The 288,358-nt window shown below is 39.0% G+C and overlaps 1 protein-coding gene across 3 annotated transcripts; it reads right to left on the bottom strand.

Moving 5' to 3' along the window:
• Positions 1–112,265: 112,265 nt before the first annotated feature.
• On the bottom strand, positions 112,266–258,279 carry CCDC85A (coiled-coil domain containing 85A). 3 transcript variants are annotated; one of them, XM_032217177.1, is made up of 5 exons: positions 256,607–258,279; positions 240,929–241,856; positions 155,346–155,422; positions 136,659–136,781; positions 112,266–117,052 (listed from the first exon to the last, which is right to left on the bottom strand). In XM_032217177.1, exons 1-5 carry the CDS (start codon positions 256,853–256,855, stop codon positions 116,963–116,965), a joined length of 1,467 nt encoding a protein of 488 aa, XP_032073068.1. In that variant the 5' UTR covers positions 256,856–258,279; the 3' UTR covers positions 112,266–116,962. The 3 variants fall into 3 exon arrangements, with proteins under 3 accessions (XP_032073068.1, XP_032073066.1, XP_032073067.1); XM_032217175.1 differs by lacking the exon at positions 136,659–136,781; XM_032217176.1 differs by lacking the exons at positions 136,659–136,781; positions 155,346–155,422.
• Positions 258,280–288,358: the final 30,079 nt, after the last annotated feature.

Here is a 288,358-nt window from a genome sequence, read left to right as displayed (position 1 = left end):
CAAAAATGTCCTACCTTCACCTTTATATAACACAATTATTCATATAAACACAACAATAACCATTTTTGCCCTAGTAAACATATAACGTGCATTGCCAGATCATTCAGAAGATAGAGAATGAAAAGTGTCACTTCACCAGTTAGACAAGTTCAAAACTGAATAGGAAAAAAGAAATGTATATAATTTTGGAGTATGCAAGACATACCCTCTAAATCCAATCATGTAAGCAAGAGATTAGCTGAGATTTCAAAGGAAAAAGTCAGATTGCACACCTAAAGGAAGATTGAAATCCTTGATAGAATAAAGCTTTCCTAGATGATTGCCCAAAGAGGCTGCAAGAAAATATCTCTTAAAGTAGCTTTAGGAATAGGAAGATGACCTTCAGAGAAATATTGTATGTATTATAAAAACAAAGATGACTGAAACATTATTTAAGGTCCAAGATTGATATAAGTCCCACTATAGACTGCACTAGAAAATCAATATCACAGGAGGAGTAGAACCATATTTTATTAAGTTGGGCTGTAATAAGAATCCTGCAAGCCTGATTGTTCTCTACTACTTCTCCTTCTTATATTCCAATGAATCATAGATAACCATGCCTAAGTCATTTCTGAATACTATCATGCTTCCAAAATGAAAAGAAATGTTTCAACCTCTCTATGCAACAGATCTGCATATTATTTTAGTTAAGATCATTCCCTTATATTATACCTTAGTATCTTAGAGAGAGGTAACATAAGAATATACATTAAAAATGTGTCAAATTCATCCCAATGAAGAGATATGCCAGAATTTTTTTTCATTTAGATAGCACATAATTATTTTCATTAGGGAAAGAAGAGATATAATTTTCTTTGAGAAAACATTTTGCATCAATCTGAAGCCTCCTCATTATTCTGTACTAAAATTCACTAAAGTTTAACAGTTTAAAGTTTAATAGTTTAATAGCATTTATATGCCGCCCAATCCCTAGGACTCCGGGCAGCTAACAATACAAATAAATCAAAAGGAAGAGAAAGAAAGAAAAGATAGATTAAAAACACACCATGCACTCCATTCCAAGTGGGGCTGGACCATATTTTGGGGTCAACAGCCCCAGGCCTGCCAGAACAGCCAGGTTTTAGTGGCTTTACGGAAGGCCGAGAGAGTGGGAAAGGGTCCGAATCTCTGCGGGGAGATTATTCCACAGGGCCGGGGCAGCTACAGAAAAAGACCTCCCCCGAATAGTCACCAACCGGCATTGCCCGGTTGACGGTACCCGAAGGAGGCCCAATCTGTGAGATCTTATAGGTCGTTGGGAAGTATGTGGCAGGAGGCGGTCCCGTATGATGTACTATGTACATGCATATAGCCTCTTCCAGTTTTGCAAGTGATAGAGAATTCTGAGACAGACTGAGCAGGAAAGCATTGCCTTTAGCTTCTTTTTAGTGTCTTCCAACATTAGTCAAACCTAAAAAAGAACTTTCGCAATTGGTGGAGGAAGTAAGGAAGAGTTGCAAAGCAGAGGAAAATTAACCATTGTGTCTGTTTAAAAAGCTAGGAGGCCATATTGCTTCACAAGTACTTTCCAAAGGTGTTTCAATTGATGTAAAGCACCTGATAAAGATTTGCACAGTCCAGTCAAACAGCCTAGAAGTTTTTTCTACTTCTTTCAAAAACAGAAATCGCAGGAATAGTCTCAAAAAACTTTAATGTGACATGAACCCTGGGCTCTATCTAAGAAAAAGAATAAAATGTGGATAAAAGTAAGATTTTACACTTAAGCAAGAAAAATCATTTAAACAGGTACAGATTGATGAAACTTGCCTCAATACCAGCAACTGTGAGAGGGATCTTGGAGTCCCAGTGGACAGTCATTGAATATGAGCTAACAGCATGCAGCAGCCAGGCCGGATTTTCCTATAGGCTAGCTAGGCTTCAGCCTAGAGCCTCAAGATCAAGAGGGGCCTACATTCAAATTGTTAGCAAAATTAAAATTAAACTATTCTAAAAACAGTGAACACTAAACAACTGAACCAAAAATAAGGAGAAATTCTGCGCATATGACTAATAAACAAACATAAAAATGTATTGGTTAAGATCGTTCCAGCGCCACGGCAGTTGGGGAGCCCGCCCACGTTTCCAGCACAGGCGGTTGGCGAGAGGCGCGGCCGCTCCCAGTAGGCACCCGTCGATGCAGAGCCCACCAGCGGCCAGGCAGGTGAGGGCGAGGGGGCTGAGCCGGGCAGCTGAGCGCAGCAGGGGAGGCGGCTGGCCTCGTTGCCTTTGCCGCAGAGCAGAGCCGCCCTCCGTCGGGAGGCCAGCTATATATATTGATATATATCACAGTAATGATGTATTTTATTGCCTCTCATGCAATTTACAAACTTAAAAATGGGAGGTGAAAGGGCCTCATAAGTGGAATAGCCTAGGGCCTCTTTTCATCTAAATCCGGCACTGGCAGCAGCAGCCAAAAAAGCCAATGCAATTCTAGTCTGCATTAATAGAGGAATAGAATGAAGATCACATGAAGTATTACTACCTCTTTACAAAGACTTAGTAAGACCACACTTGGAATACTGCATCCAATTTTGATCACCACAGTATAAAACAGATGTTGAAATACTGGAAAGAGAAGAGCAACAAGGATGGTTAGGGGGCTGGAGGCTGAAACATGTGAAGAAAAGTTGCAGGGATTGGGTATGTTTAGTCTAGTGAAAAGAAGGACTAGGGGAGACATGAATGCAGTGTTCCAATATTTGAGGGGCTATCACAAGATGAGAGGATTAACCTATTTTCCAAATCAGCAGAAGGCAAGACAAGAAACAATGGATGGAAACTGATCAAGGAGAGAAGCAACCTAGAACCTAGAAAAAAATCCTAACAGTGAAAACAATTAATCAGTGGAATGTCTTCCCTCCAGAAATTGTGGGTGTCCATCACTGGAGGCTTTTAAGAAGAGATGAACAGCCACTTGTCTGAAATAATACAAGCTCTCCTGCTCGAACAGGAAATTGGACTAGAAGACTTCCATGGTCCCTTCCAATTCTATATTCTAAAATAAATTTTAGTCATAATGTTTACGGGAATTTGTCAGATAATTTGTAGCCAGGGTCTTGATGATCTTTGTAAAATTATGTTGTAGAAGTGAAATTGTTCTAAGATTTTTTTTCTCACTCTTAAAAATGCTCATCTATGCTTACAGAAGGGAATTTAAATTCCCAAAAGTTATTTTTCTTCAGTGGCTTTTGAATTAGAATAGAATAGAATTCTTTATTGGCCAAGTGTGATTGGACACACAAGGAATTTATCTTTGGTGCATATGCTTTCAGTGTGCATAAAAAGAAAAAAACACATTAATCAAGAATCATAAGATACAACACTTAGTGATAGTCATATGTTACTAATAAGCAATCAAATCATACTATGAAACAAATACAACTATAAATTGTAAAGATACAAGCAACAAGGTTAGAGTCATAAGTGAGAGGAGATAGGTATTAGGAAGAATGAGAAGAATAGTAATACAGTCTTATAAATAGTTTGACAGTGTTGTGGGAATTAGTTGTTTAGCAGAGTTATGGCATTTAGTGGGAAAACTGTATCTAGTTGTTCTGGTGTGCAGAACCCTATAGTGTCATTTTGAGAGTAGAAGTTGAAACAATTTATGTCCAGGATATGAGGGGTCTGTAGATATCTTCACAGCCCTCTTTTTGACTCGTACAGTATACAGGTCCTCAATGGAAAGCAGGCTAGTAGCAATTGTTTTTTCAGCAGTTCTTCAATTATCTTCAAATTCAGAAGTAGTGGTGTAGAGGTGCAAACATCAGAACTGTATTGTACTCTATGGACATATCTGATGGATACATTGCACTGGGAAATAATTCTGGCCAAATTAAATAAAATAATATTTGTTGAAAAAAATCAATTGTACTGACTTATTTAACAGCCATAAAAAGGGCAGAGGATCTTTCTTTGGGAAACTGTTCCTTGACATAAACCATAAAATATTTCCACCCTCATATCTCTACAAATCTCTTTTCTCTTGACAAAGAAAGGACCTCTTCAGGAACAAAGCACCACAAGCAGAAATATAATCCAATGTTACTATTTTTTATATATTGCCAAACCTATTGCATCGAAGTACCTGTTTGGGTAAGGTAGGACTTAATGTAAGGGAATGACAGTATTTTTATAGTTGAGAATTACTGACATTTGCCATAATTATATTTGTCAGTCCAATTCAGAAGCTGCAATACACATCAGCAACTCTTTATAGAAACTTGACAAAACATAGTTCCTGCTGCAGTGATTTGTTTCTTCTTCCAACAGTGACTTCTTTATCACTCAGAGATCTGTCACCTTTTATTAAGCCTTTTGCCTTTTGTGATAGATACCTTACATCTCCAATGCCAAAAGGCCAGTTCTCTGTTTTCAGAGCAACAACTGCTTTGCATAAAAACATCCTTAAGGTAACAGCTACTTGATAACAAATGAATAAAAATAGTGCCTTGAAGAAAGGAAACGAAACAATAGAAACATCTATTGTTAATATAATTATTCCACATCTGAATGCTCCATTTGACAATGTTCCTGCATAAATGCATATTGCAGCATCATCAATATATAGAGCTATAGATAGTCTGCTTGAAACTGAAGGACCACACTGAGTGCTTTATAGCAACGTTCAGTTTTAAATGCTGATAGGTTGACTTCCACTGATATCACTACTGCATTAACCTCTTAACTTAGTGCTGATGGTCTTGTGCCTTTTTTTGTTCCTTGGTGTCATGGTTGATAACATTTTACATGTTGATTGACAGCGTTATGCATTTGTATAAAGGCATAGTTTTCCTTTCATAGGGGAACATATGTATTCTTGATGAATCAGAATGCCAGCTTATCTGTATGATGACTATACTTTCATTCACCTGACATATTGGAAATACACCCGTCTCCAAAGCCTAACATCTACTATAATAGCAGAAACCACAAAAGCAATCTTGGGATAAACAATTAGGTATCTATCCCTTCTTTAAGTATTTCATTAGATACAATGTGCATCTAGTAATGTTATTAAGGATATTGAGGCGAACTGTGAGGTAATTGGGCAGGACTCTTCTTTCTAGACAGATGCTTTCTTTTCTGTTTCCAAAACTCAGCCCACTTCCCAGTTTATAAGCATTATTTGGCCTTCTCCATATTCTAAGGCTAAGTTGGCAATGTATTTTTCTGGAAAAGTGTTTTTGTAATGAGGTTAGTGGGGGAAGTGGTGGCTCAGTGGCTAAGACACTGAGCGTGTCGATCATAAAGGTCAGCAGTTCGGCGTAACGGAGTAAGCTCCCATTACTTGTCCCAGCTTCTGCTAACCTAGCAATTCAAAAGCACATGCAAGTAGAAAAATAGGGACCACCTTTGGTGGGAAGGTAACAACGTTCCGTGCTCCTTTGGCATTTAGTCATGCCAGGTACATGACCACGGAGACGTCTTCGGACAGCGCTGGCTCTTTGGCTTTGAAACGGGGATGGGCACCGCCCCCTAGAGTCAGGAACAACTAGCACATATGTGCAAGGGGAACCTTTACCTTTAATGAGGTATGTAGTGGGGAAAAGGAGATGCCTTCAGGATTGAACCAATCCTTCCTTTGGAATCCTTCAGTTTTCAGTAACCATTCATGTGGGGGAATGACGATTAGGCTTCTTTCTATCACCACTTCTTTACTATATGTGAAAGACTAGATATATTCCTCTCTTCTACACCAACCCTCTGGGAATCAGGAAAGGGTCAAAGGGGAAATCCTGGGTCTGATTGACATAGAAATGTAAAACGAACATTTTTTTTCCTAACATAATGTTCTAATGCTGTTCTGGTGTGACCAGAATGACTCCAACCTTAAAACAGGGCATTTCAACTCAGTTTCATTTCTACTGATGTTGTAACAGGTGGTATATTTTTAAGTCAAAATATTTAACCTGAGAAAATTATAGCCTATGGGACTGAACCTAGACCCCAAATTTTTGACATGGTTGTTGAATCAAAATACACCATTTCTAATAATCTGATAAATTAATTTAAAAAGTGTGAGCATCATGACAATTAGAGCTTCCATTCTGACAGCTAATTACCATATTTCTCTTGAGATGAGCATATCACTAGATATACATGAAGGTGAAAGAGGCATTCCAAGCATTTGTTTTCCATTTGTCATACTGTTAAGCAATGAATGTCAGCAGTGACAGAATAAAGGCTAGGTGATTCATTATAAGAAACAGAGTGCCAAAAGAAAGTCAGTATCCCAACTAAGTATTGAGTTAGCATTCTTTGTTTGCATGCAACTCTATAAACTCAAAGAACTAGAGAGATAGCACAGCACAGCACAGCTGTGACCTTGGCGGTTTTCTAGTCCAAACCCCTATTTGAGCAGGAGACACTATACCACTTCAGTTACAGTAAATGATTGTCCAGTCTCTTTTGAAAGCCTCCAGTGATGGAGCAACTACAACTTCTGAAGGCAAACTGTTCCATTGGTTGATCACTTTCACCATTAGGAAATTTCTCCTTAGTTATAGGTTGCTCCTCTCCTTGATTAGTTTCCATCCACTGTTTCTTGTCTTCCCTTTTGGTGCTTTGGAAAAAGGTTTAACCCCTTCATCTTTGTAGAATAGCCCTCAAATATTGGAGAACTGCTATCATGTCTCCCCTAGTCCTTTTCATTAGACTAGTCATACCCAATTCCCGTAACCATTCTTCATATGTTTTAGCCTCCAGCTCTCTAACCGTTCTTGTTGCACTTCTCTGCATACTTTCCAAAATCTTAACATCTTTTTTATATTGTGCTGACCAGGATATAAAAATTATGTCAAGACTTTGGAAAGAAATTGATAACGCTGAAATTGATAGCATGTCTGTTTCTTCCAGGAAGACAAGACTATCGAAAGGATACTTGAGTAAGCTACAAAGCTAAGCAAGTATTTGATGATGGGTAATAGTGGTTTAGAGAAATTTCATTTGGTCCACATTTTAGAATAAGAAAATATAAGCATTCATCCTAATCAGAACACTGAATGGCACACTTCTTTGATTTTGCACTTTATTTTGGGCTCAAAAGTATAATGTTGGTCGGCTTCAGTTACTAAGTCACCTTATGATCTGATACACATTGTTTCACTAGGATTGTCATTAGTGACTGTTTCTTTGAGTATTTGTAAGCTCATCCTTCTGTCATCAATGATGTTATTTAGCCACATTGTTTTTTTCTCAGCCTCTTTTTAATAGGCTTGTATTTCTTCAAGTCTCAGAATTTTCTTCAATGACTCTTACCTTTGTGTTATATTTCTAAAGTAGTTAAGCTTCAGCTACATTATCCCATTAGAGCCTTTTGCAGAGAACTAGGTGTCCACACAATGTGTTCAAATAAGTATCATCTGGGCCTGGTCAGTTATGTCTCTAGTGAGAAATCTGGTTGATATGTTCAATGATTTATTTGCTTGTTTGTTTGGCATTTAAATATCTTTTCCATTGTCTTCATAATTGCTTTACCAAATGCTAATATGTGGCACATTTCTTGACTACTAGTTCCTTTAGAAGTAAGGGGCTCTCCTCATTATCAATTCTAAGGCCAGTTGCTGTATTTCTTGTCAGCTCAGGTTATTGATGTTTCTTCTTCCAAATTTAAAACCACACTCATCTTCTTCCACTCCAGCTTCCCTTATTATATATTCAACATATCGTCTGATTCTAGTCATTCAGCATTGAATGATTTGCTCTTCCTGAAGTTCAAGGTATTCTCAGCAATTTCCTCCTGCATCACAGTTCAGATGTATCAATTTTTCTTCATTCAAACCTTTTAGTGCTCCAGAATTCACAATTTATAGTACAACTGGGAAAACCAAGGCTTTAACAATATATACCTTTGTTGTCAGGGAGATGACTCTTCACCTTAATATTTGCCTACATCTGTCATAGTCTTTTTCTTAAACACCAGGCTCTTTATTTCATGGCTCCAGTTACCATTCCTGAAAAATGTTGCATTTAGGAAAATAAATAATTGTTTTCCATTTGTTTACACTGCATGGGCATTGTTTAAGTTTAAGAAGAGACTGGACAGTTACTTGTCTGAAATGATATAGGGTCTTCTGCTTAAACAGGGGTTGACTAGAAGACTTCAAAGGTCCTGTCCAGCTGTATTCTGATTGATTGATATAAATGGTTTTCTGCCCGGTTGCTTGGTGGGTGTGGCCATGCTGGGTGTGGCCTACTCAGCCTCCTGCACCATGGCAGGGGGCATTTTTGCCTTCCCCAAGTTCCAGAGAGTTTCATCAAGGCTTGGGGAAGGTGAAAACTGCCTCCCTAGGCCCCAGAGGCACTCCAGAAACTGGAAATGGGTACGTTTCTGACCTGTTGGAACTTCCAGGAGGCTTATTTTTCCCAAGCCTCCACATGGGCCCTGACTTTACCTCACATCCAAAATGCTCACAAGGAGACTCCTGGAGGGTAGGGATGGGCGGGGCCAGCCAAGGGTGAGATTTGGAGGTTCTCCAGACCAGCCATAACATTAGCTATGAGTTCTCCCAAACCTGGGCAAACCCGTAGCAGCCCACCCTTAGTTATAGAGAGAGAACAAGAGAGTGATATATTGTCTTTTCCATTCTCTTTCTTTACTTTCAACAAGAGACTCCTTAAATCTTCTTTACTCACAATGTTGTCACAATGCTATGTCAGAATATTATAGGTTGCTGTTGTTTCTCCAGTTATTTTAATTCCAACTTCTATTTATTCCAGCATATCTCCTCATTTATTCTACATTTAAGTTAAACAGCATACCATTTATAACCTTTGCATGTTCCATTCTTAATTTAACCATTTAGTTCTTCCATATTGTAGCCTAATTATTGTTTTTGGTTTTTTCTGCCTGCTGTAGTCATTTTGTTTCTCTGTTTGGGTAAGGAAATATGGGTCATAGGTTCTCTAAATTTACATTTAAAATTAAGGTTGATTCTTGCTTTTCATATCACTGTGTATTTTCAAATGCATTTTTATGTACACCTGTCCTCTTTATAGCTTGTATTTTTCCCCTAATATACAGAATTTGGCAAGCAATTTTATCAAGTAGTATGGAATATGTTCTTTGTACAATACTATCCCAATATATGAATTATGTATGTACTTTCTTAGCATAAGCATTAGGAATCTGCACAATAACCTTTGGAAAAAGTTTTGAGGGGAAATGAAATTTAAATTTACATTAGGATACTAAACTAACTAATGTCACCCTCATTCCACTTTATGTCCATAATGAAAGAGACAGAATGTACCATGTTTCCCTGAAAATATGACCTACCCGAAAATAAACTCTAGTCTGATTTTAAGGATGCGCCTAATATAAGTCCTATCCCAAAATAACCCCTAGTGAAGATCATCATCAGCCCATGGGGGCATGGCCAGCATGGGAGGAAGCAAGGGCCTGGGGCCAATAGTGTCCTGTAGCAGCCGCAGCCATCCCAGTGCAGGTAAATTGATTACCTCTCTAAGCAGGAGATGAGGAAAGGTGGGGAAAAGAAGGCGATTCAGATGCCTGCATGAGCCATGAGTAAACTGATAGTCAATGGGCCAGAGCTGGTAGGAGGCTTGTCTTCAGATAGAGGCAGAGGCATGGGGGGGGGAAGGCAGGCAATTCTGATGCTCCATGTGGGCTGCAGGCAAGCTGACAAACATGAATACAATCCTCCTGTGGCCACCTACCCACTCCATCCCACCATCACTTGCCTTGCCCGCGGCCCATGTGGCACATCCCGATTGTGTCCCCCCGCATACCTCTGCCTCCATCTGCTGCCAGTGCCATGAAAAGATTAGCCTCCAGCGTCCGGCCACCCACTCCATCCATTGGAGTCGTGAGCAAGCAGATGGTGTCCTGCTGGGAGGGGCTGCTGGAGTCATCACCATAAGGCGAGGCTGCTGTTGGGGCATGGATGGCCTGGCTTTGGGGCCCTGAGGTAAGCCAGTGTGGGACACATAGGGCAGCTCCACCTCCACCCCATGGCCTCCTGTGTGGTTGCAGCCACAAGAAAGCAGAAGTGGGCTTCCCGTACATGGAAAATAAAATAAGACTTCCCCCAAAATAAGCCCTAGTGCTTATTTTGGAGACCTCAAAAATATAAGACTGGTGTTATTTTCAGGAAACATTGTATTAATCTTTCTCCCACTTCACCTTACAAACATAATCATTAACGTTCCATTATCTGCCATTTGAACTGTCACCTTTCCTTCCCAGAATGGCAAGCACATGTATGCTGATTCAGATTTGAGAATTGTCAGCACAGCCCTCACTGACTGAAATACTGAATCACCTTTAAGTATTTCTTTTTTTAAAGAGTCAACTTAGTTGAAAAAAAAATGTTTAAAGGTTTAAAAATCCTATGATATTTCAAGCATGCTTAAGTCATATATAACAGGCATGAAAAACCAGGCAGTGCCTCCATTCCCCTTTAGATATTGTTCAAGCTTTTGCTAGTGCTTCTCTTTGTAGCCCTCCTGTGTCTTCTTCCTCCTAAACTTAAAGTGGAGAATGAAAGTAGCCATGCTAATACCCTCTTGATATCCTGACTAATAACTTTTATATATTCCAGAAAACATGTCTAGTGATTTGGGATTTGAAGGAATTTATAGTCTGCAAAATTTGAAAGCATTCATAAAATGTGAGACAGCTAATTTTTAGTGAGTCTCAGCAGGTTGAAGTATCTGGCTGATGTGTCAGGGCTCCATAATTAAACAAGTTGAGCCTGGTTAATATTTGAAGGGAAGCTCATCAGGGAATTCCATAGCTGTAGGTTAACTGACTTGTCAAAATGGAAGGAAAACAAAAAAACAAAAGCATATCACTTGTATTTTGCAACAAAAAAAACCCTCTCTGCATTCTTGTAGTCCTCAGGTAACTTAAAACAACCTTTCTGTTTTTTAATCAAGGCAAGGAACCAAGGGTCAGAGCACGATACTACAGAACCTTGGACAGCTCTCTGGCAGCAGATGATCCAAGAAGCTCTGTCCAAGAGAAGCTTCCCTTCTCCAAGGAGGATGTATCCTTGCGATATGGACACATAAAATTGAAAGAGGCAGTCTTGGAAACGTGTGTTTTGGTCTCATCCAGTTCCCTCAGACTTCTCAGGGGGAGGGAAATTTAAGAGAACAAACAGCATTAAACAGTTGATGGGTGGATTCAGTTGACTTACACAAGAATTCTAAATTACCGCATTGGAGTGGGGAAAAGAAGCAAATGCAATACAATTATATCTGGATGCTTGACATTTCCTCTGAAACAATCACTTACAAGGCTCTTGTCTTCAGTTCAATTGAACATGCAAATTCTTAATGGTTGTTAATGCAAATGCAAAATTAGGCTTCTCCATTCATCTCTTATTTTAAATCATGTGCGTGATTTGCAATATACAAAACATACAGATAAAATTTATGGCATTCAAATGTAGCTTTTTTGCTACATCATTCCCTTCGTTATTCAATCTGGGTGGGATACATTATTAGTACAAATTGTTTTTTTAACAGTGATATTATAATTTGAGATCCAATTTTGTGTAGTGTCAGTTTGGTGAAAGTATCAACTAGAAACTGAGTGATCATGAATTCTAATCAAGTGGATGACATTCTCATTCTCTCTCTCTCTCTCTCTCTTTTCCTCCCTCCCTCCCTCTCTCCCTCCCCCCCCCTCTCCCAGTACTCAGAAGTCTGCTGACTTAAAAACACACTAACTATACTTTTATACCTCTTCTAAATTGAAAAATAACTTAGAAATGTTTTTGCAAATGTGTCATTCTTCTATTACTGTATGCTTGGAAAATCTTGAAACACACAAAATTACAAAAATTTTCAAAATAAGGGAAATGGACTGCACAAATATGTTCACATGTTTGGAAAAGGGAGCTCAGGAATCTCTGAAAGAACTTCAAAATAGAAAGCTAATCAGCAGTGCTCCCAACTGATAGAATTCAGAATGCTTAGAGGGAATGTTTACAGTAAGTGTTGGGAAAGAAATGAAAGAAAGAGATATGAAGGTGGCAAAGGAGAAGAAAACAGTTGGGGGGTGGAGAGGGCTATAGAGATAACTCATGCAGAAACACACTAGGTTCCAAACATAACATTTTATTTCACTTGCAAACCTCTAATGTTAGTTTTTAAAAAAATCAATAGAACTTCACATTCTAATAAATAAATCCCCAAGGACACTGTTCCTTTTGCAACATCAAACTTATGAAATTGTATAGGAAAGTAGAAGAGGCGAATCACACAGGGAGAAAGAAATATATCTACACTGATAGGCTAATTATTTTTGTGCACAGTATCTGCTTTTGTTAGGCCCTGAAGTTTTGAATATTTAATTTTTCCTCTAGACAACTCACCCAATCCAAGAAAGACATTGATCTATTTTTTTCTGGTATGGAAATTCATGGCGGAGAATAAAGTATCACTATGGTAAAACTGTCAGATTTACTTCAGCAAGCAGAATTCAAAGGGCTACTTTGAGAAGATGACACATTAATGCTTAGAGCGCCAACACCACTCTTTATGCCTAGCCTAATAATTGCTCTTATTCTTGAAGTAAATTGGCCCGTCCCCGACTGGCCATCCTTCTTGTAAAAGAGAGTGTTTCAAAATAGAAATTCATTATAATTGGTGACAAATAGAGGCAATTATTTTTCCCCTCTTTGAAGCACCCAAAAGAGATGATTTCTAATTCCTTCTTTCTTAGTGGAGCAACAAATCAGTAAATTGGTACAAATGTTAGCGAATCTCGGGATGCTGCTGCCACACTTAGCTATATTTTCTCATTCTCTCAATACAGAAGTTTTGCTTTTGTGAATTAGTATCCTGAAGGAAAGACAAGTTTAAGAATACTGTCCATGAATCAATGGAAGGCAAGAATGAGAATACAGATAGATAGCATGCAATTAAACCACTTCCTGACACAGTCTCCAAAAATGAAGCCAATTTGGAGGAAAAGTAGATCACATGAAGTAGTGAGGTACTAGAAAATTGACTGACTGTGAAATGTCAAGCAATATCTAATCTAATTAGGATGGAAAGCCACCAAGAGATCACAGAGTTGTAGGTTGAATTAGAAAGGTTTTTTTTAAAAAAATCATATAAAAAGAGAAAATCAATGTTATTTAGTAATTTTACAAATGAACATAAATGGATATGCTTATGAAAATATGAGGACACTAACTCAACTTTACAATACCTTTATCCTTTATCCACATATGCAATCTACCAAAGTCTCTCATGAGATACACTTTAATTATTGTGCTCTAGCACAATAATGCTGATGTGATAAAAAAAATCCCCAAATATAATTCCTTCAGGAATAAAGGGTCCCAGCATTCTGAAAATTAGCCCATTGGTGGTAACTTTGTTGACAAAATTCTGTCCTATGATTAGCATTTCATACAAATGAAAGTTACAAAGTATCAGACACAAGTAGTTTAGTAGTAATTAGATAATAAGTAATGTTTTATGAGAGTAACAGAGTTGGAAGGGACCTTGTAACTCTTCTAGACCAACCATCTAGATGGAACCAACAGTTCCATCTTTGATCATAGGGGGAGAAATTTTAGCCCCCCCAGAGAGGGCCCGCAATCTGAGTGTCCCCCTGGATATGCGGCTTAGTTTAGAAGAACACGTGATGGCCGTGACCAGGGGGGCCTTTTACCAGGTTCGCCTGGTACATCAGGTGCGCCCCTTCCTGGATCGGGATGCTCTGTGCACAGTCAGTCATGCCCTCGTCCTTTCTCGCATGGACTACTGTAACGCTCTCTACATGGGCTGCCCTTGAAGAGCACCCAGAGGCTTCAGTTGGTCCAGAATGCGACTGCACAGGTTATCATGGGGGCACCTAGGTGCTCCCATGTTACACCCCTTTTAGGCAGCCTGCACTGGTTGCCGGTTGTCTTCCGGGTGCGATTCAAGGTACTAATTATGACCTTTAAAGAGCTCCATGGCTTAGGCCCAGGATACCTGCGAGACCACTTACTGCCACGGGTAGCCTCCCACTATCTAGTGCAATTCCACAGAGATGGCCTTCTCAGGGTGCTGTTGGCCAGACAGCGTCGGCTAGCGACCCTCAGGGGGAGAGCCTTCTCTGTGGGAGCGCCTTCCCTCTGGAATGAGCTGCCCCCTGAGCTTCATATAATCACAGACCTCCAGTCCTTCCAACACGCCCTAAAAAGTTGGCTTTTCCAGCAAGCCAGCTGGAAAATTGAAAATTGTTAATTTGAATTTGAATTTTTTTAAAAAATGTTATTGTTAATTCTAATTGGGTTGGGTTGGGATAGTCTATTTAATTTTTTTAAACTTTTGTATTATGTGTTTCTTTTAATGTTGTACACCGCCCTGAGTCCTTGGGAGAAGTGTGGCATATAAATCTAATAAACCAAACCAAACCAAACCTCATCCTCAAGCAAGAAGCCCTATAGCATTTCAGACAAATGGTTGTCCAATCTCTTTTTAAAAATCTCCAGTGTTGAAGCACCTACAACTTCTGTGGACAAGTCATTTTACTGATTGTTATATCTGTCAGGAAATTTCTCCTTATTTCCCATTGATTAGTTTTCAACCATTGCTTCTTGTCCTGCCTTCAGGTGCTTTGGAGAATAGATTGATACCCACTTCTTTGTGGCATCCCCTGAGTTATTGGAACACTGCTATTATATCATCCTTAGTCCTTCTTTTCATTAAACTAGACATACCCAGTTCCTACAAATATTCTTCATATTTTAGTCTCCAGTCCCCTAATCATCTTTCTTGCTCTTCTTGCACTCTTTCTAGAATCTCAAGATCTTTTTTTATATTATGGCAACCAAAGCTGGATGCAGTATTCCAAAGTGTGATCTTACCATGTCACTTTAAAGTGGTATTAATACTTCATGTGATCTTGATTCTATCCCTCTGTTAATGCAATCTAGGATTTGGCAGCTGCAGCACATTGCTGGATCATGATTGTTGCCCCCTATTTAAAAAAAATACAAGGCAGTTTTAACTCATTGGATATAAAATATATAGCTCTTTGAGTATACAAATCTAAAAACAAAAAATGGAGACCCTATATATTTAGTCCTATTTGTGGTCTCTTTTTTGGTTGTTTTCCTCTTGCTTTAAGGAAATAACTTCTTGTCTTTAATAGCTACATTGCAGTCATTTACTATGAGCAATTTTTTATGCTCAGAATAGTTACACCCCCGGAACTTGTCTAGCAAGATGTGTAAAAGTTTATTTTGAATCAATAGAAATTGAGCCACAAAATTAGTGAATGTGGTACAAAGTTAAACTGATTCATCCACCCTTCCGTCTAGAAAAGCAAACTATTAATTATAACAGTCAGACTTGGTAATGATCAGGCATCAACAAATGCTTAATTTCATGTTGACAATGTGATTGGAGGCTTACAGATAGTGTAAAAGTCATCCTCATTTTGCCCCGCCAATTGTGACTGTTCATCATTGGCTAGGTAGAAAAAGTGACAAACCTAGAACCAATTTGGCCTTCACAACTCAAATGAGAATTACCTCTTTTTGAAAAAAAAAGGGAAAAGGTCACACAGCAGCTCAGAAACATTCAGTGATCCCATTAATATTATGCACCTGGCTTGGCAGCATCTGTATCTTACAAAGGGCCATCAATAAAGGATATCAGCCATGATGACAAGTTACATTTTATTTCTGTCAACAGACAAAGGTGTTCATATTTTCTCTCTGGCAGAGCGGTCAATCTTTTTTTCCTTCCGAAATATATTTGGCCTGAACTGAAAGATCGAGGCATAATTGCACCTTGTGCATTGCACCTTATATTACAGAGGTGCATGGGTGTTACAGACTATGTTACAGAGGTCCATTACCCCCTCTCCAAATCTCCCTTTATTCCCCATCTCTATGTGTAAAATTTTCTGTTCGTATAGTACAGAGATGGAAATTAAAGCAAACTTAAAGAAACAGGGCATTCTTAGCTAAAACCTGAGACCATAGAATCATAGGCCTGGAAAGTACCTTAAAGGTATTCTAGTTCCACCCCTTGCCCAAGGCAGGAGTCCTTATGCCATCCCAGAAAAATAGTTGTACAATTTTCTTAAAAACCTCCAGTGATGGAGCCCTCAGAACTTCAGGAGCCAATCTGTTCCATTGATTAATTGTTCTTACTATTAGGAAATCCCTCCTTATTTCCAGGTTGAATCTCCCTTCTGAAGACCTTCCACTCTTTAATTCTTGTATTTTCCTCAGGTACTATGGAGAATAAATTGATGCCATCTTGACAGCCCTTCAAGTATTGGAAGACTGCTATCATGTCTACTTGAGCCCTCTTTTCATTAGGTTAAAGATAGTTCCCTTCGCTGTTCATCATATGATTTAACCTGCAGACCTCTTAGCATTTTTGTTACTCTTCTCTGCACTCTTTCTAGGGCCTCAACATCTTTTTTATATCATACAGGACACAGCATTTGAATGTGCCTGTTTTGACCCAGCCTTAGCAGAAGCAGGAATCAGACTCCTTGTCACAAAAATCCGTTTTATTCACCTCTTGTGAATTGCATTCATCCACCAAAAAGTCCAGGCTATAGTCCTTCAAGGAGTTAACTGAAGTACAGACTTTCACTGTTCTAAGCTGCGCCGCCGCGCGGCCACACACATGGCAATAAAACACTGCGCAGCAGTTTCCAACTGCCGCGCAGTGGTTTTTGTGAGGCGCCTTCCACCATAATAGGAGAGGATATCCAGCCTGGAGACAGCAATCAGTTCTAGATCCACAAGGCAGAAAGTAAGTAGCTCAGAGAAGGGGTGTGGGGGTTGGGAGAAGGCATGGGACGGGCTCCCAGCAGCGACTGCTCAGATTTGCCAGAGAGGGAGGGAGGGAGGGAGAGAGAAAAAGAGTATCCTTCCTTCCTTCAGCCCAACATTCTTGCTGGCATTCCAGCCAGAGAGGGACTGCAGAGGGTCTCCTTGAGTCTAGGGCAGCGAGTCATTCGATGGGAAAGTTGCCTCTTGGAAGGAATGACCCAAATTGGCTCCCACTTCATCTCTCCTGCTTCGTCTCTCCTGCCTCTTTGCTCCATTCGGTCTTTGGGCGGCAGATCGAAAGCGGAAGCCAATCCGGGTCAGTCCTTCCAAGAGACAACTTTCCCATCGAATGACTCGCTGCCCTAGACTCAAGGAGACACTCTGCAGTCCCTTTCGTCTGGCTGGGATGCCAGCGAGAGTGTTGGGCTGAAGGAAGGAGGGATACAAGAGAGAGAGATAGAGAGAGAGAGAGAGAGATAGTTGGTGGGCAGACTTAGCACTTTGTTAAGTTTGTTTCTCTGTGGTTGCGGATAATATATACATGTATCCATGAATGCAATTGTGCAAGCATTTTTTTTCCTCTTTAAAAGAAGTTTGGGGTTTCTCCTCACCAAACCTTTAAGACTGAAAGAGTTAGAGTTGAAATATAAAGAGACTGTCAATTGCTATACTGTTAGATTGGTAGGCAATTATGGACTATTGATTATATCCTCCTTAGAAAGAATATGCTACTGTATGGTTGAGAAAAAGACCAACTTCATTCCATGGAAACCAAACTAAGTTCATATGGAGGGTTTCTTTCTGTGATGGGCTTCTTGGGTCAACAGTGATTATCAGTTATCAAAAATGTAGGTAAAAAGTTAAGCAGGCAATAGGCAATTACAAAAAGGGAAGCCAACTTTCTGAATTATGTTTCTTTGATTTAGTGACTTATAAATAGTAGACTAATGTTCTGAAAACGTGACCTAAATTTCTATATATTTTAAATAGCTGTAAAGCTATGCTGAAAAAGTTGTTCTCAAGGTATTGTGATAAATTCAATAAAAAGAAGGAAATTCTTGATGAACTTAAGGAGGAATGAGAGTATTGGATAGTAAATGGACAAATAAAATTACCAATCAAAGAGAATATTTGCACCTCAGGGTTGAAATTAGATGTTCTCTCTTCCTCTTTCCTCTTCCTTTCTTCTCTCTCTGTCTCTCTCATCCTCTTTCTCTTGTCTCTCTTCTTTCTCTCTTTCTTTTCCATTCTTCTGTCACTTTTTCTCTCCTTCTCCCTTCTCTCTCCTTGTCTCTTTCTGTTCATCCTTTCTCTTTGTCTCTTTCTCTCTCCTTCTTTCCCACTCTTCTGTGACTTTCTCTCTCCTTCTCTGTCTCTTTCTGTCTCTCTTCCCTCTTTTTTCTTCCTCTCTTCCTCTCTCCATTCTTTTATCACTTTCTCTCTACCGCCCAACCTATCCCCATACTTATCTTCAACTGATCATTTTTTCAATAATTTACCTTCTTTTCTAAATAGGCACCGTTCCCTTACCGTATCCTTCGCTCACTCAAACACACACACACACACATACACATACAACACACACACTCATGCACAAAACCATTTTTCTCCATTCCAATTCAGATATAAATCAATTGCTCTGTGAAACATCTGTGAAAAAAAATCAGGTGCTCAGACATGAAAATGTGCCACTCAAGCACTATACTTTTCCGCACACACTAAAAAAAAATTAGAGGGAACATTGCAGACCTTATCAGTTCCTTGCAATAATTGCAAGGCTGTGAGCTCCCAGTCAAAAGGCAGCAAATTAAACTCTGGCAAGCAGTCTTTGTGGCACAAAACACAATGAACAAAATCTTCAGAAATGTGAACTGTTGTCTCCTATGACAACCATTCCCCTTTCCTTCTATTTATTCCCCAGCCAAGGAAGGGCCATTCAGTGTCCATGTGTGCTTTGCTTCCCAAGTTCACTCCTTGTCCTCTGTTGTTCACCTCTCTTAATTGCTCTGCGCATACGTGCATCTGGAACAAGCCCCAGATGTTCTTCTTCCTCACTCACATCAACCTCCAAATGCCTTTCCAATGGCTGGGAAATGTCAGACAGCCCTGGCTCTATCTCTGCATCCAACACAGAGCATTCATCAGACTCCAGAACTGGCCCAAGTTCCTCCCCAACCTCCCCATTGTCCAAGCCTAACACCAGCTCCACTGACAGCTGGTGGGCTACAACAGTGCCCTCACTAGTGCAGTATAGAACAATATTCTCACTCCCCGTGATCTTGATCCTGTCCCTCTGTTGATGCAGTCTAGAACTGTGTTGGCTTGTTTGGTAGCTGCAGCACATTGTTATCTCAAGCAGTGATCCACCAGGAGACTTAGATCCCTCACATAGTTACTACTGTTGAGCCAGCTACCAGATATAACTTAGTGTGTGGGATGATGGACATGGAAAATATATTGCACCATGGGGGGTTCCTCCAAACATTTAATTCCTGATTAGTCTAGTTACAATACAATAGCAGAGTTGGAAAGGACCTTGGAGGTCTTCTACTCCAACCCCCTGCCTAGGCAGGAAACCCTATACTGTTTCAGACAAATGGCTATCCAACATCTTCTTAAAGACTGCCAGTGTTGTGGCATTCACAACCTCTGGAGGCAAGCTGTTCCACTGATTAATTGTTCTAACTGTTAGGAAATTTCTCCTCAGTTCTAAGTTGCTTCTCTCCTTGATTAGTTTTCACCTTCTTGTTCTAGCCTCAGGTGCCTTGGAGAATAGTTTGACTCCCTCTTCTTTGTGGCAACCCTGAGATATTAAAACACTGCTATCATGTCTCCCCTAGTCCTTCTTTTCATTAAACTAGACATACCCAGTTCCTGCAACCATTCTTCATATGTTTTAGTCTCCAGTCCCCTAATCATCTTTGTTGCTCTTCTCTGCACTCTTTCTAGAGTCTCCACATCTTTTCTACATCATGGCGACCAAAACTGAATGCAATATTCCAAGTGTGGCCTTACCAAGGCGTTACATATTTATCATATATCACTCAAAAACAAGAGTAAATATCATTTAAATTATCAAGGACCATACTTAATATTTGGAGAGGATGAGGATTCCAAGGATTAGAAATAAAGCAGATTGAACAAAAATCATAGGTACTTCTAACAAAGTTCATGCCAAGTCAACCTTTCTAAGATTAAAAAAAAATGTTTTCAATAGAATTTCATCACTACTTACTTGGAGACACATTTCTATAAATAAAAACACAACAGTCTCACAGGTTTTTTTGTCTGAAGATTGGCATAGCTTACAGTTGTCAGAAGCATCAGCAGTGTTGCCTCAAATATATCACCTTTCTTTTTTCAAGAGCCTTTAGACAAACTGCGTATCTATTAACTCATCTTTTCCTTTGTCTACCCAGTGGCTAGACACCCAGCTTGAAATAATAATAGAAGGAATCAAATAGTACCTCAGACGGAAGTTCAATGTACAAGTTTAAAAAGTAAATCCCCTAACATTTGAAAAGGAGAACTTGCAAGACTATGTCAAGGAGCTATTTTGTACATAGCAAACCAAAGCTTCTCTAACACCCGTAAACAATTATCGGGCAGAGATGCACCTGTAGATCCCTTTTATATGGCAGATACAACCAGTTGTGCCAGAATCTCATTCAGAGACCTGGCTGAGGTCTCTGCTGTTCTTCCCATAAGCCTCCTTCCATGGTGGCCAAATACATAGCAGCTAGGCTGGCTCACATGGCACTGAAGGACTTTTGCAGTAGCAGCATTCACAGGGGATCCCAGAAGTCAAGATGGCAGCCAGAATCACAAGATAGAAACCCTACCAATTTTTAATGTGTATTGTGTATTCCTTTAAATTCCTTCCTTTATGGGAAGAATTTGTTCAGATCTTGCTTTGCTGTACTGTTGAGAAATGCAGAAGTTCCTACAGGATTATTCTGTTTTGCCACTCAAATATTGAAGAGTTTTAGAGATATGTGCTAAGAAGGGCTATGTGCAATGTAGTCAATATCCCCTGGAGGGAAGGAGTGCATTCCAAAAGAGCAAAAGACAGTAAAGTTTGGATATTTTGAATGGGAGGAAAAGAGTTAAGATATCTGCTCCCTAGTAGTTCTAGAATATATGTTTAACAGTGCAAATAGCCTGCTTTAGTTTGGCAACATTTCTTCTATAGATGAGGAACACTAAAGAAAAAAACTTAGAAGGTAATACAAGAAAAAATAGATGGAAACTAATCAAGGAGAAAACCAATCTAGAACTAAGGAGAAACTTCCTAACAGTGAGAACAATTAAGCAGTGGAACAACTTGCTTCCAGAAATTGTGGATGCTCCATCTGGACAGCCAATTGTCTGGAATAGTATGGTCTCTCCTGCCTGAGCATTGGGTTGGCCTAGAAGACCTTCAAGATCCCTTCCAACTGTGTTATTCTGTTATGTGTGTCTTTCTTGGTTTCTGGAGCCTGATTAGTGTGTGTGTTATTTCCTGGTTATTTAAGTAAAGTTATGTATTGCAATGGTACTGTACTGATGGGAGCACACTTTGCTGCTTAGGAAGAGTGTTTTATATTATTTGGTAATTGCCATTTTAAGACTGTTCTCTCTTTTATAAAACTTTATTTACAAATGTGACAATCTTATCTCAAGAAGATACACATAAATCACCTCACAGATACATATATATCAAAATAATATAATGGAGAGAATAACATGCCATGAAATAAAATTAAAGCAAAAACCAAAGCCAAATTAAACCGAAAAAACAAACAAACCCCAAAATAAAAACATGCCAACTCTTCGTTAAAAGGCTAGCTTTTCTTGCCAGCCCCATTTTCTTTGAGCTTCAAAAGGAGCATGTAACTGTTGCTAATTAGCACATTACTCAGCCATGTTCCATTCTCACCATTTGTCTTGCACTAACAATGTAGACTATCAGATACAAACACACATTGGTGTGTGAACAATGTATCTTCTTCTGATGGATGTGTGTCCTTTCATCCATTTTGGATAGCTGCCAGTTAGTCAAGAGAAGATAAAAAATGCACAAGACATATATAGATTGAAGCATGTGCTTAAAGTTGCTTACAATATAATTTGACCTCAGAAGAACTGGAGATTTATACATTCAGTACTCTGATGCGATTGCAGTGGTGCTATAAATCATTCTACTGGTTAACAAAAGTAAGATTCTGAAGCTACAGTAAAAAGGTAATATACAAAATATACAAAAAACATCGTTGGTATAAAATAAATTCTCTACAATGGATGGAGCTCATTCCCAGTAATAAAACTAGAAATAGCAGTGACAGCAGATTTATAAGACTGTTCTTTTTTTTTTTTTTTTTTTTTAACTATATCTGATCATTTTCTCTGTAGTAAAAATTCCCTAGCCTTTAATTCAGGGCTGTCAAACTCCAGCACCATGGGCTGGAGCATCACGTGCTGACCAGGCCCATGCCCGGTTTAGTGAAGTGGGAAAAAGTACCGATACGTTACGGCAGAATCACATGAGTTTGGACACCCCTGCTTTAATTCTAGCCCCCCTCCATTTCTGTGCTTTCTTAAATTTATCTGAAATTTAATTGAAAAAGAGTTAGAACTGGGGGGGGGGGGGAGATACTGGTCTTTATTAAAGCTTCCGAGAATTAATTTGTCACTAATTAGAAACCTGAGGTGTAATACCAGATAAAGTGGCGTTAGAAGTTCAGAAATAATTTATGTTGGTTGTATCTACTAAGCAAAAGTCATGAGCAGGAAAAGAAGCCTAGTGAGAGTGAAGTAAATGGGGGGTGGGGAGAGAGTTGTTTTACTATCATAATGCGCACTGGGTTTATTCTTGAGAAGACATTGCATTCTAAATCAACCAAGAAGTCAATAGACAACCCACTGAGAGGTAGGTTCTTCTGTCAGGTTCATATACACCAAGAAATAGAATGCTTCAAATTAAATTGCATCAGGAGAACTAAGTCAGTTAACCTTTCACGGTTAAAATTTTCTTTAGTTGATGAAAAGTGTCGATTGTAGGCAATTTTTAGATATGACAACTCACCATTTCTCAGCATTTAATTATTCTGACACTATTTCCCAAGGCTAACAATTAGGGATGTAGCCCAATTTAATTGGCTCTTCTGCTCTGGAAATTGGCTTCACTTAATCAATGTTGGTTTATCTAAAACTAGTAGTGAGCATTTTTGTTCTTTTTTTTCTATCATAAGTTATGTGGCCATTATCTGCATGTCTCAGTCTTCTGTCTCCTGGAAATATTTGTTTGTTTGTTTGTTTGTTTGTTTGTTGTTTGTTTGTTTGTTTAGCCAGCCAAAAATTCAGCAAACACAACTCATTGGCATCCAAGGTTAAAAAAATGACCCCAATGATCACCATGAATAGTAACCGAGCTCACCTAGCCACCTCTCCCAATTGCCTGGTAGAAAAATACACAATCACAGACAACTTTGTGAAACAAGTTACCTAAAGCAAGAATATTGCTTTTCCTTTTTATTAGTTATAAAGAAAATAATGGAAAAGTAAGGGAGGGAGAAGGGAAGGGAAAAGTATAAGGCAAAGGGGAAAAGAAAGTAGAATAAGATAATAGCATCAAACCTCAACTGTTTGCTTTTAAATAGTAATATAAACTAGCTATTTCTATAACAACAAATCTATCCAATTGATAACCCAAAATCAAAATTTCATTTTTTTCCACCTCAAGCACAAAGTCCAGAAGCGGTTTCCAAATAGAAACAAGATAATTGTGGTTTTCTTTTCTTTAATCAAAGCTGGTCAATTTAGTCATCTCTGCTAATGCCTTCAACTCTTTCAGCCATTCATCCATTGTGGGCTTCTATTTTTGTGCATAAAATAATCTCGCTACGGTCAACATATATGACATCAAGCTCCAGTGTTATCTTTCCAATGTCTTTCCAAAGTTCCAATGTTTTTTTCCCAAGTCAAGTTAATGGACATTAACACACACACACCCCAAAAAAAAGTTTCTGCCTAAAGCAAGAATAAAGCAAACTTCTGGTTGTTCAGCATACTGGACCTGCTCACCTTGAAAGTAAAGGGCATATTTTGTCTTTGGACACAGGTAGGATGAAGAAGTGGACAATCCAAGGCAAAACATTGATGTTTAATGTATATAGGACCAAATTACATGAAATGTAGTAGATATGTTAATTCTCTGTGTATTTAAATCCATTATTGTGTATTAAAAATCCATGCAAAACTGAATTAATGGAAGAAATTCAGTGGAGCTCCTATTCTTCATAAACATGTCCAACTTCTTGAGTATCCATAAAGGTTTATAGGCTCAAACTTTCTGCTGTTAGATGGAACTCAACAAACAGTGGTCTATTTTTTTCTTGAAATGATCTTTGAAATGTTTTTTTCAAATAACACCAAGATGTCCCTACTTACCATAGAACATTAAGATGCTTTTTCAAAAAATATCCATGTATTCATAATTACAGTATATATTAGTATTGTTATGTATAAAATATTTACTGGGTTTTTTTGTAGTCTGCTATTTGTAATAATATTTTTATTACTTTCATATAGGTGCTGTTATTTGTGGAATGTTTATATTGGATATGATTTTTAATATTTGTATAACTTTGCCCTTTTATTTGTATTTCATTTATTGACTGCCCTAATGGAAAGGTAGTGTAAGAGGCCTAATATTCTAACATTCCTATTTTCATAAGATATATATGGGTTAATATTGCAATAATAGTTAGGACTGTATAAATTGTATATCCAGGGATCATAGCTAACCTAACATTTATAGAGGTCTCATAAGTGTAAGAAAGCCTGAATACTTCTTAAAAGCAATTTCTTCTTTTAGCTAAGCTTGGTTGTCATGCCAAATTGACATGTCTGGCTATTGCAAAATTGCCAGGAATAGTAAGATAAAAGCAAAGTTGCTTCTCAGTCAATATTCCCAAAAAAATTGTTTTATAATATTCTAGTTACACATGATGGAGTTAGCAGAGAAGGCTAAATTGACTGTTTTAATTAAAGAAAAAAACACAAATATCCTTATTTCTACTTGGAAACTACTTCTAAACTCAGGGTAGGGAAAAAAATGAAACATTGATTTTCAGTTTTACCAATTAGACAGATTTGTTGTTATAGAAATGGCTAGTTTCTAGAAATACTATTATGTAAAAGTAAAAAGTTGAGCTTAGATGGTAATGCCTTATTCTACTGCACCAAAAGAGTTGGAAGTCAATGCCTTTTTTTTTTTCGTTTTTCCTTGCTTTCCCCCACTATCCATTCCCTTCCTAATTTCCCTAACTTACTTTTGTATTCTCTTTCTATGCTATATTATAAACAAATAAAAATTGTATTGAAGTATAATATCCTAGTTACATGGAGATGTCCGCAACATGGTGAACCCAATCAATCCATAAAAATATAAAATAAAAATGAAATTAAACATTATTTGAAGCAGGGAAGAGAGATTTTATTGCAATAGATAACATTAATACTCATGTAGTCTCAGTAGTAGGTCATAAATACCAACTTGATTCTATGCATAATAATAAAGTAGAAAGTTAAAATGCCAAATACACCTGACATTTGGACTGCTATATATCATATATCATGCTCAGTAATAAGATGCTGCAATCCTAGAAGAGGAGATAGACTATTGGGCTTCGTGAGGAAGTTCTGAACTGGGAGGGAAATATTTTTTTATGTTCCTGAGGATCCAGATTTATATTCCATCTTCAATAAATGTAGTTTGAAGAAAAAAAACTATATCATAGTTAATATACTTTTTAATGTCTTTAGGGGGGTTGTTAGTGTGTGTAATTATCACTTCTTGTTTTAATTTTCTGTCAGAAATTTAATAAAGAAGATAGTAACACACCACACAGTCCCAAATTTTATATTTATCTTCTCATTTAATAGTATTGTGGGAGGGCTTCCCTAATCAGTCCAGTATGGTGTTTTTTTTTTCACCTTAAATTTTCTCCTATACAGAGAGAACATGCTGTTTGGGACAATGAGGCTGAGTTCAGCCATTTTTATAGAAGTTGTGAAATGCTGAGGAGAATATATATGACAATTGAATTCTGAAGAGGAATTCCCTGGGTGGAAGGAGTGTTTATGGGAAAAGATGTGTTAGCATAATTTGAAACTCAGTTTGATTAATTAAAGTTTAGAAAGAAAGTAAAACTAAGGAAGCTTAAAAGTGCTGTTCCTTCTGCACTGTGTGTAGTTGCAAATGTGATCCTTCAGAGTTGAAGGAGCAGGAACTGAAAAGTGATAAATTAACAAAGGGGAATGAATTCTTGAAAGTTCAAGGGCAGAACTAGAACGTTAACTCATCAAATCAGAAATGTATTAAGCGAACTGCAAACGCAACTCCAGCAGTTTACTTCTTAGCTGCGGAAATAGAAACAGGAAATTGTTGATTTAAAGAAGAAAGAGAATGGGAAATAGAAATTACAAAAGTAGGCACAACTATCTGTTTTGTTAAATGAACAGGCTTTGAGTACACAATATTTAGTTTACTCAATTGGCTCAAGATTTGCAGGAAAAGTTCATGTATTGGGAATGAATGATAATTCTATGGGGTCATTGGTGTTCTCTGACCTTGGTGGTTTTCTTGCAGACATTTAATTACCAAACTAGGTAACATTATCAGTGACTAGTTTGGTAAGGAAACATCTGCAAGAAAACCACCAAGGTCTAAGAGCAGCACCAAAGACCCACACTTCAACCCTGAGGTAAATATTCTCTTCTTTCAAGGCAATTGTATTGAGGATCTAACAGCTCAAATTGTAGCCTTTCAGAAGATAAAGGAAGCTGCTTTTAAACTGTGGCAAATAAAATATGACGGATCATACTAAAAGTACACAGATAAATTGTTTATGGAGAATTTGCAATAGAGTGTCAGTTACAGTAACAGTAAAAGCTGAAGAGGAATCATCTTCATAAATCCAGTGGTGATCACTACTACTCCTCTGAAAAGCACTTCTTCAATAATAATAACAACATTGATAAGTGACTGAATGTTCAGTGTGGGATTTTTTTCTGCAGAATTCCCTGGGACGCAGTTGCAAAGCATTCAGATGGAAAAGGATTATAAGGGCAATTTTCCTTACAAAAATTGACTTTCTAACAGATTATACAGTGCAGTTGCAGGACATGTTGATTAGTCCTGGTAGTTAAAGACTTAGTTTGGTTACTTTTAACTTTGATATTTATTCTTTTTCAGGATGTTGGTGTAAATCCAGGGTTAGTAATCTGAGGTTTAATGCATTGAGTTAATTATAATCCAACTAATAGTTCTAAGTGAGTGCATCCATTGGAATTATCTAGTGTAAACCATAGGTCAACAGTTTCCTCAATCAACAAGCACCCCAGAATAAGATTAAAGGTAGATAAATGTCTATAATTATAATTGTTTTTTGCTCAGTCAGATGTTCAGATTGGATTTGGCCTTTTTATCCACCTATTGAGTTATTCCCAAGGACCTGGGATAGACAGATATTGAATTTTGATGGTATTAAGGGTATTGTCACAGGATGTAAACTATTCAAGTAATGCTGCCTTTTGAAATTGACTGAAAACTTTGTCAATGCCAATAGTGTTCAAGTGGTGCTCCAGTTGTTTTGGGATTGCATCAAAAGCACCTATTACTCTTGGTATTATCTTTGCTTTCTTTGCAGTCATTCAATTTCTATTTTGTAGGTCTTTCTAATTTATCTTCTACATTTTTTTCTCTTCTATTTTGCTGTGCCAGGTGATTTAAAAAAAGATGAATAATAAACACTTGTAACTATTGCTAATATCCAATGTTATCCATTGCTCTATTATCATTCATCTTGATTGGCCTTTTGCAATTCAGCCCTTACCTGTAACAAAATGAGATATAGAACTAAATTTCATTTTCTACATCAATTAATTCACATACTTTATTCATACAAAATAGGTGCAGGATTAAGGGCTCTAAATTCTTTTTAATCTTCTCCAAAGGTTCTTTTTCAGGAGGCAACTGGACTTTCTTGCTTTTTCTTTGAAGACATTTCACTTCTCATCCAAGAAGCTTCTTCAACTCTGACAGAATAGTATAAATCCTTCCATTCACCACTATCCTAGACGTTTTGCTTCTCATCCAAGATGTTTCTTCAGCTCTGACAGGATAGTGGGGAATGGAAGGATTTATATCCTTGCAGACAGCTGGTCATTTGCATCCTTTTAGAATGTCATTGAAACACATGGATGTTTATCTGTGCCCTCAGAGTCACCTGAGAAGTGTTGCTGGTTCCTGTAGTCTGCAATTTTTCTCTGGAAATCCATTACTATTCCAACACCATTCAAAGGGTATTCTTCCCAAATTGTATAGCTAAAAGTCTGTAGAGAGTTTCAGTCATCCAGGTCATGGTTGTCCAAGGGTGGTTTTTCAGGAGACAACTGGACTTTCTTGTTTTTTTCTGTGAAGACCTTTCACTTCTCATCCAAGAAGCTTCTTCAGCTCTGACAGGATAGTATAAATCCTTCCATTCACCACTATCCTGCCAGAGCTGAAGAAGTTTCTTGGATGAGAAGCAAAATGTCTTCAAAGAAAAAACAAGAAAGCCCAGTTCTCTCCTGAAAAAGCACCTTTGGGACAACCATGACCTGTATGACTTTTGGTTCTAAGTTAACTCATTCCTGAACAAACATGTCAGTGTACATGGCAAGTGATCTCTTGGGACAGATCTCTGCTATTTTTAGAGAGATCCTTGGCTTCACTCACCTTGTCTGGCAAAGCAGCTCTAGCTTAGAAAATGGCAGGGTAGGAAAATAGATGGAATCCAGATATTCTTCCTTGCTTTGTAACATGGGGTTCATTTCACCATATGGTGAGGGGCAACTACTTCCATGGTTTTAAATTTTCCCTGCCTGCATGCAGATCCTCAAATCATTTCTCCCACCCCAATGAACTCTCTTCACTATCTAAAATAGAATTCAACATTTTGGACACTTTTGTGTTAGAAAATATATATGAAGACTATAATTTAAGTACTAATATGGTCTTAAGATAGTTGCAGAAATAGGGGGGGGAACCCTAAAATTACTTCTTAGACATGAAAAAGGAAAAAAAGCTTGACCTCAATCACATGTGTAATGTTATTCTAGCAACTCTTCATTATCACCATTGGTTTGACTGCAAAAAGTATTATGTATCGCCTGCAGCCACCAAACCCCTCTCAAAGGACCCAAACACAGGAGGAGCAATAGCATCAAACTAGCAGTTTCCTGTTTTGTGATTGTTCCAATATAAATACCAGTCAGGATCTAATAGCTCACCTCCATGTGATCAAAACACAGCTATAGTAATTGCTGCACCTTCGTAGAGGGCATAATGCTAGTACTGAGTTAAAAACTTGTTATTGTCATGGCCCAACACTTGTACCCTGAATCTGAAGAAGCTGTTCCATTCTGGACCTGTGGAATATCAGCCTCAGGAGATACCAAGCCATGAATCACATGTCAGTCACAATCAGTTTGCATGCTTTGATTCTTGTTGTTTCTTTACTCTTCAGTAAACTGTGAACTATCATAGCAACTATGTGCGAGTCAGTATTTGAAACCAGAAGTAGGACTGTCACAAACTCATGCTCACAGTTTTTAGATTACTGGAGTTTAAAATGATCATGAATAACAGAGAAAATAAACTAACAAAAATTGATTTTTCTTTTATAGCCAGAAAAGTGAGTCATCTTGATACTATTGATTATAAAATTACCATGTTGGGGGGGAAATAGGAAAAATGATCTTCACAGGGTAGATTCCAGGTTACCGTTATTCTGTTATTGATTCTTGCTTCCTGAAAGAGAAAATTACTTGTAGTTTTTGATGTCCTCTCTATATTTCTTAATCTTCCCCTTTGTTCTTATTGTACCGAGATCAACATGACCTACTGGGTAAATTGCTATGTTTTTATCTGTAATAATCTTCTTATATCTATTGATTATTCTTTGAAATACTGACAGGGGAAAAGGGAGGATGAGAACCAAAATATGACAAAGTACCCTATCCTGCTTCTTAAGAAGCACTGTGTTAGGAATTCTGATATTTGTATTTCCAAATGGCCAGAAGGCTGCCTAATTAAGAGAAGACTGTTTAAGAAACTAAAGCTGAATTCCTAACCTGGACTGAACATGATCAAACAAATTCTGCTGAGAAGTTCCTAGTAGAAAGCATAATTGTGAAGCATCTCATATGAATATATCAATTTCTGGACTCTTTTATTGTTCCCCTACCACGTATTTCACTGATATGAAGTACTGGTTCCTATAAGCTATTGCAATTAATATCCATTATACATCTAGCCTTCATAAAAATATATACTTCCATTTTAAAGCCACAGATGTGTTCACTAAGATAACCTTGACTGGAAGAATAATATTCTTTAAGCCTGTAGCCAGTCTACCATCTGGAATAAAATGAATTCTACCTGTGTCACTTTTAAGTAATGTTATACTGGTGGCAAAGTTCTCCTTTTTATCCATTGTAACATTACTGCTAATCAGTTTAATTGGTTGATGCTAGATTCTAGTATCTATATAATATCATTTCTCAAGGATAGGCAGACATTACATTTTTGGAATCTTCCTCTATAATACAATACAATACAATACAATACAATACAATGCAATGCAATGCAATGCAATGCAATGCAATGCAATGCAATGCAATACAATAAATACAATACAATAAATACAATACAATACAATACAATACAATACAATACAATACAATACAATAGCAGAGTTGGAAGAGACCTTGTTGCTCTTCTCTGCACACTTTTTAGAGTCTCTACATCTTTTCTACATCTTGGCGATGAAAACTGAATGAAGTATTCTAAGTGTGGCCTTACCAAGGCATTACAAAGTGGTATTAACACTTCACGTGATCTTGATTCTATCCCTCTGTTTATGTAGCCTAGAACTGTGTTGGCTTTTGTGGCAGCTGCTGCACACTGCTGGCTCATATTTAAATGGTTGTCCACTAGGACTCCAAGATCCCTTTCACAGTTACTACTATTGAGCAAGGTACCACCTATACTGTACCTGCGCATTTTGTTTTTCTTGGCTAAATGTAGAACCTTACTCTTTTCACCATTGAATTTCATTTTATTAGATAGTGCCCAATGTTCAAGTTTGTCAAGATCCTTCTGTATCTTAAGCCTATCTTCTGGAGTGTTGGGTATTCCAGCCAGCTTGCTGTCATCTGCAAATTTGATGAGTTCTCCATTTATTCCCTCATCCAAATCATTGATGAAGATGTTGAAGAGTACTGGGCCTAAAAGAGAGCCTTGGGATACTCCACTGCATACTTCCCTCCATGTAGATGCAGTTCCATTGAGTGCTGCTAGTCAGCCAATTATGAATCCATCTGGTGGTGATGCTGTCTAACCCACATTCTTCTACTTTATCTAGTAGTAGGTTATGGTCTATCTTATCAAATGCCTTACTGAAGTACAAGTAAACTATATTGACGGCATTCCTCTGGTCCACTAATTTTGTCACTTTGTCAAAGAATGCAATAAGATTAGACTGGCATGATCCGTTTCTGACAAACCCATGTTGGCTTTTGGCTATTACTTTGTTTACTTCTAGGTGTTCCTAATTTGTTGCTTGATTATCTTTTCCAGAATCTTTTCTGGTATTGAGGTCAGGCTGATAGGTCTGTAGTTTCTTGGATCTATTTTTTTTGAAGATGGGAACTACATCAGCTCTTTTCCAGTCCTCTGGCAGTTCCCTAGTGCTCCAGGATTTCTGAAAGATATAGTTCAGTGGTTCTGAGATCTTATCTGCCAGTTCCTTCAGAACCCTGGGGTATAATCCATCCAGTCCTGGTGATTTGAACTCGCCTAGGGTAGACAGGTGCTGACTTGCCATTCTCTTCCCTATTTCAACTTGTGTTCCTAATCTGATTTTTGTAGTGCTATTTTTGATAGGTTGGACTGTTTTATCCCTTTGTGTAAACACAGCTGCAAAAAAGGAGTTAAATAGTTCTGTTTCCCTGTTGCTTGTCACCTTCTTGCCACTTTCTCCCAGCAATGGTCCAATTGTTTCCTTAACTTTTTTCTTGTTTTTAACATGTTGGAAGAAACATTTTTTTGTTATTTTTTACTTTTGTGGCAAGCCTTTCTTCATTGTGAGCTTTAACTTTCCTCACTTCATCTTTAAAGGCTCGTGCTATTTGCTGATATTCTGCCTTAGTTATGTCCCCCTCTTTCCACTTTTTATACTTATCTTTTGTCTTTAAATTTGTCAGCGAGTTCTTTATGCAGCCATGCTGCATAAAGAACTCTAGTTCACAATGAACAGATGAGATACACATTTATTTCAGATTTTGACATTTTATTTTTTAAATAATTGTTACTAAAAGATTTTATAAGATTTAAAATTGCAGAAACATAGAAGAAGAAATAGAAAAAAGAAAAAGATAAGGGTAAAAGAAAAAGTGAAGAAAACCAAAAAGCCAGAAAAGGAAAAGTATCTAGAAGTGAATTCCAATCTTTGCAGCAGTTACAACCATACTAATTACCATCTCCATCCACCTCTAGTGCTTAAAATTATTTTTTGTTTAAAAGAAGAGTATACTAATATAGAAACAAAAGTGAATTGAGCTATGCAGGGATCCATGCAGATCACTGATCTGATTCAACACTATTTCCTCTTGATGCAATTGTGGAAGCCAATCCTGTCTGTTCTTTGATCTCCTTTTGTCTCCAAATGAAAAGTTCTCAAACACTCTATGTAGCTTCACATTGTAAAAGAATCCCCTAATATAATTTTATCATCATCTTCTGAGGAATTTATGGTTTCCTCAGAATTAGTTGCCATGCCATTTATTACCCTCTGAAACATTGTACCAAGCAGAGTATGGAAAGGGTGCGGCTTTTCACAAAAACTTGAATCAGTCATTTAAAGCAATGCAAGGGAATAGCCATTACATGTGGACCTGTATCTAGGAAGGAGTGTCTGCATATGCATGTGATATGTGTAAAAGTTGCTATTATAAATCAATGCAGCCATTTCAATCTAACTAGCTGTCAGTCCTGAAACCATTTTGGAAATCCTCAGGGCTGCCACAGCAAGGCCAGTTGCAGCTGAGGGAACGTGATGGGGGAAGATAGGGGAGGGGAGGTAATATCGCCAAACTAGCATTTTTTCCTGTTGGAGCCAAAGATGTCCCCACCAGGTGTTTGGAAGACATGGACCAAAGACAGCCAGAGGAAGATTGTGAACTGATTGGGCCATGTGATGGATGTGTGACCTGAGAGGCATGAACTTTGGGTTTTGATTTGGGTGGGGAAAACCTTGGGTCCTTCAGATTCAGGTTTTCACCAGCTGTGCCAAGATGGCATTCCTAATAAAGTTTTACTTTGAGGAAACTCCAGGCCTCAGAGCTTTGATTTCTTTGGGCCTGTTACTTGGAACCCTGACACCAGCACTATTTCAATACCTTGACTGAAAGTCAAATCACCTAGTCCTGATGCACTGCTTCATCACAGAGAGCTGAGTTATTCCAACTTGGCCCTTTGATTAAAAGTACTGAGATAGAGCAACTTAACTCTGTAAAAGAAGCGCTATTGTTGAGGGGAAGTCAATTGACTCTTGACAGTGATGAGACAGACCAGTTTTGCCTCTAAGTCACATGTGATCTAGGACAGCAGCCAATCTGCACCTCCCTAATTATTATCACTTTGGTATTTAAACCAAGCTCACTGCAAACTTGATTTTATTTTCAAACTTTTCAGTTGTTGTTGCAATATCAGAAGTGCCACTGTTAGCATATTTCACTGTCAGAAGAGAAGGTACACTATTGTGAAAACCACTTAAATGTTTGCATCCTGTAATATTATATCGCTGATGTTTACATAAGTCATTGTTTGCTCTCTATACAAAGTAGTCTTTAATCTTCTAGCCATTAATGGTGACATTGAGAAATCAGAAACATTCAGGTCAGCCTGTCTCAAATACAGAATTATAAAGGAGGAAACTGCAGGAGAAAAACAAACTCATGTCAATCATGTACTCTAAAACGTTTTAGGAATTTCTATTTAATGTCCAGCTAAGTAAACAGCAAACAATTCCTTGCTGAAAGATATTTGCTAACAAAATGCACGTATGAGTTGCAAAATATCAAACTAGCCTGCTGTTACCAAATTCACACACAAACAACACCACGCACAATTTGAAAGGGCCAGGAAAATTTTTGGTGCTCCAGGGCTACACTAAACATGGGAGAGGAGTAGCACGGCTACAGGATTGATGGATTGCTATCAGGAGCATATCTTGTTTTTAGTTATCAGGAGGTTTAGTCCTTTCCAATTTTTTAATTTAAAAAAAAACATTTAAGAAATATATCAAATCAATTTTTGAACAATGTGGTGGCTGGGTATCATACATTCTAATGCAACTAAAACTAATTAAATTCATCATAATTATTACATTCAATCAACAATAATACATATTTATATTAAAATTATAATCTATCATCGTTCATTATTCCATGTTGTATAGAAATTTATTTCTATCTATCCTAACTTCTAATACTGTCACTTACCTAAAAGAAAAAAAGGAAAGAAAGTAAGAGGAGGGGAAAAGCAAAACAGAATAACAACAAATAGAAGGGTCATCCATCCATCATCTGTAGCCCTCTTCAATATTTTAATTGCTACACTTTAAAGCAAAGAGAGAAAGATAGAAAAGCAAATCAGAACAATAAAAAAAGAAAAATCATCTAACCATCATCCTTTGCCCAATTTAATACTTTAATTGCTATGCTTTTTCTATTGACCTGCCTTCCCAATTCTCTCCTAAATCTTTTTCTCTAACTTCATCTGCTTCTTGACTGTTCAATTTAAGTGGTTCTCCTACCTCTACCCCCTTCCGCTGCCCAGTTCCTAGATTTTTAACTCAAACCCCAACTCACTTAATAAATTGGTCCTTTCCCATTTTTGAGCTTTAGCTGAATCCTGTCACTTTCACCTCTGGGGTGAGGGAAGAACAACCAATCCATGGTTAATTGATCAATATTTTTAACATAATAAACAGCTTACAGGAAAGGACTCAAAACTAAGAGTTTTGACTGTAAACATTTTCAATTCATTTTTATTTTATATTCTTTGTTGAGCATAGGAACAAACAAAAGCACACAAATATATAAATAAGCAAATATAGAAATTAGACAGAATACAGAATAAGTTGGAAGGGACCTTGAAGGTCTTCTAGTACAACCCCATGCTCAAGCATTAATTGTATTGCTTATAAATTATAATTTGTAACTAATTATAAAATTTGTCTCTTTTTCCCCAAAATATTTAAAACAGAAGCAGGAGGTTTCTAAATTATAGGCATATTTATTTCAATCAGATGTCCACTACTAGGAATAGAATTTTCCTTACCTAACACCAATCCATGTATTTAATATTAATAATTATTATTAACAGCCAAGTCACTCCAATTGTACTATTTCCATTAGGTTGTTTTAAAAGCAAATGAGGATGATATACTATTATATTTCTAGGGATATGGGCATGATTTGTCTTTCTGTGGCTCACAATGACAAACTGGATGCACTGGGGAAATTCGGAAGCCTGTACTAGAAAGCAATTGTCTTCTGTCATTTCCCAGCAACCAGGATGATTCAGGAGGTACGAAAGAGCCATAATTATTGGTAGACATAAATAGCTGGTCCCTCCATGAACTCTGCTGCATAATTAATGAACTTGATATAAAATTCATGCCCTCCATCTGAATTTACTAATGTGACACAGCAAAGTCTTGAGAAGAAAGCAATAAAGGAAACAAAGTAATGTAAGGAACGTGGCCAAGTGAAGGGCAAGTCTGAACCAGCTAAAACAAGGTGAGGAACTGGAGAATGGCCAACAGTAAACCTATTGCAGAGACAATAACAAGCAACTACTGTGGAGCTGAGATACAGAATAACTGAAAACATTTTTAAAAAAGAAACTGGGCAGGATCCTGGCTGGAAGACAGCCTATATACCCATGATGGCAAACCTATGGCACGTGTGCCAAAGGTGGCACGCAGCACCCTCTCTGATGGCACATGAGCCATCACCCCAGTCCAGCTCTGCCACACATGCACTGTGCCTCCTGCCAACCAGATCTGGTTTTCAGGTCTCTATTGCACATGCATGGGAGGGTGGACCAAATGCAGGTGGGTTACATATGCATGGGGAGTGTCCGGGGGTCATGTGTGGATGCGCAGGGGGCAAGTGGCATGGGAGAGGGTCACACATGCATGCATGGGGGTGGGGTACACGCGTGGGGTCATATGCATGCACAGGGAAGGTGGAGTACATGGGGGGGTTGCACGTATATGTGCAGGGGGGAGGGCAGTGGTGGGTTTCTACCTGTACACACCAGTATGGCAGGACTGGTACCAGAAATTGGGCATACGTTTGTGAACCGGTTAGAGCTGGAGGCCCCATACCAATACGGTCTCTCCCCTGGCCTGCCCCCCCTTCACTTGCTCCCCCCCACCAGCAAAGGACCCTCGGTTTCTCCCGCTGTTGCAGCTCTCAAAGCAAAGAAGCAGGGATGATGGCCGGTGCTTGCTTCCCTTACTGTGTTACTGCTCCCTCCCTGCTGGCTGCAGCCTCACCTGCCCTGCTTAGCCTAGACCCTGCAAGTCTATAGGAGAGAGGCAGCTGAAAGCAGCCAAACTTTTTTTGTTCCGTTTTCGTGCCTTCAGGTGGAGCAGAGCGCAGAACCAGTATGCCGTGCAGGGCCCGCTTCCCTCCACCCGAAGACATAAAAATGGAATGCAAAAGGAGGAACCCATGGTGGGGTGGGGTCACTATGTGTGACTGCAGGACACAAGTGCGCACGTACAATTCGGTATCAAGTCCCATTGTGGGGCTCGCCATACCTGGGAGTGGAGGTGGTGAAGGGAGAGGCATGGAGAGGTCCAGCGGCACAATCCAACAGACAGCACCAGCAAGCTCAGGAGTGTTCTTCTGGATGCCTCTCTGACCTGCCTTCTCCAATCTCCCGAAATTCTTTCCTCAGTGTGTGATAGCTTTCTCCTGGATGCCTCTCTGTCCTGCCTTCTCCAGTCTCCCAAAGTTCTTCCAAAGTTCTTTCCCAGCATGTAATAGCTTTCTCCTGGATGCCTCCCTGTCCTGCCTTCTCCGATCTCCCCAATTTCAGCCCTTAATATTCCAGTATTTTGGGGAGTTTTTCACCTCTCTTCCCCCCCCCTTCATTGGAGTAACAAAAAGTCACCCCTGCATATGACCAAGTTGGGTATGGGCAACTTGACATCATTCATGCACACTCAGTCACATGACCACCAAGCCAGGCCCACAAAATAGGCCACACCCACAGAATAGGTTCTAAAAAATTTGAAACCCATTTCACTGGTGGAGGGGTGCACGTGAGAGGTGCACATACATTACATTTGGGGGGGGGGGGTTGGCCCTGCGCTTTGGCACTCACAGATGAGCCATCACTGCTATATACACACAACCATTTGTGGCTTGCAATCCATTTTATCCACTCCCTTCTGGTGTCTTTCCCACCCCCAAAGTTAAAATACAAATTTAAGAAAAAGAAGAAGAAGTGAACTAGCAATTCTAAGACACAAATCATAGAAATTTTTAAAAAAATGTGTATACAAAAAAGGGATAACATTATATATATATACATACATACATACATACATACATACATGTACACACACATATATACATACACACATACATACATACACACAAACATACATATCACCTACACTAACATTAAACATTAAAATGTCCACGGTGGCTGAATTGTGACAAATACTGCATATCACAAGGATCTTACACATTTTCCTCTCCTTACAGAATTGGTTGACAAATAATCATAAACTTTCCCATTTACATTTGATACAAATACTATGTTACTTTAAAAAATGTTCCTGATGGGGAAATCTACTTGCCTAACAATCCAGTTGAACTCAACCTCTTTTTACTATATGTAATCCCAAAGGTAAAACTAATCTTCCAAGCCTCTGTTAACCTCCCCCTATGGTTTCTTGATCCAGTTATTCAGGTAGAACATGAAGAGTATGTAAAAAAGTTTTTTTATATGTTTTTGGCATGACTTCTTATAATAAATAAGTTAGAGGGCTATAATTCACTTTTTGTGTGCTATGTGTCATTTCGTGTAAATTACTCATCTGTCCAAGATCCCCAAAGTGTTGGCATCTCACGCAAAGATATATGAATGAATTCCACATATATGTATATACCCAATATTTATCGGATCATTATAATCTTGTCATTGTAAATACCAATAGTCTTAAAATATCTTTTCCTGGCTATTTCTAAGCCATTAAGCATTGCAAATGGGTTATGTGTGCCTTGGTGAGTAGTATAAGGAGGACTTAATGATAAGTGAGATACAACAATCCATTCAGCTCCCTGCAAAATTCATCCAAATTGGATCCCATGGGCACAACTGCTAGCAGAAACTTCTATAGTTTAATTTTGTCTTATATAAAATAGTACAGTGTTCTGTTGGACTGAATCTCCCTGCATTTCACTCAATGAATGATGTGAGAATGGGAGAAAACCACCTCTTTCCACATTATCTAAGTTTCATATGATTTTATACACCTTGGTTATGTCTCTCTTCAAGCTGAGGAACCTCCCCACCCCTCTTCCCTTTGTTCATGAATGAAATTCACCTGCCCATCAACCTGAAATTCTGTACATCTTAATGTTAAATCCATGAACATCAGGAGGACAGAACACCAACTCTACAAAATGCCAAGTGGGTCATGTGACTTGCCTTGACGTCCTATTTGAAATAAATAGGAACAACAAATGTGAAGATTGTTTTGTCTATTTGTTTAAGCTTTGAAATATAAGAAAACAACACTGTAAAAGAATCGTAACTGATGATTATATTCTTTGTTCTTTTTTACCCTTTGATGTACTTTCCTTTTGTCTGCTTTGATCTCTGCTTTGTTTCTGTTTCATTTCCTGCTATCTTGTGGGACAGGACCCAGAGGCAGTGCGAGCACTTATAAGAATGAAACTGACTTGGGTACATGAAGGGTATGTAGTGGTGAAGAAGAACATTCTGGGTGGAAAGGAAATGGACAAAGCAAAACAAACTTCTGAGCCCTGAGGCAATATCCCAAGCCCTTTTGCTTGGTGGCTACCAGTGCAAATTTTAAGTCTACTGCTATGACAGATAGTGTTGCCATGACCTATCTCAGAATTTTACATATGTGTGTGCATGATGAAAAGGAATGGAGAGAAAACAAACAGAGAAAGTTGTATATGTATGAGAAAGGAGTGTATCAATGGAGGGAAGAATCTGAGAAACTGTCCATCAGAGAAGAGTGTGGCTTATCTAGATTGATCTCATGTCATTTTGCCTAGAAGCCCAAGGTATCTTGGGGATTTTGTTTCTTTTTTTCTAGACATCGCACTTGTTAGTGAGCTTATCCAAAATTCCAGACCAAAAGACTTCATTTAATTCTGAATGGACAAAAGAATGACTATCATACATCATATGTGGTGTATAGGAACATTCATCTATCATATTTTGTCCAAGAGCATTGGGATTGCAACAAATCCCATGTTCTTTTTTCTCTCATTCCCTTTGCAACCAATCAGAGATAGGTTGCTGCCAATTTGGCCCAGTTCATCTGAATTGGTAGTGGAATGCAGGCCTGGGTCGCAGAAGTGGCAGCGACCCAGGCCTGCCACACACCCTGTTACCACTTGGGCGCCACCATTTTTTATTTTAGTGACTGTGTGTGCACAGTTCACTGTAAATTGTTCTGCACATGTGCACAGAACAATTTACATTGAATAGTGACGCATGCGCAGCACGCTTTGGCAGGCGTGGGGGTTGCAGACCAGCAGTAATGCCAGCAGCAAACCACCCCTGCAACCAATGTCTCTAATTACACAAAAGAGAAGCGCTACGCTATATGCCTTTAGATTTTTATAGTTGTACCCTCTGGAAAACTTTGAGCTGATTGCAAAAAACCTAAATTGTAAGTCTGAACTTTTCAGTTTAGAATTGAATAAATGTTTACCTTACGTAATAGACAATGTTCCCAATGTAAAATATACCCCCGCTCCTAAAACTAGTGGCTACAAAAAGTCTAGCTCAGTGTACCTCAACCTTGATACTTTTAAGATCATTCTGGACTTTAACTCCCAGAATTTCCAAAGCAGCCATGCTGGCTAGAGAACTTTGGGAAACTGGACAAGGCCACATATCTTAAAGTTGCCAAGTTTGACGGACACTGGTCTAGTTCATGTTTTACATAATGCCAACAAGACCCTGACAGAAACCTTGATATTGATGCAGAAAATGCTGTTCTCATAGGTGTATGCCCATTCAGCATTTCTGTCAGTAAAACATATGAAGGACTTCTGTGATTTCACTGACATAGATCACTGCAATCTGTTACAACATATTGTGACAAGATGACTTTCTCTGTTTTTAGCTATTAACTGCCTGTTAAAATGTTGTCGCTCCTTGACAAGTTTCCTTTAAGAATTTGGTGAACCTAAATGCTCTGGAACACTATGGAATTATTTAATGATGAGAAAAAGACAAGTCATCTTGAGAACTTTATCCCCATTTTATCAGTCATGTCACAAGATTCTTTGCAGACTATATTGTAGAATTGGATTGGAAGCTAAGTCATTCACATCATATTATTTCAGGATATGAACTTGAAAATGGGAAAGAAAATTTAGGAACCACTTTTTAAGATTTCCAGTACATATCAGACTCAAGTAATATCAGATGTTGCAAGGTTATGTGAAGGTGATTTCATAATTTTCAGTGAAAGTACCGAGGAATATCTAAATGATAGATATGATTTCCTTGAAAAAAGCTTTCACTGCCAGATGTGCAAACTGGCCATGGCAGTGAAAGTGATCTGCCCTTTGAAGCACTGTGTAATACCCTGCAAGCTTGCAATATAAAAGAAATTGATCTTTTACAGAATGAGTAATATGGGATTCTGGAAAGCAAGACAATTTTTTGTAGAAGAAGCCCAAATTTCATTAAAGGGCATGAAAATATCAGCTCCTAGATTTTTTCCATAACTTCTAGTAATGCTCATAACATTTTTTTCAGTGATGAGCACTGACTGGAGAAGCAAGAGAAGAATGGAAGTAGACCCAATGAAAGTATTACAAATCCTGCATTTATAATTATGCTACACACTTTCAAGAGAGATGCAGAAGTTCAGGAACTTATGCAATAATGAAATCTCAAGAAAACACAAAGCTCTTTTTTATCAGAATAGAGCTAGAAAGGACCTCAGAGGTCTTCTTGTCCAGTCCTTTGCTCAAGCAGGAGACCCTACACCATTTGAGTCTCTTCTTAAAAACCTCCAGTGATGAAGCATCTACAAGTTCGGAAGGCAAGCTGTTCCACTGGTTAATTGTTCTCACCATTAGGAAGTTTCTCCTTAATTCTAGATTGCTTCTCCCCTTGATTAATTTCCACTCATTGTTTCTTGTCCTGTTCTCTGGTGCTTTGATAAATTGAGCCCCTCCTCTGTAGAAGCCTCTCAAACACTTGAATACTGCTATCATGTCGTTCCCCCATGTCTTTCTTTTCTCTAGACAAGCCATACCCAAATCCTGTAACCGTTCTTCATATGTTTTAGTCTCCAGGCCTTTAGTTGTCTTAGTTGCTCTTCTTTGCACTTTTTCCAAAGTCTCAAAATCTTTTTTGTAATATGGTAACCAAAGCTGGATTCAGTATTCCAGGAGTGATCTTAATAAAGCTTTATAAAGCGGTACTAGTACTTCAAATGATTTTTATTCTATGCCTCTCTTTATACAAATTTTAATTATTCAAAATGGCTTTACTGTCACAAATCCTCATATACCTTCATGTTCACTGAGGTATGCTATACCTAGATTCAGGGAATATTCAGGAATTGGGAAAGATGACAGGAGGGCTCCATAGATGACAACTGCATGCATTCATTAAGGGTCTCTCAAAAAAATTCCTCTGTCAATTGTGTCCATCAGATGTTCCTTCCCACATCATCTCAGTTTGTTTTGACCTCCTGGGCTGCAAGATCAATTGTTCCCCAAGGTGGCGCAGTGGTTAAATGCAGCACTGCAGGATGACTGCTAGATCAGCAGTTCAGCGGTTCAAATCTCACCGGCTCAGGGTTGACTCAGCCTTCCATCCTTCCGAGGTGGGTAAAATGAGGACCCAGATTGTTGTTGGGGGCAATATGCTGACTCTGTAAACCGCTTAGAGAGGGCTGAAAGCCCTATGAAGCGGTATATAAAAATCTGCTATTGCTATTGTTATTCCCTGCTGAATGGCACTTAATTTTTAACTTCTTTATCTTGTCACAATAGACTTTGAAGAATGCAGAAACAGAACACAGACAACAAAGGTCATAAATTATCATGGCAATATTGTACTAATTGGATATGATCAAACATGCTGTTTTATACATATCTTAAAGATCATTCAAATGAGAGATATAAAGGAGACTGGGAAAAAATGGATTGACTATATACAAAATAAATACGGGACCAAGAAATTCCAGTTAGCCTATGCTTAAGATCAGAAATGATTTAAACTGTTAAAAGTTAGTTCAGTAAGAAGAAGCTAAGGTCAATGTAGAATGTCATTAATTTCTTTATTTCTTTTTTCTCAATAGATTTTAGACTGTGTTAGTTAAAAATCCATACCGTGTACGGGTTCTGGGAAGTCGGGGGGGAGGAGGAGGGGGGTTGGGGGGTGGAGGGAGGGAGGGGCACACAAAAAAAATTGTACTTCAATGTCTTAATGATTGACGAATGATGAAATATTTGTGTTTTTTAAAAGAAATAAAATAAATATTTATTTTAAAAAATTAATAATAAAAAAACATGCTGTTTTATATTTCCTCTTTACTTTGTATGTAATTTTTACTTCCTCTACATATTTCATTAACCATGAGTCATCTACATTTTGTGTATATATATATATTTTCTCTATCCATATCTTGTCCCTAAGTGTATAACAAATCCAAATAGAGTGGAACATTAGCTATAACTCAGCTGCCCAAAGGATGCGCTTTACAAAGAAACAAACACTGTTTAGCCCACTGTTGCTTTTGGCATAGTTTTCAAGCACAGTGGTTATAACCCATTCATTCATTCTAGTATTAGAGCATAGTAAAGTTCTTTCCTCATCCATTAAATGAAGATTATCCTTCCTTTATTGTTTATATTTCACGGTTTCAAATTGTTTGGCACAATTTTTGCAAGAAAGACACCACACCATCTGTCTTCCTACAAAGATGGGCCTTCATCCATGGAGAAAAGATAACAGGCACAAATATATCAATAGAGAAATGCGTAGCAAATGTTTCATTTGGCAAAGGTTTAGTTAAGGAGTGGTGAGGTTATATGAGCAAAGCAGATAGTAGATTAATGGATCAAGCAGAAATTCTGGCAGCAAAATACAACAAGAACAAAAGAAAAATGATGTGTCTGATCTTATGTTCAATGAAAAATATATTCTTACAATCAGTGATCTCTGAGCATATGCATATTAGACAATAACCAACACATAATACATAACATCATACTGGGGTAACAGGTAATACATGCATTTTAACATACATCATTTTTAAAACTTAAATATGACCATATTAGACTAAGGTATGCCGGACAATACATTTCTCAAAACAATTACAGGAGGAATGCAATCAGTGTGTACATAAGGACCTGGTCAATCTGCATCCAAAATGACTTTGCACTTAATTCTACATCTCATCAACTTAATATCAGGGGTGGGATATTAATTTTGCATACGGTTTGCTGAACTGGTTGTTTTAAGGATCGGCCGGCCCTGCCCACCCCACCCCGCCACTCCCAGGAGTCTCCACTTGGGCCTGTTCATCTTGCATCATGCTCTGGAAGGACGAAAAATGGGCCTTCCTGAAGTCTGGAAACAGGCCTGTTTCCAGTCTCCAAAGGGCTTCCAGAGCCCAGGGGAGGATGTTTTCACCCTCCTGGAGGCTCAGGGAAAATCTCTGAAGTCTGGAGAGGGCAACAAATAGGCCTATTGGAAGTATCAGACGTCTGAAAATGGGCCCATTTCCAGCCTCCAGAGGGCCTCCAGAGCCTGGGGAGGGCAAAATTCCCTCCTCACTGTGGTGCAGGAGGCCACGAAGGCCATGCCCACCATGGCCACGCCCACCCAGCAACCAGGAAGAGAAGTTTCTAAGTTCACGTTATTTTAGTACACCCAAAGTTATTAAAAACATGAATATAAATCAAGTCAATTGGGTTAAAAGAAAAACAATAACAAAAAGGAAGTATGGCATGATGGAGTTGAAAGCAAACCCAGCCTTCTTTCTTGTATTCTGCACTTTTGTCTCAGTGTGCTTTTTTCCTTTAGTCTGACTCCTCACTGAAAGGCATCTCTCTTCTCTCCACTACTCACACAATATCTTCACAGGAAGCCAAGAAAACCTGGTTTAGTACCATAAAGAGGGGTTGGTCCATTGTCATCCATTGAGATCCATGTTTGAATAGAATTGGAACATAACATGCCATGCATACATGCTGTTATCCAAGTTTTATAGATCTGTTGAGTTTAGCCACATATTAGTGCAATCTGACCACTATGAAACCTGGTGATTAATTCAGTGGATAATTTAGTTTATAATGGTTTGGTGGGGATTTTGGAGTTTTTTTTTTTCATTTCTGCCCACTTTTAAATTTTAGAAAAGAAGGTGGGTGGTATGTATAATTTCTTTTTATGATTTTTTTTCAAGTTTTTCAAGTAAACTACTTAGAATAAGAAAGTGGAACAAATATGCCTTGAATAAAGTACAAAGTTGCAGAGTTTATAAATTTCAGGCTGACATATGACATCTAATGATTTTAATTGTCTTGCTGGCTTGGTGGCACAGTGGTTAGAATACAGTACTGTGGGCTAATTCTGCTGACTACCAACTGCCAGCAGTTTGGCAGTTCGAATCTCACTGGCTCAAGGTTGACTCAGCCTTCCATCCTTCTGAGGTCGGTAAAATGAGGGTCCAGATTATTGGGGGCAATATGCTGACTCTGTGAACCACAGAGTGGGCTGTAAAAGCATTGTGAAGCGGTATGTAAGAGCTACTTCTGTTGCTATTGCTGCCGTTATATGGTTGATTGTTCAGTAAGCCAGTTTAGACTCAATTTCACCTTTTTATCCACCTATCGAGTCCTTCCTAAGGAGCTGAGATAGATAGATGTTGTTTGATGGCATTAAAGGTATTGTGACAGAATGTAAGCCATTCCAATTAAAGCTACATTTTGCAATTGAAGGTGAGTTTGTCAGTGCTGATGATGTTCGCATGGCACTTCAGTTGTTTTGGGATTCACCCAAAGTGTCTATTACCATTGGTACTATTCCACTTCTATTGCAGATCTTTGTATTTTGTGATTTTTCTCTTGAGATCTGCTTTCTCCGGGAGTTGCCGCATCTACACTATCTAAACCTTTTTGTCTTTCTTGTTAACAATTGTGAAGTCTGCATTTTTACTTCAATTTGTTTGCTGCACATCTTGTCGAAATAGCCCTAGTTGGCTCACAAGTAAAAATAACCCAATGTACTGGTTTTTAAGGAGAATAGATTGGACAATCATTTGCCTGAAATGTTATAGGATTTATTGCTTGAGCATGGGTTGGATTCAGAGGTGGTTTGCTCCTGGTTCAGCCCATATCAGGTGAGCCAGTAGTAACAGTGGCAGGAGGCTCTGCCCACCCGCCTGGATGCTTCTGTGCATGCGCAGAAGCATCATGTGCAAGTGCGAGCACACCCAAACCACCGGTAAAAAAATTGGTAACCCACCACTGGTTGGACTAGATAGAAGACTTCCATGGTCCCTTCCAATTTTGTTACTCTGTTAACTTAAGAACCCATATTCAACCAGATAAAACTCTATAATCAATTTAGAACCAGAAAATTATGAACACCAGCAGAACCCATATTAGCTTAAAAGACTGTCTTTTAAGCATTCCCCTCTATTGCCAGACCCCCAAGCAGATTCATATCTTCAGGGCCCTTCCTAAAGGCTGGGATGTCCAGGGGGATGATGTTCCATACAGCAGGTGACATGGCAGAAAAGGCTCTCTTTTGTAAATGGGACTCATAAGTTAACACAAAGAGCGAGTCAAAAGAGAGTCCAGCATGTTGTAAGCAAGGCTGTTTCTATTTCCAGAATCAGTTTCAAAGTGACTGAAATTTGGTCATCTGAAAATAGGGCTTCTTTTTATTTCCTTCACAACTGACAGAGATCACAGTTCTTAAGCGCTAAAAGAGCTTTTATAGCAATAGCAATAGCAGTTAGACTTATATAGCGCTTCATAGGGCTTTCAGCCCTCTCTAAGCGGTTTACAGAGTCAGCATATTGCCCCCAACAACAATCCGGGTCCTCATTTTACCCACCTCGGAAGGATGGAAGGCTGAGTCAACCCTGAGCCGGTGAGATTTGAACAGCCAAACTGCAGAACTGCAGTCAGCTGAAGTAGCCTGCAGTGCTGCATTTAACCACTGTGCCACCTCGGCTCTTTTCCCCATTGACATATCACAATATTAATGGCACTGCAGCAAAACTTACAGTTGCTTATGAATAGGGACTTTATTACTTGTTTATTAGATTTCCTGACAGGAACTCTTGGGGAGATACCTATTAAAAACAAGCATAAACATCCCTCTGAGCCAAATAAAAATGCCTCTTAAAGAATTTCGATGCAAAGATGGCTTGAAATACAGCACAATTTATTCATTGCATAAAGCCAAAATTTATTATTATTTATTAAAAATGTAATAGCTTACTAACTACAGAGCCACAAATAACGCACTAGGACCCTACCAGAACAACTTGCAATCTAATGGTTATAACTGGAAAAGCTAAAGAAGGAATAGGAGAATTAAGACATTATTTTATGTATATTTAGGGGTAAGGATGTAATCACCCTTCAGATTTCCAAATTACTTGAATTTCTTGATTCAATTTTTGATGCAGAAAAGACTCAACAAATGAAGGATGTATCTTGTTATTTATATAGAAATACATTTGGAAATATTTATTAAAATATGATTTAATAAAGTAATTCAATTTCTATTTAAATAGACATTGCCATGTCTTAAAAACAATTCAGAAATTGATGGCCACATAGGCCACAATACAGAAATGGGACTGTTTGTTCGTCTCTAACTGATAACGTTGGAAATGTCTTTCATTTCAAAAGAAGAGATTTTATAGAAATAAGGGACAAGAAATGAGAAGACTGGTTTAAAAAAATAAAAGAAACTTAAGGAGAAGATCAACCAGATTAAATATTTCCAGAATTTTATAACATTTATAATTGAAGCTTCAGGGGAATATTAAGAGCTGATAAATTAAAATACAACAAAGTCAAAAGTATCACCAGTATGTTTAATAAGCAGTGAAGGAAGTTCATAAAGAAAAAGTCGACCTCAATAATTGGAAGAGTCACAAGATGCATGAAGGAATGTAGACTGTATTGTGCTAATAACATTAGGACCAGATTAAAAAGAAACAAGAAACAGCTAGGGGAGAAATCTAAACCAAATTGGGAAGGAGACTGCAAAAAAACTTGAATAAGTTCTTCATGCTTTCTTCCTGATGAAGATGCAGGGCAGTTATCCAAACCAAATTGGATCTTTTCAGAAATATAAGGATCTGTGGCAAATGGTGATCAAAAGAAGTTAAATTATAATCTCTGTTAAGACAACCAAATCACTGCTAGACTTTTTAAAGAACTGAAATGAGAAAATGTTCCTTTCCTTTTTTTTAAATATCCAAAATCATGACCATTTGGTAGGTGACAGTATGAGAACTGAAAAGTTATCAAAATAAGAACAGTTTTTAAAATGGAACCCTGGAGGGATTAGTTGAACAGCTGTTCAGTCTCAATTGTCTAGAGGCATTATTATAGATACAATTTGCAGTTGTATAACAAGGCATATTTGGCAGGAGAAGAATCAACAGCATTTTTGCATAGGTAAGTTCTATCGCAACAATCTTTTAGAAATCTTTGAGCAAACTTATCAGGGATGGAATTAGAGATGCCACCTCTTTATTGATTAATAACTCAATAAAGAATAGTGAGAAGAGGACAGAAATAAATTCTCACAAGGATGAAGGATTTAAAATGTAGAGTTCTTCCAATATCCATATTATAATTCATAAAACTGGGATTTAATCAGTTTCCCAGGCATTTAAAAGAAAAAAAGAGCAAAGTTCTGCAAAAAAAAAATCTCTCTGAAAGCCTGAGTATTAAAAGGGCCAATAGTAGAATTCAAAAGGAATATAATCAGGAAATGAGAATGGATATACTGATTATCTTTGATCTCTCAGTTCAATATTATTTACAATGGTATTCAGAATTGGGGGGGGGTCATCATTTTATAGTGATTCATCTTTCTTTCTAGGCAATTCCAGTCAATGTTGGCTGTGGGAGGTAGGATTGAGCCAAGGGCCCAAACATGTGGAGTATCTCAGGTCCTGATGTTCTTATATACATGGGGCCACAGGATGAGGTCATTTATCAATTCAGACCCAGGGTCATCAATGACAGTACCTTATCTAGTACCTTGAGTCTGGGAAGGTTTGGATTGGAAGAAATAAATTCAGACTCAAGTGCTGCAAGGTTGAGTGGACACCCAGTTGTTTGGGCATCCAGTCCCATAAATTTTCCATCTTTAGTCCTGGGTAGAGTACACTTCATCATTCAGATCTGGTATGCTTTTCTAGACTTGCAGTAAAATGCTTGAAAAACAGGTGGCAGCCATGGCTAGGAGAGATTTTGCACAGATTCGTCTGATATGCCAAACTGCAACTATTTCTGGACCAGAAGGCCCTCCAGATACACATATTCTCTAATCACCTTGCATGTGGAGTATTGCAATGCACTCTACATGGGGCTGCCCTTGTAAACCACTAGGAAGCTGCAGCTGTTCCAGAATACAGCAGTGTGAACAGTGAGGGGGAAGCCTTGGTATACCAATGCAGCATAAATAGGTGGGATTAAGACAGGGCTCTGTATTCAAATGATCTATCTAATACCAGATATTACTTTATCCTAATACATACTTATTTCACTGCAACTCAAAAATTATATTCTAGAGCTAGAAAAGGCTCAAAAAAGTACATGACTATGCAGTTGTTTTAGCATCAGTAGGTTGCTTTTGAGAAGTTTCTAGTTTATAGCCTGGAATTCCTTGGTGGTTTGTTATCCAAATGCCAGCTATAATGGTGTTTAGAACTATAGAGAAATTCAATTCTAACCAGTCTGACATTCCTCCATTATCAGTGAGGAGATCAGCCCCCTCAGTGATTCACACTGGGACCCTATGTAAGAACCTCTGAAAGTATCTCTGTCTTAAGAATCTGAGAGATAAATTGAATTCCAAAGGAGGAAAACAATCCAGTTAGTGATATTTCCATAATCTTATTATTTCCTTTTTTAACAAAACTTGGTAAATAATTTTTTGAAAGAGGCTGCATCTTCAAAAACAGCCAGATCTGACATGAGCCATGGTGACACAGTGGTTAGAGTACAGTACTGCAGATTATTTCTGCTGATTGCCAGCTGCCTGCAATTTGGCAGTTCAAATCTCACCAGGCTCAAGGTTGACTCAGCCTTCCATCCTTCCAAGATGGGTACTGCAGATTATTTCTGCTGATTGCAGGCTGCCTGCAATTTGGCAGTTCAAATCTCACCAGGCTCAAGGTTGACTCAGCCTTCCATCCTTCCAAGATGGGTACTGCAGATTATTTCTGCTGATTGCCAGCTGCCTGCAATTTGGCAGTTCAAATCTCACCAGGCTCAAGGTTGACTCAGCCTTCCATCCTTCCAAGATGGGTACTGCAGATTATTTCTGCTGATTGCCAGCTGCCTGCAATTTGGCAGTTCAAATCTCACCAGGCTCAAGGTTGACTCAGCCTTCCATCCTTCCAAGATGGGTAAAATTGTTGGAGGCAATGGGCTGACTCTGTAAACCACTTAGATAGGGCTGCAAAGCACTGTAAAGTGGTATGTAAGTCTAATTGCTATTGCTATTAGCTCTATGGTGTGAAATTATTACTACAAAATAAGATCTACTTTTGAAATTAAATTTCTAAAATGTATTTACTTATATTTATTCAACTTGTATGCCACCCATCTCTTCAGAGATGACTCTAAAATTTGAATATGACAGCAACTCAGTTCATATTTCCATTTGAGTAGAAACTTACTCCAGCCTTCTGCAATCTGGGAACTCTCACAGGACTCAATTCCCAAAAGTTTCAGGAATAAAATCACCAAGATTTTAGAGAAGTCTTTACTGACCCTCTGCCTGACTGACCCATCTCTTAATTGCTTCCTCATGTAGGCTTGTCTTCTTTCTGGATGCATTCCTTATGCATCTTCACAAGCATCCAGAATGCAAATTCTACCTCCATGAAAGACTCAGATCTCTGCTTGTCGGCTATAAGTCAGTAAGGTGAAATGGAGGTGAGGAAAATGGGAGTAACCTGCAGGCCTTAATGTGGATCTTTTGAAAAAATATTAGCTTTTTTGCTGCAAAACTGGCTGTTATAGCAGGAGGGATATATGCTCCTGAAAACTAAAATTTGAGCTTAATCAGATTTTAGAAGAGAACTGACTATGGATGATTATGAATTGTAGTAACAGTTGCAGTAATGAGACCTGCAATTGCATGCTGTCCATGGGTACACCAGGTCCCCATCCCTTTCTCCTCTGGTTGCGTATTTTTTGACAATGTACAGTACAATTAACATTTAATGGTCTTTATACTTGTCCAGTTTTCATTGGAGCTGAGAGGAGAGGTGTCCCTTGATATTCTTTTTGCTGGAAAGGAAGTCCTGGTTAGTTCTTCAAATCAAGCCAGCTAGTATTTATTTCTCTCTTGAGAATGAATACTGGTACATGAGGTACTATCAATGACTCATGTCTTTTTAGAAAGTGAAGCAATTACTTTAATTCAACCACATGGATTAAAATGTTCCTTTGCACTTATTCAAAAAATACATGAGTGTACCATTGAAAATCATGAGCAATGCATGTGATCAGAAAACATATGCTGAAAAGATATAATGAGGTTGTCATATAGCAGTTCCCAAAATGGATTTGGCATTTTCATCTATGTAATCTTTTCCAAGGATCAGGGGTAGGCAGATTGTTATTGTTGGTCACACAGCCAGCCAGATGTTTAGACTGGATTTAGCATTTTTGTCAACATATCAAGTCAGAATACAAAATAAAGAATGACAAAGCTGGACAAACCTTGGAGATCCCAATCTCCTGACCAAGCAGGGTCACCCTATGCCATTTCAGACCAATTCCTGTCCAATCTCTTTTTAGAAACCTCCAGTATGGAGCATCCACAACTGCTGAAGGCAAGCCATTCCACTGATTCATTGTTCTCACAAACAGGATATTTTTACTTGGTTCTAGGTTAGAGCTCTCCTTGATAAGTTTCCATCTCTTACTTTTTTCCTGCCTTCAGAAGAATAAGTATTCCCCCCTTTGTTTGTTACAATCTTTCAAATATTGGAAGACTGCTACCATGTCGTCCCAGTCATTCTCTTGGTTAGACTAAACATACCCAGCAACTATTCATCAAGCCTGAGTGAGCTTGAGTGATTCAAAGCAATTGAAACAACATCCTCAGCTTATGCTCATACTAGTTTATGCCCATACACATAAGAGTTCATTTCACCCTCCAGGTACCTGACATAGCACTCAAGCAAGAGCTTCACATAACTGAAATATCTACTCTTAATCTCTTTCTTCAACAAACTGTGATTAAATAAATCATATTTTAGTATGATGCATATAGTGTATGTATGTATTTTAGTATAATGTAAATAAAGTAACAGAACATTGTGAATGCATGAATGGACCTTCTTTAGAATTTAGGAGGTATCAGATTCTATTCATTGGAGTCATCCAGCATGCACTTGCTGGATAAAGCTTAAGGAAAAAGTGTGCTCCTGCTTCTTTCAGTGTTATTAACCTGAAAACGGCTTTGGAAATGGGAGTCTATTCTTCCTAGGACTTTACTGAGCTTCCATAAAACAGGTTTTTATTATGATCAATTGCATAGTCAGCCAGATGTTTAGACTGGCATCTTGTTACACTAAATGGACAAATTGAGGAGGAAAATGAAGAGAGATGACCCTTTCTCTGGTTCATAAAAAGAAAAATGTTTTAATTGAGCAACATATAATTTTCATATCATCACTATAACTATAATTACATTCCTGATTCATGAGTCTATCTTTAAATGTTTTAAAATTATATATTTTGCCTTTCAACTGGATAAAGGAATATATTTATTTCTTACCATTTCTATTTGTAAGGAAACAATGAATCTATTGTCCTTCAATTCTTCAGGAAAGTGGGATGCAGTTTTTCATCCTCCCCTGCTTAGTAAACAGAACTTCCATAAAGCGATTCCTGAAAATCTCTACATTTTTATTATCTCCAACATTTCATGACACTAGATTTTTTGATGCTTAATATTTTTGGAAATCATTCCTATCTAGAATTATCCATTTCCAGGTCTTCCTTTTAATTGAAGTATATTGCAGCAGAGAACAGGATCTATCTTCTAGATCAGAGTAAGGAAAATTGATGTGCTCCAGTTGTTCTGAACCATAAATAATTCATCATTTTCTTGCTGAATGTAACTGGTGAGAAGTGAAAGCCTTGCAGTGGATCCAGCCTAGGCCTCTTCATTTAATCAATTGATGTAAAGTGTAAGGGAACTTCAGTAGTTAGTAGTGAAGGGATAACAAAGTCTGGGGGTGAGGATATATAACATGGATCTCCAGATCGAATTCAGCTTCAGAATGTTTCATAATTTACCTCCCATTTGAATTAGGCTTTTCAACCAGTGGTGCTATTCAGTCGGTTCTATCCAGTTCGGGAGAACCAGTAGCGGTGGCGGTGGGAGGCTCTGTCTACCCGCTCAGACGTCATCACATCCTGCTTTTGATGCTCTGCACATGCCTGGAAGGCATATGCATATGCTCACATTTGCGAACCAGTAGTGAAGCTAAGTTGATTTCACCTCTGTTTTCAATTTCATTATGTAAACGTTATCTGGAATCATTGGGATAAACCCAGCTTTTTCCTGCTTTTAGAAGAACAAATAACCAGCTGGAGAGGTAATGATGGATATGGGGGAAGAGCTATACACATCTAGATTTGTGTCTGACAGTGTCTTCAGGATTAACCAACTTTATTAGGACATAATCTTTAGTGAGCAGTTACATTAAGAATTTAGCTGTGCTAAGAGAAGAAAAGAAGAAAATTGCAAAGAAACTGAATGCATTATTTGCCTCCATCATCACAGGGGGGAAATGGGGCTGATGCCTGAATCTGAGCTTCAGATTCAGGGGAAAAAATCAGGTGAACTTATCTTATAATGGTAACAAGATATGAAGTCCCAACCTTTATGATAAATTGAACAACAACAAATCACCAGGCCCCAATGGCATCCACCCAAAGGTTATTAAATTTAAATTTGAGATTGTGGACTTTCTAATTAATATATGCAACCAGTTTCTCTACTTGGCCTCACTAGTTGAGAACTGGAAGGTGGCCAATGTCATTCCAATTTTTAAAGAAGGGTTTAAGGGAAGATCCAGGAGATTATATGCCTGTCAGCTTAACTTCTATTACAGGGAAGATAGAAGAAAATTACCAAACATTTGGGACACAGGCTTTGCTCAAGGATAGTCAACATATAAAAGAAGGTCCTGTCTAAGTAATTTATCACAGTTTTTTAAATGTTTTAATGAACTTGTGGATAAGGCAAGCCAGTAGACATCATCTACTTAGATTTTCAGAAAGCCTTTGATGAAGTCACTCATCAAAGACTTCCTAGTAAGCCTAACAGCTTGAAACAGAAAGGCAGGTTCTTATATGCATAAGGTACTATCCGAGGAATAGAAAACAAAGAATGAAAATAAATTGATATTTCTCACAATCGAGAGATGTAACTATTTGAGTCTTCCAGGTTTCAGTTCTAAGACTGGTGCTTTTTAACATTTTTATAACTTATCAGATATGGAATAGCCAAGTTTGCCAATGACATGAAATTGTTCAAACAATAAGGCACTGCAAAAAGGGCCAAAGGGATCTCTGCACATGAGGGGACTGAGTTTCAAAATGGCAGATTTTAATTCAATTTGAGCAAGTGAAAAGTCATGTAGATTGGTGCTAAAATCCTATCTATTCATAAACCAATAAGAGCTAGCATTGACTGGCATCACAACTGGTTTTAAAGGGCACATCCTTAATATTTTTGCCTTCATATCACCTCCAGCATATAGACTGCTCTCAGCTGTTCTGTTTTAATGTTTTCCTTCTTTTTCTGACAGAGGACTTGTAATGGTGCATGAAATATAAAGCTGCATGAATCAGCTCTATAAGAAGAGATACCTGCAAGAGGTTATGAGAATGAGTTCATGGATTAGAAAAATAAATGTTACAATAGCCATGGGGAAAAATACTTTAAAAAGTCAAATAATTTTGCAATTATCCCCTTCACCTCTGGAAAATTTATGCTTATGAATGTGCTCTACACATTCATAAACATAAATTTTCTCCCTGGTGTTTTATCAAGTTTTTGTCCATGTTATAGCTGTAGGAAATTGGAGTTTTGTAATGTGTGAAGAAATAAAAATGCTTCACAAAGTTTAACAAAGTGCCTTAGAGAAACTTCTTCTTTCTCTAGATCATATTTATTTAAGCTACTTTTTTATCCTAACAATTTAAATCTTACCATTTAAAATAAAGGTGATTGCAGTAACATTATCTACTTGTTACATGCAATACATGGAAGCATTATATAGTGACTCTCAAAGATGCCAATTTTTAATGGCATGGCCCATCCTGGTTCTGACCCAGTGCCTGGAGGCTGTAATGGTTTGGAGGGAGAGTGACTGACTTCAACTTAACCCTGGCAGAACAGAGTAGCTCTGGATTACTGGTTCCCCCATTTTGGGTGAGATACAGTGGTGGGTTCCCAATTTTCTTACTACAGGTTTGCTTGCACATGTGCCCAACACTTCTGCACATGCACAGAAGCTTCTGCATATGCGCAGAAGAGTCCGGGTGGGTGGGTGGAGCCTCCTGCTGTCTCCACTACAGGTTTGCCTGATCCAGGCTGAACAAGCAGAAACCCACCTCTGGTGAGATACCACCTTTGACTCTTGCCAGGATTCTACTCTCTTGACAGATCTGAGCTATAATTTGAAGATCCTCCTGAACTCATGTCTCTTGTTCAAAGAGCAAAAGCAGATGTAGCCAGGGCCTTTGCACAGATTAGTCTAATATGCCAATTCCATTAGTTTCTGAACCAGTACTTGTTCACGGTCATTCGAACCTTGGTTGCTTCCTGGCTGGATTACTGCAATGCACTCTGCACTAGATATGACTTGAGCACACACTCCAGATCCCATTCCTCAAATGACCTAATTATCATGCCTTTTTGGAAACATGCTTTGCCCTTTGGAACTCCTTTCCCCTGAGATCCAGCAGGCCTACTCTCATAGCCTTCGGGAAACCTGGAAAAACCTGGCTTTTCCCTCAAGCCTTGGTGTCTTGTGAGACTGGTGCTTAGATAAGATCTACAGTTACTTATTTATTTATCTATTTGTTTTAATTTATTTATTTGTCAAACATGTACAAAATAACAAGTATAGGTAAGAACATAAACATGAAGGAAGTAAATACAATAAATGGGAACAGTAAGACAGGGACGGTAGGCACGCTTGTGCACTTATGCACGTCCCCTTTATGGATCTCTTAAGAATGGGGTGAGATCCACGGTAGAAAGTTTAAGGTTGAAGCTGTGAGGGTTTGAGGCTGTAACAATGGAGTCAGGTAGAGCATTCCAGACATTGACCACTCTGTTGCTGAAGTTGTATTTTCTGCAATCGAGTTTGAAGTGGTTTACCTTGAGTTTCCATTGATTGTTTGCCCGTATGTTATTGCGGTTCAAGATGAAGAAGTTGACAGGCAAGACATTGTAGCAGACAATTTTGTGTATTATGCTTAGATCGGACTGCAGACAGCACAGTTCCACATTGTCCAGGCCCAAAATTTCAAGCCTGGTGACATATGGAATTCTATTGTGAGCTATGGTAAACAAGTGAATATTTGGGTATGTTTCATTTCCCCATTTTGTTATTTATATTTTTTTATTACCATTGTGAGCCTCCCAGGGTTATATGAGATGAGCCGCTATACAAATACTTTAAATAAATAAATAAAACCACAGTTGTGTAAAATGTGAACTGAGAAAGACATTTCAGGATATTTCTCCAGGAATCTCTCATCCTGGAAATATTGCTATATCCAATATTGCTATTGCTGTAATTTAGCTGTTCAGTGGAGGCAAGTCATATGGCCTGTGATTTTCTTCAGCAGTTATGTGGCTGAAAACTTGGTTTAGTGAATAATAGTAAGTGGGAAGGAGCAAGGAGTTTTCATCCAGAAAGGTGCTTAGTGGAAAACAGCAAGTCAGTTTCCTTCCATTTAACACCAGAATGATGGAATCATTGCTAATTGGGAAAATAAATGATAAGCCCATTAAAACAATCTGACAGCTGGATTTTCAACAACCCAGATGATGATTTGCCTCCTGGAGGAAAAGTACTTGCTACAAACATGAGCAGGAACAGACTAATTCAACAACTGGATTTGCCTATGTTGACAAGACAATGGAATTCAATCTGTGATTCATCAGTGCACTGACAGATGTACAGCTTTCAATTTCACTTCACTGAATTACTCAGCATTTCATCATTTGTAACTGAATGTGTAAGGTGACTCCATTACAAAGTCTTGCATTCAATTTTTATTAACATTTTACAAATCATATAATTTAAATATAATTTTCAGCTTTCCTGTTATAAAAGCTGCAATCATTTTTTTTCCTTTCTGCTTTCTATCTAAGAAAGAATCTATGCACTTCATGTAAGGTATACGAGTGTGTGTTAGATAATGATTATCTTTAAAAATAGGGGATTGATCTTTCTAGTTTTATCTGTTTCATTTTGAACCAGCATTTGTAAGTACTCTGAAATATATTTCAGTTTATTTCAATTGCAATTCCGAAGTCCTAATTTTTTTCTTCCTCTGGCCTCTAGGCCTTCCTATGCCAACCACAGTTAAAAGTCTATAGAATTATATCTCCTCAATTTCAGAGATGAAACTTCAGAAATATTGTTGCTGTTAAGCTGAAAAAAGAGGCAGAGAATTTTTAAAAAAAGTTTTCTGGGTAAAAGAATTTTGAAGGAGGTGTGATTGGCAACCCCAAATTGATCTAGACACTGTTGAGTGTGGGGGGAATGGGAATGTATAGGCATTAGTAAAGAACAATGTAAATGAATCTGGGGGGGATTGGGCTGTATCATGTTGTTCAAAAGCTGCAGATCTGAAGAAAGATTGGGACAAGATCTTCAGAAATAGAGCATGGTATGATTGAGAGAAGAGTGCTGAAGATTGGCAACTATCCAGGGACAAAACCTTACCTAGGGAGGGAGGGAGGGAGGGAGGGAGGGAGGGAGGGAGGGAGGGAAGGAAGGGAGGGAGGGAGGGAGGGAGGGAGGAAGGAAGGAAGGAAGGAAGGAAGGAAGGAAGGAAGGAAGGAAGGAAGGAAGGAAGGAAGGAAGGAAGGAAGGAAGGAAGGAAGGCTCTATAAGACAGGGAGAAAACCCAGTACCAACCTGGAGAAGAGAATGTTAGCCACTATTTTTAGCCTTTTCTTCATTCTTAATTGAGATAAAGCCTTTAGGATTAAAGATTTATGCATACAATTAAGCTAACATTACTGTTTGAAAACATTTTCAATAAAGAAAATGTTGCTTTTAATATAAGGTATCTCAAGTCTCTGTGGTTAATTTTCAAACAGGCGAAGAAAGGAAGGAGTAGGCAATTACCTAACTGTTAATTACATTTGCAAAGTTGGGCTGTGAGAACCAAGAGTAACTTCTACTGATATATTAATTCAAAAGAGAAAAATGTATCACCATCAAATAAACCCAAAACATGTAAGGCAGGAATTAGACTTCTGTGTCACTGCACATCAGGGAACATTTGTGTCTGTTATTCAGAAACTATTATATAGCAATTGCATTTATACTTCTAAGAATATTAATGTTCTTGTTATAGGACAATAAGATAACAGCACAAAAAACTTCCCAATAGGAAGTCAGCTCAACCAATCAATATAGGATGTGAGTCTGCAGACAACACGTAATTGAAATTTGGGGGAAAGGGGGTGCGCATTGGCCCATCTGCAGCCATCTGCAACTTGTGCTTACCTATCTCCCCCCCCCCCCCCAGTTTACAGCACAGGTATGAAGTGACACCTATGCATAGTTGCAGACAAGTCTTAATCAGACATAAGTCAGTTCCCCTTCTGGCATATTGTACTTTCAGTAAGGTTGACTAGCTCGGCAAACAGTTAAGAAAACTCCACTGTGGCTACATTCCTGAATTAATTCCCAATGTAACTATTTAAAAAATATGAGGAACTACCGTTATTAAATGCAAATAAAAGTTTGACCTTCACTAAATCTTTAGGCATACTTATCCAAATAATCTATTACAACAGTAATATGGAAATCTGGAGCAGGGGCATGCTACAACTTTGGCAGGAATTAGGAAATCTAAAGGCCATTTAAAACAAACATAAAATATTACATTTCCTAAAATAATTGCCAAAGAAACACATATATTTCTTATTTGTCACCAAGTGTCATCAAAGAAAGTGCTATGCATTTAAAAATTAAACATAGAGTGTAGGCAAGTTGGAGTAAAGTGACATCACATATCAACTTAGGAGGTTGTTGGGAGGAAAACGGGAGGAGGAAGGAGCACTATGTAGTTCACCACCTTGAATTAAGTATAAAATGGGATTTTAAAAAATCATATAAATAAATGGCACCACTGCAATGCTCATGGAGAGAGAATAATCAATATTTCTCCCTTCATTTGGACTTCCGCACACAGTTTATTTATTTATCAGCATAAATATAACATACATACATACATACATACATACATACATACATACATATATATATATATATATATATATATATATGGCTTTCTTTCATCTGTTTCTTTAAGAATATTTGGTCCTATTTACACTTTAACATTTCCTTTCAAGTGGTTTATTCCCCTTCTACTTACTTATCTCTCCAAAAGCATTGATATTAAAGAACTCCTTTTTGTCATTCTTTCTCTTCCTGTTAGAATGAAAAACAGCTGAGGCAAAACTGATTGAATAATTTTGCATTCTTTTTTGTGAATGTCACTGACTGCAATTTTCTAAGTAGTTGCTGCAAATATATTTCTGTTACTTCAAAGCTCTTCTTTTTTACTCCTTTTCTTTTATGTCCTTGACATCTAAATGTATAATTTCATGCCATTGTCAAATATGATTATCTTTGGGTAGTCCTATGCTTTGGCTAATGTTGTCACAAATAAGTTTTTTAGATCATGACATTACTGGTGTTCATAAACGAAATCATATGAGATTCCGCAATCAATCGGGTGTCCCTTCATCAGATAATACCAAAGACTTTAATGAAAAAGGAAAGTGTCAGTTTAAAAAAAATCTAAAATTGGGAACAAAAGCTACCAAACAGCATTAATCAGTGTAAATGTTTGACAGTGTATTAATTTTTTCCTTATGTATCTGTTTCAGTTTTATGGAATTATAATCAAATGTATTTTGTCAAATATTTCTGGAAACTGCAGAAATTTGGATCTCTTATTATACACAACTTTCTCTAAAGGCATTTTTTATTTTCAATTTTACTGAACATATAAATTGTTGATACATTTCCTTGGTTGCACATTGTTTTGATGCAATTGTTGCATCACAACTCCAGAGAACTACAAAATCCAAAATGTGTATTTCAAGTGGTGTTGCCTAGTCAATGTTGTAATCTGGCGCAATTAAATCAGAGCAGTAAGTTCAGAGTATCTAAAAGAAAAACACAGCAGAAAGGCAGGCTGCCAGACTCTGATAACCAAAGCATATTGTTTAAAAATTAAAAGATGTATAGGGTTTGCAACATTTCCCAGAAGTTGCTGTTTACATTTAAAGATGTAAATAGCTTGGAGCATAACTATCATTGATATGAAGCTGACACCTTGCTTAGTTCATTACAAAACAATCTCTTCTAGATATCCTTCCTTTCTGACAAACATATTCAATAATAACAGAATAAGAGTGGGAAGGGACCATGGAAGTCTTCTAGTCCAAACCCCTATTCAACCAGGAGACCCTATTATAGCAATAGTAATAGCAATAGCAATAGCACTTAGATTTGGATTTGGATTTGGATTTATTCGACTTGTATGCCGCCCTATTCCCAAAGGGACTCAGGGCGGCTGAACAAAACCAGGGGGGAGGAGAAACAAATACAAAAAGTAGACAAAAACAAAACAACAATATAAACAATTTAAAAAGTCACAACAAGAACCACCAATTCTAGTAGGGGTGGAACCCTAACAGCCCCAGGCCTGCTGGGACAGCCAGATCTTAACGGCTTTACGGAAAGCCTGAAGGGTGGTGAGGGTCCGAATCTTAGACTTATATACCACTTCACAGTGCTTTACAACCCTCTCTAAGCAATTTACAGAGTCAGCATATTGTCCCCAACAATAAGGGGTCTTCATTTTACTGACCAGAGATGGATAGAAGGTTGAATCAATCTTGAGCCAGTGAAAATTGAACTGCTGGTAGCCAGCAATCACCAGAATTAGCCTGCAGTACTGCATTCTAACCACTGTGCCACAATGACTCTCACTATTTCAGCCAAATGGCTGTCCAATCTGTTCTTGAAAACTTCCATTAATGGGGCACCCACAACTTCTACAGACAAGGTGTTCCACTGGAACATATCTCATATATATGGATATATTCAGATATCCAGAATTATGCTGGACTGTCTTTGCCCTCCATCTACAACTACCCTTTTGACTTTTCTGCTTTCCTCTTTGATGCCACAGTGCTATCATATTTTGACTACAAAGGTCCGAATCCCCTTGTAGTTGATTTTTGCAGACAGGCGTTGCATCAGATTTGATGGCAGTAAAATACATGCAGGTACCAAACTGACTTGGCTTGACCCAAGAGGCTCTAAATGTTAGTAAAGTAGAAAGGAATGGTCAGGCTCTGAGATAAGCACCTGAGACTTACTTACTAACTAACTAACTAGCCAGCTAGCTAGCTAGCTAACTAACTAACTTTCTTTCTATCTTTCTTTCTTTTATTCTCTTTTTCTCTTTTTTTTTCTTTCCTTTCTCTCTCTCTTAGTGACGTTCAGAGCAAATTTTGAAAGTTTATTACAAGAGCAGATGATGCCGCCATGATCTATGAAGAAATATCGGTGCTAGTTTAATCCATTATAATTTGAGTGTAAAGAAAAAAGCTGCATGTCTCTCACAATTAATCTGAGGTACATGCACAGAAATGTTCCCAGTAATGTTCACTCAGATCCTTAACACTTTGAAGACAAGTAAGTCATGAGATCCATTTTTCAAACTATCACTAAATGATATAGTATTTTTAGATATTTTTTGTAAGTGCATATGCAGATGGAAAATATACTTTCCCATGTTCTCTGAGAAGATTTTTATAAAATGTTGCCAGTATTTCCCATATATGTGTGTTTTGCTCAGTTATTGCAAGAGAAAAAATATTTTGTTTTGAAATTAACATTTTTGCTAACAAACTTCATGTTACCTTAATCAGTATAGGCAGAATTTTCCTGCCTGATGTCTTAGTACAAAAATGGGTATATTAAGCATGGGCAATTTTGGAATAGGGTCATATTTTTCTCATTATAGCTCATTTCAATCTAGTTCTACATCATTTTGTATGTCAGGAGAGGAAAATATTGTACAAGAAAATTTTGCATTCATGTCTCCTAATATACTTATTTTGCATTCATGTTATCAAATAGGTAAGGCAAGTAGTATTTTCATAATATAAAATGAGATCGAATCTATTCTTTTCCCTAATTTCAAGCATCCACATCACAAAGCTGAAAACCAGTCTTTGGTGTTCAGGTTTCTTCTGGTTCTACAAAATTTGGAAAGCGTAAAGTGAACTAAATTCATAAAGAAAATGAAATATTTATTTTCTTTCTCTAAATAAATGTTAAACTTTTATGGATTAAAATGTCGAAAGACAGAGGAACTTTCATTCCAAGAATCCTAAGTGTGACTTAAAATCTATTTAAACCTCTATTTTAAAATTCATGACAGCCCATCCTAGAAACTTCAACTTTGTCATCCTTTTATACTTCTTCCTTTTCCACACCACTTTTTGCATTGTCTTTGATAATAAAAATGTCCAGTACCCTCCAAAGTTGGTTCCTTTCATGTGCTTTTCTGGTTGGTTTTAATAAGTTATTTTTTCAAAATATGTTAACTTGTACATCAAAAGCAAAATGCATGCTGTGTGAACTATGGTATAAAACAATGTTTCTCAGCTCTCAGAATTTCCTAGCCAGAATAATGGACCTCAATTCCCAGAATTCTCCAGCCAGCATGAATTGGTTGAAGTTGAGAAATGCTGGAATAAAGAATGGTGGATGCCATTGTTTGTGCCTGTTTAAACGTATTTCCTGACAAATTGAGATTTGAAAACAACCGTTGGTTCTCCTGTTCCTCCTTCAATAAATTTGTCCTCGCCCCATTTTTCTTAATGAAATTTCTGGTTGTTGTATTCTGCTGCCAACATTGCTTTGTTAAATATTTAAGAAAATGGTCCATACTTTGTAGTACTGGTCTTATTTTAGCAATATGTCATCCAAATGATAGAAAATTCCTTTGAAAGCAATTCTGAATTTAAGTGGCATATGCCTATTATTTTTTCTGATTCAACATTTTTATCCTGATTCCTGCACACTGAGTCAAATGCAAATGTTGAGAGACAAGGTATATAATATGGGCAGTATGAGGGTTTGTTATAAGAATATTAGAATGATCTAAAAAAAACCCTTCTGATTAGACCAGGATTCAAAATAATTTCACCATTTTTATCATTCATTTGGATTCAGATTTAGTGATACTTTCAGAAGAGCCACTTGGGAAAAAGAAATAAATACAAGTGCCGTAAGTTTAATTATTTCAATGTCTATGAGTATGTCCAACTCTAATCCATTAATAACTGTAGCAATTCCACTATTGTTATTTTCAGCCTCCTGCAGTGCCTCTGTGTATTATATTATGATAATAAACCAATTACCCAGGCAAAACTCTTGTGTGAAAAGATTACCAATTCAATCTTGTTTCTTTATTATTTTCCTCTTTTATTCCATTATACAATTTCTTCTTTCTTAATTTGAATGTAACTATGAGTCCCAGGATTGGAGCAAGGGCAGCATGTTGCAATATTCAATCGTTTCCATTCATCCACGCCTGATTCCCCACTGCTATCCAAATTATGTTCGTAAAACAGTGCACAAAAACAACCATCACGCACGTTGGATGGCAATAAACTCCTTCTCAGTCAAGTAAGAGATGTGGATTATGCCTTCCAACAGCAAATTGCAGATCTTTCAACGAAGCACAAAGTAGCAGAGATGGGGGAGTTTGGTTATCTGAACATTTTTATTCAGAAAAAAAAAATCTGCCAAGCATGGTTCTTCCAGGAAATTCCTGTGTTGTTGATACATTTCTTCCTCAAAGAATGGAAAAATACATAATAGGATTTGATTTGTCATTACCCAGTAGAAGAAACATAGTTGAAGAAGTGGAAGTAGTAGAAACATTTGATGAATGTGACCAACAGTGTCAGGATCTGAAAAATTTGCAAAACGACAAAAGCAACATCATACAATCATGCTGCCTGATTGCTGCAACATTATGATAGGTGGAAGGTTTAGGTTTATAGGTTTATTGGGATTTATATGCCGCCCTTTTCCCTGAGGGGACTCAGGGCGGCTTACAACCACAGGGGAGGGGGGTGCAAGGTCAGAAACAGAACAATATGTGCACAAAGAAAAAATAATAAAACACAACTTTCATTCAGCAATCAAACACTCGGGCGGGTAATTGGAAACCTATCCCCAGGCCTGCTGGGAGAGCCAGATCTTGAGGGCTGCGCGGAAGGTCTGGATAGTGGTGAGGGTACGGATCTCCATGGGGAGCTCGTTCCACAGGGTCGGGGCAGCAACAGAAAAGGCTCTCCTCCGTGTGGTCGCCAGTCGACATTGACTGGCAGATGGGATTCGGAGGAGGCCCAGTCTGTGCGATCTAATTGGTCAATTTAGGGAGGTAATCGGCAGAAGGCGGTCTCTCAAGTACCCAGATCCACTACCATGGAGTGCTTTAAAGATGGTCATCAGTATCCTGAAGCGCACCCGGAGACCAACAGGTAGCCAGTGCAGCTCGCGGAGGACAGGTGTAACGTGGGCGAACCGCGGTGCGCCCACTATCACTCGCGCGGCTGCATTTTGGACTAGCTGTAGTCGCCGGATGCACCTCAAGGGCAACCCCATGTAGAGCCCATTGCAGTATTCCAGTCTAGAGATCACAAGGGCTCGAGTGACTGTTGTGAGAGCCCCCCGGTCTAGGTAGGGCCGCAACTGGCGGACCAGGCGAACCTGGGCAAATGCCCCCCTGGTCACAAAGGTGGTAGAGCCTGTAGTGTTGATTTCCCCTGCAGGCATCTCTAAGTATAACTATCCAAGGCTGACGTCCTTGCTTTTAAGAGAAATTGAAGCTGAAAAGTAAGATTCCTCCTCAAGTATATTCAGAACAACAATATGTAGGATTCCTTGACAGGAGAAGCTAATGGGAAATGGAACTCTTCCAAAAGTAGAGCTATCAAAAGCACAAATGTCAACAATCTCAGTGAAAATAGCAGTAGAAGTCAAACTGGCTGCCCAAAAAGATTCAGGGAAATTAATTGCTTATCTGACAATGGCAATGGGTACATATATGTGTTGTCACCAGGATGCAGGTGTGTGGAAGGCTACTATTTCATTTTTATTATTTTATTATTTTATTTTATTATTTTCATATGATGTTTTTATAATCATGTAAGCTGCCTTAAGTCACCATGGATGAGTAGATGGCAATATAAATTTTCTAAAAGAAAAATAAAATAAATAAAAATAAAATAAATATAGAAGATACCTATAGAACAGTGATGACAAACCTTTTTCTTACAGCATGCCAAAATTGCACGCACATGCGCTATCACACATACGTGCATGCCCACACCAATTCCATCCTCCCCATCAAGCTGCCCATGTGCGCACAACCTCCTCCCCCTGTGAGTGCATGCATAGCCCCTCCTCTGGCTCCGGAGGCTTTCCTGAAGCCTAGGGAATGCCAAAATGGCCTCCCCCCCCTCCCTGGAGGCCCTCCGGAAGCTGGAAATGGTTATTTCTGAACTTCTGTTGGCCCATTGGGGCCATTTTTCACCTTCCCCAGCCTCCATAGGCTTTTCTGAAGCCTGTTCGGGCTGTCTGTTCTGTTCTGTTCTGTTCTAACTGAGAAGATATTTGGGTCTGTACATCTCTCAGCTACATATTTTGCATTGTATCAGCCCCTACAAGGGAATGGTTGCATTTCCTGCAAGGAAAATGTACTTGTGCTGAACCAAATCTCTTCTACATTCAATTAAAAATGTAATTAGGGTGTACCAGCCTTCATTCCTCTACCACCTTCAAAGAGAATTACCCTCCCATGCATGGGGCTTCCAATTGTGATTTGATTATAGATCGCCCTGGCAAACCTTTGTGAAAAGCTGCATATAAATTCTATAATAGACAAACCTATGAAAATGCCCACTGACTGCATCAAAATTCAAATTGCCTTCATATTCTTGTTGCTTAAGTCAAACCACAGGTGCTCTGATCTATCACTCCTATCTCATTTGCTAGCGAAAAGCTCAATCACTAAGAAGGCAAAAATTGTTGTCTGGCTTTGATGCTTGAATATTCAACCTTTAGCATCACCTCCAGTGATCAGCAGTTTTCAAAATGGGTAATGCAGTTATCATTATTCTTATGAGTAAATCGTTAGGGCTTATTGTTATGGAAGGAGAAGAAAAAAAATGAGGGAGACTGAGTTCTAATGACAGCAAGCAATGAAAACAAATCTTTCCAGGAGAGAATAGTGTTGACAGCTGCCTCATTCCTTTTCCAAACATTTCAGAGGTTCCAGATTGTGACATCTCCTTCCTGATACCTGGAACCTGTATCTATAATATAAATAGGCAGACAAACATATATCAAAAGTTAACCTATAATAGCCTCAAGCACATCTATATAGGAACTTTGGAAATTTCAACTGATACTTCCAAACCTGCCCTTCAAATCCAGTTGAGAATTAGTCAAAATCAAGAAAGATCTTTGCTACTGCCCAACAGTGCCATATGTTTTGCTATTGATTGCAGGGGGAGTTTGCTATGATAAATGTAGAAAACAAAGAACCAAGAACTTTGGATGAAGTGTCAGCATTAAGCAGATTAAGCCAAATTCTCTCTGTCAGTCAAATCTTATCTGATTCAGATTTGGTGAAAGAAGTCCTGGATTGGAATCTAAATTCAATATACTGGATTAGTCAGTGCTCAGTGGACTAAACTATAGATTTCATCTGTTTATTGGGTCCTATGAGTGGATGCTTATGGTCCCAAAAATCCAATATTGTTCAATTTGTTCTGGCTATGTGTTCTTGAAAATTGCAGGTTTTCAGTGTGAAGTGTTTGTTTGGTGAATTAGAGATAGCAATAGCACTTAGACTTATATACTGCTTCACAGTGCTTTTACAGCCCTCTCTAAGCCATTTACAGAGTCAGGATATTGCCCCCAACAATTTTGGGTCTTCATTTTACTCACCTCGGAAGGATGGAAGGCTGAGTCAACCTTGAGCCTGGTGAGTTTTGATCTGCCAATTTGCAGGCAGTCGGCTGTTAGCAGAAGTAGCCTTCAGTACTGCACTCTAACCACTGCACCACCATGGCTCTTCAGAGATAGAACTGAAACGTTTCTGGATGTATGGGATTCTAAGGGTTTAGGCTGATGCATTATATCAAATATCTCCTAACAAACCACAATAAGTTCATGTTCTAGTAAATTATTACTTAGATGAAGTTGTGAAGTCGGCCTTACCAATCCATTTAAAATGTGGTCATAATACTATAACTGGGATTCTCCACTGAGATTGTATCTTAGCATTTTTAAAGAACTTAATGGCTTCTAATTTTGCTTAATGGCTTCCAAACTAGAGTTATAAGTATTCCAGGTTGAATCACTGGACTAGCATTCTAACTCAAGAAGCAACTCCTCTTTATAGCTAGCTCAGCATAATGTTGAAAGAAATATTTTAATTGAATTATATGGATTTTTGTTTAACACGATTGGATTCAGTTTGACAGCACTACAACAGATACATTCTATAGACTACAATAATTAACCATGGAATTAACTTTTTATCATATAATTAAGAAACATGCATACTGCATTAATTATAGTAACTTCTTTACAATTCAATCACATGGATTGCCAAGAGAACACAATGCCTAAAGAACGAATGCTATGAACATAAAATGGAAAAAATTAAAGTATACATAAAAGAATAAAGCAGCTGTACCATTATAACATTAACATCAGCTATAAAATTAAGATTCAGCTAAATGTAGTGGGTTTTAAATAACATGAACAGAAATATGCTATTGGATGGAATATGCTCATCTGTTTATTCCTTTGCCTCCCAGTTCACTGTGCTTTGATAAAGTGTCTGTGAGACATGGAGGACTCTCCTGAATGGCATGAAATGTAGCATGCAGGAACTCTGGGTCAGGAAGGAATTGCCCATGGTTGGGCACACATAACTTGTGAGAGCTTTGTTTGGTTTTATCTTCAATCCCAGCAAAATGAATTCCTGAGAATTGTTCTAGAAGATGTTCATCAAGCTTGATAAAGAATTAATTTAATGCAATTGTATATTTGCAATTGCAAATGTACAATACAAAATTGTAAATTGTATATTTACAATTGCAAATGTCAAAAATGTTCTATTACCTTTAGCAAAATGCCACATGTTAAAAACACACTAGCTATGAATGTATGCCTATTAGAGACTCATAAACATCTGGTGTTTGTCCCAAAGGTGCTTTTTCCAAAAGGCAGCTGGATTTTGTTGGGATTATTTTCTTTTGAAAAAGTTTTGCTTCTCATCCTAGAAGCTTCTTTAGTTCATGAACTGAAAAAATATCATGACCTGGATGATTGAGAATCTCCATTGATCTCCAGCATTTGTGCAACTTTTAGAAATGCTAAAACCATGTAGAAGCATAAGCTCCCAGATGATTGTGTCAGCTGAGCAGAGATACTTTCATCTGTTCCATATATGGCTTGTTCTGCAAAATAGCATTTGGCAAGTGAATCACTTGCTCTACAGCAAACAGAGCAAGGCATGTAGCCTTAATTACAATGATCAGAGAGATAAAAATGCAGAAGTATCCACCAAAAATTTTAAAAACTGCTCTATTAGTCATAAAGAACGAAAGAAATAAGACTTAAAATGGGTTAGACAACATAAAAAACTTCATAAAATAAAATGAGAATAGAATAAAAAGCAATTTATTACAATAAATTAGTCTGTGACCTATCTTATTCACCTTAATGTTAACTTGTAGGAAATCAATATGATATCAAAAAGAATTGTATGGGTGCCTTAATCAAGCCCCTCTTGAAAGCTGCCTCCCCACCAAGAAAGTCTATCCAGCTTCTGAGTTAAAACCATCAGCAAAAGAGAGTCCTTCCTTTTCCTAGGCAATAGGTTCTAGAGGAGAAATGACCGTACAGTAGGGAGGGAGGAGAAATGACCGTACAGTAGGGAGGGAGGGAGGGAGGGGAGGAAGGAAGGAAGGAAGGAAGGAAGGAAGGAAGGAATCTTCTTGGGGATGGAAAAAGCATCTAATTTTTACATTAAGAAAGCAAAGAGAGGAGTTTTTTCTCCAAGAAAAAACATTGCATTGGAGGATAATTTCATGATAGTTTTTTTTTCCAAATGTTCCACTGCTCTGCTCTTCTCCTTTTTCATTTTGAGTTTTACAGACACCATTAATGATATATTGTCACCTGAATAGCTTATTTGCATTTTGGGGGAAAAATCAGCTCTTCTTTGCTTACAGATGATCTTTGGAATATGATTTAGAAGGCAGAGTTATAGAATTATGCATTTTGCATGTCACTAAATGTTTTGTTGGATTTGGGGTTTGGGAAAGACTCCAAACATTTATAAAGTCTCTCTCTCTCTCTCTCTCTCTCTCTCTCTCTCTCTCTCTCTCTCTCTCTCTCTCTCTCTCTCCCTCCCTCCCTCCCTCCCTCCTCCTCCCTCCCTCCCTCCCCTCTCCCCTTCCCCCTCTCACCCTCTCCCTCCCTTTCAGGTTTATTATTTAACAGACAGTAAAATTGATCCACTGTATAATAAACATGAGATCCACTCCATTACATTTCTTGGTTCTCTTCTTGCATGCAGTTCAACATAAAGTATAATTTATGATTATTTTTCTTGCTACATGTCTTTCTGCAGGATGAAAGGCACTGTTAAAGTGTCAGAAAAGCTTCGGTAACAGCATAATAAGGGAGTAAATAAAATCATAAAGAAACAACTACCAATGTGGAATGCTTCTTAAATAATTCAAGTTCCAGAGAGCAAAAATCAACAATTGACCAAATGGCCCTAATTGTCACTCTCAGAATCATCTCCCTTAGTGGCTGGGCAGATGATAAAAAAGGTAAATTATGAGGAAATGGAAATGATGGCATTGGATAACTATCATTTAGAAGTCACATAGGAAAAGGAACACAGGAATTTAAAGTATTTTTTATTTAAAAAGGGTAGATCTGAACACCATAATGATGATAGATAAACAGCAGGAGGAAGTACAAACTACCACAAAATGTTATGTGTGTCATTAAATATGGTTTCCAGTTCATAATGTAAACTAGGACACTATTCCATCCAGATCCTAATCAATACATATAAATAATCAAATAAGCATCCTGCTTTCTAGTTTTCTCTTCTGATTGATACATGCTGAGATTATGAGTTAATCTTTCTGCACATCCTCAACTTCTACAATCTTTGAGACAGAAAGAGAAAGAGAGAGGGAGAGAGGGAGGGAGGGAGACCTACACAAAATCTGATATTTTCCTACTGTTTATTGTGCCCCCTTTTTGTTCTGTTTTTACAACCTTTATTATTTGTTTGTTTGTTTGTTTGTTAAATGTATTGCCACCTATCTCACCATGCAGCTACTCTAGGAAGCTTTCAGTAATAAAAAAGAAGAAAAGAAAAGGAGTGCAACAAGACAGAAGAAAAAAGAAAGAACAATAAAATGAACAATGAGAAAGGAACACAATGAGAATGATATATCAATAGAATAACTAAAAAGATGTAAGGGTGGAGAGCAGAGACCAAGGGAGGGGAGGTGGAATATGCCATCAATCTAACAGCCACCTCCAGTGTAAAAGTCCCCCATTTGGTCCCCTGGTCAACCAACAGAGTGAGGTCTTCAGGCTCTTGGGGAAAGATAGGAGGGCATATGATGTTTCAATATGCTACAGACAGATAGGGGGAGAAGGAGCATAATCTATTTAAGTAACCAACAATCCTGATGGCCCAGCCAAGTTATATCAAATAGTGTTAGCCCAAAATCCCATGCCAAGTGTGAATATTGGCCCTATTTGCAACCATCCCATATCTTCTGCATCTGCATGGCAATTTGTGGGTCCTGATCATTGATTTCCTGAACATATGCCCCAAGATACTGCTACAGTTCTTGCTTCTTGCACACAATCTCAACTATTAGTTTGACAGCTGCACTAATGGCTGATATAAGATGACTGCATTCTTCTCTGTCATTTGTTGATATAGTTTAAATGGTTTCTAACTGTTTTAATGCATAAATTGTATTTATTGTTTAGTTGTCAGACCTGGAAGCCATATTTTACATTTGGGCCTTCAGGCCTGCCACATTTTTATACTGTGGAAAAATGGGAGGGGGGATTATATTGAGCATGGATGATTATAGTAAAAATAACATTATTTCTCATAAAGTCAAGGTCAACTGACTCTGTAGCTGCAATGAGGTGACTGGGAAGCATCTCCAGTTTTGGATGATGCCTGATTGGATCACGTGATAGACATGTGGGTATTGGGCAGGGACTTGAACTTTTGGGAAGGGGGGTAGGGAAAACCTGGAAACTTTCAGATGTGCCAATATGACATCTTTAATAAAATGGAACTTTGAGGAAACTCAAGCCTCAGAGTCGTCTTTCATTGGAGCTGAAACCCTGACATTAGTTTTATTTTAATTGTGTATACCACTCAAGACACATGGAAGTGAGATGACAGCTTAATTAATAAGTTTTAAAATGGACAGGTATAAGGAGCCCAATGCAGAGAAAGCATGGATGATTGTGCCCAACAATTTTTCTAGGTTCCTGCTGCATATAGGATACTGGATTTAGACTGGAGAAAATTACATGCACTCCATTTTTGTGGCCACTTCCTTCATCTATCTGCCTCATTCCCAATTTTGTTCTTTTTTCATCACATCCAACAATCTTTCATCAAGCTACTTCCTTTAGACCTGTAAGCTCCAGAGCCAGGTTTCTTGGGTGTTCATGTACCACTATTTACAGTACAATCTACCAAGTGTCAGAGACATGCTCTTAAATATTCTGCACGCCACAAAATACATTATCCATTAGGATTGTACAGCACTACTATCCATCCATTTATACTGTCATTTTCTGATCATCAGATCTAAGAGTTTATAACATTATATCCTCAGGGCAATCTTATTTGACAGAAATATATATGTATGATAGCAAATTACCTTTTAGAGGACTGTAAGCACACATTCAATTTATTTTATGTTTTACTTGGTCGGAGGAAGACTTTCATCTGTAATAAATCAGAAAATGATGATCATTATTATTAAATGCTTACCATAGAATATGTCTCTGCATAGAAATACAGCCAGAAAAATGATTGCATCTGAACAAGCAGATGACTGCTATTGTTGTTCTGTCTTGTATGCTCACAGTCATTGTTATCCTTTCATTTCCGAGACATTGCTTTTTTCTCTCTCAACATGAGGCATTTGGCTGGGGCTAGTTGTGCCAAGTGGATTGTGATTTTAAAAAAATAGTTAAATCTCAGAGTTTTAGTTTAATCTAAATGGTTAAATCTTTTATCTAGAATTTTAAAAGAAACTGATAATTTTCTCAGTAAAATATTCTCCCCTCGCAAGATTTTAGCTTGTCCTTTTTCTCAGTTTCTTAAAGGTGACTCTCTTGTCTCTAAGACACAAAAGCAAAGAAGCTCACATGCTTTAAAGATTTTTGCAGAGATTGAAAATGCTATCAAAAAGCTATCCCCAGCAGACCATAATGATTGTGGCAGAATATCAACTGACATACAAATTCATAAAGGTAATACTGAAATAGGCCGACAAGAAAACCTTCTCTCTTCAGAAGATAGATTTTCATCTGTTTTCCACCCTCTGACCAAAGCAATGTATTCAGCATGATTTGAATTAGAGGCAGCTTAATCAGTGCCAAGCGTGTCTTCAACTTGGCAACGCTATTTCATCTATCACTGGATGCTTATGAGTATCACCAGATAAGATTGATGCAATGAGTTGAACATTGCTATCATTTAGAAAGACTTGCTAGATGGCTAAACCTGACAAGTTGCCACCAGGTAAAACAGAAAGCAACAGTACAACTGCTTTGTAAGTTTTGTAAGAAAATACAGTTTCATAAGCTCAAGATAGAATTCTACTACACCAAAATCAAAGTCTTTGCTTTTGAGACAATGTAAGGTATATTCCAGGATTGGAAGAGATAACAGTCAGAATCAATACTGGATATCAGAACTCTAGTAACTTAAAAAATATGGATGGTATTATTTTGTTAGCTGAAAGTAAAGAAAACTTGAAATAATTCATTAGAAAAGTCAAACTGGAAAGTAAAAATATCTTAATTGAAATTAAAGAATTTTCAACTCAATATGCTGAATGAATTTACAGTTGATAGCAAAGCAATTAATGTAGTAGATAATCTTGTTTTATTGAGCTCAAATACAATTAAGACCGTCTAGGAAATGGGAAAATTGCTAGGCTTGGCAAAGTTAAGGGAAACAAAAGAAGAAGATAACAGATGAATGTAAATTAATTCATTCAGGAATATTATTAAAATGTGGCTATATTTGTTATATAAAAGTAAAGACAATCTAAAAGATTTTTTTAAGTCAAACTGGAAAGTAAGATATCTGAATTGTTGTCACAGGGGATAGGACAAGAAGAGATTGTATATATGTGTATATATTTAATTTATTCATTATTTCTAAAGTCACAATTCCTAGTCCCTGGAAGACAACATTCCTTAATTGACAGGACCTATGGTATATCCATCCTGCCAGACCAAATTGGATGGGTAGAAATAGCTGGGAGAAAGACAGTGCCTAAGATAACTCAGACCCAAATCCTGAAAGGTTTTAAAGTTGACAACCAGCACCTTGAATTGAACCTGGAAATACTGTGACAACCAATACAGTTCATGCATTAGCTGTGTTATATATGTCAAATATTGGACACCATTTATAAACTAGTTAAAGCTTCTGAATACTTTTCAAGGGTAGTTGCATGTAAAGCATGTTGCGGTAATCCAGATGAGAGGTCACAAGTGTTTGAATGACTGTGAACAAAGCCTCCCAGTTCAGGAATGGCCACAACTAACACACAACCCAAAGATGTACAAAAGCCCCCATAGCCACGAGTGCCTACTTCCTCATCCAGCAGAAGCTGTGAGTCCAGAAGGACTCCCAAATTGCACACTAGGTCCATCTGAGGCAGTGCCACCCCATCCAAGACTAGAGATGGAAGGTTGAAATAACCAAAGCCACTCAGTTTTGCTTGGGTTGAGTCAAAACCATTGCATCCCAACCCAGGTCCCTATAGCCTCCAGGAATTGGAACAGAACATCTACAGCATCATCGGGCACAGAATGGAGATATAAATTGGGTACCACCAGCATCTTGCTGAGGTGGCACAGTGGTTAGAGTGCAGTACTGTAGGCTACTTCTGCTGACTGTTGGCTGACAGCTGCCTGCAATTTGGCAGTTCAAAACTCACCAGGCTCAAGGTTGACTCAGCCTTCCATCCTTCCGGGTGGGTAAAATGAGGACTCAGATTGTTGGGGGCAATGGGCTGACTCTGTAAACTGCTTATAGAGGACTGTAAAGCACTGTGGAATAGTATATAAGTCTAAGTGCTATTGCTACTCCTATATCTGACACCAAATGGCTGGATCACTTTACTCAACACCCTTATGTAGATATTAAATAGGAAAGGACAGAGAGAGCTGAGCTCTGGGCTACATCGCAAATCAGGGACTGCAGGCTGGATCTCTCCCCCACTATCAGCACTGACTGCTACCAACCCCAGAGAAAGGAAGAAAACCAGGGCAGTAATATGCCCCCCCCCGCCAGCTCTGGAAATCTGTCCAGAAATATATTTGTCTCCCTATGGGTGTGCAACCATATTTCCCATTTCAATAAAATCCCAAGTGAAAAAAATCTTATCAAAAGATCCTTCCCATTGGTTTTTCAAATAGCAATAACATTATCACCACAAAGGGGAAATCTGCCCTGCATCTTCCCTTAAAGGAACGCAAGAATGCGTTCATCAATTTCTTTACTCCCAAATTTGGCAAAGAATGTACCCAGTGAAAAGAAGAGAGCAAATATACAGGAAAATGTACAAAAACCTTTACTGTGAAACTTAAACTAATAAAGAACAAAGCAAGGTGATTTTCATTTTAAAATCCCAATTTCTCAGAAAATTAACATATCCAGCTAAAAGAAGGAAGGTTGCCTTCAAAGGATAATTAAGCACTAGAGAGATGATTGCTCTATGGTTTACTTCTTCTTTCTTATCTTAACTCCATTTCCTACATTAAGACTTCTGTTCTTAACCTTGAATTTTTCTGTGTACTAATCAACATCTTTCTCCAATTGAACAAAAAGTTTTTCATTTTTGTTCTCATACTCCTTGATTAAAGATCTCTGTTTAACTCTTGCATACACTTTGATTTTTTTTTACAGCTTCACTGTTATATTTTTTTTTAGTCTAATATTTTCTCTTTCCCTACCAACATTCTATCTTCCCATACTGTAGTTATTTAGAGGCAGTGCACCATCTCAAAATTCTTTTAGAGCTCTTGCCAGTCTAAAAGTCTTCTGGACTGCCAGCAAAGATTAGGGACTGCATGCAGTGTTGCAATACTGGTACAATTTCATTTTCTTAGTGGGGAGGAGGAAATGCATGAGAGATTGACCAAGCACTTAGCTCCCTTGTGAGATGGCCCAAAGCTCAGTATTTTCTTCCCTGGTGTTCAATATCCATATAAAGTTGCTGGAGAAGATAATCCAATAGTTTAGATCACAGTAACATCAGTCTATACCAGTATTTCTATCTTGGGCCATATAGAGAATGGCCCAATATCTGGAATTTCTGAGGGTCTGGATGGAATGAAACAGGCTCAACTTGAACCACTGCAAAACTGAATTCTTTCTTAACTTTCCTTTAAATCTGTAGCTAGGTCTCTTGGTAAGATGGCACCAATCCTGAAAGAGTAGGTGTGCAATTGGAGTTCCTCTTACAGTTCCTCTTGACTTACAGAAACTGCTGAAAGGCCATTTATCTAGTTATATTTCTCCTTAAAAAATTATATATGTATGCGTATATCTGTATGTGTATATAAATACACACAAACCAAATTATACCATTTTTTAAAAAGTTCCTTTGGTAGTTTTGCATGGACGCAGCCTTGAGGCAGAGCTTCTAAAGAAAATCAGAAATTTTTCACTCCATAATTCTTCCCATGGTTGTGAAACTGAATTTATCTGTATATATATAAGTATGTATACTGTAAAAATAAAAGTTAAAAAGCAGTAAACCTAATTAGTTAAAATATATGGGTAAAATTGATATTTCCCCCATAGTTCTCTATTTAGTGGGAGATTGATTCCAAGAACCACTCCTTTTATAAACCAAATTTCCATTAACATGAGATATATACAAAAAAAATAAATTAATCAATGAATCATTGAAATAAGTTAGTGGAGACTCAGAAAAACATGCATTTACCCCTTTCTTCACATTTGATAAATGTGGACAATAGCTATGGGTCCATAGCTAGTGTCTCATCACAAAGATCCTGATTCTTTTTTTAAAAAAATGTATGTTTTGAAGCACTCTTATTTTACATTTTCAGAATAAAAGTTCATAATCCCTCTGAAAGCTTTGGCAAGTTGTTTTAAATCTATTTCCTTTCATCTTTGACATTTATAGTACACCTCTTTCGATGAAGTAAATGATGACCGAAACAGGAAATCAATTTGGGGCACTTTAAGTTAATATTGTAAATATGTGAATAACTGCTTTGTAAGTGTTCTGTCCTTCCAGAAGCAAAATTTACACAATATGATGGAAATCCTAAACCAATTCCCTTGAAATAATTAAGATGCAATCAATAAAAAAATGCTTTATGATACTATAAACTCCCAAGGTTTCTTTTCCAGTGAGGCTAAAGTGAACACTGTAAACAAATTCAGAACTTGTGAAAAGCCTGCTATGTTTCCTGGGACCCAAGTAAAACAAAAAACAAATGAGCTTGAATCCAGATTTCAGCATTCTCAGATCAATATCTTACTGAGTAAGGCAACTCCCCAACCTATGCATCCTTCAGATGTGTAGGTCAACCTTCAGAATTCTGCAACAAGCATGGTAATTGCTAACACAGTAGGCTTTTCTCCACTACTTGAATTACAATGCTCTCCTTCTACTGTATCCTTGAATTGGCATGAAATTATAGCAGTATGATGTTTGCTGTTTCCATGCCTATCCTGCATCTAATGTTAATTTCACAGTCACTGCAAGTGATCTAACCTCCTTCCATGGTAATGGGTAACACAATTTAATGATTTAAATACTTTGAAGTTGCCCTTGGATGGTGTCAGAATAAGGAGAAAAAGATTGCTTTAATACTGGCATAACTACAGACAAGTTAAGCCTGTCATACTCATGGCCTGGGGATTAGATGAAGGCATTATTATAAGGCCACCAGAGTAGAAAAAACAACTTGTAAAGGAATGATTAGGGATAGGGATAGGGCCAAGTGAGGACATGGTCTTGAGGGAGAGCTTCTAAAGAAAATCAGAACTTTTTCACTCATAATTCTTCCACTGCTATGGAATTGGAAAGACATAATTATTAGGTAAATTAGGTATATACTCTTGCTTCAAAGCACAGTGGATGACTTTTATTATCATATCCTCCATTTCTTGGATACCTGAGCTGGAAGAAATGTGAAAATTGGAGTTGTCTCCATATGTGTGGTAAATGGATGAGACTGGCAACATAAAACAACATAATTCATTCCCCACATGAAATCTGTATTTCACCTATGTTGGACAGTAGAGAAAGAAACAATCCCTTAATGTCCCACCCTGAATTATTAGCAGTTCTAATTGGATTTAAATATATGTATGTATGTATGTATGTATGTATGTATGTATGTGTATACATACATACATACATACACATATACATACATACATACATACATATATACATACATACATACATACATACATACATACATATGACTCTCAGTTTTATGAAGGATTTCCTCATTTTGTTCTTTTAGCCTTCCACAGGAGTTCTAAGAATAATAAATCTGCAGGATATTAAGTTGGGGGAAACTATTCTAAAGCTTAAATACACATTTTAAGTGTTTGTGTTTATGTAACAACCAGATATAAGAAATTGACACTGAACAATCTCAAAAAAATTGAGATTTACATTACAATCACCACAGGAGAGGGGATGAAGATGGAGTATTTGCAGCCAAGGCAGCGCTGGTTGTCTAAAAGCTGGATAGCCAAATAAATAAGATGAAAAGGAACAGCAGAGTGAAGCATTTGTTGTAGTCTCCATTTGTATATGCTAATATTGATCTTGTTTTTCCAGGTGTCACTGGGATACTGTTGAAGTTCAATGGTGTTAACTATGTACGTAAATGAACTTCAAATACTTTGGCCACCAAATGAGAACAGAAAACTTACTGGAAAGCATCCTGAAATTGGGAAAGATTGAAGGCAAAAAAAGAAGTGGATGGCGGAAGATGAGATGGTTAAATATACAATGACTGTGAATTTGGACAAACTCTGGGAGACTGTGGAGGATGGGACCAGTGTGCTATGGTCAATGGGATTGCAAAGAGTTGGACATAACTTAGTGAATGAACAAACAACAAAATACACATAAATAAGTTTCAGCACAGTTCTGGGAACTAAGGTTTCTTTGTTTTTTTAACATCTAGGCAGTCATCTCAACTTCAGACAGTCCATGGTCTTCAACTCCCAAAATTTCCTAACTAGTTTGAGAAACAGAGATTTCTAAAAGAGCACCAACCAACTACACTAGCCACCAGCTGATGAGCCATTGTTTCTCTCAAATGCAAACCACATGGGAAGGGAAATGCACCGGAGAGGCTGAATCAATAATACAAAGTAATTCTCATTTCAAGCTTCTCTTCAATAACAGTGGAAATCTTGTTCACCTATCTTGAGTCTGTTTTAAATCATACTGCCATACGTCCATTGGTCTACTTACTCTGCCTCTGTTGCTTCTGTTTCAAGTCTTTGACAGTATTCTGACTATCCTCCAAAGTAATCAGTAATCCAAAACCAAAAAAAAACCATATGTTTTTGTATGTTTTTCTCTTTATATGCATTTTTGTAATGCAAAAGGAAAACATATCTCCAAATGATGTCAGAAGAAGGAATAGGCTTGTGTTTCAGAACTCAAGTTTTGTAAATCAAGCCACAACTATTAAAATGTTTAATGTTACATCATTAAGTCTTCTGTCCCTTCAGCATTCAGAGGAAGAAAAATTACAGATTCTCCTAAACATGTATAGAGTTATAGTGTAATAAGACTCCTTGTTTTTACTGTAAATTACCTATTTCCCCATATAATTTATCTTCCACTGAATAACAAAAATTGATTATATCAAATGGCTTTACAATAATATGAAAACATTTCTGATTTGGTCAATTTCTTCTCACAGCCCTTTATCTGAGGAATAAATCTAAAGAGCAAACTTAGAAAGTCAACATTTGATCCTAAAGCTGGCACAGCAAGTGCATACATATAATGCCAATTCAACATATAATGTGGCTCAGTATGTGTCTTCACCTGCTCATAGCTCAGATAGTAAGACATTCCAAAGGAAGGAAAAATGTATTTACACCATAAATTGTGAAAATATATTTTAAGAAATAAAAAGAATGAAGGGAAACGTTTGCAGATCAAGCAATGGGAAAGAGATAGTCCTCTTCTTGAAATGCAGCTGGTTTTTGCTGAGAATTTCACTGGACATTTACTTTGGCATCAGGCAAATCCTTTTATCTTTCACTCTTTTTCATTCGTTTTATCTTTTATTAACAGTTTTGGGGGTTCCATGGTTCCCAGGAAAAAAAAAGAATATAACTAACAGTTGTGCTGCATTTCAGCAGCATTCCAGATACAGGAAAACACTATAGAACTTTAGTTAAATAGTTATTTTATTTAACAATCTGCAATGTTAAATATATGTTAACTTAAATCTGAAAAATAAGCAATATGATACAATAATCATATTCAAGATTACAAAGAAAGCCTGGAATTTACTAAGAGCCTGCAGTTATTTTGGAATCCTTTAAGATCCTGTCTTTCTGATGCTTTATAAATGATATAAATGGGTTGTTCTTACTGCTCTGCCTCTTTCCTCCAGAAGACAAAACCAGAACCTGATTCATAGCTTTCATGAGAGTCAAGCCAATGAACTCTGTCTGCCATAGTTTATTTAGACATGTTTGCTTGGTTATTTGCGTAGGGAACAAAAGTGCTCTTACAACTGCATGTACACTTGACAGTTTGTCTCTAGATTAAATTACTTCTGCTAACCCCTGTTTGAACTTCAGCTATTTTTCATCTGTGACTCAAGGCATTATGACTGGAAAGATTGGGTGGTAGATCTCTGTATTTAGAAAGCTTCTGTAATTTTTCGTTGCTACAAACATCAAAAGGTTTCTTGTTTGTATATTTGAGGTCCTGTGAGTGACATGTCCACTAAACTGTCATTGCTCATCTTTTTGTACTGAATCTCTTGCTTGCATGATACTCTAGATCAGAGGTGTCAAATGTGTGGTGTCATGTAGTCATCACGGGACGTATCATGATTTTTTTTCCCACTTCACTAACCGGGGATGGGCATGGCCAGTGCATGACACATCTGGCCCATGGGCCACAAATTTCACACCCCTGCTCTACATTAAGAGATATCTTTAAACATTGTTCATCTAACAAAACCTTCATTCCTGTTTCTTTGAATTCTTATTGGTACCCATTCTCAAAATCTATAACTAAGGGCCTTGTTGACAAAGTTCCATATAGTTAAACCTATGGTTTTCCCAATAGTAATATATAGCTGTGAGAGTTGGACCATAAGGAAGGCTGAGCACAGAAGAATTGATGCTTTCAATTTGGGGTGTGGGAGAAGATTCTCGAGAGTCCCTTGCACTGCAAATCAAATCTGTCAGTCATGGGGAAAGGGGGGGAATAATCCCTTCCTTTAATATCTTGGAGCTACATCTGATTTGACAATATCTGGAATCCAGCCTATATCCCTTGATCTGGGATGCAGAATAAAAATAAGGAATAATCAATTTGCACTGGTACAAATTGAAAGGTCAAACTATTTTCAAGTAAAGTAAAGTAAAATATACATTGTCACATTAATAAGCCAAAAATGATCCAAGCAAATAAGGCAACCAGAGAAGTTTTGCATTTCTGCAAAATGCAAAAGTTGCAAAACTTGGCAATGCAAATCCTGACCATTATTCACCTCCTCTCCCTGCCACTCATAAATTTTACACTAATGAAATTGCTTCACGTTACTCTACCTTTTTTGACAGCGTTAGAAATGTTGAGTCATCTATTGGTATATCCTGTCATGTTTTACAAGATCACCTTTCTAAATAACAGCATCCCCCAAAGGACGTTGTTGTCTGTTATTGATCTAATTTGAGAGCCACTGACACAGCAGGTAAAGGAAGAGATGCTGCCCAAGGTCAGTGCCTTCTTAAAATACACATTTGATTCAATTCCATAGGCTATTAAGTATTGGCTGAAATAGGTGTGGGTGGGTGTGGGCAAGTGGCTGTGTGCACGCGCATGCACATGTGTGTATGTACACACATATATATTGTTAGTATATGTATGTGTGCATACACTCATATAGTGTGTGCACATGCACACGCACGCGCTCACACACACACACACACACACACACACACACACACAGAGCCTTGCCTTGGTGCCAGTAATGTTATGATTGGGCAACTGCTACAAGAGAACCTGTTGTTTTAGGGATAGGAGAGATTAAGAAAGAACATTCTATCCCCATATTTAAAAAATATGATTGTAAGAAAAGTACAACTTATGGTTCAGCAATGTTCCATTTCCCCTTGGGGCACCATTATGAATTTCCATAATGCTGAGCAAGAATCAAGTCTAAACAAAATAGTCTTGCAAATGGGAAGGATAAGAAGGACTATGGGTAGAGAAGAATGGATTTCCTAAGGCACATTAAACATTGAGTTTATCTAACAAAGTAATATAACTTTTTAAATTATTGTTATTCTGTTGCTAGCAGTGAACATATTTGTGATTCAGTAACTTTTAATAGACATCACACCCCTGCCTCTGGGTATTTTCAAGTGAGTCCCTGAAGTATATATTGTCACATTAATAAGCCAAACAATGTTCCAACCAAATAAGGAAATCTTATTTGCCTTTGAGAAGTTGCAAAACTTGGCAATGCACATCTCTGTGGGTAAGTAGAAATATAAAAGAGCGGGGGGTGGGAATTGATTAGCAAGCACTTTTATTGCCTGTTTGGCAAGCAGATCCCAGTAACACAGAACAACCTACCCAAACCCTGATGATTCTCTATAACATTGAGCCACACAGCTTTATCATGTTTTGATAGAATGTGATCAAAATAAAATGAAATATTTGGAGGAAAACCCTGGTTCCACTAAAAAATGATGGAAGATTGTAATAAGAATGTACGTGACAATTCTGTTAAGAATTCTTTGATATCACAAATATCAATATGGTGTGTGTGTGTGTGTGTGTGTGTGTGTGTGTGTGTAAAATTATGTGCTACTTGGTGATTCAGGACTTTGTTCTGATTCACATGTGCATTCTTTGAATTATCAACACTCTGTGCATGAGGAAGAGTTGAACTGATCTAGTGAAAATGTTAACTTTATGCTGCTCATATATAGGGGCTAAAATACTGCTCAGATCCAACCAACCATGTATGTGCTTTAAAAGATCTTCAGAGGAACTATGGATATATGTAACTGAAAATGCTTGCATGCCTTTCTATTTGAATCAGATGATCTACTGTAGGAGATGAGGGATATGTTAAGTATTAGCTAAAAGCATATTTCCAAGAAAAAATGTTGCCTTCTTTTTGATAAGTTCTAGAGTTACCCCAATACCACAACTGAAAATCAGCATTCAGGGGCAAACTTTTTTTTTTAAAAAAAAACAACCCAGTTGTATAAATGCTAACACTGGCTTAAAATCAAAGTTTTAAATTAAATTGTAATTTTTTAAAAAATAAGAGTTGTTGTTGTTGTTGTTGTTGTTGTTAGTTGAGAAGTCATGGCCAATCTATTGTGACCCCATGGACAACATTTCTCCAGGCCTTCCTGCCATCTACCAACCTCTGGAGTCCATTTAAGCTCATGCCTACTGCTTCGGTGACTCCATCCAGCCACCTCATTCTCTGTCGTCCCCTTCTTTTGATCTCAATCGTTCCCAGCATTAGGCTCTTCTCCAGTGAGTCCTTACTTCACATTAGGTGGCCAAAGTATTTGAGTTTCATCTTCAGGATCTGGCCTTCTAAAGGGCAGTCAGGGTTGATCTCCTCTAGGACTGACTGGCTTGATAGTTTTGCAGTCCAAGGGACTTGCAGGAGTCTTCTCCAGCACCACAGAAGATTAAGAGTTATCATCAACAAAATAAGCCCTCTTCTTCCACAGAGGAAAAAGCAGAAAATCCTGTCCCTGCCCCATACAATGAGTCTGTTACCATCCCCAAAAGCCATGTGGCTTATATAATTTCTGTCCTAAAGGGATACCTCTGGAAATTTAAAGGGACTTGCTTCATTAAATGGCTTACATGCCAAAGTCTTCTTTTTTCCTCCTGTTAATTAGGGTGGCTGGAATGGAAGAATGTTCCTGCTGCGCCTTAATCGTTTTTCTCTCTGGATGATAGCACTTGGTACAAGACATGTTTGGCAGAACGGCTGGCAGCAAATGGATCATATGGCTGAACATTTTGTGTTGCAGTTGTCAGTGGCATAAATGGCATCTTCCTGACAGACTGGGAAACTTACATAAAGTAAACAGATCACAGCTACAGGATAAGCAAAGAGCTCGTCTATTTCCAGATCAAAATATGGTTTTTTACAAGGTTTCAAGCTCTTCTATTAACAGAGATCTCAGACTATCAAAGAAAAAAAAACAACCTTCAGGGCTTTCAGAAAACAAAAAGACATAGGGGAGAAATGCTTCAACCGGTTGCATAGCAAGAAACGGGAGGTGAACAAAGACATGCCATAAAAATGCTAACTGGGATCTTTCCCTCCACTGCCTTGCAACAGAGAGGATTTTTCTGATAATATCTTGTCTCTCTAAAAGGTGAGACAGTGGGAAAGTAAGTGGGCTTTGTGTTCCTGTAGGTGATTTTTTTTTTCATTCAATCATAGACAGGTTTTTCTCAGCATTAGGAAAAAGGCAAAATCAAACCACTTTTGAAAAATCTTGACAAGAAAACTATAGGGATTTATCCCTATAGATATTGATATATAAAAATCCAGCCATTTGGAAACCTCCTGTCACCTCAGGGAGAGAAATCACAGAGTCCATCAAAGGAAGTTTGTTGCTCTAGAGCAGGGGTGGATGTGTCATGCAATGGCCACGCCCACCCACATTTTAGTGAAGAGGCAAAAGTTGTGATACATCATGTGATGACATGACAACATGAGTTTGACATCCTTTCTTTAGAGACAAAGGAGATTTCTGACACTTAGGAAAGTGAGATGCTAGCTGTAAAATAAGTTGGCCACCCATGCCTAGCTTAAAAACTAAAAGAAATGGTTTGTAAGTTCAATCATATTTATAAATCATGTGTGGGAGGGGCATCTGTACCCATGCCTTTGAGTCAGTTTTGATTCCTGGTGACTGCCTTCACAAGTCCCTGCAGCTTTCTTGGCAAGAATTTCAGAAGTGATTTGCCATTGCTTCCTTCCTAGGCTGAGAGAGATTGACTGGCTTAAAGTTACCCAGCTGGCTTCATGCTTAAGGTTGAATTCACAGTCTCAATTTCTTAATAAAACACTCTTCAAATGTACTGTTCATTTGGTTGCATTTAGGTTCTGGGGCATAAAACAAACTTGGCTATTTTCATCATGGATGTTTTAGACAGCAAAAGGGCAAAATTCTTCAAATTCCTGACTGTCTCTGTGACCTTCCATAGCACTGACCATGATATTGCTCTTGGCTGTTCAGATGGAATAGGACTTGGAAATATTGTTTTAAACTAAGAATCCACATTCTTTAACATCTGCATAAAACTTTTGGAAGATATCCCACTGTAGGTAAGGATTCAAAAGCTGACTATAAACATTATTGGGAGGGGGGAAATAAAACTATTTTCTGCTCCATTATTTTTTAACTCAAAAATTTTAATCCAGAAAAAGTGATACCACTAATCTTCCCCCTCCTTTCACTTATGGTTCTACTACAATAACTGAAGTACTATATTCTATGCATGTGCAAAGTACATTTTTTCCCATTCTGAGAACTGCAATTCACTTCTGACTTACATATCTACTCAGAAGTACAGAATTAACCCCAAGGTAGTTGGGGAAAAGATTAACGAAGCTTCGGTCCTTTAAGAATTGCTATGGTAATACTTATTATTTCAACTATCAACTAAGGGGAAAACATATTGTGTACCTTATTTACATTTATTTATATTTATATTTTCTGTCAAAAATCAAAGCCTCATTACATCTGCAGAGCGCCACAACTGTGTCTATGGACTGTGAACTGAACAGATGTAATCAAGGCTTTCAACTGAGTAAAAATTCTGAGGACACCCACTACTCCTTTTAAGGAGCTATGGTAGCTCATGTGGTAAGACACTGAGCTTGGGCACTGCTGAGGTTGGTGGCTTGATTCCCGTGAGTGAATAAACTGCATAGGGACAAGAAAGGAGTCTCTCCTGAATGCCTACTGGCATTCAGGCATCCTGCGGATAAAAGATAATACTACCCAACAAAATTCCTTTCACAGAGGCAGCCAGCCACCTCAGTGATCCCTGGCTAACATGTGCTATACGCTTTTTTAAAATAAAAACCTCTTAAGTGCAGATATTTAAGAACATAGAACATGAGGAGCACCCCTTACCATGATGTATTTTGTAAGAAAAATGTTGTATCCCTGTGTAAGCCTTTCACTGTGCCTCAAAAATTCCAATAAAACACTTTTTATTTGGGCTTGTGAATTGAGGCTGAAATCATTGCATCTTAGGTGACTGGAAAAGCAGTATAATTGCATTTGGTTGTTTTTTTTTTTAAGTACAGAGAGAAGGAAGCATCATGGAAAGAAAAATAATAATCTATTTCTGCTGGATTTTGAACAAGCAACATTTGAATTAGGAAGCAAAAGTTATACAAACCGTGTTATTGCAACACTCAGACTAAAGGAGGAGATGCAAAAGGTATGAACTAATGTTAAGAATTTGTTCAAGGGGAAGCCCTTCCCCAATGAGTTGCTGAGATTAACCTACAACCAGTGGTGGGATTCAGCGAGTTCACACCACTTTGGGATCCAGTTGTTAACTTTCTGAGCAGTTTGGTGAACTGGTTGTTGGAAAAATCATTAGGGCAGAGAACCGGTTGTTAAATTGTTTGAATCTCACCACTGCAACAAACAGAAATCCAAATGATAGATATTGAGCTCAGGTTTCTAAATAGGCCTATTTGCAATTCCAGGGGTTTTGTGGGGGGAAAAGTGAATTTCTAGAAGGGGACAGAAAGAGCTGGAAACTGAAAGAGAGGAAAGCTGACATTCTGAAGAGCAGTTTTAGTATATGTGGGGCAAGTTGGGAAAAAAAGCAGAGATAGTCAAAAAGCCAGATCCTCTGGGGGCAAAGGCTGGAAAAGTGATTGGCATAAAAGAGTACTTGGTATTAAATTCAGCATCAATGCCAAACACATACTTGTTGTGTCTTCTTATAAGTCAAAGGCTCGGTAATTTGTCCATACTCAAATTCCTGCCATTGTCTATCTTCCCATTGTCCTAATATAAGATCCTTCATTCTGCTGTGTGGAAGGAGGATTTTTTTTTATTTGTATCAACATATTAAATAGGTGCACAATTTGAACACTATCTAAGACTATGCAACATTCACAATTGGTGGGAGGGAGGAATCACTAGGGATTTCATATTTCTTCTAACTGTGGTTGTATTGGAAAAGCTAGTAAGCTGTAACCACTGAAATAAATCATTGTGAAAACAAGTGTCTGTATTTTCGATATTTTTTGCCAAGCCTTTTCTAAAATAGTTTTCTAGTTCCTCAGGTTACTAGGTAACCCAGCTATATTACATCTCTTTTTGTGCAGTGCCATTAGAACTTGAGCAATCCTTATAGTCTTTTTTCAAGAGACACAAACTTCATCATTCAGTTGTTCGCTTCATCTGGTGCCAGCCAAACTATTGTATATTGCATATGATACAGTAGTTTATTTTTTTTTAAAAAAAAAAACCTGCTGTTGATGTTTTAACCATTCAGTTATGTCTGACTCTTGGAAACCTAGAGGCAAGAGGTCTCTATGCTACCCTGTGAATCACAGGTTCTTTCGATTATTGGGTGTTCATCTTTGTGTCAAAAAATGTAAGACATATTATTTTTAACTATAAAAGAACTGTACATGATGTGTAATAGTTAAGCTATAAAATTCTCTGTGATCAGATACAGAAAGGACCACCAGTTGATGTGAAAGGGATGTAGGTAAATTCATAAATAATCAAACTAAAAAAAAGCTACTAGTCTTGATTACTGCTTTCTACATCACAAAGCACAAACTTAAACAACAGCTGCAAATGAACAACAGTAAAAAAGGAGGTTATTGTCCTCCTGTCTGATTTTGTGAGCTTCCAGAAAACACCTTATTAGCTGCCGTATTACAAAAAATGGTGGCTTAACTGGAACATCAGGCCTGAGAGACTGAGGACTGCTTATTTTACTCACAATTTGTCAGAGCTTGGATACACACACCCATTAAACAAAATGTTCCCTGTGCTGAAAGCTTGTGGTTTATTACCATCCAGAATCCTCTGAGGCTCCATGGCAGGGATGAGTCTATGAAGCTAAAAAGTATGTTTGAAAAATGTGGTTCTGAAATATATTATCTTTATATTTTATCATAAGTTTAGCTTTTTCAGAAAGCCTCCCTCCCACCTTGGCTGCATATTGTGGAGCCAGAGAATCATCCACCAAACTCACCGCGTTCAACTTTTCTGTACAGTTATGAACAAGGAGGGAGAAAAATACCAGTTTCCACCCACAGATTTCTTTATTAAGTTGAACTCCATTATTTTTCACCATGGCAAGAACCATTTTCTCCTCTGAAAATTAAACTGCACATCACAGCAAAAAGAAAGGGAAAGGAAAAACTGAAGGTCAAAAGGCGGAATATTGCTTACTTGGCCATATTTCTGCAAAGAATTTTACCCCCTATAATCAACCAGCTTAGATTAATGCAAGAAGCAAAATTATTGTTCAAGACAGAAGAAGAAGAAGAAGAAGAAGAAGAAGAAGAAGAAGAAGAAGAAGAAGAAGAAGAAGAAGAGGAGGAGGAGGAGGAGGAGGAGGAGGAGGAGGAGGAGGAGGAGGAGGAGGAGGAGGAGGAGGAGGAGGAGGAGGAGGAGGAGGAGGAGGAGGAGGAGGAGGAAGAATTGTTTTATCATTGGGACTGGTAGGGAACTTAAAATATTCACATTTTAATTTCTAAACCTCAAACTATACAGGTAGTCCTCAACTTACAGTTGTTTCTTAAGTGACTGTTCAAAGTTACAACAGTACTGAAAAAGGTGAATTATGACTGTTTTTCACACTTACAATCATTGCAGCACCCCCATGGTCATGTGATTTAAATTCAGATGTTTGGCAACTGATTCATATTTGTGATGGCTGCAGTGTCCTGGAGTCATGCGAACAAGCTTACACTCAATCCAGACAAGACCGAGTGGCTATTGATGTTGCCTCCCAAGGTTAGTCCAGATATTCCACCTCTCAGCCTCGGGGGTGAAATTATACACCCCTCAGAGAGGGCCCGCAATTTGGGTGTTTGGACCCACAGCTGACGTTAGAGCACCACCTGTCGGCTGTGACCAGGGGGCTTTCGCCCAGGTTCGCCTGGTGCACCAGTTGCGGCCCTACCTGGACCGGGAGGCACTTCGAATAGTCACTCATGCCCTCATCACCTCAAGACTGGATTACTATGACGCGCTCTACATGGGGCTGCCCCTAAAGAGTGTTCGAAGACTACAGTTGGTCCAGAACGCAACCGCGCGAGCGATATGTGGTGTATCTAGGTACATGTTACACCGATCCTCCGCGAGCTGCACTGGCTCCCCATTGGTCTCCGGACGCTCTTCAAGGTGCTAGTCATTACTTTTAAAGCCCTACATGGTTTAGGACCTGGCTACCTGAGAGACCGCCTCCTGCCACTCACCTCCCAACGACCAACAAGATCGCACAGGCTGGGCCTCCTCCAGGTGCCGTAAACTGGACAATGCCGGTTGGCGGCTCCCCGGGGGAGGGCCTTGTCTGTTGCTGCGCCGGCCCTGCAGAACGATCTACCCACAGAGATCCGGACCCTTACCACTCTCCCGGCCTTCCGTAAAGCCATTAAGACCTGGTTGTTCCGGGAGGCCTGGGCTGTTGATGGATATCCAGCTCCCGCTTAGATGTAATGGATTATGTGAATTTTTAATATTGTACTTTTCTATTTTTAAATTTAAACTGTTTCTGTCTTGCTGTGAGCCGCCCAGAGTCCCGATGGGAGTGGGCGGCATACAAATTTTAATAAACCTTAAACCTTAAAACCTTAAACAGCTTTTGAACAGCTTCTGACAAGCGAAGTCAGTGCGAAAACCAGATTCACTTAACAACCATGTTACTAATTTCATGACTGCAATGATTCACTTAACAGCTGTGGCAAGAAAGGTTGTAAAATGGGGCAAAACTCACTTAACAAATGTCTCACTTTGCAATATAAATTTTGGGCTCAAATAAGTTGAGAACTAGCTGTATAGATTTACACAAGAAAAATACCACCTGATTAATGTGCTACTGGGGATGGAGTAGGGAATAACAATCAAATGGTGAGTCCTAAGCCTATGATAGACCAAACATCTATTTTTAGGTTTCTATAAATAACATACCAAGATTGAAAATTCCAGCCTCCTCACTCTGATGTCATTGAATCACCACTGCATTCCCTGCAGTCCTCAGCTACTCCCCCCACCCCAGCCCTTCTTTAAACAATCCGCTCTCCAGCTGCAAGAAGGTTGCTCATCTTTGGCAATTACTGTAGCTGTTTCAAAAATAATAATAATATAGTAATTATAGTGCATCGTGTTTTCCTAGCATTATTTTAGGAGCATCTTTTTCCTATAAACATAAAATAAAATATCTCACCCACATGATAGTTCTGAGCTGCCTGGCCCTGAAAGAGGATGATGTGTTAAATAGATAGTATAACTGATACATTTTGGTCTAATGTTCACCTGATGCCTAGCCTCTCTTGCATATTTCTTCCGAGACAATGAGGAACAATTAGCTCATTTGAGAAGTATTTTTGAATATGCATGAGCATTTAAAATAGTAGATACAATTTGTGGATAATCATTTGTCTGAGATGGTAAGCGGAGTCCTGCCTTTGGATTAGATCAGGGGTCTCCAACCTTGGCAACTTTAATCCTGGAGGACTTCAATTCCCAGAATTCTACAGCCAGCAAAGCTGACGTCCTCCAGCTTAAAGTTGCTAAGGTTGGAGACCTCTGGACTAGATGACCTTTCTGTGATTCTGTACCAACAGTAGGAAGGTGCCTTGAGCATAACTTTGGTATTCTTAAATGAACATGATCCACTCAGTCACACACTTTCATGATGAGATGATGATGACGATGACGATGATAATTATTAATATTATTAGTAATAGTAATATTAGTATTATTAGTATTAGTATAATTTATATTTCCTATTTCTAAGCTGCCCATCTCCCTGAGGTTTTTTTAAAATATTGTGTTATCATAGAAAATAAAATACAAAACAGTAAAACAAACAACAAAATGAAACAAAATGGGAACATACCTTCAACCATAACAACAATGACAACAAAAATTAGTGTTCAAAAAATGAGGAAGAAGTGTTCAATTAAATTTAACATTTATCATGCAGGATCCACACTGGCCTGGTGCTAAAAGAAAGAACAAAGCAATAAATTCTCCTCCCCGTTTACAAATATAGTTGGGGTTTGGTGTGTAGCAGAGCAGCTCCCACAGGTTGCGTATGGCACCAGTTTCATGGAAGGCCATTTTTCCATGGTCCTGGGCGGAGGATGGTTTCAGTTTCACTCACTCGGCAGCCACTCATCTCCAGCGGTAGAGCCTGGTTTCTAACAGGCCATGGATCAGTACCAGTAAGTGGCTTAGGGATTGAGGACCCCTGCTTTAATGTACTTCCTCTTCTTCTTTCAGTGCTATCCCATACAATTAGTTCACTGTTTAATTGGCCAGATTTTTCAGATATATTATCACCAGTGGGAAATCAATAATTAAATGAAGATGTTACTATTTGTCACACACGGCACTGTACTTGCTTCAATAAGTCAGGAATTTTGTAAACTTGGTTTAGGATAATGATCTATGCTGCTTCATGAGAATAATGATCCCTTCCAACTCTTGTTTATTCTCTTCTCTTTTGAGTTTGAGTTTGAGTTTTGAGTTTATTAACATTTATAGGCCGCCCTTTTCCCTGAGAGGACTCAGGGCGGCTCACATAAAATCAGGAAGGGGAATACAAACAATGACGTAGACACACATAAGTAAAAATAATAGGCAACATTCATTCATCATTCGGGAGGGGCGGCTATCTTTGTCCCCAGGCCTGACGGGCTAGCCAGGTCTTAAGGGCTATGCGGAAGGCCTGGACGGTGGTGAGAGTACGAATAGCAATAGCAATAGCAGTAGACTTATATACCGCTTCATAGGCCTTTCAGGCCTCTCTAAGCGGTTTACAGAGAGTCAGCATATTGCCCCCAACAATCTGGGTCCTCATTTTACCCACCTCGGAAGGATGGAAGGCTGAGTCAACCCTGAGCCGGTGAGATTTGAACCGCTGACCTGCTGATCTAGCAGTAGCCTGCAGTGCTGCATTTAACCACTGCGCCACCTTGGCTCCCTCCACGGGGAGCTCGTTCCAAAGGGTCGGAGCTACTACTGAAAAGGCCCTCCTCCTTGTAGTTGCCAGCCGGCACTGGCTGGCAGATGGAATTCGGAGGAGGCCCAATCTATGAGATCTAATTGGTCGCAGGGAGGTAATTGGCAGAAGGCGGTCTCTCAAGTACGCAGATCCACTACCATGAAGGGCTTTATGGGTGACTAATAGCACCTTGAAGCGCACCCGGAGATCGACAGGTAGCCAGCGCAGCTCGCAGAGGATAGGTGTTATGTGGGTGAACCGAGGTGCACCCACAATCACTCGCGCGGCCGCGTTCTGGACTAGCTGAAGTCGCCGGATGCTCTTCAAGGGCAGCCCCATGTAGAGCACATTGCAGTATTCCAGCCTAGAGGTCACAAGGGCCCGAGTGACTGTTGTGAGAGCCCTCCGATTCAGGTAGGGTCGCAACTGGCGCACCAGGCGAACCTGGGCAAATGCCCCCCTGGTCACAGCCGTCAGATGGTGGTCAAAGGATAGCTGTGGATCCAGGAGGACTCCCAAGTTGCGAACCTTCTCTGAGGGGTGTAAAATTTGACCCCCCAGCCTGAGTGATGGAATATTGGTCGAATCTTTGGGAGGGAAGCACAACAGCCACTCGGTCTTTTCTGGGTTGAGTACAAGCTTGTTAGCCCTCATCCAGTCCATAACGGCTTCAAGGCCTCGGTTCATCGCGTCTGCCGCTTCATTGAGTTGGCACGGGGCGGACAGATACAACTGGGTATCGTCCGCATATTGATGGTATCTTATCCCGTGCCTGCGGATGATCTCTCCCAGCGGTTTCATGTAGATGTTGAATAGTAGGGGGGATAAGACCGAACCCTGAGGCATCCCATATGTTAGGGGCCTAGGGGTCGATCTCTGCCCCCCCACTAACACCGACTGCGACCTGTCCGAGAGGTAGGAGGAGAACCACCGCAACACGGTGCCTCCCACTCCCACCTCCCGCAGTCGTCGCAGAAGGATACCATGGTACCATGGTTTTATTCTCTTCTATTCATTCTATTCTATTCTAATAATCTCCTCTACAGGTTGACATCAGCACTGGAGCCACCCTACAAACTTCTTTTCCTCAAGTACTAGAAGTTGAAAAGAAACTAGCACAACTGGATTTCCTTCTGCCTAGGAAGGCTTGCTATAGTCACTGACTTAGCACATATTACCCACGTAGCTCAGTAAGACATTCCTGGATAAGTGAATGGTGATTTGTTTCAACTCTTACTTGAAAACTTTCTTCAGGCTCAAAGATGCCCTCAGTTGAACCTGATAAACAGCATGACTTGGATTTTACTTTTTATTTTGTAAGCAAGTCCTGCCTATGGCAGTCAAATGAGTTCCACAGTGTAGGTATAATTTGTAAACTTGGAGGAGAGTCAGGCTTCCATGCAGTTGAATCTGAAATAAGAGCAATAATCACCATTGCCAGCTATTACTCACCCTGAATGTCAACTCCAAATGCAAATGCCTGGCCTTATATTTCCCAACATTTTCACATACTGTCTTCGGTGAACATATTTACTGTCTAATTACTTGTTAGAGCAGGCATACATTTGAGTTAGCTTGCAGCAATTTATGAGCTGAGGGTCACAACATGTATCATGTTTCACTATTTGTCTTTGTTCTCTAAAAGGCTGATACGTTTGTATTATATTATAATGTAATAGTTTTCAAACTTCTGAACTGTAAGGAGCTTTTGCTGTACTGATTTTTTTTTTGCTAGGGAGAAGATGGAAGGTTTATTAAGAGATACCCCTTATTTTGCAGGGAATGTTTAGGACTTCTGCCAGTTCACATGGAATATGTGGCCTACTGGGATTTCGCATTGCTCTGCTTGACCTGACTGTGCACCCCAAAAGGTATCCATCATTCTCCTGTGACTGCTTATTGTAGTGGAAAATCAGTAGTCTTCAGGGGAACTATGTTTCAAGGCGTAATATTTAATAAGATTCTGAGAAATGCAGGGTTGCTTAAAAAAAATAAGTGACACTGGTAATATATCCTATTATAAGATTTGCTGCTATTTTGTGGAGCTGTGCAGTGACTCACATTCGAACAATAACCTGTGATTGGGAGAGAGCACAGGTGTCATCATAGCACCTATCAAGAGCACCTTAGAGCAGCTGTTTTTTCCCCCTGTGTTTTCCTTTTGCAGCTGATGTGCAATCCCAGGAAAAGATACATGGGGTTTAACACGTTTCTAGCATGCCCAAATAAACTCTGAGACACATTACATCTTTCAAATCCTCATAATTGGATAGCCCAATTATTTTATTCCTTCCTTTTTTTCTACCTGTATCCTGCTCTTTAATTCTTTAACAATAATTTAATTGGCTAGAACAGCGTTTCTTAACCTCAGCAAACTTTAAGCTCGATGGACTTCAAATTCCCAGAACCCCCCCCAGCCAGCATAACTGAGCTAAAATACAACTATTCTGAATTTTAAGTGGCAATTGGTATACCATTGGAAGATGTGAAGAGTCATATTAGGACAGATTGTCATGGAGAAAACCTTGTGGTCTCAGAGTTGACATCAACTTGATGGCAGGTAATCAGTTAAACAATGCTGCTGAAGTCTGTTTAAAGATGTTTTGGCCATCCAGAACAAATCTAAATTACATAACCATGTAATTTCAGACCATAATCATCATCTTGCTGTTATGTTCCTAATTCCAAGCTATTAATTTATCATCTGCTGTCAATCAATATATGTGCAAAATTTCTCTCGCACATTCAAACATTTCTCAGTGTCATACTAAATAGCAAATATGTGGTCCCTACATATCCCTCTTAGCATAGAGTTAGACCAGTGGTGGGATTCAAATAATGTAACAACCGGTTCTCTGCCCTAATGACCACCTGCATAGGCGTGGCTCAGTGGTCATGTGACTTTCTGGGTGTGGCCAACTCAACAACACTCACGTCAATGAGCGCTTCACCTTAGCTGTTGTAATGTAATCACAGTTAACTGGAGAGGCAGTTTCTGTCAACAGGGCAATAAAGATTAGGCTAGAAACAACACCAGAATCTTTCCTTCCTGCCTTCCTTACAAGATTAGCCCTATAAAGTGGGAAAAAAATAAAAACAAATTTTTTCCAACAATCGGTTCTCCAAACTGCATAGAAAGTTAACAACCGGTTAACTTTCAATAGTTAATTTCCAACAACTGGTTCTCCCAAATAGGTACGAACACCACTCAGTTAGACTAAATTTCCCAAATTTTGTTCATAGTCACATTTCACTTTTTTGGTCAGAAAGCACACTTAAACATTAATTCCTCTTCTTTTTTTAAATTCACTCTAGCTACCTTCCTTTTAGTATACAGAAACAGTAATGGCATTTTTCTAACCAGAAAGTAAAGATGCAGCTTTCACATACACATTAAACAAGCCACACAGCTACTTCACAGGCAGACCATGTCCACAACGTTTATACTTGCAGAACACATTTTTCAACACCCTCACAATATTTACTACTTCCTTTTCATATATCTTTTCTTGGATGCCAGCGTTTATAACATGCATTTCAATTCCATTCTGTGATATATATCACTATCATTCCCAAACAAATCTCTAAAATACTTATTTCAGGATTTCAGTTTCCTCCCTGATCATTTCATCACTTTTGATTTTAATTCCATTCATTCTGCTGGAGTATCCATATTTAATTCTCTCTACTTACTGTTAAAGTAACTTTCATCAAAATCACTCTATACATTCTCTGAATCTTTTAATCTTCACTGTTCCATAATCTTTTTGATTACATTTCTTGTATCGGTCTTTTTCTCTCTGTACACATTATGCAGTATATTTATCTCCCCCTCATTTGCATCATCCTCTCATACACCTTTCCTTTTTTTAAAAACCCATTGCCACTTTTCCATCATCGTTCCACCAAGTCTCCTTCTTCGTATTTTATAATTCCATGTGCTCCTGCAGAATCTTGTCACATAATTCTTTTTATTCTGTCTCCAGCACCATCCATGTCTTCTTTGCCTACATCCATTTTCCATTCATTCTGTTGGGAATTCATCTTTCCTACCACTTTTTCATACAGAACTGATACATTGTCTTCCAGCCTTTGATCACTTTCACCTGGATTATCTTTCACAGTTAATATTTGTTAGGCATAACAGCTGAATTATCAAACATGGCTGAGTATCTTGAGCACATAAGGAGCAGGGGTGGGATTCAAAAATTTTACTACTGGTTCTGTGGGTGTGGCTTGGTGGGCATGGCAGGGGAAGGATACTGCAAAATTCCCAATCCGTCCCCACCTCACTAAGCTGCTTTGCAGCTCCGTTCTCCTGTTCAGGGAAACAAAAGAAGATCAGCTTGGGGGCGAGGCCAGCCTATTTTCCGGTTCTCTGAACTACTCAAAGTTTCCACTACCAGTTCTCCAGAACCTCTCAGAACTGTCTCTGTTAAGGAGAACATGCTATAAGAATCCTCAGTAAGTATAAAAGCTTAAATCTCCTTTTATTAAACGTTTTCTATAATATTTTTTTGTATAAAGTTTGCAGCTTCCCTCTTGACAACTTTGGATCAATAGGCATCAGAATTTAGACTCTGCCAGATTAGATGTTCAGAGCAAATGTCTACTTCAATCCTCCATCCTGCCTTCTAACCTTACTCAAGCCCTTTCTAAATAATGTTTCTGTGCCTCTGTTTTTTCATGTAATATTCTTGTAGATCTTTTAACCTTAAGGCAGATTCATATGAGGTTATTGCAGGACATACCGGTGGAGTTCACAAAACTTAACTTTAATAAAGAAAGTTAAAGAGTCAGTATCTGCGTTCTCAAAACTCCCATTGTTTTTCCTACAGCACTCAAGGTTTGGCTTTTTGTAGTAATTATGGGTCCGTCCCCCGAATATTGCAAGTTCTGCTTCATTTTATATAACTTGAGACTATCTGAAAAGATGCATATATAACATATGAATGATGACCCACAGAAAAAAGAGCAAACATTCACACTGTTGTTTTTTTAAAAAAAGGCAAGGTTCTTGTGATTTCTAGTAGAGCTCTTCAGTCAAATTTAAATGTTTACCACATATGCAGCCAGCTTGTAGTCTAAATCTGTTATTTTCTTTGTCAAAATAACATTGAGGGGAAACAAGAAGTAAAACGGTAAGTGATATATATAAAACTCATTCAGGAAACATATTTATGGCTTCTAATCAAAGGATTTAGCAGTCAGGCTTACCATTTTTCCTCATTCATAATTGATTGCCTGGTATAATTAGACTAATTATGTATCCATCTTGCAGTTGCTCTGATTTATGAACCTAGTTGCCTGGCTTGTTTCTATAATGAGTGGAAATATCTCAGGACCCTGATTCACTAAATATGATTTAGAGCATACCTCTTTGAAATGATAGGCAGTCAATATTCTTTCTTGACCTTTCGTGCTAGTTGAGGCTTCACGGTTAATTTGGTGTAGCATGATGGGTAAGAGGTGATCTATCATAGCACTGACACAGTTCTCATTTTGTGGCACAGGTGGCAGGCCTGTAGCAGGAGGCTCTGACTAGAGCTGGACCTCGCAGGATCAGACATAAAGAACAGATTGTAAAAGGGGATTTTGACAGATGTCATTCAAAGAAGAGAAAAGCTGTACCAGTGAAAAGTCGTTGGATAAAAGGAAGGGCAGAAAAGTGTAAACTGCAGGTATGAGGAAGGGGATCCATTTCTTTTAAAGGAACTGCAGAGTAAATTTTTCTAGTTACAGTCCTAAATTGCTTGGCTCCTATGTCTCTGCTGGTGAGCATTTGTTGGGACTTTTAAAAAAAATGTATGTATTAAATTTGTTTTGTCACCCATGTTATCATAAGGTGACTTTGGTTGGCTTACAATGTTGAAAAGAATAAAACAATACAAATGCAATACAATAATTTTGCAGTTGACCCAGCTATGGCCTATGGAGTCAATAAGGTACCCTCAACCCTAGAAGTTCAACTCTTACCTCTCAGCATCTTTTCAGATTTCGCTCAAGCCGGGAAAATTCCCTATGCTTTCCCACATCCTGCCTACAGTTGTACAAAGTTTCTCTTCCTTTCTCCTTTTTTTAAAAAAATGTATTTAAATATCAATGTATGGCAACTGATACTTTGTTTCCATGGAGCTGAACTAATAGTTCTTGTTGCAAAGTTACTACAAATCTAAAGAGGAACATAGAAACATGTTCTCCTATTGCTTTAAATATTGTAGCATCAGAACAATAATTCTAATTGTTTGAAGAGTTGCTTTAGCATCAAAGGGGATAATGCGAGCGGGGAAAGTGAAGGCTGCCATATGTGCAAACATCTGGGAAAGGAAAGGAAAAGCAGAGACTGGAGAGAAGGGACAATCCCTAAAAAAAATAAAACAAACAAACAAACAAGCAGTAAGCAAGACCCAGCCAGCCAGGTTTACAAGACCCAGCCAGCCAGGTTTACCTTCCCTGTATTGATGGGAAAGGCAAGAAAAAGGGGAACAAACAATCACACCTTGTGTTGGTCATAGTCCAACCCAGCCCTATTGCCAAGCCACTGCAATTCCAACTCAAGTTCCTGACATTGGCATAAGTAACAGATGGAAACAACTTAGAGAAAAGCAGCAGAAAAGGAGGCAGCAAGGAATTGCACAGAGATATACAGAAAAGCACACATACTACTGTCTGCAGAGGGTGCTTTTTCTTATTCTCTGTCTGCCGGGTGCAGAAAAACATGAATAGAGTGTGGAATCCATTTTGGCAGGAGCAGTGACGTCATTATCCCTTTAATGCATGAAGAGAGCTCACTTTAGCACTTAGTCAGAAAGCTTACCAAATGCTAGATGCTGTAGCCCATCCACATGTAATCTATGTACCACTACAAATCTCCCATGTCTCACTTGCTATACATTCAGAATCACATTGATTGAATTTTTATAACTGACTCCATCATAACATCCATTCAAATGTCATTTTTTCCTATGTAAGGAAAACATTCAAGGATTTAAAAATACAAGTGCATGAGTGGGTACCTTTCAGTCAAGAAAAAATGGGTTCTGAACTGCAGGATATTCCCATCCTTTCCAGGAATATCTATTTGTGATTAGAATTTTCATCTGAATCTTCTCCCAATTTCTTCACACTGTATATTATATCAATGTTATTCTCTTCAGTAGGTTGTTCTCCATTGAAATCAATGGACTACTATACGAGAACATGTACAGAAATCCAAAGAACTTAATCACACTTAATATTATATTTTAAATTAATATCTTCGGTGCCCAGACTGTATTGATCCATTTGATCATTTCAGATTCTGAAGCTTACTTTAAATATGTTGTCCCTGTTCGGGTCTGTAGGAAATTGTCTCTATTGTCCACATATATAAATGAATTGCAGGTACATAACACAATATGTATACGATGGAATCAGAATCTTCTTCCTTTTTTTGAGTTTTAAACATTTTATTAGTTTATAGAATAAAATTAAAAAAATACAAAATCAAATAGGACATAGTGGGGGGGGGGGAGAAGGAGGAGGCAAGGGGAGAAAAGGAGAGAAGGAAAAAAAGACATTGACTTCCAATTCCCTCTGTTGTAGTAGAATAAACATTAACATTGAAGCTCAACATTTTATTTTTCCATAATAATACAAACTAGCTACTTCTATAGGAACAAATCAATCTAATCAGTAAAACCCCAAATCAACGTTTCATTTTTTCCACCTCAAGGACAAAGTCCAGAAATGGTCTCTATGTAGCAACAAAATTACTTATATTCTTTTCTTTTATCAAAACAGTCAATTTAGTCATCTCTGCTAGATTGCTCCATCACCTTCTGTAGCCATTCATCCATGGTGGGAATCAAAATGTCCTTCCATTTTTGTGCATACAGTAGTCTTGCTGCAGTCAACATATATAAGATTAACATTCCCCCTAAAAAGTTCCCAAGTCTTTTTCCATTAAACCCAAAAGAAAAGTTTCTGGTTTCATCTTTACCTTCATTTTAAGAATTTTCTGTTTTAAAATATAAATTTTACTCCAAAATTTCTTGACTTTATCACATGTCCACCATAAATGATAAAAGGTCCCTTCTTCACTTTTACATTCCAACGTTCATTTGAAATCACTTTATATATTCTAGAAACAGAATCTTCTTCCTGAAAGTTACCTCTCCTTAGCTCCGGTACCTAGTGAAAGAAAGACTTTTCCAAATGCCTGAATTTAACTGAAGAAGAAGACATGGCCACAGGTGTATAAAATCAAGTACCTAGACATGCAGACTGTTTTTACAAACACTTGTGAAAGAATGGGTCGCTCTCAGGAGCTCAGTGAATTCCAGCATGGAACTGTGATAGGATGCCACCTGTGCAACAAATCCAGTCGTGAAATTTCCTCGCTCCTAAATATTCCACAGTCAACTGTCAGCTGTATTATAAGATTGTGGAAGTGTTTGGGAACGACAGCAACTCAGCCACGAAGTGGTAGGCCATGTAAACTCATCCAACATCAGTGTGTGACCTTACAAATGCACTTCTGGAAGAATGGTCAAAAATTCCCATAAACACACTCCTAAATCTTGTGGACAGCCTTCCCAGAAGAGTTGAAGCGGTTATAGCTGCAAAGGGTGGACCGATGTCATATTGAACCTTATGGATTAGGAATGGGATGTCACTTACAGTAAGTTCATATACGAGTAAAGGCAGGTGAGCGAATACTTTTGGCAATATAGTGTATCTGACACACAATTCTATATGATTAAAATATGCCTCTTGGAAGATTTCATTGCAAACTTAGAAGCTCCAATTTAAATGATGAAGCATCGAAGAAATTTCAAAGGAACTTGCAGGGGGGAAAGGTCAGTCTTAATTTGCCACAAATTTCAGCCCCATCTTGAGACAAATTTACAGATTCCTCATAGCAACAGTGAGTGAGAAAGTTTAAGGAGGAAGAAACAGGAAAACAAATTATCATGTTGTTTCTTTAAGCTCTTCCAAAACCCAGAAACATACAAAAAAACATATCATTTGTGATTTATTAGTAATCTGCAATTCCATTAAAAAACAATAAAGGGTGTGGAGCTACAAGTTATCACTTGCCAGCTTCTGATCACCAATGACATTCTGACTTTATCTTACATGAATTTCAATGAAATCACAAACATAAAGTCCAACTAATGTATTGTTGAACTAGTTATACATGAGAACTGGAGCATTTTGCATCGCCAATATACAAAAACACCATTAATTGGTGGGGGGGGGGAGTTGTAAGCATTTCTTCTATGGCCTCTTTCCTTACCTACAGCTTCCCTGTATATTCTAGAGCACTACTGATAAACTACACATTCTATTCTCAGAGCACCTAAATGCCTGATATTATTTTTTTTCTGAAGACATGAAAAATGACAGGAACTTTCATAATAAGCCAATAAACAATTGTTATATCTTTCGATTTAAGATGTTGATATCAAACCATCTTTTTAAATAGCAAAACTCCTATTAATATTCCTTGTCTTTTGAAAAACAAAGCATTTTATAATCCTGCTTTGGTTATATACTCCTTTTTATAACATGGATGGTAAAGGAATACACTTGCTTGCTTCTTAATTTATCTTCATTCTTTTGACTGCATTAATACTGTTTTCTAGTGTTTGCCATTTGCTAGTCAAAACATCATATAAGAAGAGCCTTATATATTCAGGGATATTATATACAACAACAAAATGCATTAGACTATACAGTATAATAGGAATTATGACATATTTTAGAAAAACAACTACAGAAATTTACACTTACAAACTATGAAAGCCTTACACTGCATTGTTTCTGGAATTCTTTTCAATATTTTACCATAGAAGACACGTGCATTTTTGAAAACAAAGTATTGTGTGTTTTTAGAGAATTATTGTAGTGACAGATAGAAATACTAAATTCTGAACCCCCGTGCATAATTTGTTTTCAAGACTTTGTAGATTGGGAAGAATGAGAAGATTTGGTGGGAAAATGTATAATGTCATTTGCATATATTTGAAAAATGTACAGTATATTATTTAAAAAACCTCAATCTAATAGAAAAAGCTGGGATATGTGAAAAAAATCATACAAAAATACTGAAATGGATTAGTATCTTAAAATGTGCAAGACTAAGAGGCTGCATTTTTATTTGTTGTCAGCCCCACTACTTTAGTTTATCTATTTGTAACACTAGTGTCAAGACAGCTTAACACAATCTATTTCCATTCTTCACAATGGTCTATACTTTTAATTTAATCTTTTCTAGGTTCTGAACCCAAAGATTTTATCTTTGAAATAAATGTAATCATGCTGCCCGAGGCCATTCATTATGAGGACAATAAAGGCAATGTCCAAGGTCTCAGCCAGTTCGGAATCCAAACAACCAGATGAATCAGGCAATAATGGGTCTAGGACAACTCACCATGGCACATACCACAGCCAATTTGCCTCAGGACAAGAGTTACGTTAATATGAAAGAATGGTGGAAGAGAATCATTAAAGAAAGGATGCAAAAGGAGGAACAAAATGAAATGTGAATGACAAAATAAAATATTTTTAAATTCTCTGAACACACTCGCTCTCCCAACGGGGAGCTTACTAACAAGGATGATGGCAGTTGTAATTCAGCAAGACCTGGAGGATCATAGGTCTCTTATTTCCTGTTCTGGAATCACATTATATTTCAAACAATGGAAACAATTGGAAGTTAAACAGTTGGAACATATGCTATATTCCCTTTTTCCGGTCCCCAGTATGTGGGACTAAAGTTTTGTTTAAAGATTTGTTATTTAAAATGACAAATTACCATTAGCTTATATTGTTTTCCATAAATGTATATAAGACATTTAAAGTCCTGCTTAAGCATCTATCCAAGCTTTCTGAATTACCTCCCTCTTCAAAACCATACATCTCTAAAGAAAATAGTTGTGGACAATGTTCTGACATTTCTCAAATGTAATATAAATTCATTATTACAAGAGTGGTGACAAAGGGAGACAACACTAGTTCCCAGTAACAAACATTGGGCCAACCTTTGCTCTACTACTGACATTACAGCAGCAATGAAAGATGAAGGCTTATCCTTGATCTTTCTAAAATTGTGGATACTAAAGTAAGACTTTAACTACGCAGTGGGTTTTTTAATCCAAACCAAGCAAGATGAACCCCATTCCCCCAGAATAGCAAAAATGATCCATAAAGGTTTAGCCTGCATGATGAAATAATGCAGGCTTTTTTTTTTCATTTAACATATAAGCTCCTCCATTCTTCAAGCTACTTGGTCCAGTTTTTCAAGATGGCATTTTCTCTTCTATTGAGAACCTGCTTTTCCTTGAGACATTTGTTGTTGTTGTTAGTTGAGAAGTCATGTCTGACTCATCGCAACCCCATGAACAACGTCCCTGTAGGCCTTCCTGTACCATTCTCTGGAATCCATTTAAGCTCACGTCTACTGCTTCAGTGATTCCATCTTGCCACCTCATTCTCTGTTGTCCACTTCTTCTTTTCCCCTCAATCTTTCACCACATTAGGCTCTTCTCCAGTGAGTCCTTCCTTCTGATTAGGTGGCCAAAGTATTCGAGTTTCATCTTCAGGATCTGGCTTTCTAAAGAGCAGTCTGATCTTGATCTCTTCTAGCACTGAATAGTTTGATCACATTGCAGTCCAAGGGACTCACAGGATTCTTCTCTTGCACCATAGTTCAGCAACCCAGGCCGCCAAACTACTACCAGTTCAGCCGAACCAGGCTGAACCGGTAGGAACTCACCTCTGTATACACACCTTGAGACATAAGCCTGTCCAAATAACTAAGACATATTAACAAGTCCAGACATTTTATTGTTTATGTAGTATATTGTTTATATATTATGGTTGCTGTATTGAAATGAAAGGGTGGTCTTTTCAAACCATACTTTATGAAAGTATTTCTCACTTCTTTCTCTCTCACTCTGCAATGTTTTGGTAACATTCATTGTATTTTAATATTTACTAGATGGGCAAGGTATATTCCATGTTTCCTGGACAGATTGAATGTAAAAAGATTAATGATGATGACAATGATGATAATAATTACCCTTCAAGTAGAGAAAGTCATTTTGCTGTCAGAGATGCAGAGTAAGTGTCTATTCCATTAAGAGTTATGTTCAATGAACTTGTGACAGTTTTCTCAGCCAAGCAATACCATCTAGTCAATCTTGGCTATTTGCAAAAGATTAGGAAAGTTGGACCAAGTAATTACATGAACTACATGAACCCATCAGAAAATTCCTGGGCTGTAGCTTAGGTAGTAAAGTTAACATCCTCAAGGAAGGATGGCAATGGTAAAACATTTTTGTATGGTTGCCAAGGAAATGGCACTGGCATAACCCTGAAGTCACCAGGAAATCACTCAGCTCAAAGAAGAGTTTAATGTACCTTAACGGTTTTTTACAATGATATGCCTTGTGAGCAAAGTAGGATACTAGATATATTTAAAATAAACAATTAAGTAAACTTTGTGGGAACCACAGATCTCTCTAACAGAAATATTTGTTATGTGAAGTGAAATCTTTTTATAACTAATCCTTCCAATACAGCTTTTTGCAATGTGGTATTACTCTCCAGATCTATTTAGATTGCCCTTCTCACAATTTCCAAGAAACATAACCACACTAGCTATGTTTTCTTTTCTTTAGATCCCACTAAATAAATTCCACAAACTCCCCTTATCTGGAAGGCACAAAATGCAGACACACCTCTTAACATGGAGTGAAGAAGATTTGACTGCATCACAGAACTCTGGCTGATGTTGTGATTATCATTGAAATAAAACATGCCAAAAGCTTTGCATGGTTTGGAATATTGCTGTATAAATGCAAAACATCCTTGTTTTCCTTTTCCTTTTAGATATACTTGTAAATATTTGCCATCTGTCAATGCATCCTTCCTTTAATATAATTCTACTCTCAGGGCAAAACATATCTTAAGTCATAATTCCTCATCATGAATTGTGCCCAGAGACACAGCTTTCTGCAAGTTATGCTTTCTTTTCAATTTAAATAATGCAACTTATGGAAAATAAGTTAAATTATTCATATATCTATGAATATATTGTATGTAAATGTTTTGGTAAGATGATTATGATGAACAGGTTTTCAGAAGCCTAATTTGCAATAAAATACATTAATAAAGCAGGTTATAATGTGAATTAAAATATAAGAATAAGACGTGGCAAGAGGGAGAGATAAAAGCCTGCTTGTAAGTCATGTACAAAAACAGAAAAATGTCATAAGCCCTAAATCACAGAAGTCCAGTAAAGGTTTCAGTAAAAGTCCTTATGTCAAAAGCACAAAATCACAAGGTTCAGCTAAAGTTCATATAGAGACACTTAGTCAGTACCTATGGCCCAAGACAAAAGGAGAAGTAAGACAATATCTACTTATAAGGCTTCTTTCCTCAAGGTAACCAATAAGAAATGAGTTAAGTGTTTCCATGTTGCACTGCTTTTGAGAATGTATAAGAATGCGTGCTTCGATAATGAAGGTTGTTCAGAACTTGCAATACTAGCCTTTGACTAGTTTTCTGAACCTGGCTGCCAATAAACTTCTCCTTGAATCACGAGACTTCTAAGCCCTGTCAATTTCTGCAACATTAAGACATCTCTGCTTCATAATATTAGATTTTACTTGATTGTATGTTTTTAATCCCAATTACATATTGGGGAATCAAATGCCATTTAGTTGTACATAGTTGTAGGTATAAAAGGTATATGTACAATCTGCAGATTTGAGCAACCTATTAAGTAAATTAATAAATGAAATTAAAGTCATGTTGTCTCCCCTGTTTGCTTTTTCCTTGTCTCATGTTACCCTGCACAATGGCTGTTTATTGAAACATGGGGGTGGGTTATAATGTTTTAGTGTTGGTGAAAAGAGAGAGGGGGGAGGGAAAAAGGAAGAGAGGACCAAATATTAGTCATTCCATTACATTTTAACCCCTTTTGTCTTAAACATTTTAAAGTATGCTTTAGATATGAATGCAAAATTAAAAATGGGACTGCAAATTTAAGATTAAGAGCATTCTGTTTGCAAGAGGGATGAAAAGATAATGGGAACAGGTGATAGAACCATCAGCTACTCAAACCATTCATATTCATTTTTTTCTATGTCTATAAACTTTGCTTGAGATTCAGGATTTCAAGCATTTCCTAGTGAATCAAATGGGGACCATTGCAATATATATGGAAGCCACCATGGGAGGACAGGAGGGAGGTAGAGCACATTAAAAAGGGTTCTTTCTCTGTTCCTTTATAGTCATTAATCAGATGAAGAAAGATAATGAAGAGATACAACAAAGGAATGCGTCTGTCAAATCAAGAACAGTCTGGAACCAAAAGAAGCAAACAATTCTCAAGATAAATTTTGAGGATGTCACTTCACTTAGTCTCTAAAAATCAAAGACCCATCCAAGATATTCCATTGGCACCTCCAGGAATAAAAATAGGAATGCAGTAGACATTAAAGTCAAATTCAGATATCCACCATCGATTTCTTGGTCCAATCTTCTCATTTTCAGTCTTAGTTAAATGTGGAAGGTAAGATCAAATACCTTCAAAGCCCAGCAGATACCTAGGAAAGGGTGAGCGGCAATATAACCATTTACAGTATTTATGTTTATGTAAACACCCTTTAAAAGGTGTTCCTTATCTAGTACCTTGTTAATTCCTTATCCAGTACCTTGTAAATCTCTTGTTCTGACAGTCTCCTGTTGATTTATGTGTCCTTGCCTGGGAATTACTTCCTCAGCTTTCATCATACTCACTATCTCCTCAACCTCATTGGTTTTGCAAGACATTGAATCAGACCATGGACTGGGGAAATGAAACAATGAGAAAAACAACAAAGGAAAATAGAATGAGTGCTCTATCCACATCTTTTTCCTGTGATTCCTATAACCTAGGCTTAGCTAAGGTACACATGGCGTTCACAATTTTATATGACTTTTTATATCAGCAATCCATTATGGTACAAAGTGTTTTCGTAAAACTGCTTGTTATTCCTTTCTTAATGGGATGGTGGAGGGTAGAGTTAATGTGATGAAGTCTAATGCGTTTGGAGAAGGCTCTGTGAGCCCCCTTTTATGGTCCCTGTGGGTGGGTGCTTGGGAAGAGGATATCTCAGTGATTTCACTTTTGGAATACAGAACTCAGTTTAGTAAGGCTTCCCTGTAACCAACTTAATTGTCTTTTCAGCACCAAAGTCCCTTTTTTTTCTTAAAAGATAAAGGTTCCCCTTGCATATATGTGCTAGTCATATCCGGCTCTAGGGGGCAGTGCTCATCTCTGTTTAAAGCCAAAGAGCCAGCACTGTTCGAAGATGTCTCTGTGGCGATGTGGCTGGCATGACTAAATACTAAAGGGGCATGGAAAGTTGTTACTTTCCCACCAAATGTGGTCCCTATTTTTCTACTTGCATTTTTAACCTGCTTTTGAACTGCTAGGTTGGCAGAAGCTGGGACAAGCAACGGGAGCTCATTCCATTATGCGGTGCTAGGGATTAGAACCTCTGAACTGCTGTCCTTTCTGATCGACAAGCTCAGCATCTTAGTCACTGAGCCACTGCATCCCTTTCCCTTTTTTCTTACTGGCCTTTAAAAATTAATTTACAGAATTAATGCTGCCTATTCATGTTGCCATGTGATCCATTAAATATGTTTATTTCTGCTGTTTCAGCTTCTGTTGATGTCAAGCACCAGGGAAATTGGGAAATCTAGTCAGTTCAAATAAATATAAAGGTTTAATGCAAGCTTAAACTCTCTACAACAATCTGAACTACTAAAGGTCAAAGCTAATTGGTGGTAGATAGGAGTCAATATAATTCAAGGTGGACAGGACTTAGGTCTCTTATGGGTATAAAGGTACTTGAAAGTGGATGCATTTGATTGTTTCCTTCGGGCTCAGTTCCTACATTGCTCAGTAGCTGTATTAAACAATGTTGCGTTCATATTTACTCATTACTAACGTATCTCACAGAAAATCTCCATTGTGCCTTAATGTAACTAACCTTGGTAAAGCTTTTAAACTGAAAGTAGCAAAATAAATTCTCAAATAAAAAAATAACAATGCACATTTCCCCTCTTTTTCTATAGATGAATATAGATCTCATCCATTTTGTTATCTGGGAAATTAACTATTGCTGGCAGCTCTCAGAAACCGAACGAGATGCACATTCATGGTGCTTGAGAAAAAGCTCCACGTAGGGCTGAATATCCGTGCAGATAATCAGGGAATCTCATTATAATGGTTTTTACTATGGAGTGGGCTAATATTCTGCACTACTGAATCAAAATAGGAAGTTTCTTTTTGACAATAGCCAGCAACATGTTCTCCAGGAAGCTGACAAGCAAATCATGAAGGCCATTGACCTTCATGTTCATCTGCAGGATCTGTCCTTCAAAGGTATAAAGCTATCACATTTCACTGTTTTTCTCAGTGATACAGAATTAGAACTGATCTGCATCCTGTGGAAATAATTTTGCCTTCAGGATCACCACCACCTCCTCCTCCTCATTCTATCTTTCCATATCTAATCGGAACTGCAAATGGTTTGTTCAGTAGTAATTAAGACTTGTCATCAGAATCAACACCCTTGCTGGTTCTAAGGCCTTCTTTGAAATTAATTTCCCACATACACACACTGACACAAGCATACATATTTCAGTTATGGACTTATTTTAACTATCCCAGTGTATCAGCCGCTATGTCAATATAAACCACAATTCACAACTTTAGGTTAATTGTCAACCTAATTTTATGTGGCCCTTGACCTGTTTTCAAAACCCATCTTCAATAAATTGAGACCCCAACTGAGAATGATATATGAGCTTTTCCTAGTAGTCTGTTGCCTAGGGAAATCAGAGATAATTAGACATTTAAGACACAAAGTAGGAGATGTTAATGGATAAATTAGATGATTTCACTTTTCTTCTTTTTTTTTTTTACTCACATGGTACTTATTTCAGTCTCACCTATTAATTGGCATGTGGCCCAAATATTTTGTCCAAGGGTGTATAACTTTCTATAGTTGCTTTTGGTTATAAACACATGGACAGAGAAGCAATAAGTGTTTGGTAATAGCAGAACTTCCTTCAGATTTAAAGTCAGTTTTCTAACAACTGATAAGCTTCATTAAATGAAACAATTGCATGAATTACCACAGAAAGGGTTTTGGGAGACAGAGAAAGCCTATTCTATAGAAATGGTACCTCAGACATGCAGCCCATAAAACCTAGTATTATTATTTTGCATAGCACATGCCTCCCTAACACTTATAGAAGAATATAGACTGGATATAGGACCATGATGGCAAACCTATGGTATGCATGCCGGAAGTGGCATGCAGAGCCATCTCTCCAGGCACACAGAGCCATCAACTGTTGGTCTTCTGGGTTCCGGCGCATGGAGATGCCGCCGAGGAGTAAGAGGCGTGCTAATATAAAAATGAGGAAACAGGATCCTTGTCCAAATGGCAGAAACAAGGGTCATTTGAGGCTAAACAGCTAATTCTCTACAGAATTCTCCATTTAGGCTGTTCCTTGCTCACTACCCAGTAACTGTCCCAGATCATGAACTGTATTATGGACCAGTTCTACCCTGTTCCTGGCAGTTGCTGTCCGTACTGGTCCAGTTTCTTCCCCAGAATGGCTGCTTTCCATCTGTGATAGACCAATGAGATGGGTAAGACATGGACCCTATCTATCTGTGCCCTAAATTCAGAATAGCTGTTTGGAGAATAGCTGTTTAATCATTCTTGAAGGACATGATTCAGCTTTCTTCTCATCTGCAGTCATAGCCAAAGCCAACAGACTTTGGATTTTTCTAAACCATAATCAAATCGAAGCTTCCACCTTGTATTGGCAGAAACTAATATCCTATTTGTGAAATTTGTGTGTCATGTTGGCACTAATTCAGCTGAAGATGCATCTGTCCACCCTTATCATCCTCATTTAGTGGCAGGCATGTTCCTCTCCCCTTGCATTAGTTGAAGCATTGGAATACTCTTCAAGGTTAGAAGCCACAACTGCACCTAATCTTCAAGAAGGAATAATGAGTCTAGAAGGAACCTCAGATTGTGCATTCGGTCTGTCTGTGTCAATGTGATGCCATCCAGCACCAAAGATAGCATAGTCCTAGAACCAGTAGTTTCCAAAATCCACATACACTCAATCTTGCCAGAATTCACCTGAAGCCTGTTATTTCCCATCCAGTTCCTCAGAGGCTGTAGACTATGGGATATCTCACTGAGTGGCTCCATGTAGATGTTAAAAAGAAAGGAGAGAGCAACAGACCTTGCTCCACTTAACATAGCAGGGGCTGTGGGCATGACCTCTCCTCCCCAATCATTACCAACTGAAATCAAACACAAAAAAGGTGAACCAGCATAACATCATTCTTCCCACTCCCAATTCTGTGAGCTGATCCAGAAGGATTGGTTGATGCTATTGTAATGTCAAGTTGGGACAAGAAGGATACACTTTCCCAATCCTGCTCATGCCAGAGATCATCCCTCTAAAAGCACAACCAATTCCCTTTCCAACCCATACTCAAATCTGAATCCTGACTGAAAAGGATCCTAATAATCCGTTTCATCCAAGAGAGCTCATGTCATCTGAATCGGAGCTGGAAGTGGTGGTGGTGGCAATCTGTAGATGAGGGTGATGTGCTGCTGCTTTGCCATCTTTATTGCCACACGGTAGCCTTAATGGTAGAGACGTGGTGCCTCAGTGGCTAAGACACTGAGCTTGTCAATCAGGTCGGCAGTTCAGCGGTTTGAATTCCTAGTGCCATGTAATGGAGTGAGCTCCCGTTACTTGACCCAGCTTCTGCCAACCTAGCAATTCGAAAGCAGGTAAAAAAATACAAGTAGAAAAATAGGGACCACCTTGGTGGGAAGGTAACAGCACTCTGTGTACCTTCAGCATTTAGTCATGCCGGCCACATGTCCACGGAGACGTATTTGGACAATGCTTGCTCTTTGGCTTAGAAACAGAGATGAGCACTGCGCCTAGAGTCGGAAATAGCTAGCACATGTGTGCAGGGGAACCTTTAGCCTTAATGGTGGCTTTAACTCCTGTTTGGTTAATTTCATTCCTGGTTGTGCACCACTGATGCTAGAGATTTTTGTTCTTCCATTTCATCTACCTCAGTTCATCCATGAACCATAGGGAGTGATGAAATCCACAAGAGCGGAGAGAATCATGTGCACAACCTGATCCAATGCCTTAGCTGCCCCCTTATTTCAAGTGGCATCTGAGGGTTAGGGTTGAATGGACTATGTAGCAGAGCAATGGGATCAGCCCCCGGCGCCTTCTGAAAACTATTCTTGTCCATCAATCGCTGTGGGTGGGCTGATCTAATAGGTCCAACCTCCCTACAGTGGTTAGTGACACTACAGCAGGGATGTCAAACTGGTGGCCTGCAAGCCGGATGTGTCACACACAGGCCACATCCATCCTGGCTCCATAAAGGCAATAAACATTCTGATACATCATTATACATCATGTGGTGCAATCGAGTTTGACACCAGGGCACTAGAGAATCCCATAGAAGTCAGTGCATAATGTGATCATGACAAGGAAGACACCAAAAGCTTCTCCAAGTTAAAGTCACACAGCCATTGTCCCACACTGGGCTCTGGATGACCTGGGATAAGCCCCTGGCTGTCATAGTAGACATGAACTCCCAAGCTATTGAAGACCCATTCCTAGGGAACAGAGACTGAAGTCCTCCAAAATCCTAAGTCCCCCAGACTCCACTGCAAACCCATAAATGGGAGTCAAGATGCTCATGCAGGGAAGTTGTTATACAGCAGGAAGGGTGGTCTAACAGCAACAATCCCAACTTATCCCTGGAGCCCAACTTAATGAGTCTCATATCCAGAAACTTGGTGCAATGCCCCGAAGGTCAATCATAGTGTTGTTATCAATAGCCATCAAGCCAAATATTGTTCTGGTTAACAAAAATTGCTACCAGATAACTAAGCAAACATAAGTGGCAGGTTTGCAGTAATTTTGGAGTTACTTTTTTCCAGTCTAATAAAGTTGTTGAATGGCATATCATTATACTCTCGTTCAGTTGTGACTCATTTTACAAGAGTCAATGAAAAGACTTCAGTGTTGTAACCTCAGGCTAATGAACTTCATGTGATCTTTATGATAATTTGAGTTTGAGATTCATGCTGTAACTCAAGCATGGTTGATCTTTGCTTCTGTGAGATCCAGAGTCAAGAAGGAAACCCACTGCTTCCTAATTTAAAAATCAATGCTTTATTTTCTAATGTGAAATTCTAGAGGACTGGCATGGGATTGTCCTCCACAACTCACCAAGGGCTACAAAAAGAAATGTAATGGAAGACCCACAGTAGCCGCTAGGCTGGACTAAACACCCAGCATCCCAAAGAAAACTTTCTTAAAGGTCTCTAAAGTCCTGTGAAGCCATACATAAGTCTAAGTGTTATTGCTATTGCTAAAGTACCTTAGACTCCAGCCAACTGCATAAAATGGGAGCAGCTTAAAGGTGCAGTGCAAAAGAACCCACCATAACCTCAGAATAAATCAGGCAATTGATTTTGAGATTAAATATTTTATTACCATTGCTAAAATGAACACATATGTTTGGTATCCCCATTATATGATGAATTGTAAAAAAATAGTTTTAGTACAGTATCAAAATTTACATACTTATGTCAAAAGGCCAACATCGCTCAAATTATCTCCTGCAGAACTTGGCTAAGATCTATCAAACAACAAAAGTTGCTCCCAACCCTCAACCAGGGAAAAGAACAGCGTAGACATTTCTTCCTTGAATAATAGCCAGTTGCAATCCGTTTATTAGACTGTGGAATATTTAAACACTTTGTGATACAGCATTAGGAAAAGAGACTGCTATTCAATGAAAAATAGTTTAATATCCCATTGATCCAGAAAAATACTTAAAACTTCTCTAGAGTCATTCTTTGGATCTAGTCCTTGACCGTGGGCACAAATTCTTTGAGGATCTCTCGCTTTTGCTGTTCTCATGTAATAATAGGAATACAACAATTGTAATATAAATAATGAAACAACTGTGTTACCTAGCATGACATTAAAAAAAATCTGATTGAATTACTAAAGCACATTTTTTATAACCTTTTTTTCCTGGAAAAAAGGGAGCTGATTAATGCCACTCTATTATAGGATAAAAGGCTGCACTATATTAGTGCTGGAGCCATCTAATACTCACCAACATAATAGCGGAAAAAAAGAAAAAAGGAAAACAAACAGGACAATATCAATTTTCAATTAAACCCTTTTAATCATCCCAATCTTGGGAATTGTTGCATTCCTATTGTTGCGTTAAATACTCAGGTATGATTAAAAAGTCAAAGCAACAGCATTTTATCACAAGCCTGTTGCACATTCATACAAATATTACTGCATTTTTATATATACACAAAATAGCTATCAGACATTTTAATACACAGAATCTAATATTATACAGTGGAGGGAATAGGAGGGAAATTTTAATGTGAGCCCATCTATGTCCAAAAACTCAAGCAAAATGAAAAAGCATTTTCAACCTCAGATTAATGAAGGACATGCTTTCAAGAATCCTCAACATTTCCTCTAAAATGAAGTGAACCTCTGCAAGAAACGTTTTCCTGAACACCAAATAAATATAGTGTTATTCTGTTAGCCATACACATTTGTGAAATCAAGTATTATCTTATAAAACTGAAGAACCTAGCTCCCTGGCATTTAGAAGATAGGATTGGATTAAAGATTTCAAATGTTTAATATCTATAGTAGCACAACCCTAAAACCCACATCTGCAAACAAGCAATTGGAAAGGGATTTGTTGAACAACAGACTATGATGAGCCATTTCAGGGTGATGACGTATGGGCTCGGTGCAGAACTGTGCAACTGCAACAGCACTGCTACTGAAATCAATTTCATGAAATAAGGAGCACCAAATGTAGCTAATTATTTTCAGGTACTTCACAAAATTTCTACATGGAACAAAAATGACATCATATGGCAGGAGTTGAGCACCACCCTAAAGGTCAGCTGTAGCGTCAATTGCACTGGAGCACAATTACTACATAAGAAATTAGTATAATCAGATAAGAAATGAGTCAGGAAAGAGAGGAGTGGGCTATACTTTGGTTCAAATTATCCAGGATCCAACCTAAAATTAATCTTAATTATGTCTATCAGAGGTCTTCTAGTCCGATGATTAAATAGTGTAGCAACCTTCAGCCCCCAAATAGAGTTTTATTTGTGTCTTATCTAAAGGAACTCACAAAAACTGGAAGCATAATTGTCACATCCAGAACACTTGGATTCATAGGATGTCTAGAATCCAGCAGTCTATCCTGAACTACACTTGTGGTGCAATGTACAGTTAAGTTATACTTACATTTACATCCTGTACGCTCTCTGTAGAGAAGAGGCCTTTTGGCTGCTCATTGTCTCCATAGCAAATATGATGTGGATTTGTGTCAAAGACCATAGGTTCCACAAAAGACTCTAATACTTATCAATATTCTGAGTAGCTGGACATGACAGGAATTTGAACTGCGCTAAGTCTAGTTCTCTGCATGGTACACAGTATCAAAAGAAAAGGGATCAAGAGGCAATTGCTCCTCAAGTCACAGTAGAATCTTAAGTCTTCAAATGCTGATGAACAGTAATTTGATTTGTCAGGAAAAAGCCTTACCAGACTAATGAAAATGCTAGGCAGGTATTTCTTGACTTCAAGAAAGCAACTGACATTGGATACTATGGTATTATAATTATCAAATATGGGATTTAATATTGTGTTTATTAAGTGATCCACAGCTACTTTAAAACTGTGTTCAAAGAGTTAATTCATTAATGGCTCACATTTTTAAAAAAATCCAATGGGATGTCACAGAGTCTAGTCCTAGACCCATGTTTTCAAAAAAATTTATACATAACTTGATATCACAAAAATTTTCATGATAATGTTTTTCAACAATATTGCATATATATATAAAGGCCAAGACCTAGTCATTATCATCATAAGATATTAAAAAGGATTATGTTATGGGGGTAATAGATTCCAGTTGAATATCAACAAAACAAAAGCTTCCTTAATATAATCCCTATACAGAATAAGGGTTAGAATCAGTGGTCTCATAAGCACCTTTTAATTCTATGATTATTATGCTACTGTTCCACAGTATCGATTTCAGTGTTCAGTAAACTACACTTAAATTCCTCAGTCTTTAAATTAATTTATCGGAGTCAAAATATTATTCTTTTTTTCCTGCCTTATCCTTAAAGCCATGGAATATTTTGTATATCAGCCTTCAGTTTTGAGTGCCAGATTTTTGGAAGTGAGATTATTTCAGCATCCGTCATAGTCATGATCTGTTTGTCATTTGTCTCTAAGATTAGCCCAGGTTTTACTCTCAGGAGCTCCCTGAAATATTTTCTTAGCACTACCCAATTTCACACTATTTTCTGATCCACTTTTCCAGAAGCAAATCTCCTTTCCTCTTTCTAATTCACCTTATTGTTTCATCTGCTCTGAAAAATACACAAACATTGTTCATCCGAAGTGAAAGTATTACCGACAGATAAGAGTTTGCTTTGTGTAAAGTCCTGTTCAATTCGTGATACACTTAACTTATTTTTGATACCCAGCAAAAATTGTGTTGGTTATATAAACTGTTGGTTTTCAGACAAAAAGTAGTGGCCAAGGAAGGGAATGCATGCTATTTGCGAAACTGTTACTGAAGGTCATAAGTCAACGACATGGCCATCATTTAAACTTTTGGAGTAACTTTTAATGATTTCCTTTCCTTAAATGACTTGTCTTTGTTATTCTCTTTAATGTAGTCACGATTTCAGCTGAAGTCTCATTCCAAGACTCTTCACTTTCAATTTAATATTGAATTTATAACAGAGAGATGAGAAAACTATATCTGTAACGTTTTTCCAATTATTTGTGACTTCTCTAGAAATTAGTGCCCTTCATTCTGGTGATGGTGTCTATTTTTTCAGCTTTACCTCTCAATCTATAATTATCACCCCCACAGCTACTCCTATCATTAGCATTCAATCTTTCTTGGTGTATTGTTTCTTAGCCTTATTTGCCATTTTCACAGTATCCATCCATTCTTGTCTGCCAATCATGAATATCCATCCCGTTTCCATCAGTCTCTAATTCAAATTGATTAGAAACAGCATGCAGCTCCATGTTCCCAGAGCACAACTTTCCCCTTTTCAAGTTTGTTTGTGTGTGTGTTAAAAGTAAAAGCCCACAAGTTTGATATCTGAGCTTTTTTGTTTTCTCTTTAGATATCAGCATTCCCCTATTTTATCTGTTAAAAAAGAATAAAAATAGATGTGGTGTTCACTTCACAGCTCTGGAAAAAGTCCCTCCCTTCCAGCATTCTCCTTGATGTATATGTGTGGATCTCCAATCAAAATTTAGCCATGGATACAATTGCAGCTACCCAGGCACCATGTCTCCAGAGCATTACTACAGGTACCCTGTCTTCAGTCTGGCTCAAGGATCTATTTCATCCCTGAAAGAGCAGCACATGATTTTGATGCCTGGTTACTAACAGTGCCTTAGGCTTGGGGAATAGAGGGAATATTTCTTTTAATAAGAGAAAAACCAGTTCATTAGAATGCAATCATCAAAGTAGATAAGAATAAAGTGATTCTTGGTCTATGTTTTTAGAGCAATGAGGCATCACAATTTTAGTGCTTATATATGTAGTTTTTCTCTTGCTACACTATTGACTCTTTTGAGACTTGAAGGTTTCGGGCATTTAGCAATAATTCTAACATCCCAACATCAGCCAGTTGGCTATTCACCATTAGTCAATATTTCATACAATCAAATATAAGAGTACTTTTTTTTTGAAACTGTGAAGACCAAGAGCATAGTTCATTGGAATCTCTTGATTTCGTGTTTTTTTTCTTTTCTTTTTACAAAAGAACTTTCTCTGAGTTTTCCATCTGGATTAATGTGAACAACCTTGATGATTGTTCTCTCTCTCTCCCTCTCTCTCTCTCTTCCTCCCTCTCTCCCTCCCTCCCTTTCTGTCTGTGAGTGTGTCTGTGTGCGTCTCTGTGTGTTTGTATTGAAAATGCTTGTGGCAAAAGCAGAATGGAGTATATTAGTTGCAGATCTGGATACATCACACAAATGTCTATGAAGAAGAGACTTCTATTTTCCAGTGGTGGCCTAGAAAGTGTTTGGCATTGTCCCATTACTACTAAAAGGGTTGCTGCAATGTCCACTGATACTTGGAATCCTTCCTTGTTTTGACAGCCATTCACATTGGCCCTTTGTACTGGCTTCCAGACAAGTGCTGTCTAATTCCAGGACACGAGCCTGCAGCATCTCCAAGTTTCCTCCACACAACCTGAAAAAGTAAACAGGAAAGGCATGTTAAGTTACTTATTTTAGAAAACAAAGATTATGTGCAGTGGGGTTTATTAGACAGACAGTATTATCTAGTGTCATAAAAATAAAAAAAACCCAACTTATAGAACTAATAACTAGCTTCTACTGCAGGGGTGTCAAACTCATGTCGTCACAGCAGCATCACGTGATGTATCAGGACTTTTTTCCACTTCGCTAAACTGGGTGTGGGCGTGGCCAGTCCATGATACATCGGCCCACAGGCTGGAACTTTGACAGCCCTGTTCTAGGATACTACATATCCTTAGAAATTTCTATTCTATTCTATTCCATTTCTATTCCATTTCTATTCTTATTTCAATTATTTCTATTTTTATGATTTGTTATAATTTTTGCAGATTGCTACCATGTGACATAGCTTCATGTCTATCTTTTCTAGCCTGGTTCCCTTTAAATGCATGGGCTTGGAACTTCACAATTTAAAGTCATCCTAAGTCTCTTGTAAGAGATAATATAATTCCCTGTAATTGCTCTCAGTGTAAAAGCTAACTCCTCTTTGGAAATGTATCCTTTAAATAATGAAATAAGAGTTAATATTTTTTTCTGTTGTAGTGTTTATCCTTTGGAGCCCTTGGGAGATCAGAATGATCAGAATGAACTTTATTGGCTTTTCATAAGGCACCAAAGGGCTGATTATTCACATTTGGATCAGGTTATTAGGGGCTTGACTGCAAGAAGAAAGGAGTTACTTGGACCTTTATATACTGACCAATATATTGATAATTGTTGCAATTTCTTGTTTATTTAGAGTTAATTAGCTACCTTCTAGTTTAATTTATTGTCAGACACCCAAAGTGAAAACAGTAATATGGGTATCCACATAAATTGTTGAAATAAGCAAAATTAAATTAATAAATTACACATCCAGAGATATCTTTTTTAAAAAATATAGATTTTAACCTCTAAACCCGATAAACAATGCAAATTATTCAAGAGGATTGCCATATGATCCATAAAACAGCAGAATTATGAAGTCAGATTTCTGCCTTTTTATCAACTGAAAGTTACAAAATTGTTCTTCCAACTAGAAGATGCTTGATTGTTCTTCCCTTTCTATGAATAAAAAAAATTGCGAACCCAAACAAAAATATATCATTATTTTTCTAACAGAAAAAATGTTTTATTCATACCAATGTTTATTTTGAAATGTTTATTTTGAAATAAACATTAGCCACTAATATGTCTGCTTTACTACTTTTTAAAATAATTGCTTTCAGGTTTTTAAGAATACAAAATTATAATAACCTTATAATAACCTTAAAGGAAGAGCCAAGATGGTGCAGTGGTTAGAGTGCAATCCTCTCTTTCAGCCTCCGTTCCCCCCCGAGTTCAAGAGTGGCGCAGTGGTTAGAGTGCAGTACTACAGGCTACTTCTGCTGACTGCCAGCTGCCTGCAATTTGGCAGTTCGAGTCTCATCAGGATCGAGGTTGACTCAGCCTTCCATCCTTCTGAGGTGAGTAAAATGAGGACCCAGATTGTTGGGGGCAATATGCTGACTCTGTAAACTGCTTAGAGAGGGCTGGAAAAGCACTATGAAGTGGTATATAAGTAAGTGCTATTGCTATTATAATTTTATTATTGCTAGTCATCATGGCCATCATTTTGTAGCAGAAAAGCAAATCTAAAGGTATTAAATTAATAAATATATATTACTATTGATTTTAATTACTTTTATTCTAATTATTTATGAAAGACATCAATAAGCTTCATTCGGTTTTGTAAATACCAATACTTGAGAGGCTTATGAATATTACCATTTTGTACTATCCATGATGCATTTCATAACAAATTGTTTCCAGCTTAATGAGGAACAGAAAATGTTTTCCCAAAAGACAATGCTGGACGATAATGCTGATATAGCAAGAAAGTGACCTTCAGCTGATGAGAAAGGACAGATGAGAAAGGACAGACTGCACAACTGAATATGCAGATTAAAGGGTAACCAGTTGTCTTGTGAACTTTACACTATCTATGTGCACAGCAATGACTGAATTAAATCCTAAAGCCCTTTTAGTGCTCTGAAAATGATATTGTTATTTTAAGATGAATGCTATGCAGTACATAATTACTATATAAATGCAATTTACATATAAAAGGTTTATTCCAAACCAGTGAACTTGTTTTTATGTGCCATTAAATTCAGTGTGAATTAATTCAAATTATTAACTTGACCTGGATATTTTAATATAAACTAACTGCAACTATTTATCTTTGGAACCACCCCAGAGATATTATCATGCCAGAGAAGTTCATTAGCCTATGATCACGTTGATAGGATGTGACCAACACACAACTGTATGTGTGTATAAATACATTACACGGACCTCCTAGCTGGTGAGATCAATGGTGGAGATCAGCTGGTGAATGTTATTTTGCAACCTAATTTCTAGAGATCCTGGGGTATTTATGAGGTAAAAGTGGGCATTGACTTTTCTTCTTGATTGATTCTTCTCATTAAAACATAGCAAAAATGGCCAGTGCTGTCCTTATAATTAGCAGGGAATGCTGCACATGATTTGATACATAAACACTCTGTGAAAGTCATAACTCATCAAAGCCATGATGGAAAGTGGAGGTCAGTATTTAAACTAGGTTGCCTTTTCCTTTTCCTTTTCCTTATTTCATGCCTTGTCTTCTTTAGCTTACTATTTTTAAAAAAGTAATTACTTTTCAGAAAATAAACTAATATTTTGCTGATGCATATTTGCACTGAGGGGGCCAGTTTGGTATAGTGGTTAAAGCACCAGTCTAGAAACTGGGAGATCATGAGTTCTTTGGCTTTGGGTTAGTCACTCTTTGTTGGCCTTAGAAAGAATGAAGGAAGGGCAAACCACTTCCACTAATCCTTGCCAAGAAAATTGTAGGGATCTGTCCAGGCAGGAGTCAACTTTGACTCAAAGACACACATACACACACACACACCAAAAAATTGTATTGATTTTTCTTCTTGTTGTACCTTCCTCTTGGCTTAATAGATAAATAAATGGCATACGTTAGCATCAACATTATTAATAAGTATTTATCCCTCTCCTTAATCAAAAGCTTGACAATTCAATGGCCAGGGAATATGTTGAGTTTTGCCTAATTCAAACTACTATAAATTGCTTCAGACTGGATTGCTGCCCTTGTGATAGAAAGTGAGAAATTTAGCAAGTGATCCGAAGGGGTGTCCCCAGAGCACAGTGTTTGTGTGTGTGTGTGTGTGTGTGTGTGTGTGTGCGCGCACACACACACACACACATATATACATATACATACATACAAACATATGTGCAAAAAACAGGCAAAGCTTTCATTGCATGATCATGGCTACAATCTTAACTTTTTAAAACCACATTCTGAGGGACAGCCCTGCCTAAATCATATTATTGTGTTTTCATGAGCATTTTGACATTCTGGAAGATCAGAAATCATACCTGCAACTTCAGTTTTTTTTTCCATTTCTTTATGTAATGGAAAAGGAAGGAGCAAGGAAGTGGTATTGACTGGCAACTCTATCTTCTCATTCAGTCTTTATACTTTGAATGTGCCTATTCTAAATAGGAATGTCCTAAAACAAATATATTACCATATATTGATATATTATGACTAGCCACTGAAACCCACTAAAAGAATGAAGGACCTCATTTTCAAATCAAAGTGTTGGTTATAAATACACATTATCTACATTGTTTTAGGAATTATATCCAATGTATCTAAAAGAATAGATATTTTCCCAATAAATTATATTTAATTCTACCCAAAGAGCAAAAGATTGAAGCTATTAGAAATTAAAGTCTCCTTTAAACACAGCATTTAAACATACCATTTTCATTTAATACTGATTTCTTAGAAACATGAGCTTTTATTTATAATGAAGGAAACATGTTAGGAAAAGGTACCCGAATTAAATCCAAGAGGTGGAGCATCAGTCTTGTTGCCAGAGATAATAAACAGTTGCAAAAAGGCTTCAGTTCTGATGTTATAATAAAAGTTCAGTTTAAGCTGTCCTCTGTAACATACTGTGAAGTTTCAGACAAGTTCTCACTATCTAGGGAATATTACAGAAAAGTAGAATACAAAAAAAGCTACTGTTGACTTCCTGGGAGGAGCCTACTGGTGAAGGCAGCAAAAAATCAGCTGCCTCCGAATTCCTGGCTACGTACCTGTTTAGAGGATCTTCCATCTGACGTCTTATCAGGTTTTCTTATCCTTCAGGCAAGAGGGAAAGAAGAATCTGTTTTGCTGGCAAATGCTCTTCGATTTTTGCAGCTTTTGTGCTTGCAAGGAAAGGGGGGCTAGCCCATGGCAGAACGGCTGTCCGTGCTGGGAATTTCAAACTGCCTTGTGCAGGACAAAGTAGGTCTCTCCCACTCTGCTCTAAGTTTTGTTTGATTTAATCTTATCACGAGCAGAATCCGTTTACTGCGAGGACAATAATTGCTTATCAACATTTTAGCTTCTTCTCTTTTTCTCCTCCGAAAAATTATTTACTCAGAGGCTTTTAAAATGGCGCCGAGCAGGCTGGTTTCTCCGGTAATAACGAACACTTTTTGCTAATTCTCACAAGACTTCAAAAGAATTGAAAAGAATTCTTGAAAAGAATTCAAAACAAAAGAGATAGCTTATCACATGTTTTGGTTTCACAATAGAAGAATTTTACTCCTTCATTAACTTTGCTTATTTGGAAGTTAAATGGTGATGAATCTGTTGAACGGTCTTGTTACAATGTTTACTCACTGAAATTTTTGCCAAGCCTTAAACTTCAAAATAAAAGCCTCTTTACTTAAAGCTGCATATTTGGCAATAGAGTTTTATTAACTGCAGGCAGACAAATTTTGAAATGGCCTCAAAACCAAATATTAACTTGAAGTAATGTTAGATTAATTATTAATGCATTAGAATATTTGGGAAAGAATAACCAGATCCCTGCTGCGTTTATATTTTTGGATGCTGAGAAGGCCTTTGATCGAGTTAATTGGCAATTTCTGTTGAAGATACTGCAAAAAATGCAGATAGGAGATAATTTTTTACAGTCAATTAAAGCAATATACCAACAGCAAACAGCACAAATCATAGTCAATGGAAGTCTAACAGACTCTTTTCAAATTGGAAAAGGTACAAGACAGGGCTGTCCTTTGTCCCCATTATTGTTTATTATAACTTTGGAAGTATTGTTGAGTAAAATACGGGGCTTGGATGGTTTAAAAGGGATCAAGATTAGGCAGCAAGAATATAGAGTCCGCGCTTTTGCGGATGATTTGGTCATAATATTGGAACAACCGCAGGAATCCAGTATGGTTTTAATGAATATGATTAATCAATATGGTCAAGTGTCGGGCTTTAAAATAAACTTAGGAAAAACCAAAATATTAGCTATAAATATGAATATTAAACAAAAGGAAGAATTAGGAGTGATGCTAGGATGTGAGGTAGTTAAAAAAGTCAAATATCTTGGAGTTAACATTTTAACTTCAAATGGGAAATTATATAAGCATAATTATGAACCACTTTGGCATAGCATACAGACAGAGATGAAAAAATGGGAGAAATTGCACTTATCTTTGCTGGGTAGGATAGCGGCAGTGAAAATGAACATTTTACCAAAATTTTTATTTCTCTTCCAAATGTTACCTATACTTAAAAAAGATGCGAACCTTTTAGAATGGCAGAAGGGTATCAACAAATTTGTGTGGGCAGGAAAGAAGCCGAGGGTAAAGATGAAAATAATGCAAGATGTACGTGAGAGAGGAGGATTGAAACTACCTAATTTAAAACTATATTATGATGCAGTGGCATTATCTGCAATTAGTGATTGGATTCATTTAACCAATGATAGAATATTGAACATTGAGGGACACGATCTGGTATTTGGTTGGCATGCTTACCTGTTATTCAACAAAAAATTGGATAAGACCTTTAAAAGTCATATTTTAAGAAATGCTTTATTGCGGGTCTGGAAGAAATATCAATATAAATTAAATGACAAGATACCCATGTGGGCAATTCCTAGACACGCAATTGAAAATATGAATACAGCACAAAGACAGGACAGAATTACTTACAGACAGCTTCTTACCTCGGAAAGGGGGGTATTACAATTAAAATGTTTAGAGGTATTAAAAGAGGAGAAGGTAGTTCAAACATGGTTCCAGTATGGGCAATTACAGGCTAGGTGGAAAATAGATCAAAAAATTGGTTTTATTCAAGTTGAGGATAATCTGTTTAAACAAATAAGAGATCAAAGCTTAATGCATATAAAGAGGATATATAATGTATTAATACAGATGGATTCGGAAACAGAATTAGTTAAAGATTGTATGATAAAATGGGCTCAAAATATTGAGGAACCAATAATGTTGGATACATGGGAAAGAATCTGGGTAAGAAATGTGAAATTTACACAAGCTCAAAATCTGAGAGAAAATTTTTACAAGATGTTCTATAGATGGCATTTAGATCCTAAAAAGTTGGCTTCTATGTATCCGAATGTACAGCCTAAATGTTGGAGGTGTGGTTCTCTCGATGCTACATATTATCATATATGGTGGACCTGCCAAAAGGTTAAGGCATTTTGGATAAAAATATGGTGGGTCATGCAAAATGTTTTTAAAAGAAGGATAAAGTTTAGTCCTCAGTTATTTTTACTAGGTATATGTACTGATTTTACAGTGGTAGAGACCAACTTGACTCTGCACCTGATAACCGCAGCAAGACTGTTGGTGGCGCAATATTGGAAGAAGGAAGACTTGCCTACAATCCAAGAATGGACATTGAAAGTAACAAACTTAGCTGAAATGGCTAAAATATCGGCATATCTCAAAGATCATTCAAATGAGAGATATAAACGAGACTGGAAAAAATGGATTGACTATATACAAAATAAATACGGGACTAAGAAATTCCAGTTAGCCTATGCTTAAGATCAGAAATGATTTAAACTGTTAAAAGTCAGTTCAGTAAGAAGAAGCTAAGGTCAATCTAGAATGTCATTAATTTCTTTATTTCTTTTTTCTCAATAGATTTTAGACTGTGTTAGTTAAAAATCCATACCGTGTACGGGTTCTGGGAAGTCGGGGGGGGGGAAGGAGGAGGGGGGGTGGGGGGGTGGAGGGAGGGAGGGATACACACAACAAAAAAAAATTGTACTTTAATGTCTTAATGATTGACAAATGATGACATATTTGTGTTTTTTTTTTTTTTTTAAAGAAAAATAAAAAAGTTGAATATGAAAAAAAGCTACTGTTTATTTTTTAAAATATATATATATTTCTTTAGGCTTCACTAAAATAGTACAATTACATAATTATAAATCTTACTCTGATTTTCTTACCCAAAATTTATAACACTTTTTATACAGTAATTTTAAATGTGGAACTGTTTATCGACACACAAGGAGGATCTTCCAGATCTGTAATTATTCTTGAGGGAAATTTGCTCCTGATGTATGCACCAGTGTTTGGACACTGACTGGCTGACAAAGTTGGTGAACCAGGACCTCCTTTGCCAGTGCGGGGTGACTAGTAGTACTTTGGCGCCCTCCAACAAGTTCTTACAGATCACCTGAGGTATCAGGGGGAGAGGAGGAAAGGCTATAATAGGCTGGGAGGCTAGCAGCATCGAAGAGCATCCGTCCCTTCTGCACTGGAACATTGGAATCTTGAGTAGAACTAGGGGAGGTGAGTGTTTGCTGGACTGACAAATAAGTCCACCATCGGAAGGCCGAACCTCTGGGTCAATTGGTGAGACAGAGATGGATGAAGCTGCCATTCCGAGTTGTTGATGGTCGTTCTGTCTAGCCAGTCCACTATCACATTCTCCTCCCCCGAGATGTGGTCCGCTCTCAATGATTCAAGGTGGCGCTCTGCCCATCGCCCTAGGGCTTCCGCCTCCCACATCAGGCTCTCGATCGAGTCCCGCCCTGGTGGTTGACGTAGGCCTTGGTGGCGATGTTGTTCATCAGTATTAAGACGTGGGATTCTTCAATGAAGTGATGGAAGTGGCGCAGGGCTAGCCTGGCGGCTCTGAGCTCCAGCCAATTTATGTTGTGGTCAAGCTCTGCCTGCGACCATCTGCCCTGCACCACATGTGTCTGCAAATGGGGACCCCAGCCATATAAACTGGAGTCCGTTGTTATGACCAGACATTCTGGTTCTTTGAAAAGGGACCCCCTCTTCAGAGCTGCAGACTGTCACCACCAGAGCAACCAGATCACCTGTGGAGAAATGCTCATCACCCTCTTGGAGTTGCTAGCCTTGTGTCAGTGAAATGGGAGAAGGAACCAGTGAAGATCCCATGCATGCAGCTGTGCCCAGGAACTACTGCAATGCACGAGATCAGCAGCTGGGATAGATTGACGAGAGGTGCTGACTTGGACCTCCGGGTCTGATTCACAAGTGATGTCATGCTGTCCATTTGCTCCTGTGTGAGGAACACTTTGCAGGTCTTGAACCCAGATGCTAGATTCTGGAGGTTGGCTTCAGGTGGCTCTTTTCCAGATTGACAGAGAATCCGTGTAGTTCGTGATGTGGATGGTAATGCTGAGATCCCAACACGCCTGTTCCCTGGATGATGACATCAACAGGATGTTATCCAGATAACAAACAAGTCTCACTGGACGAGATCAGAGATGTGCAGCCACAGTGGCCAGAAGCTCGGTAAACATCCTGGGGGCCGATGATAGGCCGAAGGGAAGAGCCTTGTACTGCTAATGCTGGCCTGCAGATTGAAACCTCAGAAACTTGCAATGCGCTGGATGAATGGGAACATGCAGGTACACCTTCTTCAGATAGATTGACATCAGGAAGTCACCCTGCCTGATGCAACCCAAGATGGTCTGAAGTCATTGCATCTTGAAGCACTTGTACGCTAGATGAAGGTTGAGTTTCTTGAGGGCCAGTATGGCTCTCACACCTCCTGAGGACTTTAGGACCATAAAAAGGATGGAGTAGAATCCCTTCTGCTCCTGGCCCATCAGAACCTGCTCAATGGCCCCTATGTCCTACAGATGCCTGATCTCTGCCTGCATTAGCTGACTTTGTGAGCTGACTTGGGTAATTGGTAATTGACAAATGTCCGTGGAGGGTCTGAGAGGAAGTCTAGGGTGAGACCGTGACAGACTGTGTTCAAGACCCAGGTGTCTGTCGGTGTCGCCCCCCACTGGTCGGCATACAGTTGTAACCAGCCGCCTATGGGAGGAGACTGGTGACGGTCACATATTCCTACAAACGGTGTGGTTGGAATACCCTCCTCGGAAGGATCTGCGACTACCCTGATGTTTATTTTTGTCCCTGAAGGCCGCCCTGTCATGGATACCATCCTGCGTCTGGGAATAGGAATGATTAAATCCTCCAGAAGAAGCTGGAGGATCTGTGTTCCAAAAGGGCTGCCTGCGGAAAAAGAAGTGACCCTTGTGTTCAGACTTTTTGGTAACGGCCTGTAGAACCTTGCGTTTATCCTTGGATTCTATTAAGACCGAATCCAAAGCCTCTCCAAAAAGCTTTTCCCCTTTGAAGGCAACAGAAGCGAGCTTCCACTTGGCCTTCATGTCTGTCTGCCAGTGTCTGAGTCACAACAGACGGTGTGATGTAACATTGGAAGCCAAGGCTCTCGAAGAAAATTTGGTGGTATTAAGGGAAGCATCAGCTGAGTATTCAACTGCCACAATGATTTTATTGACGTTCTGGCACAGTCTGGTGTCATTCACTGGCAATTTGGATTGCAGCTTATAGAGCCAGAAGAGGAATGCCCTACTGAAATAAGAGGATGGCCCATGCGGTGGCCTGGTGGGTCTTATGGCAGGCCTTTTCCGCCCTCTTGTCCCCTGCTTTAAGTCCTCCCAGCAGGTCAGCTGGAAGAACGGAATTGGAAGTCAAGGCCACTATGGGATCGTCTACCAGAGGAAGCTTCAAGAGATCCTCAATGCTGCTTTCCTTGAAATAAAGCTACTTGTCCACTCCGCTCGGATTGGCCATTGAACCCGGCTGAGCCCATTGCTGCTGGATGACATCCAAGAACAGCTGAGGGGCTGGCACCAGTTCCTGAGGATTTCCTTGAAGAGGCCAGCACCTGGGATTCAGAAGCCTCCTTACTGCCCTGTTCTGTAAATTCCTTATTAGGCTGGCCTGGGAGACCCATCTGAGTGGAAGAAGCCCTGGCTTTGGTGAAGATGGCTTTGATCATCGAGGGCTTGAACAACCCATAGAAGGCAGGCAGATCAGGAGCAGGATTTTCTTCCTCAGACAAATCCGGGGCCTCCTGAGCCCGCTCTTCTGTTTTGGACTCCTTGTTTACGGCCAAGGAGGCCGTAGATGATGACCTCCCTGCCCAGTCCTTAGAACCTGAAGCCTGCGTTCCAGGCTTGCATCGTGCCTGGCGAGGTAGGCTGTGGCCTAGCTGTCTCATCCCCTCAGCAATGCCCTGAGATATTGCGTTAGCGATGATCTCTCGCATCTCATTGGACATATTGTGGCCCTGATCCTCTTGAGCCTAGGTGCGAGGAAAGATCTTCCTCATCCATGAGGGAACCTGTAGTGAATCTCCCCCTGAGTGGGTCAGAGGAAAGATCGAAATCCCCTTCCTCCACCAGAGATGTTGAAATCTCTCTATGGAGAGGAGGCAAAGGGGGACCAGTGGGAACCTCTGCAGGAGGAGAAGGAGGCCGTGCAAGTCTTTGGGCCTTCTGGATTTGCTTCTCTATCGCTTTCTGGCTCCTCTCTCCTAGCTTCTGAGAGGCCTTGGGCATCCCCTTAGGTTTGGGCTGTTTGCCCTTGGGTAGGCGCCCTTTAGCCACCCCTTTGCCAGCAGGTCCTGGCCTGCTACTTTTAGAGGAAGAAGGACCTGCTTGATTGATGTCTTCAGCTGCGCTGGTGGAAGTCATAGTAGCCGGAACAATCTGGCCAACACCACAGGACAGTTGTGATGCTGAAATAGCAGTCAGTAAATGTCCTGGTCTCTGTCCGGGAACAATGGTGGTGAGGCTGCAGCAGGCCAAAATGACAAGTTCAGTGTGCCCGCAGATCCACACTAATGTCAAACAGGGTATGGCCAGTTAAAAGCCAAAAAAAAACTCGTAGCCGCTTGAAACCAGTCCTTTTGGGGAGGGGGGAACTTGCCTGAAGACCCAGAGCAAGGTCCTCGGATTAAATAACCCCTCCCAGCAGCGATCTTCAGGAGACAGACAGCAGCAATTCGAACGGCCAAGAATTTTTTGCGCCCTTTTAAAACTTCAAAATGGCCACCGCACAGCTCGGAACAGCACTGGGTACTGCCTGCTAGTCAGAAAAAGGCTTTAGGAGCCTCCAGAGCTGTTACAAGCTCTCCAACGGCGTTTTGGGGCTCACTAACTTCCTACCTGGTCCCAGGCTCACCAGCCGCCACTAAATGAGCCCCGAAGTGGTGCCTCAACCATGTGGTCATGGAAGGCAGCTTCGTTCCGAGCAGCCTGCTACGCACGAAGAAGCTGACAGGAAAAAACTTTCAAACTGACAGGAAACTTCTAAGACTACCACTATCACAAAAATAATAAAAAGGCTACACTAATCTAACTGTTTGGAGAGTCCTACCTGCTACTCAAGGACTGGAGCTCCCCAACTGCATCCTTTTAGGGCAACTGGGTTTTTTAAACTGAGCCTTTAAAGGGAGCAAGAGGCATGCCTACACAAACTTTGAACTCAGTCCTTGGGCAGCAAGCTAACCCTAACTAAGTTAACCCATGCTTGGACACTCCAAGCAGCACCTAGGAGAACTGGCTTGTTTAGATTTCTTGTTAACTTTGAGAGGACTATTGAACAGAATAAGTCATCGAACTCTGAAAAGATGTCACACTAACCTATTCTCAGTGGTTTCAGAGTGCAAGACACAGAATAATGCTTTTAAAATGAAGAAAGGCACATTCTACTAAATGTTAGGGGGAAAAACCTTCCCAATAATAAAAGCAGTGGCTAGTGGAACCTATAGCCATAGGGGTTGTGGGCTCCCTTCACTTGATGTGATCAAGGTCGAGGCTAGACAGCTATCTGTCAAGGAAATTTTAATTTGTATTCTTGTCCAAGAGATTGGAGTCAGTAGTTTACATGGCCTTTCCACTCTATGAGGCAATGATTTGGAATTTACAGCTGCACATTGGGTGGACCTTTCCATTGAACATAACTCAATATTCCTTTTCTGTTTGATTAGTATGGGAGTTGTTGAGAACCAAAGCTTCTCAGGACAGAAAACAGGGTTAACAATAAGTTGTTCACTACAAAGCCAGGAGATAAAGATAAAGGGAAAGATAAAGGGAAAAATGTCAATTAAACCATGTAAAGGGTGAGATAAATAAGCTTCAAAATAAAATTACAATGGATATAAAAAAAAGTATTTTAGGTTGACAGAGGCCAACATGAATATTGTACTAGTCTGTTTCCAGTTCACAACAAAGATTCTTATCTAGCCGTGCTGCCAGTTTTTCTATCAGAGAGCTTAGGTGTCAGAGAACCTATGATGTAGACCAGATCAGGAAAGAAAACCAGAACACTACTTCATTGAAATACTTCTCTGAAATACTCTGTAGTGACACTATCTTATCATCCTGCATTTTTCTCTCCCTCTGTCTTATACTCCAGGGACTCAGAGTTTTTTTAAAAAAATATTTTCTCATCTCCGTGGGTTTAATGCATGCTTCTGTACCTGCTGAGACTTCCGGATGGCTTCTCCAAGGTCATCTCTATGGCTCTCTACATTAAACCGTGCATCAATTTAGAGTCTAACCACATCAAACCACACTAGATTTAATGTCCAGAAAATTCCCCGAAGTCTTCTAGTGAGCCTGATAGTCATTGATAATTCATACCCCATTAATGTATAAGTTTAGATTTCTGTTCTGCCAACATGCATTCTTTTATAGTAATTTATACTTTACTGAATTTGCCATTTTGAAGCTCTAACCTAATAGAGAGAGGTTTTTTGGTGCTATTTACAATGCCTTTTTGATGTTACCACTCTCAATAGTTTGGTATCATCAACAGACATGGTCACAACCCTATTCAGCCATAATTTTGGACCATATATACGGTATGTATACAAGTTTGAAAGTACTAGATCCAATTCTAGGGGACCATATCACATTTTGCTGGCGTAATAATTTCCCATTGTTAATCAATTTACAAACGCACCTGTACCCTTATCCCATGACAATCAAATGTGGTGAGGCGTTACATCAAGTTTTTGGGTCTAGCAAATGAGATTATTCTCTTTATGAAATGGGAAGGAAGTAACATAGAAACTGCACACAAGGAGCCCACACAGCATATACCAGTTCTTAGTGTCTGGTTCCAAATAATACACTAAATCCTATGTCTTGAATAACAAGACATAAAAGCTGTGTCAAGTTTTCTCACTGATGGCCTCTCTACAATCTAGAACAGGGGTGTCAAACTGGCGGTCTACGGGTCAGATGGGTCACATGCAGACCACACCAACCCCAGCACCGCAAAGGGGAAAAACATTGTCAAATGTCACATGATGGCAATGTGACGCTGTGAGTTTGACCCTTGTGATCTAGAACAACCTACTCCAAATAGCCAGAACATCATCATTATATTTTTGAAAAGCCATAAAGCATAGGAGTTACCAAGATATTTTTTTATGAACAATAATAAGTAAGAGAAGTTGTTATTACATATGCTATTGGTTTGCTATTATTTTAGACTTTTTGTGTTGTTATTTGTAAGCTACTTAGAGCAGTCTCTAGAGAAACAAATAAATAACTGGAAATAAAAATAACGTGCTACGCCAAAACAAATATGAACAAATAAATCCATCTGTCCAGAGTCGCTGGTTTAAGAGAGACCTTGTATATTAGATAATGCCTATCTTATCACAATTTACTGTCTTTACTCCATTTTAATCTTGTCAAGCATATTATGATTGTTGCAATGAGAGAAGGTGGCAGGATTATCCTACCATTCCAAGAGTACAGGTATATACAATGTACAACAGTTCATTTAGTGACTGCTCAAAGTTACAATGGCACTGGAAAACATTTCTTATGACCATTTTTCACACTTATGACCACTGCAGCATCCCGCTGGTCATGTGGTTTAACTTGGATGCTTGACAACTGATTCATATTTATGACTGTTGCAGTATTCCAGGGTCATGTGATCACCTTTTGTGATCTTCTGACGAGCAAAGTTAATGGGGAACGCAGATTCACTTAACAACTTTGTTACTAATTTAGCAACTATAGTGATTCACTTAAAATGGGGCAAAACTCATTTAACAAATTTCTCACTTAGCAACATGGATTCTGGACTCAATTGTGGTCATATGTCAAGGATTACCTGTATACATAATAGAGCTTTAGACTCTTAAATGTTATATGAACAACTGTATTTTGATTTATTCTAAATGATGCCATAACATCTCTATTGTCAAGTGTTGATTCTATATTCTTACTCAAAAGGATATATTAGCATTTATCATTACAAATAAAAAGTATTTCCTTAATGCTAAAATTAGCATTTTTTCTTTTAATTTAATATAGTCTTGAAAGTACATGAAAATGCAAAAAAAAAAAAAAAGCCTACTGACCTCAGTAAAAAAGAGCAGGGGTGGGGTGCTGAGTTGTAAGAGAAATGTGTTTAAGTGTACTTCGTTTTGTCTTCTATTTTTGAAGCTCAAAATTGTATTCTGAGAAATCTTATGAATTTTTTAAAATGCTGACAATATACTTTGAAAGTATTTCAGTATGAAAATGCAACCAATTACTTTTAAATATTGTTTTGTATTTACTGGCTTTACAGGAATGTGGATATTGCAATCCTTAGGTCAGCATTATATGCTATATATTTTTGTTCCATATAGAAGGTTGTCCAGAATTTAAGCAATCTACTTTATATCTCCATTTAGATGTTTATGGTGAGACTTTTTTTTCCAGTAAATGTGGATATCTATCCAGATTCTCACAAATAGAAGGCAATGTCATGACTTTAAAATATATTTCTGTTAAAAAAAATGAAAGCTCTAAAACACAGATTATATGGGGGAACAATACAATTGAATCTTTTAATCTTTTATTTCTCTGTCAGACAAGAGAATTAATGTTTCTGGAGGATTACCTTCATTTGTTGAAATCTATTCAGGCTGCTAGAGAAACCTGGCATGTAAATTGAATTCAATACTGAGTTCAAGGTTCCATGTGATGCTTTTTGAAAAATAGTTTGATTAGTCATTAGTCAAATCAATGGTCTCCCATTTTTTGTTTAGAACAAGACCAATGAATTCCTTTTCAGGAAAACAACAAATAATTTATTTCTCAGGACTTGCTTGCTAGGTTCCTTATCATCTTTGTTGTATTTTTGGTTCCAAACCTCTTCCGTTTTGTCTGAAACAATTGGACACAATACTTGAGGTAGGATATGACCGATGTAGAATAACGAGGAGGTAAAGCTGTGACATGAATGTAAAAGCCTGTCTTCAACTACTATCTGAAGATGAGGCAGTATTGTTTTCAGCTGACAGTTTGCTTTTTTTAACCCATCCCTCTAGCCTACCAACTTCTTGACTTCCATTTCTGAATTCTACTATATCAGCTACCCCCAAATTTAATCGGAATTCCCTTCACTGATTATTATTATTATTGTACAATTGTATCACAGCGGCCAGTTGTTTCGCCGGATTTGGCATTGGTTACTAGTCGGGCCCCACCCAGGGGCCTAGGACGTCGTAACGTATTTTCGTAATATGCGTGCAGATCCAAGCAGTGCGGCTTTTTGCATTTGACTGATGGTGATTTTGTCAATTTTTAACTGTTTTAAATGTAATTCCAGTGCTTTTGGAATAGCACCCAGTGTGCCAATTACCACTGGAATTACCACTGCTGGTTTGTGCCATAGTCGTTGAATTTCGATTTTTAAGTCCTGGTATTTTGCGATTTTTTCATGTTCCTTCTCGGCGACCCTGCTATCACCTGGTATTGCGATGTCTATGATTGTGACCTTATTTTTCTCAACCAGTGTGATGTCTGGTGTATTATATGCCAGTATTTTGTCCGTTTGTATACGGAAATCCCACAAGATCTTGACCATCTGATTTTCGGAGACTTTTTCAGGCTGATGTTCCCACCAGTTTGTTGCTGTTTTAATATTATAATTTTTGCACAAATTCCAATGGATCATTTGTGCTACTGAATTGTGCCGCAATTTATAATCAGTCTGCACGATTTTTTTACAGCAGTTGAGTATGTGATCAACAGTTTCATCAGCTTCTTTGCAAAGTCTGCATTTGGCATCATCAGAGGATTTTTCGATTTTGGCCTTAATGGCATTTGTGCGGATAGCTTGTTCTTGCGCAGCCAGGATTAATGATTCTGTTTCTTTCTTTAATGTACCTGTTGTTAACCATAACCAAGTTTGTTCACTGTCCACTTTAGAGCCGAGGTGGCGCAGTGGTTAAATGCAGTACTGCAGGCCACTTCAGCCGACTGTTATCTGCAGTTCAGCGGTTCTAATCTCACCGGCTCAAGGTTGACTCAGCCTTCCATCCTTCCGAGGTGGATAAAATGAGGAGCCGGATTGTTGGGGTCGATATGCTGACTCTGTAAACCACTTAGAGAGGGTTGAAAGCCCTATGAAGCGGTATATAAGTCTAACTGCTATTGCTATTGCTATCTTTTATTTTTTCCAGAAATTGGCCATGCAGTGCTTTGCTCTACCAACTCTCCATTCTTGATTTTATCACATCTTTTCTGTATGCTTGATTATTATTATTATTATTATTATTATTATTAAAATTATTACCTGTCCATCTCCGATGGATTCTTCATTCAAGTCATTAAAAATGTTTAATAGACTGTAATTATGGCATCCATAATCCATACTTCAATCTAGTTTGATGAGGAATGAATTATGAGTATTCTTTAATAATTCAGATCAGCTGAATTGTCATGCCACCTAGTCCACACTTAATTGGCTTTTAAATCAGAATATTATGAGATGCTTTGTCAAATACTTTGTTGAAATCAGAATATATGATGTCTCAACATTCCCATAATTTTCAAAGAAAATTCTCAATCAATACATGAAATAAGGGTAGTATGCAAGTCTGGTTCTTAACAAATCCATAATGATTTTTGTTAGTAATTATTAGGTCAGTGCAGAGCAATGTAGATTCACGGTGATGAAATGACCCCCATACCATGAAGCTAATGTGAATTCATTTCATTAAAATAAAATAAAAAGGTACCTGGTTTACCTAAGCAAAGTACACCAGAAACCATTTCGGAACTTCACCTCAGGATAAGATTTGTCTCACCCTTTTCAACCTGTATTCACTGAAGTGCTTCCAGATTTGACAGCTTCAGGATTGCCCCCAGCAATTTTGGCAAAAGACCTGGAGGAACCTCAAGCTGGTTGCCTTTGAAATAAGTATCCTGCAGCTTTCACTGAAGCCATTCTGGAAATGTTTCAGCCAATACTCTAGCAGAAGGCTTCTGAAGAAGTCACTTAATAGTATTCTCCCATGGCTCAAACTCTGAGAGTGAAGGCTAAGAAAATCCTTGAATTGTAGGAAAATGAAGCCTCACAAGCCACATAAACTTTTAACATTATTATGTGATTTTAGTGATATTTGTAAGAGTGTAAAGGAATTGCCTTGGGCCACATAAATATACACTATATACTTATTTTTTTTTCTTTACACACACAATGCCTTTATTGCTAGTTTGTTGAAAAAAATCTAATAACAAACATGCATTTGGAAATTTTCTACATTTATGATCTATCCAATTATATGTAGAAGAAGCTGAGTGGGAAGGTGGGGCTAAATATGTCATCAGTTTGGAGTAATTGTGTTGTCACAAAATACCTAAGTCCAGTCCTTTCTCCTCCTCGCCCCCCAATGAATTCTGTTTATCCTTATTTATCTTTGACCTTTAGTTGACTAGATTCTTGCCTTACAGGTAGCAATAATAAACTTTTCTGTGCTTTGAACTCAGTGAATGTCCCTAATTACTCACATTGGAAATTATGTGAAATTTGAAAATTTTTTAAAGATAATAAAGTTGATGACATTGTAAACTTAAGGAATTTTGATGAACTATTTTTTTAGATTATAACACTGGTATATGCTATTCTTTAGAAATGTAAAGGTTCATAGCCAACTGTTCTTTTAAAGCTTATGTGCCACAATTAAATGACCAAGACGCCTTACTTAAAGAAATTACTGTCTTGGTATTAAAGCAGTACCGAGCTTGGATTTTACCTTTTGCATTCAAGCACTCATGCATGTCTCCTCCTCACAATTTTTTTATTTTAAACTGCTATTTCTATTACACAAGGATATAATGTAATATTATACAGTCCACGTTCACATTTGTGCACACTGTATGCAATCACTATTTTGTTTCTAATTGCTCAGACATGACCAAAATTTGTCCAAGCAGTATCCAAATGGAAAGTGACTTTTTAATATAACTAGATTATGCATAATGTGTTGTGGCTTTCTCTCCTTTTTCATGGGTCCATTTTATTGTCCTGAACCCTGTTGCTACTTTAATGTATGCTCAATCTTCACCATTTCCAAAAAACAAAAATGAGATGTTGTAAAGCTGTTGCTGTAAGACGATTTCCTATAAATTCTGTTTTTTCCTTAATATTAAGCTGATGGAGGCACATCTCTCTGAGAACTAAAAATTGGTTATCATCTTTAACTACTCCATCAGGCCATTGTATATTTCACCTGTTTCATTTGCATTCTGTATTATTCACAAACATTCTTTGAAATATAAAATGGAGGCAGGATAATGGCACATAGTTTTCCTAATAAAATATCCAAAATACAAGGCAATGCATTGGAAAGTTACTTTCATTTGATGCAAAGACAAACTATTTTTCAGAGGTGGCCAGAAACCAGATGTTTTATAGATTACAATATGCCACCACTTCTTTGCAGTCTTCCAATGACCAGGGGTGTATCTTGTAGTAATGTAGGGTAAATTGCTGTGTGGTAAGATTTAATATCTTAGTTTCAAATGATGAGAATGTACAATAAACAGTTCTCCTTCATGACACCCTGTTTATAAACTTTCCTGAAAGATATTAGCCCATTCTATGTTGGAAATAGAATGTTAGACTAGATCATCTTGTATCAATTTGATGGTTTTAGATTCCAGATTTTGGAACTTGTAGTTCAACATAACTGGAAAACACAGTCTGAAGAAGGCTGGCCTAGAGATACTGATATGACTGATATGACTTTCCATGTTTTTCCTTTATAAGTGTGATTTTCAGAATTTGAGGGGGGGAAACCCTATTATATGATGTCTGGATGCAAAGACAAGGCTCCTTATAGCTCACTAATGCAATCTTTTCAAGCTTGGAGGACAGAGTATACTAGTTCACAACCCAGATCAAGACAGATAATAATGATTTGTGAATAACATGTAAGAGATGAGAACTAGCATTCAGGGTTTATTATGTTTTCCTATGAAATATGCTGATGCTTTGAAAACAATGGATTATGGATGGTTACAGAACATACAAGTTGGAGATTTGGCATATGTACCAAGCACAGCAAGGCATGTTACCTTGAGGGCATTAACCATCGCTTCAGGCTGCTGAGAAGATAAGGAGGCCTGTTCATTGAAGCTAGCTGGATGGTTCGGAGAACAGACATTCCCATCTGCCTCTGATGGCATCCTAATGGGATCCTTAGTAAAAAAAAAATCAAAAGCTATTTAATGGTAAAAAGTAGGGCAAGCTAATCAAACAAAACAATTCCCATACCGACCCTTCACATTTGTTTTAATTCCCATTGGGCAAATACAAAATCCACACATATATACATATTCTAAAATGTGTATCCTAGTCCCTCATAACTGAAGATGTTCCTGGTGCAACAAATGGTCTTTGGGTGATGTTTCTACACATTTTTCTCATATCGGGATAGTGTCAACCCTATCAGATAAACCAGATTAAGAAGCAGTGGTGTCTGCCGAAAGCTACTTTTAATGTATATAAATCTCTTTCTTGATATGGGTTCAAACTACATTTATCTGATTGTTGCCTTGGTAACAGATCTTCCCACTATTCATCAAGACTATATCCTATAAGCTCTACAGATAACAACAAACCTTGATTGGTCTTAGGAACCAAAATTTCTAACTTCAGTCCAATACAAATTACAGCACATGTAAATCCTACTGCAAACAAGTTCAATTTAATATGCCTTATTAATTTTCACAAGATTTAAGCACAGCTGACTCCATCAAATTGAGACCCACTTTTTTATTTTCACAAACGCAACAAGACCACACTGTACTAATCTAATATACAGTATTCATCATCAGTAAGATGAAAATGGGTTTACAAATCAGTCTCAGATCCAGTAACCTACACATTGTACATTAAAATGTCTGAACACAATCTCCATTTTCCAATGATTTTACTTGTTTTACACAAACCCCTCTGAAAGTAAAGTTCAAAATGCTTCCTGCAGTGTTGAAAGGAGTTCAAGGTGAAACTGCAGTTGCTGGGGCAACCTAATCCAGCCATTTGCTTTGGTAAAATGCTAAAAATATCCTTACTGCAAGGAAGGTAATAATAGCTTGGCTAGTCACAACCAAATCAAATCAGATCAGATTCTTCAGAGATGCTTGTGATATTATCAACCAGATTTGCCTCTCCCTCACCCTTCCATTTAATTAAAACACTGAGAAAAAACAATTGGGGGTGATGGAAAGCATACATCTTAATTACGGATTGTCTTAAATCAAAACGAACAATTTTTTCAGGCCAAGTGAGAGATAATTTTCCATATTGTAAGAATGAACAAATGCAATATTTTGACTCAATTATTTAACTGGGTTCTCTATCTAATTTTAGGGCATGTGTGGAGAACAGATCACACTTTAGATCATATTTACGCAGAAATCATGAAAAGCATTCAGAAATTTGACTCAGATTTTTGTATGACAGTTTGCTTTTGTGCAAGCTCAATTCTTGCAAGTTTTGTCACATCTTAAAACTGTTTGAATCTAGCTCCTGCCCATTAGATCTGTCTCTTTTTGTCTCCATAACATTTTACGAGTTTGCCTAAGTGGTAAATGCCTTGTTCCATCCAATTGCTTAGTCGTTTTATTATGCAAGCTAAAACAAAGTTTTTCTTCTTTTTAATAAAACCCATTTTAAATCACAATGTAAGGCTAGGCATTATCTCAAAGGGCCAGATATATGTTACAGAGTTGATTTTCCTGTTGTTATCTTTATTATGCCCAGTTTATGGCTGAATAAATTCTTAGGCTGAGAGAGAGTTTCATTTCTATCACATGCTGTCTTCCACCCACCCCTGACCCTGGGAAGATGGTGGTGGCAGTGGCAAACTATTATACCAATGTAGCCAGACACTGTGCCGTGCGCCCCAGGAGAGGAGAGATGGAAACAAAAGGGGCAGGTGGAATAGTCAAGACCTTTTCACCCACAGCATGCCCTCAATATGTCAGCTATTCACTACTGTTGCTGTCAAACCCCCACAAGGCGGAAAATATGCTCAAATTCTACTTGAGTTGAGCTCCAAAGGGATTTGCAAAATGGGAAGCTATCACAACATTGTGTAAATGTCTCCTAAAATTGGTATCATAGATGCCTTTCACTCAGAAATTTCTTCCATCTATCACACACACTCTTACACAAATATACTTGAAGCACTGTCAAAACAACTAAAATTACCAATATAAGAATGTACATGCTGGTTGAACTTCAGTGTAAAAAAGAAAAGTGTGTGTGTGTGTGTGCGTGCATGCGTGCGTATGTATGTATCTATGTATAAATAGAAACAGGGGACGATATCTCTTCCATAATGAAATAATAATCTTTTTATGGGGAATGAGAGAAGAATAGTTTGATTAAGTTTAGCCTAGTTGGTTTTGGGTCAAGTACCTATTGGAGAATAATTGCAATGGTTGTTCAAAATCTGAGTAGCAGGAGGGCCGCTCAATCAAGCGATGATTTGTAATTCTTATTACCTGCAGAGAAAGACTCACCATTTGTAAAGTGCAGGTGACAATGATCAATACAAGTTTGGTGCCAAAGCATTATCTATAATTAATCCTTGTACTTCTATATTCTGATACTAGAGTAGTAAGAAAGATTTTTTTAAAAAAAATGTGGTTTTAAATATATATATTAAAAGATTGCATGATTTCATTTCATATGCAGACCACATTGCTTTAACAACACTTACAGGACTTTATACTCTCCAGACTAAAGTAATATTAATATTTATTAGAATTATTATTTAAACAATATTTGCTGCAGTAATATTTATCAAATTATTTGCCTTCAGGAAGATGTTAATTTATTTGCTAAATAGTAAGTCCTTGCTATTTTGTTGCTGTTGTTAGTTGTGATGTTGTGTTCAACCCATTGCAACCCCGTGGACAACGTTCCTCCAGGCCTTCCTGTCCTCTACCATTCCCCGGAGTCCATTTAAGCTCACCCCGACTGCTTCAGTGACTCAAGTTATACAATATAGAAGGATTTAATTCTTTTCTTGAGCAGCTGTGACAGTCATTATGTGGATGTCCTTATATATTTTTCTTAAATATTTATAAAATATAAATGGCTGCCTAATTCAAGCAGCATGGTTCTTCATGGTGCTTGCAGGGTACAAAACAATTAACCAAAATATAGGAGAAAAATTAGACATGTCATTAAATAGAACTAAAATAATTCTAAAGGTGGGAGGTTCATTCCAAAGGGCAAGGACCACCACCAGGAACTCAGACCTCTTGAGTCTAAGAAGATAATATTGTTTCAGAGAAGAGACCTAGAGCATAGTCCTATTGAACATAAGGGATAGGCAGATACCATTGGAGACAGAGGGCACTCACCAGTGAGTTTTAAAAGTGTTAACTAGCACTCTGAATTGCACCCAGAAGCCTACTGGGAGCTAGGTGGGGTGTTACAAGTTCTAATGAGGCATACCCCAAATTACTGATGCCATTGTTCTGCACCAACTGAAGCCAGATGGTCTTCAAAAGCAGTACCATGTAGAGTATTTTGCAATAATCCAACTGGGAATTGTCTAAGGCATGAATGACATAAAATATCACTGGAGGAAGCTGAGGAATACCCTCCCTCCCTTCCTAGCTTCCTTCCTACCTACCTACCTACGACAGACAGAGGCTGAGTTAACTAATGATATGAAGCAATTCTTTATTAAATTATAAGTACATTAAGTTCTTGTTACCATCAAGTTACTTGAAGCCATTTTAAGGGATTGGGAAACTGGAAGCAGAGAAACATCCCTGAGGGAAATTTTGACAGGAAAAAAATATGCAACAGCTTAGTCATAATAGCACTCAAGGAAATCATTTTCATTTCTTTAGAGCTGACACTTCAAAACTCAGATTATGTCTGATATACTATATGTTCTGGAAAGTTAATTATTTTTCCTCAATCTTAAACTAGAGGAATATTTCTCCAGATTTTGAAGCAATTAAATCTCAGAAGCTCTAGCTAAAAGAAACCCAATTAGAAAGTCATAGGCAATTCCTCCTTTTTTTTCTGATGCTAATACCAGACTTCCCTACGCTGTTCCCCTCCAAATACATTAAACTTTAACTGCTGTACTACACCTACTAACTAGTAAGAGACTGGTGCTGGATTATAGTTCAGAATGTTAGTTCAGCATAGCTGGAGGGAGTAACTTTCTGAGAAATTGATGAGGCCAACAGCCTAATGCAAAATATTGAATGGAAGAAGAGACCATAAAAGGGGCCTGAACCTGGTCAACACAGTAACTTGCAAAACATCTCAGACAAGTTCCTCCCTAGTTTGAATGGAGATAAAAAAAGGGAGGGAGAAGCATGTAGTTATTACTATAAACAGATTTTATTACTATATTTTTACAATAAAAATACTACTGAACCATGTGGCAGGGGTGAAATCAACTTACCGTCACTCGCTTTGCTCGCACGCGCCACCTCTGTGCTTGCGCAGGACCTTCCACGCATGCGCAGATCATCAAAAACAGGACATGATGACATCTGGGTGGGTGGGTGGAGCCTTCCGCCACCAGCAATACCGGTTCACCTGAACCGGATAGAACTAGCTGAATTTCACCGCTGCCATGTGGAATTGGTTTCTGACTCTGGTCTACCTAATAAGGTGGACCGCTGAATAAAGAAACATTTTCTTCCTTACTCTGAATATTGCAGAGTTACGCAGCTGCAATCTGTCCTAGTGCAAGATGATTGGAAAGAGACAATCCCAATTCTACTGTAGTAAATCACTGGAGAGGCAGCCTCAACTCAAGAGATTCAACTGAGCTTTCTTGCATTTCATTAACGTATGCCTCACACCTCTCCAGCATACTGCTTGAGAAAAGCAAATCTGAACCTTTGTACCGTAATGTACAAAAGTTTATATCAAAAGTAAAACAAACATTTCTCCAGCTCTGAAGCATTGCTGTTTTAAAAATGAGATTTTTTTTTTAAACTGTAATCAATAAGGACTGGAACAAGTGCAAAATCCAATGTTATGTGTCCAGTTCATTGTCTTGGATGGTATCTCGTTTGTCATCTTGCTTCTTTCAGAGAATGTCAGGCTGGCTGCCACTTCCCCCAGCAATTTCCCCTTGACAAGCAAGAACAGCCAAAGCCCAGAGAGTAGGAGGGAATACATCAGTATCCTGAGGACAGGCACGCCTTAAGAGATTTTCCAATAGACTTCGTTCTACCCAGCACTATTGCTCATTTGGCACTGGGGGATGCATTTGAGAACAGCTTTTGCTCTTTAATCTCAGTAAAAGAAAGAAAAAAGCCAGCTGACGAAGCATATTGTGTTCTGATGGTCAGCTTGGCATTCCAGCTTTAATGTCATTCCTTTCCTTCCTGTAACTAGCTTAACCTTTAGGACAGCCAAAACAAACTATGTGCCTGCAAACTGGTCTCAGGATATCTCAACAGCTTGGAAACCAAACAAACACAGAAAAAGAAACAATATTAGTGTACCTGGAACAATGACAAAAATTCAAATACAGAGATAAAATCATAATTATGAAATAAGAACTTCTTTTATTCTACTGAAAATTAAATTCCTTGCAGGCTCTGATTTTGTTGCTGTTCTCATGGCCAATGTCATCAACTCAGTCATAATCAAGAGGAAAGTTAAAGCAAGTTTTAATAACAATTATTTAAAAATAATTTTACTACAGTATATCTAGTTATTTCAACATAAGTCCCTTTGAATAGAATAGAATTTTTCTGGTATTTATTTCAAAGACACTCCACCATCACAAATAAATGGAGGTTTAGACTAAAACAACCTGTATAATCCAATTCTCAAAACATATCTCGTTTTAAAAAATGTTTTCAAATGAAAAATAACAGAAAAAGGATTAGATAGTTAGAAGAGCCAGAACAATCACTATTATCTATTCATCTAAACATAGCCCCATTTAAGATTTTGATCCATTCTAGTTTCCAAACAGTGGCAGAAGAAAACCAAAGAACAAACATGACCCCTACTCATCCATAAGATTCCTCCTAATGAGAAGTGAGATAAAGATGGATTCTGCAGTTAGCACCTACAATTATTACAGAACTCTGTACTGCATCATATCAATTTTTCAATCCTTTGCATATTGGAGAATCTCCATAATTAATGATTGATTAGTTAATTAATTAAATTTCTATGACCACTGATTTGTACAAGCTGACTCTGCTCAGTGCACAATCATCTTTGTCTACGATGACCTCCGAAACAAATGCTATCAAAAGGGTATCCACTGAGGTTTCTTAAAAAGTCTTACCTGAGGGCAGAAACAGAATATGGTGGCTAGATAGGAACAACTTTTTGTCACTCCCAGGGAATATTAAAAATTAAAAGGTTGAGGAACCACTATCCCTTTTAAAAGCTTCAGAAAGGAGAAACATTGGAAGCAGAGATATTGCTAGTCGAAGTAAAACTTCTACAACATGCATGTTCAGCAGAGAGTTCATAGAAATGGGTGGATCCAGATCTTTCAGGAATAGACTCTTGCAGAATAATTTTGGAAGTTTTTTTTTAATCAACTGATTGACCCCCTTACAAATTCACTTTGTATTCTAAAGAGAGATGTTCCAATCAACTTTATCATGAGGGGAGCAGGACATCTTTCCCTGTCCTGGTAATTTGGCTTTGTTGCTTTCTGAAACAGGATTCAGAACATGATTCTCCAAAGATCTTTGAGGGAGAGGAGGGGAGGAAGGAAGGAAGGTCTATTTCCTACTTGCCCTTCCTCATTTCCCTCTATAGTTCACTCAGACCAAAGCATCCTTTCTTGGTCTTTTTAGGATATGTGGTAACAAGTGTGGGACTGTTCTAGTGAATCTACAGCCCACCCAGATAGCAATAGCAGTTAGACTTATATACTGCTTCATAGGGCTTTCAGCCCTCTCTAAGCGGTTTACAGAGTCAGCATATCGCCCCCACAGTCTGGGTCCTCATTTCAGTGAAATTGACTATGCTCTCTCACCGATTATGGATTTTTTAAAAATAGTTTTATTTTTAAAAATGGCTTTTTGTTATGTCCAGTTATTCTTTTGTGTTTTTAATTGCTCATATGTGATATGGGTAGGCTATACAAATTGAATAAGGAAAGAAGCAAATTATCTGCATAGTTAAGTTTGAATCCTTCTATTCCACCAATGAGGACACACCTCGGAAGGATGGAAGGCTGAGTCAACCTTGAGCCGATGAGATTAGAACCGCTGAACTGAAGATAACAGTCAGCTGAAGTGGCCTGCAGTACTGCACCCTAACCACTGTGCCACCTCGGCTCAGATATCCTAAGTCCCTCTCTGGGGTTTTCTGGAAGTCACTGAGTCTTCAAAAGGAATATTATATGGTGCTGCCCTTAAAGAGCATCTGGAAACTTCAGCTGGTATGAAATTTGAGTTTGTGTACAGTACCTAGACAAGAACACGCTAGACCTCTGTTCCACAAGCTGCACTGTTTGCTTCTGCATTCAGTTTAAGGTTCTGGTTAATAACTTATAGGTTCTACATGACATGGGGTCAGGTTATTTGAGGAACAATCTCTCCCCAATCACATTTACCCATCCCATTGGGTCTAGCAAAAAGGGCATGTTGCAGGTTTTTTCCACAAAAGAATGTCATTTGATGGAACTTGGAGGAGGGAGCCTTCTTTGCTGAGGCAACCATCCAGGAACATCATTCACTGTTGGTCTTCCAGAAGAGCCTGAAGAAATGGCATTGCCATCTGGTCTGGGGATCTGTTAGCAATAGTATGGAATCTGTAAAGTGACTGCATTGTTAGTGAAATTGACTAGCTCTCTCACTGATTATGGATTTTTTAAAACAGTTTTATTTTTAAAAATGGCTTTTTGTTATGTCCAGTTATTCTTTGTATTATTTTGTGTTTTTAATTGCTCATATGTGAGATGGATGGGCTATACAAATTGAACAGAGAAGCAAATTATCTGCATAGCAACATTAAGTTTGAATCCTGCTATTCCATCAATAAGTGACTTTGGGTCAGTCACGCAGCCCAACTTACCACATAGGGTTGTTGTGGGGAAAATGGGATGAGAAAGATGTGTTGGATATGTTCACTATCTTGAGTTATTTGTTAAAGCAATAAAGGTGGGATACAAAAAAATAAATAAAAAATAGGACAATTGGGCAATTAAAACATTCAGTTTTGGTATTTTCTGTATCTGGGCCATCCATTTCTCCAAAAGAGAATCAACAAGCCTGCCATGTGTCACACAAGGCTTTATAGATAATGACCAACCTCCTGAATTGTACATGGAGGCCCACTGGGAGCTTGGCAGCTCATGAACCAGTGGAATGCTCAAAAGTGTCTGTGTCACTGCATTCTGAACCAGCTGAAGCTCGCAAATGCTTGTCAAGGGAAAGCCCCACACAAAGCATATTACATTAATGTATTCCATGAGCTTAACATAAGTAATGTCTCCCAATCCAGAAATGGGTGCAACTGGTCACAAGGTGCCCCTGAGCAATGGCCCTTCTAGTCATGGCTGCCACCCACTTTTCAAGCAGGAGCTGCTAATCCAGGAGGTTTTCTCCTGCCAGCTATGGCTCTGCTAAAGAGAATGGCAGAGAAGACCAAAGGAAAAATAAAGAAAAACAAATGAAGGATAGTGAAAATCGATACCTGTAATTAGAATGGTGCTTCTGAACTTTCCTTGGGCTATGTTTTTCCAACATAGCAATTTCTGTATAAATCCAATATAAAGTGAAGCACACAAGCATTTTACTGTTCAAGCGAATTACTTCCCTCTGTCATACGATGCCATCTTCAGTCTCATAAAATTGCAAAGTCAGTAAAATCACATGCACAGGAATAATTAATTATTCAACTTTATTTGACAAGGCCATGTTGTGACAGTGAGTATAATCGGCCCTGTCTGAGAAGAAAAGCTTGAAGCAAAAGTGGCTGGGACCTTTTGAAAAGGGAATTAAGGGTAGTGAAGTCCCAATACTAATGAGGAAGTTAAGACTAAAGAAGGATGCTTTGGGGAAAGAGAAATTGGAAATGGAATGGCTAGTGACCAAGGCAGTCTGCAAAGATTTACCTCAGATATGTAGAAATGAGCTTAGGAAAGCAAAAGCACAAAATGAAATAAGGCTAACTAACAAGCCAGGAAAAATGCAACAAGAAGTGTTTCTTCAAACGGTAGTAATAAAAGGAAGGCAAAAGAAATGGTGGGCTACCTATTTGCTCCAAATGAAGAAATCTTAACAGATCAGAAAGTGAATATAATGAACTCCTATTTGCCTCTGTCTTTATATTCAGGGGGGAAGGAGAAAAGGAATAGACACCACATGGGAGGCTCAGCTAAGATCTGGAAAAATAGCTAATCTGGATGCCTCCAGGTCCCAAGACCTGATGAAGTACGTACTTCCTATAACATGGAAGGAACTGTTTGCAAACTGTTTTACCCAATTATCACTTTTCTCAGGCTTGAATAATATCATTACCCCCACAAAAGGAGACTTTTATTTTACCCAAGTGTTGTGGTAGCAGCTGTTTCAAAGTGGATACTTGACACACAAAACAAGCAATTGTAAATTGCTCCATTATTCCCAGCAAATACCCAAATTAAATACTTGGAGTAATTACCTCCAGTTCAAGAACCACCGTGTTAGGGTTTCTGATAGTTTTCTCTTAGGAAACCAGAATTCCTTTGAAAATGTCAGAAGGCTTGAGAACAAATAGTTCTCCTCTTCAAGAAAGGGGGGGGGAGTGAATCCCCATAATTCTCAGCCAGTGAGCCTAATATTAATACCTGAAAAGATGTTAGAGCAGTTAATGGAGCAGGTCACTTGTAAAGTCTCTTGAAGACAATACTGTGATTGCTAAAAGTCAGCATGGCTTTGTCAAAAGTAGGTCATGTGAGACAAATCTCATCTCCTTTGAGAAAAGTAATTACCTCAGTGGGAAAAGAGAATGCTATGGATATAATTCCCCTCAATCTCAGCATTTTTAATAGGAGGAGATGATGCAAGTACTTAAGAATATGCCCAGTGAAGACAGCCTGAAGGAACTTGGAATGTTCCGTCTAAAGAGAAAAAGCCTGAAGGGAGACATGATATCAATGTTTAAACACATTAAAGGGTGAAATAGAGAAGGTGACCAGGAACTATAGAAGTCAAAAATAATCAGCCGAAGTTAAAGCTACCTAAGGTTTTGTTTAAATATGAGGGGGGGGGGGGGAAACTGTACAACAGCAGAATAATCTAACTATGGAGATTCTGAGTTCCCCTTCTGGATATTTTTAAGAAGCTAGGAAATCACCAAGGATGGTTTAATTGGTTTTCCTGCACACTGAGAAGAGTTTGTTCCTTGTGGTCCCCTCCATATCCCCCATTTTCTGATTCCATGCATTACTAAATTAGATATTTTAAAATCTGAAGTTTGTTATCTCATTAAAAATAAAACCTGCGTCAAACAGGATGTTCATATTTCTAAGCTGGTCAAAGTACAAAGAGATTAGATAGTACTTCATTGTATTCACTTCACACACATTTGCCCAGCTATGGTATTAAAGATGGAATGCATCAGGAAAAAATAGTGGCAAACAAATATGCTACCAAAAAAAAAAAGAATTAAATACGTAGGGATCCAAATTCAGCTTTTCAAGAACCAGCAACTTTTCACTTGGATGCAACCTTTAATAGTGTCCCAAGATCCGTGTATGTACCGAAGTATTACTCTTGAATTCCTTGCAACACCCATTGAATTTCTGGGGCATTGAATAAATAAATTTTACTTTGAACTATTTTCTCTTACACTTTTCCCAAATCTTCCCTGCTCACAATTCAGTACCCTTGCTGTGTCCTGTTCTCTGCTGGAGACTAGAGTTCTTTAAAACAAGACTGACATTAGGGCTGAAAAGACTTTTAGACATAGCATCTTCTGGTGATATCTAGTCACTGGATCCTAGCATATTTATTTGAATGCAGTACATATCATGAGTTTAAGATGTGCTTAGTCCCTCTTATAATTCCTCACAATGAGCCTAAAAACTACTCTGTGGATGAACTATGAAAGATCAAGACACTGGATTCAGTAATCAGATACTGCTCATGGTGCAAGCAAAAGAACTGACTTCAAAGACAGAGATCAGGAGTCAGACCTATCAACATTCTGAGACTATAAACAGCTATTTGAAAACATCAGCCATTCATTCTCAACTGGAACTAGCAGTCTACATTTGACAATACCTAAATATTTCTTGTCCAGTTGTCATGGCTGAATGGCTTGGCTATCACCCAAGGCATGGAAAACTGCCACATTGTAAAGATAACTATTAAATCAATTTCTAAGTGGACCTTTCTTGTTAACTGATGAATTTGCAAGTTCTTGGCAAAGCAGATAGGAAGTCTTTACTGATTTGACTGCTGTTGTAAGGAAGCTCTGCACAAATTAAATTGATCCTTATCAATCTCCAGTTTCCACAGGCAGCAAAATGTAGTAAGAGTCGGAAAAAGAATACTGTATTTATTTGTCATTATAGATTGGCTTTGTCAATAGTGCTGTAACCAAGATCTTTTTTAAAACTGTCATCATTGATGTTTCAGTAAACTTTCCTTTTCATTCATAAACTGTCCTCTGGAAGGGGAAGAAATACAATGCTAAGGGCAGTTATTCAACTTCTATCTGTTAACTTTTCTCAGTAAATATATCGCAATTTTAAAGCTTATGTTTTTTAAAAGTCAACTTATAATGGCATATTTTATATACTATATTCTTAATAAAATACATATGATCTGTTTCTTTTTAAACCATCAAATATATTAACAGCCACTTCTGTGAAAGTAAGCAGGATTGGCATAGTTAGCACTGGGATAAAAGACAGGGAATTCCATTGCTGAAGACTGGACTTAGAAGAAGATACCTGTGGCAAGAAAGTAATATACCAGTTTTCCACTATTACCATAAAAGCTATATAGACATGCCATCAAGACAGCAGGAATAAAGCTTGACTTGAAGGAGACTTTCCTTTTAAAAGTACTGTCACTGGAATATCAGGAACTAAGTATTATAGAAAAAACTATTACTTTCTAGCTAGCAATTTAATTAGGTGTGGAAAAGAAGATTTAAGAAGGAGCAGGAGGGGCTGAATAGGAGGAAACTTTGAATTCAGGTGACAAACTAATAGAAAAAAAGAACAGAGTGGAGTTGAAAGTGCAAGAAGTATTAAGAAAGAAAATAATAAATGTCTAAAAGTTTGCAATTCTATCTTGCATCTTAACCCACCACAGGAGGAATAGAACAAAAAAGTAATTATATTATGGGAACATAATTCTGTTCAAAGTGAACTTCAACTATGAAAACATCAGAATCAAGCCAAAATATACAATGCAAAAGAGAGTAAGATGACCCACCCACCCACCGCAACAAATTATCCCATTAAAAAGCTTTGAGATCTCAATTAACATCCGTCCATCAAACAGAATCAAAATTATGGAAAACAATGATAAATATTTATTATATTCAAAATCAAATGCAAATATCCTAACATTTTTTGCACACACTATGTTTACATAGATGGAAATGTATAAATGATATACTCACAATTTCTTGATATTTTATCCAAGATTAAACAATTATTATTGATTGATTGTTTGATACATTATTGACTGATACTGTTCTTCCTCTTTGCTTTTGTCCCATGCAGACAAATGTCTCACTTAACAACAGAAATTTTGCACTCAATTGTGGTCGTAAGTTGAGGACTACATGTATTCATATAGATTAAAAAATGTAATGAGTGGGGAGATTTTTTTAAAAAAACCAAGACGATTCAGGGGGGTAAGTCAAATGGGGACACAGATGAAATCTTTTCCAACTATTTTTTTTTTAAAGATATGGTTTCACTTGCAATTTCTTCTATGTGCCCCAATACAACTCCCTCCTCCTATACTAAGTATGTCATGGTACAACATGCTGGGTGAAAAATGAAAACTGACAGGCACATTTCTTATGCTTAGTGCCAATCTATGCTGTTCCTCTTGTCTCTGGGGTTTCTATTCTATGACCTCCACATGTTTATCACAGAATGTTACTTCTCTATGCCTCGAGTGAGGTTTTAATTTCAAGATATAATGACAAACTCTGCCTCCCCTTCAGAGAAACTAAATGGCAAATATCTTGACAGCTTTCTTCCCTGGACAGATAGATTGTTCAGGAATGATGAGCTACGTGTCGTATCACATCAGCTCGGCCAAGCATGTCAGAAGCTTTTTGACCAGAGGTGCAATATGTTGTAGATTCATTTTTAATATATACATCTCGAATATTATTAAAAGCTTTTAATGCATGCATTAATCACAAATATGGAACTGAAAGGAAAGACAAATTACAATGGAGGTTTTTTTTAACTCGAAAACAGAAAGTGGATATCAGGACTAAAATACTAATGATTCTTAAGGAACCATTTCTTTACCATCTAAATTCATATTAGCTCCTATTCATATTGTTTCCAAGACATCATGACTATAACACATTCACAAAGTCTTGTGCAGTGTCATAAAGTGATCATATCTCTGCCTTTCTGCATTCGTTAATTCATTCTGATATAATTTATGAAGGAAGGATGCAGCAGCCTGATCTAAATCTTTACATGTACTATTGATTCTAATATTTCATCTATGGCCAATGATTCAAAATAAACTTAGATAATAATCTGTCTTGTACAAACTAGAAGCCTAAGTATTGATTAAGTTATAGCATTACCAATCACTGCAGTATTTAGAACATGCCACAGATGGTATAAGGTAGGATGAAAATATCTAGATCACATTTTAATTCAATTAACTTGCAGTTTCCATGAATTACATAAATGTAGAACAGTGACATGTGGTGAGGTTTATGGCTGGTGAGGCACTGAAGTCACACACACACACACAGACACACACACACACACAGAGGCAGATGTCACACAAGGGTCCTTCAAAGACTAAACTTTTTTTTACTGGTGGGGAATTAAAACTCCCCTTTTCCTCAATGGGAAATCATATTCAGACAAAGAAAATTATTAAAAACATCCTTTCCTTTCTGAAGCCTGGCTCTTTCTCTGCACCTATATTGGGAGAGGGGGAATAGGGGAAATGCAAGCGGCGAGGCCAGCCTTCCCCCTTCTTGTCTCCCCCCCCTTCCCAACGGGACAAGAAGGCGGAGGGCTGGTCTTGCAAACGGGGATCAGTGCACTCGCCGCCTCCCCATCCCCCGGAGGAGCTCTGCAGCGGGACAGACGAACAGAGGGGAAGATTGCCCCTTCCTCCTCCGCGCCCCCAAATCCCGTCTTCCCTGGCCTGCACCCCTGCGCCCAGGCTCCTTTGGGTTCAGGGGTAATCCGAATGGGGGAAGCGGGGGATCCCCGGGACAGAGGCCTCCCAGTGCAACAGTCTTCCGCAGCTCCGAGCGAACCTTTGCATTTCCTGCCCAGGATTGCAAGGCTGGAGGCCTCAGCAGCAGCCACACCCACCCCCAGCCAGCCAACCCTTGCCCATACCATCAGCGGCAGGACCCGCGCAGTTCCTCTCCTCCACGGCGCCGTCCAGTGGGTGTGCGAGCGCTGGGTGCGAGTGCTGAATGGCCGGCCGGCCTGGAAGGCATGCCAGCACTTTAGAGGCCAGCCGGTGTGGAAGGCAAGCTGGCACTTTAAAGGCATGCCAGCACTTTAGAGTGCCAGCAGGGCTCGGCTGCCATTCAGCAAAACATGTTTCACTGAATGGCAGCCGAGCTCTAAAGTGCTGGCTTGCCTTCTGGGTGGTGAACAGGTAGACTAATGGGTGGCCGAACCTCTGAGTGATCTTGAAGAATACTCCGAATGATCGATCGTGGCCCTGCTCGGACAGTCCGCCTGCACATTGCTCTCCCTGGAAATGTGCAGGTGTTTCTCTGCCAACTTCCCCAAGCGTTCCACCTCTGCCATCAACGATTTGGACCAGGTGCCCCCTTGGCGGTTGATATGTGGCTTGGCAGCAACATTGTCTGTGAGTATCATGACATGGTGGCCCCGAATGATTAGCTGGAAATGGAGGAGAGCCAGCCTCACTGCTTTTAGCTCCAGCCAGTTTATGCTGTGTTTGAGATCACCTGCCACATGCCTTGCACGACCTGGTTGTTGAGATGGATGCCCCATCCAAACAGGCTGGTGTCTGTTGTAACAATCTGATGATCCAGCTCGCGGAAGAGGCTGTCTTTGGTCAGTGCCAGGGACTGCCACAACTTCAGGGATTGCCTAACTTTGAGGGGAACCAGAATCAGAGCAGGAGAGTTGCTGTTCTTGGCCTGTTCGGTGGGGTAGAAGGCACCACTGCAGCTGTCATAAGTGCAACCTTGCCCATGGTACGATAGACAGGCAAGAGATCATTTTGCCTGTTCGACAACAGAACAATGGGCGCTGGGGAAAAGAAGCAAGACAAGGCACAGGACAGGGCGGCCCTCAGACGCCAGAAAGTGCTGGATAAACAATTTGAGAAATCCCAGCGCAAATCAACTGCTGTTCCATAGGAAGCCTCCACCAGGGATCCTCTGGAGCCACCAGCCCCAGTGCAGCAGCAGAGGCGTGACTAAAGAAGTTTTCAGTTCAGTCCAGGGCAGTCAGACAGAATTAACCCCATGCTTGGACTCTCCAAGTAGCGCACAGGAGAACTTCCAATGTTTCTTAGCACACACGCAAAAACAAAACAAAACAATAATATATATATAAATGCATACACTGGGGAAACATCCATACTAATATGCAAGAAAGAAAAAGATACATTAGGGAAAGTTTCATATAAGATAAATAAACATTTTCTTTGTTTATGTATGTGTTTTTAATAATATATTGAAGAAGAAACTGGACAGAAAGGATAGCATACATGAAACTAACATTGACTAGAAGCAGAATAAATTCCACTAAGAACTCGGAAGCTTATCATATATACCATGCAACTTGGTACCTATGTATGACATAGCATATGAACAGTCACGTCAGTAAGTTGCAAAGTATACCACCAGGTGGTCAAAAATATTTCTTACATTTCTTGCTGTATCTTGGTAAAAAGCTTTGACTTAACTATGACAATTCAGATTAGTATTCCTAAATCCTATGTACCTTGGAATTCATAGGTATTGCCCAGGGAAATCAATCCCCACTGAACATTTCTAAAATACATGTATGACTGATGAGAGGCAGGGACAGGAACAATCCCCCCCCCTCAAATTCACAAGGCAACCACAAATTTTCTGATCAAGCAATGTCTAGATTGAATCTAAAAATTACCTGTCAGCATAGAGTTATGGAAAATGAAGTTCAGCACATTCTATGCAGGAAAAATATTGGTACTCCTCCAGTTTTTCTCAAAGATTCCCAATCTGCTGTAAGTTGAAACAGACATCTACCATTTTTGTTCCATAGTCCACAGCACTTTGTATGACTTACATATTCTGAAACACAGTATTTTCCTTAAATAATGAAGTTAAACATTCCTCTCCCTAACTGATATACTACTGGTGACTTGGACTTCAATTGCCAATATTCTGTGACTGATTTTCGTAGCTAAGAATTCAGTAGATTCAAGACAAAAAAGAGGTAGGAAGTTGTTGTCAAACTAAGGAAGATACTATGGGCTTCTTCTATCTATACCAGCAAGTTCTCACAACTGACAATTTTACACATCTGCTCTAAAAAAGGGTTTCATTTTTTTCCTTCAAGTTCTGTTCCCAACTAATCCCTTCTTTAGACACTGAAAAAATAAATATAACCTAAAACTTTGCAATAATAATAATAATAATAATAATAATAATAATAATAATAATAATAATAATACTGTAATTAAATGTGCATAAGGCCTATATTTGAACTTCTAAAACAGGGCTACCAATTATCTGGATACTTTGAAATAACTTCTCAAGCATTTAAATATTCCACAGAATGTGACTAGGGAAAAATGAGTAATGAATTCATGCAAGCTTGTAACTTCAGATTTTTTTAATCATACATTTATTATGCAAAACTGGTTTCCATCTCCAGTGAGATTTTCCTAGTAAAGTATCAACACTTGAAAAAATGAAGTATGAAAAAGAGTTTAATCTTAACTACCCTAAGCACAAATGCTAATGTGCTCATTAAAGAGACATTAAATGAAAAGAGGTAAAGTGGATGATTGCCATAATAAGACATTGTAGTCTATTGCAATGTTTCCATTTTCTAAAATGCATATTTCTATGTAAAAACAAGACAAAACCAGACAAACTAAGGAGATTTGCATTTGAGCAGCATTTCGTCACAATCTGAAAAAAGGAAACCCCATTTAATATGCTAATTTGCTGTTATCCGTTGCAGTGGTTCTGATGATGATAAAGGAAATATATAAATCGTTCTTGAGATTGTGAGATTCAAGCCGTAGTTTATTCCGTGTTGTCATATATTCACATGATGTCCTAATATGCACTGCCTCTTAAAAAAAATTCCTGCTATCTGAGTGCGCATGCAGAATGTTCTCTTCAATGCTTAGCCATTATTCAAAAGCTTTAATTGCTTAACTCCCCCATATAGTTCTTACTCTGCCTCAAGTGAATCAGACATCAACAATAGCTATTATTGTTCAATAAAGACACCCACAAGAAACTGTTGTCTATACACACAAAGAGAGACAGAAAGAGTTTCCATATAGCTACCTCCTGCTCTTTCTTCACTCTTAGGAAGGCAAGATCAAAGAGAACTCTGACCAGAATACTATAGTCACTGAATCATCATAGCCGCCTTTCTTTATTAAGCTCAGAGTTTGACAGAGTTTATCCTTCTTGAGCTATCACTGCATTTTCTTGATAGCTGTATGGGCATATTTGAGGGAAAGCAGTATCCCAAGTACAAAATCTAGAGACTGGAAGAATACTGCACCAGGTAATATGCTTGTTTTTCTTTATGTTTGTTTCTTTTCTCAGTTATTTCTCAAAGATCTGGACCGTAACTGAAATGACAAGGTTGAAAACTGTTAACACAGAAAATACCTGACTATTATATGCTCCAGATACAACTCTTCATTGCATAAGCGAGAATTGCATGGTAGAGTTTCAACTACATGTATACAAAAGTGTGTGTAACAAACATATTCTAGGGCAATTTGACTGCCTAATAAAACAAGCTTCCTAATCATTTTACGACTAAGCAGGTCTATCTCCCTAATTGACCAATTTCTTTTCCTCAGTGGCTATGAAATATAGGTATTTCATAGTTCCAGAGTTTGAGTTTGAGTTTGTTTATTTATAGGCCGCCCTTTTCCCTGAGGGGACTCAGGGCGGCTTACAGAATATAGGGAAGGGGGTACAAGACAATAAGACAAAGACAACACTTAAGTAAAAATAGTATACAACATTCATTCATCATTCGGGTGGGGACGGATAATGAATCCACAAATCATGGGATGCCTCTGACTGAAATGTTCTGGCTACTGTCTCTGCATCATGACTTATTCCATTACAGCTGCATAGTTTTGTCCATCACTCCTTATCTGACTAATTGCTTACTCCATAAAGAATTTGAGTCCTTCATCCAGGCAACACTTAGGATGCTGACAGAAAATACAGTAACACTTCAACTTCCCATCTATAGGTATAAAAAGCATTCAGATACACACAATCTCCTCTATAGCATGGCGAGCCATTCCCTGGCACACATCAGTCTTAATCTTCTATCTGCAGACCTCAGCTACAAACTAGTATGCCTAGCAACAGAAATCACCCACCTGGGGCAGCATGCGATTTTCCTCCTCCAGCTGTCTTACTCTTGCTTCCAGCTGCCTAACATAGGACAAGGTTGATTCTAAAATTAAAAAGACAAAAGAAAAGTACTTATATTACACAAAGATGTCTGCTGTGGCAAACTAAAGGCCAAAATTACTCACCAACAGATTTCTGGCTTCCTACTATCTTTAAAATATATGGTAAATGTGTTCTTTTTATGGGCTATGGGGAAGAATTGGATATATTGGTGAAACTTTTAATTTTCCAAATGTGTAAATACTCAAATAGAGCAGAGATGGATGAGTATTGGATTCCTTTTGAAGGGTTTTTGGATTACTGTGAAGAGCTGAGAGGCATACAATATGGGCTGATCCAATGTAATAAACTATTATAATCAGTCACAGTCAGCCAGAGGTTTGCACCAAATTGGCATTTTTATCCACCAATCAGGTCCTTCCCAAGGACCTGAGAGAGACAGATGTTTTTGTTTCAATAAATATTATATAATATATGTTATTATATTATATATAATATTTAAATAAACATATATGATATTCTGCTATTCTAGATGCCAGTACCGTTGTAAATACATTCCCCAATTCCTTATAATCCTCCTGCTCAATGGTAAAAATGGATTGGACATGTTGTAAATGTTGAAAGAAACCCCTCAGCAGAGACACAGAGGAGGACAAAATGGTCCAGGAGTCACTGAGGACAGTTACAAAAGCAGAGAGAAGCAGCTGAGGCAGAAATGATGGGTTTAGAAGAAAGGATAGAGAATTTTCAGGAGGCCCTGGTGTCCACATTGAACTATTCCTCCAGTAGACTATGTGTGATTGCATTCCTCCATTCTAATTCCAGAATTAGCTGATACCTCAAAAGCCTCACCTCCAAATAAAAACAGCAGAGAACACTAAAAACCTATCGGAAAAAAACAAGGTGTAATTATTTGAAAACAATTACAATAGACAAAGTGCCGGTATATCACTCAATGGAAACCCAGCCTTACTACAGTCCAGCTCTATAGATTCGGTAATACTACAGGATTTTTCTTCTTAAACAAGATGACCGCTATGTTTAAAAAGCAGCCATGTTGACAGAAAAGTCATTCAACAATCTTATGTAATTTTGCTTCTGCTGCTCAGATAAGATCAACTATTACACCCATTACCTCATCTGCTAGGAACCTATAAAATAAGAAGGAACAATGTTGAATGAAAGTTTCATTTTCTCCATTCCAAAATTTGTTGGATATTTAAACAGGCTCACACACTGGGAATGAATGTGAATTGCGGATGATCAAGGTAGCAATCCATTGTGGTTTGACAGAAGTGATTAATATACAATGTACAATACCACGCTAAAAATAGGACTCTAAGACAGCAGGGGAGAAATGATCCAAGGTTTTATGCGCTTTGCTGTGGAAGAGTTGTCACAGTAAGTGAAGGGTAAACTTTGATGATTTGAAAATTAGCATACCTTGGCTGCAAAGTTTCATTTACAGCAATCCTCATCTTTGAGCCCACCCACTGTTTACTCTGGATTCCTGCAATCAAGATCAGTTCTAATTTTCAGCAGACCCTTTTATTGGTGCTATCTTATGGATCGAACATATTGGAAACACTCACAACTCCTGGCCTCCCCAGTAGATGATAAGCTATAGAAAAGTGGAAGCATCAGCAGCTTTCAATAAATGTTACTTAACAAATTGTTTTTATTTCAATTTCATTTTGCCTCTTACACATTTTCTGTGGATTGAAGTAGTCAATAAACAAGAAGCTAAGGCTTATCAAGGCATTTGATGGTGGTATTATTATTATTATTATTATTATTATTATTATTATTATGTTATAAATAATTATAGTTTTATTGTTGTTATATATGTTTTTTCCCTTCTTTCTTGGATGCACCTGTAACTCCTCTCAGGCAGGATGATATATATTAGTTCAGGCAAAACCATTAAGAGTGCTTGGTTGAAGCAGACACAAGTCTTTCTCTCCATAATTCTGCTTCCAAAAAGTGCTAGCTAGATGACTTTCAAGCTAGCTTGATGATCACAAGCAGAACATCTAACTGAAGACCTTTACACTACCGTCATCTCTAACCAACTGTATTCCCTCTATTGATGTTACTTTTATCTATCACTGCTTTGCATACCTGCCATGAATCTTTGCTCATTTTTACTTTAAATCATGTGTATGAGCTGTAATTACGTAATTTTTTTACTGTAAATTCCTCAGGTTAATTATATGTAGTGTGTGAGATACAACTTGGTATATGTCCTGAATCTACTGGTTACAAATATTGTATTATATTATTAGAAAGTATGCCTTGTACTTTTCTTATTTTTGTTTACTTAAGATCTAATCCCTAACTTCAATAATTATTAGGGTCCATAGTTTTGTCTCCAAGTTCCTTATCCTGTCTCCCTCCCAGCAGAAGTCTAAAATTGCTCTATCCAAAGGCAGACAAGAACATAAGAGAGAAATAATTCGGTTACTTGTTTGGAGCCACAAATGCCCAGTAAAGTAAAGCCTCTTCAATATACTTCTTGCTTTCCAAGTCTTTAGGGATAGCCTTTCTTGCCCAGGAAATGTCAGGCTTAGAGTGTTAAAAAAAGTAATCTACCAGGAAAAATAGGTAGCTGTTTGTTTTCTGGTAAGATTCAAGCTTGATTGCTTCATCTTTCATTGGTACATTGTTGTCCCTTCTCCCTTTCTAATGCAGTCCTCAAGCATTAGAAGCATTAGCCCTCAAGACCTGGCTATCCCGTCAGGCCTGGGGATAAGGATTCTAATCCGTCCCCACCCGAATGATGAATGAATGTTGTGTTCTACTTTTACTTATGTACTGTCTCATGTCTCATCTTGTATTCCCCTCCCCATAAATTGTGAGCCACCCTGAGTCCCCTCAGGGAAAAGGGCAGCCTATAAATAATAAACAAATACAAATACAAAATACTAAATACAGTCAAATCAGAAAACAGGTTTTAAATTTAATCTTGATCAATCTTGATACCAAAGGAGAATAGATTGAAATGCTTAAGGTAAAAGAAATATACAGACATCCAAATAACATTACATTCACATGCCTCAGCTTTTTTCCCATCAACAAAGATTGACTTTCTTTAGCTATTCTATTGGACCCAAGGGTAAGTATGGTGCTGTATTATTCTAAATCAAAACTTCCCATGAGAAAAAAGGCAGAAACATCTGGAAGAACTTTCCTAGCCATAGTGAAAATAGCACATGAAGTCAAATCATGTGTGTCACCTACTTAACTCAGGGATTACAATTTAATCGATGTGCCCTACATCTCAATCAACACATTTTGGTATCAGAATCGACAACAATTGGCAACTAAAATCTGTGAACCTTCACTGTCCACATAAAGAATAAAATAGTCCATCTGGAAGTCAAACAAGTTAAAAATTGTCATCAGTCATCTCTTTTTAGCTCAAGATACAAAGATTTTAAGGCCTTTTGGCTGGAATTAAAGAATAAACCTTCATCTCACAGCATCTACATATCATCTTTGAAAACCCATATAAACTTCAGCTCCTTTATTGCTGTTAGATATTTAAATAGCCTTTAATGGTATTGTATAGCTCTGAGGAATTCTATTTAACTCATTTTTTCTGCAAGCATAAGTTATTGTCACTAAATCCACAGATGGCAGCTCTTTATCTATCTTAGCAAATGCACTGTGGAGTTTGACAGGAACTAATATAGAGAGACAGTTTTCTCTTTTCACTGCACCTTGCAAACAGTGTAGGGATCTCAAGGGAAGTACAGCCCATAGCCCACCATTTGAAGTGCCAGTGAAGCAGCATATAGCTTTTATTTATATGTATGTATGTATGTATGTTTGTGTGTGTGTATGTATGTATGTATGTATGTATGTATGTATGTATGTATGTATGTATTTAAAAGGAAAAAATGAGATCCTCACTCAATCACTAATACTATATAAGTACTCCAAACAAACGTCCTCCCTCACAATGTTATTTTAATTGCTATCCTTCACTCAATATGTTAATAGAAGATGGATAATTTATTTGAGAGGTTTTCATTTGGATATCTGGATGAAGAAAGGAAACATATAAGAGAACAATGGATGGACATAAGACTTTCATTTGAGGCTAACTAGCTGTTTCTCATCTCTAAGTGAGAAACAGCTAGTTAGCCAACACTTCAGCATAACAAATAGGAAATTGCTCTCACAGCTAGAGATAGACCAACTACATATTATATCCCATACTCAAGAAGACCTAAGAGAAGAACTGATGTGTGGCAAGTAGCTGAATCCAGACCTTCACTGGCACCCTCTCCATGTACAGTTGCAGATAGGATGCAAAAGATAATAGATTAACACTGATTATTGTAGGCTTGGTGGAGAAGTACCATCAGACACTATGCTGGAATATACCAACAAAACCCTCACAGCAATCCCTACTATCATAACTAAAAGCAATGAACTGGTATACATTATAGCCACCGTAATTCTGGAGATCCTACAACACTAGTACATACTCTCCCTGGAGCATGAGGTTAGAGGCTAAGATCATGGAAACTTGGTAAGAGGTTAGTTAGCTGGTGGAATTACAGAAGAGTGTGAAAGAGTGTGAAAGGGGTAATCTTCAAGTATGTAAAGATTAGGGATAAGACTCATTTATAAATAGGAGAGACTGATACATTTGAAGCCTTAGACACTGCTAAACAAAGCCTCAAAGCACTAGTGACCAGATCAGGGAGATACACTAGAGAAGCAAAAGCCAAGAAGATAAATATCCTGTTTTCAAGGAAAGCCTATGGCTCAATGTCACACGCATCTGTGGATTTGTGAATGCATGGTCCCATATAAAGTCAATAAAACACTGAGGACCTTCTCAAGAACTCAATGGGACCATGGAATATAACACTGGAAGTCAACTCAAAGCAGCTCACACTCATATGTGGCATATACCAAGGTGATGAACTGTCCTGCTGATCTGCACAGGCTTGAACCCTCTAATCACAAAGACTATATATGGATACAAGTTCAAGAGTGGAATTACTATGGTCACTTCCTCTCTGCAGTCTATGCAGAGGGACTTCAGTAATCAGTTCAACATATAGTGGCTGGAAGTAAGATGTAGGCAGGAATAGCATACACTGAATGGTGCAACCAAGTAGCTGGCATTGCATGCATATTTATTTTTTATTACCCATTAACAAACTGTTTTCTGGATTTGCAGCAGTAGAGAATAAAACTACATTATCTAAAACTACACAATAAACATAAATTAAACAGATCAAAACAAAAGGCAGAGGAGAGAAAGAGAAAGCTTCTATTATATATACAATTATGGGTCAAGTCACACAAAATCTTGTCTAGAAAGTCTCTGGCATAATATCCCATGCTATGTCAGGCTATTGTCAGTTGTACAGAAGTATCAGAAGAGACACAGTATCTGTGTCTCTATCTCCTCCTAGAAGGTTTTGTTGCTATTGGTTTCTTTCTTTTCGTATTTCTCTTCAACTGGAAGCAATAGCAGAAGAATAATTACATCCATTCACTAGTACTGACAGAAATGGATTGTCAAACAGTGAAGACTAAAAACTGTTGGAATAATATAACTACATCTGCCAACTCCTGTTAACAGTTTTGTTTTTTACTTTGGACCTTTTTGGAAATGAAGATTCCAAATTCAAGAGTTACCAGGTAATTAGTTACAGATACTGCCTATTCAGATAATGTAGTTGGTATGCTAGCGTAAGCCAGTAAGAATGCTATGGCTGGTTCAAAATACAGCTCTTTGAGTACTAACGGAACTTTTTGTTATGCCCATGTTTTATATGACAGCTGCATAGTTGCCAGTTGGTTTTGGTATGCAATTCAAAGTGCTGGTTGTTATCTTTAAAGCCCTTTACAGTATATGTCCTGCTTATTAAACCTCTGCCCCTTTGTTTCTGCCTGCCCAGTATCTTCTGACAGAGTGGGTGTATCCCAAGTCCATTCTGTTGTTGTGAATGTGGTCTCCTTAAGGGATATAGAAAGCATGCCTTGTTTATCATGGGCTCACCTTCCAGAATTGCATCCCTCCCAGAGATATAGACAGTGCCTTGTCTCCTATGTTATGAAAAGCCCTTAAAATTTGGCTTTGGTCCCAGCCTGGAGTTAATGTTTTAGAGGGGAGGGAGCTATCTTCCTTGGTTTTAATGGTTGTTTTTAGTCCAAGGTATATCTTTGTTTTTAAATTGTTTAATGGTCAATTATATTTTGTAAGTAGCAATAGCAATAAAACTTAGACTTACATACCACTTCACAGTGCTTTACAGCCCTCTCTTAGCAGTTCACAGAGTCAGCACATTGCCCCCAACAATCTGGGTCCTCATTTTATCAAACTCAGAAGGATAGAACGCTGAGTCAACTTTGAGTGGGTGAGATTTGAATTGCCAAACTGCTGGCAGCCAGCAGTCAGCAGAATTAGCTTGCAGTACTGCACTCTAACCACTGTGCCACCAAAGCTCTTAAGAGTGAGCAGCTATCTTAAATCTAATACACGTAATAATTAGAGCACTGATCCCATCTGAAACTTGTGTGATAATGCAGGATTCAAAGTACAATCTCCCTCCAAAACAGGACAAGATGAGCCTTCTACAAACAATCCCTCCACTTTCTCTGGCTTAATTATTGCTTTACTGGGTCTCATCTTATCCATTATTGCTTCCAGGCACCACCTCAACACATCAAGTGCCTCAATTGACTATAAAGAAAAGAAGAAAAAGACATGGGTTTCCAGATCTCTTCATTCCACTAGGTTACTAAGGAGGAAAAAGAATGAATAATGTTGATTTTATGTTCTCTTTATTCTTTTGGGCACTTGAAAAGTCAGGAACAGAAAGATCAAAATAAGCAGGGGGGAGGGGGGAACCCTGTAAACTTATTAGGAACTACATTGTCCAAATGGTAATGCCGGTGACAAATGTGAATTACAAATCTTATTATTTTTACATCTCAATCTCCTCCAATGACTATTTTATTTTCCTGACCTTTGCATACTTTAACCCTAATACATGAGATGTGCTGAGTAAATAACTAGCCTAAACTTACCTGCTCAGTTTCTTTACTAAACAGGATTTGAACTAGGATTTTCTGACAGTTATTCTAACACTTCAGTAACACAAATTTAAACATTATGGAATAATATTAATTTTTATTTTTATGTTACTGGAAAGAAATATCACATTGAAAAATTTCTGGGATTTTCATATTGCTTCTAAAATTTAAGTATGTATAGCCGCAGCTACAAATCAAGATAGAATATAAAATTCAATACTGAAAATTATATAAGTAATCTTTGATTTATGACAGTTCATTTAATAATGGTTCAAATTCACAACAGCCTTGGAAAAAGGAATTATGATTTGTGATATGTAATCACAATTTCAGACCTTTCCATTATGCTTCCGATTTGCAAAGTCATTTGGGGAAATTGGAGTCACTTAATGACCATGTGATTCCCTTAATCACTATGGTTAATGGTTGTAAAAATTGGCCCCAGTCCTTTGATGACTTGTTTAATGACTGTACTGTTTAGTAACTGAAATTTTGGTTCCAATTATGTGGTTGTAAGTTGAGAACTATCTGTATTTGAGTTAACAATAACAATCAACTTCTCTGAACTTTTTCTTGTTATTTTTATTGAAGCAGATTCAGGGTTTTCCATATGGACCTTTAATTTGAAAAAAATCCAGGGGTTTTCCCCAACTTCTTTGCTTTGGTTTCTCCTTATTAAACTTGCTTTCATTCTATGGTGAATCCATTTAGACATGAAAATGGCACTATAAAAATTGATCCCATGCAATCTTTGTTAAAACTAACCATGCCTGGTGATTTCTTGCAGAACAAATTGGCAAGCTTGTTCCAAAGATGATTTTCAAAAACACAGAAAAGACTAGCAGTATCACTAAAATGAATATGTTCATCAGTTTGGGAAGCAAATTGCTACTTACTGTAGAGAGCAAACCCCATTCCCTTCTAGCATGGATGACGTTACCTAGGTTGGTAATGGAACATCTGCAAGAAAACAACCAAAAAGAACCAGAGAACAACAAGGACCCCTCAATTTAGGACCTCTGAGCGATAAATATTCTCTTGTATTGTTACCTGCTGTTGTAGGAAAAGGCACTTTGGGGATGCTTTGTCTCAGGTTGCAAATCTGAGCGGCCTTAGGGCGCTCTTCATCCTGATTTGGAAGGAAATGTATTGGCTGCTCTGCATCAGATAGCAAAAGATCTGATTTTGCAAGTAAGGAAAGCACATCTTGCTTATTCCAATTTCAAGCAACAGAAACAGTCAGTTCGTTAGAGAATGAGGCAGGGACCATTCGCCTTGCCCAAGAGCTTTGAAGCACTGTGGGAAACCTTAAAAGGTTACTTGCTTGCACTGAAACATGACCAATTACATTTAACTTAGCTTTATCTCTCTGCCAACATCCTGTGGTAATTTGCTGAAAAACAAGCAGGCTTGAAAGCATTTATTGATTCATCACTATGCTTAATCAATTAATTCTTTAATCAGACATTTTCAAATTTAAAATCTGAGTCTTTAATGAGATTTTAATTTGATCAACCACCTGGATCTCAGTTTTCCCAAAGGAGTGGCTTGGGGCGTATTCTATGGGAGCAATCAGGAGGGGCAAAAGTGGGGCAAAAGTGCATTGTTGTTGCCAAGCAACAAACTCACTGGCTCATAGCCATCTTGGTACATATTAGCAGCAAACATTTTATCTAGTGGAGAAAAATGAAGAACAGCAACTCTGCCTAACCTTGAAACTAGAAGAGAGATTTCTTTATTTCACTCATTTGTACCATTCAATAGTCAGCTCCCTTTATTTAAGGGAAGCATTCAAACTGCTGAATTTGATGTATTAGATAAGGCAGGTCCTGTTACAACTGTTATTATTGATGTCAGCTGTACAGGTAACCCACAATCTGGGCCCACAAGTGGGACCAGAACATCCATCATTAAGCAATGCAGTCAGAAAGTGTAACATTGTGTGACTGCATCTCTTAGCAACAGCAATCCCAGTACTCCTCATTCCCATCATTAACTGAATTCCAACAGTCATTAGATGAGAAGCCAAGGCAAGCCATCGCGAACTTGGTGCCTCTCTGTAATTGAATGTGTGAATGAGTTTGGGGAGGAAGGGAAAGGGGTCCTGCCTAGGAAACATTCAGACAAGAGAAGCAGGATCCCTAGTGGCTTAACAATAAACGACAGAAACCTAGGAAGGATCTGCCCTAATGAATCAAGTAGTTGAAAGTGGCAGATGGAAAGTGTGTACTTGCAGACTTGCCAATTCTGTAGTATAAACTAGAACTAATTCATCCAGTTGTGGCTCCTATCTGTTGCTTAGGAGGGCTGACTTTCTACCCTCTGTAGAGTAAGGGACTGCCTCCTCTTCAGTTCTCTCCATTTGCTTGTCTTCCTTGACTACCCATCTCTTGACTGTTTGTCTGTTCTGAATTCTGTCTTGTAGGATAGGAAGCAGCAGAGAACTACATGAGTCTGGAGCTCCTTGCCACACTGTGACTCAAGGGCTTCTTGGTGCATCACGGCTCTAGGGCTATAAGAAGACCCTGAGCTGCAGTGCAATCTGGAAGACTTAGCCACACCAGCAGCACAGTGCGAAGTCATAGCACACCAGAAAGCTCAGCAGTGCAGTGCAAAATTACAGCTCCCCGAGAAGCCCTAGCTGTCCCAGCAGCATGGCAGAAAACCACATCCACTTCAGGAAACTTCAACTTCTCCAGCCCAGGCCCAGTTGCCCTTGTTCCCCACACTCTGCTGCCCTGGCTGACCTTTGGGGTCTTCTTGCTCTTCCTGCTGACAAGCTGTACCCAATAATAACCCTTCATGAGGTAGCCTATGACCATCTTCCTCAAGTCTCCCAAGGAATCACTGTGTGCAACCTTGGAAAGAAAACTTTGTGTGATCTACAGCCAAGCATGCTTGGGCAGCAGTGAGAACAAAAAGATGGGTAAAGTCAGTTAGGTGGCAGGAGTTCTAAATTGCAGTGTCAAAAGAGCATAGATGAGGGAAAGACAAGGAGGTTGAAGCACCCTCAAACACTCGAATTTTGGTCACAACCATGGGGGCCACCACAGTAGTCTAACTTCAAGGACTAATACTAAATACCTTTGTTCAATGTCCCAGTAACTTCGAATAGTTGCTGAATGAAAGATTATAAATTGCAGATTGCCTTAATTATAATGGGGATTATAGGAGAATCTCCCATAAACGTAACCAAAGTAGCAAATTAATTCTTTAGTGACTAACTTCACTTAAGAAGGCAAGTTGTGGAAGTTTAAACTTTAAAAAGGAGGATTTTAAAAACAGCTAATGAAAAGTGAATATGTTCAGTGGCCAAGAAACTTTGTTGGGGAGGATCATTATTGATGGGATAGAATGAAATATCCGAGATATGGTTCAAAAATATTTTAATCAGAAGCAGCTCTATTTTTCTATAAGTCTCACATGAATTAAAATATGGTTCAAAATTGCTAATTTCATACTGGGATAATTAGACTTATTTGCAATGTACTACTTGAAAACTTAAATATTCCCATTCTTAAAAGCTTGACGGATTAGCAGTCACAATAAATGTTGCTGCTTCTACTCCTCTTAGTTCTGGAACCCAACCTAACATAGCAGAACATTTCAACCCCATTATTATTATTCTTCAGAGAATAATTATATCAGAAGCATAAAAGCTATATTGGTCAATTAGTTGTTCCTGTTTTAGGGATGAGGAGCAATGCATTTGTTGGCATATAAATTGATATTTGTATATTTCCTTAATATGCAAATAAAGTTAAACATAATTATCAATCAATATTTTCATTTTTATGAACGTATAGTGCAATTTTGTTGGAAAATATAACAAAGTAATGTTGGGTGAAAACACACAGAAGTGTTTTTGTAATATGAAAGCTGATTAGAAAAATATGTTTATTAGAAAAGCTGCAAACCATAATGTGTCACAAGAAATGTAGAGAAAAATATGTAAATATTTTCATGTGGATTTTTAAAAACAGATTCAACTTCATTAGTCCCAATGAATGGATAGATTCAATAAGAGAAGTGAGCATAACAGAATCAGATTCTCTTACTCATGCCCAGCAATGAGGCCCACTACCTCATTGTAAAATTATACAACCACTTAGCAGACTGCTCAGTCTAACTTCAAGGTACTGTAGAAATGCTGTATCTTATCTTAACCTCTGTAAAGCAAGAATTCCAAACTGTACAGTACCACGAGCAATAAAATGAAAATGAGTTTGTGATACACGTCATGATTAAAACTAATGATCTCATTGCAGTTAAATACCGTATTTTTCAGAGTATAAGATGCACCTTTTTTCCAAAGAGAGGGTAAAAATCTGGGTGCGTCTTATTCTCCAAATGTAGCTCCATCCACCCGCTCCACGCATCACATTTTCAGGGGGGGAGTTCCATGCAGTGGGGATTCTCATTTTCACATGGACCCTGATTCCCAAAGCTGCCTGGAGAACTGCAATGAAAGCCTTTTCAATGAAAGTGTTTTTGGGCTGTAGGGTCTCCTCCCCAATTCCAAAAGGACGCATGCAGAGGCCAAACAAGTGCATCATGTTTCAGGTGGCAGGAGGTTCCAGCAAGTGCTGCCATCTGAAAACGTTTTCCTTCCCAGTTCTCTGGTGCACATCGCAGAGCCACACGCCTTCCTCCTCCTCTACAGACTCACCGCCTGTTTTCTACTGGCCAGCACTGTTGGCTGAGAGAGGTAGGGAAAAAAGCGAGAGGGCAGTGTAGTCGGGTGAGGGCACAGGAACCGGGCATGGATACAGGGCAGGCAGATTAGAGGCAGCTGGCCAATTGCTGGCTTGGCGGCTTGGCTGCTGGCCACCCAGAGTGCGCAGGCAGCAAAGGAAACCCACATCACGGCCACCTCTGCCTCCTGCCTACATGCCTCGAGGAGGTTGAGCAGCAGCAATGAGATGTTTCCCTGCATAAAACAGCCAAGAGAGACAAGTGGTGGAGCTGCCAGACTCAAGAAAGATGTTCAGGCACAATTTGGGGGTGGTAGATGGGCAGGGGATGGGATGGGGTGGGGCACGCATCTTATTCAAGTCTGGCAGCTCCACCACTTCTCTCTCTTGGCCGCTCTGTGCAGGGAAACATCTTGCACAGTAAAGAAAAACTTCTCATGAAGTTTTTCTTTGCTGTGCAATGTTTTCCCTGCAAAGACCAGCCAAGAGATGAAACAGAGCTGCCAGACTCTATTAAGATGCGCATTTCATGGTGGGGCATAATTTGGGGGTGGCAGGTGGAGCAGGGGATGGGGTGCCTGGCATCCCTGCCAGTGGTGAAGAAGTGCCCCGGGCGCTGTTGGACTCTCCTGTTCCCTCGCTTGTTGGGGCGGGGTGGTGAAACTTCGCCCGGCACACTGTCTCTCCTCTTCCGTCGGCTGTTATCCAGGAGAGAGGGCATGAAATTGGCAGCGACATTTAAGGGCATGGGCAGTGGGTTCAAAGAAGTGGCTGTCAGGGAACCCCATCCCCTGCTTCATCTGCCACCCCCAAATTGTGCCCCACCGCAAAATGTGCATCTTAATAGATTCACGACGCAGGTTTCCTTTGCTGCCTGCGCACTCCAGGTGGCCAGCAGCCAAGCTGCCAAGCCGGCAATGAGCCGGCTGCCTCTAATCTGCCTGCCCTGTGTCCATACCTGGCTCCTGCACCTTCACCTGACTGTGCTACCCTCTTGCTTTTCTCCCTGCCTCCTCCAGCCGACGGAGCTGACCAGGAGAAAACAGGCGTCGAGTCTGTAGAGGAGGAGCTGGGAAGGAAAGCATTTTCAGGTGGCAGAGCGTGCTAGAACCACTCGTCACCTGAAACACAATGCACTTGTTTGGCCTCTGCATGTGCCCTTTTTGGAATTGGAGAGGGGACCCTACAGACCAAAAACTCTTTCAGTGAAAAGGCTTTCATCGCAGTTCCCCAGGCAGCTTCGGGAATCAGGCTCCGACTGAGGCAGCAAAGGTGTTAGCCAGATGAATACTGATGGCTGCTGCTGGGAAAGAGGCAGAAAGGTTTTTTTTTCCTGATTTCCTCTCCCAAAATTAAGGTGCGTCTTATACTGCAGTGCATCTTATACTCTGAAAAATATGGGTATATCACTTTATCTGTAGTACTGACATAGCAGTTAATTCTTTTGTTATTCATCAACAAAATATTTTCTATTTTGAAAAGCTAGAAATTTAAAATAATGGATAAAAGCAACATTTTATTCATATATGTGTCTACGCATATCACAGCAATACAGATATACTTGTTTCACCAGAAGAAACCAGCCAGTGGGAAACCATCTGCCCCCAAATCCTTGCTTGTGCTAGGTGGATGGTTCTCGCAGACAGATGGACCCACAGATTTAGCCATCTCTCAAAACTCACTGACCTCTGCTCCTGGTTTGCCTGTGCAAGCATTCTCAAATATAGCGGAAACTAGTTTTGAAAGTGTTTCTCGCTTTATCTGAGCAATTCTGATTGACTTTTAAAAAATGATTAATACTGCAATATAAAAGAAAAGTGATTTTAAAAACCACAGCAGAATTCCCCAATAATTTTAATTCTCCTAGATTTTTCTCACAGGATTTTTTTTTAATCTATTGCATACAGCCTCCAAAATGACTTCTCCAAAAATTTATAGCCAGCAAGTTTATTTAAGTCAAGTGTGACTATATTTAAAAGAAAGAATGCAACTAATTGTTCACAACATATAACCCAAACAGGAGTTCATTGAAGAGATCCAATATATGTTGATTCAAAGGATGACCATTTGCTGAGACACATATGGCACTTTCGAAAAAATAATCTGCATGGTAGTTACCATAACAACTGCAACAGAACCCTAAGAAATTTAAATAAACTAGGATACATGATTTCTGGATTCCATCTCAAAATTAAAAGTTCATCAGAACACACACACTTTTCCTTCTTTGTTTCTGTAAGATAAATGAGTGCATGGATCCCAATGACTTAAATTATCAAGCACCTCTGGGTAATTCAGCTGAGTACCAGAATATAGATTCTTTGCATCCTACTAACTGAAGAGGCTATGTAATGAGGAACCTGGTGAGGAGAAATATTACATGCATCCAACAATGAATATTGAAGGAGTCAATCACTCTGATTATTTCTAGATTCTTACATACAGTACTATCATACTCATAAGGTAGTCTTCAAGCATCACATATTAAGATTTTAAATACTAACAGTATTAATGTGAGAGATTCAGGACTGGTTGTTTTATTGATCATTTTAAGTAGGAAGAAATTTGCTTCTGCCTAATTTGCATTTTCCAACGAAAAAACTCTTTGTTCATCATTATTACAACAGTCTGTACATGGGAATGTCCTTGAAACATATCCTGAAGTTTCATGCAAAATTCAGCTGTGTAACAAATTCTGGATATCCAAAGCATATGGAACACTTCTGCTCCGCATGCTGCATTGGGTATCAGTTTGCTTCTGGGTCAAATTCCATGTGGTGATTGTTGTAATGATGTGTATGTTTTATGCTATATTTCAAGTTCAATTGTTATTCCTAAGAAGGTTAGGAAACAGTTAACTTTTTTAATGACGTCATCTGGGGCAGAAGGTAGTTTTAAGATGGCTGCCGCTATCTTTATAAAATCTTTATAAGATATTCTACAGATGGCATCTCTCCCGCCCCCCCGCTCCCCCCAGCATGGCTCTCCAAAATGTTTAAAAATCTGGCCCCAAATTGTCGGAAGTGTAAAAAACACCAGGCACTTTTTATCATATGTGGTGGATGTGCAATGAGGCTAACAAATATTGGAAAATGATTCAATCATGGTTAGAACAAATGGTGGGAGACCAAATCTTGTTTAAACCAGAATTTTTTCTCCTAGGTATAATACCGACGGGGTTTAAGAAAGATACACTTTATCTAATTATACATGTACAAACTGTGTCGCGCATAACTTATGTACAATATTGGAAAAAAGAAAATACACCATCAGAGCTAGATATAATCAGAAAAATATTGGCCTGTGCGGAAGCAGATAGGCTCACTCTTGAACTTAAAAATAAAGGGGAATCAGAATATTTTGAAGTCTGGAACAGATTTCATGATTGGTATAAGACAAGATGACAAGACTGGAACAAACTATATATATATAGAGAGAGAGTCACAACCCCTGGTAAGCCCCAATTATGGGAGGAAGCCAACTGCCTCCATCATCTGTCAATCGGCTCATCACAAGAGTCCATCACGACAGAAACCCAACATTTTTACTGTTGCCTTTGTTATATTTGTGTTTTTTTTATTTGTGCTGATAAATAAATAAAGGGAGACTAGTATAGATCTATTTCAAGCTATTTAGCTCTCATCAGCTAGCCATACCCTTACTGGGATTCGAACCTATTTCAACCTAAATATATATATTGTGCTGATAAATAAATAAAGGGAGACTAGTATAGATCTATTTCAAGCTATTTAGGTTGAAATAGGTTCGAATCCCAGTAAGGGTATGGCTAGCTGATGTATATATTGTGATTGGACAGAAGGACAGACAATGTATTAAATAGGCTAATTGTTAATGGTTGAGACTAGCTGTATATAATGTGAATGTATGGTCACTTCGACTTCGCGGTACTGCATTGTTTTAAATGTAAAAATAATAAAAATATATTCCAAAAAAAGATGGCTGCCGCTGAATAAAGCAATACAATACAATACAATACAATACAATACAATACAATGCAATGCAATGCAATGCAATACAATACAATATACAATACAATACAATACAATAGTCTTGTCTGGGCCTTCAGCCAAAGGATAACTCTGTGATTAAAGAGTGGCAAACAGCCAAGCCTGTGTCTGGGTGATTCGCAGGCTGGAGGGGGGATCAGAACAGGTGAGTATAGCCCAGGTGCAGGCGCACAAGCCCATTGGCAAAATGGACCATTGGGTGGCCCCGCTCCTGCCCATTTTTCGAGCCATTTTCAGGCTGTTTTTTCTGGCCAAAATCAGCTCAAAGAACAGCCTGAAAATGGCCCAAAATGGCCTGTTTTAGCGCATTTTTCAGTCTGTTTTTCAGGCAAAAAACATCCCATAAATGGCTTCCTCCCACCCAACCCCCCCTGGAGACCCCTGAATACCCTCCCCAACCTTGCCTGTCCCATACAGGTACCATCCACACAAGTGACATAGTTAGCCACACCCATTCAGTCACATGACCCCCACCCCACCCAGTCACACCCATCTAGCCACACCCAGCCAGTCATTAGGGCAGATAACTGGTTGTTAAAAATGTCCTAAGGAGATTAACATGGCAGTACTTTTTAATATATAATTGTTTTACAAAATAATGGAGTAGACTAACTCTCTTTTGCTTCAGATGATAGGACTGTAGTAATGCTAAAAACTTGCAGAAAAGCAAATATTTGGGAATATATGAACAATTTGATTATGGGGGAATAGATAGTAAAAGGTGATGGATTCTTCTTCACACTTCTCATTTATGCATAAACTGGATGGTGTATCATAACTTTGTTGCTGTCAAATAAATGACAATTTAAGATTGCCCAGTTTTTTTTAAAAAAAAAAAACCTCACTGCTCTTTTCCTCAGAGATGATTTTGCTGGTGTCATTTTAGCAGAAGAACCTGTAATAGCCCTGGGGATTTCCAACCTTTTTTTCCCCTTAATGGAATGCAGCCAAAGAGTTTATTGATGGATTTCTCTGGTTGGTTAATTCAATTTTGCACAGCTTTTCCTGACATGATGTAAAAATTAATTTAATGTGGCTGGATATCTCCCAGTGGAGATGTCTCATTGTACAGAAGGAACTCACAATAGTGTTAAAGTTACTACACAAACTGTTCATACCTTCTTCAAAATATGAAATTGGAGTCCCAGGTATAGTAGGTTGAGAGTAGGATAGGTAAATGTGAGAGAATGAAGCTCCTAGTGATAATACCTCATTTTTGTCAGTGTCTCTCTTGCTGAACAGCATTCCTCCCACAACTTGCTGTAAACTGAATTAAACCAACAATCTGAAATAATATATATTACAGTGAACACAGTCCAGTTAGAAATAGTACTTTTATTTATGTTGGCTTTAATAGATAAAAAAGCTTCACTTGATACACACCACACACACAGACACACACACAGACACACACACACGTATTGATTATCTTCGGCGAGGGTTTTGGGCTTAAAGTGTGGTCGGAGCTGCCATCCTTCTATAAATCTTGGTGGGGTGTGTGTGGAGTGCTGGTGTTGTTTCAGTAAGTGGAATGATTGGTTGTGTGGTAGTATCATGATTGGTAGATTGGTGCTGATAGGTGCTAGCTATGTGTCCATTGTTGTTTCGTGTTGTAATGGCCTGGATGGAGGGTGGGGCTTGTTTGTTGATTAGGGCTGGTTTTCAGATGTCTGGTAGGCGGGAGGTATCATCACATTTATTCATGTTGTGGGGGTGTTTCTCTATTTCGACAGCTTCCATAATTAATCTCAATCTTACACGGGAAAAGACCCAAATACAACAAGACCAGCATACCTACACCCGTGAAAATCTACAAAAACAAATTATATATACATACATACACATATACATACATACATACATACATACATACATACATGAACAACCCTAATCAGCAAATCATAAATGGAGCAAAAAAAAAAATTAAATCTTGGTTTTAATCTTAGCCTTGATATTCAAACATAGTAAGACTTGCTGTCAGTTTTGTTCTGATAAGCTTTTCAATTTTAACAGTTGCAGGGCAAATTGACTTTTCTTTCATTTCATTTTTAATGTTACCAAAGTTTGAAAACTGATTGATTGATTTATTACATTTATATGCCGCCCTTTTCCCCGAAGGGGACTCAACTGCTTCATAAACATGATTGAAAGAACAACAGACAGTCCTCAACTTACCACAGGTCATTTAGTGACCATAAGTGTAAAAAAGTCATAAGTCACTTTTTTTCAGTGCCATTGCTGTTATAATCTCAACACACGTAGTTTGTTAAATTAGAAGAGGTTGGAGTACCATATAAGATAGGGGTGGGGGTGGGGTTGCATGGTTGCATGCAGGTGAATTGATGGGAGTTGAAGGAAGATGAGGGGGATCCTGCAGGTAGGACAGGAAGGCAAGAGTACTATTTATTAAGAGATCCCTTTGATCTTATACTCCACTGCAGACTCCTTAGGAGGGAAAAAATGGCAGGAGTTACTTATCTGGGCAATTTGAGACCTTCACTGCAGGCTTCACCGTTGCTTGTGGGAAGTTGGCAGAGAAGGTTGCAAATGGTGATCATATGACATGACTCACTGCAATGTCATAATTACTAGCAAGGTACCTGAGGACCTGGATCACAGTTAGGTGACTGTGGCGATGCTACAATAGTCAGAACTTCAAGAAGCGATCATAATTTTTTCAGTATCGCCATCACTTTGAATAGTTGCTGAATGAATGGATGTAAGACATGTGTACTATTAAATTTTTCTATCAGCAATTGTAACTGGTTGACTAATATCAAAAATGTTTTTTAAAAGTACTTTTGCCTTGAAATGATAACATTACATTCAACATCACTGCTATCTAGCGTTCCCAAACTGCCAGTTATAAATATACTCTTTTATTATTCAAGATGCATATTTCTTGAATTCTGTTCATTCTCTATTCCCTTTGAACCAACAGGTTAAAAGTTCTATTCATTCAACCTTAAACATTACTCAAGTAACATAGTTCATTAAAACAGATTTGCTGATTTGCTTGAGGTCTTCTACATATTTCATAGTCACAAATTTTAGTTTTAATTTGACTAATTTGAATAAGCATTTCACAGGTGACACAGGGCAGTTATCTATACCTTGTTATTTTTACATATTATATAAATATTGATTTTATTCTGTTCAGTGGCCAAAGCCTTAAGTGTTTGAGCACATTATAACTATTGTAATTAGCATACACATATTCATGAAATTATTTAATGATGTGGTTATTTTAAGTTTGCTACTATAATACTTTAACAAGGCACATAACTCCTAATGCATGCTGAAGATAGTAGTAGCTGATGATGGATTACAAACATTTCAGCAAAGATATATAGATATAGATATCTATATAGATATCTATATAGATATAGATATAGATATAGATATAGATTTCCAGGTAGCTGGAATACCCTAATCTAGTTAATTAGCACCTACCAATCTTACAAGAGCTGTAAAGACTCTGATCCCCTATTATATTCCAAAAAAGAATTAATATTTCAGTTTTGCTCTTTTCTTTTAGCTCCTCCCCCAAATGTTTGCCCAAAGCAACCATTTCCACTGACTCATTTTATTCTCTCAGAAGTGAAATAGGTCAAGGCATTTTTTAAAAAGGAAAACTCTTACCCGGCATAGATATAACCTAATTAGCAGTCTACAAGAGCCAAAATTCTCTCTAAATATTCTTCAATGTCTAGATTCTTGGCAGAATCTAGAGCAAACAACTTCTGTTCAGCGTTGCCAATTATTAATTATAAGTTTAGACATCCATTTTTTTCCAGGGTCTGTTCCAATCATAGCATCTCCCTCTATCAGCACCAATAAATAATAAATATCCCAACAGTTTAGAAATCTTCTTTAAGAAAACATTTCCACATTGCATCCTGACAATATGCAATATATCTGGAAAAAAACATGGTCTATGATCCATATTCAGTTCAATCTCCCAGGGGACACACTGTTGAGCACAAAGTTTTAGATTAGTAACAAGTGGTACTTAAGATAAAAATGTTATAACACAGAATGTTCCTGTTCCAACTGTCATGTCCTTTTCTACAGAACTCCCTTCTACCACACACTACTGTTTTCTGTTCTTCTTAACAATCCATGTTTAATCTCTGCCAATTTTAAAGACAGACTTTTTTAATTAAATTACTTCTGGGAGTTGCTCCTCCTTCAGTTGTGGTGTTTTTTTTTTTTTAAGAATTGCTACCTTATGTGACTTAGTCAAAATTTTCATCATATGTAATGGACTTAAAACGGACAAGGAGCTGTCAACATGTAAGCTTTTCAGTGATGGTAAAAATTCTTTTAAATCTTCACATTAAGCCAATAGTTCTAAGAGGAAGGTTCTAATGCTTTCCATACAAAATCTGTATTTTATATTTCTCAACTGTTAAGATGATCTTCATGATACTTTTTAAGAGCATTTGTTCTAGGCTTTTGTTTGCGGCTTATGAAAGAGTCAACAGTTGCTCAGACCTCTATTGTTAGCTCTGTCTCTCCGTCTCCCTCCCTCCCTCCCTCCCTCTCTCTATACACACACAAATGCACATGCACACACACACGTGTGCACACACACACACACACACACACACACACACAAAGTACCTGCCAGTACAGGAAATCAGGAATCAGGATAGAGTTCAAAAGTACAAGTTTATTTCATGATAATGCACAAGAATTTGAACTACTAACTGTCAAGGCAAATTGGTGCCAGATAAGAGTCAATGGATTTCAAGGTGGTTAGACTTAAGTAATAGAAACTCCAAACTGATGATGCAATACAATACAATACAATAGCAGAGTTGGAAGGGACCTTGGAGGTCTTCTAGTCCAACCCCCTGCCTAGGCAGGTAACCCTATACCGTTCCAGACAAATGGCTATCCAACATCTTCTTAAAGACTTCCAGTGTTCGGACATTCACAACTTCTGGAGGCAAGCTGTTCCACTGATTAATTGTTCTAACTGTCAGGAAATTTCTCCTCAGTTCTAAGTTGCTTCTCTCCTTGATTAGTTTCCACCCATTGCTTCTTGTTCTACCCTCAGGTGCTTTGGAGAATAGCTTGACTCCCTCTTCTTTGTGGCAACCCCTGAGATATTGGAACACTGCTATCATGTCTCCCCTAGTCCTTCTTTTCATTAAACTAGACAAACCCAGTTCCTGCAACCGTTCTTCATATATATTTAGTCTCCAGTCCCCTAATCATCTTTGTTGCTCTTCTCTGCACTCTTTCCACATCTTTTTTACAGTGACCAAAACTGAATGCAGTATTCCAAGTGTGGCCTTATCAAGGCATTATAAAGTGGTATTAACACTTCACGTGATCTTGATCTATCCCTCTGTTTATGTAGCCTAGAACTGTGTTGGCTTTTTTGGCAACTGCTGCACACTGCTGGCTCATACTGTATTTAAATGGTTGTCCACTAGGACTCCAAGATCCCTCTCACAGTTACTACTATTGAGCAAGATACTACCTATACTGTACCTGTGCATTTTGTTTTTCTTGCCTAAATGTAGAACCTTACTCTTTTCACCATTGAATTTCATTTTATTAGATAGTGGCCAATGTTCAAATTTGTCAAGATCCTTCTGTATCTTAAGCCTGTCTTCTAGTACAAAGGCCTGAAGGAAGACCTAGATATAATGTACAAAGGAGTCTCAGTGGTACTAGGAGCATTTGAGGCTGTGACTCTAAGAGAGTACCCAAGATTGAGGAAAAAAACATATTACCCATGGGGTGAAACAGAATGAATCTCCCTCGCTCGCTCTCTCCCTCCCTCCCCCCCCTTCTGAATTATCATTGCTATTAACCCTGAAATTAAATAAGGTCAAAATGTATTTCTTTTGATGAAGAATCAGAAGAAACATAGCTGACAAAATGTGGGATCTAGGAATAAAGCAATGTTTTGCTTGCAAAAGATCCCATGTTCAATCTTGTTATTTCCACTGGGAAAAAAAACTTGACACATAGGGTGATAGAGATCTTTCTTTACCTGAGACACTAAGAACATTATTATGAAAAATATAAAAATAACTTTTATGCAGGCTAAAGCAAATTCATACTTCCAACTTCATACAATCTGAATCAGGGCTGTCAAACTCACAGTGGCATCACAGTGCCATCACTTGACATATCGGGACTTTTTCCCTCTTTGCTAAACCAGGCATGGACATGACCAGCATATAATGCATCTGGCCCACAGGCCGCAAACTCAATAGCCTTGACTTAAATAGTCCTCCATAAGGTTCCTTCTCCCAGTTCTGTTACTGCTGTCCTCTCTCACAACCCCCATGCAATTTTTGAATCAAGTTTCATATTATCAATAATCAATACAATTTGGACACATAATAACCAATTGAACAAATAAATAAACAAAAATCTAACCATCAAGTATATTATGTTTTAATTAGATAGCATACAGCTTTTCTTTTTTAATCAAAAGTAAATATATAAACCACATAAGTACAAATAAACAACTTAAATTTGCCATTCTGTTAACTTCATTGCTAAACTCCATCCCCCATGCATACTTTCTTCAAAAGTAGAAGGGAGAAGCTTATATTGGTAGCAGTAGAAAGCATTAATTATAAAGGAAAATACTAATTACTAATTATCAAAGCATTGAGAATCAATGTTGGCACAGACTCTCTCCTTGAAGCACTGGGGCTTCTACTTAGGTAGAAAGCTGCTTCAAATACTCTCTTAACTGTTTTCAGAGAAAAAAGTATATGCACAACTGTTTTGTTTTCCTGATGATCTTACTAGACGTTTTGTTTATGTATGTGCATGGCTGCCTCAAGCCCTCAGGAATATACGGTTTAATTCATGTTAACATGTTTTGCTGAATGCCCCTCTAAATGCTTTGCATAGCTTACTAGTTATGCTTCTCTCTGCAACATAAAGAAAAACTTCAAGTAGCCAGAAGCTATTACTCACACATTTAATTTCTAACCTATCCCAAGGGTAGGTTAATGACTTCTTCTTCAATAACTGCAAAATAATCCATTCCCAATCACAGAACTTGCCTTTTCCAGAACTTGTGTCTAAAGGACAAATTTCCTAGAAATGATTTTCAAGTAAAAAGCCCTTTTTCAGAATATTCACAAAACTATTTGAAAAACTATTTGAAAAACAAGCATGACCTTTTATTCAGTAGAAGACTCCTGAGAAAATGATTTGCTGTCAAAAAGGCACTAAGCTTTTTGATGAGCTTGCCAATTCAATATAAATTGCATTTGGCATTTTAAAAAATGCAGAGGAAATGTTTCCATGTAAATGTTATAAGCCAAAAACATTATTGTGATGATTGTAAAAATGAAGAGGCCAATCAACATAAATCAAAACACAGAAGCACAAATGAGTGTACTGAGTGCTGAGATTTTAAAGTATTAAACAACTGACATTTTGAAGAAACCTGGTTTTATTGTTTGTGGAGGTCTACAAAGATAATTATTATATACAGATGGAAAGAAATTTATATTGCTCATGGTAAAGAATTGCATTCAAGACTTGTGTTCTTTATCACTTTTGCAAATAACTTAAAATTCAAAAATGATTAGATAAAGATAGATATCTATATTATCTAGATTTACAAGATTTGCTAAATGTTTTAAGAAATGAATTAATTTCATATAGATACAACATAGATGATTTTTCCCTTTTCTTTTAGTGTATATTAATTACTCTAATATACAGTATACAGCTTCTTTATTGTACTATCACTGGTGTATTATTTGGGTTTTTTATTTGTCACTAATTTAAACACTTATAAATATTTAAAAATATTCATACAATATTCATGTATTTTTCAACATTCACACAATCACAAATTTATGATCTTAAAATTTATAGTGTTCATTTCAATATAATCATTTTCTTATTTTATTTTTTTATCTTGGTTCCTTCGAGTCAGTGTTTATTCCTGGTAACTAAATGGGCATGTGCCTGCAAGGTTTTTTTGTTTTTGTTTTTTTTTTTGCAAAATTTTGGAAGTAGTTTACCTTTGTCTAGGGATTAAGAGAAACTAACTGCCCCAAGGTCATTTATGGTCTACTGGTTTGTACCTTGGAACCATTACACCAAACTAGCTCAATATATTCTCATACAGACCTCTAAAATATTCTGTTCAATATCCCTTAGGTTTAATTGGAAATTATTTCATTTGTTTTACTTTTAACTCCATTCACTATACTGGAGGATCCTTGTTTGATCCACCTCATTTAATCTAACATTTGTTTTCCTTACTACCATCAAAATTATTTTGTGTTTTCTTTGCATCTTTAAACTTTAAATATGTCTTGTTCTCATGGGTGATATTCTGTTGTTGTTTTGATTCTTGTACATTGCCCAGAGTCATTATTGTGAGATGGGTAGCCTCCTAAATAATTTAAATAAATAAATGTAACTGAAGAAATGTTAAAATATGGATGAGATTTGCTTATGAAATGCTGCGTGACTTATTTAATACATTTGTGAAAAGCACATCTATATGTTACAGAGCAAAGAATGCTGTTACTGTTCCTCCACACAAAGGAAATGGTAACCAGAATTAAATACAAAAACTGTAGCTTAATGACAGATTAGACAGTGCCCCAGAGGGTTAATAATCATTGCCCAGAGGATCATTGGTTGCCCTTCTCCCCTCTTTGGAAGAGCTTCATAGCTCCCGCTGCCTGAAGAAAGTTCAAAGCATTCTTAAAGATCCATCTCATCCTGTGCACCCCTTTTTTTAACTATCACTATCTGACAGACAGTACAGGACAATAAAAACAAAGACAAATAGCTTCTATCCCAGAGCAATAACTATTTTGAATTCTACTGTATAATGCCATATTAATGCAATATCAGGGGGTTTCAATTCAATTGCATAGAATGTGAAGGATGCGTGTTTTTGTTTTATTTTTTATGTATAATGTACACTGAAGATGGAATTTAATTTCATTGTACAAGGTGCAATGACAACAAAGTAAAGTAAACAATAAGCAAAGTTTGGTAAATGTAGTGCAACTTTTGCCCTAGGCAGCATGTGTGCGTACAAGATCTTTATCTATTATATATGACTGAGATAAAGGTGAAAAAATATTATTGTATGTTGATTTATTTAAAAGATATGATAATAAATAGGCATAAATTAGGGAATGTTTAGCACCAATATGAAATTAGATATTGGTTGCTGAACCTGATGAGAACACTTCACAATGGATGTTCAACATGAGAACAAACTAAAAGCAAATGAATGCAGGTGAAAGACATCAAGTCCTCTTTTTACTGCATTTCTAGATAAGATTTACAGGTATATTGGTGGACCTGTATACTTGTATGCAATTGTGCATGCTACTGGCTTCACAAATGAAAAAGGTTCTGCAGCCAGTGTTCGATTGTATAATGCAACCAGGTATATAACATTGAAAATTAATGCATCAAAGGCTAAGGTTGTTGCATTTCATGGGGAAAATGTATTATAATAAATGGTTGCAAGTATTACAAAAATGGTGAAAAACTAGTAGAAAGGTAGGGGCTAGTATGTGACATCTCTGTGGTCATGTGGTCAGCATGACTAAATGCCGAAGGCGCACAAAATGCTGTTACCTTCCCACCAAAGGTGGTTCCTATTTTTCTACTTGCATTTTTCCATGCTTTCAAACTGGTAAGTTGGCAGAAGCTGGGACAGGTAACAGGAGCTCACTCCGTTACGCAACGCACTGCCGAGCTTTCTGATCGACAAGCTAAGCGTCTTAGCCACTAAGCCACCGTGTCCCCCATACACACACACACATACACACACGCATGATCCTACTCAGTTTATTAGTCATAACAAAGTGAGGCAAACTATACATTCCAGAAATAAATAAGAAACTGAGTGCTAGCATGCTAGGAAAAACATCAAACTAAATTCCATGCTGTTGGAAAGGGTTTTTAATTAAATTTATTAGTGAATTTATCCCCCGTCTTGCTGTTTATTCCAATAATCAAAGCGGTTATTTAAAAAGTATGTCGACACTTGTTAAAAAGCCATTTAGAAAACTTCCTTTCATTTAATAATTTTAAGTCTTAGAAGAAAGGTGAAAATACTTGTTGTAGTATCTCAATAAGAAATCTGAATATGTACAAGCCAATAAATACTCTTTATAGAGATCTGGATCAGATTTTTTTTCATACCATTATTAAAACTTCACATACAACATCCACCTGAAAACAGAGTGACAGCCAAAGCTAATATTGAAAAATAAACTGAGCTGATGAGAAATTGCACTTTACACTCTGCCAAGATTCTGCTAATGTTAAAGTTTTGTCAACATAAAAAAATGTTTATGTTTCCCACTACAACTAATAAGTTGCTAACTTAAAACCAGGTGTCTTAAAAGATTGGGAGATGAAATTACCTGTTATAACCTAATCCAGTGTTGAACCTGTTTAGTTTGGTTCAGTCTTATTTGACAATTGGTATTAATTAAATACTTTAGAGAAAATGTATATGCCCCCAAGTTGTAAATTAGCTTATATTGGTCACAACACTATATTAGGTGATTATATTATATAATTAGCTCGCAGGCAGAGATACAGACACCTCTGCACCAACTGTAACTGGAGGGCTTTCATAAAGTAGTTTAACCATCTAAAAATTAAATGATGTAAGGATTATGTCCCTTCATTGACATAAGAAGAAACTTCAAAGGGCGTTTATATAATCTTTCAGAAAAGCACATGGTGCAGTCCTCTTATTTGATTATGTTGTTTCTTTCTGATTTTTCACAAATCATGTTTTATACACGTGTGCTACTAAACAGAAATATACCAAGAGAACAATGTTCTGAGACCATGCTGGTGAACCTATGGCATGCAGAGCCCTCTCTGTGGGCACACGAGCCATCGCCCTAGCTCAGCTCCACCACGCATACATGTGCGCCTCCCGCCGGCCAGCTGGTTGTCAGGTCTCTGCCACACATGCATGGGGGATGGGGCATATGTGGGAGATGCATGTGCATGTGTGGAGGTTGGGGTGCATGTGCAGGGGGTCGCACACACATGCACATGGGGCACAGGTGCATTCATGGGGATGGGATGCATGCGGGGGGCTGCATGCGCATGCAAGAAGGTGGGGGAGCACGGAGAAGCTTGCACATGCGTGTGGGGTGGGGAACATGCGGGTGGACACACACAGGTGGTCATGCGTGAATTGCATTATGGGCATCACATATATCACATATAAGATATTTAACTGGAGTCATCAATCAAATGTACAAAACACTATTTGATCAGTTGTCCATTCTGCTCAAAATCTGAAAATTATAATTTCAGACAAAAATTATTTTATATTATTATCACATATATTATGATAATAATATAAATCCGGGTCCTCATATATATATGAGGACCCGGATTGTTGGGGGCAATATGCTGACTCTCTGTAAACCGCTTAGAGAGGGCTGAAAGCCCTATGAAGCGGTATATAAGTCTACTGCTATTGCTATTGCTATATATATAAGGGATATAAACAGCTTTCCATTAGCTTGTTTGGAGGTTCTAGCAGGGGAGCACAGCTATTGTATACCCTTAACTGAAGATCGGTACTCTCCTTCTCTCTGGGATGGTAATCCTCTTCCACCGAGCGTGCAGCTTTGGAAGGGATGCACATGGAGTGATGAGGGAGGAAGGGGACACCCGCCTAGCCAGCCAGATCAGCCAAATTACCCCTGGCGATCAATGGGGTGACAAATGTCTTCACATAGTTTATCCTCCCTAACTTCCTCCTCATTGCAATCCAGGTCCTCTTGTGTTGAGGCTGAGGAACTAGAAATGTTGACCCCCTGGGTTTCCAGGCCCTCTGGTATCCTAGGAGAGGATGCTACCTGAAGCTGCTGAAATGCCGCTGTCATGCATTGCTGGAAGGCCCACATCATTAGGCCCTGAAAGTTGGGACCCCTGTGGGTGGCTGGAACCCATGCCCACCTGTGCAGGGGGGAAACCCAGAAGTGGTAGCCCAGTAGGCAGGGCTGAACCCAGTGAAGCCGAATGTGGGGGGGGGGATTGCCACCCCTGAGCAAGACCCAAAGACCTGATGTGTCTATAGGGATCTTGCTTGCAATGTGGGTTCGTCTCAGGCCTGGGATGGACTTATGGCCACTTGCCTTCTTGTAGAGCTGCTCCAGCTTCCTATGCCTTCACCTTTCATACTTAGAGGGTTTGGAAGGCTTGTGACCACCCTCTGCCTCCAGCTCCGCCCTGGGGAAAAGGTGCTTTTCTTGTCTCTAGCATTTGTTTCCCCCCCCCCATTTCTGGGCAGCTTCTGGGATGGCCACTAACCTGGGTTGATCCTCTGCCCCTCTGGTGGGGCTGCTGGCTGTCGCTGCAGGTACCTGGGTCCTGTTGGTCTCCTTGTTGCCGCTGGGCGCCACCATCTTGGAACACATGGCTCTTCCCAGCTTCAAGATGGTACCCGTGCCAGGAGACAAAGGGCGCCTCCTTTAAATTTCTTCTTCTGGCACCTTGTGCCCCTGCCACTGGTTCTTCCTCCTTCTGTCTCTTTCTGGTGCTGCTAGAGGCTTGGCTCTGCCCATGGACCCCATCCAATGAGGTGGGCCACGTGGACAATGGGACCGGCCCTCCGTGGCATTTGGGAAGTCGTGGTTTGCTGCTCGACCCTGCGGGGAGCAGCGGAGCACTCCGGCACCTGGCAGAGTTTCAGCAGCAAGGCTCACCTTCTGGGCAGGAATCCAGTGCCTTCGCTTGCCAGTGGCCTGTTTCATGCCCCACGGCGCTTGAGAAATCTGTGGCTCGGCACTTGACTCTGTGGGGAGCGGCGGAGCGCTCCAGCACCACTGGAGCCTCCGCGGCAGGGCTTGCCTTTGAAAGGCTTGTGCCCTTTGTCTCCTGCTTGCCCAGCAGATTTTTTCCTTCTTTGAGTGATACTTGTCTCACTCAGAGGCCTGGGCAGCATGCCGCCCCGAAGGGGGCTTTTGGCAGTCCTTTTTGCAGCTCAGGGAGCTGTCCAGCTTGCATGCGGCTGCTGCTGTAGGGAGATGGATTAATCCTTTTTCTTTCTTTAAATTTCTTCCAAATTATTGAAGATCCAGGATGGCAAACCATCCAGTTGAGGGACTGAGTCGATAACTGAGTGGTGCTGGTGGACCAGGACTGTATCCCAAGAGCTTATCTGACTCAGTCCAATCAATGAGAGGATAAGGTCAACCTATCCTGGATATTCCTCCCCTCACTATGGAGAATGACATGTTCTCTCATACATTCAGATTGTATAATTATCACCAAAAATATTCATCAGAACTTTGACACTGCAACTTTACCTAACACAGCAAAATAGCTGTATGGAAAAAAAATAAATCTAATTTTCACTCTGAATGTTAATACCCTGAGTTCTATCTTTATTACATCATGTGCAAGACATGATAATTTTAGATTTAGGAAGAGGAAAGTAGGAAAAAAGCTGAGGTTAATATAGGCATTACTTCCAATGGTTATTGACAGGTTTTTTTAAACCAGAAATCCAACTACTACAATATAGTTTTACAGCAAAAACTCTTTTGAGTCCTTTTAATGTGGTTTTACAGATTAACAGAGTTGGAAGAAACCTTGTAGGTCATCTAGTCTAACCTGCATCCAAGCAGGAGACCCTACACCATTTCTGACAAATGACAGTCCAATCTCTTCTTGAAAGTCTCAAGTGATGAAGCTCCCATAACTTTCCGAAGGCAAGCTGTTCCATTGGTTGATTGTTGAAATTGTCCAGAAGCAACTAAAATAAAAGGTATATCAACAGAAAAGGGGGGGGACTAGTCCTCACATGCCAGCATTTTTCTCCCTGGGTATTCTTCATAAAGAATTTTTATCCCAATGTAGAGGTTATTGTTTGGTGTATAGTGATGGTACAATTAGCCAGGAGACTACAAAGTAGTTATTTGGCTGCCAAAGTGTGCTAGTATTTAATTCATGATGCACTATCTAGGTCTACCCCAGAAAGATGAGTAATTCCCTATGGAGTCATCTGGGGACTTCTCCCACCACCGATGTTGCTTTGCAATCAGGCATTGAATCTGGGCAGGTCTAGCAGTAGCAGGGGTCCAACTGTCCAAAGTGGTACCTATTTATCTACTTACATGTAGCATACTTCCGAACTGCTAGGTGGACAGAAGCTGAGGCCAATGATAGGAACTCATCCCATCACATAGTGTGACAACTTCACACTTCTGTGCTTCTGGAGCACAGACTTCCCCAGCATCTTTTAAGCCAGTGGTCCCCAACCCCCGGTCCGCGGACCGGTGCCGGGCCGTGGAGTACCTGGCACCGGGCCGCGCAGCGGCCGGGGGCCATGATCAGTCATCTCTGAGTTGCCCAGGGAGGGGCGGCGCGCCCGGGACGGAGACGGCGCTTCCCCGCCCGGCCTTGGCTTGTGAGAAGGAACGGAGGGAGAGGTAGAGAGAGAGAGAGAGAACGTCGGGCAGCCGAGGGCGGGGGGGTCTTTTGAGGGGAGATGGGGGTGCGCGATTTTGGCGCGCGTGCGCCCTCCGCGGGCGTGGGTGGGGGACTGAGAGGAGTCTAACGGTAGTGCAGGAAAGGGGAGGGTATGAGCGCCGCCTGAGGTGGTGAGGGGCAGTCGCCAGATTCAAGCCGCCGCTGCCGCTATTGCAGCGCACGGTGGAAAAGCGGCGGTCTTGCCCACCCCTTCCCTGCCTCCCGCCCGCTCCAGTTGCCGCAGCCAGGGGTGGGGGCTCGGTGCCTGAAGTCTCTTGCCTCTCTTCCAAAATTTCGCCAACGGGCATCGGTGAAGCGCGCTCTTTCTCTTCCTCACAAAACACATTTCCTTTCCCCCCACGCGTAGTTATTGGCGATATGGACTCTTGGAGGCTGCGCTCCCGGGTCGCGTTTCCTTTTTGCAGCCCACGAGAATGCCTGGTTCTGAGCCTCAAAAAACGAGAGTTCTCTTAAGGCTGCAAAAAAGAAATATACTTTCGTCCTTGAAGCGCTTTTCCTGTTATTTGGACATTATATATATATACGTACGTACATACGTACGGTATGTATATATGTATGTATGTATGTATGTATGTATGTATGCATGCATGCATGCATGCATGCATGCATGCATATATATATATATATATATATATATATATATATATATATATATATATTTATATATGTCTGTAGTCCATAATATAGTGATGATTTAAAAAAAAATTAGTTGAGCACATGGAATCTTTTTTCTTTTAGTATATTTTGGAGGTGGGGGCCCACTTTGTTATTTAAGATAGTATCTCCTTTTATATATGGTAGTGAAGATACCTAATACTCCCACCCCCTATTTTCCCCACGACAACCTTGTGAGGTGGGGGGGCTTAGATAGAGTGAATGGGCTAAAGTTACCCAGCCAGATCAGTATCAAACATTTCCCTGACCTCATACAATCTGATATATAAACAATCAATGTGTCGTCGCGAACAACGCCCCCCCACCCCTGCGCGCGCTCAGCGGGCCACGGTAAAATTATCAAAGGCTGACTGGTCCGCGGCGATAAAAAGGTTGGGGACCACTGTTTTAAGCCACTGAACCACTGCATTTCACAATGCATTGGTAAGGTACATTGTATACATTTTGAAAGCAAAATGCAACTTGTGGAACTTCCAAGATTGAGAAAAGGCTTAAAATCTCATAAGAATTCAGTCTTACTTGAAAAAGAACTATGGACATAATACAACAACTGCACATAAGTGGACTTCAAACAGAACTTTTAAACAAGAACAATTTGTAGACAGCTAAAAAGGCACTGAAATCTGTTCCTCCTGATTCATCACAACATAGAAACATTTAATTCAAGAGCTGGCAAATTTTGCTTATAATGAAAACAGTACCTCAAGGACAGAAACTCAGACATGTCAATCAAACAACAGAAAATGGATGTTCCCAGAATGTGGAAGCTCCAGCATTTTCCAGAAGCAAAAGCAAACCCTGAGAAATACCAATATTGTAATTTCAGCAAGTTTGGTCAGTTAATGGTTCCAACTATCATTTCCACATGATAAGGAGGAGCATAGCAAAAATCTGTTTTAATTAATCTAGGACAATGTTTCTAACCCTTCACAACTTTAAAATATATGGACTTCAACTCCCAGAATTCCCCTGTCAGTTGTGCTGGGGAATTTTGGGAGTTGAAGTCCATATATCTTAAAGTTGCCAAGGTTAAGAAACACTGCCCAAGGAAAGAGGGAGGGAGGGAGGGAGGGAGGGAAGGAGGGAGGGAGGGAGAGAGAGAGGGGGGGGAAATAAAACTTAGCACTTCCCAAATGCTCTAGAATATAATAGGATGCTAATTTACTGGTGCACATTTTGCAAGTATTTATCAATTATTATTTTTTTAGACACAGCACAAAAAATCCTCTTTCTTTACATACTGTAGAAAGTGCACCAGTTGGTTACAAAAGTTTTTGTGCATTTCTTTCACAGTCACTCATGATTCATATTAATTCTAGTATTTTAAATCAAATATATTTGTACATATTACCATCATCCACCCCCATTCTTGTTTGACTATAATTGTTTAAACATCCTTCATCATACCATAACATACCAAAACTCAAGACATAACCACATACTGGCATCTCATTTGCTATTTCTAGTATCCCAATAACATTATTCCTTACGGCCTATTCTAGCTAAACATCAATAACATTTAGTAACAAAGGTTTCTAATCTTCCTTTCCAAATCACTGTTTACAATTTACATCCGATTTCCCCATGTTGTATCCATACCTATATATACATTGTTATCATTATCTCTCCTTTATTTGACTATATCCATTATCACAATTTAGTTCTTTTTTATTAATCTTTATATGTAACCAAACCATTTCTCATCTTCCTTTCATAGGTACCATTCAATATTCATATCCAATTACTACTTGTTATACCAATACATATGTATACATTATTATCATTTTCAAATGTTTATTTAACCATATCTATTGTCACTAAATTTCACTAAGTCCAACTAGTTTTAGGTTAAACACTTTCATCTATCAGCCTGTATCTTTCCAGTAGCGAAACAATCTCATGTCTTCTGCCATTTGTGGCATCAGTCCTCTAATCGTCTCCTTAATCAAGTTTGTATGAATTCTTCTTTGCAACTCCTTGTTTATTGATTCTCCCATATAATTTTGATGCCCTTCTTCTTTTTCCTTAATCAGCTTGTCTTTAATTATCAGTGTTGTTATCGATGGTGTTACTAATTAAATTTCTCCCTTTAAATCCATAAGTTCTTTCATTTTTTTCTTCTTCTATTCTAGCCATCTAGGGTAGGGCTCCCATCCATCTGGTTCCTCTTTCCATATTCCACTTTTTCCATTTCCAGACAGAAACCGTTCACCATAGATATCAGCAGATTGAATTCTTTGTAGTCATTTCTCTCTTTATTGCTTGGGACTCTACCCTCTATTTTTCCCATTTGATAAGCATTTCCATCCTTTTCATCATATTTTTCTGTTAGGTACTCTAATTTTTCAAACATTTTCTCAAATGTATTTGATAATTTCTGTATTGCAAATATTATCTCTTGCAAGCTGACAGATTCTCTCTGTTGTTGGAAATAAGCCATTGTTTCCAGCTGTTGAAACACTGCTGCTCTGACTTGGAAGATTTTTACAAGGTTACACCAAGGTTCACCATGAGATCTCTGGTTAAGGATATACTTCAAAGGAAAATTTGTATAAACAAATGGTGCTTTACTTCTTATCACTTTCTATAAACAAACTGTGAGACTTTAAAATTCCAGACCAGAATAATCAGTAGTGAAAGTAAAAGTATTTTGTTTTCAGTACTCAAGTTTCCAGTCTTCAAGCAGTTATCTCTCCCTTTGTTGTTACAATTGTTGCAATTCTCTTTGTTCTTTTTGTATCTTTTAATATTCCAAGTTTTTTAAAAAAGTCAAATTCTTACATAAAATAGAGAAGAAAGAGTAAAAGACACATGTAGTGATGAATAAGGAGAAATTTAGTCCATAGGTTGTGAAAGTAATAGTAAAAATTTTAGAAGAAAACTTGATCCATTCATTTCAAATGGTTTGCATAAATTCAATCCATGAACATAATGTTTAAAAATTAAGATAACACACTGACCAAAACCATCCAAAGCTTAATTCTGCCGCTTATTTCTTTTATTCTTAGATTTAAATTAGCTTTAAGTTTTTTATAGGCAGGCTCTTTTAAAACGGGTAAAAATTCCTCACCAGCTGTAAACACTTTCTCTTCTGTTTCCTTCCGTTTTGGAGCAGTTCCTACTTCATCAGCTTGGGGGCTGAGCTTTTAATGCCAGCTGAGAGACCTTCTCCTGCATCAATCACGGACTTTGTGATGTTCCTGTGATCAGCATAATGTAGTCTTCCTGTTCACCATCTCTATGCGATGGTTTAGTCCAATTGGACCACCCAGTGAAAAAAGTATTGGTGGCGATCTCAGAGCATCGAGATTGGGCAACCATTTCGTAGCGACATAGGCTCCTCCATCACTAAGTATTTATCAATTATTTGAACTATCTGATTAGGAAAGGGGAGTGCACTCCTAATACTCCTAGAAGGTGAATTAGAGGGGATAAAATCCAATTCAAAAGAAGGTTGAATGTCAGCAACATTTCCATTTGAATAAATCAAATCATTGATTTCAATTATTTTGATCCATATATCCTGTTACAAAATCTGAAATAAAAAATTAGTACTTCCACTTCAGCTTAACCAGATAAAAATCTAAAGTAGCTTTCAGTTTCAAGCAAATTTTTCCCAAGGATGCAATCAGATTGCCCAATGCTCACTAAAAAGCCCATTTCTTGTTAATTAAACAAGAGAAACAAATATGAATGTCCATAGACTGAGAGTTTGATTGTTCAAATACCGCTCAGATAAATACAGCTTACTTGAAAAAAAGGAAAGCAAGGGAGGAGTTAATCATCCTTTGGCACCAGATTAACAAAATCTAATTTACAAATAAATTTCTTCCTCCACTACTTCAGAGATTCGAAATTATTTTCTTTTTCTAGACCTATGAAGTTGTCCGCATTTTTGGACTCATATGAACTAGGAACATACATGGCATATCTTGTTTGCAAACCAACACAAACAAATATGGGGGACCAATATTTTATTCTCCACACTTCTGAGTGCCTATTACACAAACCAGGCAAGTTGGAATTTTTTCCAGGATGTGAAAGGGGTCAATACATGGATACAATAAAGAACACTGCTTATGCTAGGAAATGCCACTATGGGTAAAAAGACAAGCTTAGAGTCTCTTTAGAAAGGCAGAAAGTAGAAGTGTGCAGTAAGTCTATAGTAAGGTCACTCCTTGTTGTTATCAAACTGTATTATTTCCAAAAGGTACATAAGAAGTAATATTGTGTTTTGGGGTTCTTCGCTATTACTTTTGGAAATTAAAGGTAGCTGTATATGGCAATAATACTTTGTTTTATTTATCTTCAAACAATTTGGTTTCCTAATTAAATGGACATTTTCCCATACCTGATGATTGACTTAAGGGAAAAATGCTCACTTAGATATATTGGTTCCACTCTTTCATCAGTTTCTATATATGGTTTTCTTTCTATTTTATCCATTTTAATCAGAGACATAATGATTGGACTCAGAACAACCACTAACTTCCGGGCCAAATGGAAATCTGTACTCAGAACTCCATTCTAGTCTGTGGTTGCTGTCTCATATCCTTATTGAAGCTGAAAATCAAATTTCAGAGTTCAGAGGCACCAATTCCCCATCCCTGAGTTACCCAAAGTATTAGAAATGTTGTCTACTTATAACTACCAATTGTCTGCACTTACATATATATTGATACATCTTTAGATTGCTAAACCAAGACCATCCATTTCAGGCATGAAGAAACACTTTATCATGGCAAATTGAATTGAATCATTTATTCAACGGACTGCAACCCCTTGCACTGCTGCAGATTTTGTTTTCTGAGCTTAAAATAAATCAAAATCTCTTCCAAATCCATGTGTTGCTGATGGGGGAAAGAATCATTGCTACTATTTCATCCAAGTAATGTAGCTAAAAGCTTCCTACAGCTGCAAACCAGCATTAAAGTTTTAAGTTCCATCATCCAATCATATAAGTCATGGTGATGCATTGGTTAGAATGTAGTGCTGCAGGTTACTTCTGCTGACTGCCGGCTGACTGCAGTTTGGCAATTCGATTCTCACCAGCTCAAGGATGACTCAGCCTTCCATCCTCTGAGATTGGTAAAATGAGGACCCAGATTGTTGGGGGCAATGTAGATTCAATCCACCAGCAATCCTCACTGAAATATTAACTGATATTTAAACTATGAGTGTTTAGTTTGGATGAAACTCCCAAAAACATAAGAATTAGGCTGGGGATTTACATAATCCAACATTTTGTGTTGCAGTAATTAGTTGGATGAAACACATGAGCAAGATCTAACGATGACAGCTCTCTTTCTACTTTCTCTCTAACAAATGGTTTTGAAAATATGCTGTCTTTGAGTCTGGAAATATGACCATCAAGCCTAGTAAACACTTATGTTCTTATCGTTCATGAATTTATCTACTTCCTTTTAAAACAACTAAATCAGTTGCTATCACATCTGATGTAAGCAAATCCCATAATTTATGTTCATAAGCATTGCACTAAGCTAACTCTGTAATTTAAAAACATGGATATTGAGCACACTATAAAGCTATATTATAAAAAGAAGGTGAAGTGATTCCATGCATTCAAGGAGATTTGGGGTTTCTGGTTCCTAAGCAACAATATCTCTGATATATTATGCTAATAATAAAATTTGAGAATGTGTACTACTTAGAGATAAGTAAAACTCATCTTAAAATATTATTTCTTCTCTACAACTGATCTTCATGTTCAGACCTCCAGGATAGCAGATGTTGAGCCTGACTTTTAGGCAGCAATGGGCTATAAGTAGCTGAGAAGATCCCCATAGAAGCAGCACATGGAGGACAAACTAGGACAAACTAGTGGTGGGGTCAGTGGTGGGATTCAATTTTTTTTTGCTACTGGTTCTGTGGGCTTGGCTTTGCGGGCTTGGCAGTGGAAGGATACAGCAAAATACCCATTACCTCCCCACCCCACTAACCTGCTTTCCAGTTCTTCTCAGGGAAACAAAAGAAGATCAGCTGGGAGGTGGTGGGGGCTGGGTCAGCCTATTAGCCAGTTCTCCGAACTACTCAAAATTTCCGCTACCGGTTCTCCAGAACCTGTCAGAATTGGCTGAATACCACCTCTGGGTTAGGGTCACATATTCTTCATGTATACCCACCATATGCATTTGTCTCTTCACTGCAAATCTGATTGTTTCTTCGCCATTATTAATAGTAGAGAAATACATTGCTTTCCTTTGGCAATGTACATTGCTTTCCATGGCAATGTACAGTAGAAAGCTAATGATTTCAATCAGCACTTTTTGGGGGAGAAGAGAATGAAGTTCATATTTTCTTTTCCTTTTTTTTTTCATTCAGACTACTGGTGTACTTACTGCAAGTTGCCTCTCTCTCTCTCACACACACACACACACACACACACACACACACCACAGTGAGTCAATGGACTTTATTCAACACCCCCCTAAAATTCCAAGAAAGTCCATACAACATTCATGTCCGGCTGCTCCAATGAGCAAGACTGGAGCAATACAAGAGTTCTTGGCAACTTCAATCCACAAAACCCAAAACACAGCCTGGAGTCAGTCCAAAGTCCAAAACAGGATACACAAAATAGGAGCACAGAACAAGAAACCGGACATATTGTTCCAGCAATGCCCATCTCTTAGGGCAGGATTAAATAGGCAATGGCAGTGTGGTCCTTCATAATGGCCAAGGTTGCCTCCTTGCAAGTAGCCTGACTGACTAGCATTGTGCCTGTTTTCTTTCTGCCCTATGGGTCCTTGGATTGGGAGGAGATGTGGACGCCTCATCTTCGCTAACTGCCAGAAGCTGCTCATGCTCTTAGCCTGGAGCTTCCAGTCTAATCTGTTGCAGCTGCGGCTTCCTCAATTCAGGCTCAGCCCAGTTCAGGGGCAACCCAGCTGTGGCTACTCTGTGGGGCTGGAGCCCTCCACTCTCTGATCCAAGTCTCAATGCAACTCCATGTTTGCTTCACCCTAGGCATCAGGATCTGGCTCATTCTCCTCTTCTTCCTCTGAACTCACATCCAGAAAAGGGTCTGGACAAGGATTCATTAGCAGAATCTTCTCTGTGCTGGCCCCTTTCCTCAACATAAAGCTGAAAGTAACATTATCATTTTCTCTAGCCATCGTCTGGCAGTGCCACTTATTCTTGCACTTAGGATTTAATGTGCAGAACCTGTCCATATAATTTACTTTAAGTACTTCAGTAACCATAAAACACTAATGGAGATCTTTAATGTTTTATAATTTATTTCACCTAGTTTATTGAGACCAATCCTGTAAACACTGTCACATATTATAAATCCATCAAATGGAAAATAACATTTTCTTAATTCTGTCACACATGTTAACTGCAGATGTCAGAGATCAAATCTCAATATACAAAGCACATGCTCAGTCACTGAGCTATAACTTCTCCACAAGAAAAAAAGTACTGGTATTCTATTTCATTAAATAACAGTCATCTCACAAGATAGCAATGCAGTGCAATATTTTCCCCCAAAATTACCATTTAGACAAGATGAGAGATTAGCAGTAAATCAAGATGAGTTTAACCTTTTGCCCCAGGTTCCGTTCTCGTCCTGCCATGTATTGCAAATTATTTAAGGAAACACCACAACCTCCTGTTTCCAAAAGATTATTAAGTTCATTTCTTGATAATCTTCAAAGAAGCTCCTTTTTAATGAATGAAAAAGCTGCAATCTGTTTTCTGAGCTGCAGTAAATTGCTTTTCAGATTGTGGCTGAAATAGACTTACATTTGTTCAGGGACTAGAAATGCCAGAATATAGTCTATAGGGAGGGGCCATTCATTATTTTGAATTCTTGTATTTTATTTTGTTTTTTTATTCATGCAAATCTGCTAAGATGACTGCACATTTTTCTATGTAGCAAAAGCAACTCTGAACAGTCTATGTTACTTCCCTGAATGATTGGTCAAGAGATTCCTGGCATTTAAATCTCTTCTGAGAATGGGAAATGTAGTCCCCTCTAGAAGATATTAGGACACTTAATGGCACTTTTGATAAATAGAACACACTGAGTGTTTGCTCAATCATTTCCTATGTCAATTTTTAGTCTAAATAACTAGCTGAATGGACAGAATTAATAAATCCCACTCCAAAAATAGAACAAAAGATTAAATTGTCTCTATTTTATAGGATTCTGGAATGGGATCTTAAAATACAGAGCGCAATAGTTTCCACAAACACATGTAATCCTATTGTGCCAGGATGAATTTAGTGACATAGTGCCAGCTTTGTGCCACTTTCCAGCATACATGCTAAGGCCTTGAAGCCTCCTCCTCAGAGTAGAACTCACCACAATCCATAAAATAGGCAAACCATCCTCTCTACCCAACAGAAACCCTAACTTTGATTTGCTGTTTTGTTACGGACATCCTCATGACTGGTGGATCTTGATTAGGAACTGTTTGGTTTTAGTTTAATAGATGAAAGATGATTAGGAGCTTTGGATACAAAATCTAAAAACTAAAATATTTATTTATTTATTTTATTTCATCAAGCATTAATTAAATAACAGATATAAGTATAAACATGATTATGTATACATGAAATGAATATGAATACAAGGGAAATATGATTCTGTAATCAGTACATTCTACAAACTATTATTTTAAAAAGGTCATATATCATCCCTGCTACAGATTGCGTTCTTAACTTTCAATTGTAGGCTGTTCCATAATGACATTAACACATCTAGCACTTTGAATGGCCAAACTCTCATTCTTATCTATGTTTCCTTTATAACTTCACAGGCCTTGCTGTGATAATTAAATAATGCCTCCTATATCTGACACCAAAAGTCTTCTATCTTTCCCCACTTCTCTCTCACACATCATTTTTATGCAGTTCCCCTTTTCTTGTCTATCCATTACAGCTACAGTTGACCACTACAAATTGATTGACTGGAGGTATTCTAATTGGGATACAACCATCTTCCTTCGTCCCACCTTCACCTTCTGACTGCAACAGTGCCATCTTCAGTGTGCCCCAACGTTACCTAGTTGTAAGTGCACAAAAGGCAAAACAATCCCCTGCCTGATACACCACAATGAATATCTCCAGGTCAACTATGAGTGATAACAGAATACTGGGAAGAGGACATAAAACAACCCCACTTTAAAAATAACTGACCCGAGGCAGAGCCTTAAGATTCTTTTTAGATAAGAGAAGAATCTTATGCTAAAACTGACATCTGGAAATTGTATCCATGGGCTAATGCCTACTTGAATAAATCTCCTTCTTCAGTTACATCATGCTAACTGCATTAAGTACCTTAAAATAGCACCAAACACATGAGGAATAAAAATAAAGTAATAATAATCTTTTTAAAAAATTAAAAATAAAAGCATCTAGATAATAGGGGATAGAAAACAACCCATAATTAAAGCCATTCCAGTTTGCTCCATCTTGTGACTTGGAATGGCAAATTTTATTAAGGTGTATCACTAGCTAAAGCTGGAGCTGTCAACCCATGTCACCTCTCAAAAGCTCACTGCCTCATTTAGCTTATACCTTTAGCAAAAAAAAAAAAACCAAAGAGTAAGGAGGACAAAGGAGACACTAAAAAGGAGAAGGAGTAAGCAGCAAAATGGGGCTTGGCTTTGTCATTGCTTCTACCCTGCCCACAATGACATATGAAGCAACTCCTACAAATTATTCATTGTGGAAAACAGTTCTCAGCAAAAAACTTAGGAATTCCTTTCAGCTCTGTTTTATACAGTTTCTTAAAATCTTGAAATAAATAATCTTTAGACACCTTTTATTGTACCTAGGACTTGGAACCAAAAGCAAAAAAAAGGCAGTTGTTTATTGTGCCATATGCCTCATTGTTCAACTCAAGAATATCTCCCCACAAAAATATAAATGCTGACTCTTAAATCCAATGTCACTGCAATTGAACTCAATTGTCATTTAGGGCAGTGGTCCCCAACTCCCTGGTTGAGTCCATTGAAAATCAGGTGGTACAGGAGGCGGGCAAGTGAACAAAGCTTCATTTGTGCATGGATTGGATTGGATTCAGCATGCAAACCCACCCCCTCCCCCCTCCATGCAGCAGATCGCCACTGACCCATGAAGCCAAAAATGGTGGGGACTGATGATTTAGGGCATCTTGATCACCAAATCCCTGCTGAGTAAAGTGTCATGAATAGCCAAAAGAGCTTTAAATGTGGCAACATAAAGCGATCCCAGCATTTTCAGACTGATCCCTGTCACTCCCACCCATTCTTGCTTGTTGTTGGGAAGACCTGGCACTGCCATCACTTACAGAAGAAGTAGAAAGGGAGCAAGAAAAGGAGTGTCTGCAGAATTATGATGGCTTTATCCTAGGGTGCATCAGGAGCTTTAAAGACTACTGAAGATTACCTACTCAAGCAGAAAGGTCCATAAGTGCCCCAGACCAAGCTGATTCCAGCCCAGCCCTATTTGATTGCAGAATTAAAATGAGTCAAGCCCAGAAATGTCACATTGACCTTCTCTGAAGAACAGAAGACTACAAATACAATAAGTTGAAAGACACTTCCCAAAAACATAAAAACAAAAAGATATATTTTACTATGATCAGGGACCATGTTGTTCTATGTGATCCATGCCAGTTTATTTGTATTAATCATCAGTCAATTCCGTACATCAATTATGAAACGTTCTCATTTTCCATTCACTTTAGCATACTATAGTTAAATAACAATTATATCCATGTACAAAAACTGCCATTTTCAAATCAGCCAGTTTCCTATTTCTTGCATTGATTGATCTTGATTCTTGACTTAAACCATGAAGAAGCAGATTTTAGACATTAGGCATCTATTATGTATTTTTCTCCTTTAGTATAAAATTTCACTTGCTTGCAAAGATAAACTAAGAAGGAACAAGAGACATTGACCTAATGTTCCAGCTTCCGCTCTTCTCATCTTTCAATACTTTTCCCTTCCTTTAAAGAATCAGCTCCTCATTAACAAAATCATTTACATTCAATTTCTAACTCATTGTACCCATGACATTAAAACAAGTTACTATGATTTAAATATCTCAACAGCAATGTGTATTAAAATAGTACATAAAAGAATAAAATAAATTAAGCTCAAAATATATAAGCCACAAACGGGGGTGGGATTCAGCTGGTTCGAACCAGTTCAGGATGTTAATTTTGCAAGGACTGGCTTGACTCTGCCCCCTCCCCCTCACTCTGCCCCTCCCAGGAGTCTCCATGTGGCCTGTTTTGGATGCCAGTTAAGTGTTAAGACCCGCACAGAGGCTCTGGGAGGACAAAAAATGGGCCTACCGGAAGTCCCAAAATGAGCCCGTTTCTGGCCTCCAGAGGACCTCTGGAGGAGACCGTTTTTGCCCTTCTGGAGGCTCAAGAAAAACCTTTGGAGCCTGGGGAGGGCGAAAACACCCTGCTATGGTGCAGGAAGCCAACTAGACCCCAGGGCCACACCCACTCATCAACCGGGCAGAGAACTGGTTGCTAAACATTTTCAATCCTACCCCTGGCCACGGAAATTTCAGAGGCAAACAAGTATTTACAAAATTACCATTCTTTGAAGTCCCATCTGAGATTGAGCTATCAAGAACGTCAATATTCAAATAGGGTTGAGATGAAAATAATATGAGGGTAACAATATTATTGGTAGAGAAGAACAGCACCCAGTCAAAATGCTCTCAGATTATGATGGAAACCCCCAATATTTCATCCAGAATAATCTTACAGCAAACCTACATCATTCTACAACATATTAACAACATCCACAAAGAAGAAGTTGCTAGCAAGTTATCCTATTGCTACAATGAAATACAGTTATGCATCTTCTAACAATAAATTTCTTCTCTCCCCTGCAAAAAGCAAAATCCAGACATGCACACCCTACATACATATCAAATTTTCCAAATCAAAACTTTTATTTATTTAGCATTTACCTCGAAGACAGTCACATGAGAGACTTTTTGAGATGTCTTCAAATCAGTGTTGGCAACTGTATGGAGAAGTCCTTGCATTTTTCTTGGCAAGTTTTCAGATATGGGTTATCAGCTTCTTAGGGTTGAGATTGGCCCAAAGTCACCCAGCTTGACTTGTGCCTAAGGAGACACTTGAACCCACTGTCTCCCACTTTCAAGCCTGATGCCTTAACCACTACAGCAAATTGGCTCCCTTCTCAGAGCTTAATGAGAAAAATGCATGGAAACAATATTAACAAGTTTAAAAATGTATAAGCTATGCAGTCATATTAATCACAATGCAATCTATCTCTATATAATTCATGTCTCAAAAGGGCTATATCACCCACTCACAATTAATCATTTGACCAACAATAGTGCTCTCCAGATTAGCAAGATTGCTCATGTTCTATGCTCTTCTTTCAGACATTCTCTCTACTGATTCTAACTAGAAGAACTCACAATTCCAACTTCATTTGCAAATAACCATTAGAATGTTCCATTGACATCTGGATCCTAAATTTGGAACTCCTAATCAAACTGTTTTCTAAACATTTTAATCATGATTGAATCATGAATAATTAACACTTCAATTACACTGACTTCAAACTTGTTGCATGAAGAGTTTTCAGTGTAACACATACAGAGATATGTGAAGGGAAGAGTAATAATATGTGAATTTATTCTTTACATAAGCAAATGTGCATTATACTGTTCAACCAGATTGTTCATTCCAATAATACTTTATATCTTCATAAGTTAGCATTCATACAATTCTGAGTAAACCAGGTCAGACGTCTAATTCTCTGCATTGTACATTCTACTGCAGGTTAATCTCTTCTGCCATTCCTTCAGTGATTGGAACTTGGCCAAAACTGCTTTTTCAATATCCTTTTGAAGATTAAAAAAGAGCAGCTTAATGATAAGGGCACAGGAGGATACCTATGTCTATGCTCTCACTTCATTACAAAGGTATTAAATAGCATTCAAAATTATGGGCATGTTTTAATAGCAAGTGTTTAACATGCATACAAATTCACTTTTATGGCAAGAGTACAAGAAAATATCCATGCATAATAGACTTGCTTTTCTATAAACAGAAGTGATGTTTTAGGGGGGTACAAAGAATGGAAGAATATTTAACTTCAGAAAAGCTCTAAAAGAGCTGATTGCAGTGATTTTCATGTTCCATACAATCCCATAAATACTCTGAATACTGAGAATTCCTCAATTAAATGTTAACTGTTGGGAAGGTTGTTGAGAAAGTGGTGGCCTCTCAACTCCGATGGTCCTTGGATGAAACCAATTATCTAGACTCCTATCAGTCGGGTTTCAGGACTGGTTACAGCATGGAAACTGCTTTGGTCACGCTGATCGATGATCTCTGGCGAGCCAGGGATAGGGGTCACCCCTCTATCCTTGTGCTCCTTGACCTCTCAGCGGCCTTCGATACCATCGATCATGGTATCCTTCTGCGACGGTTGCGAGAGGTGGGAGTGGGAGGCACCGTTCTTCGTGGTTCTCCTCCTACCTCTCGGACAGGTCGCAGTCAGTATTGGTCGGAGGGCAGAGGTCAACTCCAAGGCCCCTCAACTATGGGGTGCCGCAGGGCTCGGTCCTGTCCCCCCTCCTATTTAACATCTACATGAAGCCGCTGGGTGAGCTCATACGCCGGCACGGGATTAAGTACTACCAATACACGGACAATACGCAGCTGTATCTGTCCGCCCCGTGACAACTCAGCGAAGCAGTAGAAGTGATGTGCCAGTGCCTGGAGGCTGTTAGGGTCTGGATGGGAGCAAACAAGTTGGCACTCAATCCAGACAAGACCGAGTGGCTTCTGATGTTCCCTCCCAAAGATTGGCCAACTATTCCATCTCTCAGGCTGGGGGTGAAATTATACGCCCCTCAGAGAGGGTCCGCAATTTGGAAGTCCTCCTGGATCCCCAGCTGACTTTAGAACACCATTTGTTGGCTGTGAACAGGGGGACCTTTGCCCAGGTTCGCCTGGTGCACCAATTGCGACCCTACCTGGATCGGGAGGCCCTTCAGACAGTCACTCACGCCCTTGTGACCTCAAGACTGGATTACTGTAATGTGCTCTACATGGGGCTACCCTTAAAGAGTATTTGAAGACTTCAGTTAGTCCAGAATGCAGCCGCGCGAGCGATTGTGGGTGCACCTAGGTACACCCACGTCACACCTATCCTCCGCGAGCTGCACTGGCTACCCATTAGTCTCCGCTTCAAGGTTCTGGTCATTACCTATAAAGCCCTACATGGCATCGGACCTGGGTACCTGAGAGACCGCCTCCTGCCGATTACCTCCCTTAGACCGATTAGATCTCACAGATTAGGTCTCCTCCGGATTCCATCTGCCAGCCAATGTCGGCTGGCGACTCCCCAGGGGAGAGCCTTCTCTGTTGCAGCTCCATCCCTCTGGAATGACCTCCCCGTGGAGATCCGGACCCTTACTACCCTCCTGGCCTTCCGCAAAACCACCAAGTCCTGGCTGCTCCAGCAGGCCGGGGGGCTTGTGAAACATCCAGCCCCACGGAAATTGTGAATGTTGCGTTTTTAAAGTGTTGTCTTTGTCTATTTATCCCCCTTCCCTTGTCTATTGTGAGCCGCCCGGAGTCCTTCAGGAGTGGGCGGCATACAAGACAAATAAACTAGACAAATAAACTAAACAAGCTTGCATAAAAAATAACTTGTTCATCTTCTGTAATCCTCTGCCACAACGAAGATCTGGGGGACAACATTACATGTATTCTAGAGTGCTTTCTCAGTTCAACAGCAAAGGCTAAAACAATATTCTTATAAACTGGTTGCTTTTCTTAAAACAAATCCCAAATCACTTTGCAATAACAGGTAGTTTTATGTTAGGATAACAGAGCTTTTCATCATATACGTTGATCCTGAAATGCCACTTGAAAAAGCATAAATAAAAGAATTACATGAGAGAGAGGGGGAAGGGAGGGAGGGAGGGAAGGAGGGAGGAGAGAAATAAATACAACAAAATTACAATATTGCAAACAAGGAAAAAGTAAGAGGAGTACAAAGTCAAAGCAGCAGAAAATCAATTTCAATAGATAATTGGTAAAAAAAAAATCATTGGAACAAAAAGTGATTTTGCTCTTTCAAGAGTTCTGGACCTTAACTCATTCATGGGAACCAGGTGCTTCCTACCTCTCCTTTTACTTATCTTGGTTTGCCACTCCCTGCTTTTATCAAGTGTTTTGCTGGACTGAGGATTGAAGCAAAGTAGAAGTTGAACAACTACAGTATAGTCTTGTCTCCTATTATTTTGGCACCATCCTATCCTTACCAAATTACCTCAGTCCATTAGAATAGTTTCCCATCATGAAGAAGGGTAGAAGAAAAGTAGAGTTGAGAAACTCTACTTTTTGTGCTTTCTCTAATCATCCATCAGACCCACTAAAGTGAGGAGGCAAGGAATGTTGCAAATCCCATCTCCTAAGGAGATATATCTGATGGGACCAAGTAAAGGGAATTCCTGTGGTGACTCCCTCCTTTTGGAACATCATCCCCACAGATTAGATTGGCCTCCATTTTGACCCTCTCGCGCAAGAGCCTGAAGACCTGGTTGTGCCAATCAGCCAGGGGAACCCAGAGTGGGATGAAGCCTGTCAAGTGGCTCATTTAATTGGGTGTTGTGTAGGGGGAATAAGGGGTTATTGCTTTTTATTCTTTCATATTGGGTTTTTTATTAAGCGTAAGCTGCCCAGAATGACTCAGAGTAAGGAAGCAGTCAAATAAAATATAAAATAAAATAAAATAATAAAATAAAATAAATAAAAATAAATAAAAATTACTAACATCATTTTCTCTTTGCAAACAGCCCACCCCTTTCTTTTTCCTCCTTTTCTTTCTGACATAGCCCCCAAAAGCCAGTTTGTTGTTATTGGCTTCCTTTGTGCACTTAAGATTCTTTTGTGCTTTAGCCCTCCTAACTTTCTTTTGGCATATTAGCTGGTACACACACTTGCTTGGTGCTTGCACTCATATTCAATTTTCTATACAAGTCATTTTTAATGTCTATTTCCCTGGGTTTATTACTTTTTCTCCTTTGCTGAATACACACTTTCAGATTGCTGCTTTTTCCAAGTAGTTTTTCAGAAGCCAGTAGCCAGCAATATCAGTCAGTAAATGAGTATCTCCTTCAACAAGCAGATTTTAAAAAGGTAAAGAAGCCACTTACAATTACAATATCACATCACACGAATAAAGAAAACTGCCTTATATGGAATCAGATAGATTATGCATTCAGCAAGTATTTTCTACATATTGACAACAATTCTCCAGGGTCATTGATAAGACTCTTCCATGTCTGGAGAGGACAGAGATAGAAAAGGAGACTGAGGCATTCAGTGCACAAAATATGTGTACTATTATCCACTTTCCAATAAAGGAACAGCTCAACAGTAGCACAGAAAATTTCCACTAGGGACTCTATCAGCAGCTGGCAGAGGGGCAGAACACTTTCTCACAGCTAGTCCCATGTGAAGCATATTAACAACCAACATAATATGGAAATGTTTTCCAAACTGTTTTAATTTTAGAGGTCTCATTTTTCAACCATTTGTTTTCAAGGTGGCAGAGGATTTGGGCAAGCATTTTATTCCATATGCTTAGGATTGGACAGACCCAGAGAGATATTGTGCTGTATTTGCATTAACTAAAAATATACTTTTAATATTTCATGAGAATGGCAGACTGTAACAGCAATCTATCTTTCAGGAAGCTTATCCACTATAAATCCATAATATCTTTTATAAGGAATTCTAGCATCCCTTCCACAGTCATCACCTACAATTCATATCAAGTTGTATATTTTAAATCATATACCTACCTACCTACCTACCTACCTACCTACCTACCTACCTACCTACCTACCTACATACATATATATATATATATATATATATATATTCATATTTCAAAATTTAAAGCGAAACCACATAATGGCACTCTGTTATCTATTTTCAATATCATCCAGCAATATCATCCAGATATACATCTTTATAACACTTTCTAAATAAAAATTAATTATGTTTAATAACAAAGTTTCTAGACCCACTTTCTTAATCACTGTTTACAATTTATATCCAATTTCCCTCCTATCATGTCAATACAAATATTACATTATTATCATTATTAATCCTTTATTTAACAATATCCATCATCATTTCATTTTTTTTCTTTTTTCTATTTGGTCTTAGTTTAACTAAATGATCACCATTTAGAATTTATACCAAATTTCCTCTTATCAAACGAATACATATATGTACATTGTTATCATTATCAATTATTTATCTAACTATATCCATTATCACTTCATTTTTAACATAATGTTCTAATTTTAACTAAATTTGACTAATATTTTGTTATTAGTTTTCATATCTCAACCTGTGTCTTTCCAGTAATAGTTCAATTCACAATTTCGCAATTTAATGGGTTTATATGCCGCCCAATCCCGGGGGACTCCGGGCGGCTTACAAATACGAAATGAAATAAAATACACACAGGGGGAGAATACAAACAATACGAACTATTTAAAAAACACAACATACATTTGGTTTAATTGGGGGTTGAACCTGATTTGAAAATCAGCAACCCCAGGCCTGTCGGAACAGCCAGGTTTTGCTGGCTTTTTGGAAGGCCACAAGGGTGGGAAGGGTCTAGCCTGTGGGTTCTTATTGGACGTTGGGAGGTGTGTAGCAGGAGACGGTCTCTTAGATATCCAGGTCCAATGCCATGTAAGGCTTTAAAGGTAATCACCAGCACTTTGTAGCGTGTCCGGAGACTAATGGGGAGCCAGTGCAGCTCGCGGAAGATAGGTGTAACATGGGTGTACCGAGGTACACCCGATATCACTCGCGTGGCTGCATTCTGGACCAACTGCAGTCTCCGAACACTCTTCAAGGACAGCCCCATGTAGAGTGCATTGCAGTAGTCGAGCCTTGAGGTGACGAGGGCATGAGTGACCATTTGAAGTGCCTCCCGGTCCAGATAGGGTCGCAAACTGGTGCACCAGGCGAACCTGGGCAAAAGCCCCCCTGGTCACAGCCAACAAATGATGTTCTAAAGTCAGCTGCGGATCCAGGAGGACACCCAAGTTGCGGGGCCCCTCTGAGGGGTGTAAGCTTTCAACCCCCAGGCTAATAGATGGAAATTCCAGACTATCTTTGGGAGGAAACATCAAAAGCCACTCGGTCTTGTCTGGACTGAGTGCCAACTTGTTTACTCCCATCCAGATCCTAACAGCCTCCAGGCACTGGCACATCACTTCCACTGCTTCGCTGAGTTGGCACAGGGCGGACAGATACAATTGAGTATCGTCTGCATATTGGTGGTACTTGATCCCGTGCCGGCGAATGATCTCACCCAGCGGCTTCATGTAGATGTTAAATAGGAGGGGGGACAGGACCGAGCCCTGCGGCACCCCATATTTGAGGGGCCTAGGGGTCGACCTCTGTCCTCCAACCAACATCGACTGCGACCTGTCAGAGAGGTAAGAGGAGAACCACCGTAAAACAGTGCCTCCCACCTCCCCCAGTCTTTGCAATAGCAGTAGACTTATATACCGCTTCATAGGCCTTTCAGGCCTCTCTAAGCGGTTTACAGAGAGTCAGCATATTGCCCCCAACAATCTGGGTCCTCATTTTACCCACCTCGGAAGGATGGAAGGCTGAGTCAACCCTGAGCCGGTGAGATTTGAACCGCTGAACTGCTGATCTAGCAGTAGCCTGCAGTGCTGCATTTAACCACTGCGCCACCTTGGCTCTTGCAGAAGGATACCATGGTCGATGGTATCAAAGGCCGCTGAGAGGTGAAGAAGCACCAGGATAGAGGAAAATCCTCTATCCCTGGCCCGCCAGAAATCATCGGTCAGCGCGACCAAAGCAGTTTCGATGGAGTAACAGCCTGAACCCCGACTTGAAGGGATCAAGATAATCAGCTTCATCCAAGGACCGTTGAAGTTGAAAGGCCACCACCTTCTCAACAATCTTCCCAACAAAGGGCAGGTTGGAGACAGGATGATATTTATTAAGAATAGCTGGATCCAGAGATGATTTCTTAAGGAGGGGTCTCATCACCGCATCCTTTAGGGGCTGCGGGAAAGATCCCTCCTGTAGAGAGGTATTAATAATTTTCTGGAACCAGCCTCGTATAACCTCCTTGCTAGCAGAAACCAGCCAGGAGGGACACGGGTCCTGTAGGCAGGTGGAGGCACTTACCGCTCCCATGGCCTTGTCCACTTCCTCAGGAGTAACAGATTGAAACTCAATCCAAGAAATCCGATCAAGGCCCACCCCCGGCATCTCGGCAGGAACTGCCCAAGTGGAGTCCAGGTCCGTCCGAATCTGGGCAACGTTGTCCGACAGAAACTGGACATATTCCCTGCAAGGGTTCCTCCGCATCCCTCCCCTTCAGAAGGGAGCGGATAATCCTAAACAGGGCGTCCGGGCAAGATTCTGCGGACGCAATAAGAGCGGAAAAATGTGCACATTTTGCCGCCCGTATTGCCACGAGATAAGTCCTAATATAGGCTCTTAGCAGTTCAGTCTTATGTCTTTTGCCATTTGTGGAATTAGTCTTCTGATTATTTCCTTAATCAAATTTGTGTGGACTTCTCTTCGCAACTTATTGCTTTTTACATATCTTGTAAAATCTTGAGACTCTCCATCAGCTTCTTTAATCAGCTTATCTTTGGTTATCAGTAGTGCTTTGTCAAAGTTTCTCTCCTTGAATCCATCAATTCTTCTTTTTTCTTCTTCTATACCTTGAAATCTGGGGTAGAGATCCTTTCCATCTATCTTTCCTTTCCATGTTCCACTCTTTCCATCTCCAACCAGACAAAGTTCACTGTCAGTATCCACAATTATCTTGCCTCTTTGTTCATTTTTCCCTTGGGTTTTTAGGACTCTAACCTCCACTTTTTCCATTTGCCGGATATCTTCAATTTTTCCATCCAATTTTACTGCATTACAATCTATATTTTCCAATCTCTTCTCAATTCTCTCTGTTGTTTTTAATAATTTTTGAATTTCAAACATAATCTGTTGTAATGTTATGGTTTCTTTTTTGTGTTGTGTCATTCTTCCAACTAGTAAACACTGCCACTCTAGTTTCAAAACAACGTTTTGTTTTCACTTCTCTCCAGCTGCCAAAGAAGCATCCAAAGAGCACCTGCATAAACAACCCATGCTCTTCTCCTTATCTCTTCTGTAAACAAGCTGGAGCCTTTGAAATGCAAAGTCAAAATGATCAAAGAGAAAAAATAGAAAGCAATATTTTCAGGACTTAACCTCCAACCTCCAAGTGGCAGTGTAACTTCTTTTCCCTCTTTATATTCCTTTTATATCTTCTTTATATTCTAGGCTTAAAAGAAACAAAATTCTCAATGGAGCAAAATAAAGAGAAAAAACCCATCCAAACCAATATTATAAAAATAAAGAAAAAGATTTAATCCATAGGTAAAAAAAGAAATATAAGAAGAAAAAACCAATACTTTCACTTTAAAAAGTAAGAAATATTTGTAAAACTTCCATCCATAAAAGAAAATGAAAAAAGGATAACACACTGTCCAATATAGCTTGATTTCGCCACTTATTTTCTTTTCTTTGCAAGTTTAATTTAGCTTTGATTTTGGGGGGGCAGTTTCTTTTATAACAATAAAATTTCCTCACCAGATGGACACACTTTCTCTTTCCACTTTCCTCCCATTCCAGAGCTGTCCCAACTTCAGCAGCTTTTGGCTGCGCTTCTGTCGCCGGCAAGAAGAGATTCTCTTGAATCAATCAGGGACTTTGTGATGTCCCTGAGATCATCAAGACATACTCTTCCCTGTCACCATCTCTTCAGGACAGCTTAGGTCCAAACGGACCGTCCAGCTGCAAAAGCATCGACTGCGATCTCGGAGCTCCAAGATAGCACGTCGTACCATTGCGACATCAGCTCCTGTCTCCAGCTTGGTTGTTTTCTTGTAGATATTTCATTACCCAACTAGATAATATCACCAGTGGTAGTAGGACTGATGTTGTTACCTACCGTGTTTCCCTGAAAAGATGGTCTTATTTTCCTTTGATCCCTGAAAAAACAGCTAGGGCTTCTGTTTGGGTGGGTCTAATTATTGACTCACCTGAACACTGCAGCACCGACAGTCCTGCCCAGCAGGAGCCCACTGCTGGCCCACTTCTGCGGCCACTTGCAGTCACTCACATGCATCTCCGGATTGATCCGGAGCTGTTATCAGCTGTAGAGGGCTTTCCAGAAGGCTCTGATGGCTGGGTCTGACATACGCATCAATCCAGACCTCGTTTCTTGGTTGCAGAGGGCTTTCTGGAAGGTTCTGATGGCGAAACGGTGGCCGGGAGCAACACATGCAAGCAGTGGCAAGCGGTCACAGAAGAACTGGACCAGAGAAGAAGCGGCCACAAAAGAAAGTAAGGCAGGTGTCGGGAGTGTATGAGGCTTGGTTAAGTAGGGGAGCTCCACCCTCCAAACTCCACAGGCACCCCCAACATGAGTGACATCAAGCTGGCCACACACACCCAGTCCCCTCCCCTGATGTCAAGCACAACGCTGATGTGGCCCTCAATGAAATCAAGTTTGAGGTCTGCTCTAAACCAACAGAATACAACTCTGCTCCATAACAACACTTCTGCTCCAATGCCCTGTTCCCTCACCACTTTCAAACACATTCATTCTTTTCTTAAAATTTATTCTGTTCTATTCTATAAATTTATAAGGATTCTCAATTCTATGGTGACTACGAATGCATATAATAAAAACAAGTATACAATACAATTTTTAAAAGAATAAGAAGAAAAAGAGGCCCTTCATAAATTGTATGGTTCTTTCTGGACACATTCAGTTACTGTCCTTAAATTATAATACTAGTGTTGGACAGAGAGTTTTAAAGGAATGGGGGGAGAGAGAGAGACAATTTTCATTTTCTATTTTTTTTAATACCTACTACAGTGTTTTTCATCAAAGAGCAAGATCTTCAAACTCGCAGCATTTTCAATTTGGTTTCCTCTTCACAGTGTACAGATTAATGTTCCAAAGATTGTAATTTCCTTTTTAAAATTAGATATTTCTAGATGTACTATTAAATATACACAGTGACCTTTTAAAGTAACAGATATGTGAAGCGGGCATGCCAGCAACATTTGCCAGTCACTGATAAAGCTTATTTTCTTTCCTTTTTTATTTTCAAAGTCAATGTTAGTATTTTGAGAAACAACAATTGAATCATACCGACAAGAAACAAAGCAAAGCTTTTTCTACTTCACATAACCAACAATCCAATTGCACAGAGAGGACATTAAAGGTCAACCCCATCTTAAGGCAGAGCTAAATAATCAGAATCATACATGATTAATGAGCTTTTAATTATTAATAAGAGTTCAATAGACTGTCATTAAAAAAGTTTTAGAAACTGGAAACCTCCCTCACCAGGTTGCAGCCTCTAAAAATTAATATATAATTTTAATCATACAACCTGCTGGTGGGAACAACTTGTCCCCCATTGCTTTACTCCAATAAGGGACGCTCCCCAATAACATCAGTCCCTTTGATAACAAGGTCAGGGGGCAAATAGTCTTTAATATCCTGTCATGCTAAACAAATTTAACATGTTATGTTTAACATATGAAGCTAAGTTCATTTTTGTAGAATGCTAATGGGTAATGGTTTTGTTCTTGTCACTCTTTTTTTCTGCTTAGGTATACACAGAAAATGTATACAAAATGCAGCTATCTGGATAACTCTGTATTGGGGTTAAAATCTGATTTCTCTCAAATATTCTGAGACAATCAGCTGTTAAACACTTAAAAAGACAGCAACGCTGCAGGACTTTGGCCTTTATGTTTAGGCTGTGAGCACGTATGTGATCATTATTTAAAACAATCAAATATGCCGTGTTATTTGCAGAGATACAGGTAGTCCTTGACTTATGACCACAATTAAGCCCCAAATTTCTGCTCTTAAGTGAGACCTTTGTTAAGTGAGTTTTGCCCCATTTTACGACCTTTCTTGCTATGGTTGTTAAGTGAATCACTGCAGTTGATGTTAGTAACCCGGCTGTTAAATGAATCGGGCTTCCCCATTGACTTTGTTTGTTAGAAGGTGACAAAAGGTGATCTCATGACCTTGGGACACAGCAATAGTCATACATATGAACCAGTCTCCAAGCATCTGAATTTTGATCACAGAATCCTGGGGATGCTACAAAGGTCATAACTGTGAAAAATGGTCATGTCACTTTTTTCAATGCCGTTGTAACTTTGAATGATCACTAAATGAACTGTTTTAAGTTGAAGACTACCTGCACAGTCTACCACAATCTAGAGGCATGAAAGAAGTTTGGATTTAGCACCTTTATATATTAGCCAACATATCTGGAAAGGCTGTTCTTAAGCATAATACAGTACAAGTTCTATTAGATAACCGTATTATTTTTCAATGTGTGCAGTACTGAATCAGAAGTGTGATCTTATTTATTTAAGCTTGTCATCTCTAATGCCTGCAAGACAGTTAGGTACAACAGAGTTTTCAGCGTGTAGATAGATCCTGGGACAAGTAGCTGCTGAAAATCTATCCTCCATTAACTTGACTAATCTGTCTGAGATGATGATTCTCACTAATTATTAAGGGGGAAGATGTTTTTTATTAATGACAATTCAATTCAGTCAACAATTGATTGAGCTGCCATTGGTAGGTATATCATCAGACTAAACAGCCTAAAGAAAAAATGGAAGCAATGACAAAGTCCTAAGAAAAAAGAATGAAACAGGCAGAAAGAGTTAGAATATCAGCCATTCTCAGGAAGCATAAAGAGAATTTGGTTGTCTCATGCCTTTCTCTGGACCTTTATAAAAGTCCTACAAGATAAACTGCTAGTGATCTAACTGAAATTCTGCAATCTGTTTCCACTCTGCCCAACCCACCTCCAGACTGGTTATTGATTTGTATACTCTTCTGACTTCAGACAAGACAGGAAAAACACCACTAGTAGGCACCTACACTCAAAAAAACTGAAGTTCACAGAAGCAGAGCATTAAAAAAATCTCCAAAATCACTACCCTGTGAGTATCTCTGTTGTGAGACACAACCAATTCAATTGTTCAACATTTTCCTTTGGCAGACTTTGTTGCTTTATAGCAAGAATAGCTGGGCTCCAGGATGTAGACATTATTTATCCCATATGCTCTTTCTCAGTAGCCCAAGGATCAATAATTTCCAAAGGAAGCGGATCACTTAGTGTGTCCCGAGATAGATTTTTTTTAAGTGAGTCAGTTATTAATAGATTCAATCTGGCTGTGGATGCTTAACAGGGACCTACAGCTCTAAACATTCAAAGACAATTGGTGCTGGATTTGCAAGGTGAGGTTGCACATAAACCTAGACTTGCTTCTAAGGTCAAGATTGAGAAGAGGGGAGGGAGGGGAGGGAAAGGGAAGGGGGGATATTGATTCCAGATGCTCAGTGCCAGTTTTCCACAAGGAAATTCAATGGGGAAGCCAACAGGAAGTCAGAAGTCACTCCCATTGTTATTTTGCCTGCCCGCGGTAATTCTGTTTTTCTGTTTATGTTAGGAAATTTCAATGACCCAACAGGTCACTGATAGTCTAGTTCAGGAGTGTCAAACTTGATTTCATTGACGGCTGCATCAGGGCTGTGTTTGACCCTGGGGGGCCAGAGTGGGTGTGGCCAGCTTGACCTCATTTGTGTCAGGGATGCCTGTGATGCCCAAGCACTCTGCCAACGAAAAAGAGCTCCATTTTCAGCTGCAATGGCCCCCCGCAACCCTTTGCCAGTGAAAATGGAGTTCAGAGAGCCACACAGAGCTCAGCAGCCCTCCAAAGCTCCAATTTTTTTTGGCAGAGGCACTGTGGGCTTATCCTTCACTGTTTCCAGGGCAGCCCCGCGGGCCAGATCTCAGCACCCCAAGGGTCGATCCGGCCCCCGGGACTTGAGTTTAACACCCCTGGTCTAGTTCATATATTAAATAACTGTTTTTCTTACATACATATCCATCTTGTGATGACTGCATCACCAACAGATATTCCCTGAATAACAGTGAAACAGGAAACTGTCATCAATTAAATACTACAGAGAATCCACATGTCTTTTTTTCCCAATGGAAGTAGCTTATCAGCAATGAAAACTATTAATTAGTTTCCGTTTTGGGGAGAAGGAAGGAGGAAGACAAGATGGAAGAATATAAGAAGAGCAAAATACTCATCAGCATTAATAGGAATGTTTCTTCCAATCCCTAATTGCAGTCCAGAGGACAATTTCAATGGCTTATTTGTATACTAATGTAAACATAATGGAAATTGTAAGTAAGTAGAGAATTGTGCCCCGGGTTTAATTTTTACAATCTATTTAAACATGACTTTGAAGTATATAATTAATGTAATATGTCATTTCTTAATCCCTAAAATAACTATTGTAACACTGTAATCACTTTTTATGTTTACAGTAATCATGCAATTTATTTATTTATTCATTCAGCACATAAACTTTTTCAATTGCTGAAGCAACTCTAAATTGTATACAAATCCATTTAAATAAAGCAAGCACACGTACAATCATTAGCAAAAGAGTATTAAACTACAATGTGTAGCAAAAAATTAAAATTCAATGTCAATGTGCCATTATAAATCAGGTAGAAAGCCTATGCTTTTGAAATTAAAATAAAGAAAACACACCATAGAGAGGTTCGTTTCGTTGGATTATTCATTGGTTAATAGCACTAAATTGTCCAGAAATACAGTTGCTCCCAAGAATTGCATGTAGTCTGAAACAGAGGAAAAGTCCCTCCTGCATGTTCCAAACAATACCCGGAATTAATTTTTTACAAGTTATACAAGAAAAAAATGCTGACTGATGCAATTTTCTTGGCCAAGAATAAGAGTAACTGCAACTGTTGAATTTCCTCTTCAACATAACTGACTGGCTTACAAATTGTAACACTCCCTTTGTGTAAACCAAAGGACTTTCACAGGCTTTAGCCATTTGGATAGATAAGGTAAGGGGTGTGAATGTGTATGTATATACATATTTTTGTGAGATTAAAATTATTGGACAGAGTTTAGTTTGTGCAGCTCAAAAGTGTTGGTTCCTCTTCCATCTTAATTGGAATTAGGTTCAATTTAATCAAAGGCATTTTGCCTCCAAGCAAATAGTGCAACTGACACAAAAACAGCAAACTGTTTTGATTTCAGGATTTTGAGAGCATTACAGATTACAGATAGATCCTATTTCCTAACCATATGGTAGGACAAGTTTAAACAAAACCCTTTGGTATGTAGCAGTAGCATATTAAGATAGGGTCAATATATTCTTCTTGCCATTTTGCATTCTATCAGAGAGCTCTGAAATAAAAATGGACTTGAGGCAATTCTCATCAAGCAGAAACTGATATAATTTGGGCATGTAATGCAAGTTAGTGATGAACTAAAAGTCATGATGGCTAGAATGGTTAATGGTAATAAAATAAATAGAATACAGTAGATAAGGGGGTCATAAATGGTCAAGGAGATTACTGGACTAAAAAACTATAATTTATTACAAGATACAAACTAACATCTCTCGTGTACGCACCAAAAGTTGAAATTGACTCAGTATCACCTAACTATACAAATACTTATAACTTTATTATTTTAGGTATTTTTACAAAATGTTTCACCATGCATTCCATCAGCCCAAACACCACTTGTTCTAATCCAGGAAGTTTTAATACTGCTAATTGCAGTTTGTATGAATTCATTTTTGTACATTAAAACTAAATAAATAGACTCATACAAACAAATCAGTTAAACATCTTAGGGGTTGCATTTATATGACCTGCTAAGTTTGGTTAATTTTAAACTTGGTTGTTCAGCCACACCCACACTTACACCTGGCCCTAGTGTTGAAAACCTAACTCATTTAAGATTTACAATTCAAACTATCATGTAAAGTAGATAGAGAATAATTAATTCAATAATGAGAAGTGCACTGTGTAAATCTAACTGCAGAGTTGGAAGGGACTATTTGTGCCCCTGCAGAAACTTTTAATACTGCTAATTTGCAACCAAGCTCCTGCTTTGAGAGATATATTTGATTATTTTGATTCCCATACAAATAAAAGTTCAGGAAATCATTGTTCCAATTATCTGCTGCAAGCTTCTTACAGTGAAAAAAATTACTTTTTCTAATATTCACCTGAAATTTGCTTCCTTGTAATTTAAGATACGAGGGACTCAGTGGCTCAGTGCCTAAGATGCTCAGCTTGTTGATCAGAAAGGTCGGCAGTTCAGTGGTTCAAATCCCTAGCGCCGCATAACAGAGTGAGCTCCCATTACTTGTCCCTGCTTCTACCAACCAAGCAGTTCGAAAACACAGAAAAATGCAAGTAGAAAAATAGGAACCACTTTGGTGGGAAGGTAACAGCGTTCTGTGCGCGTTTTAGTCATGTCGGCCACATGACCATGGAGATGTCTTCAGACAGCACTGGCTCTTGAAATGGAAATGAGCACTGCCCCTTAGAATCAGAAACGACTAGGGGAACCTTTACCTTTACATATAAGATTATTAATATGTGTCCGTACCAGCTAGTATCTGGTTACTTACAGGACACCTGACCAAACCTGAATCATCCCAACCTACTACTTCATCTAGGGCATGGGGGTCAAATTGGCAGCCTGTCACACACAGGTCATGCCCACCCCAACTCCACAAATGGGAAAAATGTCATGTGACGATAACATGACACCACAGGTTTGACACTCATGATCTAGGAAGAACATCCTTCATTTCCAGGAGGCAAAGGGAGATGCTGACTTTCAATGGCCCAACAATATTCTATTCCACCTTCTCTCTTCTTTCAGTTTTTCTTTTTGCCTTTTCTGTCTCTGTGATTGTTGTGCATAAATAGGCTATGGAGAAAGAGAGAGAATAACATCCTTTGAAGTATTTGAAGAGTTCTCTCATATCCTTTTCAGTCTTCTCTTTTCAAGCAAACATGCTCACCTCCTTCATTATTAAGTTCTATTTTCCTGATCATCCTTACCGTTTTCTCAGGATCTGTATGAATGTGTCTAATCTCTTTTTAATGTGATATGCTAGACACAGTATATGAGATAAGTCACAGTAGTGATGTAGGTTGTGACCAATGCAGAATATATTGAAACTATTATTTACTATTGATTTAAAAACTAAATCTGAATTTACCTTTAAGCAGGAACATGACATGGCTGACTCACATTGTGATCAATCATAACTTTAATACAGCTAAATGTTTATTTTTCAGTCATATCCCTGGTACCTTCCCCTCCTTTATAAATCTAACAGCTTGGTAAACAATCTGATAGCACATCAGTGGTGGGTTGCAAGCGGTACACCCCGGTATGGTACTCCGGAGGGCCCACCCGTCCACCCTCCTTACCTGTATTTGAGTTCTTTGGCGCTTCTGTGCATGTACATGGAGCACACTGCCCCTGTGTGACACTCTGCTGAGCAGCTGGAGCGTCACGGAGGCTCACGGAGGTGTCGCAAGAGATAAGGACACACGCACGCACTGCATGTATGTGTGGGCGCACGCGCACACACTGTGCGTGTTCATGTGGTGGATGCCAGGCCCCATTGCACTGTACCGGTTGCAACGGGATCCAGAACCCACCACTGTAGCACATAATCAAAAAAGACTTAAAAGACTAGGAGGAAGAGAATGCCACCCAGTTTTGGGATTGCGTATGTCCAAATGAGAACCACATTTTTAATTCAAATGTGCTGATTCTTTCCCTTTTCTTCTTTTATGCATAACCAGAAGGCTTTTCTTATTTATCTTTGATAGGGGTGATCCTATGAGAGTCCTTTTCTACCTCTGGCATCTAACAACTTTACTCACACACAACACACACAATTTCTGACTGATTTAATCACCCGCTTCAGATGGATGACTTGCAAAAGTGTTTTTATATGCCTGACTGGTTTGCCCCTGCCACTCTCTGACTTACGAGTCTATCCCCAAGCACTTCTACCTGGATGCTCAACACTTCTCACCAAGTCCTCAAGCAGAAAAATTACCTCTTTAGCTACTTAAAGTCAGCCCTGCCTCTCCACATCAGAAGCAGTCATTTAAAATCTTTTTCAAAGAATGGCATCACAGGATGCAAGTCTAATTGCCTATCTGGCATTTGTACATACATTAAAAATCAAAGGATAATGGGGTGGACTTGAAGGGAATTAGGAGCTTTGAAATGAATGAAACCTAAAAATGGAGCAATATGGCTTACTATTACCTCTGCTGCAAAATGCAAATATTCAAAACATCTTAAAGCAGCAGGAGCAATAGCCGAAGGCATCAGATATTACAGACAGCACTTTCAGACAATTGCTGTGGCTGATGCTAATGTCCCTTACCTAACCCTCTTTTGCGTTATTTATTCATATTTATTGAAAATTCCATGTAAAGTAAAACACAACTCTAAAGAAAAAGAGGAAAAAAGGAATAAAAAGTTGCAAGGAAAAGGAGAACAAAACAGAGAACTAAAGTTTAAAAAAAAAAGACTTCTAACCTTTTCTTCAACAGATATTGGACAAACCATCATTTCAGAAATCCCTTCAACCCTATATTAAATTCTCATCTTTTTCAATCATTAAATCGATAAATCATTTCATTTTTTGCTTGTTCTAGCAAAACATCTATAAAAGATTTCCAGTCTTTTAAAGGAAGTACATGTTGTTTTCTCCCTGACCAGACATTTCTGCTTTGCCGTTTCCACTAGTTCTGAAAGTTTATGATTCAGTCCACCATGGTGGGAAGAACTTTAATATTCTTTCATCTTCCATAATAATCTAGGGATTTTTGCAATACTAATATTTAATGTTTTTTTGTGTCATTGTATCAAAAAGCCTCATTTTTTTCCTTTCTTTTTCCTACTTGAATGTTGAATGTTGATTGAATGTTGATTTTATTTATATGCTGCCCTTCCCCCCCCCCGAAGGGGACTGTTGCTACTTAGATAACAACAGCTAGATGCCATTAAAGATTTCATTAACTAGCACTATAAAGATTGTATATGAGGTTTTATAATTATGAGATACATTTGGAAATGTGTTGACAGGGATTTCAATATGTTGCAATTTATTATATGTGCAATCTACTCAAGAGGTTCTAGAATAAAGTCAGTAACTGTTTTTTTTTATTAAATGTTTTTTAATTTTAGTTTAAAACGGGTACAGCATCTTTCTTAATGTATCAATCAATTACAGATAAGTTTTGGTACATCTCCTCCACAGTCAACCAACATAACTCATATTAACTCAAGCATTATTATATATCCATTTTCATTTAACTGTAATTATTATTTAGAAATATTGGTAGGAGTAATAATCTTGAACAATACCTACCCACACCGATGGGAAGGGAGAAAAATCAAAAAAAAAAAAGAGAAAAGAAAAAAGGACAGATAGAAAAGAAAAATTAAAATAAAAGATAGTAGATAATACAAAAAAAGACAAAAACGACAATCAGGAAAACAAAACAAAACACAGGTGTCTATTATGAAAAAAAAAGAAGTATATCACCTGGTTACAACATGTTTTGGTGCTTCTCTTCCGTTAATTCATATTAATTCAAATATCTTAACTCGAATATTTACCATATCAACATCATTATACCTCCAGTTTTAATTATTATGGTTGTTTAAACATCCTTCATCCTTAGCTATGCTAAAGAATTAATCCATAACACATGCTGGCAATTCATTTACTTATTTGTAAAATCCTCTATTATCATCAAATCCTCATATCCTATTTTAGCTAAACATCCATAATATTCAATTATATCATATATCATAACATTTTCCCAGTATTGATTAACATTTGATTGTATGAATTTTATTTAGTTTTTTAATAGTGCTAATTATTATAGTTAATACTCTTTATGTATAATCTAAAGGTGTTTTCTCATATCCAATTGTTAGTTATCATATCAACTCCACATTATATACATTACTATCAATATCAATTATTATTCAGCAATATCTGTTACAAGAAAAAGCAATTAGGTTTAACTAGTTTTCAATTGTATTCATCAATCTATCAGCCAGTTCCAAATTATATATATTGCTATCCATATCAGTCATTATTCAGCTATATCTATTACAAATTGAAGTAATCCGATTTAGCTAATTTTAGGTTGTATTGTCCCATCTGTCAGCCTGTGTCCCTCCAACAACGAGATTTCCTCAGTCCAATAGCCATTCGTTGGATAAATTTACCAAATGTTTCCATAAGCAAATCCAAACAAAAGTATTTCGGCACCTTTGGATTCTGAATGTCGGTGATGAAATAATAATGTTGTCCTAGGCTTGTAAAATTTCCCAAATTAACTTTAATTCTCAAGGGTGGATTTTCCATTCCTCCTGCACTCTGTCTCTTTAAATGAGTCGTCTTTATAGCTCCCCCACTCCTCTCTTCCTCTGAGATAGACCAGACACCATTTCTCACATTTTCCATTTGTGTTTCAGGAACATTTAAGCATTCAACGATCTCAGTTTTAACTTCATATTTTAGAATCAGTTGATCCAGTTTTCTTTCCAGTTTTTGGTAAGAATCAAAGAGTCCTCTACACGCAGAGAAAAGAGCCTGAAATGAAATCTTAGAGGTATTTTGGGACGCCATGATGTGTCGTAGTTAAAAATTAGAAGCTCTCTTTTTTTTTCCCCACAGGCTTCGAAGCACTTTTTTTTTAGTCTCTTACAGGCTGTCAATCTTATCTAGTTGTAAACAGAACTAGGTAGTAAAGTAATAAAAATGTCGAATCGTGACGGGCTAATTAGTGGGAGATAAGTTTTACGATCCACTTAGGGAGATTCAGAGGGGGGAGGATGTCGCGGAGTTTCTTGAAGCATTTAAGAAGTAAAGTAACCACCAGTCATAAATCCATTAGAAAAAGCCAATTCGCCGCTAAATCTTCCTGTTCTTTGGTTTCAGTTAGCTTAATTTTTTAACACGAACAATCTCTCTTGGATAATAAAATCAGCTTACCAGATGACATCACTTCTTCCATTCTTAGGGGCAACCTGCAGTTTCAGTTAGCACGCAGCTAATCCAAAAAGGAATTGGCACGAGGAGTTAATACCCCCCCCCCAGAGATTTGCGGATATCTCTGGGGCCCTGGGTCTCTCCCCACCTTCACTGTCGTCTCCGGGACAGCTAGAGTTCAAAGAACCCGTCCAAAAATCCTTTGGTATAGAGGAATTTCAGGAGTAGCCTGAAACTCCATCTTCTCACTGCTAAGCCCCGCCTTCTTCCAGTAACTGGTTTTTTATTTATCTATATTTTACTTAGATTCTACACAAACAGCAGTTCTAATTAATACTAGTATGTATTTATATTCAAAAATAAATACTTTTTATAAGTCCCACCATGCATGGCAAAATATCCCTTCATGTTTTTATATCTTAAACATTTACTGGAGGTAACTTCATACATTTTTAATAGTTTCTCTGATATAAAGTACCAAGGATACATCATTTTATTAAAAGATTCTCTTAAATTATAGCACAATATAAATTTTATCCCATTTAGCCATATACTTTCCCATGTATCCTTCTGTATATTACATAATGGCAGACATATATTATATAGAAACTGTATATTTGACTATAACACATCTGCAGGTTATAGCCAAAACTAGTAGCCCATTTTGACTTGCATTGATTTTTCCTAAATGTATACATTTTTGCAATTACATGTTCATCATTTGTAGATAATTCATGTTGAACTCTGTCTTATGTTTATCAATTCCAACTATCTTTTTGTCTATGTTAAATCTTTCTTTTAATTGTGGACATGAAAACCACTGAATACTACATTTTTCTGCTGTCAATTGTTCTTTTGACCTCATCTTAAGTTCTTCATCTTCCTTTATTAACAAATCTTGATACTGTATACTAGCCATTTCTCTGTGTCTGCTATTTGTCTTCTATAAAATGCTTACTTGCTGAGACTAATAAAGGTACTTTCAGACACAACTTGGGTATTTGTTCCATAATCTTAGTACGACAGTGATATTTAAAAACTTTATTGTACCATTAAAACCAAACGTCAAGTTATGCCCTACTCTTACACAGCACTCCTATGGTGAGGACTGGAATTGACCATTGTGGCCTGAAGTGATCCTGTATCAGTGGTGGGTTGCAGGAAGTACGCCCTGGTACAGGCGTACCAGAGCCTGCCCGGAGCACCAGATATCGTTCCGGTACGGTGCTCCAGAGGGCCCACCCACCCGAGCTCCTTACCGGTCTTTTAAGTCTTCGGCGCTTCTGTGCACGGCATGTACAGCATCTGTGCAACACTCTACTGAGCAGTTGGAGCATTGTGGAAGCTCGTGGAAGCGGTAAGAAGCATGCAGACGCTGTACCAGTTGGAACAGGATCCGTAACCCACCATTGTACTGTACCATTCAGGAGTAGGGAACGGGGGGCTCTATGCTATCCTAGTTCATTTCCTTCCTCTTTGGCCACTCTCACTTGGTGTTAATAGGAGATGACAAAGCCAGCCTTCACCCACTGCTGTGTGGGGCCCTGCAGGGCTCAGAACTCTCTCTGCTTCTATCACCATGGACTGAGATAACATCAATATGCTGATGATACACATTTTTATGTTTCAGCCCATGGTGAATTAAGCAATGTCATGACCTCCCTCTATCAGTGCTTGGAGGCTGTTAGGGGCTGATGGGGAGCAACGGATTGAAACTGAACCCTTGCAAAACTGAGTGGCTCTGGGATTGAGGTTCTCTGGCCCATGGAGAATTGCTACCTTTGCTCTTGGATGGGGTGGCACTGCCACAAACAGACCCTGTGTGTAATCTGGGGGTTGTCCTGGACTCGCGACTCCTGCTCAAAGAGCAGGTGGCAGCCGTAGACAGGAGGGCCTTTGCACAACTGTGGACTTTTCTGGACAAACAATTCCTACTTATGCTCAGTCATGCCCTAGTCACCTCCTCTTTTGACTACTACAACATGCTCTACGTGGGGCTGCCCCTGAAAAGCATCTGGAAGCTCCAGTTGCATGCAAAAAGCAGCAGCCTGCGTGGTTTTGTGCAGAGTTCGATGTGTATCACCTCTCCTACGGGAACCATTGGTTGTTGATTTGCTTCCGGATGCAATTCAAGGTGCTGGTTGTCATCTTTAAAGCCCTTCATAGCTGGGGATCAGGTTATATGAGGGTCTGTCTCTTGTTGGAAACATCCCTATAGCAGAGCTTGGAGGCTGTTATGGGCTGATGGGGAGCAACAGATTGAAACTGAACCCTTGCAAAACTGAGTGGCTCTAGAGTTGAGATTCTTTTGCCCATGGAGAATTGCTACCTTTGGTCTTGGATGGGGTGATACTGCCCCAAACGGACCCTGTGTGTATCTGGGGTTTGTCCTGGACTCACAACTCCTGCTCAAAGAGAAGATGGCAGTTGTGGCCAGTGCGAGTTGTGCACCAGTTATGCCCTTTTCTGGACCAACAATCCCTAATCACGGTCACTCATGCTCTAGTTACCTCCCGCCTTGACTACTGCAATGCGCTCTACATGGGACTGGCCCTAAAAAGCATCCAGAAGCTCCAGTTGGTGCAAAATGCAGTGGCCAGCATGGTTTTCTGCAAACCTTGGTGTTCACATGTTATCACCTCTCCTGCAGGAACTGCATTGCCTGCCAAATTGCTTCTGGGTACAATTCAAGATACTGGTTGTCACCTTTATCTGAAGGGCCAGGTTATCTGAGGGATCACATCCACCTGAACCACTAGAGCAGGGAGGCAAGGAATGTTGTGGATCCCGCCTCCTAAGGATATACATCTGATGGGACCCAGAAGCAGAGCCTTATCTGTGGTGACTTCCTCTCTCTGGAACATCCTCCTCCCAGAGATTAGATTGGCCTATACAAGTAGGTGGCCATGTAAATTTTCTAAATAAATAAATAAATAAAATAAAAGTGTTTATTTGTGCTATTTCTTAACTGCCCATCTCCCCCCTCCGTCTTGCCTACTCATCTTAGCTAAGGATGTGTAGGTCACCCTTCCATATTTTAGGACACACTGTACCTGATGGTTGCCCCATCTGTTCAACTTCTCCTCTAGGTCTAGATAGTGTCCACCCTGCTGGCATTTGAGAGGTCACTGAAATGGACTTATTCCTTAGAGTCTGTCAGACATATTACCTGGTTTCTCAAAGAACGCCCACATGGCCAAAAAGGTCAAGATGCACCAAAATGGTACAAAGAAGCGCTGCTTGTTTTTTATATGTATCACGGGCAACATCTTAATTGTTTTTCACCATACCCTATGGACATCCTTGGTACCTACTGTTTTAATATCATAGTACTTATACAGCACTTTAGGGAGTCATTTCAGAATGTGCTGATATACCAAGGTCACAGATAAATAAGCATCTAACTTGTAGACTTTAAGAGGTAAATAAACCATTTTGAAGTTGGAACGTTTTAAAACTAAAACATCCCATTCTAATTTTACTTGAATAATCTTATGTCAATATAATGACTTTGTCATAAGCAGACTGATCTCCACATGAGCCACTTTAGGTGAGGTCAGAATTATTTTTTATTTGTTTGTTTGTTTATTGATTTACTTAAGGTAGGCAGTTAGCAGCAAAGTTTGAATATTTCAGTGAAGTTGGCATAATGTAGGAATGTAGCTGGGAACCAGCATTTCCTGGTATTAGTCAGGGTAGGCATGTTGGTGCGCTTTTGCACGCCCCTTACAGACCTCTTAAGAATGGGGTGAGGTCAACAGTAGACAGTCTAAGGTTAAAGTTGTGGGGGTTTGGGGAAGAAACCACTGTGTCAGGTAACATATTCCAGGCATTGACCACTCTGTTGCTGAAATCGTATTGTCTGCAATCGAGTTTGGTACGGTTTACCTTAAGTCTGTATCTATTGTGTACTCGTGTATTGTTGTGATTGAAGCTGAGGTAGTTGATGACAGGAAGAACATTGTAGTAGATAATTTTATGTACTAGGCTTATGTCAGACTGTAGCTGGCATATTTCTAGGTTGTCTAAGCCCCAAATTTCAAGTCTGGTGGCATAAGGTATTCTGTTGCAAGCAGTGGAACAGAGAACTCTTCTAGTGAAATATCTCTGGACTCGCTCAATTGTATTAATGTCTGTGCAGGTTCCAGACAGATAAGCTGTAGTCGAGAATTGGTCTAGCAAATGTTTTGTATGCTCTGGTTAGTAGTACAGTGTTACCAGAGAAGAAGCTATGCAGGATTTGATAGGGTGTTCTCTATTTTAGACACCTGTTGCCTGTTTGACAGGAATGCAGTTATCCAATCATGCAGGGGTCCAGAAATGCCATAATATTTTAGTTTTAGAAGCAGTTTGTTGTCTACCACTGAATCAAAGATTTTACCGAAGTCTATGTAAATTGCATCTATTGCTTTGTCTTGGTCAAGTTGTGTAGTCCATATGTTTTTGTAATGTATGAATTGCAGATTAAAGGACAATTTTTTTCTGAAACCAAATTGTTTATTAGAGAGAAGGTTGTTTGTCTTTAAGTGGAGAGTAATGTTGTGGCCCAACAGCAGCCAGCTGAGCTGTTGGTAGAATCTGACAGCGATGAACACTATGGGACTGCCCTGGAGGCTGAGGAGGACTCTGGGGGGTATTCGGAGTCAGAGCAGGGACTAGAGAGGCCTGTTGGCCACCAGGTGGCATCTGAGTCAGGGAGCAGTGAGGAAGAACAGAGGGAGGCTGTCCCTGACGTATATATGCATAGGGCTGCGAGGAGGAGGGAGCAGCTTTGGAAAAAGGATCACAGAAGGAAATAGGAACAGGTGGCTACTGATTGGCCCCTCCCGGAGAGTTTATAGGTGGGGCGACAGGAGGGGAATTTTGCAGGAAGCAACATTTACTGATCCAGCCGTAGAGAAAGATTGGGAGAATTTCGTGAGTTCAAGCCTTGTTTCATAGAGATAGCTTTCTGGCCTCCCAGCCAAGGGGTTGCTTATCTCCCTCCTTGGTTGTGGCAGACAGCCAAGTCTGCGTCCGTATATATTGTAGAGGCTTGGGACAGAACAGGTAATAGATTTGTTTATGATTAATTCCATGACTTTGCAGGTGATGCACATAAAAAGATTGGTCTGTAATTTTCAACTAGGATAGGACCTCCCTTTTTGAAGATAGGGATGACCGTGGCTAGTGACCATAGGTTGGGCAAAGAGATGATCCTGAATCTTGGATCATAGATCTAAATATAATATTGGATCACAGACCTAAATTTAGGCTGGGTATTTTGGTAATCAAATCTTTGTCAGTACATATGGTTTCAATCTTGTCTTCAATTAAGAGATTAATATTGCCAAATCAGGTCTATGAGTCTTCTGCCAGTCAAATCCTGAATAAGGAATTAAGCCTGAGAATGATATATATGGAGAAATTGCAAATTTCCTGTACTAAGGAATTCCCAAATCCTGTAGAAACTGACTCAAATGTGTTTTGCTTCGTCAATCAGACCAACCCCCATTGTTGTAAGTTTTAAAGAGCTGGCTGGCATACTGAATGACTGCTTCAGAATTTTATTTGTTAAAAATATCTAGAGAAAGCAGGAAAGAAGCTTTTCAAAACTGGAACTCCATTAGTAGAATCTTCCTGCTCTTCAGGATGCTTATCTGACTCTGAGTCTTTTGTTGTAGGGCCTATTATTTGCCTGAGCCTTTTCCTCTATTTCTTGATCTCAAAATGCTATTTATTTTTATTTTAACAACACTGCTATGTTACAGAAAACTCCTATACAAGCCTCCTCAGAATCATATGCCATTGACCTCAGTGGCACTTATCTATAGGACTGGTGTCTTCAACTGCTCCCATTAGGGACTTCCTTTTTAAATTTCCCACAGTGCTCTGGGAAAAAAATATACTGGTATTGTGGAAACAGCTGAAAGACTATAAGACGCACCAGAGTATAACATGCACCAAGATTTTGAAGAGGTAATTTAAAAAAAAAAGGTTTTGCACACTGTAGACCTCCCAAACCCTCTGCACACACCATTTTTTTGCAAAAAAACAGGGCATGCAGAGGCTTTGGGAAGCTTGTAGAGTGCTCCTGGGGGCTGGGGGGGACAAAAATGAGCAAAAAAAGGCCTTTTGCAAAAATGGGCCCATTTTTTGAAAAAAAAACAAAAAACAGGGCATGTAGAGGTTTTGGGAGGCTTATGGAGTGCTCCTGGGGGCTAGGGGGCAGGAAACAAGCAGAAAACAGCCTGTTTTCCACTTGTTTTTGCCCTCCCCGGCCCCCAGGAGCACTTTACAGGCCTCCCAAACTCTCCGCGCATCCATTTTTGCGAAAAACGGGATGCATGGGGGCGGGGTTTCAGGAGGGAAAAAATGCTGTATTCAGTGTATAAGACACACCCAGATTTTCACCCTCTTTTTGGGGGGAAAAGGTGCATCTTATATTATGAAAAACACAGTAGCCAAGAATCAAGACAAGGTATTGAAGCTTTTCATGATCCATCCCTTGGAAAGTTCTACTGCAAGGGTGTCAAACTTGTGTTGTCATGTGATGTATCGTGAATTTTCTCCTACACAGAGAGAGGTGTGGCCAGCACTAGATGCATCCATCCTGCATCCTGCCTGGCGTCCACCACATGAACACACCCCTTTTCTACTGTATAAGGATGTCTCTTGCCTATATCCAACCACAGCATGCTACAGGAAATGATACCAATACCAAAATGTAAGCACATTAATCATCTGTTAAAAAATAGCACATTATCAAAAAGGATCTTATATCACCTGAATTTAGTACCGTAGACATCCATATCTCCTAAATTAACAGTAAAGCTAGTGTATGTTAGCCAGGCATCCATAATTACATATCTATCGAGATTCATCCACTATTTTTTCTATTTGATTCTCCCAACCACACAAATGTTCAGTTACAAGCAACTGTACAGTACCAACAATTCTACCTGCAGGACATTTTCTCATTCCCATCCCTAGAAATATAAAATATGCTTAAAACTTGTTTAAACTACTCTCTCTGTTTGGCTAAATCTTCAGATGATTTGATTATGGAAACAATGTGGCAGATGTTTTGGTGAGAAAAAAACTGCTTTGGACTGCTATGTTTTTCTTTGCAGGTGTGTGTAAGTTGTATAATATAAAATTCTGCTCGGGATTCCTTATTATCAAGCTGAATTACCAAGTAATCACTTTTTTGTCTGCAGCCAGATGCTGTCAAATAATCCAAATCAGCTTTATGACTGAATCTTAAGAACCAACGTCTCTCACCAATACCCCCTACACTGCAGCTTTCTGGAGAAAAGGCAAAAAAAAGGAATCATACATATATACCATTTGTAGGAAGTCATTTCTTGTACATAAGCGATCCTACAATGGAGAAGGGGCATGAGTCTACATAAAAAACCTGCCAAAATGTTCTCCAGGTAGTTCTCAATTAGTGATTGCTTTGGACAGTGACCATTTGCACTTACATTGATAATGAAAAAGTAACTTTACATCCAATTCTTTAAGATTTTCACAAGTCTGTAAAGCAAAGGGAAGCTAAAATAAAATTGTAAGTACAATCATGTGATTTTTCACATAAGGACTCAGTTGATAGTACCAACTGGTACTAAACTGTTATTGCTAAATGAGAACTACCTGTAATGTGTTTAATTTAACTGAGATTATTGTGCAATTTAGAGCTGTAAACACAGCGTACTAAGTGCTAAGAATACAGATAGTCCTAGAAAGAGCCAAGCCACATTTCATGAGATACAGAATTTCCAAAGAACTTGGAAATTAAAATTTGAATGTGAATTGAATCTTGAGTAAAGAGCTCCCCACAGCTGTAGTCTGCCTTTTAACCTCTCTATTCTACATAAATTGAGACAGCAATAATTGCAAACCAAGACATCTGTGAAACCCAAAACATCTGAGCAAAGCTATGGGTATATCTGTATCTGTTCCCAGAGCAGAAAAGCTGGTATTTCGATCTGATGTTATCACAACAGTTTTCAAAATAGCAGTTCAAATTATGCCATTGACATTATGGTCAATGTTCATCTCTCAGTCTGGGGGGTCAAATACTACGCCCCTCAGACAGGATCCGCAACTTGGGAGTCCTCCTGGACCCACAGCTGACTTTTGAACACCATTTGTCAGCTGTGACCAGGGGGGCATTTACCCAGGTTCGCCTGGTACACCAGTTGCGCCCCTACCTGAACCAGGAGGCTCTCACAACAGTCACCTGTGCCTTTGTGACCTCTAGGCTGGAGTACTGCAATGTGCTCTACATGGGGCTGCCCTTGAAGAGTATTCGGCGACTTCAGCTAGTTCAGAATGCGGCCGCGCGAGTGATCGTGGGTGCACCTCGTTTCACCCACATAACACCTATCCTCCGCAAGCTGCACTGGCTACCTGTCGATCTCCGGGTACGCTTCAAGGTGCTACTTGTCACCTACAAAGCCCTCCATGGTAGTGGATCTGGGTACTTGAGAGACCGCCTACTGCCAATTACCTCCTCTCGACCAATTAGATCCCATAGATTAGGCCTCCTCCAAGTTCCATCAGCCGGTCAGTGTCAACTGGCAACCACGCGGAGGAGAACCTTCTCGGTGGCAGCTCCGACCCTATGGAACGATCTCCCCGTGGAGATTCGTACCCTCACCACCCTTCAGACTTTCCGCATAGCCCTCAAAACCTGGCTGTCCCGACAGGCCTGGGACTAAAGACCTCAACCCACCCGAATTGTATGAATGTTGTGTTTTTTTAACGATGTACTGTCTCATATGTTTAATTTGTATGTCCTCCCTTCCTTTTGAACTGTAAGCCGCCCTGAGTCCCCCCAGGGAAAAGGGCGGCATATAAATAAAACTACCTAAACCTAAACTACCTCTAACTGGCTAATGGCATGGCCAGCTCAACATCACTTATGTTGGGGGCACACAAGCAGTTGGGGGGGTATTACTTGGAACCCTGGCACCCAAGGTTGGATCCGGCCCCTGGCCTTGAGTTTGACGCCCCTGTGTTAATTGAATATAATGCACCTTTCTTGTCATAATAAAAAGAGAATGTAACATAAAAGTAACTAAATTCAGCTTCAGCAATAATTACATTATAGTTCTTCTAGCTCTAAGACCAGCCAAAAAAGTCAATCCAGCAGGCAGGCCTGTATCATTTTATTACAAATCACTAAGACAGCCATATATATATATTGCAATCCCTGAGTACCATGTAATAGAAAAATAACCATCTCTAAAACATGTTGTTCTTACACTGGAATGAGTGAAAACGCAAGCAATACTCTGCATATATCAGCTTGAGTGCAGACCTAAATCATCCAAACCTGTGTACTTGCAAGTTCATGTTTATCCAGCACTTCACTACTATATTTCAAAGAAATTGGAGATAGATCTATGCAGCTTCCCCCTTTTAAAGGAACCTAGAATATGTTTTCATCTTAGCACTGGGATATGTCTTTGTCTTTGTAGGTTATTTTGCTATTTCATTTGTACACCACCCAGAGTCCAACTGTGAGGAAGATGGGCAGTTTCTAAACTTGATGAATAAATAAAGTAACTAAATAAATTTGAACTTCTGGGTAGCTATGTGAGGTGGGTAGAATGCTTGGGTTCTTGTCACTGGCTTGAACGGGCTCAAAAGTAAAAGAAGAAAATGAGCTGAGCCTTATTAGTACATGGATGGGAGATCACTATAAAATCTCATGGTTAATAAGACTAGTCTAGAAATTGGAGGAGGAGATACTGAAAAAAGCAGTGACAAACTATTTGCTCTACTATTGTCATTGCTCTATCATTGTCAAAGAAAACTACATGGCCATGGCCATTCAATCACTAGGAGTTAATTATTTATTAATTCTACAGTATCATCACCAGCAACCTCAATTGTCAGGCTTTGTACCTTGGAAGTTCACATAAAAGTTTTCTCGTGTACGTCTATATTTGTAAATTCAGAGCTCCGATTATTTCTGAAATTCAAATACAGTAAGAAAAATAAAACTAAGTATGATGTCTTGCTCCATCTATCAACATACCATATTTTTCAGACTATAAGATACACTAGAGTATAAGATGCACTATGATTTTGAAGAGGGATCATTTCTGCCCTCCCCAGCCCCCAGGAGCACTCTAAAAGCATCCTAAAGGCTATGCATAGCCATTTTGGTGAAGGGGCTAGTGTTGTGGCCCAGCAGGAGCCATTGGAGCTGCCACCAGACTCCGACAGCGAGGGGCCCTATGAATCGGCTCTGGAGGACCCTGGACAGGGTTCCGACTCCGAGCAGGGCACAGAGAGGCTGGTTGGTCACCAGGAGGCGCCTGACCCTTGGACCAATGGGGAGGAGACAAGGGAGAGTGATCGTGACATCATGCATTGAAGCAGTGGGGAGGAGACAAGGGAGTTGATCCTGGATGCCTGGCAATGGAGAGCTAATAGGCGTAAGATACAGTTATGCAGTTACAGGAGATAATTGAACTCAGCTGGTGGCAATTAGGCTCCTCTCAAGACTATAAAAGGAATGATTGTGCACACACCCTTTGCAGGAGTCAACGTATTCACTAGAGCTGGAGAACTCTCGTGGCTAGCTTGACAGACTGGACTGCTGCCAAGGTTAATCTGTGCTGGATTGCTGCCAAAGTCTGGACTGTGCTGGATTGCTGCCAAGGTCCTGTCTGTGTGTTAATAAATCATTGAAGTATCTTTGTCACGGCGTGCTTTGGTGTAGGACGAGGGGGGGTCAGAAAAGGGTAGTGTTTCGGAAGGCAAAAAATGCTGTATTCAGTGTATAAGATGCACCCAGATTTTCAGCCTTTTTTTTTTTAGGGAAAAAGGTGTGTCTTATACTCTGAAAAATACGGTAGATCATTCTAAACTCTGAATTTAATTATCTTTTGAGGCCCCTCTTATGCAATAACATAAATGATTTTCTTACCTCAAAATTCATTTGGGTACCCTCTTCTGAATTAAGTTTGTGCTTCTATCCCAAAGTCCTATCCTGATAACATTTCTGTTATCAAGCTGTTGGGTCATCCCTTAATTAACCAACGGGGCTTTTAATAAGACAATATTAAGGAAATGATGAAGCTTCTTCTGTCACAGCATCTCTGTACTATGAAGAGGAAAATTATGTAATAAAACATATGGAGATTCTGTCCACAGAAGTGGCAGATAATAATTTAAAAAAATAATCTTAAGTATTGTAAAAATAATACACTTTTTAAATTTGAAACTGAAAAACGAAAAAGAGAGATTACCACCATTATCACAGAACACACTTAATTTCATATTTTTTGAATAAGTTGATCCTAACTAAAAAAAAAACCTGCCACAAGCCTATATTGCAAAGGGATTGATATAGGTTGCAGATGGTTGCAGATGGGCCGACGTGCACACTTCCCAAATCCCCACAATTGTGCACTGTGTGGAGATGCACATCCTATGTGCCAATTGGTTGATCTGGCTTCCTGTTCTGTGCTTTGCTGTTTGGGTGCCCCCTAGCCAGGACATTATATTTGCAGAAATATAAATGGATCAGCTAAGGAACCATCCCTGAACAACAGACACGTATGTTCCCTAATGTGCAGTGCCAGAGAAATCTGCTTGACCTATACACTCAACCATCTGTTTTCCTCTTGGTCCTGCACTTCCCTATTCTACCTGATCATAATCACACACAAAGCAAAAAACAAAACAGTACAATCGTGGCAAGCTAAGAAGTACAATCGTGGCAAGCTAAGAATGTATATGCAGGTCTTTTAAATAGTTATACTTAAGAGTTAATTTGATGTAAGATGGGTGGCCTATAAATTTTACAAATATAAATTTAATAAAATAAAATAAAATATAAAATAATAAAATAAAATAATAAAATAAAATAAAATAAAATAAAATAATAAAATAAAATAATAAAATAAAATAAAATAATAAAATAAAATACAATAAAATACAATAAATACAATAAATACAATAAATACAATAAATACAATAAATACAATAAATACAATAAATACAATAAATACAATAAATACAATAAATACAATAAATACAATAAATACAATAAATACAATAAATACAAAATAAAAAGAATGTGTTCTATATTTGAGTTCCTACAACTAAAGAAGTTTCAGTGCGGAAACTCCATCTACTACAAATTTGGTGAAAGATTATGGACCCCCACAAAATTATGAGGGCTTCCATGTACTTATTTTCTTCTCTGATTATCTTTCAATAATTCAAGATAGCTTCCTTTCATTTGATATCGATGGCCAAATTCTGTGAAATAAAGGGGATGTCAAGACTGGAGATAAATACAGGTCCAAAAGTTACCCAGTTGAGCTCCTATAATTGAGGGTGGACTTATTGTGCAAGTCCACATGTATTCTTGTACAGTAGATTATAACTGAAGGGAAAACTTGGGTATATACTTAGTTTCTGGAGCCAGAGCCACTTGAAGAGGCTTGCTAATCACCCAATCTTCCATACTCTAGTATACTCAGTGGTATACTCAGCTGTAACCTAAATATTTGTGTCGGGTATTGGAATGTCACAATATAAAACATGGAACCAAGAGTAACTACAGATAGTGAGATGGGCATCATATAAATTTAATAAATACATAATTGCAGTATTTGTATGCTGAAGTCACTATTCATGTCATCTTTGGAACTTTAGGTCATTTTTGGATCTTTATGATTAGTTGTGGATACCCTCGAGCCAAAGGCAAATAATGCCAACGGGGGGAAAAATGTAGAAGTTAACTTCTAGCAAATATTTTGTGAATAAATAATTGTTCTTCATCCAAGAAGTGTTAGACAATACAGTAGGACTAAGCATGGAAAAGGGTAACCACTTTTTATCGATATTCTTTTGTTAACAGGTGATTTGGAGTTAAGCTTCTGTTTTCAACTTAAAATTGGCAAGTTCTATTCTGAACCGAGCCAGATTATTAAGAAGTTAAATTTGAAAATTAGGAAGATTACTTTCCCAATAGGTTGTAATTCTGACTTTGGTCAACCCTTTCAAAGCCAGATTCAAAATATTCATCTCTTCTACATATTTTTTATCGTTAGCATAATTCAAAGCTTACCTTTGCTTCTAGCTCAGTGGATGATTTGAATCAAAACAATGTTCCTTGCTAATAATCAAGGTATGCTTATAAGATGAAGATAAATGGGATTTAGTATTGCCAAAAGATAGAATACTGGATAAACAAATTCTGAATTCAGAGTCTTTAGAGGAAGCGGATCTGGTACACAGAAGAGAAACAAATATTATCACGGAAACTCTGCCAAATGTACTCAAAGACATACTTAGGAACCTACAGATTTAAGAAGAGAAATGACAGAGAAAAAGGATACTGTTTAGGAAGTTCCTTTCTTGATAATCTTTTGCTTTCAATTGCAGCCTCCAAAAAACAGATTTCTAGGATTTCTTTTTTTAAAAAGACACACACACACACTTTAAAAATCCCATTGTAACTGTTCACAGCTCGGCTATATATATTAAGATGTAATTTTCCTTGTTTGAGCATAGGACAGTACAGTATACAAATACACGATAATTGATAATGATGATGCGAATAACTAATCAAAAATTGGAGTTAGATTTCTGTGTAAAGCATGATCCATAATGCATGGAATCCAAGGGGTGTGTTAGATCTTGGATCTGTATATGAGTATATACAGATGTGCATACATCAGCGTATTTCTCCCCAAACCTATATTTATGCACAATATATAATGGATGGATACACTCTCCCCTACATTACCATAAATATTCATTCAAGTTTGCAGTAGAAATGCAGCAGCTTTACCTTTTATGAGGAACAAATCAACTTCATGTCAAAGAAAAACTGATACATTTTTGTACTCTTGACAGTGAAAATGTAATATTTGTATCCTCTTTCAATGAAATGACTTCGCCTTTACTGGCAAAAGATCATCCCTTTCAACCATCTAGTCAGCCAATAATCAGGTTGTATGGGCTCCCAATGTCGGTTGAACCATTCAGATCCAACCAGAGATTTTCAGGAGTTACACATGGTCAACCAGTCAGCTTTTCTGCATCAATCGTAAAGGAAGGGCAAGAGGTAAGTTCCTTTAAGGTACTTTGCCTCCTATTTGTTACAAATTTTCTAAGTATAGCATCAACAAAGCCTCACAGACGAAGTTCAATATCATTAACCACATACAATACTTGACTAGAAGGATGGACTACAGGTCCCTCCACTGAAGCGATGCGATTTTCTGTAAAGTAGGAGATGTGTGTTTTCAGTGTCAACTGCTATTCTATGGAACAACCACAGACATATAGTTGACCTTGATCCTGCCGGTCCTTAGAAAAGTATCAAGACCCTTGGCCTTTGGGTCATGAAGTGCTTAACTCCCAATTGATCAATGGTGTTATTGCTGTTTGAATCACACTTTTATTGTTTATTGTTGTTTCTTAGGTACTGTATGTACTGTCTGGTCTTTTTTTTTCTTTGTTAGTTTTGTTGTGTTTTCTTTTTTGTAAGGTGCCCAGAGTCATCTTGGCTGAGTTGAGCAGTCATGTAAATGATTTAAATCAATAAATTGCAAATCTGGACTTGCCAGGAAAACAGATGGCTGCAGCAGCAGGACCCCAATGCAGATACATTTTTGGCTACAAAGTCTGCTGTATACAATAGTCCAGTTCTTCAGGAAAGTTCTGCGGATGTTTTGGACAAACTCCCTTAATTCGTTGATTTAAATCCCATACTTTTCAAAGAAATAATATGAGAAACCTTGGTTTTGTGTGCTGTTCAAACTGGCAATCTTGTCCTTTTCATCTCTCTACAATCTCTAGAGATGGCTAATTGCGCAATCACAATATCAGGAAAATATTAATTTTGTAAAATGAGTTGCAAACAGCGCAGCCATGGGTACATGCCGCTCTAAACCATAATCATTATATATAGAAATATTTTAAAAATTGTTTCAGGCCAGAAAGGTGAAAGAAAAAAACAAGCTGTTCTTTTAAAAACAACCTACACATTACTGAATTCAGGGATAGCAACCAGCAGCAACAAAACATATAAAAACCAATTTTGCAGACCTCTCACTGCAGCACCAAAATGTTTGTATATTATGTTTTTTTGTACTAAAAAGGTATAAAAAACACGCAATGTACGTGAACTTTGATCTAAAAATTGTGGGTTCTATGTGTTGGGGATATAAAATCTGCTTTTGTGATTTTGAATAATATCCTTTATTTAGACATACAATTTGTTACATATTGATAATCCTGACTGCAATAACAGCAATTTAAAAGATAATATACTGAGGAGATAGAACTGATTAGAAAACCTGTCCATCTTCCCCAAATCATTAAAATCTAGGCCTAATTCAAAACAGGTTTAAAAATGTGTTTCCTTTTCCTAAAAGCAAACCAAATTTCTTTGCCAGTAGAAAAACAGGTATTTTTGTAATGTCATATCAATGTACTAAAAATAGTAATGTGTTGACAACTGCCCTGTTTCGTTTTTGTGAGCCTACAATATAGATAAGGTGATAATCATAAGGACACTTACTTAGAAGGAAAAAACTTCTCTGGATAATTCTGGGCAGCTCACAACATGACAAGTAAAAATACAAAAAAGTAAGAGCAGAACTAACACAACAAGCTTACAAGGGGAAACAAGATGATGAAGCTGATCAGTAGCACAAAAACACATACAGCTACACCCAGTGAGGGACTCCTGTCACCCTATCCTGGGCCTGGAAGAACAGCTTGTTCTTTAAAGCCCTCCAGAAAAGCATCAAGATCTCAGGGGCAATCTCATTCCAGAGGGCCACAACACAGAAGTTACATTTCCTGGGCCCTGATAAATGACATTGTTTGACTGAAGGGACCCAAGGCATGCCAACCTTTCCAGATTGAATTAATAAATTGCTTTTGAATCAATATGTATCAAACCAATAGCCCCATTTTCTGAAGAAGTGGCAATGATTAGTGGTTTAGAAAGCTATCCAATTCTAGGACATTTATGGGAGCCCTATTTTCTATGCTTCTAAAGATGGCCCAAAGGAGGTAAAACTGCAAAGGTCCTTTCTGCATTATCACCACTGGCCCTTTTGAGAAAGGGAAGAGACAATTTATCACTTTAACCATCAGCCCAAAACAGCTTGCCAGCCAAGTACAAGACATCATACAGTGTAGATGGAAAGTGGAAAGAAATTACACTGAGCATGGTGATCTGGAGGCTCTTTTTAAGATGCATGTACAATCTAAGAGCTACCCAAAGTGCTGGTTTCAAATGCTCCTCTCCAATCTTTTATGTAGAATTATTAAAATTAATGTGGCACTTAGCCAAAAGTAAACAAAAGGGGGAAAAATGAAAACAACATGTTGATAGCAGTACTAAGAACAAGCAGAAAGCAAGGCTTGCTTTCTCTCCTTGCAAGTGGCCAATTCTCACTTCATATTCGCAAAAACAGTTTTTCTCTTTTATTACGGTCATATGCTGAAAATGTGGCTTAAAAGAATAAGTAAGAAAAGCTGCTTTTTCTGTAGAATTGTAAATAATATGGCCACAATATTTTATCCCATGATCTCAGCAAGAGCAGTTATCTAAGCATCCATCTTGCTAGAAAAATATTTTTCAAAGGAAGAAAATCACTATATGGTTCTTAGAAAGTTGGACTGTATAGAAGTCTCTAAACAGCAGCAGCTACCAGGGCTTGAGTTGAGAAGATGCACTTCAGAGAGCAGCTGCCCATGTGGTAAATCACCAGAACTAGACCATGAAGTGTTTTTCCTGACAGCGAAATACATTCTGGCATTATATATATTGATTATTTTGCATTCCTTTTTTTATGATGTTTTGTCATGACTGTGAGCCACCCAAAGTTGATCTGGAGTTGGATGAACAATGAATGAATGAATGAATGAATGAATGAATGAATGAATGAATGAATGAATGAATGAATGAATGAATGAATGAATGAATGAATGAATGAATGAATACCAATTGTAATAAGATTGAAATCTGCCCATCACTGACCACATAAGCCAGCGAAAGTAGTACACTCCTTTCTCTTGATTCACATAGTTCTGAGGATGAAGGAGATGACAATTCTGAATATTAAGAGTTATTGCCTTTGATCAGTAATATGACCTGATGACATCCCTTGCTTGCAGTTAATACTATTATGAACAAAAAAAATTCTTTTGGGGAGGAGATTTTCATATTGTTCCTGGTTTTTTTTCCTGTGTGTGTTATTCACTGCAACCTTTCATTTACCATTTTCTTTCAGTGAGACTCCAACTTTAGACTTAAACTTAGGTAAAGAAAGGGAGCTTTGGAGAATCAATGATTCAGAGAAGTTCTTTTTGTCTAGTTAGGAAATATTTCCCTGCAATCACCCGGCACTGCCACCAAGTAGCAAATAAATATGCTCAGGAAATTTTAAGCACCATACATACAATTAACTAATAGAAACAAACAACACCAATATCATGTTGCCTGCTCTCTATTTGAATTTGATTATGTGACCTTAGCAGCATGGAAAGAAAAGGGGAGACACATCCTAATTGTAGAAAGTGTCTACCTGAAAGTGTACCAAGATATATACACTCCTTTTATTATTATAAGAGGGTATAAACTAGAACAGTATTTCACACCTGGATCTCCCCCTCCATCTCCCCCCCCCTGCAACACACATTTTGAGCAGCAGTGATTCCATATTCTCACAAAGAGTCTCTTTTCTTGCCACCCCTGCCTCTTTAAACTGTTGTTTCTTAAAGGATCTCTTCCTTTCCTGATATATCACACCTCCAGATTGCTGCCAGAGAGTGTTAGTCAGCACTTTTACTTTTGCTCATTAATAACCTCAACAGGGAATGAGAAGCAAAGCAGCAGCCTTTTTATATTTTCCTCAGATGCAAAACAGGAAAGGAAGGGCCCTCCCAGACAAGCAAAAGGGATCTGTAATAAAATTATAGAAGGCTTCTTTAAGAGAGTCCTGAGACTATTGATTTTATTTATGTGATGCCCATTCTATTTGATTGTTGAGAGATAGCCAGAGGTGGTTTTCTAACAGTTCAAACTGGATTTCCCGAACCATTAGCAGAAATCACGGGTGGCTCCGCCCACCCATGCCCAGCTCTATGGCATCCCATTTAAGCCATTTAAGCCCAAATTAGAAAAAAGAGCTGTCATTTTGGATAGGAGCCCACATTCTCAATAACATTTAATTTCTGCCCATACATTTCTAAATGTGATATGTTACATAAAGCCAGTATTCCATAGTTTCCCCTCACGGGAACTGTAAAGAATGCCCAAGCATCATTTAAACGCATTAGTCTATGCAAGAAGCAATATAAATATATAAAATGCTTCAGTAACCTAGAGCATATTGCAGGATACTTGCTGTGGTGGTGCCCTTTTTGATGAGTTCCAACTTTGGATTCTATGGATATATTTTCTATTCCATTCTATCCTTGCCACATATAAAGAAAGGAACAGGATTTAGTAGAGTACATGCATTTTTAACATTCACTATTCTGGAAGCAATTTTACAAGAAAGTTTCCAGAGACAACTTTCCATCAGATATACCTGAGAAACAAACAGATGGAGGGGAATACTGCCCATAATCATTCTTTTCAGCCATGTAAATTTCTAAGTGCAACATTGAATAATCATTCAAATCCAAGACATTTTAGCAGGTACGGTTCACACGTTCAGTTGCCAGCCATGCAATGTTGAGAAAACTAAGTGAAATGATACCAAGCTGCGAATGTGCATGTGAGAATTAATTTTTAAATTTTCCAATAAAGAAAAGAAGAAGAGATGGAACTTTCAAGAAAAAAAAATTGAAGGTATAACAAGTGACACAGCTTATAAGGAAACCATAACGCTAGGAAGAAGCAGTAAATTAAACTGTTAAAGACCTGGCATAATACAGAGCTCCAAGGCAAAGTAAGTGGAAGGCAGAAAAAAGCAATAGCTTTGACCATACTAACTGCTAACTGCTCATAGCCAAGGAGAAAATACATTCCACCCCCGCACACACACAATCCTGCACATCTATCAAAGATATAATAAATAGTAAAATGGAATTTTAATTACTCTATAATTCTTGTAGGACCTATGTATGTGGTCTGTCCAGGGAATCTCTGACCTCCTTCTCCTTCAGAAGATGGAGGAAGGCACATAAGCAGCATCTTTGATCCTAAGCAACAGGGGGGGAAACAGTCAATAAACAGCATAGCTGTAGTGGGAACACGGGGGAAAAGTGAAGCACTTCTATCTGCTGCCTCTGAGAAATCTCTGAGATGGACGAAGCACGAGATGACTAGAAGAGGGTAATGCTTGCTTCTATCAGAAATAAAAACAAAAACAGAAGATGGAGAACAGAACCCAGAGAACTATCAAATAGTTCAGACATGTCAAATTCAAGGCCCACAGGCCAGATTCAGCTCATGAGGTTGTTAGATCCGGCCCTTGGGACCGCCTTGAAAACAGCAAGGGACCAGCCCCTGCTACTTCGGCTCAGACTGGCACAGGTGCTGCCCCTGGGCATGTGCACAGGAAGTGGTGACTGCATGGGCTTAATTTTTTTTAAATTAAGAGGGTTATGGATTACAGACTATTCAGGGGAACATAGAATTGGCTACTGTTGGCTAATGATCAGAATCCTCACAGATTGCCGCCTCATCCCACCTTGCCTCACCCAACTTCACCCCATGGTGGCATCAGCAGCAGCAGCAGCCTTGGGGAGGAGGTAAGCATGGCCAGGCACCTACTCAAGGAAGCGGAGCTGGGCTAGAGTAGACTGCAGGATCCTGTTGCCCTGGGAGTTTGAGGCCCAGATTGGGGACTTGCCTCTGCTACCCAGGACTCCAGGCAGCCTGTGCTGCCATCCAGAGGTTCTCCGCATGGCCTGAGAGGGACAGCGAGGCTTCTCTGGTGGATGAGCCTTGGCACTCACCCTGATCTCACCTTCCTCTGCTGGAGACCTCCAGATGCCCCTTCCAGCCTTCCTGGTCCCCCACAGGTGCCCCTCAATGTGCATGATGTCAAGCCGGCCACATCAAGCTAGACATGCCCACCCAGCCATGCCCACCTGGCCCTTTGAGGGCAACCATAATGCTGATGCAGCCCTCAATGAAATTGAGTTTGACACCCCTGACCTAGTCAATCCCCTGACCTAGTCAAATGTGCAGATGGAAGAAACATTGAGCAGGAGAGAGAGAAATAGGGAACGAACATTATTTTCCTAGAAAACAGAAGTTAATTTCAAAATAAGATTTGATGTGAGAGAAAAGGAGCAGAACCACTATACCATGCTGCCTCCAATCCTCACAAGTAGTTTCACATACTTAAACATGGTGAAAGGCATTAAATGCTTCTGATAAGTTCAACACTATAGTGCAAATGAAGCTAAACAAATATGGTTTATGAAGTTAGGGTAAATAAGACATAGTACGGAAACAACACTCTTGTATCCAATTTGCAGCATTCTTAGCACTGTCAGACTATATCTCTAATAGTGGCAAAATAGCATCAGAATTTGCACCCATTTCTAAGTGGTATAAGAATGGGAAATTCAGCAGTTTGCCTCTAGTGGGTGTTCTCTTCCTGTCCCCACCATTTAAAAAACTTTTTTTTTCAAAAAAGAAAAAAGGGCTAAAAGAAATGGTCAATATCACAGCATCAGTGGATAATCTCCTGCAGCCACCTTTCAGAAAGTTTTCAATTACCTTCCCCCCAAAATTTAAACTTTACCTTCTCCAGGGTTAAGGCACTGAAATTTTGAAGTTAGTCAGAGAGGAATGTCATAAAATTTGAGATGACATTGATGTAAGTTTCAACAAAATATTTCTTATTAGTTTTGATAGATTTATATATAAAAAAACTGCCCTGGAGCTAATAAGTTTACAAGCAACCTTTTAATTTTGAATGATAAATTAACACTAGTAAATTTAATACAACTACATTTACATACATTAAAAGCTATTCAATATATCATATATCATAATATTAAGCGAAGTTCTTCCAATGTTCTTAGGAAGCTGCCTAATTCTATCTGAACCAAGTTAACAAGCTATTCATCCATCATCTCCAGGAGCTTACATAGTCAATCTAGTGGAGTGATTCATCTCTTCCTCTTTCCCTTTCTGACAGTGGAAGGAAAGATGCAATGCACAAAAATAGTAGATTCAAACACAAAAGAATGAATGAATGAATCAAAACAATCCATATATATTCCTGTTTCTGATTTTATCAGGGTAGGGCAATGACATCTTAAAAAATCCCAAAGAATCTGCTTTTTGACCATATATGGTCTGTACTGAAAACTGTAATTTTCAATCAGAAAATTATTTATTTTTTCAGCAATGGTAGAATCAAAATGTTACTAATGAGATCCTCCAATCCAGCAAGGCCTGTTTGTCATTTGAATCCTTTTTGTTATGGGCCAAAACATTTAGAAATTACTGGAGCATATTGTGCTAAATATTCATTGAGACCTGCATCTGTCCAAACTATATCTTAAGAGTGATCCATAGTGCCTCTGTAGCCTGGTATACCTCCTGTCCTGCTAGTTCAAACTACATTTGCATTCTAGAGGAAACTATTTAAATATCAATCCACCATCACAAATGCACTCAAAAAGCTAAATGCCAGCAAACCAATTTTTGCTTTGTAAACATTCCCAGAAAAAAAGAAAATAAGCTTACAAGTAGACAAATACCCCAAATAACAGCCAAACAATACTGCCTATATTTTTTTCTCAAAGAAATCTGCACAGCCATCTCAAGACAGGAACACTAACTACATGGATATTAGACGAAGGATCATAGAAACTATACCTGTACTTCTATTCTTTTTTTTACTGTCAGTTTATTCTCTGAAATGTCAATAGCTAGCCATCCATTTGTCAAGAGCAAAAATAAAGCACATTCTTAAGAAAATTGCCAAATGAGGACACTAAAATACCTTCAGAAGTTTTTATCTGAGTGGAGACAGCACTTGGAGAAGCATAATCCCCCTTCCTCAAAGTTATTAAGATTATCAGTTAGTATCAATATATCTCAATTAGGTATCAGAAGCAAACCAAGACCTAAGCATAAAGAAAATAGAACCTAATTAAGAGATGCAAACACTCCCTACTCTCTTCAAAGTTTTCTCCTTGGGAGAGAAGTGGGGAACACTTTCCTTCATTTCACTCTTATCTCTCCCTTTTAAGGCAAGTCTACATGCTCTCAGACACTGCACACCACTTTATTTCAAGGCTTGCCATGCAGGTAAGACAATTTCGCACAAAGCCCATGAGATTCAATTACTATGAAGCCTATTACAAACATCCTGCAATCTGATCTGCATTTTTCAGAGGGAACAAATGCAAAAACAATTCCTGCTTACCAGGAAAAAATAAAAAATGAATTTCATTGTGAACATGCCACATACCAAAAGGTGCATTTGGTATGCACCTTTTATGATAATTAGTGCTCATCATTTAAAAAATCTCAATCGCTGCCCTTAACATCATAATAAATCAATAAAAATAACTAAGGAAGACCCACCATTCATCCCATTGTAGAGGCCCCTGTGATGGGGTGACAGATCATCTGCAACTTGTCTCCTTAAGGTGCCTTCTCTGCTGCCATTGCCCAAATGTTTGAGATGCTCGGGACTTCCCCCGTAATGCTGTTTGAGATGTTCAGGACTTGTGCCCCTTACTTTTTGGAGGTGTTCTGAGCTTCCACTCAGAGCATGCTTTTGAAGAAGTTCGGGGCTTCCACTGCTGCTGTGCTTTTGATGTTCTGGACTGCTCCCAGGCCTATGCTTTTGAAAGTGTTCTGGGCTCCCGCTCAACATGTGCTTTGGCAGTGTTTCTGGACTGCTACAACTGTGCTTCTGCTGCTCTGAAGTACCTTTGGTTAGGGTTTTATGATGCTCTGGACTTGGTCCTTTCAGATGCTTCTGGTGATCAGGACTTCCAGAACTTCGAGGTTTGTGGAGGTGGTCAGGGCTAGCACTCCGGTGCTTTTGATGCTCAGGACTTCCCTCACTCCTTGTTTTCTGGAGGTGCTCAGGACTTGAGCTTGAATGGTGCTTATGGTGATCAGGACTATCAGTGCTCCCAGTACTGGAGGTACTACTCCCATCTCCAACATCCCTGATGAATGTACTTGTGGCATTTAATTGGCAAAGACTGGCTTGACTATCAATTGAATTTCGGCAGCCAGCAACACCACCCTTTTCTTCATCCAACAAGACACAAAGCTCCTTCAGCTCCAAGTTTTCTTTCACAACTTCTTCCTGCCTTACTTCTAGTTCCTTCAGCTTTTGCAAATATAAGGCAACCTCTTTATGCATCATGCTAGCGCTATACCTCCCAAGCCTCTGCCATTCGCGGGATACTTTTTTGCCTTTCTGCCGGTCATCATCCAAGAAGCAACAAAGATCTCGCAGCTCTTGGTTGTCTTCTTGCAATTTCTGGTTGATATCCTACAAAACACACACAAAAAACCAAATCTAATCAACATTTGCATAAGGTAACATTGTTAACAGCAGAAACTCCAAAGGACATTATAAATAGTTTACGTTAGCAATGCCGCATTTATTCAAGGCCTATGCAAGATTGCTGAATATTTAAATTCTTAAGCACCATGTCCATTCTTTTAGGAAATCTTCTTTTCTCTCATGAACTATGTTACTTTCTTTGTAAATCATTATTTCTTGTCTTTCCTAATTTTAGTACAAAGATAGGGAAGTTATGATCCTCCAGCCAACTCCCAGCAGTGAAACCAGCATGAATGAACCTGCGATCTATAGTTTAATGGCATTTGGAGACCCGTTTGTTATTTTATAATACTAATATTATGTGTCTCACAAGAAACTCTGGGCAGCGTACAGAAAAATTAAAACAATCAATCAGTCAAGCAATAATCAATTTCTACAACCAGTCATTTCAATCCAATTGACTCTGGCATCTAAGTATCTAAAATTATTACTGTTAACAAGTATTAAAAACATTTTAAAACTATAAAAACAACCAAAACAAGAATAATAGACAAGGGCTGTTAATAGTAATGCAGCCACCTCATTAGATTCACCTATCCCCTGTGGTTCCCCTGTAGCCTTGCTACAACCAAGTATTGAAGGACCTTCAGAGATTTAGCAGTGCCATCCGCACCTGAGGAAAGAAGATTCCAACAGCATGAAGGCACAGAAGAAATGCCTGCCACCTAGGACCCAAAAATGTAGCTCCCTAGATGACATAACCTGTATCATGCCTGTTCTGTTGGATCTGATGGGACAGGCGAATGAAATCAGGGAAAGGCAGTCCTTCAAATAATATGGTACCGTGCCATGTAGGGTTTAAAGGTCAACACCAGCACCTTGAATTAGAACTGGAAACAACTGGTAACAGCAATGCAGCAAATATTAGCTAATAGACTGCAAGTTCAATTTTTTTCTTTTAAATATCATTTTCCCCTACAGGGTAAAATGTTAGCAACAAATGTTTGAAAGTATATGAGCAGCTGTGTGTGAGGGAAGATTCCAAATTTTCTAAAAGGGAATGTTCTAAATTGTGTCGTAAAGATAATTTTCTCCTACCAGAAAAAAGTGTGGTTTTTTTTGCAGAAATCATTATGTATGTATATTATAATTACATTTAGATGAATATGCTCCATTTTCTTTATATTTCTTTAGATTATAGCAAGCCATTTCTGAAATCTTGCCAAGAAAACTGCAGGGAATTTTCCAGGCAGTCAATATTGACTCAGAGGCACACTCCAAACCCCAAAATACCGTATTTAAACTGAAAATATATTTTCTTACAATGGAAGAACAAATCCGTATTTGAGGATAAATCTGTAATATAGGGTTACTATTACATTTATCACCAAAAGTGATCTTTATTCCAATGACGTCCAAAACATAGTAGTGGAGATACATCTACTAAATCTACCTATTCCTTCAACATGTTCAAGAAGACTCTTAAAAAGCATGTGTGTGTGTGTGTGAAAGAGAGAGAGAGAGAAAGAGGTTGGGGGGAGGGAGAGGGGGAGGGAGGGAAAGAGAGAGAGAACATGTAGCAGAAGACTGATCTCAGGATAAAATCTAGAGGTCTCAAAATTCTACTTGAAGTCCTCTGGATTTATATGACCTAATCCTGGGGTCAGCAGCTCTTTCTTCCCTCTGCTGCAGCTCCGTCACCGGTTAGGGCCACAATTTGGAGAGGAGCTTCCGGGGGGGGGGGGGAGAGAAGCACAGTGCACTAGGAGAAGACTCTATGGCAAGGGGAGGGTTTTCCAGTTGTCTCCACAATTGATAGGGCTTTCGGTTATGACAGATAGAGGAAAAAGTACGCCGTGCTAGGAGGAGACTCTATGGTGGAGGAACTGAACTTCCGGTCAGCTCCAAAATTGAACAGGAGGCTTCCGGTTAGGACCTTTGTGGTTCCTGGTGTTTTCTTTTCTGTGGGAAACAGGTCCAAATAGCTCTGAGTGTTTAAGTTTGCTGACCCCTGACCTAGTCCAATCATGGTATTCCTTTATGGTAGTAATTGCTACTCTCATTTAATTTCCATAGAGTCTTTCATTTGATGTCTTCCTTAACTCCAACATTTAAGAGAGAGAGGGCCTCATAGCAAACAGGCAACATTAAAACAGAACTTTTTCATTTATAGAAATCATTTATTTATTTTTTTGCAATGGAAATATACAGCAAAAAATAACCTTCTGACAGACCTGATGTCAGATGCTGGCGACCTTCCATTCTGATGTGCACATAAAAATACTATCAGTGATCTTGTACAGAATAGTTGCCAGAGACAATGCAGCATTAACTAGCATATACAGAAGAAAAAAGAAACTCAGTACTTAACTTTTATCTATTCCACTAGAGAGAAAAAAACTCTTATCTCTGTACAATTCGTTGGAAAATCCTTCTTCCTGCAAAGTCCAACTTTAACCAGAAGTTAGAGAAGAATCTTAGTGCTCTTTTTCTCCCCAAAGCCTTGGCACAGGTTTTCCTCTTTTTTCCCCAGAGTTCTGACTGCACTTACCAAAAGAACAAAAAAAAAGAGACGGGGGAAATCTCATTTTGCTACACACCAAAGTAAGCATCTCTCTCTTATGAAAATGTTGGTTCAAATCTTTGCGGTAGCAACTTGCTGTCTGGCACAAGATACTGCTTAGAACGGCATTTACTTTGCCAGATGGTAACAGAGATGAGAATGAGAGTCCTCATTCATTTAGCAACTGATTGAAGTTACAATAGTAAAGTGACTTAAGTCCATCCTTGCACTTTGCAGAATTCCTGTAGTCACATGATCAAAATCTAGACACTTGACAACCAACCTGCTTTTTAAGATGGTTGCTGAATCTCAGGGTTATGAAATTATCATCTGCAACCTTCCCAGGTACCTTCTGACAAGCAAAGTCAATGGAGAAAGCCAGATTCACTTAAAGACTGTATGATTCACTCAATAACCATGGCGAGTCACTTGACAACCATAACAATATATATATATATAAAATTGGGCACAATTCATTTAATGACCACCTCAATTGGCAAACCAAGTTCCACTCCTAACTGTGGCTGTAGGTAGAGGACTATTGTACCAGACAGATCTTGGGAGTAGCCTTAGAGACCTCTAAATTGAAATTTTAATATTACAGATGAAAGTGTTATGTCTACAGCATAATCATATTAACTATATTATATGAAGACTATTTAACCATATGAAGGAGGGATAAAAATAATCATCAGAAATAAGAGGCAAAGATCATATTGAGAAATTGCTTGCAGGCCCTCAGACATGAAGTGGGAGCTCTAAGCACTTGAGGGAAGAAAATGGGACTTTGATGAACAGGTGGCAGGACAATGAAGGGCAGAGGGCAGGTAGCTGCATCTTTCAAGAGGATAAACAGAAGAGTCATGGGCTGAAATGCATATTTAATGTAAAAATGTTTTTGGCAAAAACATAACAGAGTTGACCAGGACAGCTTTACCTTGAATCTATAGGTAGGATGGAGACAAAGAAATAAATACAGACCTCAGATAAAGACATGAGGACTGTTGAGAGTGGGCTGTAATGGGTCCTATTAAACCATTCAATAAAAAACAGAAAGAAGACTGTCTCATAAAGTTTATGGCCTCTATTATCTATACGCCATAGTCCAGTATATGAAATTTTTAAAGATGAAGTTGAATTCCTTGTAGAGGAAGACTAAAATATTCAACAGGTATAGTAACAGAGGCCTGGTGGAATGACTTCAATAAGTAGAAAGTAGTACTCTAAGTACACCATTTGTTCAAAAGAAATGGAAGACATAAAAGGCGATGGGAAGTGCACTCTTTGGTAAAAGTATCTATATCTGATGAGAAATCCAAATGGATCAACTTGGAGATACTCTAGAACTCAAGGCCCATGGCCTGCATCCGGCCCACACAGTGCTTAAATCTGGCCCAAGGGGCTGGACTGGAAATAGCAAAGAACTGGCCCATGGTGTCTCTGGTAGCCAAAATGGGGCTGGCAGAGTGCTGCAGGAACTCTGCAAATGGGCCACGGTGTGCCAGACGCAGCCCTCCACACCCATTTTTGCTAGCAGGGTGCTTCAGGAGGCATCCATTCCATCTCCCACCTCCCCGAGGGGCCCCTAGAGGAGAACTACAATGCTGATCCGGGCCTATTTCTGCTCTAGAAATAATCTGGGTTAAAATAAATCGAAGGACAAAAAAAAGTAAAAACTTTTGTTGACAGTATATACTACTTGCCTGGTTAAGATATGAATCATAGTCTCCAACAAGCTGCAATCTCTTTCAGAGACATTTAACAATAAGTGATGGTAGGAAGGGGTAACTATTCTGTTGGGAGACAAATTCTGTGAAGTAGTCTTTCCAAAAATTGTAAACAAATGTTGCCGACAATTTTCTCCCTCAGAAAGTGGAAGAAGCTTTAGTTATCCTTTCCTTGTTATTAACCCACAGAGAAAATGTACATGAGGACCTATGACAGCAGGAACTCTGGGAGAAGAGGACCACCTCTTCTCTCAGATGGATCACCTAATCCTGACCATAATGGATCACTTACAGCCTCCCTTGTAAACTGCATGACACTTCTGCAGTCAAACTAAGGTCTATTAATAAAGTCACTGAAAATGCCTTTGAGAGAGGTAAGGAACTAAAGTTAAGTTCAACTGCCTATCTTCAGTAAGAAAATGTGTGTAGCTTTCCCATCTTCCTCATATAACAGGCATTTAATTTTCATTTCAGCCATGAAGTTGATAAAAATCTCAATCCTTTTCTCCCTCCCTCTTCAGTATAAAAGTAGGTATTAAGAGAACAGAAAATAGAATTGGGATCAATTCCCTCTTTCATTGTTCCTTCTGAAGTTTATACCATGCCTCGTCTTGAAAGTAAAAAGAAACTGGGAAGAAGGCTGGGCAGACAATTGATTTTTTTAAAAAGGCACATCTTACTTTTGCTTTTATTCCTGAGACTTTCTTCTGGTGTTAAATAAATATTTTGCTTTAGTGTGTAGGATTATTTTCTAAATACATATAGCATCAGCTTTACAGGGACATGCAAGCTATATTTTGTACTAAAGGAGGAATTTAACCTGCAAGCTATTTTCTGTACTGAAAGAAGAATTAAGCTTTACCATCATTGCTTTTGTCTGGTGAAAACTTGGATGGTACTGTTTTCATGATGTCTTATTAGCACTCATAGGTGATTTGTCCCATTTAAAATAAAGCAGAAGCTTCAAAGGAAAACCTCTTCTCAAGAAATGTCTATTTCTAAGCCTCCTATAGTTACAAACATTACCACACTTTCCTCCTAACAAAAGTTGAATATTATATGCAAAGATGTGGCATCATTCCTATTTTTTCCCCTAAGGATTTGATATGTATCCAATACTTCAGTATAGTCTTCCAGATGTGTTAGGCTACACAGTATTTAGCCAGGACTCTAAATCTATCATATCTGGAAGACATCTAGTTGGGGAAAGTAACTTATCTAGGTTTTTTTATACGTTATGCAAAACATACCTTTTTTCCCAAGCAGAATATTTTTTCTCTTTTCCTTTCTTTTCCTTTCTTTTCCTTTCTTTTCCTTTCTTTCTTCCTTTCCTATTTATCTTTCTGCTCAAATTATCCTTCTTGAGTTTTCACTTTCCATTACTTATCTCACGCCAACTTCCAATTAAAAACAGGCCCAAAACAGGTGATTATGACATAGGAAATAAAAAGGGGAAGGTTAGTTTTTCTTATTCAGCCTTCTTTCTTTATTTAGCTGCATATTTCCTAGCCTGATTTTTTTTAGATTTAAAAAAAAGGAAAGGAACAAAAGTCAATGCATATTCTAACAATGGATCAATAGGAGCTAAAGATAGATTATAGAGGATAGATGGATGGATGGATGGATGGATGGATGGATGGATGGATGGATGGATAGATGGACGGACGGACGGACAGACACCCAGAAAAATCAGCTTCGTCTCCCTGATTGTTTTTATTGGATTAAAACTAAATAATCTGCCTCTCATAAATGCATCAGAAGCTGGTAGTCAGTTTAATAATAAAAAAGAAGAACAGAAGACATTTTGCAGACTTTTCTATTAAAAGAACTGAGTTATGACATAAATCAGGCAAGTTAAAGCCCAAACAACAGCACAGGAAAGAGCCACAGCTCAGGAGTCGAATGCAGTTCTATTCATTCTCTGACATACTATAGTGTGGCTGAAAGACTTCCAGCTGAAGCCCAGAAAGGCTTTCTCTATCAAGAGTCTATTTTTAAAGGACTGTGCACAGAGGATCAGTCAGAGCTGTACTTACTTGCATTTGATTTTGCCTCCAGGTGACCAGGCAGGAAATTTTTACTAAAAGTTGTGACAGTGGCATTTTGTTACTTTCTTTTTTTAAAAAAAAAATTCGACTTGGGGGTATGAAAGCATGATGTGAAGAAAGCTTTTAAAATTGATTGTCCTATTCACTTTGGAGGATGTATTTATAACAAGCTTTATCAGCAGAAAAGCTAATAACCCTTTACCAAGTTCACAATCTTTCCCAGATTACTCATTTATTACTAAATACAATTACATAGTATAAGCCACAGGGAGATCCTAGATGGATATTCTCAAAGAACAATATGAAATTACTAGACTTTATTGGTATCACTACTAAAATTAAGGTACATTCCATACTTCTTCCAGATGGGCCAGGATGGAAAGCATAATTCCCTGACCCCATTTAATTTTCATTCATAAAATTTGTAAAATAAGTTAGGCAAAAAAAGGAGTTCGGCCCTGTACTGGGACGTGGGAAAGACCTTGGGGGACTGAGCAAAGGGAACAGTCAGATAAAAGACAACATAGCCCACAACTGGATGGTGAGCTGTCAAGGGACACAAAAGAGACCTTCTAATTTCTCAAACTGTGAAAGAGAGGAGGGAAGGGTTGTACTTCCAGACTTGCAAGATTTTGTCAATGTACTTTACATATAATATTAATAAAATAATATTAGTTATTGGGTTGTGTGATTTCTATCTGAATTATTCCAGGAGGCCGACAAGGTGGACATCTTGTAAATCTTCTATTCTCTTCCAAAGGCAGAAATTTCAGGAATGGTCTCTGAGTCTTAAGAACTCTGCTATCTGCAGGGCATCTGGCATAAATTTTGTTACAACACTGGAAGCAAGATGAAGAGACGAGGAAATTTCAGAATGCCATCATAAAACTAACACAACAGCCGAGGCAGAACTTGCTCCAACCCACAGCAGAGCAACAGCTTGTAGAGTTGCTTCTGTCTTCCCACACTGGAGAACTTTGGAGAGGACCAGGGTCAGTTCCATCCATTAACAACTCAATGTGATCCATTTATGGAAGGCAGGCCAGTGGCATTTCCCACTTATTTTTGTGCTGAAATTGTGCAACAGCAAAGTGGACTATACTGTTCACTGAGGGGAACGATTCAGTGTTGGACAATGTGTAAATTCAAAGGATATTTGGGGGGTTCCATACAAAGAATCATGACTATTCAAGCAGGGGAGATCAAGCAAGGACAGATCACGTGTTTCGGACTTTAAATTACTTGCTGGCTATGGGATGGAATGACTTAGCCCTGACTGACCAGTTCAGAGAAGGGTTGACAGAGGACCTAATAGACTAGCTGGTGAGGCAAGACACCCAAATCACTCTGGAAGAACTGATTCAACATTGTGTAATAATAGATGCCTGACTAGAAGAATTAAGGCAGGGAAGGAACAATAAGGGGGAAAGAATATTTAGCCTTTCATTCCCTCATATCATGCCTCCCAATGGCCTTTTCAGAATCGAACTCAAGAGAATCTTTTACTGCAGGGTCCCTGGACACATAGCCAGATGATGCCTGGTAAAAGCACAAGCCTTCGACATAATAAATGAAAGGCAAACTTTAAATTAATAGAGTAGATAGACAACAAGTGCCCAACTACTGTAAAGCAGTCCACCAGAGAAACTTCATTGCCTACCTCCCAGGAGCCTCTACTTTTTAAGGAGAGCTTCAACATCCAAAAATCAGGCAACCATACTTAATTATTTCTGTTATATTCCAGATAAAAGATGGAACTTCCTGCTCTTGTAGACTCTGTAGCAACCACTAATTTCAGTGGATAAAAACCAATGATTTTTTTTTTAATTTAAGTTGTATTTTTGTAATCAAATTTATTTTAATAAAATGCTTTTGGAGTAAAAATCTATCTACAGATAGTTTTCTATTAAGATACATTAATAATTTAATTTATTCAGCATGAAATGGAGCTTAGTTATATAGGATGAGGCTGTATATTCTGCAATATTGGGACTGCCGGTGAATCAACAGCAGGTCAGAGGAGGAGCCGCTGCGGGACAGAGATGACAGCTGCTCTTTAAAAATTATGATTTAAATTGAGTTGATTTAAATCAAGCCTTTTTACTAGTGATTTAAATCATGATTTAAATCTACGATTTACATCAAATCCACCCTGACAGAAACTAACAACTGAAACTACTCAAGCTCTAGAAAGCCCAATGATAGTCGAGATGATTGAGAGACAGTTAGGAACAGAAGGACTGATTTTGCAGTACCCGGCTCTTTTGCAGTTGGCAATCAAAGTTCACACAGAGTGCCTAATTCTTTCTGTCTCCTTTAAAATGCCCATTGTTTTAGGAATAGAGTAGTTCAGCTGCATAATCCAGTTGTTAAGTTGTTCAACAGAGTGGTCAATGCATCTGTTGTTGCCTCCTCAAACTCCCACAGCTTCAACCTTAAACTGTCTACCTCACCCCATTCCTAAGAGGTCCGTAAAGGGGGCATGCATAAGCTCACCAGCGTGCATCCCTGTCCTACTGTCCCCATTTATTTGTATTTCCTTTGTTCATGTCCATGTTCATACTTATACCTGCTATCTTGTACATGTTTGACAAACAAACAAACAAACAAACAAACAAATAAATAAATAAATAAATAAATAAATAAATAAATGTTGTCATTCCCTTCCTCTAAATGACAACAGCGTCACTTTACAAGCAGTGCAAGTTTACCCTACCACCAACACCTCAAATACAGGTAGATTGTAATGAAGCCTGTCTATTACAATCATAAGTCATGAGGGTGATGGACCAGATTTTACAACCTTTTTTGTGATGTTCATTAAGCAAATGGTGCAGTCATCAAATAAACCCATTGCTTGCTATGCGGCAAATTTATATGGAAAAGAAAAATTAAGTGCCTGTAACTGTGGAATACTGCAAACAGCCATGAATAATGTATTGGTTGCCATGTACCCAAAATGTAGATACAGAACTTGAGAGGAGGATGGAATTTTGAAACCAGGTCATTAAGTATCTCCTGGAGGGTCCATCACAACTTATACGAAATTATAGAACATGGAAGGATTTACTTTATGTATATGTTTGGGGAAGAAGAGGCAGTTGTCTTACAACAAAGAGCTCAACAGAGTGACATTAGACATTACCCACTCCTACTTATCGCAGATCTATTATATACCAGTTACAAAAGGCACACATCTTTACAAAAGCAGACTTGAGAAGTGCTTATAACATAATCAAAATAAAAGGTCATGGATATTTAATTCATACAAGTTATGACAAAATCAAATATATAGAGATGCCTTTCGGATTATTGTGGAGCTGTTTTTCTAGACTCATAAACAACATATTTGCAAACATTTTAGATAAGTACATGATGATGTACTTAGCTGACATATTTGTTTATTCCTAAGATATTTCCTCGCATGTCACATGTATCAGAACCATACTATAAAAAATATGAGGTAAGTTTTTGTCAAACTAGAGAAGTGTGCATTTGATCTGCCTCAATCAAACTATCTAGACAACAGAATTTCCACAGAAAGCATACAGAACATCTAGCAAAGTTAGTCTGTTATCATGATGCATACACACACACAAACACACACACACACTAATATGAAAGATGTACAATGCTTCCTGAACTTTGCTGAACTTCTTCAGAAAATTCATCCCAAATTTTGCTGACCAAGTAAAGCCACTGTCCCAGCTCTTAAAAGATCAGCAATTCTTCTGGTCAACCCAAGAGCAGGCAGCATTTCAAGAATTAAAAAAAATTGCTTCTCAGTCTTCAGTCACCCTGACCCTTTGTGATGAAGACAGATGCTTCAGATGTGGTCATAGGAACAATTCTGATCCAGATGGAGAAAGAAGGGGGGAGGAGAGAGATTTATTTTAGTGTGCATTTTACTCCAAAATTCTCCTCCCAACATAAACTATAATATTTTCCATAAGAAGTTTCTGGCAATAAAAAATATTATTGTTCAATAATGGAGACACTTACTGGAAGGAGCAGCCCACACTAACCAAAGTCCATTCAGACCAAAAAAACTTAGAGATCTTCCAAGAAACAAGACAAACAATTTATTGGCCTTGTCTCAGTGATTAAGCAAATAAACTGAGTAGCATTTCAGTTGCAACTGCCAGCATCGATGAAGACTTCATCCTATATTCCCATGATGGCAAACCTATGACACGCATGCCACAGGTGGCACATGGAGCTATATCTGCCAGCATGAAAGCCATCAGCTTCAGCGCGCATGCGCACTGGCCAGCTGATTTTTGGCCTTCCGGAGGGCCAGGGGAGGCTATTTTTGCCCTCCCCGGGTTTCAGGAAAGCCTCCGGAGTCCGAGAAGGGCGAAAAACAGGCCCAACGGACCAACTGGAAGTTCAGAAACGATCCATTTCTGGCTTCTGGAGGGCCTCCAGAGGGCTGGGAGAGGCCATTATCACCCTCCCCAGGCTCAGGAAAACCTCCAGAGCCTGGAGAGGGTGAAAACAGGCCCAACGGGCCAATCGGAAGTTCATTTCTGAACATCTGGGAGTCATGCGCACATGCACGGGGAATCATGTGCACATGTGTGGGGAGTCGTACATGCTTGTGCAGGTGGGTGGGGTGCATTGCATGTATGGGGCACATGGGGGGGCACTATTATGCACGTGCACACACTTTTGGCACGTGTTTACAAAAAGGTTCGCCATCACTGCTATATTCCATCAATCTTTGCTAGTGATAGAGGCATCTTCCTGGACTCTGCTATACATGGAGGAAAAGTAAGAGGTGAAAGCAGTGCTAGACTGTAGACAGAGGAAAATGGGTTGAATATTTGATGCACTGAAAAAGCTACTCAGAATCAGAAATGTCATGGAGGCAGCAAGAGATGTGCATGAGCTGTAACTGGCACACTGTTTTCACAACCAATACCCTAACAAATCCATGCATGCCAACTACCAGATTTGCAGAGTATGGCAGTGCGCAAAATGAACAGAAGGGATTCTTGTATAGAGTGGAGGGTGCAATGGGAAATGAGGAGATACTGTATATAAATGCAGACAAGAGAGGGAAAGGCCAACAAATTCCTAATGGAGGGGTGCACCTGATTTAGGGGATGTCTCTTGTGGTCTTGGAGAGTTATCAGCAGATCAGAGGAGCCACACAGCTACATTCTGTTTTCACAGCAATGAACAATCTGTGTCCCTGGGGACTCAGGAGGAGAGGATGATCTGAAGGGGGAAATGATATAATAGTATGTGGAATGACCTTGGGAGACTGGGCAAAAATGTGCTGCCAGGGAAGTGTCAGATAAGAGACAACATAGCCTGTAACTGAAGAGTGAGTAGCACCAGAGGCTCAGAAGAGAGTCTCCTTAGTTTCTTGGTCTATAAAGAAGATGGGTAAATAATTGAACTTACAGGTTTGCAGGATTCTGTCAATGTTACAAGTTACATTAGAATTAGATCATCTAATGTAACTAATTCTATAAGAATTATAATCAATCAGGAGTGTCAAACTCAAGGCTTGGGGCCCACGGGATGCTTAGATCTGGGCCAAAAGACCACCCTGGTAACAGCAAGGGACCAGTCTGCGGTGCTTCTGCCAGCAAAAACGGAACTCAGGAGAACTACACGTGGTGGCCCTCCTGAGCTGTTGCAGGAAGCCATCGCAGCCGGAAACAGAGCTCGGGAGAGCACTCAGACCACCACAGGCACCCCCATTGTCGTGTTGGCCATGTCCACCCTGGCCAAACCCACCACAACCCCAAGGTCAAGCACAACCCTGATGCAGCCCTCAATGAAATCAAATTTGACACCTCTGTCGTAGATCATCTGGCTGTGATTCTTACCTAGTTTATCACACAAGGTTGAAAAGCTACTTAATAAGCCCCACTTTCTGTGTTCAACTGAGCACATTTTTCTAGAAGATAGAAAGGCATTTCTCTGTTTGAGTCCTGTGAAATTGCTACCCATTAGATAGGTAGCTTCACATTTTCTAGGAAGTTTATTTTCTAGTGTAGGTCACTTACTGCATTAAAGCACCTCTTCAACTGACTGTACTAAGAATGCTCCCAAGTGCTTCTCCTTCCCTGGAGGAGGCAAAATCAAACCACTTACCACATGGCCAATTCTTATAGAAAAGATTGCCATGCTGCCTTGGAAAAAAAAACTTTACATATTTTAATACCTCCCATTTCACAAGTTTTGCTTACTAATTAACACAGCTCTCTTGAACTTTAAGGAATCAATCAGTCCATTTGCAAAAGAGGAGGGAAGATAGATCTCATCCCTGCAGTTTACAAATTTAATTTTAACCATGAAAAATAATGTAGATACACACAGAGAAAAAAAACTCCTTGAAACAAATTTCAACTCCTGATGACTTCCCAGTCATATCCTTTTGCTACAGGAACCTTCTGGGATGTTGTTTTGACTCCCCAGTCAAGGCTATCCCCATGGAATGTATTGGTATTCTCCCAACTAAGAATTAACAAGACCATGCCTAGCTTACCTTTCCTAAGATAATTTAAAACCAGTTTTGGTGCTTACCCACCGCAGACTAAAATCAAAACACTCCCTTGAGTCAAGCTTAGATTTTATTTCCACATCAGTTTCAGAAAACTCTCACTGCTTCTTCTTCAACTTCACAGCCTAATCTGTAGATTTGAGATTTCCCTGTGATCTACCTTCCAAATACTAATCATCTCCAATCCTGCTTAACTTTTTCAAACCAGCCAAGATCGGCTAAAAGTACTTAAAGAGTACTATCTCCATTACAGACTTTTAGGGAGCTGTTTAAAGTTATTTCTAGGTTAGTCTTTTATAGCATGGTTTATCTAACCTGACACTCAGGAAGATAATGAGGAAGGGATTAATATTGCTTTTACAATGGCTGCAAGGTGTTAGAAGCTTTTATAAAGCAGTACTGCAGAAATGGTCTAAAACAAAATCCAGTTAGATATGTATTGCTGAGGTCTGTTGATGGGGTAGTTATGATCAGGTCAAATGCCTCCTCCTACTGGACTGGCCTTTCCAGATGCAGGACTACCTAACAGCAATCACTGTATAAAAGACTCAGGAGACAAGACAGCAGTCAGGGAGTGTATTATTAAAGAGCTGCCTTCTATCCTTCCCATGGGCCTTTGACATCAACTTTCCAGTTGGAAGGACACTTCATTATTTGAATACCTTAATTAAAACAACCAAGAATATCTTTCTGCTATTTGTAGGCTGCTTCGGAAGACAGTATCCTGGGAGGCATAATATAACCAATTGTCAGCAAGTCAGCAAACTATTTCACTCTGCCCTGGTCCTATGCTATCCAAATATTTTTGGACAGGATAAGCTACAAATTGAAACTAGTACTTTACATCAACAGAAGCTTTTCAGTGTAGTACATAACAATCACAATGATGTGCATTTCACTGTATAACACATACACATATAAAAGAAATTTGTCTTTTATCTTGATTTTAGGTTTATCAGGTTTTTAAAATGTAAGCCTGCAGGAAGCATCTTTTTAATCTGGCAGTATACAATTACAGTAAACCAAATTAATAAAACTAGGTATAGGTTTTCAAGAAAGAACCACTCTACTCCTTACAAGCAATGAAATATCTGCATGTATACTCAACTCATGTAATAATTAAAATGTATTATTAGCAGGCTGGCTGGGAAATTCTGAGAGTTGAAATCTATGCATCTTAAAGTGCTGCTGAGATTGAGAAACACTGAACTAAAATGTACCTTGCAAACACACAAAAACCTACTATTATGTGTCCTATCTGAGTCTGAGTACAAAGAAATATTTTATGGCAAGGGCATAATAACAATGGTGGGTTATCTAAGGTTGTATTTTCACATATAATTAAGGGTGAGAGAGTGGAAGAAGGCACGCTGTGTGAGGCTAAAGCAACAGGGGAGTTCTCCTGCATAATATCCACCAACTTGTGGTCTGTCTTTGTGTAGGAGTAGGCAGCTTTTGGGGCTCATTTGCTTTTTATTAGAATCCCAAGATCCAACATTCAGAAGTTACAAAGGGCATTCAGCAATTTTTACTAACCTAGTCCTATGGCTATTACTTCTAATATGCTGGCTGGAATTCTGGATGCTTTAGTCCCAGTGACCTGGGAGAATGTCAGGTGGAGAAAAACAAACATAAATCTAGGGATTTGTTTTGAGGAACAGAACAAAAGTACAAACAATCTTTCACAATAAAATCTCTACCTAGTTTGCCCATCCCTACCATTTTTGATTATAGCAGTCCATATTCTCCTGGATTTTCTGCAAGGGGCTACACAGCTGCATAGTGATTTGCAAAGACCAGAAGATCTTCTCATCCTGCCTTTGCTTCCCCCCCACACACACACTTCCCATTTTCCTCTCCTGCAAGCATCCTTTTACCTTAAGCCCCCGGATCTCGCCCAGGTGGAGCTGCAGGCGGCGGTTGACCTCCCGGATGAGGTTGCTGTGATCCAGCATGGCACTCACTTTCTCTGACTCAGCTTTACGAAGGCTACGAATGAGATCTTCTTTGCTCCATTTCAGAAGGTCCTCATCAGACACCTTAGAGAGGTCTTCGGGCAGCCCTGCCCCACAACTCTCTGATGCTGCCGAGGTTCCAGCTCCACTGGAAGCCACCACTTTGGACATTTTGGTGGGCAAAGTTTCTTCCTGATGTCACAGCAAAAAGATGAAGCTTCCAAATTCCCTCAGGGAAAATCCTCAAGCTTGCTCTGAGCACATCCGCAGGTGAAATGAGGCAAGGGTCCCCTTGAAGCCTCTTCTTTAAGCAGGACCTGTCCCTCAATCCCTGAGGGTCCTTAAATAACCCCTTTCCTCGATGAATGCAATTGCTCCTCTGTGCCAGGTAGGCAACTGAGCCAGGGGATTCAAACAGCTTTCAGAATCCAGGAATAAGAGTTTTTGTGTAAAGAGAAAAGCCAGCTCTTCCTTCTCCAAAAGTTTCTTCTGCTAGCTCTTGTTCAGAAGAAAGGAGAGCAGGGCAAGGTAAAGTGGAGCATTCTGAGGTCAATGAAACCCTTCACTCACTTTCTCTCCTGGCCTCTGGACATCTTTTCCCAGGGAGCAGACAAGGCGGGGAGGGGAGGAGAGATCCAGTAGTTCTTCAGCCTTAGTTCAACCGAAAGTCAACTTGGAATTCTGTAGTTTCACAAAGGCACCTTCGGGCAAGGGGGTCTTCCTTCAGAGGAGCGGGGAGACGGCGGCAGCCACACCTACACTCAAGGGACTGGGGCAAAGGATAGAAAGTGACATCGGAACTTTTAAAAGGCGGCATCCGAGTCAGCCTGCAGAAGATCCTGGAAGCGGGGGGGAGGGCTCACAGGAGTCCAGCCATATACAATGAGAACGGTGGCTTCCTTGCCCCACGAAGAACCGGCAGCAGAAGCGCCCGTCCCAAAACAGGTTGCATTAGCCGCTGTAGTTGTATCTTCCACGGATAACAAGGTGCACCCTTCTCCCTTGGAGAAGGCAGGGCAGCCGGGACGATCTGGCTTGCAAGAGCCCGGAAAGGAGGAGAGAAGAGAGTAAAGTACGAGTACAACTGTCTGGATGACGCACCCAGGGCGAGCACAGCACCACACTGAGAGCAACGGGTGGGGCGGGGCGGAGCAGAGGGGCAATAAAGTGCCCTCACCAAACCTCCGGGATAAACGGGGCGGGTGGATCCAAGAGCAGATGCAGAGAAGTGCGTAGTTGGGATGGTGCAGGCATCCCCCGGCGCCCCACCTCCAGAACCAGATTAAAAAAAAAAACCTCGCACAAAACCTTCCCTCTCTTCAGCAGTAGCAGCTCAGGAATAACGGGGCATCCCTCACACACGCCTTTTCTCAACTGGGCTCATCCCTCGCAGCCATCCTCCGCCACGGGAGGAAAGCCTCCTACCGTTTCCACTTGTTCCTCTGCAGGGCGCCTTGCCTCGCCCCTGCAGCCCGTGACCGACGGCTCGTTTCAGCGGCGTCGGGAGCTGTTGCTGAAACCGACGCTGCCCCGAACTGCCCAGAGTGTGCATTTGGGTCTACGGTAGCCCCGCACCCGCAGCGCGGACAGCACGGGCTCACTTTGCAAAAGGCGAGTGGAGCGAGCGCGAGGCGGCTGCCGCTCTTCACCTCGGGAGGCGGCGGGCCACGTGCGAGCCTGGAGGGAGGGAGGGAATAAACCGCTAGCTCGGAGCGGCTCGACGTCGCCACCTCCCGGCGACCGCTGATATATTTTAAACCCGTGATACTTAATAACGATGGGGTTCCCCCCCCCCCCTCCTCATATGCAACGTTACATAAAGGGGTCGGTCGGTCGGTCGAGGTTGACGTTCATGGCGACGGGGAGTCTGTGCTTCTCCTCTGCAGAATGGGGAGGAAGACGCGCAGCAAAGTGGGCTTGCAGTGCTGCGAAGTCGGTGAAGTAATGCAAATGCCCACCGGAGGATGGAATAAGGCTTTTAAACTCCCTCTAAAAATGACCGAATATGGCAGCTTTCTTAGTACCCAAACTTTAAGCCGTTGTTATTCCCCGCCAATTATTCTGGCACGCCAAACAATGATGTCATTGTTTTGCCGGGGAAGAAGGAAAGAAAGAAGTCCTGGAGTTGCGCTCTCCTGCTTTCGATCTTTTGTGCCTTGGAGGTAGCTTTTCCACAGGCGATTCGCTGCCGTCTCTGCTAAATTTCCCTGCGAAGGTGAAAGACGCTGCTGTTGTGTTAACTGCCTTATTACTCCAGCAAGGTTTTATGTCTTTTTAAAAGACGTTTTCAAATGTCTTCCCAAAAAAAACGCAAATGCAAAACTCTGCAATACCCACTCCTCTGTGCTTTGAGATGTCAAATCTTTCATTTGTTTGCATGAATGACCTTAAGTGTTGCTATTTTATTAGGTATGGAGGTTTCTCGGGATGTCTTTCCATCACTGACTGGAGGAGATGTGTAACATCTTGGTAGCATCACTCCAACATTTGTGAATGAAGATAAAATCTATCCACATTGTTGTTGGGTTGGTACATTGTTAGTTGAATGACTGTAGAAGATGCTACAAATCACATGTGCAGAAATGAACTAACCCACCAGACTCCTGAACAATCCAGACCTTCCACACAGCCCTCAAGACCTGGCTATCCCGTCAGGCCTGGGGATAAAGATCGTAACCTGCCCCCACCCAAATGATGAATGTTGTGTTTTATTTTTACTTGCACTGTTTTCATGTTTATTGTTTTATTGTCTTGTACCCCCCCTTCCCTATAAATTGTAAGCCGCCCTGAGTCCCCTCAGGGAAAAGGGCGGCCTATAAATAATAAACTCAAACAAACTCAATTGCTAGCTTTTGTGACAAAGCTGAAGACCTGTTTTATGCATTTATATATGTATTTTGTGGCAATGAAAGCTCTGTTGAGAATTTGAGAATGTGAGGAAGCAGTTTAAATGACTTGAAAGCAACAGAGTAAAAGCACTTAACGGCAAATGGAGCAGAGTTAGAGAAAGGAAAGGTGTAGAAGCATGAAAATGAGAAGCTCTGGTCTCCCCCCCCCCAAACAAGACTTAATCACAAATGGGTCACACAGGACAGTCAGAAAACAGTACTGAAAACCATCATCCTCTCACCTGCTAAGAAGAGTTAAGCTGGGAGTCACCCCTTTTTAAAAATGTGTCTTTCTTCCATTTAATGACTTAATTCAAAATGCAAAGTAGTTTTATTGTTTTCATTGCAGGGACAGACTGAAATGGATGAAGTCATGGTGCAGTAGAAATGCAGGTGAAGAGCCAATGAACTGACCTCAAAGTGGAGAACAATGAGGGAAGAAACAGTCATAGAGAGTGTTGGGGTTTTCAGCTGTCCTTGCAAGTTGCTGAAACTTACCGTCTCATTTTCAAATGGAGGATTCCTAGGAAGGCTGGTCCCTGCAGGTTGCTTTTATCCTTGGATAAGAGCCAAAAGGCTTTAAATGGCTATAATGGATGTGGTTTTACAATGAATGGAGCAATTGATGCTAGGCAGGGCATGGGAGAATGCCCTGTGTGGCTGTCCACTGCCTTTGCCTTGGTCTTCTATCACAATGAGAGATCTTCAGCAGTTCATGCACAACATCCTGCCTGCTCCATTAGCAGTCCCGGGACAGAATGACAGTCCTTAACATAAGCAGGCTAAACATGGAAGCCAGTGCAATTGTAGCCTGGTTAGGAGTGGCAAAAGAAACTGGTATTGTCAAGCAATTGTGAGGCTATAAGATTTGAGTGAGTTCTGTGTTTGATCCTGTACTAGCAAGGAAGATGATCTTAATGGAAATATGTAAGAATTTGCCTAAGCAAGCAATCTTAAGTCCAAAGCAACATGGCATTGCTTGAAAGCAACTCGGGCAAAAGAGTAGAAGAAAGAGGGGAAGTACAGCAGAATGTTGCCGGATTCTGTTGTTATAATTATTGTAGTTAGTCTCAATAAATACAGTTTTAGCCTTCCTATGGAGTTGATTTTCTGATCTGATCTACCCAGTGGAATATGTCACAAACATGTCCATATTGTTTTGGGGGCAATGGTATGGAAATGGTTTGCAATTACTTTCAGATTTTTTTCCCAGTTTCCTAATCTAATCTACAGTCTCAAGAATTCCTGGGGCTCTCTCTTCAAGTGCTAAATACCATGTTTGCTTAGTTTTTCCAAAATCAGCTCCAATTAGTTTAGTGCTCCCACTATTGGTATAACACTATAATGTAAAGTATTGTAATTCTAATAAGGAAACAAATAAGGAACTGAACTCCCAGTTCTCATAGCTTAATAAAATCAGACCCTTGTGCAGTTTTGCTTCTAAAGACAGTATAAAGACTCCTGTAATTTTGTTTTCATTTATTCATCTATATTTTTTCTTCCTTAGACTTGATTGGGGACTCGTTGTTTCTGAAGACTGAATAATCATTTATTTCATTCTGTTTAAATATCTACATCCCCAGTACCTTATAAATAATACATGCTCCTTGCAATCTACATTTGTTCCCAAATATTCCACTGAGAGTTGCAGTGTCATCTTGTGAATCAAGAGGAAAATTAATTTAATGGGACAAACCAAAAGTTTAGGAAAAAGTCATTTGAGCATTATATCCAGAGTAACTATTAGACTTGCAAATCATAGCAGCTCTGGCCCCTGTATCCTTAACAACTTTGTCAAATACAGATTGCCAACTGCTGTAAATTTATTGACTGCCAGTTAAAAAAAGAATGTAAAAAATATTTGTCAGCAAATTTCACTGTTGTTACTGCTTTTGCTGTTAACAACTTTATAGCTGTTGTATTTCGCAAAGGTAGAGAGAATGCAGACAATGTGCATTATTTATTACTATTTTGGGTTATCATTTTTATTTTGCATGGTGCATTTTGCATAATCCCATTTATCCACTTTCACCTATAGTCAAAATACTACAGTATAAAGAGCAGGAAAGTACAGCATCCTGAACAGAAGGCCTGGATTCGAACACCTAGAAAACTGCCTTGTACCAAGTAAGAATAAGCAGTACTGTCTGATACAGCCTTCTCTTTCAGATATAATAAAACTGCAAGTCTCTAGTTTAACATTTTTATTGAGTTATAAGATAACATAAGATACAAAATACTAAAGTAAATAGGAAAACAATGGGGAGGAAGGGGGAGGAAAGGGAGAAAGGATTAGGAAAAAGAAAAAGAAGCATTGACTTCTGATTCTCTCTGTTGCAGTGAAATAAGGCATTAATCACAACTTTTTGTTTTTTTCATAATAATATAAACTATCCATTTCTATAAGGATCTGTTGGTCTAATTGGTAAAAATCAAAGTTTCATTCTTTTCCACTTCAAGAACAACATTCAAAAGTGGTCTCCATGTGGAAACAAAAGTATTCTGGTCATTAATCAAAATAGCAATTTTGCCATTTCATTCAACTCCATCAACTTCTGCAACCATTCGTCCATAGAAGAAATCTGCAAGTCTCAGTATTCCCTGCCAGGGTGGCCATTTACTTCCTTTAGGAAAGGCCTGAAGTTTTGGCTGTGCCTTTGTGCTGTGCATGAGCTTTGGCAATGGATGTATTAAATGGATATATGATATTCATTGGCTGACTGTGATTGTTTTGTTTGTTTGTTTGTTTACTGTATTTTTCAGACTATAAGATGCACTGGTGTATAAGAGGCACCAAGATTTCGAAGAGGTAAGTAAGAAAAAAAGTTTTTGTCCTCCCTGGCCCCTACCGTGTTTCCCCGAAAATACAACCTGTCCCGAAACTAACGCCACATTTTTCGCGTGGGCAAAAATAAAATCCCGCCCCCAAAATAAACCCTCTGGAGAACCCCCCCCCCTGGCAGAGCACTGCTCACCGACCTAGCGGTATCCCAAAGGCAGAGCACTGCTCACCGACCTAGCGGTATCCCAAATGTGCCAAGCCACGGGAGCTGGGGGGAAGGCGCTCACGTTGCTTGCCGCCTTCGGGATACCGCTAGGTTGGGGAGTGGTATTCTGCCTGGCTAGAGGGGGGAGTTGCTGGGCGACTGCTCCCTTGCGAGCGGGGTCCCAAAGAGCCGGGTACAGCCTGAGGGATGAAGCAGCCATGAGGTAATCATGCTCATGAGCATCTGCCTGGCAAATCCCCTCTCCAGCCGGGCAGAGCGCCATTCACTGACCTAGGGGGTATGCCTAAGGTACCAAGCCATGTGGTGCTGTGCCCGCCCCCTAGCTCCCGCGGCTTGGCACATTCAGGATACCCCCTAGGTCAGTGCATGGAGCTCTGCCAAGCTGGAGAGGGGGGTTGTGCAAGCGCCTGTTCTGCCCCCAGCCTCACCAAGCCCTTGTGCAGCTCTCCCAGGGCACCACCACCACCTGCTGCCGCCACGTTCCAAGCATAACTTCCAAACTCCAAAACTCGGGGCTGAGTCTTACAGCATCGGCCGCTCTAGGAGTGCTCTCTATGGTGAGCCGGCTGCTGGACAGAGAGTCTTCCGGACAGAGTCTTCCAGCAGCCAGCCCACTATAGAGAGCACTCCTAGAGCGGCCAATGCTGGAAGACTCGGCAGCCGATTTTTGGAGTTTGGAAGTTATGGTCGGAGCGTGGTGGCGGCAGGTGGTGGTGGTGCCCTGGGAGAGCTGTGCAAGGGCTTGGTGAGGTTGGGGGTGGAACAGGCACTCGCGCAACCCCCCTCTCCAGCCGGGCAGAGCTCCATGCACTGACCTAGGGGGTATCCCGAATGTGCCAAGCCACGGGAGCTGGGGGGGCGGGCAGAGCTTCACCCCTGAGGCTGTGCCCAGCTCTTCAGGAGCAGCTGCCCAGCAACCCCAAAAGTGAGCAGCCGCCAAGCAACCCCAAAACAATAAGCCCTCCCTGATAATAAGCCCAAGGCCATATTTCGTGGAACAAAAGAAAATAAGACCCTGTCATATTTTGGGGGAAACATGGTAGGAGCTCTCTGCAGGCTTCGGCAGGGCTGGGGTAAGGCAAAAACACCCCCATTTTTGCGAAAAATGGGCAGAAAATAGAGCGATTTTTGCAAAAGTGGGGGCATTTTTGCCTTCCCCCCAGCCCTGCTGAAGCCTGCAGAGTGCTTCTGGTGGCTAGGGAAAGGCAAAAATGCCTGCATTTTTGCAAAACAAAGTCCATTTTTTCGCAAAAAATGTGGGGGCAGGGCTTTGGGAAGCCAAAATTGGTTATATTTGGTGTATAGGATGCACCAACATTTCCACTTTCTTTTATGGGGGAAAGGTGCGTCTTATACTCCAAAAATATGGTAGGTATTTATTTATCATTAAATTTATATTGCTGCCTATTTGCCCATGGTAAATACAGAATGAGGCAACTTACAGAATTTAAAAACCACATCTTAAAACAGTAAAACTAATAAAAAATCAGATTAAGTACAGTCAATCACACAAGCCATTTAATGGGCTCCATCCCTCTCTGGGTTCCCCAGGCCTGCTGGCAGAACCAGGTCTTCAACGCCTTCTGGAAGAGTATTAGAGTGGGGGTCATTCTAATCTCCTGGGGAATGATGTTCCAGAGAGAGGGATCAACCACAAAGTAGGCCCTTCTTCTGGGTCCCACCAGGTGTATCTCCCTCAGAGATGGGACCCGCAACATTCCCTGCCTCTTCGCTCTAATAGGTCGAGTAGATGTGACTGGCAAGAGATGGTCCTTCAGATAACCCGGTCCCAAGCCATGAAGGGCTTTAAAGGTGACAGCCAGCACCTTGAATTGCACCCCAAAGCAATTAATTATTTTTTTTTAATTATGGCTTTAGGATAGTTTTTATAGTATTGGGATATTTTTACTCTTTCTGTTGTTTTATTTTTTTTAAGCCATCTCGAGTCACCCTTGTCACACTATACAAATTTAATAAATATCCGGAGACAGTAATTGAGGAAAGCTGATCTGCATTCTATAAAATTATCATATACAGCCAATCAAGTCCTCATGTAAAGGGTTCAAAATTACTGATTTATTGCTCCAGCCTAAGCACAGAAATGTCCCCAGACTAATGGGTTTGCATCTGTATAAAAGTAGATAAGTTTCAAAAGCGATTAAGGGAGGTTGGACTTTAACTTCTTGTGACTATGTAGAGACTCCACACTGGTTCCTTACTTGATGACTCCTCCTGGTTTTGCCAGTCTCTCTCCTACAAAAATAGCATGCAGAACCTCAGTGTGTGACCATGGAGTTATAACCTCTCTCTAACTAAATCTATACTCCTCTTGCCAGTTTAACATAGTGGATAAAACAAGTTTGGGAGACTTGTGACCTTCAAGTGTTGCAAAATAGCAATATTCCCCATCATGATCAATGTTGATCCAAAGTTGGGACCACCAGGCACAGGTACAAGCATCACAGCCTGGTCGACTTCCACATCCAGAACCAGATAATTTTTCTAAACATCAAACTAGACTTTTTCAAAACATCAAATAAGGCAATACTATTCTACACTTGGCATTTTTTTAAATGAGTTCAAGGGCCATCTAAACCAGGCAAGGCAGGGAGATGCTGAAATCCAAGGTGCACTCTAATACGTAGGCATCGAGTCTTAGCAAGAGCCAGTCTGATGTCGTAGTTAAGGCATGAAGTGGGAGACTGGGATTTCTAGCTCCAACTAGGTACAGAGCAAACTGGGTGACTTTGGACCAGTCACTCTCTCTGCCTGAGAAATCAACTTCTTCAAAATAACTTCTCTTTTGTTTGAAGCTTGGACAATAAAAATCTTCTATTTGTTGGGAAATTCCCAACGTGTTATGATTTCAACAGTTGCAATTAAAATCTGCACAGTTTTTCCACTGTTTCAACATTTTATATTTTAATATATAATTACCAAACTTTGGTTAAATATTATATTGTTTTCTGAATTGCAGAAGCCACAAACAGCAAATCAAGAGAAGATATTAGTTTATACATTTCTGTAGGTTTCACAAAAATTAATTACATTTTAAGAATGCTATCGGTCCAAAGCTACATTTCTTTTGCCAGAGAAAGATGTCTAACCCTGATGTCTAAAGTGGCTGTTATATTGCAGTTATGCTCCAAAACCAAGGAACTGAAGAGGTATTTTTTGCCACAGGTGTTGAAATTTAATAGCCAGCTTTTAGATATTTCAGTATCACTAAATCCCCATTAATAAATAGCACTATTCAAATAGTAATCAAGTAAGAAAGTATTAATGCTGAATACTTCCCCCTACACATCTTGATTTATACAATTATAAAATACTGATCTGTTACTTTTCTTCTATTGGATTTAGATTGATGATCTTAATCCCAATCACTTTTTTCTTTCCTAAAATGGTATCTTTTGTCATTGATTGTGATAATGAGGACTTTAAAGAATTGCATTGATTTCAAAATAAAGGCTTATCCCTTTTGGGTTTGGGTTTGATTTGTTTTCCTGTCTCTGCATTTAGCAAAGTAAATATCACTTCATTTGAAGCCAGTTGGAAAACAAAAAAGTGAATTGCGTGATGTTTTTACAAGCCATTCATATGATTGCCTTTCACTCATTGTAGCTGTGGCATTTGTGAAGGACAGAGCTAGAATGGAGTTGATTGACCCAGTAGATTTTAGCTGTGATCACCTTTCTCAATACCTTTTTCTTTAGTGAAAAAGACAGGGAAGAAAATACTCGGATTAAACTACAGTACTAGGGGAAAAAACATTAACCCTCTTCCTGTTTATTCAAACTTACTGTATTTGTGGAATATGCTAATCGTTATTTCATGGAGCAAATTTAAGTTTTGAAAGTGGGAAGGAGAGATACAGAAGTTCATTAAAGCTCATATCTTTCAGTTAAAGCAGCATAAAGAGACCTGTATTTTTTTTTTATTTTTTTTTAAACTAAATTCCCAATATTTTGCCTCGGGTTCAACATCTAGACCCACTGATGATTTTATTAATGAAAGAAAATAGGAGATATCGATAGTATTATATATCTAGACATTAAAAATATGCAGCACTTGCTAATAGAAATATAACATGCTAGAATGAAAGTTTTAGCCAGGCCATCTCTGTAATGCACAGGCTTTTTATAACTGGAAATATTTGTTGATGGCAAGCTCTACTGAATTGAAAAGAGAGAGACAGAAAGAGCCAGAGGCATAGATTTTAAATTTTACTTAATATAATATTCCTTTCCTCTCTGACTCGTTCCTTTGCAGATTTTGCCAACTTCTGCATTCTTGTTTACACTCACTTACATATAGAAATTATGCTTTTCTTCTCTCTGAACAAATAAGATTCATTTCTATGATCCAGGAGGAGCTACCGTGAAGTGCAAGATTTTTAATTGCTAGTTCAGAGTAGTATGCAATTGATATCAAGTAACTGGCAATAAGTAGACTTAATCAATTTACAATACAAAGATTCTATTGCATCAGACCAAATACTCAGTTAGCTCAGTATACGGTTTTCCCAAAACTTAACGAAGATGCTTCTGAGATACATTTTAGCAACATCTTCCATCTGCTCTTTGTTTCTCCTTCTGTCTCAAGAAATTTATAAACAGAAGTGCAAATGGGATTGCCCAATGATACCAGCGAGAGATCTAAATTTGAGCAGGCTGAGACAGTACTGCCCAGCTTCATATGTTTATCTAGCATAAGCTTTCCCAAGGTTAGTGCTCTTTATGCACATGAAGATCACAGCTCCCAGATATTCAAGACCACATGTCATGCTGAAAATGCTGGGAACTGTCGCTCCAGCATGTCTAAGGGGCATCTGATTAGGGAAATCTGTAGCTAACCATTGTTGCATTTCCTAAAATTTGCAACACCATTGTCATTATTTAAGTGTTTGTTTGTGTAATTTATACCTTCTCAATCCAGAATGGATCCAGATGTCTTGAAAGGAAATTTTAACTCCACATATTAAACCACAATAATAGAACAGTGGAAAGTTATCACCCAGCCCTCTCCCAGAAAAATGAAATATCCTAGGAAATATTGAAAAGGCAGAATATTATATTTCCCTGGATGTGAAAAGGATAAAAGTTTTAAAGAGAAACTTCCTGCAGCTTCCTGCCTCCCCCCACTTTTTGTCAATGGGCCATTAAGAAGGCCAGTCCCTTTACATAATAAAAAGTTCTCCCCATCCGCTCCAGGGGGATGGGATTAAGGCATGATAATATTGGCACTTTACCCAACTCACCACATGGCATCTGAGAACTCAACCAAACCTGGATTCAAAACACAGCCTAGAGAGTTTCCCCTGCATGGACCCATGGGAGTCTGACAACCAATCAGAATACAAACTCAAGATCAAAAGCCAGAGAGGGCATAAAACCAGGGACTCAGCATCTCAGTCCTTCCTTCTCTTTTTCTCCACAGCATGTGGTCCTGTCCACCAATAAACCATCTTTCCAAGCAACCTCCATGTCTCCAGTGTCTTTTTCCCCACTCGGAGCCCAACCGAGAAGGACATTTCTTTCAACAGAACATAATAAATTATGATAACAATAAGAAATTATGAATCATAAGTATGCTATTCTCTGCTAAGAAAGCAGGAATGTGTAGAAATTTTATTGCTAATAACTGACAACATAATTTCCTGTCATTCTTAGAATGGCAACATGTGAAAAAGTGTAATATAAGTGCTAACATAGCCACAATAAAAAAAGATCCTCTCCCATTCACATATGTGGTCCTTGACCACCAAAATGTTGCATTTTGTAGACAATCTTCCTGGTTTTAGTCACCTTCCCTCAACATAATTTCTTGGAAATTATAGATTGATGCACCCAAATAACAGAGTCAACAACAGTGACAAAGTCTGTGGCACCAGCTTTTCAATGTGCAAATGTATAAAAAAAGAATCAAGTTAGTTTATTACAAAATGAAGCAATTTAATATATATTACATTTATTCTAAGTATCCTGGTTCTCAGTGGAACTATAGCACAGACAGATGTTTTAGATAGATCATTGACATAAGCCAGTCTGCATTATAATCCCACCAAGGACTGTGATACATCCCTGCTTTTTTTTTTCTTTTTGCTGGTGAACCTTTCAGTTCCATTATCTTTAGCTGTGAATAATATAAGCCAAGTTGTATTTCCCCAGACAGTTTCTGCAACTAAACACTTACCTTCTAATAAATGCCAACCAGGAAATGCTAATATCCTTGTCATCCTACTCTAAAACCAAAATGACTTGAGGTGAAATTCACCTGAAACCTTTGACAGATTCTCGTCTCCTGGGAAGTTTATTTGGCAACAGATCTCTCCAGTCATCCACTTTTGAGGGCATTAAGGAAGGACAGGCCTAGCTAACAGTAAGAAGATTCAGTTGGCTTCAGCGTTATCATTGATTCGAAAATTAAACCCATGGAAGTGATACAGATATAAGATGCAAGCTCAGCTAAATGACTCTCTTCAAACAGGAAACGCTGGCTGGGAAATGACGCAGACAAGACATTTTCTCTCAATACTTTCCAAGAACTGTTTCTAGTTTTGTATTCACAATCAATCAAAGTATACATTAGAGATAGGGAGAGAAAAAAGGTTCAGCTGTTAGGCATTATTAGGGATGAATTTCCGCTTTTACAGTGGAAATAAAGCAGGAAGTCGCAACCTCTGTTCTCAATGCTGCATGTGGCTCCCAACTGTTCTTTTGTGTTGTCCTCACACACATCCTATCTCAAGGTGTTCAAATTTAGCAGCATGGTTGCCTACGATTTGGAAGGGGAAAACACATGTAAAGTGTTGTAGATAAAAGTACTAGGACACAGGTCATCATTTAAAATAGCAAAGATCTACTCCAGCTTGGGCTCCCACATGTGCATCAACATCCTATCTACTTTTACCCTTAACCTTGAACATATACACATGCTGGAGCTGGTCATTAGCTCTCCTTAATAGAAAGCTTGGCTAAATAATGCTAGCAAAAGCCAGTCAAAACTCCCAGGTTATAGTACTTATGGTAGTTATTGTGTAGAAAGTAAAGAAAACTTGACATCACTATGAACCATGGAAAATCCCAACTCAAGAACAATAAAAGATATAAGGGGAAGGAATGATAACCTAGCCGGTTACCCCACCTCAAAAAGGACTTATTACAGAATAAAAAAGACAACCAAATGAACAAAGGGCTGGAACTCTTTCTGAAGTGCCAAAAGGAGTCTATTAACTCCAGTTTTCTGGATGCCTTTGAAGATTACTGCAGGAAAACTTTGAAAGGACAAATAAATTAAGACAGAGACATGCAGTCATATAAAGCCTGCATTTTCATGTTTTCTGGTCTCATTGGGGTAGAGGTGGGAGAAGAAGAAAGTTTCCATTCTTTCTGTAGTCTCCCAATCCAATTTTTATAGAGCCGAGGTAGGCAATGGTTAGAGTGCAGTACTGCAGGCTACTTCAGCTGACTGCTAGCTGCAGTTCGGCAGTTCAAATCTCACCGGTGGACTCAACCTTTCATCCTTCTGAGATGGGTAAAATGAGAACTCAGATTGTTGGGGGCAATATGGTGACTCTGTAAACTGCTTAAAGAGGACTGCAAAAGCAGTAGAAAGCGGTATATAAGTCTAAGTGCTATTGCTAAGTGCTATTGCTATATATTTTTATGTAGTCTTAGATTTGTGAGAAAGAGTGTTGTAAGCCACCCAGAATCATGTACTTGTGATGGGTGGCTATGTAAAGTGAAAAACATGTCATAAATACATAAATAAAATCAGGAAGAAAGAAGAGCAGAGACCAAGAAAGAAGAAGTTAAGAAGTGTAGTATAAGTTCCAAATGCCTCTTAATGATCAATAGAATAAAAGATTCAAAAAGTGTAATGCTTCTGCAACAGCTTGTCATATAACATTCCAAATAGGTGGAACTTAATTTCATGAGTTTTCCTGACACTTTGTAAAACTTTCCAAAAGCAAGTGGGTGGGCTGCATGCAAAGATGTATCAGGAATATCCAAGAAGAGATAAGAAAAGTCCATATCTCATTAGAGAAGCAATATACTGATCCATCACTAAAGTCATGGAAAGAAACTGCAGAGGTCCAGAGCTAAGTCTAAAATAGACATCACACTATAAACATTATTTTTAAGGGCTACCAAAGAACAAAATACTATGCATTCAAATTCAGAGTAAAATGTGACCACTGGATGCATTAATATAGCAGAAGAGATAATAAGAGCACTGTCAGATACACAATTTAAATCAACATTCTGGGTTATAATCATGTGGCAAGTACTTGAACCTAGAAGACAAAATTTAGCAATTAAAATGTGACCTTGGGATCTCTGCTAAAGAGAATGTCTGCGAATGCCCTGAAAAGTTTATTAAAAGAAGTTGGATCACCCTAGACTGAAAATCTATGTAAAACTGGCAACATAGGAAGATATGTTCTATTGACTTGATCTCATCCTATTAACACAAAGAAAGCTTGGAGAAAAAGAGTTTTACAAAGTGAGCCTTCTAACAGAGCAATTGAGCCCAGGTAAAGGCCCATCAGTCTTTGGGATAAGTGAGTGAATACAAATAGGCTGCTGGAGCAGCTCTTCAACAGCATCTGAGTGATCAATACAACCTTGAAGACTGGTTTCAATCGTTCTAGTATTTTTTGTGGAATATTCTCTGTTAGACTTCTGCCTTATACTTAGGTAAAGATAAAAGTTTCCCTCACATATATGTGCTAGTCATTCCCGACTCTAGGGGGCAGTGCTCATCTCAATTTCAAAGCCAAAGAGCCACCACTGTCCGAAGACGTCTCTGTGGTCATGTGGCCAGCATGACTAAACACCGAAGGCATACGGAATGCTGTTACCTTTAGACATTTTAGACATTTTATTAAGATTTATAGGCCGCCCTTTTCCCTGAGGGGACTCAGGGCGGCTTACAATCACAGGGAAGGGGGTGCAATACCAAAAGACAAACAATATGTGAACAGAATAAAATAATAAAACACAACTTGCATTCAACAGTCAACACTCGGGCGGGTAAATTGGAAACCTATCCCCAGGCCTGATGGGAGAGCCATGTCTTAAGGGCTGTGCGGAAGGTCTGGATGGTGGTGGTCTCTCACCAAAGGTGGTCCCTAATCTTCTACTTGCATTTTTACATGCTTTCAAACTGCTAGGTTGGCAGAAGCTGGGACAAGTAAAGGAGCTCACTCTGTTATGCGGCGCTAGGGATTCGAACCACTGAACTACCGGCCTTTCTGATCTACAAGCTCAGCTTCTTAGCCACTAAGCCACTGAGTCCCTTTGCCTTACATTTACTCTTATCCTTAAGGGTAGATGTTCAGAGTACCATTTACTTTACCTCCTGCTATTATTATTTTTAAAAATAACTCAAGGTGACAAGCATACCTAAGACTCCTTTTTCCTATTTTCCCCACGACAACAATCCTGTGAGGTGGGCTTGGCTGAGAGAGAATGACTGGCCCAGGATCACCCAGCTGTCTTTTCATTGCTAAATTGGGATTAGAACTCATAGATTCGTGCTTTCTACCCTGGTGCTTTAACCACCAGGCCAAACTAGCTCTCTATTCCTTTAATTTTAATATTCTTTTGCTGGGGGAAGTTGACATTATTAGCTAGTACTAGTAGCAGTAATTTCACTAGCAAAAGGTTAGGCTTCATCCAAGACATCAGAATTACTAGCCGGGTTTGGCCTTTGATTTTGATTTAGTTGTCATCTGGGGATTTCAACAAGAGGGCTTAAGAAACGTGGCTGAATATTTTTTTCAAGAAGCCTATAAGTAGAGGATACCATCATAAGAATCCCCACGTAATAACTGAGAAACAGATTTTGCAACAAAAAGATTTGATAGCTATCGAATGAAGTTTCGGTGGAATATTAATAATGCTGTGGCACTTTTGTGAGCCACGGAGGAGACATAACTGAGGTGAGGGATTTCCTTTTAAAAGCTTGCAAAACAACACAAAGGTATTTAAAGCACTTAACTTGTTCTGTGTCATGGATGTCAATTAACCAGTTATATATCTTGTTCTTATTCTACAAAAGACTGTGTCTTCTGTCTTACGGTGGTTGATAACTACTCTCTCCTTTTGGTTGTCTTCAGGACTTCAGGAGTCTCTTTAGCCCATCTGGGGTAATGACAAGATGACAACATCATCCCCATGTAGCAGAACAGAAAAAGGATTTGGCTGTCAGTTTAGGGGCAGGACAATCTATTCCCTGTGGGCATGTCAGAAGAGAATTTATATAGATGTTAAACAGAGAAGGAGCTAAAATGCAACCTTGCTTAATCCCTTTGGTTGTTAGAGCTTGAGTTGGAAAGCTACCCAGCTGCAAACTCTTTATATAGTAAAACAGACTTCCTCTAATATAAAAAGCACTGAAACCGCTTTGGTCGCATTGACCAATGATCTCTGGAGGGCCAGAGATGGAGGCCATGCGTCCATCCTGGTTCTCCTTGACCTCTCAGCGGCTTTCGATACCATCGACCATGGTATCCTTCTGCGACGACTGCGGGAGGTGGGGGTGGGAGGCACTGTTTTGCAGTGGTTCTCCTCCTACCTCTCGGACAGGTCGCAGTCGGTGTTGGTCGGGGGGCAGAGATCGTCCCTGAGGCCCCTAACATATGGGGTGCCGCAGGGTTCGGTCTTATCCCCCCTACTATTTAACATTTACATGAAACCGCTGGGCGAGATCATCCGGAGGCACGGGATAAAATACCATCAATATGCGGACGATACTCAACTGTATCTGTCCGCCCCGTGCCAACTCAATGAAGCGGTGGATGTGATGAGCCGGGGCCTTGAGGCCGTTAAGGACTGGATGAGCGCTAACAAACTGGTGCTCAACCCGGACAAGACCAAGTGGCTGTTGTGTTTCCCTCCCAACAATTTGGCTGACATCCCAACACTCAGGCTGGGGGGTCAAATTTTATACCCCTCAGATAGGGTCCGTAATCTAGGAGTCCTCCTGGATCCACAGCTGACTTTTAACCATCAGTTGTCGGCTGTGACCAGGGGGGCATTTGCCCAGGTTCGCCTGGTCCGCCAGTTACGGCCCTACCTGAACCGGGAGGCTCTCACAACAGTCACTCGAGCCCTTGTGATCTCTAGGCTGGAATACTGCAATGGGCTCTACATGGGGTTGCCCTTGAAGTGCATCCGGCGACTGCAGTTAGTCCAGAATGCAGCCGCGCGAGTGATAGTGGGCGCACCGCGGTTCGCCCACATTACACCCATCCTCCGCGAGCTGCACTGGCTACCTGTCGATCTCCGGGTGCGCTTCAGGGTATTGATGACCACCTTTAAAGCACTCCATGGTAGTGGATCTGGGTACTTGAGAGACCGCCTTCTGCCGATTACCTCCCTTCGACCGATTAGATCGCACAGATTGGGCCTCCTCCGGATTCCATCTGCCAGTCAATGTCGACTGGCGACTACACGGAGGAGAGCCTTTTCTGTTGCAGCTCCGACCCTGTGGAACGATCTCCCCGTTGAGATTCGTACCCTCACCACCATCCAGACCTTCCGCACGGCCCTTAAGACCTGGCTCTCCCAGCAGGCCTGGGGATAAGTTTTTAAATTACCCGCCCGAGTGTTGGTTGACTGTTGAATGCAAGTTGGTGTTTTATTATCTATCTTGTTTACTCACTGTTTGTCTTGTATTATTGCACCCCCTTCCCGTGATTGTAAGCCGCCCTGAGTCCCCTCAGGGAGAAGGGCGGCCTATAAATCGTAATAAATGTCAAAAATGTCAAAAAAAGGTTAACCTAAAGCTATGGTTTCAGCTGCAACAAAGATAGAAAGGAAAATGCTGGCCTCATTTCAGTTCACAAACACTGGGTCCAAGGATTCTTAGAGTAAGTAGAAATGTGAAATGATTGCAGAAATCATAGATATTGCTGAGAATGTAAAACAAACAGGGTGAAGAGTATATGCTTATGCTAAACGAATAGTTAGACAGCTGAAGTTCCTATACTGACAAAAAAAAATTAGGTATATAAATAAATTTCAAATGGCATATTTTACAGAAGGCTACCTAAACGTTATAATGACAGTAAAATGTCAATGGTAATATTGTATATATGAGCTGTCATGTCCTAAAGTTTCACTTGATTGCAGCAATATATATGATGGATTGCACTACCGTCAGTAATGGGTCTTTGAGCACAGCATCTAGAGACTTGCTCTACACCTCTGCTAAAAGCAACTAAATTTAATTACTATAAAGGTGAGTTGCAAAACTTGAGCTTTGCAAAGCAGGGAATTGCATGTTATATTTTGTTAGGACTGCACCTAAAACATCTTACAATCTCAATCTTATTTTCAGTTGCAGATTGGTTTACAATTGCTTTTTTCACATTGTCAAAAGATGCTTTCTTGCCAAACCTAAAAATGAAGATTTGTTGTTTTTGAAGAAATTCTGTAGGATTGAATGTTTGGTAACCCCAGAATTTTATTTTTGGACAATGCTTATTGAATTCACACATTTAAATAAGTAGCAATAAGAGGCTTTTTCTAAGAGAAGTAAATGTATTGCTAACTGTGGTTGCTTGGTGAGTTGGAACTATGTAAAGTGTTCATGATACAGTCTTTCACTTGCAACATCCTCTTTCCCTGCTCAATTGTCTTTTAAAAAGCCAGGAAAGCATTTGCATACTTAAATGTCACACTTACCTGATATCCACTGGTTGCCAGTTTGCTTCTGGCTCCATCCCCATCTATTTGCTGCCTCCCAAGTCCCAGCTGATCGGTGTCCCAGCTGATCAGATGGGTCTTCTTTTGTTGCCCTGCACAGGAGAACGGAGCTGGAAAGCAGGTTAGTGGAGTGGGGTGGAAATGGAGATTTTGCAGTATCCTTCCCCCCAGGAGTGGAGAGGGAATAGGGATTTTGCAGTATCCTTCCCCCAGGAGTGGAGAGGGAATAAGGATTTTGCAGTATCCTTCCCCTGCCATACCTACCAAGCCACGCCACGCCACGCCACACCCACAGAACCAGTAGCAAAAAAATTTGAATCCCACCACTGGTTCAGGCTATCTGAGAAACCATCTCATCCCAATAGGGTTAGTCCACCTATGTTCCCAGAAAGGATGTGCTGCTGACCCCATAGGCAAGGAATTATGGCTGGCAGAGTCCAGGACAAGAGTCTTTTCTGCCATTGCTCCCACCCTCTAAGATCTCATGTCCCCCACACCCACTTTTTTGCCTTCTTGAAGGGCTTGAAGATCTGGCTCTGCCACCTGGCCTGAGTTCCCAATGGAGGTTTGGCATTCAGGATGTGGCTAATGGATTAGATAAGAGCACACTTTCTCCCCATGTACATTTTGCTCACTTCCTTTCCATCTTGGTCAATTTTAATTTTTAATATAAATTTTAATTTCTCTATTGTTTTAATGTTTGTGCTGCTATTGAATGATTGTAAATAGTATATTCCTTTAGTGAGATGGGGTGGCATATATATTTAACAAATAAATAAATTTAGCACATATACTCCAAGTCCTTTATTATTTTATATGAAATATATATTTTAAGACCAGGCTTGTTCAGTTTGTCAACTCTGACCATGTTCCATTCCAGAGTTGGGGTAGAACCCCAAAAATTGTCCATTTGCTACTTTTGTACCCATGATGGGTATCTGTAACACAACAACTTGTTACAAGCCCTGCAGTGATGTCATTAAGCAATTCCCTCTTTGTGATGCTGCTGTAGAGGGACTTGCATAGTGAGGTCACCACAGAAGCACATATTATTTCTTGCTTGCCCACAAAAACAAACAGGCCAGCTGGTATTTTTTAGATTAATTGTTGACTGTAGCCTGCTATCCTTTTTCTCCCAGTAAGGAATAATTTCTTCTCCTTTTTCTTAACACACTCTGAAGCTTTTTTAAAAATATTCTGAGAATAAATTATGTCAATTGATTTTGCTGGCTATAGTGCAAACACCTGCTTCTTAGACCAGGTGTCACCAACTTTCAGACCTCAGGGATCATAGCAATAGCAATAGCAGTTAGACTTATATACCGCTTCATAGGGCTTTCAGCCCTCTCTAAGCGGTTTACAGAGTCAGCATATTGCCCCCACAATCTGGGTCCTCATTTTACCCACCTCGGAAGGATGGAAGGCTGAGTCAACCCTGAGCCGGTAAGATTTGAACCGCCGAGCTGCAGAACTACCAGTCAGCTGAAGTGGCTGCAGTACTGCATGCTAACCACTGCGCCACCTCGGCTCTAATCATTAAATTCATAATTTTACATCCCGCAGACCATTAATACGATCTGTCTAATGACCGGCTGGGTGAGCATAGCTAGGTGGTCAGTTGACTGGGTGGGTGTGACTAACTTGATGTCACTCACATTGAGGGGCACCTCGCTGGTCTCTACTCATCCCTCCCCTCCCAGCTATTCCTCGTGTCCCCATCTTAAGAGCCCCAGTAGGAAGCATTTGTTGGAGATAAGCAGCCACCATGAGAAAGAATTGGCAAAACAGTTGACTCAGTTCAAATTGGATCTGACCAAGAAGGAGGCTCAGCAAAAACACTTCACTGAGGACTATGAGCATAGGCTTTCCAAGCAGAGGGAAGACCTGCAGGCCAGATACCAGTGCCTGGAGGCTCAGCGGGCTGAGATGCTCAGCCGGTTTCAGGCCATGATGCAGTCCCACTGGAAGGCCATCCAGCTCTTTACCACCAATGGCACTTCGCCCAAAGCCCCACACCAGGTGGCTGTAGCAGACCCAAAATCAGAATTTCTGCCCCCCTCCAAAACACACAAAAAGACCCCAAAGGGGAAGACTCTGCAGCAACACAAACATTCATTGCATGTATCCAAGCCAGGGGCCGTAGTTTGAGGACCCCTGATTTAGTGCAATATAAAAAATGCAAATAATTTTCCTGCGGACCACCAAAATTTTCTCGTGGACGACCAGTGGTCCCTAGACCACCCATTGGTGACCACTGTCTTAAACCACCGAACCTTTCTAAATCTGGTTCTTTCAGATGTATTAGGACTCCAACTCTTGCCCTGTTAGTTGGGAATTCTGGGAACTTTAGTTCCAACACACCATGAGCACATCAGATGATGGAAGTCTGCACGTGGCATATGTGTGGAAATGGCTGTAAAGTAATACTGCCACAGACCTACCTTGCTGTTTGCAAGCAAGCAGTTGGCTAAAACAGTGATAGCAAAGGTGAAGAGCCTGTGGAGAAAGGAGCTCACTTTTTTTGTTGTGCTGATAGAAGACCATAATAAATAATGCATATGAAACATAACCTCCAAATAGTGATTTATTTTATTTTTTTGCTGCTGCCTTCCAGAGGTCAGATGTGTGTGACTGACACTGCAACTGCTGTTGTGAGATTCACACAGGCAGCTTTCAACCTTTGGGCAAACCAGCATGATTAGAGTTTCAAAAAGTTAAGTTGAAACTATGCTGCTAGAACAGACAGCTTAACCCATGGTGATTTGGAGGGGGGGGTGCTTTTCATTCCTGTATACAGAGCTCCTGCAAGCTTTAAATGAAAGACTTGGCTCACACCTGCATTTTATATTTGGCCTCCTGCTGGTCAGAAACTTGCAGTTTAGGTACACCTAACAATACCTACCTTCTAAGGATGCCATAAAAATGTGTTCTTCTTTCTCAATGATCTTCCAGCACCCCCTGGCTTCTGTTTCTTGCAGCAACCATGAAAACAGAAAGTCAACGCTTTGAATGCCTTATCTTCTCTTTTAATGCTAGCATAATCTGCAGTGCATGTCAATAAATAAAGAGGTGAGAATGCTGAAGCTGAGGATATGAAAGTGGTTTGTTGAGAGCATTCATCAGAATTAGTAGAACTGAGAATTGCTTCAGGAACTTGTGGAAGCTCTACTTATGGTCTACAGTTCCCATCACCCATCTATCTGGTCATTAAAAAAGTTAATTGTTGATGTATGAGTGGTTGGGTTTCTGAGTTTTAATTTGTATTGAGGAGAAGCAGAGAAAAACAATGGAGAATCATTCATCCAATTTCTATAGAAACTCATCTCAATCAATGATTCTGCATGGCTTACTGTTCAAAAACATATTTTGCAATTAAGACACTAATACCTTTTAAAAACAATAAAAATAAAAACATCCAAAATAAATATACATAGCAGCTAAGATATTTAGCCAGTAACAATACAGCTAGGAAATGGAGCCTTTGACATTTTAGGCACTCCAGGCTCAAAATAGCCAGTTTTAGGTTCTTACGAAAATCTAACAGGGTTGAAGTCATTCTAATCTCCGAAAGGAGGATGTTCTATAGAGCAGGAGCCACTGTAGAAAAAGCCCATCTTCTAGTCACCACATTATTTGGCTGCAGAATGGGACAATTCATCCTGGCCACATGCTCATGTCCATTTCACCCGGGCTTCCCTGGTCCAGCTGACCCACCATGGACTGGCTTCCTCCATGTTTGGCCCTCCACAGATACTTAAGGTACACACACAACCCAGCCCGAAGCAATCCATCATGGGCCTTCATCCATGGCTGGTCCACCATTGGTGATATACCATTGCCACTACTACTATGATGCTTATCTGATGCTGCCTAATCAAGGATGATATACCGGAACACAAATCTTCCCAGCCAATTCCCCCTGCAGTACGATTACCCATACCTCTGGTGCTTCTGGCTTCTGGCGTGCTTCTGGCACACGTGCCAGTGAGAGGTGCAGAGAGCAGCAGCAGCAGCAGTGATAGCAAGCAACAGTGGTATAGAGGCCAAGAAAAGACAATGCAATCCAAAATTGCATTAACGGAGGGATGCAATCAAGATCAAGTGAGGTACTAATATCACTCTATAAAGCCCTAGTAAGACCACATCTACATCCAGTTTTGGTCACCACACTAAAAAAAATGCTGAGACTCTAGAAAAAGTGCAGAGAAGAGCAACCCAGACAGGGGTGGGTTGCTGCCAGCATTACTGCTGGTGTAGTGTGCTTGCACAGTTGCCTGTAAATAGGTCTCCACATGCGCAAAACATTAAAAATGCCAAAAAACATGCCGCAGCGCAGGAGTGGATTGCTGCAGGCACTGCTGCAGATTCTCTAAGCACACATTTTGCACATGCATACTCGCTTTGCACACGCGCCAGGCATGCACTGCATGTGTGTGTGTGCAGTTGAGAATAAATTGTTCTGTGCATGCACAGAACATTAAAAAATGATTAAAAACTAAGCCGTCCACGCCCGCGTCAACTGGGGAACTGATTCAGGGGGGTCTCCAGCCTGCCATCCCTACCAGTTCAACGAACAAGTGCCAATTTCCACCATCGGTTTGCCCAAACCAGTGCAAACCGGTAGCAACCCATCTATGCCGTGGCGACCAGGGAACTGGTTCAGGGGCATGGCGAGCCTGCTGTCCCTACCAGTTCAGTGACCCAGTTGCAATTTCCACTACTGGTTCACTCGAACCCATGCAAACTGTTAGCAACCCAACCTCTGAACCAGGATGATTAGGAGACTGGAGACTAAAACATGAATAACGGTTACAGGAACTGGGCATGGCTAGTCTCGTGAAGAGAAGAACCAGGGCAGACATGATTCCAATATTTGAGGGGCTGTCACAGAAGAGGAGGGGGTCAAGCTATTTTCCAAATCACCTGAAGGTCAGACAAGGAATAATTGATGGAAACTGACCAAGGAGAGATTCAACCTAGAAATAAGGAGGAACTTTCTGATAGTGAGAACAATCAACTAACGGAACAGCTTGCCTTCGGAAGTTGTGAGAGCCTCCTCACTTGAAGCTTTCAAGGGGAGATTGGGCTGCCATTTGTCAGAAATGGTATAGGGTCTCCTGCTTGAGCTGGGGGTTGGACTAGATGACCTATAAAGTCCCTTCCAACTCTGTTAATCTGTTAAATAGAATCCTGCTTCCTCTGCCACTAATTACATTGCACATTTATTCTGTACTGATCCTTTTCTCTTCTGTTCATGGATGTCAAACCAGGTCTGTTTTTTTCAAGACACTTCAGAGAGGAGGTTTTAGTCCACTCCTGCTATCCCCAAGATCACATTGTCTTAATCCAATTACAGTAAAAGATATTTAATTAGACCCAATGGATAATGATAGTTCTAAGAGGATTTAGCATTGTATCCTCAAAGCTCTTTATGAGAATTATCTAATTGATACCAGAAAGAAGCTTTAAAATCATGTGAGCATTTCATCAGAATTGGTGACTAGGTTAGCTTTTTCTGACTACAATTTAATATTTTAATACATTTCTAAGAAACATCCCTATTTGCCACAATGATACCATGAAATTAAGGGCAGTCTGAAATGTTCCTTGATGGATTCCAGGTATTGCAGAAAACAAAAGCCATTGCAACAAGCCGAACTTGAATGGTCCACCAAAGAGATAACAAGCTATGAAAGAAAAACACAAATAAGTACTATCCTTGGTTCTCAAGGTAATAAATTAACAAGACCTCTCTCCATTTATTTCAAAATAGAATATAAAATTAAGAATAGAAGGCAAATGCACCAAGTTCCTATCCTGGGGTAAAAGAAATTATAATTAACCACGAGCAAGATTATAGTGTTTTCCAAAATGAGAGATGTGCACCTGTTTACCTGTACTTAAGAGTTCTTATGAAGATATTCCCCATTAGCATAGAGCAGGGGTGTCCAAACATTTTGCAAAAAGAGCCAGATTTGGTTAGGTGAAAATGTGTGGGGCTGACCATTCAGCCTCACATTATTTGAACCATTAACATTAAATGCAAATGAACTATTTTATGAAAGACTAAACAAATAACTCTGACTGGGAGAGAGGCTGCCAGCCACTCAAAATCTGAAAATGGGCCGCAATTTGCCCCTGGGCCGGACTTTGGACATGCCTGGCATAAAGAGCCGAGGTGGCGCAGTGCTTAAATGCAGCACTGCAGGCTACTTCTGCTGACTGCAGTTCTGCAGTTCAGCTGTTCAAATCTCACTGGCTCACGGTTGACTCAGCCTTCCATCCTTCCGAGGTGGGTAAAATGAGGACCCGGATTGTTGTTGGGGGCAATATGCTGACTCTGTAAACCGCTTAGAGAGGGCTGAAAGCCCTATGAAGCGGTATATAAGTCTAACTGCTAAAGAGACCAAAATACTAAATGATCTCCAAGATACCTCCCAATGTAAATGTGAGGCACATACACCTCAGTCAGATTCAAAATCAGTCAAAATCTATGCAGTTACCTTCACACACATTAAACAAGTCTATTTTATTTTATTTTTAAATTTAATTTTATTATTTTAGATCATATTATCCATTTCAATTCTGCCCTTTGGGTTATCACTTTCATTTCTCTACAAATCTCCCTAATAATTTCTTGACATTTTCATTACATTTCTGAGCTGTGGTGGCACAGTAGTTAAAATGCAGAGCTGTAGGTTAATTCTGCCAACTGCTGACCGCCAGCAGTTGGGCAGTTCGATTCTCACCAGTTCAAGGTTCACTCAGCCTTCCATCTTCCGAGGGCAATAAAATGAGGACCCAAATTATTGGGGACAATATGCTGACTCTGTAAACTGCTTGGAGAGGGCTACAAAAGCACTATGAAACGGTATATAAGTCTGAGTGCTATTGCATTCATTATGCAGGGGGTCCTTGTGTGGTTCCTTGTATCTAGTACCCAAGCAATTTTTTCTTCTCATCAAAATCAGCCTGTATATTCTCAGCATCTTTTAATCTTTATCATTTCTTGTTCTCTGACTACATTCATTGCATCCTTTTTTTTCTTTCTAAAACTTTGTAGCAATACATATCTCTTATCTTCATTATGCTCACAAATACAAAGAGACTGCTTCAACCCACAACATACAATGCCCTTGTTCATTGTTTCAATGGATTTTTCTTTTTACTACTACCCTCAACTATTATTTGTTTTATTTAGAATCTGGTAGGAACTGTATGCTGTCTTTTACCTTTGGGTAAGCATCTGTTTGAAAAGAATATATGCCAATAGAGATTTTTATGAAAATTCATTTTTTATCATTGAATATTTATGATTAGGGACCTGGTGTCTCAGCTGCTTCCTGTCTTCCACAATGAGCAGATATGAAGAGCCCAGTAAGTACCTTGTTAAAATTGGCTTTTCATGATCCTTGACAATTTACCTGGGCTAAGAATGAGAGATTAGGTGGGAATCTCTAAATAATTCATGAGCCCAAATATTAGAGAAAGCAAATATTATTTGCCTGTCATTTCCATTGTTTTCATACACATCTTATAATATTGCTGTGGTATGACTTTGTCAGGATAATTTCTGTTTAGGAGTGAATTTTTGCTCGCCTTGTGTACAATTTGGTTGTATGCTTAGCATTATTTCCTACATTATACAAATATAGTTTGTTTACGATTTCATATCCACATTTTGTATCTGGTGACTTCCATTGGTGGGCTCATATCCATTCTTTGGCAAACAAAATTCTGACTTATAGCAGCATATGAACCTAGTCATAATAACTAATCATCTTAAAACATTTAAACCAGGGGTGTCCAAACCTGGGAATTTTAAGACTTGTGGTCTTCAATTCCCAGAATTCCCCAGCCAGCTGACTGGGGAATTCTGGGAGATGAAGTCCACAAGTCTTAAAATTCCCAAGTTTGGACACTCCTGATTTAAACATATTGTTCTTGTCTGCCTGTAGTCAAATTTTGGTCAGATCTGTAACCAGTGGAAGAGTGGGTATACTTTTCTCCCAGTACTTTTTACTTTAGTTAAATATCTCCTCCAATACTGCTGTAAGTTATGTTCAGGGCAAACCAGTGATTTCCTGTATTACAGCTGCTTTCAGGCAAATGAAGTATCATTGATGGATTTCTCATTCAGTTCAGTTTGATCATGAGATGCTCAATCATCATGTTATCTGGGTATACTGGTAGTTGTAGTCCCAATCCATAAGCATCAGGCTGGGGAAAACTGATCTTAGCCAATACTGTATTTAAACATATGAGGGTATCAGTTTTCTTCTGTTTATAATAAGGGCTTTGTGTGGTCAATAGGTCTTGTGATGCGAGGTCACGTCAGATAAGGGTCCCATCAGATCAGGGACTTGTGATGGGTCTGACAGCCAGAAAGACAGCCAGAATTCTCCAACCTCTAGGAATAGCAATAGTCCACAAACCCACAGCCACACTCTGCCAGGAATTATCCAGAACTAAAGACAAGATACAGAAAGATGAAAGAAACAATGCAATTTACAAAATCAACTATAACAATTGCAACCAATTCTACATGGGACAAACATCATGTCAATTTAAAAACCAGGATCCGCGAACACCAGCTGGAAGTCAAACACCACAATCCCAAATTCTTAATCTCTACCCACACTGACACCAAACAGCATAAGTTTGATTGGAGCAACACAAAAATCTTCAGCCACGCTACCACCCACCATGCTCTAGAGTTCATCGAAACCTGGCATGCCACCAGAAATTCCATCAACAGATACATTGACCTATAACCAGCCTACAAGCTCTTCAGAATCCAAATCAACTGCAAAGCCAACCAGAGACAGCAATGATCCTCAATCAACCCATGCAAGCCCCCCACAACCAGCACTTCACCTGCCAATGACTCTCACCCCATGTAATACCCATCACAAGACTCTCACTGGTGACTCACACCTAACTATCACAAGACCCATCACAAGATCCTCACCTGATGGGACCCTCACCTGATGTGACCTCACCATCACAAGACCTACTGACCACACAAAGCCCTTATAAACAGAAGAACACTGACACTCAGTAAGCTCTGCTGAAGATGTTAACCTGGCCTGGTAATGAAATGTTCGGCAATCAACCCACAAGCTTGGAGAATGAAACTTCACACTCATCTACACATTTATCACTAAAATAAATGTAAGCCTTGAATTGCCACATGAGTTGTGAGATTTAACATTTTAACCATTCATTTCCTCTTATGTTTATTCGAAAAGTTATGATTTTATATTACCCCATTGTAATGTTTTTAGTAAAGGCTAAGAAGTCACCATTTTCTTTAAGCAGTGATCCCAGACCCTTTTAATTTATTTATTAGTCAAATTGGTTGCCCACTGCAGAAATAGTTAATCTGGGCGGCTTACAATAATCAGATAAAAGCAATGTATATATAAATAATCATAGTAATGTAAAATAAATATTAAAAGTTAAATATTCTTAGGAATAAAATATACAAAATCCAAACTGAAGAAGAATTAGTATATCCACCTCAATAGTGGAGCAGAAGGTTTTGATGGCTTTTGGCTTCCCTTGAGAGATTGCACAGTAACCTTTTTCCACTTTAACCTGCCTGCCTGCCTGCCTGCCTGCCTGCCTGCCTTTTCCTTCCTTCCTTCCTTCCTTCCTTCCTTCCTTCCTTCCTTCCTTCCTTCCTTCCTTCCTTCCTTCCTTCCAGAGGTGGTATTCAGCCAGTTCTCTCCAGTTTGGGTGAACCAGTAGCGGTGGCTGTAGGAGGCTCCACCCACCCACCCCTTTGTAATGCATGAGCACTGCACATGCACAGAAGGCGGTGCACATGCGCAGCCGAGGCACATGCGAGCGAAGCTAGGGTGCTCACATTTGAAAATCGGTAGGAAAGGTAAATGAATCCCACCCCTTCCTTCCTTCCTTCCTTCCTTCCTTCCTTCTTTTCTTCTTTCCTGGTTCTTATTTATTACCTTTGTCTTCAAGTTCCAATATATGTTAACTTTAATTTCAGTCCAAACCTCCCTATTTATCCACAACATGTTTCCAAATTGCTGCTATTTTGTCTCATTGTAATAGTATGTATTATATTTGAAGTACATTTTTTGGAGAAGTCCTCCACCTTCCTTTGGAGGTAGAGAAATCCCCCTTTAATTTGAAGCCTAGGTTTAGGGTTCTTGAGAAATGAACAGACAGTAAAAAGACCAGAGGTAACTGCAAGCTTCTTAGTTTTGCTTTCAAATATGCATGGCTAAAAAGGCATCTTTCATCCTCTAATTAACAAAGTCCCCCTTCCTCTTTTAGAATTATAAACTGACAAAAAAGCACAAAATATGGATTTACAGCATATTATCTCCAAATTTACTAGGTTACTCGTACATCCTTCCCACCCTCTCCTGAATCTCCATACATCCACTTACTCCCCCACTGGCAGCAGTCACTTACCTGCCTCCAGGCCTGGGACATTCAACTTCCTCCCAGCTTTCCTAATGATTTTGGTTGCGGGAAGCTGGCAGAAAGTTGCTTTGCCTAATATGGTGGGGTTTGGTTAATAACAACAACCAGGAATGCAGAGATTGCCATCAATAGGCATTTTATGAGCACATTACTTAGTGAATAAAATTCACTAATTTTGCTTGTAATGGGCTTAGCTTAAGCCAGTAGCTACATATATAAACTTTGAATGGTAGATACATGTTCCTTATCTGAGCTCTCAGACTAAAGATATAGAGTGGATATTTTAGGTCACAGCCTCATACTATAATCCATGGCACTTGTACAGGTAGTCCGCAAGTTACAAGAGTTTGTTTAGTGCCTGTTCAAAGTTACAACGCCACTGAAAAAGTGATTTATGACCATTTTTTCACAATTACGACCTTTCCAGCATCCCCATGACTATGTGATCAAAATTCAGGTGCTAAGTTGTTCATATTTATGACCGTTACTGTGTCCCAAAGTCATGTGATAACATTTTGCAACCTTCTGACAAGCAAAGTCAATGGGGAAGCCAGATTCACTTAACAACAGGGTTCCTAACTTATCAACTGCAGTGATTAACAACTGAGGCAAGAAAGGTCATAAAATGGGCAGAATTCACTTAACAAATATCTCACCTAACAACATAAATTTTAGGCTCAATTGTGATCGTAATTCAAGGACTACCTGTACTTCAAAGAGGGGACTATTTCATCATAATGCATATTCTTGTGGTTTTGCACATTATGTGACCACCAGGAGGCAGTGCAGAAGCAATTTCATCTTTATTTTGAATCATGCCTAATCTGTATATATCTAGCAGCTATTTCTAACCCCTCTGTCCCTTAAATACTGCCAAGTGTTTAAACGTGTTTGTGCAGTGTATTGTGGCTTTGTTCTTTTAAACATTCTACTTTGCTTGCATTTTGGGTTCATCCATTCTGCTTCTAATATGGGTTGTTGTTGTTTTTTCCTCTTCTGTTGCTCTCAATATCACTGCCAAAACATAACATTTAAAAATAAATCCTCAGTTTTTTAACAGCTGAAATGAAACAGCAGATGGCTCCCTATCCATTACAATGAATGAAAATGCACACACAATTTCTTTCCAATCTCATATGCTTCTTTTAACAGAATCTTTTAGAGAATTGGAAATGACTTATTTTCTTGACAGTCTAAGACCTAAATCAGGATAGAATGTAACAGCACCATTCTTCCTATCAAGAACCATTCATCCAAGTGAGGTAAGTGGGAAATAGTCAACTTCTTCCATTTATAATGCCTTAGTAAGGCCATACTTGGAATACTGCATTCAGTTTTGGTCGCCACGGTGTAGAAAAGATGTGAAGACTCTAGAAAGAGTGCAGAGAAGAACAACAAAGATGATTAGGGGACTGGAGGCTAAAACATATGAGGAACAGTTGCAGGAACTGGGTATGTCTAGTTTAATGAAAAGAAGGACTAGGGGAGACATGATAGCAGTGTTCCGATATCTCAGGGGTTGCCAGAAAGAAGAGGGGTCAAACTATTCTCCAAAGCACCTGAGTGTAGAACAAGAAGCAATGGGTGGAAACTAATCAAGAAGAGAAGCAACTTAGAACTGAGGAGAAATTTCCTGACAGTTAGAACAATTAATCAGTGGAACAGCTTGCCTCCAGAAGTTGTGAATGCCCCAACACTGGAAGTCTTTAAGAAGATGTTGAATAGCCATTTGTCTGAAATGGTATAAGGTTTCCTGCCTAGGCAGGGGGTTGGACTAGAAGACCTCCAAGGTTCCTTCCAACTCTGCTATTGTATTGTATTGTATTACATTTGAGACCCACAGACCTACTTAAAAATGTTTGTTTAGTTTTGGTTTAGCAATTTCCTCTAATGATGTATGGTTTCACATATTTATTTACTTTAGTGTTTTTATTTCCATTTATACAGTTTAGAGACAGCCCTGCTCCTCAAGACTGGGCAGCTTACAATTTTAAAAGCAGGAAAACATTGACAATAAGAAGATAGATCTTGCATCTATGCAAGAACATAAATGCTTAATGAAGAATTCTGCTGAGGCTTGGCACCTGTCTTCCCCTAGGACCCATAACCAGGTTCAAATCAATTTCATAATATCATCAAGATGGGAGCCAAATGTATCTTTGGGGGTAGATCCTTTCCTGTAGGCAAGCACCCTGAGAGAGCAGATACACTTCTTAATTTCCAATGAATAGCATGGCTTACTTTAAGGGACCTACAGCATTGATGGTGAACCTTTTTGGCACTGATTGCCGAAAAGAGAGCACTTTGCTCATGCTCGCTTGGGCCACGACCAGGAAGAGGAGGTTTCCGGTGCGTGCATGCACGCCAGCCAGCAATATTTGGGTTACTACCATGCATGCGACAATCAGCTGGCTGAAAAACAGAAGACCAGCTCACACCAAGGCCAGCTGATTGGTGCATGTGTATGCACATTAGAAATCCAGAAGAGGAATGGATGATGCCGTGCGTGCCAGGCAACATGAGTCCGCATGCCATTTTGGGCACATGTGCCATAGGTTCGCCATCATGGACCTATAGCATAATCATTGTACCAAATCTGAAGGA

Source organism: Thamnophis elegans, chromosome 4 (genome assembly GCF_009769535.1).
Source record: "Thamnophis elegans isolate rThaEle1 chromosome 4, rThaEle1.pri, whole genome shotgun sequence".
Taxonomy (NCBI): domain Eukaryota; kingdom Metazoa; phylum Chordata; class Lepidosauria; order Squamata; family Colubridae; genus Thamnophis; species Thamnophis elegans.
The sequence above is the reverse complement of the archived record's forward strand: the minus strand, read 5'-3'. Positions and strand labels throughout refer to the sequence as shown.

What these genes read in the sequence shown, in the direction of transcription:
- CCDC85A (XM_032217177.1), bottom strand. Translation starts at nt 256,855, where the DNA reads ATGTCCAAAGTGGTGGCTTCCAGTGGAGCTGGAACCTCGGCAGCATCA. An exon ending in GCGAGATCCGGGGGCTTAAG is followed by an intron (nt 241,857 to 256,606) that starts GTAAAAGGATGC and finishes TGTGTTTTGTAG; the next exon opens with GATATCAACCAGAAATTGCA. An exon ending in CGATGGTTAATGCCCTCAAG is followed by an intron (nt 117,053 to 136,658) that starts GTAACATGCCTT and finishes TTACTTTTTCAG; the next exon opens with GTTGTGTGGAGGAAACTTGG.